The sequence below is a fragment of the Amblyomma mixtum genome, chromosome 6 (assembly GCF_055824585.1).
Source record: "Amblyomma mixtum isolate Tamu chromosome 6, ASM5582458v1, whole genome shotgun sequence".
NCBI classification, from domain to species: domain Eukaryota; kingdom Metazoa; phylum Arthropoda; class Arachnida; order Ixodida; family Ixodidae; genus Amblyomma; species Amblyomma mixtum.
This window is the reverse complement of record NC_143017.1, coordinates 153926621-154169299: the sequence shown is the minus strand read 5'-3', so window position 1 is coordinate 154169299 and position 242679 is coordinate 153926621. Positions and strand designations below refer to the sequence as shown.

The following is a 242679-nucleotide window of genomic DNA, read 5'->3' as shown; positions in this document are numbered from 1 at the left end:
GCTAAGCATAGCTTTGTACTTTAAAGGACTTCTTTGACATCACATGAACTTAGTGGCGCGAACCTAAGACATGAGAGTTGATAAAGGCTTAGGCCTCAGGTGATGTGGCCGTATCGTCTCCGTGTAGAAAGCCTCCGGTTTGGAAAATTGTTTTTAGGCATATATTTTTTTCTACCAATTGCTTCTTCATAGAAGCAGTAGCGCCCTTTCCTTCCAGTCTCCGAAGGGCTGCTGGCATGGGCGTCCGGAAGGGGGGGCAAGGGGGGGCGGTTGCCCCCCCTTGGAATTACGGATATTATTTATGCCCTACCAGAAAACAACTACAAACCTACCGCCTCCCCCATCCCCAGACATCGGGTGCACCCCCCTGGAAAAAGTTCTGCGGACGCCCTTGGCTGCTGGTACTTCTGCCACTACCTTCAACAATTAATCTACTGAGAGTCCATCCTATTGCAACTTTTGTCATCCTTTCCGTCAATGTTGAGAAGTTTGCACTAATGTCTGTCAGGTATCTTTCCAAACTCGCCTCTTGCTACACTTCGTTACACTACGTTCAAGTTACAACTCGAAAAAAAACGTTCGGCGAGACCCGCGCCTTTTGCGCGTGCATCGGCGCGCGCGTTTCACCATACATATAGACAGATGTATCAAAATTGAAAAACGGCACCGAGGACCGAAGTGCCGGATTTATGCATTTATATGAAAAAAGTGCGGTTGAATAGGTAGTATTTCCTAAAAAATGACGAAAAGGCTGGCAAGTGAAAAAATCCCCCGTTTAGGCATTTATAGGCATGTTTAGGCAAATGCCTAAATTTCCGGGCCCTAGTGATGACCCATGACCTCACTCCCCTGGGATGGATCAACAGGGCCAGGAAGGAGTGGATCACATCGAGAGCTTTCTACAGGGATTTCCTTGCTGTGACGAGCCTTCTCGCTGGGCCATGGTCTGACAAGGCCACGTTGGCGGCGTAGATGGAGCACTGCACCTGGATGGCGTCTGGGAGACTACACTTCATATACAACTTTTTTATTTATGAATAGATCTGAACCAAGTTTTCACATCTTGCATATTTTGACGAAGTGATTCCTCAGGTTAATTACTTTTGCAATAGGATGAGTAGTTTCCGACATACTGTAAATGTTAGGTTCTTTGTTTGGAGAAAAATTAGCATCTTAATAGAAAACCATAACACAGTGGTTTGAGTATCGAATGAATCTAGGATGTTTAAGGAGTGTAATAAGGTATAAAAAAATGATCTGGGCCAATTTGAACTAGACTTACAGCTCATCAAAGTTGCTAGAAAAAAACGCCCTCTTCGCACGCCAAATATATGACCCATTTTTAAAAATTTCTGAAATAAATATTGTATTTAAATTGAGCATATTACATACTGCATGCATTTACCTTTCTTACAAAAAAAATTATGTTGATAGCTGAAATAGAACGAAAGCTATTTTTTCCTCCAAAATCACAAGTGTGCCAAAATTGCTGTTTTGAGAAATCAAGAAAAAACGTTTCAAAACATCTTTATTGGGAAAAACCCAATAAAATTTCAAGGAAATGCTCCAGGGGCATAATCGGGATGCATCCAGTCTCTATGCCTCTTTTTGGCCTGCCTCCTCACTTCCAGAGAGGCTTCTCGCTTCTTCTTCGAGCTGGCACTTCGACGGAGATCTTTCTCCCTGGCCCTCTGAGATCCACTGCTTGTGAAATTCATGTCTAGCTGCTGTAGGATTGCAGATGACGCATGAAGATTCCTAGTGTTGAAGCGCAGGACAGCTTCCGCAACAGCAGCTTGCACGGCAACGAGTGAAGAATGCTGCTCCTTCGACACTAGACTCCAAATCACGGAGTGGAGACTTTCGTTTGCATTCTGGGTCTTGCCTCGCTGGCGCCTCTGGAGCAGGGTCCTTTCAGATAGCCGAGTGTAGACGGGCAGCACTGCTTCTGTGACGTCTTTGGGCAAATTGTAGTGGTGCCCGGGTTCTGGCTCACCCTTTGCTCTAGCAGCATTTTGGCGACACCATGGATTTTCTCCAGTGGGACATAGGCTGTGATCTGAATGTTCGTCAGTGGATGTGACATGCCTGCATGTTGCCATTACGGCCTTCTGGCATTGTGTCCACGTCACCGTCATTAGATTTCAGAGCCCAGCCGTAATACTTGCTCAGTCTCGTGATGAGCTCATTTGTTAGCCGGCCTCTCCCACCAAGGCTTCGCTTCCCCTCTCCTTTTTGTTTCTGCACCAAATTCCTCAGTGCTGTCCCCATGCGCTTCTGAACATGGTTCACGCAGTCCTCCTTCTGCACATCAATGAAACCATACACTTTCGCTTCTTGGATTGCTGTAAATGTACGGCTGTCACCATCGCACAAAATGGTTGTGTACCGCAATCCATGTCGCTCTAACGATCTTTGGAAAAGTATGAGGCCAGCTTCGACCTCCATGGAGCACTGCACGTGTATGGCGTCTGGGAGACTGGCCAGGACCAGGTTAAACAGGAGGGGCTCAAAACTAAGCGATAAGAGACGCCTGCCTTATTAGTGGAAAAGCACTAATACGATCATCAGAGCAGAGCAAAAAAACTTGCTTGTGCATAGCTCGTCGTCATACCAACTGTGATGCCAAGCAGTGAGAATTTGGCCTGGGCCACCACCGAAATTTGACCTCGGCGAAATCGATTTCCAACCATAACTGACAGTGCCTGAAACGATGACGACCTCTAAATCTGACCCGGTTCATTTCCAAAAATTCGGTCCGGGCCACCCCTGTAAAAGTTGGTCACAGCTTTGAGATTTGTACCACCTCGCTGCTATGATGTCGCTTATGGCGTTACCACTCACGTCACCACGCTTTCGCACATTAGACGAGTGAAACCCTGGCCGATTTTCCCTAGGAATTCTGAGAGCGTTTCCGAGGCGGACTGTCATGAAGCGCCTGCTGAGGACGAGAGTGATGAATTGACACAGGCAGCTATCCACTCCAAGAAGGTAGAGTGCCTCCTGTATGGTGGCACGAGGAAGGCTGTCTAAAGCAGCCTCCAATCAATGCATTACAACTAGAATATGCCTACACAGGGGCAATGTAACAAATTATAACAAATGCTGTTTTCTTTTATTTATCAAACAGCCTAATGAGCATGGCTGCTTTAGCACCGGATCTCAATACAGTTCAGGTCCTTGACCTGTTAACACTATGTACACCATGAGCTCTGCTGAGGGTATGGCAGAGCTCACAAAAACTGCCGCCTAAAGGCCAGATGCAACAGCCGCAGCTCGAGCAGCATTCTTCTGCCGGAAGAACTTCTTGCCAAACTCGTAAATGCTGATCATAATGGCACAGGCAGGAGCCACCTTTGATATGCGTGGAACAATGCCAGCAAACAGACTGCGCATGCCCTGGGTCCGGTACAATTCTCTCATCACAGCCAGTGTGCTTGAAGACTTTTTTCCTGGATAGAAAAAAAGAAAACGAAATTTCTTGTGATTAGCATCTTTTCAGACAAGTCCAGCATGACGTGCATGGCCTCAGCATCTGCACAGTTTTATAAGAAAATGCAGAGGTGTTACACAGAGCACACGTCCAGTATCGCAGACTGACTAGGGCTTGCCCACTCTTGAGGCCATCAATGGTGCAGTTGAAAAGGTTTCAAGTGAGGCATAAAAATGGAAGCGTTTGAAGCGAAAAGTTGAGGCATTAAACTTTACAGCCATAATGAAGCACAGGTGAGGGCACAGTAATAGTGCAGCATTGATGCAAAACATAAAGCACACGATGGCTACTGCAAGCCTACAACCGACTGTGCCACCACTGCCAGGGCGCCATCGACAGTGCGAGAAGCGTAAAACGGGCATTGACCCCCTGGCTAACAACTGTTCATGTTGCTATCTCTTTCGTGGCGTGGCTGCCAAGTGCGAGATCAAGTGTGAGCTGCGGCATCAACGCTTGCTGAACCAACACTAGTCACTTGCGTAGTGAGGCAAAGCCTGCAGCCTGCCATCACAGCAGGCACAGCTTGATGCTTGGCAGCTTCATATATCCATTTTACAACCAACTGTGTTCGATACAATAAGTCAGAATTTCTTGAGCTTGTCAAAAGTATTTCAGAAAGGTTTGATATAGCGAATATTTCTTGACACCTGTGCTTGTTGCATCGAGGTTTGACAACATTCCCATCTTTAACCTCTGCATTACAGGTGATACACCGGGCATTACAGGTATAAATGCATTTTTGTAGGGTGGACACAAAACCCCAAATGCATGGATGTGGATGTCCATGAATGTAAATCTCAGGTGCATTCCTGCACTGACAATACTTTTAAGTGCGAAAGCACTACTTCGCTAGCAATCCTGAAAAAGCCATGTCTGTCTGAAGCCTCTCAGATACCTGCAGAGATAGGTTTGGTTTATGGGGTTTAATGTCCCAAAGCGACTCGGGCGCTGAGGGACGCTGTAGTGAAGGACTTCGGAAATTTCGACCACCCGAGGTCCTTTTACGTGCACTGACATCGCACAGTACATGGGCCTCTAGAATTTCGCCTCCATTGAAATTCGACCGCCATGGCCGGAATCGAACCCACGTCTTTTGGGTCAGCAGCCGAGTACCATAACCACTGAGCCACCGCGGCGGCTCTACCTGCAGAGACAAAATAAATGTTGCCGCGACTGGGTTTTGGATCCGCGGCAGCATGAACAGATCAGCTTTGCTTGCTACTGCACGACAGCATTATGCTTTCGCCGCAGCCAATCACGCCTTGTGTTAAACTGCCACACTCTCACGCTATGCACTGCATATTGTTAAGATCGGAGAACATGGGTCTGGGAAGAATTACTTCCAGACGTGAGTCATTGTGAATCAAAGATACGGCGAGGGCTGGCGACGGTGGCAGCAGCGGTGATGGCGGCGTCAAGGGGCCAAGTCTACCCTTGGGTCGCCGGACGACGAAGTGGTTCTGCGCAAGGTCAAGCCGTTGCTGCTAATTGAAAGACGGCTGGGTCCTCGACAGAGGTCTCATGCTTCAGACGTCCGGGGGGGGGGAGTAAGAGGGCGTTCGTTCACCTGCTGGGAGGCAACGAGCAGAAGGCTTGCCGCAGTGATCAAATTCACACAGCAGTGTTTGATGACTCAGCCTCTGCCCCTTCCATCGAGAGAGCATCAGCACTGCCCCCTGTCGTGGATGGCACCACCAGTGTTCACATCTGCCTATCTGATTGGATATCGTTCTCTGAACTGTATTCCCCAGTCAGGGATCTGGGGAACAGGAGCGTATTTGACGGGATGATGTTTTGTGACCGGAGCACTCCCATCTTGACTGTAAGTATCTAAAATAAACCTTCTGTACAGTTTCCTCCTTAATGGAGTTCGACATCATCCTTTGGAGCCGGGACCTGCGGGGCTGAACGACCCACCCAACTCCTGGGCCCCTCCGTCCTCAACAATATCGTTGTCTTCATTAATGAAAAGTCATGAAAAGTCATGAAAGGGAAGAAAAATGCATAACTGGCTCCCTAGGTTAGTGAGCACCTCAATCGTGCTTTTGAGCTATGTGGTGGTAGTGACAGAGAGATGCGTGCTCCTTGCACCTGCGTTGACATTTTGGCAGAAAAACGGCACTGGAGCAATAGGCCGTCAGCGTTCTGTGGGTACATTGGAGTTGGAGTTAACAAAATTGTAGAATCTGCTGATTTTGAAGAAAGGAAAGGTGTATAACTGGCTCCCTGGGTCAGTGCACATCTCGCACTTCCAGGCACGAGGCAGTGATGTCCACACGCAAAAAATTGATCTTGCATAATATTTTGTGCTTAGCAAAGCTAAACTGCCAGCAATTTTTTTTCTCCTTTTCTTAAAGAAGCAAGATAGTTCCCTATAAGCACATCACTTCCCCCTTCCTCTCCTCCCTGCACTGTTCATTCTGCACAGCTTCTAAAAGTGCCGCTAAAGGTAATAATGAAAGCATTGTTCTTTTCACAGGAACAGTAGCGGGAGCAGTTCCCATCTTTTCAATTCAATGCATGCCTGGCATTGCGTGCATTGTTTGAAAGACTTATGGGGGCAATTTCTTTAAAACTTCATTCTGACCAGGACCAAGGCTGCCTGGGTTTAGATCTGTTGTTTATACCCTGAGGCACGTTATACAAACTATCAGAGAGGCATAAACCAATGTATGCACACCTTGCAATATTTCCATTTCACCGAGCTCTATCTGTCTGTGAGTCTTCACAACGTCGAAAGGCAAGGTCAGCACTGCAGCAACCTGTAAAAAAGGTGAATTATTAGTAGGGTGAATAATATACAGCTATCAAAACTGCCGGCTTTCGCAAGGCATTTGCTTATAATCTACCTTCATAGCACTGAACACGACAAGCGGCTTCTGAAGACCTTGAAGGAAATGAGCACAAAATAATGAATGTAACTTAGGAAATAAAGGCAGTAAAATATTCTCATACTGCAACATTTTTTTTCAGGTAACGTCTAGCTGGGATCATAACGTGTTTTGGGGACATGAGCATTTAATCTGTTCGCCTGCTGAGCCCAAGTTATGTCACACAGTCCAGGAAACAGGGGGAGGGTAAGGGCAATAAAGATGGCTTATGGGGTTTAACGTCCCAAAGTGACTAAGGCGATGAAAGACACTAAGGGCAATAAAGAGATGTAATAACAGCATTACATGAGTACAGAATATGTTCTGTATCTGTCCTGATTTCCGGTCAGCTGGTCAGTGAGCTGTGTCATGCCATCCAAGTTGCACAGCATTAGTGGGGTGAGAGTTTCAACTTTGTGAAAGATGTGCGTGCTTGTTCAGCTTTGAGTGACATGGAGGGTAGGGGCATAAATCAGCATCATGAGAGCTGGCTCACTCGCACTTGCGTCCACTTACTTGCACGTCTGCGAGAGTGTGAGTGAGGCAATATGAGTGCATTCATAAGTGAGTGCGCTGACCAAGGGGGGGGGGGGGGGGGGGGGGGGGTAAGAGACTGGGTGGTTTTCCCTGATGTTCTGGCAATGTTCAACTATTTGCTTTCAGTATGATGCGGCGTCTTCTGCCGACGCCAGATTTGGATAGGGGATCGAGGGCACCCGGATAGTAATTTCTCGGGCCCGTTGCAGAACAAACTCATTTCCCTCGATCACAGCACGAACAGGATGACTGTAATGTTCGAACTGCGGTTACAGGAACGTCATATACGTGGGTTTCCAGCCAGTGTTGTATGTTGTGATTGGCTTTGTTGAGGTCTGTATAGACGCCGATGTTAGTGTTCTAGTGTTTAGTGAGAAGAGAGGCTTCTTGTGTGGCATATATAATTGCTTGAGTTTCTAAACTAGTTAAATTGGGAGGGCTGGAAAATGACACAGCTGTGTGGATGGTTGGTGCTGTTTGTCTACGTACATATAGGACGTGTGAGTATGACCCCATGTTAGGGCGTGTGGCATCTGTATATACTGTTACACATGCCCTGTTCCTGCGGTGGTACTTTGCTTGTGCTTGGCGTCAACCGTCATGGAGGTGTGGGATCACATTTTTTTTTTTATACATTTGGAAATACAGTGCAACCCCGATTATGCGTCACCCGTAAATGCGACGACCTGCATTTTACGACAAATTGGTGAGGGCCCGGCGAATCCCCCATAGAGATAATGCATTAAAAGCCTCGACTATACGACAGAAAATTAATTATGCACGCCCCTCTTCGTACGACGGCCGGCGGGAACAGTGCAGAATGAGATGCTGGTGAAGCACTTTAGTGGCAGATGTCGCAACAGCCCAGTTGATCCCAGACTGGAATCAAGACGGAGACGTGCATGCAACGATTGCTCGCTTCGCTGACGAAGCCGTTAGGGAATTTAAATGTATGGTCATACCAGCATGAAGTTATTGAGCAGGCGGTAAGAGTAGACGCTTCTATGACCATTGGCGGCTATTTCAAAGACACATTCCGCTGTGGCTTCAGTGTAGAGCATGCTAGACCTAGAGACACTGAGCGAGCCAGAAGCGAGCAAGAAGCGAGCTGTACACTGTGGATTCGGGTCGCAAGCGTACATCGTGCTTCCTTTATTTTTTTTTGAATGTGCTAGCATTAAAGGCCCCGTTGTCCAGAAAATCCGATGCCTGCATTGTTGGCACCGGTGTTGTGAGTGAAAATCGTGGGCATGGCTCAGGCAGGTGGCCCCAGAGAGCAACCTCGGAGGCAGGTGGGCCACCTAGGTCAAATGACCTTGCGGTGTCGTCACAACCTGCCCACTGGATAGCGAGCAGACTGCCCATCGTAGCAGGTGGCAGTTAAATTGATGACTGGTCACTCGGGAAGAGCAACCTGGGCCGTACAAGGCCCACCACAGAGAGCACCTGCCACCGCAGGGAAGTGGCGCATCGTTTAATGGCTGCACCACTGTGCCACGAGTGGTATGAGGACTCCCAGGGATTTATGAATGTAAAGCAGAGAATGACCTTCTGCATACAGTCTAGCCCGTTTATAACGAAGCCACTTATAGCGAAATAGCGGTTATAACGAAGGGATTTCAATTTCCCATTCCCATTTTTGCATTTTCAATACATTTTGGGTCCGGTTTTAACGAAGTAACTAAGAGCGCGTCAGCGGATATAACGAAGAGATTTAATACCAACCGAAAAATAATCTGCCAATCGACACATTTTTGCGTCCTTGAGGCGATTTTTTCCGCGAAAATAAAAGCAAAATTCGGCTGACGGCGTCCTTTCGTGGCGTCGTCTGCTCTCCTGCGGAGCGAAAGGTTGCTTCACTGCATCGCATGGCACGCCGGTCTCGTGTTGCGCCGTCCTTGAACGGCGTCACGGCGTAGAGCGGTAGAGCACGCCGCGCAGGGGAAAAATGTAAAAAAGAACAGAGACGATATTTTTTTTTTTCGAGGACGTCTTTGGTTCGTCAGATCTTTGGTTCGCAATTGGATGGTATGGAAGCCGCAATCCTGAAGTCCGCACTCACGAAACGTGTTCAGGGGACGCTGGACGACTTCTTTCAGAGGCAATAAATCGATATGCCGATGTTTGCATTTTTTTCTTAGTCCGCATATTACGAAATAGCGGATATAGCGAAGTGATCTCCGATTCCCGCCGACTTCGTTATAACCGGGCTAGACTGTATATGAAAATTAATACATTAGGCTATCCCGTAATACCCTTAAGATGGAGTGTAAATGTCTCCTCCAATTTTCTCCGTTGTGATGCGCAGTCCAAGCACAGACACTGCTGCCTGCTGCTGTGGAATGACAGCGGTTCTAAATGAAGTGTGACAAGAAACACACGTCATTGGTACGGATGTCCCGCACGCTGCAAATCAGAGTCGCAGCAGCCATATTCCTAGTGCGTCATCCAAATCACGGTGGAAGAAAGAGAGGTGCTCCGACGGCGTGAGCGCTGCTGCTGCTGAGTGCCGCTGCTGGGGGCAGCACGCGTCCAGGAAGCTGTGCTCTCCGATTCTGCGGGGGCGTTCCTATGGAGCAGCGGCATATGCGCAGAACATTGGCTACCTCAGCCAGCGTCCAAAGAGTCCAACCTTTATATATGCTTGCTTTCTTTACTTAACCACCTAATTCTGAGCAGGCAGAAGTGTTTATATTGTATAGTGTCAAAATACTTTGATTTCTGACCAGAGACGCGTCGAGCAGACAACGCAGGCACAAGAGGTGCATACAGTGTTTTGTTGCTTCGTCTCGCCAATTAAAGAGCCGTTTCATAATATCGTGCCACTGATAGCAATCCCTGATCGGCTGACAGGCAGCTCAGTTTACAGGTGCATTGTGCAAGACTGCTTGGTATTCTCTTCGACTGCGACTGCAGAGATGTGCTTTCTTCCACTCAGTTCAAATTTATTTGTACATGGGTAAAAAGTTCTTTGTGCCTGGCTGCAATATCGGCTACACAACCTGCAAGGAGAGGGTATCGCTCTTCAGCACTCCCCTAGAGGGAAATCTCTTGGAAGCAGGGCAAAAGATCATGCTCCGTACTGACCATGTTCGCATGACTATGAGTGCCAAAAGCATTTTGACAGTGGTTACGTCAGCCGAAGCAGGTTTTCAAAACCATGCTGCAAATCCTGCTGCATAACTCACCTTTGATGAAATGCAACTGGAAAGAGTCCGTGGCGTGCATTATTGACGGCTACAAACCTAGGGATATTTTCAATGCCAACAAAGCAGGCCTCTTTTTCAAGGTACAGCCATCGAAGGCGCTTGGCTTGAAAGGAGAGACTTGCCACGGAGGGAAATGCAGCAAAGACCGTCTCCCCGTGTTATTGTGTTGCAACTCGGATGGCTCTCAGATGACGAAGCCGTGGGTCATCAGAAAATTTCAAAACCCACGTTGGCTGAAAGATATCCAGTATCTGCCCTGCCACTACAAGAACAACAGCAAGGCCTGGATGACATGCGCAATTTTTGACGAGTTCCTCTTGTACACGGACTCAAAGATAGGCTATCAGGGCAGAAAAGTCGTCGTTTTTTTTTTAGACAACTGCTCCGCGCATCCTTAGGACACTATGTCGCTGCGGAACGTCAAGGTAGTGTACCTTCCGGCCAACACGACCAACCACCTTCAACCCTTGGATGCTGGCATCATGAAAAAGGTGAAGCATTTCTACAGAAAGTGCATTGTGAAGTGATCCCTGGCCTCTGTGGACCGCGGGCAGCAGCCGTCTGGCATTACGATCCTGGTTGCCATGCACTATTTGGCAACGGCATGGAGTGCTGTCACTGCCGCAAATATTCTAGAACTGCTTCGCGAAGTGTTTCGGCGGCACATACTGCTGCGCCATGGGCGATTTTGGTACCACCGAGGACTGCGAACTCGACATGGCCACAGGAGTGGTTGGCGCAAACAGGATCGCGTATAGCGATTATGCTTTTGTCGAAGATGCCGTTGCCACCTCTGAGATTATGACGATAGACCAGATTGTGGGCGAGTGTGTCGACGCGCACAACAGTGGCAACGAAGAAGAGGAGGAGGAGGATGAGCCGCAGCCAGAACCAACATTTACATCAGCTGTGGCGGCACTGGACCTTCTAAGAAGGTATGTTCGTGACGATCGAGAGAGCCACACGACACTGCAAGTTTTGGAAAAGCGAGTTGTGCTCTCCAGACGCAAGAAAATGTGACAGACAACGCAGCATGATATTTTCAAACGCTAACAAGGCAATAAATGTGTTCAGTTGCCCACTACTGTCATTTTTCAATTTGTCTTACTTCCCAGCTCTTACGTTTCTTGGTTCTTACGTGTTTTGTTGTTTTTTTTTTATGGTCCCGTGAAAAACACATCAGCAGGGTTCTACTGTGGCTAACTGATGTTCAAGTAGCAGGCAAGGAATAGAGTGGGCACCGCTTTTAAGAACACCTTGGCACCGAAACGTTTGGCTGTGCAACAAATTTGAAGGGGGCCTGCATGAAGAGACAATGCAAGCTGTGACTCACAGTTCCTGCAGCGGCACCGGCTGTGAAGCTGAACAAGAAGGTTGGCTGTTCCTGCTTGTACCGCTGCTTCAAATGTTCATAGCAGGTCCAGTAGAAACCTGGCGTAAGAGACAAAACAGTCATTAACGCACATGCGAGGCTGTATAATGTGAAGACAAATATCACAATGCTGCCAGTGTTTTAAAGAGCCTCTGGCACCCAGCAATCGCAGGCTGTATTGCATTTCCATGCATGTAAAACAGTAGCATCTGCAGTGCTATGAGACTGCAACCATATACACACCAAGGCTGAAGGTGACAGTGATCTATTTGTACAACGGCAATTTAACCATTAAAGGGACCATGAAAAGAATTAAAAGCCGCTTGCAAATGTTAGAAGTGATGCTCAGAAGCATTGACACCAAGTATGAGTCTTCGGAACTCAGCCGGCAATTTATTATGAATTTTTAAAAACCGTGTTTTTCAAAATTCGCGGGCCGCTTGGTGTCTTCGTAGGGAGCAATTCTGAAACCAAAACCGGGAAGATAGACGTCACTAGTCCCATGACGTCGGCAGGCCACCACACGCTGTCATTCGCTAGAGCCGCCGCAGCTTCGACGTCACGGGCACACTTCCGGTAGCGGTGAAAATCGTCTGCTCGAGCTGCCGCGCGACCCCCTGGGGCAAGCGCGAGCGAGGGCATTGCCTTCGCGCATATGGTTTTAATTTACCTCTGCCGCCTCTTTCTGTCGCGAGTTCGGGAGCCACTAGCAGTGCCTTTTTCGACCGCCCAAGATGAATACGCCTTGCTGTGTCGTCGGCTGCAAACCCAGTGACTGGCGAGGTGTTGAACTCAGGCATGTTACTCCTAGAGACGTGCGTGAGCGAGCAGCCTGGATGGAGCGCATCGGACTGCCAGCGTCGCACGCACGCCGAAGACTCCGCGTTTGCGGTCGACACTTCGCACCTGACGCTTACTACTATAACCCAGTGCTCGTTCGATAGTCAGGCATGAATGTCAAGCAGCTGAAGCTTCGACCGAAGTCGCTGCCGACACTGTTTCTTCCCGCCGGGAAGATGAGTTTCCAGCTTACAGCGATCGGTATGGACGTTTACACGATATGATCCGCGATGGAAGACAATTTTATCTACGAGAACTTAAAAAAAGGTGCCGCATTTACTTAGGGCACAGGACGAATTCGAAGCGTTAGCTGTCGCGGAGGGCCTTGGCCTGACGGCTACGTACTGCTGCTGTTCACATTCGGCTGCTGCTTCGACATGCAGACTCGGTCCCGACCTTCTTTGACTCTCCCGTCCGTTCTACGACCGTAATACCGCATGTTCCTTGTGTTCTGTTACGTTTCGCCTTCGTCGCGAGAAGAAAATCGGCGCGGTTGCAGCGGAATGCCGATGAGTCATGAAAGGCATGCGGGGTCAACGCCTGAATTAGCCACGGAAGCGGCGTCAGTCATCCACCCCGCATTTGGCCAGCCAGCTCTGCAGTACAGAAAGAAGTTAGCTGCCACGGTTCGCATTACTAGACATTCCAAGGGGCACATCAAGTTGACAGCAGCAGCCGTCTTCCAGGGAGAAGTGGTCATCGACCGTTTCCCCTACCCCGAGCACGTGCGACCACATGAAAGGCGCAGGAATGCTGTTCGAGAGCATTCCAGAATCTGCGCGACGCAGAGTGCATCCTTCTCTCCCAACACGTGACGGGGACGTGTTCCCTATTGAGTGTGTGTGTGTGTGGGTGCCACAGTGAACTTTCAGGACCCTCCTTTCCCGACAAGCCCGCCCCCATCTAGGGAGCCCAGGGACAAGGAAGGATATAAAACTCGGCGCCTTGGACGGCCGAGTAGCTCCTGACCATCTGAGCTCATCGTCTTGTAGCTTTGCTCCTTGTTTTGAGACTCTCTTACTGAGACGTTCTCCCAGTTGCTGTTTGTATATATGTAAATTCCCTTGTATAAAGTTCTTCTTCTTGTCTTTCCCTCAAACCTCGTCTCCGACCTTCCTCATCCCCTCTCCGGCACGACCATGCTACCTGATCTTTAATAACTGGTTGCCAGCGGTGGAATCGAGTCAACGGACGTCAGCGGAGAGACGTGGTCAACGGTTTGCTGAGCAGCAGTTCGGCGAGTCGGGAGCAGTGCAACAGCCCTGTGTGATGACTGGTTGCCTGCAGCGGAACGACTGCGCTGGGTTCTTGGCTGCGAGGTTTGGTGAGTGCGGGACTTTCCTCTACTAAGTTTTGCCAGGCTTTTGTTAAGTGTCAGAAACAGAGCTGGTAATTGGGATTGTCGTTGCTGCCGGGTTAGTGCGGCAAGACAATAGGGGCAGTAGAGAAAGCAGCACTTGGAGCGGCCATGGATCTGAAATCGTTACGCAAACCGAAGTTACTGGAACTTGCAAGAGAGTTGGGTCTGGATGTCTCAGACAAACTCAGAAAACCAGAGCTGCTGAAGGCTATTCTTGCGTTGGAGGCTGAAGATGACGAGCTCGCGGAATGCCTTGAGACCATTGAGGAAAGGGAAATGGCAAAGAGTGAATTGGCAAAACAAGATAAAGAGGAATTTGAACGTAGGGAAAAACTAGAGAAAGAGGAGCAGGAGCGACAGCGGGAAATCAAGCATAAACTTAACGCGATCAGAAGTATAAGAACGCGATCTCGGTTAAGTATGTTCAGAAAAGGGGAAAATTTCAGTACTTTTCTGGAAAATTTTGAGAAAATTTGCAAGGAGGAACAGCTGGATCAGGGTGATTGGCCAATTGTGTTGATGGGAGTCCTTCCGTGTGAAGCCAGCAACGTATTAGCGCGGTTGTCGGACGAGGATGCCCACAACTATGCGATAGCTAAGAGTGAGCTTTTCCGGCACTTTAGACTATCCGCAGAGGTCGAATTCACGAGCCAAATTGGCAATGGTCAGCTACCTCGCGAGAGTGTCAGGGACCGAGTTGCGAGCTCAGCTCAGTCGCCGGAGGACACGGCTGCTGCTCATAAGTGGCGGTATAGGACAGGTTTGGTCCAGGAAAGGCAGGCCACTTCAGCAGCGTGGACCGAGGATCTCGGTCGAAAAACTAGCGAAAGGTGCAAATCCGCAAGCCACAAGGGCTCAAGGGAGAGTTTGGGCACCAGTGCTAGGAACAAGGAAAGGCGCAATGCGGTAGTTGCGAGCTCAGAAGCGCATGCACTTTCCGGGATGGAGGCGAATTTCTGCGGTAAAGGGGTTAGTACCCCGGAGAAAAACGCCGAAGGTCTCAGTGATCAGGGAAATGTAGTCCTTGGGTCACGTGAGGAAGGTCCTCACGGGAATACAGTGAAGGCCGTGTCTAATAGGATTCAAGAGCAAGCTGTGAGTCGCAGCAATCCTGTCAACGACAAAGCCGAGCAATCTGCTTCGTTAGCGAGCACAGACAACGCTAATACGGGAGAAGCGACCGTCTCTAGCCCTGGGGCAAAAGCTGCTTTGACAAGTGAGGTTGATGCTTCTGCTCAGGAAGAGACTAGTGAGCTTGCGGGCCAGAGCAGTCAGGGAATCAAGGGAGACCCTCCTTCGATGCGGCTGGCGAACAGTAGTAGCCAAGTATTGGACACAGCGCTTTGCTGTAAGGAGAGCGACTGCGAATCACCCGAGTGCACCGCTGAAACCCAAGGGCAGATCGCAACGTTAGCCATCGAGTGTGGTTTAGATCAAGTTGCAGGCCAGGGAGTTAGGGTCGCAGGGTCAATTAGTAAGCCTCAGGAGAGCAAGTTATGCTCAGACGAAAGTAAGGTGCCGTCAGAACAGTTGGATGCTGCGATGCGCAGTGCCTCACCGAAAGCACGAGCCGATAGTTGGAATTCAAGAGAGAAATGCGGCTCGGTGCTGCTTCGAAGAGCAGAGGCGAAGGGTGAGGTCACCGCAGGAAAGGGAGGCGCGCAGGAGAAAACAGTCAGGGCAGTTTCTGGAAAGCGGCCGCGCTCAAGGAGAGCCAAGCAAAGGGGTAGACCGCAGAAAAAGGACGAAGGACGGGCCCAAAACATTGTAAGGGTTAAGGCCGGTCAAAAACGTAATCGTCGGAGACTGCCACCGCGACACTCTAGATGCGATAGGCACCGTACGAAGGCCAGGTTGCCTAGGCGAGTTAATACAAAACGAAAGCCACCTGCCCGATTGTGGAGACACTGCAGAAGTTGTTGCGGAACGAGTAAAACTTGCAGCGGGCCAGAGAGAAGCACGCATTGCTACCTCACGAGGGAACGCAGCAGAACGCGCTCCAGTGAAAAAAAGAAACGAGGGAGTTTCCGAAATCGAGACAGAACACGCAGGCATTTCTTTTATACACGACCGTCACCCCCTCGCTGCTCGGACGTTGGAGACACGCGGGCGGGGTGCGGAACTAATCGTTGTTGCAGGGAGTGTGGAGCTCTCAGGTGTCTACGCGCAGTTAGGCCCCTCGATTTTTGTCGGTTGTCGGCAGCTAAATCCACTGTCAGTCTGCGACCGCGCAGGGCGCGGCTGAAGAATGGGCAACCCCTTCGAGTCGCGAAGTGGATAGTTAGCAGCATAGTCTAAGAATGAGTCGATGCTGTTTGCTTTTTCTTTTTTTTCATGCAGAAGGAAAAAGTTTCGAGCATATATAGTTTTGAAATGCTCTTTGTTAGTTTTCGCAGCAGCGGTATAGTGTTTCTTTGATGCAATGGGTTTTGCACCATGCACTTGTGGTAGCGTCCGCTGACACGCGGAAGTGCTAGTAAGATGGGCCATTGCGGGTCAATAGCATAAGCGCCTGGAGTCGCTTTGTTTTTATGGCATTAGGAGAATTAATGTGACTTTGGCTGCGATGTTGAGTGAATCTTTGCAGGGTTATGCAAGGTTAGGGTAGTATGCTGCCATGTAGAATGAAAAGGGAAACAAGCGTGTTCGTAAATGTTGTCATCATTACGAATCGAACTTCGTTACAAAAAGGGGAGTCTCCAAGGTAATGCCGATGGCTTAATTCGAGGTCCCTAACGCAAGAATAAGCATCAAAGTTGCTGCTTACTGGTGTTTTTTTTCCTGATATAGGCTTTTGAACATATTGTTTTGCTTTTTTGTTTCAAAGTGAGACGGGTTTTGCAGTGTAATGTTCGGATTTGTGGACAATGAGTGCTGCTGGACTACTCCCAGGGATTAAAGGATTAAATGACTGGATAAGAGGGAAAGAGCCTGGCATTGCTTAGTGTGGATTGTGTCGTGCTTGCTGACTGACCGGTTGGGTTTTCGGCGTAGTTCTAACGCTAGCAGGGAACCGCTCATTTTGAAGTCACGTTGCAGTGCCCTTTGTGAACCTGAACGTGCGAAGGAAGACTTCGAGGTGCGCTGGGCTCAAGAAGCAACGAGAGATGACCGACTCCAGTTAAAAGCAGCCTCGAGCGACATCCCTCCAGACAGCGGATGCAGTCCCCTGTCCATCGGGATCTCCTTCTCCCGGCGGGGCAGTCTGTTACGTTTCGCCTTCGTCGCGAGAAGAAAATCGGCGCGGTTGCAGCGGAATGCCGATGAGTCATGAAAGGCATGCGGGGTCAACGCCTGAATTAGCCACGGAAGCGGCGTCAGTCATCTACCCCGCATTTGGCCAGCCAGCTCTGCAGTACAGAAAGAAGTTAGCTGCCACGGTTCGCATTACTAGACATTCCAAGGGGCACATCAAGTTGACAGCAGCAGCCGTCTTCCAGGGAGAAGTGGTCATCGACCGTTTCCCCTACCCCGAGCACGTGCGACCACATGAAAGGCGCAGGAATGCTGTTCGAGAGCATTCCAGAATCTGCGCGACGCAGAGTGCATCCTTCTCTCCCAACACGTGACGGGGACGTGTTCCCTATTGAGTGTGTGTGTGTGTGGGTGCCACAGTGAACTTTCAGGACCCTCCTTTCCCGACAAGCCCGCCCCCATCTAGGGAGCCCAGGGACAAGGAAGGATATAAAACTCGGCGCCTTGGACGGCCGAGTAGCTCCTGACCATCTGAGCTCATCGTCTTGTAGCTTTGCTCTTTGTTTTGAGACTCTCTTACTGAGACGTTCTCCCAGTTGCTGTTTGTATATATGTAAATTCCCTTGTATAAAGTTCTTCTTCTTGTCTTTCCCTCAAACCTCGTCTCCGACCTTCCTCATCCCCTCTCCGGCACGACCATGCTACCTGATCTTTAATAGTTCTAAGTCGGGCGGCGCGATTTTGCGATCCCGCAGCCGGGTGTCCAACATTATTCGAGAGCTAGGCTCAGTATATGCACGGTGTTTCACACCAAGACTTGGCAGCATCGGTGTGACGGCCGAACCAGCGCACAAAAAAATAAAACATTGTGTGAGCCGGGAACAGGTCCGGGTCCATTCTGCCAACTAGCAAAGAAACCCGACGCGCGCCGCAATCCAAGAAAGCGCCGAGACCGGAGAGACGCTGCCGATGCACGCTGCTCCTCGCGAGTGCGACAACCGGAAGTTGTAAACCGAACGTCAGCTAATGACGTTTTCATGGGCGGAGCCCAGTCCCGGAGCTGTTTTCTTTATTTTTTTATGGTGCCCCGCGCGTACGAGTTGAGGGGGGAGAGGAGGAGGGTGATTTTTAATCGCCTATAACTTCGTTGTTATTGATGCTAGCTCAAAAATTCTTGCGCTGGAGTGACGAGTGATGGATTGCCTATCTTTACATAATCTCAATAAATTTGTTTCATAGTCCCTTTAAAATGAATTTTTCTCTGAAAATAGTGTAAAAATTATACAACCAACCAAGGCCTGTAGAGGGACGCTGAGATCAGCTCACACAGTTTCTGCTCTTAGTAAAAATAAAGTGTTTGGTTTTTTGTGCCTGTGTTAAGAGAGAGAGAGGGAGAAATAACTATTTGAACATGGGATTTGGGGCATGCAGGTCCCTGGGTCCTAGCATGACCTCACTGCAAGGCATGTTACCACGCCAAACGCGAGCTATATGCCCTCACCCCACCGATTACTTTCCGATTATCAGCAAATACAGTCAAACCCGTTTATAACGAATAGCATGATTCAACGCGAATAGTTCGTTATATGAAGTATTTCGTTATAACCGAACCCGCTTTTAACGAACCTTTAACAAACCTCAGTACCAAATTCGTTATACACGAGTTCGTAAGCCGGCTTGCGAAGACGACAGCCGTCAGCGTTTGGGTGCTCCTGCGCATTTCCTCTGATGGCCGACTTGTTTTTCAAGATGGTGCTTAACGTGCTCCTCGGAATCTTGAAGTGCGCGGCAACGTCAGCCTTTAATCATCTCAAGTTTGTAGGAAAGCGGCACGGCACGCCGCTGCTTCGTCGTCATCTTGCAGGATGTAGCGGCGGAATGTGTCGGCAGCAAAGTAGGGACGTCCGGAAGCGAGCAGCACGACTTGCAAACGCGAGCAAAGAAAGCTGAGAAGACGCGGGAAAGCGTCGCGGGGCCGCGCATGCGCAGTGGAGGGAGCCCTAAGCTACTGCAGAAAGAGCCTCCCGGGCCGATTGCCCTGCATTTCACGAAAGCGCGGCGCGGGGGCAGGCAGCGGGGCGTCGCGACATGGAACCGGCGCAGTACCGCGTTGGCGGTCCTTTGACGACCGATTGCACGCGATAGCAGCGATCGCGGCACCGATTGCGGCCCGGAAATGGCTGCCTAGAGATACTGGATGCGGGCACAAAGGCGCGTTGGCGGGCGTTTGGTGAGCGATCGCGCGCGCTGAGAGTTCGCTGTATCCAATGTGTAATTCGTTATAAAAAATACATTTCATATGGATAACGATATCACAACTTCGAGTGTTCGTTATAAGGAATAATTCGCTCTATCTGAGTTCGTTATATTCGGGTTTGACTGTAGTATGGTGCTGCCATCAGACCCACACCCTTCCTTCCCCCTATTTCCTCTACAGTAGCCACCCAGGAGCATACATCGCCTCTTGTACCCAATGCATCCACCCCCACACTACTCTTACCCATATTCTTCTTGAATGCCTGGCAGAACCTCCCCCACGGGGCCTGGGGCTCCTGACTGTCTAGGAGGAATGGGAGACCCTACCGTGCTCGACGGACCCGACCAGGCAGACGATCGCCACTGATCGAGCTGCCGAATTCACAGAACTCCATGAACTCATGAACACGCAGCGCCTGTGCTGATGTTTCTTCAGCAGCAAAGAATGCAATTATTGCCGAGAAAATATGACTTAAAAATGAAATATATATACATTTTTTTACGTCACTTGATTCTAAACTTGTCGAGACTAAAAGATACTCCGTGATCCCTATTTGAAGTGAATGGCAGTGTAGCCTAGCCCCAGATATCCGCACATGGGCAGGGCATATAAATGCACAGAACTGATAAACTGGTGGCCAGAGTGGTGGTGTTGGTGGTGATAGAGTGGACACCAGGAGAAGAAAAACATAGCTGTTGCAAGCGCACTGTCGACTTAAGCAACAAAAGCAGGAAATTAGGCAGGTTAGGGTGGCCACAGGTGGCGCAAAATGACAGTAAATTGAAGATCCCTGGAAAAGGTTTTTTATCTTGCAATAGACTCAGCCCAGTTTGAGCCCAAACTCAACTGCAACTCTAAGAAGCTTCATGGTGGCACATTACATGACATGTGCAAAAATGGTGTCTGTAGAGTGCTCTAAAAAGATATGTGTCATACCAAAAATTGTTAACCGATAACTCAAAAGTGCATTGCTGTAGCTGAAACACAGTGGAAAATTCATGAGGTCTAGAAGGAACTGGAAACATAACAAGCGGCCAAGGAATAATGTGGACAGGCAGGCAGAAGCGAAATGTTCAGAAGCAAGTGAAATATAAAAGCACCGTGCAGTCGAACACTAGGAGCCCGAAGCAGTGCCTTTAGATGCTTATGTGCCAATTAACTACCATAATTGCCGTTATCGCATTCCTCAGTACTTCGACAGTGTTCTCTGGCCCTATGACCCTTCCACCCAAGCAAAGGTAGGTGTGGATGCAATGAGTGCTGGCGTGTGTGCTTGAAGTTGCAGGGTGCCTGAATTCCAATAAACAATACATGACCACTTGACCTCCAACATGCCTTTCAGGAGCAGCAAAAACACAGGTGGTGCCCACACACTCACATGAGAAAGGTACATCCCTCAGGAGTGTTGGTCCAAGACCCGTGTACAGAGACAGCAGACCCCTGGTCTTGACAAGGCTCTTCACCGCTTGTCCAATTTCTGTACCAATGGTGAGAGGAATGTTCACTTAGAAGCAGAAGAACACATGTTCTGAAGACAAGGAATGCCATAAAAGAGCAACGCAGCAACAAAAAACAGTAATAAGCTCACACAACAGAAATAAAATTTTATGAAGCGATCAACTGAAAGCTGTTTACTTTGGCCCCCGTTAATTCAGAAAATCGGATAATTCGATGCACAAGCGAGGTCCCTACAACTATACATAGGAGTCTATGGGCCGAAACTCTCGTTACGTACGAATTTTGCCGGTTAATTCGACTTCACTCCGCAGCCCGCCAAGCCGTTGCGTCGAAAGCAAAAAGAAAAAAACACTCTACGAGTGGCGCTACAGTACGCCTGATAGGCCATCCGTATGGTCATCATCAATCATCATCAGCAGCGTGAGAGAGAGCGAGGGAAGCAAGGTTAGAGCGGACAAAGCAGCTGGTGTCCTTCATTGTGCTTTGTTGTGTCGCAGCAGTCGTGTTGGTGTCGTCCACACAGCAAGTCTCGTTTTGGCGTGTGTGTTCGTTTCCACGTATTCTTGCTGCTACGATCGCAGTTATTTAACTGTAAGGCAGCGCCTTTTTTGGTAATTGCGCGCTTTGTCAGCGTGTTTACTGCGCTGCTTTCAAGTGGGTAGCGTGCAGTGCCTGCGCGCCTCGCCGTTGTGTCCTGTCAGCTGACCGAGGATGAAATAATTGCAGAAGTGACAGGCGCTGACAATGGCAATTCATCGGAAGGTGACGATTGTGAGCAGTTGTCCCAAATGCTGAAGTGCACGGTGAAAGAAGCCGCAGAAGCCTTGTCCGTGTGGGAGGACTTCTGTGAACAAATCCCTGACGGTGCGTGTGCCACGGAGCACCTGGCAGCTGTTAGAGCTATCATAGTCGCTTAAATTCGCTCGAAAAAGCAGACGGCGATCTTTGCTAAATAAAGGTATGTCCTGTTGCGGCAAACATTGTTTTTTGTTGTTCATACGGTATTTCGACATTCGGATAATTCGACAATTTTTCGCGGTCCCGTCAGTGTCGAATTAACGAGCTTTTACTTACAACATGGCATGGAGTAAAATTAAAAGCATAATTATATTGAGAGTCAAGTGCATGAAGAATTAATTGCCCCACAACTGTCCCTTTCAAGCTGCCTCTCAACTTTGGAATTCGACACTCCTTCTATGTTATAAAGACACCCAGTGCTTGTTCGCTTCCCTCACACAAGAGCCAGCAAACAGCCCTGGGAAGAGGATCGCATCAACGACTTCGCCAAACTGAAGCGTGAGCTCTCTAGGAGCATCTGTACCCCACACTGGCTGCCTTTGTTGGCGACTACTACTTTCCCAATGCCTCGGCTGTCCAGAATTTCTTCACCACCTGCATCCGCTTTGGCATCATTACTTAAGTAGTCACCACAGGTGAAGCTTGGCGGCACCACATCATTTTTCCGAAGCTAATGCCAAGAGCTGAAAGTGGACTTGTCAAGCCAGCGTCCTCAGTTTTCAAATTCTACGCAGCACAAGTCTGGGATTGGAACAACAAGGAATCTTTACAGGCAACATGGCGCTCCTTGTACTTAATTATCACTGCACACAACTCAACAAAGAAGCTTAGCTAGAAGCAGAAAACAAGTATGTTTCTTGCCAGAAGAAAATGCATCACTAACTTTGAACACATATGCTCTTTTAAAGAAATCAAAGTTGTTTTAAGTTTTTTCACAGCTTTCAAAAACATCACTGTTACACATCATAAGCTCCTAGAGCCACTGAGACTACTCTCCTAAGCTTTCTTTTTTAATTTGATCTTGCATTAAACGTAAGTGAAACAAACCAGTTGAAACATCACCCGAAATCAAAGACAAAAGAATTAAAATTTTTGCAAACCATCTGCACTCATTTCTGCATGAATATACTCGTATAACATGCAAAAAAAAATAAATATGTACAAACCTAGATAGCTAAGCTTTTTTGATTGCATCTTTGTCCGGACCATCTCCAGTGGACTTATCACAGTTGCAGAGAACACTGGAAAGAGATGAAAGGAAACAAAATAAAAGTAAGTTTCAAGGCCATCACTGGCACATGGACATGCATACAACACTGTGGTTACAGATTCAGCACAACTTGCAGTCATCCCACTAGACCCTATTCTAGCCTAAAACAATTTTAACTCTCTCACAAGTCTCGATTTTCAGAAGGGGTGTGATGTGTGCGTTCGGTGAATCGACCTGCCCCCTCCCGCCTGAGAGACTGCTTGCAGCAAGGGCAAAATGCAGCGACACTGGATCCTCCCATTATCCCCAGAGGGGCCTGCGTGGTTGCAAAGTGTGGCAAGTTGCAATGACAGTGGCTTCCCAAGAACTTAACGGTGACTCAGCACATTCTTGTGCGGAGAAAAAGAACCCTGTGAGAAGAAGACTTCACGCCATGCAGTTGATGCAGTGGAGAAAAACGAAGAATGCAGCCAGGTGTTGAGCAGAGATGATGCACCATGACTAAGAGCGCGTTCTGTACTGCAACTGTAGCACATGGTGTAGAATACATTTTGTGTAATCTGCAGTTTTCAAGTGGTCCAGCTTTGTCAGGAGGAGTGAGGAGGAGTTGGAAAGAGAAGAAAAGAACCTGCTGCTTAACTTCATGCTTGAATACTAATTAATTCTAGACTGAACTGAACATGAATAGTTCTGCTAAAAATTGAATCAAATACCAACAATGTTCGCTACTTGTGGTGTACAAGCAAAATCAGCAAAGGTAGAGTTGCGTAAAACACTATAATTAATGCGGTTTTAGCTGTAACTGTGAAAAGATGCGACACCGACTCCGACTAGGGGTGTCACGCTCATGGTGGCCGCGCGATATGAATAGGAACATTACATATACATAATGATAGTGAATAACCTAGCACCACATCTCGCTAGGTAGGAATGATGAGTCAGGCCTCAGAGCCTCAAAATTGCAGCAGGGCTTGCCAAACCTTGTTAGACCATTCCATATCTAAACCTAGACAAAATATACTACACTAAAAACTCCTTAAAGGGACACTGAGGAGAGCACTATTAATATTTTTTTTATAGTAAAATCCGATAGTTCGGCATGTCATGGCTTTGTTGCCACTTGGCCGGCAGCGAAAGATGCATTTATTTCTAAGAAATTTGGATTCGAAGTTGAAAAAGTTTTTTCCGCCACTCTGATTCAAACCTGGGATTCTCGTATGACGACACAGGACTAAGTGACGTGAAACATGACATGCGCATGACGTACCGCAGACTCCGTGATTTCTGGCGGCCAGTAGTGCGGCCTAGCAGCAGCCGAAAAGAAAGCTACCGCCGGCCGCACGTTGAAGGCATCTATCGGCTATTGCGGCTGTCGCTACAGTCGCTTCGATTACGTTTGCACTGGCGTTCTGCCAGCGTTATGATGGATCTTGTTCTCGAAGTCGTCAACGAAGTTCTCGCAAATAGACACCTTTAGCCTACCGTGTACCTTGTTACCGCTAGCGGAATACCGGGAGCCCGCCTACCGCCGGAAAACAGGCGCTGATTGGTCCCGATGCTTCAGGAGCGCGCGTAGCTGCCGGGCACGTTGCGCCATCTGGCGACGTCAAGGACATTTGCGCATACATTGGCTGCGCCTCAGGGATTTGTGGCTTCTCGGGTCCTAGAGTTTGTCCTATGACGTCCTGCTTTGTCCTATGACGTCATGAAGCTTGTACTTGCGAGTTTGGCCTGTGACGGCGATACCTGTATTTTGGTTCTTGCTCTTTTCTACGTTACAAGAGCTTTGTTGTCGTATGAGTGGCGTTTTTGTAATCAGGAGCTGGTATTCTGTCGATACAAGCCAACTTCAATTTCTCCTCAGTGTCCCTTTAATTAGACATCCATTGGGTTGCAAATCCAGATAATTTGAACAGCAGGCTCAGTCCCAGCCAATGCCCATGTGAGTCTATGCAGTCGTACGCTTGCTAATTCGGATACTACAGGTCTTACACCGGTTATTTCAAACGGGCTTACAAAGGAAGACCGTGTCTAGGTATGACCGCGCGGCAAGAGATCATCAAATCAGCTGTACTCAAGTCCTGAATTCCATGCTATGGTGCTGCTTGTGCACCTCTGGCAACGGCGTGCGACGACAAGCGCGACTATGAACGGTGTGCAGAGCTTCGTGCCAGCCCACAGCGGCGGCAGCTCAACCAGCCAGCTACAGCCAGCCAATCGGCGCTTCGGACGCTGACTGCCAAACTGCTACTGTTTTCTCCCCATCCCTGTTTTTTTTCTCACTGTTTCGACACAGATGAGCATTTCCTTCGCTTCCGACCGCATAGTTCAGTTCTTCCATTGCATAGAAACTAAATGCTCGCCACATGCCGTTCATTGTTCACGCTGTGAATCCTCCTGACATACGGCACGGTCAGTGCGGTAGCAGAGTAGTTCCACCACACCCCACTGTGGATGCTGGGGTGGCTGTTACAAACGATTTTGAAGCAGTTTTGCTTCGACGCTCTTGACAGTATGCACACAATAAAGCATAAATGGAAACGTGAAAAACAGTCATTGCTGTGCCGTTGTTATCTTAAAAAGCAGGCACCCATTGCCCAGTCTCTCAGCAAATATATTTACGGTAATGTAAGCAGTTCTTGAGTTTTTTCAGGCTCATTTGATAATTTGAACTTTCACGAAATTCGAACAGTTTTTTCCATACACTTGTAGTTCGAATTAAGAAGCTTTTACGGTATGAGTATTATGAACACCACCACATGAGTGAACCATGCCGCGGCCCTGAAACCCCGTTCCAGAACAGACCGATCGCATTAGCATGAATTGCAATGTCATAGAGGGCAATGTTTTTGAAACAGACGTCCATTGTTTGCTTTATTATTTGCTGCATTATTTGTTTTATTTGACCAGCTGAAAAGTATGTTTGATTTGCTATTTAAGAACTTCGAATATTTGCTCAGCCCTAATTTCCAGCCTTCACAGCAGAGCTGCTGCTAGCATAACCGCACTCTAGTGTATGGATAACAAGTGGATAACTGGAGTGATGATGTGGGGCCAGGAAAACACTGCCGTTGAATTCTGTTAAAACAGCCATACTGAGCAAAGTTCTCAAAAAAAAAGAGAGAGGACACCCCGATGTGGCAGCCAAGAAAACTGCATGAGGTGTAGTACACAGCCGTCTAAATGTTAACCACTTTGTCAGTCAGGTTCCCATTGCATAAAAATAACAAATAACTGGCCATATTAAAGCACTTGTTCACATTAAAACTGAACCTTCAATCCCCACAAGTAGCGTGCTGCAAGAAGGATTTACTCCAGCTTTTCTAAAATTCACCGAACGGGTATCTTGTCTTAACAGGTGATTGGTACACAAGAACAGACAAGCTGCATAAGGCAAAAGCCGCAAAAGAACAATATAACTGTCAACTGAATGGTTGATTTTTATTCTATGAAGCAGCATTGCAGCCCATGAAACAGGATATAATGGAGGGATCTGGTTTAATTTTGATCAACTGGGGTTCCCTAATGTGCACTGAAATCTCAGAATGTGGGAAATTTTCATTTTATCTTCATAAATACGCAGCCGCCGCAGATGGAATCAAGCCTGCTACCTTGGACTCAGTAGCCCATGACATAGCCACTGAGACACTGTGGTGGGTACAATATCCTTCACGTGAACTGATGTTTATGCAGCACTTCTGCCTGCATGAAGTCTGATACAAGAATGCCAAATGTGAGCATTTAATATATCATTTCTATGGGCCCTTGTTTAACTTTTGCCAATTGCTAGGCACCATATAATGCTTGCTGCATGTTAGTGAATGATAAGGCAAAGCCAAATATTGAGTACCTGCTGCATCGCCTTACTGTCCATGGCATTCTGATGCCGAGCATGAATTAGTGGCATTAATTCCAACATCGGCAGCTGCACTTCGGTAGGGGCAAAATGCAATAACACCCCTAAATTCAGATTTTGGTGCACTTTCTAGAATGCCAGGTGACACAAATTGATCTGGAGTCCCCCATTACAGCATGCAGCTTAGACAACACTGTCGCTTTCCCTCTAAAAGAATCAATTAACCAAATACTATGCAAGCATTTAACATGAATATCTGCCACAGTGCAGCTGGAACATATACAGGATGAAAAAAGAAACTAGTGTGGTAAAAACCTCTAACTACTCACACTCCTGAACCAAAAAGAAAAAAAATCATAGATGGGGCTCTTACAACCAAACTGGCAAGCATTAGCTGGGAAATTATCAGAAGGCGTCAGCTAAAATAATCTGAAGAGGTGTGTAAAGTGCTTTGCTGGTAAAGTGCTTTGCTGAACAAACATGCATTACTATTACGCAACGGCCGTGCACAATAACCCCAAGTTTAGCTTTGACGCTAAGCAATGAAATACAGCTGGGATGCAACTTGAACCAAAGCTGCGAAAAGATCTTTACAGGCATACACATGTGGTTTCTAAGGATATTTCACTCTAATTTGGCACACTAGCAGCAAGAAAGAAAACAAACTAGACAGGATAAGACGAGTGAGCGGGTGCTGCAGACTATGAACATGCTACCTTCACAGGCATATGGGACAGCAATGTTTCGTCACCATGCAGACCACAGCAAAACCTTTAAGGGAAATGCAAAAACAAGCAAACATGGCATAAAATGTGTGAAGAACAAGAAGTGACCAAAACGTACCTCGAGCAAAGCCCCCCGAAAGAGCGGGGGCCCAAATGGTTTGGTGTCCAGACAGGTGGTTGCAGAAAAACTCACGGATCTGGTCATAAGCTGTGAAGTAGATCACAGTGGCAGGCACAGCCATCACCCTGTTTGAAAAATGGGAATTAGGAGGATAATTAGAAATGCCATTGCACTTCGTGGAATAGAGGACGCTGATTAATGGCAGACTGCTTTGCAGCATACGTGCATATAAGCTCGAGGATCTGAAAATTTAAACTAAACTATGTTTTAATCTTGCTGGATTTGAAAAAAACAGTATGAGACAGAGTATTATGACTTTGTCACAAGTGGAAAAAACACCCCTAGAAAAACCAGATAAAAGAAAACGGATGAAGCACTGCTGAAGGCATGGAAGTAAATATGTCAACCAGGGAACATATATATATAGTATTGAAGAAGCGTAGCTTGTTGGGCCAGTTGGTGCATGGTATGTAGAAAACCAGCGAAAAGGACGCATTCACAAGGAGGAGAAGTACACAGGACAACGCTGGAAACACAACTGAAAATTCTTTACTTCGCCAACATCAGAACAGGGCGCACATGCGCGAGAGCACCACAAATGCTATCAAAACAGCAAAACATAAAACTGATTAAGCGAGCGAAGAAACATGTGGCAACCTATGTCCCATTCATGAAAGTGTACTCTTTTGCCGTGAACCTGACAGAGCTGTCGCTGACGCATTCAGTCCCTAACTGCTTGATTTTAAAAGCTTCTAAGATTTCTCGTTCTATCTGTGTTTTGCCGCGGCCGATGATTTTGACATTATGGAACAGAGGGGTGCAGTCATTGCAGTGGTTGCAGTGTCTTGTTTACTCGCTCCCACTGTCCTGTGGTAAGGCCTACATAGGTCAAACGGGTCAATGCGTCAATGACCGTATGAGGCAGCACCGCACTTCGCTGCAGCCAGGCAACACAGCAAATCTTCCAAGACACTGCAACCACTGCAAAGACTGCACCCCTCTGTTCCATAATGTCAAAATCATCGGCCGCGGCAAAACACAGATAGAACGAGAAATCTTAGAAGCTTTTCAAATCAAGCAGTTAGGGACTGAATGCGTCAGCGACAGCTCTGTCAGGTTCACGGCAAAAGAGTACACTTTCATGAATGGGACATAGGTTGCCACATGTTTCTTCGCTCGCTTAATCAGTTTTGTGTTTTGCTGTTTTGATAGCATTTGTGGTGCTCTCGCGCATGTGCGCCCTGTTCTGATGTTGGCGAAGTAAAGAATTTTCAGTTGTGTTTCCAGCGTTGTCCTGTGTACTTCTCCTCCTTGTGAATGCGTCATTTTCGCTGGTTTTCTGCATATATATATAGACGACAGAAAATCAAAGCCATTGGGGTGAAGAACATTTGCATGTCTTCAATATGTGTCATGCTCTCTTCTCCAAGCAAGCTGTAGCTCATCTACTTGCTTAAGCCATAAAATTAAATTACAGGTGCATGCTGCATGAAATGTCTTGCTGAAGGATCTTACACAGCGTATTCAGGCTTGTGATGTCAGGAAAGAATAGAATGCTTTAGAACAAACAGTGTTATCAAAACGTTAGAGATCACTGTGACACCCGCATTGGAGAAATCTGCAAGCATGAGTTTTCAAACTTCGTGCCACGCTTTGTTTTCAAATTTGGCACCATGCACTGGCTCCACCTACACTTCTGGCGTTTTCAAATTTGGCGTCACTTTTGCTTCGGCCCCGCCCACGTTTTGGACATTTTTGGCTCTAATTAATTAACTAATTAATGCACCTCAACCCTGCAATTTCCCGTACGAGCTTTTTTGGTGCTCTATCTGATGGTACCATTCTTTTTCGCATAAACCCATTCGTTCAGATGTAATCGTGCGGACAAGCTCCGCAAACATAGCCATACAATGCTTACACATTAAAAACTCACATGCCACTCCGCTCATTAAAAGAGGAGCTGCACAAAGCATTATAAATTACCTACAAATGATATTACTGCATGTACAGCGCGAGCTATAAGAGGTGATAAGAAAAAAAAAGCATTAGGCACTTATTATCAAAAATGTCGACAAATGCAGATATAGATAAGATCCCAAGCAGTGCTACAAAGAGCAGCTATACGAATTCACCTATTTGCACATTTCAGAAGTATCCTTAGCGGTTTCATAACTAGAGCAGTTATGCATGAAAAAATGAGCTGAGCTTAACAAAGCTTTAATGCACGCTCTAAGTTGCTCTGTTCTTTGTGCTGAGATGAGGTGATCTAAGAGAAGCCTGCATCAACTAATAACTCACAAGGTTGGAGGCAAGCCACTCCATAGAGAGCTGACGCCTTCGTTTCTTGCTATCTTTATGAATGCATCCTGCAAGTTTGGGACACATTGGCAACAGCTCTCTACCACTTATGTCGTAACACACATTCCTAAACCCATGCTAAACAAGACAGCTACAGCAGCCTGGACCTGCAAAAAACTCCATTAGCATAAGATTATTCAACAAAAGAGAGAGAGAGAAAGAAACACATTTAAAGGCAAGAATATCTTAAAGCAGCACACATTCCCAGCATGCCTGACTAAGAACAACAAGCCCTGCACCTGATAAAATCAATACTTCAGATAACCAAGTCTGCACAGAAAACGGTAATTACTGCACTTGTCAAGATAAATACTTTCATGCTAAATGTGCATACTGAACTTGAAATTTACAGCAAAGGAGTTAAATTACATGTTGCAGTTTGCAGTACTGGCTAGAACCTCTCCCTGAGCCAAATACAACAACAAAGAAAGAAAGAACATGAAATGATTTTTATGCACTACACCTAGCTAAAACCAAGTTTTCTGTGCACTTCTCAGGTGACTTAACGAAAACACTGAATCTTCTGTGCATTACAGCAAAAGCTACTTACACTGTTATTAGTGCAGCCAACAGCAAAAAGACTCATTGGAAAGTGTTAAAACCAAGCTTCAAGATAAGAAGAACGATGCCACACTCCAGTGGTCAGGATAATCAGTATGTCAATGCAGAATATAAAACTATGCACATTTTAAGAATTTCCCTCAATAATTTCTATGGAAAGTATATGAGCTGATCTCACTGAGAAATGGCAACATTTTCATATTTATTTATCATTTCAGCAGGTTTACCCTTCATAACTGTGCATTCATCATATCAGACCTAATCAATACTCTTAGAAAAGGTCAATTATAAAGAAATTAAACAATAAGTTGAATGAAAAAGTTTATAAATTCACATGTTCATTATTTTTTTCTACACAGAGCTTCCACCAATGCCACAGCAGCAGTCATGCTGGCGGACCAGGAGCCCTGCGTGAAGGCGCGTGTTTCTATAATCCCTGGCTTCTGCTCCAGCATGCACTGTGGAAGCTACACAGTTCACCATCGTGGCGACCATGACATCACAGGCAAATCCCAAGCTAACACAGTAAGCTGCACACACGATCAACCAGTTTATAACTGATGTCTCAACAAAGTTAAAGACAGTGACCAAGTTAACAAAACTAAAATTGCCAGCCTTGCTGACAAGTGTTTTTGATATAAAGAGCACTGAATGAGCTCATCAACAATTGGGAAACACCAGCAAGCATGCCAGAGATCAAAACTCAAATAACACAATACTCACTAATGTGCCATTAAAATGCCCAGGTCTCTTGTACCACTGGCTCTGAGGCATCATGGGGTGTCCACTCTGGCCATTTCCATTGCCATTCATACAGTAGCACATGTGTTCCATCAGGCCATTGCAATAAATGAAGCACTTGTTCTTAACAAGCTGCTTTCGCTGAGCCTGCAGTCGTATCTTGACTACATCCAAGGGTGTGACTTTCGAGTCCCAAGAAAGATCCAAAAAAGGTACGAAAAGACAAATAAAGAGCTTTTGAAGCACAAGAGCAACAAGGTTTCTGACAAAACAGGTGACATACATATATTGTGTGTAAGCAGAAAAGTTTTGAAAGCTTCATGCACCGCAAATAATGCTGACAGATGCGTAGCATAGGAGCACAGGTGGATGAGAAAGTGTGCCGCAGCACTGTATGGCACAGCTGCTGTTTACATCCAGCATTACTTTTCCAACCTGAAACACTAGCCTACTCAGAGCGGATTTCCAAAAGCAAATTTCATGCATGCATTAGGCTTGTCAGCATATATTTCAAACAACTAACATCACTTTGCTGTCTATTTTATTCACACTTGGCTACCACAAAGGAGAGTGCACACTGCATCACAGGTAAACATACAAGGTCTGTTCTGAAAGTAGTAGGACTGGTTTTTTCCTGGGCGAACGGGCAGACGAGAGGTGGTCTGCGCGTGCAGGATCGTTGAAGGGGGATATTGGGATTGCTGGGGAAAATCTGCAATCGGCTCTCGGCCGTTGAAGAGAGGAGGTCGCTTGTACTGTGAACCCCTGTCGAAACGTCTCGTCACGCAGAATCGTCGAGCGTTTACTCGATCAGCGATATGCGATTAAATTTTGAGTAAATCTTGGTAAAACGGGCAAAGAGGCTCACAACATGATTAAGGAGGCCTACGGTGACGCTTCCATGGTTAGATCAGGTGTTTTTTGAGTGGCAGAAGCTTTTCCAAGAAGGTAAGCAAAGAGTGGAGGAAGACGACCGCTCCAGACGCCCTTCGACCATCAAGACCAACGAAAATGTGTAGCGAGTGAAACATTTACTTAACAGAGATCGTAGAATGAGTATCAGAATGATTACTGATGACTTGAGCATTCCTCAAACCCGTTTTTGACATTGTGACAGAAAACTTATCCATGAGGAAAGCGTGCGCGAAGTTGGTGCCGGGAGTGTTGTCAGAGGAGGAAAAGGCCAACCGGTAGGATCTTCTTCATCATGTGAACGAGGACCCCGATTTTTTGCCCAGCACAAGGCGGCAACGCTGCCTCAGCTCCCCTACAACCTCGACTTGGCCCCGCCAGACTTTCTTCTATTCCCGAGAATAAAATCGACGCTTGAGGGAAACATCACGGATCGGTAGAGGTGGTTCAACAGGCCGTGACAAGGGAGCTAAATAGCCTTCCGGTCCAGGCGTTCCTGGAGGTGTACGAAAACTGTGAAACTCAATGGCAGCAGCGTGTAGGTGCGGAAGGGTGCTACCTTGAAAAATTGTAATCGTTTGTACTATTCTCTTGAATAAATTTTGTTTAAAAAAATGAGTCCTACTACTTTCAGAACAGACCATGTAAAAGAGTATTAGCTTAAAAATAGTAAAAAGGTTATTGGCAGTGTGCAAACAAAATAAATCTCACCATTATTTGGTGCTGTAAACTTAAGAAACCGAGAATGCCTTAATTCGTGTGGCCTTAAAATGTAACACCTCTGCAAGCTCTTGAGGTGCTTGACACGTGACAGACATGGAAAGTGATTGAGTGCAAATTGCATGGTGAAGTAGATTAGCCACATGCAATGTCCATCAGTGGTCAGCTTGCACAGACACCTTGCACTGACACCACTATGGCTGCCATATTTAAGAACCAGGACCACAACGAAAATCTGCTTGTAGCAACCTCCACTGCGGAAGCTCAGTGAAATCTATGTGTCATTCTTCATCATGACACCCATAATATGATGCTCACTACCGTGAATTGCTGGGCAAGCTGGTTATTCATGTTCCAGCAAAACACTAGCAAAAACTGAGACGCAGGACCAGTGTGTGTGCATGTGTGTGTGTGTGCCTTCTTCTGGTCCTGTGTTTCAGTTTTCACTGATTTCTTTTTTTGCTACAATATAATGCTCTAGTCACGATAAAATGAGAAAGCAACTGTTGCAAGCCTAGTCATGGGCCATGGCAGTGAAGACGCAAATATCCCTGCAGTGAGAGGTATGTACAGTCAGGCCGGAATGAAACTCGAACAGAGCATGTCAAGAAAACAAAATATTTTACCTGCCTACTTTCAGCTGAAGTGTACAATTAGCCTGATTCATGTGCCTGGGTAAAGGGCCTACTGAAATGCATAATCGAAAGTAGGTTGTAAAGGAATGTCTCGCTGCAAAGCAGAAATGTATGACATATGCGTGTTCGCATTTCATTCCGGCCTGACTGTACATGACAGGAAACTGAATGAGTCTAAGCAACAGGATCGCTTCAATGAATTAGCTTTGTCCTTGAAAGCCAGGTTCGTCACCTTGAGTTAATCACATGGCGCAGTGCCAAAGAGGAACATCCCAAGAGAAACAAACATGCGAGGCGCCAAACCGTGTTGCTTTTCACATTTCTTTCCTCCCTGCCGCATCCGCATTCGAAGAGCACTGTAAACAACGGGCCGCGAACAACGGCCCCGCACTTATCTGGACGACTCCACACAAACATACGCCAAGCACGTGCATGTTTTTTGATGAGCAGTGTAGACCACAGCGAGCACAGAGCTGGTGGTGATTACAGTAACATGCACATTTTTAAGGACGCCCAGATGAAGCCGCCTATGCAGGGCGTTATGTACAAGAAGCAAGCAAAAAACATACGAGGCATGTCTACAATTGCCACACACTAGGTTTCAACGTAACGAAACCAATGTAACGACTAGGTCCACTGTAACGACTAGGTTCACCAATGCGACGCGAATGATCTAACTACTCAATCTCAGCTACAGTGTAACTTACAACAAGCACTACCTTAAAGAACGAACGTATCAAAGCTAACGTGCACTAAGAGCAACAAAACCTTAAGAAATGGACCCTGCTGTGCATAGCGCTGCAATGAGAATTACTACACAGTGCGTGCAAACCAACTCGACATTCTGCTACAGGAGCCAGGTCAAGTAGAGCTTCTGCACAATAACGCTATAGTTCACGTGAAAGCGTGCTTGAACGTTGTTCTTCCACAGGAAAGATCAGTTTTGGACAGAGCGGACGGAATGAATGGCCACACAATTCCTCATGCCACACACGCGCACATGTTCGCGTTCAGAACTTGCCACTGGACCAAACGTAACAAAGCTCTCTTAGCGTATTCCCCTTGATTTTAATTAGCGCCTTAGTCCTTCCTTAACTGTAGGATCTAGTGAGTCAGATACGCACCAAAAAATGATGTCGTCAAGGCGCCCGTGCACGAGCAGATCATGCGCTGCGATGCCGTGATGTTGTCATGCGACGCCATCGCTGCTTCTCGAGGGGTGTCAAGTGGTCAAGTGCACAAGTCAAACACGCACAACACGCAGGCTGGTCATAACATGAAAGTACATGACGCCGAATAAAAGCGGCACACCGCTCTCCCTGAACAACACGAACAGCACATGGCTCTCCTAAACGGCACCTCAAGGAGAAAAGACGTCGGTACAGAGCACCGATAAAACGCAAGACGTCGCTCGTTTCTGCTGATGATGATCTCTTAAAAGCCTAATAAACTTCAAACACTTCAAAACTATAAACTAAACAGTCTGATATGAGCTGAAACAACTTTTTATTCAGTAAGTAAAAGAAATATGATGTACAACAAAAACAGAGTGAACTAATTTTTTTCCCGCCTCCGAGATGCCTTGGGCCAAATGTCAAAGAAACGGTGGTGAGGACCCCGCTTAATTTCACATGGCTGCGTTACGTTGATATTTGCTTGGTAAATCATAGCTATGTGGTTGCAAACTGCTATGTCGTCGCAATCAATACGTTTCTTATGGCGTTCCAGATGAAGGCTGCAGCCAAGGAGGTTATAATAACCCCCTTGGCTGCAGCGTGGCCTCTGCGATCGAAGCTCGCTTTTGCTCCGCCGGAGCAGATCGCGAGCGCGCCCCCCTCGAGACCGGCCGTGGCTGCAGTCAAGGCCGGAAGATGGCGTCAGTTGACAGGTAATCCGGTGGCTACTGTATTCATCTGGAGCGCGGTGTAATTCTTACACCGTGATCTGGAGCAATACGTTGCAGCGAAGTGTGAATGGCGATCCATGGCTGTTTCGGTTGGCCAAGATATTTGTCTGGTTAATTCTGATAATTAACGAAATTGTGGCGGTTAAATAGGTGCTGCACTCTTATAGCCAAACAGTGCGCCTGACGAGCACAACCTTATTTAGCAGTTGAGATAGGTGCTTTCAATTATTCCCCTCGTACGCGAAGTTCTCAGTAAGCATGAGTCTATGGCATGAGTCATACGCTCGAGAAGTTTGCGTTCCTGCCCACCGAAGACAGATATCGAAACTATATACAGTTTCGACTGACGTGGGTAGGGGAATAACTAGTGAAACGCTTATGCAGACCTGGACGGGAGTATGGGACAGGGTTTCCTTCTGCCGCCGCTGCTATTCGTGTTGCATTAGAAGGAAAGCCAGAAAGGTCTTAACAGGGGCGGATTTATTTTAAAGGTGGTCGCCCCCGCCCATCCCCCCCGCCTTTCCCCGAACGAGAAATTTTGCATGGAAAAACCATTCTGAACCCATTTTTTTTTTCTACGAAAACAGTAAAAGAAATACATGGTTCAAACTGGAACGCCAAGCTGTATGAAGAAAATTCTCAAATAGGACGAATATTTATCACCATGTGCATCAAAGGGCATTAAAACAGCTGAACTTGTGTAGTATCCGTCCTGGCGCAAACTTGTTGCTAGTTAACCTTTCCGAAATCTCGTAATTTAGGCGCAGCCGAAAAAAGAATGTGAATACATCTGCGGTAGAAAATTATAAATACGGCTGGGGCAGCGATGTTTGCCGATTTATTTCACGACGTTTCGGCTGGAGGTCCAGCCTTTTCCGAGCGGTCCTCCAGCCGAAACGTCGTGAAGTAAAACCTGTTATGTTTTGTATCAGAGGTGTTTTCTTGGTAGCTGATCGTCAATATACGAAAAAATCACAAAACATAACAGGTTTTAATTCACGACGTTTCGGCTGGAGGACCGCCCGGAAAAGGATGGTCCTCCAGCCGAAACGTCGTGAAATAAATCGGCAAGCATCGCCGCCCCAGCCGTATTTATAATTTTCTACCGCAGACGCATTCACATTCTTTTTTCGGCTGCGCCTAAATTACAAGATTAAGGAAAGGTTAACTAGCAACAAGTTTGCGCCAGGAAGGATACTACACAAGTTCAGCTGTTTTAATGCCGTTTGATGCACATGGTGATAAATATTCGTCCTATTTGAGGATTTTCTTCATACAGCTTGGCGTTCCAGTTTGAACCATGTATTTCTTACCGACTCTTGAAGAAGATCAGTCTTCCGATCGAAACGTCGAGTCGAATAAATATGTTATGTATTTCAATTTCTGAGAACTTTACCTTATATATATATATATATATATATATATATATATATATATATATATATATATATATATATATATATATATAGAGAGAGAGAGAGAGAGAGAGAATGTCGTTCACAGCACAATATCACTTCGGAGTGAGAGGACTGGGCTGGCAGCATTTTACAATATCATGTTGCGGGCATTGTGGACACAAACCTTTGATGAGGTGCAGAGTTGCAGGTGTACACTTCACGATGGCAGACACGGCATTCTCGGTGTATGGTTTTTTTAAAAAAAGGAAAGTGTTAAATGCGCCTGAAGACAAGTAGAAATCCGTAGAGCTGCTGCTTGTCGAGATTACTTGCATTCCTGAAGGTGCTGCTTGAAAACGGCGAGATGCTGTGCTTGAGTTAGCCTGTATGCCGAATATCTATGTGGCTGGCACGAAGATGTGACGAAATGGAAATATTAACACCAGTTTGCCCTGTAGGTTACCGCAGTTAACTCATTATCTATCAGTGCCTATCAATCAGGCGCCGTTCAGTGCCTGCCCTGACCATTATTTCTTATCTTTGTGCAAGAGGTATACTAAGAGGCAATGGTACACCCTTGCACTATAGTGATTGTGTAAACAGACTGCTCCTCTAAGCACTGTGCACAAAGAAATAACAAGAAATTATACTTGGACTGGAAAATATAAGCGAATGCTTCCATTTGCTTGGCACTTCGATTCGTCCCGGCATTTCGCGTTTTCCTGCACTATCTCGAGGCCCCAGAAAAGGACAGACGAAGACAGGATCTTGTTTTATAAGTTTAATGTATTCTTTACAAACCAGAATAGTGGCACACGTTGATAAAGTTTCTCAGTAACAATCTTTCGCGCCACCTAATCTAGCTAGTTAACAACATTGTAAATACCAAACTTTACACTGACAATGATACTAGCGGGTTATGGCTTCCAAAACGACAGGACTCCCTAAACTCAGTAACGAGCATTTAAGTAAACATTTCAATGAACATTAAAAAAATATGTTATTGCAACAGACATTGCGAGAGACATCCTGAAGCACAGCGTACACAAGAACTGTCAAACATTTTTGACATGTGAGCCGACTGATTTGACATTATTCACATATTTACAATGCCGCACGGGCGCTTTGTCGAAGTTTGCTGCAAACTGACTTGAGTTTGCAACAACTTTCTATTTGTATTCAAACTGATTTTTTTGAGACTACTGGTAAGAGGTAGGCATTACGAACATGCTGACGAGCAAAGGTGAGTTGTTTTGAAGCCTAAATACATGCTTGACGTTATCGGTTGCACTATTTGTCGAAGCTCGAAGTTGATTTGTTTTTCTATGGTAGTATTCATAAAGATACCGAAAACACATCTATGATCTAATAAAAGTGAAAAAAAAGCTACTTTTCAGCCCCTCTGTGATCGTAAAGAAAACCTCAGCGGCGATCAAGCTTGGATAAGCATGTATGCACAAATTATTACAAAACGAAAAAAGTACTGGGTTATCCCTGGTTTTGACTGATTATCTGACAAAGGCACGCAATGTAAATTTTTGTTCTGCTGACTGCGCCGCCACACACACAAAAAAAGAAATTTTCCGGACAAGTTAACGGCTATGTTTCTTCATGCTGTCGTTCGTTCTTCAAGATATTCTGGATCCTGAGCTAGTTGGTTCATGGTTCATGACAGCCTCTTGTCGTGTCTCCTTGCTGTGTGCTGCACCTCACTGTCTGTTGCTTTCAGTACGTTCGTTCTTTTTCGCGTTTTGCTTTGGACTTATCTCGCAAGAAGAAATCCTCAAAAATGTCAGTCTGGAGTAGTTGGGAAGTTATGGCTGCACTATATCAGGGTAAAAAGCAGGAAATGAAAGCAATCAAGCACCGTTACATACGACGACGATCGATCTGTCGGCAGATTTTGTACGGCTTCTCAAGTGGAAGGGACTCAGATGCAGAAAAAATGCCCTAGAGATTAAAACACTGCTTACGCTTCAACGCGTACAATATTTTTAAATCCATCGCTTGTCCTCCGGGCGCCCAGAGTTTTGAACTTTTTTGCGTCTAGTCCCCAGGTGCAGTTTATGAAAGCTTGTGGTAGAAGCAATTCACTCAGAATGCATCACGTGGCATTTTCAGGCACGTTAACATCATTACTCGCAGGATAACTAACACCACTGAGCTTCCAAAGCAAAAGCGTGCGGGCAGTCTTTTACGCGGGCTTCACATAAAAGACTGGTACCTAAAGTTCGAGTGAACTAAAAGACACGTCGCCGGAACCCTGAGACGTGCAGACACGATTCTTCATTCTGTCAGGGCCTCATTATTTTCAGCTTCTTGAGCTCAGTTGTCAGTGCGACCTCGGAATAGTCATCCGCACCGACGGTGTCGATTACGTCAGTTCCTTCAAATAGAAGCGTCCGCGTGAAAATCACACAGGCACACAACATTTAGCGTCCTGCATATATACGCGCACATCTTCAATGTTTCATGGCTCCGAACAGCAAGTTCTCCGCCGCCTCTATAGTAAACACACTCGGCACAAACGTCGGCGATTTGGTTCTTGGCTTTTTTTTTTTTTGCAGTTCAACTGCGCACACACACACACGCACAAGCACACAGCAGTGGATACAAGCCGTGACGGCATCACCGATGGTCGACGTCGCTTTCGTACGGCCCGAAGTACGCCGTCGACCTGGACATGGTGTTGTACATGGAGGGCGGGCCCATCATCTTCGAGCCTGGGTGGTAGGCCAGCGGCACCGCGTACGGCGGGAAGCAAGTGCATGTGCTGGGCGGCGGCTTGAGGCACGTGCACTTGACGTGTCCGTTAACAATGGGCACGGGCCCCGTCGTGGACGCGTAGCGGGGCGGCCGCGAGCGCCGCAGCCGCACGATGCAGATCACCATGATGAGAATGCACACGAAGGCGACCACGCCCGCCACGATGCCGATTATCATCGTGTCCACCTTGGTCAGCACGCTCTGGCCGCTCGACTGGCGAGGCCGCGTGGTCGTGGGCGCCTCGAAGATGATCTCGGGTTCCTTGCGGTGCGGAGACGTGGTCTTGCGCACAATATTGTTGTTGATCGGCGTGGTCGGGCTGCGCGCCGTCGGCGTACCTCCGTCGGTCGTGACCTTATGGAGTCGGCTCGACGTGGCCAATGTCTCCTCGTTTTCTTCGTCGTTGGCTTCGTCGTCGCAGAAGAGGTCGTCCATTTGCAAGTTGACGATGAGGATTTTGTTGAGGTGATGTGGCTCGACGCACGCCACGTCGATTAACGGTTCGTTGCCGCTTTCGTCGTCGTCACGAGTCGCCTTGTGGTCTTGAATCCAGCGCCAGAACGGGAGCAGGTTGCAGTCGCAGGTGATCGGATTCTGCTGGATGCCCTCGATCTTGAGCACGGCTTGCTTGCTGGAGAGTGCGGTAAGAAGTTGAGGGTTGATCATCTTGATCTGATTGTTGTTCGCGTTCACGATCCGCTTCGTGGACAGTGGCAGAGGCAGGAAGATTGTAGTCGGCAAGTCGGCGATGCTTGTGCCGGAGATCGTCACTCGGAATTCACGACCCCTTATTCCAGCAAACGCGCTGGAGGACAGCCCGGTAATGGCTTTGCCAGTCACGTAGAGGTTGCTGAGGCGAGGACTATAGGCTTTCTGCAGCTGATCCTTAAACAGGTGGTCCTTTATTTCTATCCCTAGGCTTTCAAGGCCTTCAAAGGGTTCCAGACATTTGCGAGCGTGCAGTGCCTGCAGGTGTGCGTACCCGTAAAGGTTTATTTTGGTAAGCCTGGACATGGGATGCAATGCTTCGCATTCGAGGTGGTTTAGCTTTGAAAGCCGCGCGAAACTGAACTCGTCAAGGTTTTTCAAATCTTCAAGGTCTCCATTCACCAGGTACGATATAGGATTGTCCGACAGGTCTAGTTTCCTAAGCTTTCTCAAATTCGTCCATGCGCCAGCTGTGGCTATGCTCAGATTTGGAATTTCATTTCCTGACAAGTCTAGAACTTCGAGAAGAGTAGTTTTCTGGAAATTATTGGGCGACAGCGCCGATATCCTGTTTCCCGACAAATTGAGAAGTCGCAAAAACGGACTTTCGATCAACGGCAAGCTGCGTATGCCGGTGTTTGCCAGGTGAAGAAAACGCACACTTTTAGGCTCGGCAAGAAGAACGTGATGCGCATTGGTGGTGAGAGGATTGTTCGAAACGTCTAGTTCCTTGATGTTTACAAGAACATCTGCATTCGAGGGAAAATCTTCAATGTGGTTGTTGGAGAAGTTCGCCTTTTCCAAGAACGAATACTGTTTTCTCAAAGCCACGGTTGGGAACGTGCTGAACTCGTTATGGGCCAGATTAATGCTTTCGAGTTTAAAGTCACGAAGTCTGCTGAACACATCGGGAGCAAGCGAACTCATGTGGTTGTAACTCAAGTCCAAGTTAAGCTGACTGATTCCCTGGAACAGCCTGTCACCCAGGTGCGAGATCTGATTGTGCTGAAGCTCAAGGTGCCGTAGCTGCGTCGAATTCTGGAAGGCCCTGTCACCGACACTACTTATCTGGTTATGCTGAAGATCCAGATGCTTCAGCCTCGGTAGGTCGGCGAAGTCGGAGTCCTCCAGAGTGTGAAGTTTGTTGTATCCGAGTTTCAGCTCTTCCAGAGACCAGATCGAACGAATGATTTCACTCGGGAAAAAGGATAGCTTGTTGTGGCTGATGTCTAACTTGTGAAGCCGCTGATGCATCGTAAATGAATCTGGATAAAGGTAAGCTATCTGATTGTGGCTCAAGTTCAAGTCTTCGATGAACGTCTCTTTGGTGAAAAGCTCGGCTTTGAAAGAATTTAGCACATTGTTGTTAAGCTTGAGCGTCTTTAGCGCGGGGAGTTGGTCAAACGTGCCGGTCCGTATTCCACTCAACCTGTTGTAGCTCAGATCTAAAGACTTCAAGCGTGTTAGGTTTAGGAAGGCCATGGTGTTCATGTCCTTGATGAAATTACTTTTGAGCGTGAGCTCTTGTAACTCGACAAGGTTATTCAGTGCGCCCAGCTTTACATCTGTCAGGCTGTTGTAAGCCAGGTCGAGGTACTGAAGCTCGCGGAGCGAGGCCAGCGGACCTGCAGGAAGGAAGCGAATCTGGTTGGAGCTCAGATCGAGTCTCTTGAGCTTCTTAAGCGCGGAAAATGCGTTGGGTGGTATGGACGTTAGTTTGTTCTTGCCGAGGCTCAGTAGCTGCAAGTTAGGAAAGTCCAGCCTCAGTGCATCCGAGATAATGCCATTGTCACCGAGGTCTAAGGCCATCAGCGAGCTCTGCAGCCCGTGCAGATTTCCAGAAGAGAGCGTGGTCAGCTTGTTGCCACGAAGATTAAGCGTTTCCAGAAGCTGCAAGTCCCTGAAGGTGCCGTTGGGAATTTCCGTGATCAGGTTGTAGGCCAACGACAACTCTCTGATGCCGATTCCCGCGCTCAGAACGCCAGGCGAAAGCACGGCGATTCTGTTGTAATCCAGGTGAAGCTTCTGCAGTCTTGGCAGAGAGCTGAGCAGGGCCGATGGGAAGACGAGTAACTGGTTGTCTTCGAGGTAGATGGCTTCTAGACTCACGAGGCCCCTGAAGGTCGCCGCGTCCACCTTGCGGATCTGGTTGACACCCAGCCTCAGCGCTCTGAGGCTTTTCATTCCGTCAAAGCTGCCCGGCTCGACTTGCGAGATTTCGTTGCGACTCAAGTCGAGGTACTCGAGACCTCTGAGTTCCGACGGCGCTGCTCCACTGAAGGAGCGGATCTTGTTGGAACTCATCGTGAGCATCTTCAAAGCGGGCAAGCGGCGTAGTGTCGTGGTGGGTATATGCGCCATGAAGTTGTTGGACAAGTCCAGCGTTGTCAAACGCTCTAATCCGTCGAAGGCACCAGCGGGAAGGTTCTTGATTCGGTTGGAGCCCAGGTAGAGGACATTCACTCCTGGAATATTGGTGAAGGCGCCTTCTTCTATTGTGGAGATTATGTTCTTTGTCAGATTCAGCGTTTGCAGTGCTTCTAAAGGCGGGAAGGCGTCTTTGGTCAGCGCGGAGATGCGGTTTCCGTCGAGGCTGAGCCATGTCAGGGCGGGCAGGTCGACCAGGCTGGATGCCGGCACGTCTTCGAAATCGTTGTCGTTGATGTTAAGCACCTGCAGCGTAAGAGCGGAGAACAAGAAACACAGGAAAATTATTAGCAATAACTATTTTCTATTCAGTACGATGGCTGTGCGCAAATTACGGGTCTAGCTGTGTATATCGGCGCACACTAAAAACGAACACGCCCATATGGGAGTAAGTTGTCCTCTGGCGCACTCCCGTTCGAAAAGTGAGTGTGCTAGAGGACACTCCTTTATGTTTAGAGTGCAGCAACGCGCTCTGAACATGGTGTGCTTTCCGCTAGTATCAGAGGTTCTGCTAAAAAAATGGTGATTCTAGTTAAGCTGGCATGAAAGCTAGTGAGGGAGGCATTGATGTTCAGTCAGCATTTGGCACTGCCAAATAACGGCGTGAATACCGCAATATATTCAAGATGCCATATAGCTCTTCTAGTGCGGCGGGTCGGTCAGTTGTAGGTCTTCCTGGTTGAAGTGGATATTTACTTCCAGCGCTTGACGAGTTCTCCAGCTCACTCGTTTCCGGCTGAGTGCAAACCACCTCACGCATTATTTCTCAGCAAACACACCGCCCGCGAAACTGCGTCAAAGAGCAATCGAGCGTCTCCCCCGTCGTGTCCCTGGAATGACGCAATGCCGCATGCTACAAAGAAGCCCCGTGATTGCTCTTCATTCGCGGAAGAACCCTTTCACGACGATACGCGCTACGCGCCTGCTAGCATACGTACAACTCCATGCACGGTTGAGCAACTCGCCGCTCGCGTGCGGCGGCTGTTTAAGACCGTGGTGCGAGTGCTTCTTTGTCAAACGATAAGGCTGACAAGAGGCAGTTGCTAGGCAGTGTTCCGTTCTGTATTCATTTCTCTCTCGAGTGCGCGAGCATGTGCACACGGGAACGGCGCCGTCTCGCAAAACAAACATGCGTACGAGATGGGGTAAAATCATTGTCATCCTCGTCTCCACAACAAACATCACCCTGGCTACGTTCATTGCAGGACAAAGAAAGGTCTTGTCCTGTGTTAGCCTGTGTTAGTCCGGTTAGCCTTGTCCTGTGTCATCCACCGCGGCCAGTCTATCCTGGAAACATTCCGTATCCCGCATCCCCATTCCTTGAACCTCTGCACCATCGGCTGTTTGTTTTCTCTTGGGGTCAACTCCACACTTGAATTACAGCGCAGTGAGATGCGGAAAAAGGAAATGGGGGGAGGGGGGGAGGAGAGAGGAGAGTAACGTTGATAGAATGGAAGCGACCGGCACATATTTGAGGACAAACCTAAGTTAATGATATCCTTCTTGAAATCACGAAGAATAAATTGGGTGGAGAGAAAAACATGCTTGAATTCAAGTTTCCTGGTGAATGTAGCATGCAAGGGTCATCTGAAACACGATGTAGCCAATTTTCTCGCTCACTCGGTTCCTCTCTGTCTCTACAAATCCCCCTCCTCATATTTTATTAAATCTCTTCAGTCATAGCAGAGCCTCGCTAAAATTGCTGGCAAATTAATTAAAATGAAATGCAGCGTTGTCATGTTTATCACAAAATATAGGTATGAATAAGGGCGGGGACTAGCGATGATGACATCCAAATGGGAACAAGCTATATGGCAAGTTTACAACCGCGCGGGAAATCGGAGACAACAGGAGCAGGGTAAAGGCGTCTTCCTCTTAACAGCTTTCCTCTCTATTAAACAACCTTGCTCACACTTATTGCCCGAATGACACAGTGTCCTGACAATTTTGGATTCAAAAGCATGCAGTTCGAATAGAGCAAATAAACGTATGCTCCATACAGCAGAAGCTAAAGCATGACTCTTTAATATCTTTTATATATCAACGCAGTGGTACAAGGCGTAACGTCATCTTTCTTTAATATCCGCCAGTAGCTAGTGAAACTGCACGACGATCTAGATTTCCTTCGAATGCTGGACGTCTGCTGTCGCCATCAGCACGCATCTCCTTTCGTTCAAGGGGCAAAGACTCGCCTGGTGATTACGTTCAACGCAGAGTCACGCTGTGCCAAGCAAACCTGTTTTTCTGGCCGAAACGTCTTTGCGCCTTCCGGAAAGGCCGCGGCGGCGGCAGCGCAACCGCTTCCAAGGCCGCGTACGGTGCCTGGTCACAAAAGTGGATTATGCAAAATCCAGCCGATAGGAAACCGAGCCGCGACGCATTAACTTCCCCCAAAGCGTTCTGCAGCTGGAGACGATGCTTCAGACTGGCGAGCGAAATCCCGCTTATCGCTGCATAGGAGGTCGCCTCAAAGCGATCGCCATGGGATTACCACCAGAGCGAAAAGAGGAGACTGCTGCTTGATAAAAAAAAAAAGGAAATAATATTTGCTTTGAAGCGGTCTTTAGTCGGCAGTTTTAGCGAACACCAACAAGAAAGAGAGAGAGTGTGTGTTCTGGAAGAACATGGAGTGCTCGCGTATTCCTTTCCCCGACCGTAAGGAGAAAGGGAAAATGGTTGCTAAAGCGTGGAACACGAAAGGATATAAGTGAGGGTACTCCATAATTACGCGCGGTATCGAGTATAAATTGAATTCGGTACCGTGAGCACTTGCGCGGCATACATTTTTATGCATTTTAAGCAAGGACGTGGACAACATAGGAAGAAGCAGTGGCGCGTTTTTAATAGCGGTCAACGCGGAGTTCACTAGCACGCGCAAAGTTCTCGGCACGGGGATGAGAGAATGTTGCCATACGTGCTAGGGCACAGTTTTTGATTCTCTCTAGGTTGCGGATAACTGTCGATTCATCTTTCACTGGTGCCGTGAGACCACATATATTGGAGAATGGAGCGACCAACTGATTTTGGTATGTCTACGAAAGTGCACTGCCGACCAAAATCATGCGGTTGCATCTGGGCTGGCGACAGCGGCAGTTGGGCCATAGGTTTCGAGTTTTCCATGTTTGAGTAGCATTCAAGTATTTCAGTCTACAAGTTGCACTGAGACAACGAGATCGTAATACGAATAAAAATTTATTGCCGGGAACTCTAAAGCGAAAAACTGACATCTGTCGAGTCTTGATTGCATACCGCGTTGGTTGCGCAAACGCTTATCGAACAAACCGTGTTCTTAATCAGTGGACGGAGACTGTATAACTGAAGTCCATATCACAAATTTAAGACTCCTGTCATAACACCTGCATGCAATTAAATCCCTGCGAAGAAGGGCCGACAGTGCAGCCAAGCGAACTGAGCGGTCAAGCGGGTATGACTCGAAGGGTCAAATCCTTCTAGTTGATGAGGGCCAATTATCGGGCGATCAAGCAGAACAGCGCAACGGCAAGTGATGATGGTACATCGAATGTGTACAAAGCTTAGGTCAGCGGGTCAGTTGTCTTACTGCCTCCGAGGTCGACCACGTTCAGGAAGATAATTGCCTGTCGCCAACTTCGCCGTTCCTTTCATGAGTGTTCTGCGAAGCGAAGCAGGCGTCGACTGGCCTGTTGTGTTCTTGACATTGACAGGTTAACAATACAAAGACTGGCGTGCCTGCGCAATGTCATCCTGTACCTCTTCCACGGTGATAGCGTTTTTGCCCTTTATTAAGTTTCGCTCTTGCATTACCGACTAACCGCGAAGCTAATTTTCAGTGTACTTCGAGCCACACTGGGTCGGGCAACAATGTTGCGGTGGATCGTCTAGCCACTACTGCGCACGTGGGAATAGTATGAACCCGTATATATAATGATTTGGTCATCAAATGTTAAGAGCATACTTCACCGTCATTCATAGTAGTTTATCTGCAACAGTGGACAGTTTGATGAGAAAACGAAGCTCTATTCGGTATGCAGGAGGGACTTCTTTCTGCTACTCAGACAAGCACGTTATGCCTATTGAGGTATGGGCAAGCCAATATTATCTTTTGTTTATTTTCTAGGTAGCGTCATCTAACGAATGCCATTCAGAGAAAACATGGCAACTGAACTCTACTTGGTCATAGTTGCATAGTTTTCTGTGCTCCATACTAAACGTAGTTCGCGCCATTATAACAGCCACAAGCTTCGATTCTTGCATTGCGTGAGATCATGCAGCTGAACCTGCTGCGGTAGTCGTTGCGCTTCCGACACTATACGTGGAGAATTAGTACTTGTCTTACCGATTTCTCACATGCGTGAGCTTTTGCGCGGCCAGCTCAATATCGTAGAAAAGCGTCTTTTAATCGCTGCTGGGGTCCCGGTCGTTCACCGAAAGCCAGAAGCACACTCTGACGACTCTTCTAGGCTTTTTTTCGTGGACGGTGGTCTCGTCTGTAGGCTATGACTAACGCTCGCGATCACTTTTATCCTTTTTTTTTAAGTCAGAAATATTTGTGACAACACCCTTTTATGCTTGCATGCATTTCGTGGTCGAGCAAGACTACCTGCATTGACCAATGTGCTCATGTTCGTGAGCTCTATAGTTTTCACTTCTGGTCGTTTTTACTTACTTTTTAACCTTTCACGCTCTAGTACTCATTTCATAGCCGTGAAGTTAAGATAACAGACTCCTATGTAGCTAATCTTCTCCTCCTACTCTTTTTGCGCATAGAGAAAGAGTGAGAGAAAGAGGACAAGCAATGATGTCAACCAGAAGAGCGCGCTGCGTGGCTACCATGTACTGAAGCTGATAAGGCAATCAAGAGCACAGGCTCGTGTTTTAAGCACGTATGGATGTTGTTCTCGTTGAGTAAGTTATGTCTGTGCGTATCCTAAAACCGCCGGACATGCAACTGATGAAGCCAGAAGAGGACTCGATTTCAAGGCTGATCGATCCAGCCATACGCTCAGTCATTTTGTTTCTGCGATGAGAGTAGCAAGTGGAACACATTTCAAAGGCGGGAGATCGAGAAAGACGAATGAGCCGGAGTCGTCAGCTGGGGAGGGGGAAGAAGGGCGGAGCAGGTGGAGCTCGTTGCTCAACGAAATCAGGGCGCCGAACGTGAACGAAGAAAATCTTCCCGCCCGTGGCTACGTACAAGAGTTAACGACGCTGTACTTCGTGGTGGCTGCTGGAAGCAATCATGGCGGCGTGGAGAAAACGGGAGCACCGCCGGCGGGCCCAGCGGGCAGCGGACAAATAGGATGAGAATTCACGAACAGTCGGAGCTAGCCGCGCACTGATTGCCTCCGCGACGCGAGGCCGCGCGCTCGATTTGCGGCTTCCTCTCGCAGGCGGAGCCGAGCGGCGTGACTCAGGCAGTTTTCTGAAGGAGCATTATCCGGTGCTCAGCGGCAGGTCTTTACCAAAACACACACCAACGGCACGTTTCAACAAGGCCGTCTACAAAACGGCTGCTCTCTAAGATATGTTTTCTTTAAACTCCCCCCCCCGGCCCCCTTCGCCTAGAGATAGTTAAGCGCGGTTGTAGGATACAGATCTTGCTTATTACGTGCGGCGCTGAGACGGAAGTTGCTTTCTCAAAACAAAGCTGCGCCATCGAAGACATATGTTGCTTGCATTCTGGGTAAGCCAAGTGAAGAGAAGGTGCCTGCATGTGATTGAGACTTCGTCCGTTTTATGAGACCGCTACGCACATAAATGTAAGAGTCAGCCGCGGTATACGGGAACAGCAGAGTGATGGCAGTTGTAGTAGCAATATTGTAACAGTAGTAGTAATAGTAGCAGTAGTAGCAGTAATAGTAATAGCAATGGCTGTGGTGCTGGCAGTCTGTCTGTCACAGCAAGAAACTCTATGACGTCACCCTTCCAGAACCACGCCATAACTTTTGGCCACTGGATTTGACCCAGTTGTGTTGTCTGTGGGTCTGCGACTGGAGCCCTATGCGGTGCACGACTGAGGGTCAGTGCCTTTAATAATAATAATAATAATAATAATAATATCTTTTATTCACTTCAATTCGCAAGTACATGCTCCAGCCCGCGTAAGCGTTATCGCTTGTGTGCGTGGCTGGGCAGCCGGAGTGTGAAGTACATGATCAGCGGTGAATAAAACACACACACACAAAAAAAAAAAAAAAAAGAGCTCGAACAAGACAGACTCAGAAATTGCTTCCGCAATGCAATAAAACATAAAAACACTAAAGAGCTGAAACCAGACAGACTCAGATACTGCTCCCGCGGTGCAAGGCGAATACATGAACAAAAAAACATCGAATACAAGAAAGCATCCACCGTTTTCATGCACGAAATGACAACGCTGAGAACATGGAAAGAAAAAAAAAAAATAGATTAAAAATTTATCACTCAGTATTACTATTCAACCACGATCGAAGAAACTTATTAAGTTGTTTTAATCCATTAATGCTCGGGGTTGTTTGTATCTTATTGAAGTAATAAGGAACATAATGACTGCGGGTTTTTTTCCCATAGTTGGTGTAAATCCGTGGTATGACGTATTTTTCCGACTGACGGAGAGGCCGTGCTTTAATGTTGTCGGTTTTAAAGACGCTGTGGAAGAAATTTTTGCGCAATATTTCAAAGATAAATTGCTTGTGTACAGGTAGCATCTCAAAATGTTCCATACTAGCTTTTACCGCTTTATCATGACAGCTAGTTCCGTAGGCGAGATTAGATGCAATTCTGTACAGTATGCGGCTTAGTATGTTTAGTTTATACAGTGATGCAGTTCCGTAAATGGTTATTCCATATCGCAATATGGATTCTCCTAAACCTTTATAAACCATTTTTCTAACCGACACATCGCAAATAGATCGCAGGGCATACATATAAACACACACCAAGCGCAAACGTTTGGCTAGCTCCTGAATATGAATGTTCCATGACAGAGTTTCGTCAAATGTCATGCCAAGATACTTGAAACTAGATTTAAGTTCCAACGGCGTGCATGAACAGCTTGTACAATTCTTATCATGAAGATATATATTAGAGCTTGTACGAAGTTGTTTGTATGGACTATGAAAACAAAGAAGGCAGGTTTTTGAGATATTAGTATAAATCTGATTAGCGTTGAGCCATTCTATCAAAAAATGAACATCCTGTTGCATCCTGCCGCATGCTTCTTCATAAGTTTCACTTGGTACCACCAGAGCAGTGTCATCGGCATATAAAAAAATCTGAGAGCTTAACGGAAGATTGGTCACGTCATTGACGTAAATATTGAATAATAAGGGTCCTAACACAGAGCCCTGAGGAACACCAGTGTGAACATGTAACATTGTGCTGAACGATTCGCCTATTCGAACACATTGTTCTCGATCAGCAAAATAGCTCTTAAAAAACGACATGTAAGGACCTCTGAAACCAAAATGGTCGAGTTTAGCTAATAGTAAATTGTGATTAATAGTATCAAACGCTTTTTGTAAATCAATAAAAAGTGTAAGGACAATGTTATTTTTATCTATTTCTTTACATATTAAATCATGAAAATCTTCCAGTAGGCTTAAGGTACTTTTACCTTTGCGGAACCCATACTGGGCGGCATTTAATAGATGGTACTTATCACAAAAGGACGTCATATAGGCATGTACAATTTTCTCCATGATACAAGCGATGGCGGACAAGATCGCAATTGGCCTGTAATTATTAAAATCTCTTTTAGAGCCTTTTTTGTGCAAAGGTCTTATTAAACTTATTTTCATGTACCTATGAATATGTCCGGTTGTGAAAGTTCCATTAATAATACAAAGTAATATGGTTTTAAATCTGTCAAAATGCACTATGAGATCCCTCATCCTAACACCATCATACCCTGGCGATTTTGTGATTGACATTGTTTTCAATACATCCCGTAGTTCTAGCTCAGTAACAGTAGGCATGTAAGCTGAATGGATGTTCGAAATAGCAGCAGTAGTTTTCCTTATCGACGTTCCCGGTTTACACAAGGCGGAAACAGAATCTACAAAACGCTTATTGAATTCGGTAGCCAAGTCTTCACTGTTTTCGTCTGGAAATGCTTGTTCTAAGACGTTATCAATGCTTTTCTTGTGTGGTTTTCCTATAGTGCTCTGTACTAAGTTCCAAGTTTTTTTTACATCCTTGCTGCATGCCGAAAATTGATTTAGTTGGTACAGTTTTTTCGCCAGTCGTATTTTCGCTGTGATTTTGTTCCTCAGCTGCCTGAATTCTTCTCTTAGTCCCATGTCATGTGGGTGGTCATTGCACCTTCTTAAAAGTTTACTTTTAATATAGGATAATTCAATGATTTCTTTGTTTACCCAAGGACTTGCCTTATTTCTACGTGTCATCCGGACCTTCGTTTTTGAGGCGTTGTAAATTGATTTTAAACGTTCAACAAGGAGTTCGTAAGCATCTAAGTGATTGTGCTGTAAGAGCGAATTCCAGTCGAACGACTTGATTAGTTTATCTACTTTGCCATTATTAATTACAAGCCTTTCCGCAGGTTGCTCCTGTGCCTCTATTTTACTCTCTTTTAGCACCGTAAGAGAAACAAAATAATGATCAGCAACTTTTTCTTTGATAATACAGCCCCACGTCTCCTGTTCCATCACGGTTGTACTGATATGGTCAATGCACGTCTGTGTTAATCTGTTGCCAAGGAATTCTTCTCGCGTGTAGCCTTGAATTTTATTTTCCAAACCAAAACTAGCCAACAACGTTAGGTATTCGCTTACGCCTGCTTTGTCAGTTATTGAAATGTCAATATTGAAATCTCCAGTAAGAATCACACGTTTGTTTACTCCATATCTTTTAAGGAAACTACCCAGCTCCTCTAAAAAAACTATAATATTTTTGTTAGGAGGTCTGTAGATAGCACAAACTAACAATTCCTCATCACCGTTTGTGAGATTAAGAGCTATAACTTCTGCTTCATCGAAATCAACTTTCAAGCGTTCACAAAACCAAGAGTTTTTAACAAAAACTAACACTCCACCACCACGTTTGTCCTCCCTGCACAATGCACATGATTGATAGTTCGGTATATTGTAAAGAGATGATTCAAAATCCCTGATATTGATCTCAGTAAATGCTATGACATCCAGAACAGCTAAATAATTCTCAAGGTACATTTGTAACATGTTCCAATGTTTGCGAAGGCTTCTCACATTTGCATGGATGACATCAAAACTTATGCAGGGTTGAGCCGATACAAATTCCCGGCGCATCTCCATCCATTCACAAAATGAACGTACACTCGCAGTCATCACGTTATCTTGCACAAATCCGCTTCGTTTTCAACAGTAATAACAGGGGAACCTTCAATTTTCCTTACAAATATACGACCGTTTCGCACCCAAACATATTTGTACAGTTTATCAGTCGCAAGACGCTTTGCCATCCATCGAAGCTTCTTAGTTAGCATTGTTAGATTTTCATTAATGTAAATGTTCTCATCCTTGAGTGTGGTTCGTTTCGCAAGCCACTTTTCTCTTGTTTCCCTCCTGGAGAAACGTACTAATATGGGAGTTTCAGCATCGGCTTTGCCTTTCATCCTGTGCACTGTTTCGATTTCCTCATTGCTGGGAATGGGGAGTTCAAGTCTACCTGCAATTGAACTTATTATTGCCTTCAAGTCTTCGTTCTTGTTGTACTTGACACCGTGTATCTCCAAATTATTAAGCCTTGAATAGGATTCCAATCTATTCACCTCCATTTCCAGCTGAGAAAGCCTAGTGTCCTTTACAAGCAGTTGCGCCTCCAGATCAGTAGTTTTTTTCTTTAGCTCTTTTACGTCTTGCTTCTGTGATTCAAAATTTTCAAGCACTTCATCGTACTTAGCAGACAGTAAATCGAGCGATTCTTCCATGCACTGTATCGTTACTGCTTGCTTTTGCAGGCTTTCATTGGTGGTATCATGTTTAGCCAGTTGTTCCTCCTGTTTTTTTTCAAGTTCATCTAAACGGCGTAGGACAATGTCTAACTTTGACATGACGTCATTCAAAGAAGGTTGATCACAATCTGCCGTCGAGCTCCCACGGTTAGAGCCAGGCTCGCTTTCAGTGTTCGTCACACGTGTTTCACGTTTAGCGCACGTGGGACACAGCCAACTACATATGGCTTCTGCTGACATGCTTTTCAAGATAGTCTTTTTTCAAGATAGTCTTTTAAGTATTAAAGCAACACAATTCGGTGGGGAATTTTTATGTGATACATTAATTCTGCCTTCACATAATTTTCCGACTTTCCGACCATCTCCCTTCTTCTGGCTCGTCGTTTCGCCTGCGAAAACAACCGGCCGACCGGTTTTAGAACGCCGAGTGCACAACAGACCAACTATTGTATCTTTAGATACATAGCCAGGACGCAAGCAAAGATAAGTTTCCCGCACGGCATAGCTCGCCCTCGCACCCCTTAAAGAATAAAAATTTATGGGAAAGCAAAACAGCGGTCATAAATACTAATCAACTGGGCGGACCATTTCTTTTTGTACGTCTCGTTTGTATTATGTTTACTGCTTCTTCTGACCGCAACCGCGCTCGTGCCCCTTGGCGCAGGCGTATGCTTTCTCCAGCCACCTCCCACGATAGCAGAACGAGTTTAGCGTGCAGGAAAAACGCAAAATCCGTTTCACGCAGCGTCGTATAATAAATGCAGCGAGGGCGGCGCCGGCGTTAAGCCTGTTAAGTGGCCATAAAAGATTACACAAAGCGACCCCGGAGGTGTTAAGGTTGCACGAAGTCGAACCCGCGAGCGAACAAAGTAACAAAAGACCAATCGAGAAGCAAGCAGCTCGGTCACAGCCCAACACGCCCGGTCCCGTTCGTGACACGGGCAATTTAGATTCACGTGCAGGCTTCGCTCAGGCAAATGGGCTCGTAAAGCGTTGCGGACCGCACAAGAAAGCGTCGCACGAACCGAGAAATCGCAGGTGGCTCAGCGTTCCGTGACGAGCGCAATATCGAGCAGTTCGAATACGCAACGTACGCCAGTGCTAAGCGCGAACGGGGCGAACGTAATTCCGCGCGTTCAATCGGCCGTTTTATTGCTTCGCTTCGTGGCGCGCGACGTGATGTGGCGGACGTTGAGAGGTCGAGCGCGCGCCGACATCTGACGCGGCCGGAGCGACGGATAATGTAATAGCGGTCGGCACGTGATGATTATACCATTTTGCGTGTCAAGGCTCCGGATACAATGTAGAAACGTCGGAGAAGCCAAGCAAGAGCCTTCGCTCGTCGTCAATAGTGGTGCCATTAATGAAACGACCGTCTGTCACTGCGCGCAGCGCCACGCGGATAGTACTTCTCGCTATAGCACTTCTGCCGATACACGGAAGCGCTTCACCTCATGATGACATGCTTGCTGGTGTCTCGGAGACATAGCTTAAGACACGGCAACTCCACGTTTCATTCTGTCGTTGTATCTCCTTTTGACCTTATTCATGTGACCTTTCAGTGGAGTTTCGTTCCAAAATAGAGTCGAACACCACACGACCGAACAGCTGTTGGAACCACCAGAAAAGCAGGCAGGTTTCAGGTGGCATCGGGATTCGAACCCCGTATTTTCTTGTATACGAGATGAATGACTCACTTGCCGTCGCACCAGCCGCAGAGGCAACGACGCCAACGCACAGTACGATGGCGATCGGCTGATTCCAGCTGTTGCTCCAGGTTTCCTCACAATAAAATGATCATATTTACGGCGGGGGGGGGGGGGGGGGGGGGGAAGAGCCTTATGACTGAATTTTTTTCCTTTCGCAAAGGGCAAAAACTCTACCCTTCCACGTCGCTTCCATGAGTACATGGCTTCCTCTAGGACTATTTGAACATGTGTGCAGGTCATACATTTCCGACCCAGTGACTTTTATGCGTCGCTTAGTGGTTCTCCTTTACTTCGGAGAATGTCCTTCATAGGTTTGTCGCTGTAAAAAAATAAATTAAAATAAAATGAAGCTGCAAGTACGAAACGAACAACGCGAGGCCACGTTATTAACCACTGCTGAACTGGCTGTAACCGCCCACCAAAAAAAAAAAAATGCAGGGCAGAGTGGATATTTCGCCTCGCTGAACGATCGCTATATGAACGCCAACGGCCACACTCCCACAGGCGCGCACACACGCCCCGAGCCCAAGGCCGCATGAGTGGACGGCAAAACAGAGAGCGTGCACTGCCGCGGCGCGAACGGAATTTCACCGCCGCTGCGCTTGGGGGGGTCAGTTCACCACTGCTGCTGGGGCACAACCTTGCGACGGTACTCCGCGTGAAGAGAGCACCACCACTGAGAGAGAGAGCGAAAGAAAGAGGGGAGGGGAGAGGACAAGGCAGGGCTGGGGAGGTACACACGCACACAAGGCCGCTGCTTTCAATGGGCGGCGGCTTCCTTTCGTCGCGGCGACAAAACGTGATCGTGTCTCGCGCAACACCACCGTCGACGCGCGCTCGGCCCGGACAGGGCCTGGCCTTTCTTCAGCTCGACTAGCCGCTCCTAGCTGCGCCGTTGTTGTCCGCCTGGACGGCCGTGGAAGGAAAGCGAAACGGCTTGTTTCCCATGCGCCTCTGCCCGCGCCGAAGCGAGGCACCGCATCTCGTGAAAGGAATCCTGTTGCTCTCTCGCATCGTGGAGGAACGCGGCGAGCGAGCGATGGAGTGTTGTAACGACCACCTCTCCCGCCCTTTCTTCCCTCCCCCCCCCCCCCCCCCCCCCCCCACCGCCCTTTCTCTAGGCTGAGGCATCTTCAGAATCAGCCCTGTGTTTACAGCCAGCCGGCGGCATCTCGAATTTGGAGACTGCGTTAAGATGGTGAGTGCGTGAGCTGCGTTTCATACCGCGACGGTTGTTGTGCGTTACTGATGTGAGCTGCGATATACTGCGTACGTGAGATCAGGCATTACTCGGGGATTGCGGCACTCGACTTGACGTTGCTGCCGCTAATTATTGATAGAATGTTTTTTTTTTTGTTTTCAGTGCCACCTCTCATAATCATTTCTGCACTTCGCAGCAGCATTCGAACAGACCTCAGAAGCTATGAGATCAGCAGCCGTTATCTGTTCTGAAGGAGACATAAGAGAAGGGAATGCGTTGATATCTTAGCGCAGAAGGCGACAGCACCGAACGTCTGCGTTTCATCATTTTGCTGCTGGAGCGTATACAAAAGATAAGAGGGACAAACGGCCAGTGACTGCAGAAAGAGAAAAAAAATCTGAGGTCAACAAAGTCAAACAATATAAATAGAAACCTGAGCAACTGACGAAGGAAGGAGAGCTGATTAAAATATTCCCGCAGTGTTTATACGTTGGCACATGCTCGTTTCTGTCGCGGCCTACCAGCTCTCATCATAGGAAAACACGTGTGACCTGGTTGTATAGTACTCCCGTCCTATTTACGCAGTAAACGCGTATTCTATAGGCAGGATCCCAAGGAACCGAGGGAACCGATGCAGGAGTCGCGAGTGACATTTGCTATTTTAAACGATCTACGCAGTTGCCCATGTCCCACAAGCTATATTTACCAACGAGCACGATGCGTTGCAGAGTTGAGTATTCCCTCATTGCAGTTTCGGAAAGAGAGTTGCAATTCTGCTCATCATTATCCCACCAACTTACAATGCAAAACAAATGCCTTGTCCATTGACCTCTATTCATCCTGTTCTGCGCTTCCGCCACCTTACACCTGCAAACTTTTTAATTTCATCCGTCCTAAAAACATTTCATTTACCTTGTGCTTGGCGCATGATGGCCTTAGCTGCCTATGTGCTACTAGTCCATAACAACACAACAAATCCCAGTCGGCCCCTGCTACGCTTGCCTTCTCTTGGAACCTACTCTGTGTTACCTAAGGGGCTATCGGTTATGTGTTCTCCACATTATATGCCCTCCCCACGCCCATCTAGAGCTCCTCTTCCTGATCTCAGCTAGGATATCCTCAACTCGCGCTTGTTTCTTGACTATGTTCTCCCTCCCTGCCTCCACCATTTTTATTTCCATAGGTCATTGCCCTGTCCTCAATTTTATTCCTTGGAGCTGCAAGTTTGAGACACCTAACTGCCGCACACTCTCCTCAATACATATTAAACATTTAATACGTTTTACTAAACGTTCGACTCCACAGCATCGCGGCGTGCCTGCGTGCAGCATGTACGGTATACCATAGTACCTCCAGCTTGTCGAGCCCCTTGAAGACGGCCGAGTCGACGCCCTGTATCCGGTTGTCGGACAGGTCGAGCAGGCGCAGTTCGCGCAGCGCGCGGAACTCGTTGGTGGCGAAGACGGGGCTCAGCTGGTCGCCGAGCAGGTTGGAGCCCAGGTGGAGTTCCTGCAGGCTGCCCTGTACGCCCTCCAGGAGGCGCTCGCTGAGCCTGCGCACCCGGTTGTGCGACAGGTCGAGCACGCGCAGGGGCACCCCGCTGGCGGTGAACAGCTGCGCCTCGAGGTCCTGGACGCCCGCGTGCCGTTGGGAGAACCGGTGGATCCGCTGCCGGTACGGCAGCATCGGGAAGTTGCCCTGCGTGGTCAGTGGGGTGAGAATGGCGCAGTGTTTGTTTGTTTGTTTGTGCGGCTGCACGGGCCCGACAGTGCAGCTCGGAGACGCTAATGATGATCACCGCAGGGTGCGTATAGGCAACCGAGGAAAAAAAGGTACAAAAGAAGGAAATAAATGATGATAGGTTTGTCTTAACGGAGCACCAACCAGGCTTATAAAAAGAAAGAAGGAAGGAAGGAAGGGAAGAAAGGAAGAAAAAAGAAGGAAAGGAAGAAAGAAAGAAAGCAAGAAAGAAAGAAAGAAAGAAAGAAAGAAAGAAAGAAAGAAAGAAAGAAAGAAAGAAAGAAAGAAAGAAAGAAAGAAAGAAATGGAGCCAGTTTGTGCCCGTCTGTTTGCCCATGTCTTGTTTCCTGCGCTGTTCGCTTAAAGAGAGAAATAAAGAAGGAAGAAAGAAACAAAGAAGTAAATGATCGAGCAAACAAATATATATATGCGCGAGAAAGAAATGATAATAGGGTAGTCTTTCGTGGTGCAATGGCTAACCTAGTGTAAAAATCATTTCGACTGCCCTTGGGCTGCGTATCTTCTCAGTCCAATATTCGGCCGTTCATTTTTAACGCTCCACACTGCTGTCATCTAAATGCAATAGCAAAGAAATGTGACGCGAACTCACGAGTGCTCTCGCACGCACATAAAATAAGCGCAATATTAACACTGAAAACCAAGAAGTGAGCGAAGCCTTTCGGTGTCTCTTATCCGAGAGGGATTCCTTCAGTTAATATCATGGCCCAGCTTACATTTCCACAGCGCGATAACTGAGCAGTCTTTCTTCTTTGATGCGCGCGCACTGTTTACCTGGAAGGCGACCCTGTCACAGTTGATGCCGGTGCCGTTGTCGGGTGGCCCGACCAGGTAGCAAGAGCAGGGTTTCAGCATGGGCGCCATGGAGGTGAACAGCTTGGCACATGGCACGTGTACGAAGCGGCTTTCCTGAGCCGATCCGAGAACCACCAGCGCAAGCAAGGCGGCCAGGGGTTGCAGCCACCGCACTGCAGGCTCGCGTCCGGACGCCATCGGGCTGCGCATCATAGGGCAACGTAACTAATTGGATGCAATAATGGAAATCAAACACGCAGCAGTTCTGCAGTGCCTGGTCTCGTACCCAACAAATCTGGACAAAAGCACTTTTCAACGGGAAATAGTTTATTAAAGCAATTTTTTCATATATTGTAAGATTTCACCCAAACAATCAATACATCCTCAGATCTCCCGTGAGCAGGCTTGCATTTTTTTGGTATGAACGTTTTTGCTATCGTCGAAAACGCTCCGCATTGGTTTTGTATGGGAGCCTTAAAGGGTCCCTGAAACGGTGTCCATGCAGGCAAGGAGAAGTCGAAGTATTGATAGACATTGAACGATCCATCATCCTACCGCAAAAATTTTTGATCTACCTTGTGTGGAACCAGAGATAATGGCTATTAAAAATGGCCACCAGCCTTTTCCCTCTCAACTCGTACCCCGGAGCGGACCATAAAAAAATAAAGATTACAGGCCGGGACCATGCTCCGCCCACAAATACGTCATCGACGAGATCGGTTTGTTTACTTCCGGTTGACGCGCTCTTTCGCTCGCTTTCCCGCTGTCTGCTGTGTTCACCTGTCTCGCAACCGTCGCTGCTGAAGGAACGACTTTTGCGGATGAGTGCCGAAATGGGATTTCAGCCTTAAGGCGGGGACATATGTGCGAAAAGTGTGTGCGATTCGCTGCGGCGCGCCGTTGCGAACGATGTCGTAACGACCGATCGCAGCTCGTCTCCTGCGTCCAACCTGCTGGATGTCAACGACGAGCAGCGCGCTGAAAACGCAACGACGGGAAGCGGGAGCCAATACGAGCGCGGAGAGCGGCAGCGTCATGGTGCCGTACAGCGCGCTGCTCAGGGCGCTCGGGGCCGAGCCACGCCGGACCGGCCTGCCAAAGTATCTATAAACGTTGGGCCTGCCAGCCTTGATGCCGGCCGCCGGCGACTGAAAAACGCGCTAGTATTGTTTGTTCTCGTCCATAGCAAGCCCTTGGATAGATGCATGTCAAAAATGCATAATTTCTGACGATCGTTGGCCAATACCGAGTTGCTGGTAAAAGTGATGACTGCGATACAAGCATATTTCATCCCACAGCCACTTTGGTGCTGCTGCTACTTGGTGCGGTTCGCCTACCGTCTGCTAGCTCCGTTGCTGAAGGCATTGTAGAAATCGAACATATCTTTTATTATGGGACAAGTTCGCAGTAAAGCGATGTGAATAGTAGGCCTTTTATTATAGCGCAGGCGACTTCCGAAGCGCCGTCAGCTGCGGTTTCAATGCGAAACCAGATAGGCCTAGCGACGACTAGGGCAGCCTGGGACCAGCGCGCAGTTCGTCGCGCGGCGTTGCCGCAGGCGGTGTCGTTGCCGAAAGATCCACTTTTGCACAGACATATTTTCGTTGCTCGAATCTAGGAAGCATCCTCTCTGGTATCATGGCTGTTTTGCATTTTCTTGTGCGAACGTGATGTACGCCGAGCATGCCGGCCGGCTGGCCAGCCTGGATCCCGTCTGCTGGCGTCATAAAAACGAGCTAAAGTGTGTTTCTGACGTAAATAATAAACCCTGGGATAAGAAATGTGAAAAATGTGTCATTTTTGAGGATCGCTTACCAATACTGAGCTGCTGGTAAATGTAACGACTGTGATACGAGCAAATTTCTTGCCACAACCGCCTGGCAGCTGCCGCTGGCCCGATGTGGGATCCGGCTCGCCTGGCGCCCGCTCGCTTCGCTGCTGAAGGAGTCGCAGAAAGTGACCATACTATTTTATTGTGAGATGATGCTGTTGACTGCAAAGCGATGTGTAGAGTAAGCCTTTTATTATAGCTCAGGCGACTTCCGAAGCGCCGGCCGCTGCAGCTTCGATGCCAAAGAGGCAATAGGCCTAGCGACGACCACGGCAGCCAGGCAGCAGCAGAGCTCGTCGCCCGGAGCGCCCGCGAGCGGTGCCGTTGCCGAAAGCTCGCATCATAAGCAGGCATGCTTTGTCGCTGCTCGAGAAGTATTTCTGATAACAAGGCGATCTTGCCTTGTGATATTTGTACACCATCCCAAGCAGCGGTCAGGCATTGCTGCACGGCGGCGAAGTGCGACTGCGACACCGGTTGTGAGCGAACCTTGGGTAGAGTGGCGCAGCGATGCTCACCGCTCCGTGTGTCCCTGCTTGTAGTGGGGCGGCAGTTCGCAAGCGACGATCGGTGCGGCGCGTTGGCCAAGTTTTTAAGGACACGCCGTTCAGAAATCGGGCGCTGAATCCTGACGACGACGACAGCTCGCTCACTTCCATCTTTCGGCAGACAGTGCCGAAGGGCAATATCTTGCCGGTCCCTGGCTTTGCAATCAATGACGCAGCACGGCCGATTCATTTCGATTGAGCATGCGACGGAGGTCACGAAAGAAATCAGTAGCGCGGTGACTGAACCGCACCTCGATATTCGATTCGACGGCGACGCCGGCGGAGTGACACAAGCGGTACGAGCAGACGATAACAATGTAAACCGGAAGTGCAGTACTAATTTCTGACACCGAACACACAATACCTGCGTAAACATGCATATAAATGACAACTCTGCTTGCTGAAATGCGAAATGTTTCCGAAAAGAGTAAGAGTGTGAAGTATCTAGAGCTTCTAGTTTGTTAAATGCGTGATTTCACGTTGGCACCGCGAACCAATCATAGCCCAGCACTTGTGACGTAAAGAGTATAAACTACGTAATGAGTACGGATTCGGGCGGAAGTTCACCGCCGCTGGTCGCCGCGAGGCTCGGGAGAGGTAGTTTTTGAAAATGTATTATAAATTATCTACTCGCCTTTGATGTATTGTACGCGGCATGAACGTTCAGTGGCCTACGCTCTACATAATGCAAGTATTTGTTTGCCAACCTCAGACACCCCTTTCAGGGACCCTTTAAGTGTTCGGTGCGAGAGATGAAAAAATGATAAAAGAAAGGTTTTGCTACGCATCGAAAGAATGGAACATTGCCTTAAATATGTGAATAATAATAGCTTACTGTATTCTAACATTCGAACATTTTGTCTAAGAATGTTGGACATAACCCAGGTGATTTTCAGCGTTCATGAAAAGTGCGCGTTAAGACTTGTCGCAGCGGCTCAGTTCGCGGTTCAGAGCGCGCAGCTCAGAAAGTGCCAGTGCATTGTCACTGGTGGGGGCTTAAAGCAAAAAAGGGCAGCAGGTTTCAAACTTTGGTTTGAATTTAGCGCCTATGAGTTGCACCTTTCTGAAAAGGAGTTGCAGCTGAAGAAGCAAAACTCATCGAACACCCCATGTACACCCTTGTTCCAAATTTCTCAAGAAATAGAGTTTATTTCTGGGCCGCATTCAGACCCTTAAGACAATCATGAAGTCAAGAGTCCGGATGAATTTGAACAAGCTTTTTCACGCATTTCCGAAGATTTCGACATCTTAGTCGAAATCAAAAGGAATAAATGGGCTTGGGCAGGGCATGTAATGCGAAGGCAAGATAACCAATGGTTTTTGAGGGTAACGGACTCGACTCCAAGAGAAGGCAAGCGTGGAAGAGGCGCTAGAAAGTTAGGTGGGTGGATGAGTGGCCGCAGCTGGCAAAGGATATATTTAATTGGAGAGGCATGGGAGAGGCCATTGCGCTGCAGTGGGCGTAGTCAGGATGATGATGGTGATGATGATTATGATGGAAGCTTGGGACGGACCATAGCTGTCCAACTATACACGGCCGAAAAGGGAGCTCTGTGACGTGAAGATTTTTGACCAAAGCTGTACCTCACGGTTCACACTGAATATGCCTGAAGCCCCGCAATAAGCAGGAACGAGAGCGAGTGCACGACACGCCGCGTGTATGCTACGCCGGCAGCCACTCGAGACGAACGTGACATCCTTGAAGCGTGTCGTGCGCTCCCAACCTCGGAGCCGCTGAGTGCACCGCGCACGCTGCTTTCGCTGCGCGCGTTGTCGCTTCCTCACAGCAGCAGCGGCAGCCACGGTGGCGGCGTCGCCGAGGCCGCCGTGTATACGGACTCGATACAGAGCGAGGGCGTGCGGCCGTGCGCTGATCTCGACGGCCGCCTCGGCGCTTATCCTCCTACATGAGGACGGCAGCGCCTTCCCAACGAGGAAGAGACGGGCACATTACTTTCTCCGGAGAACGTGCTCCTGTCAGTACCCGCGCCGCCGCGGATCCGCGTTCTTGTTGCTCGACGGACACGCTTACCGTCTTGATATATCTTCGGCCGAGAAGGAGCCCGGCAGGGAGCAACGCGTGGCGCCTGGGTGTGCGCTGGTCGGAGCGCGGCCTGACCGCGTGGCGCTGCGGGTTATCTCGGGATCATCGGGCTGAGCTTATCGCCTGAGCTGGATTCGTTCGAAACACTGGGATTCGTGCTGCAATGGCCTGGTGCAGGCCGCTCGCCTCTCCTGAAAGTGTTGGGAGGCACGGGATGGCTCGTGTCTAGAGAAGCTCGGAGAGGCCAGGATGTCATGTGTCGCGAGTGTGGACACGTAGGGTGAAAGAAAAATTGCTTTTGACAGCAAACAGCGATAGCTCTACGTAGGACACCGTATGAGGTTTGCAGCGAACTGAAATGGGGTAGCACAGGTCGCTGGATTGCTATTAGTCAAGTCCGACCTCCGATGGCTCCAGGACAACGGATTGATAAAGGATAATAAGTTTGAAAGGTTAAAGTGTCGGCAGCTGACGCAGGACTTGGTTAACTGGAGGTCAGTGAGACGCGCCTCTGTCCTGCTGTGGAAGTATTTAGACTGATGATGGCGATGATGGTGATGGAATTATAATACTGGTTTATGAAAATAAGGCATCGGTGACTACGTTGTATTGGTGGCCAATAAAAATGCTCATTGGCATGGCAAGCCGAAGGAGCAGTCCTTTGAAGGCGGGAAGCCATCCTCACGGCCTGTCACATGACAGATTTTGCTATCACATCTCGGCCTTGGCGATAAACGCAAAATCTCAGTCTGTAAGTTCGCGTTTCAGCAGATGTTCGACGTCCAGAAACGACAGTGCGAAGCCGTTTTCTTTTTACATCTGCTTCAATCGCGTTGCTTTTTCGAAAACCAGCCTGAGCATTGTGAACTTCACCTCTGAACTACATTCTTCATGGCTCATCTGTACTCTTCGATTATGAGGAGCATTTGCATTTGACCGACGTTTGCTTGTAAAAATTTTTGTCACTTAACATTTATTAAAAGCTGTCGTAATCAGTGTGCCTATTTTTTCATCCCTGTTGGGTTTTTCGGCCGCATAATAAATTTAAAGATATACGTGCCATAGTTATAAATGATACAAGACGCAGACAGAAAAGTAATGCGGGAAATACACAAACCTTTGAAGTTCGAAAATATTATCACGAATATAGGTTTCGACTTATCGGAGGACAGGCTGCTAATACCTTTGCAAAATAACGCGAGCGAATTGCGCCAGCTTTATGTCCTCCATGGCTTTGGAGTTCGGCTGCTGATTTCCCAAGGCCGCGGGTTCGATCCCGGTCACGGCGGCCGTACTTCGATGGAGGCGACATACCAAACGCCCGTGTGCTGTGCGGTATCAGCTCATGTTAAAGAACCCTAGGTGGTAAAAATTAGTCTGGAGACCTTCACTACGGCGTTCCTCATACCATGTGTGTCGCTTCAGAACGTTGAACACCACAAATCACAAATCATCTTTCTGTTCTCCCGTCATTCGCTTAAGTTCACTGCGTCTGTGCCCTGCGAATAGAATCTATCAAGGTCGCAAATAAGAATCCGCATACATCATGGTGTTGCGATACTTCTCACAGTCATGAAAGTTTAAGGGCGGTTCTTGGGCGGTGAAGCAACTCAGTAGCCAACCTATGGCCTTGTGTAGGCGTTAGGCGCTGGAATCACAATGAGAAATGAAGAAATTCAACTTTCTCCTACGCTGCCGGCGCAGTTACGAAGTACATAAGCCGATGTGTTCTTGACGTCGAAGGCATGAATCAAGTCGTTGCTGTCGCATTTCGATAAGAGGAACTTAAAAAAAAAAAGAGATCCCGCGTGTCTTCATCTAGCTGCAAGTTGCACAATCGCTTCCACGGTCTGTATTAATTCCATTAAGACGTTCTTGTTCACTCGGTATGCGAACAAAAACGCCCCAGACAGCCAGGATTTTTTTCTTATTCCAGCTATCCCATTCAAATAACCAGCTGTAAGTGCGTTTGTTCGACTCTTCGTCACTGAATCATACGTGTGACGAACGTACTCTGACGTGATGCACGAAGTTAGATGTTCTGATAGCTAGCCCTTTCAAGTTTCAAACCCCATGTGTTTCTAAGCAGAAGTTACTACAAATTTGATAACGTATGCAGTGCTAATGGTGTTCTCATCGAAAACCTAATTAGTACTGAAGCTGCAATTACAGAATTTTTTTGTTAATTTTCAAGAAGAAATGGCATGGAAACGGCATGTAAGCAAGCATGCAGTAAATAAAGTCTACTCTGTGCGCACCGCTATAGTTCTGCCTCTGCCAACTCGGTAACTAATGACGGAATAAAAGCTGCTAAACGATAAACTAGTGTTCTGCCTTGCTTTTAAAACTGTGCTTGTTATGAACAGACTTATCCAAATTAAGAAATTTCCTGCTTCAGCTGGTACAAAAGGGACCTGGCATTTTCGAACCTTTATATACAGAAGTACCGGCTTATCTATCATGGTTCTGCGAGGTCTTCAGAAAAACTTGTAGCTAGCTGCATCTTTTTTTTTTTTTTTTCAGAACGAGATGAGAGCAGCTTTTGGGTAACAAAACCATATTTGGACTCTAATGTACTTAAATTTTTGTCGACATCCGAAATTTTCACAAGCTGCCCGGAGCTAGCTAGCCCGGTAGCATGCTCTCCTGAATTACATACTTGTTTTGGTCATAAACCAACACTATTGCGTTTGTGGATGATTATAGAAGGGAACAATATGGCAGGCTGTCTATGCCAACCGTGCTCAAATATTTTCGCACGGTTGCTGCACACGGGCGAGGCAGCGCATATAACACCATTATTAACGAAGCTCACCCACGGCCCTTCAGAAACGTCACGATTTGAATTTCAGAACGCGCTTTGGCCATTCGTATCGTGCATTGCTATCAGCTGTATAATTCCGCCCCGCCCAGTGAATGAGGCCTTCGAATACAATGGCCTTAGCTTGGGCCTTTCGAGCAAGACTTCCGCGCTTTCTGGACGGACGCACACACCTGTAGCTTTTGCAAGCTGCAAGTTCGAACTGCGACCACGCTTGCACTTCGCACATTACAAGGGACTAGCTTCTGTGTGCGGTTTATTCCCACGCCCAGCCCTGCGCATTGCATGGAGCGGAGAAGCAAGCACAGTGCGCAGGCCTTGTCGACGTTAGCGGGAACACACCTATCACGTGTTTTTATGAATTATGCTCAAAGAACTTTAGTTTCTTATTCCGGTGTAGTCCGCATGCTGGACTGGTTAGTTTTGCTTTCTGAGCTGTCGATGTCTGCTTATTTTTTTTTTTTTTCCAGGTAGCGAATTTTTTCACCTCTCTAAATACATCTTTTTCTAGCGAACACTACACTACACACACTATACTACACTATACAGAACACTGCAGAGAACAAGACAGGACACCCGTATTGGCAACTGGCCCAACTAAATGCGTTGAGAAATTTCTGCACCACACGCATAAAATTGTACCATGCCTCTTTAAATAAAACGTAGTAGCAACTCAGGATATTTCTCGCGTCGTTTTTTCGGGCATATTCATCAGGGCTACAGCCATATTAAAAAGAAACTATCGAATACTCGAATGAAAAAGAAGAGACGTTCTTAAGTGGAACGTGTTTCATCCGGTGTCCTTCGTTTTCAAACGAAGAAACCATGGCGAGGACAGCTATAGAGTTTGAATCGCTTCCCATTACCGCGATGAAGTTTTCTGTGTGCTTTTCAAGTGACCCTAATCGAGCTCACGCCTGCAGCCTTTGCAAGTGTAAGTCTTCTTACCGGCAACGGCGTCCTCTTTTTCGAAGGTTTGAAGTTAGGTAGCGTTGATGATGAATCGACAGTATCACCAGCCCTTCATTAGTACCTCACGTTGAGGGCACAAACATTGCAGCCCGGTAATTAGTATCTGTTATTTGAATTTGATTAGCCTCTCTTAATCTTATTCAAAACTCGTCAAAATCTTATTCACTCAAGTCTTATGTAGTGTATAGACACCGCACCATCGCCTCCTTTGTTCATATTGGACTTCTTAAAAATAAAGTCTTCTGCATTCTCGGGAAAAGAAATCTCGTCCTGCAGCAACGACAAAGAATTACAACAGACGAAGCGCACACTCCTTCCGGCTGAACGGCTTATGACACCTCCGTGTGTAGCTGCTATGGCAGTCATCCATGTTCAAGTGTACAGGTGCGGAAAAAGTAAACGACGCACGCTATTGGCTTTTGACGTTTGTCATGCGTTGCCCAACTCAATTTCCCAGCTGTGGTATATGTGCATTGTGGTAGTGGATGCGAGTGCGCTTTCTCGTGGATAAACAATGTTTCTTCCTCTCTGATAGAGAAGGGACGGATGCACTTTCAACGGAATAGCTGTTCCGTTTACTTATGTTCGCACCTGTACACACTTCTAAATATTGTCTAGCAGACTACTGAATTGAGGGAGCTATGCTTCTATGTATTTTTACGTGCGTACTAGATTGTTTTTCTTGCTTACTGACTGATATGAAAGCCAAATGAATAAGCTGTGTCGCTTCTATGCCACCCACCTCGCAATCTGGGGTTGACAATATATAATACATAAAAAAGCCCGCAATAAGCGAAGATAACAAGTTGACTCATTCGATAACCGGGTAATCAGTCCGGTGGAAAAGCCTAAAAGTAAAGAGAAGCGTAAAAGAAGATGACACAATACAGACACTGTGCTGTGGCACCGTCCCCTCTGCCTCTCGTCGTTTTAGCGCTGTTTGCACCAGAATGCTAAGCGCCAACTGGTCCTACTCACTATTCTTTAACTCCGAAAATGGGTACCGGTCGCACGGTGAGATTTTCAATGGGAGGCCGTGCCCGCATTCTTTTCGCTCTAACGGCGCGCGCGCATATATTGTAATGTATTGTAATACGAAAACGCGGAGCTCAGAGAATCAATGAGCAGCGAGTACAAGTATACGCCACCCTTCGTTCGATGCCTTTCTCACTTTTGTACGCCTGTACATAGAGGGCACCGTGGCACCGGCGTGTACAGCGCTCGTACGCGAGTAGGCGCCTTCACGGCTGCTGCGCCGAGAGTGTGGTGATGGTGGTAGGCGTTCGGAGGCCGAAGGACGCCCCGCCGTCGATGACGGTCAACACCGAACGCCGACTCTCGCTGCAGGGCAACGCGTGGCCTAGAAAAAGAGTGGCAGCGCGCAGTACACGCTGAGATCAGCGTGAGAAAATGGAGGGGGACGTCGGCGCGAAGCGTCGTGGCAAGCGCCGCTCCGAGGGACCCGAGACGCCACACCGTGTATATACAGCGAGTATACAGCGTGGCCGATTGTTGGATAACAGTGGATGGCGTCTCAGTGCGATTAGAAAATAGCCGCGTAGTTAAGTGGAGGCCGTCCAATTACTCCTTGTGCTAGGCTGGTGCGAAGACGCGGGCCTCAAATAAGGAAGTTCTCAAAACCAGGCGTGCGAGCTTCAGCGCGACAGAAAGGACAGGAGCGTGTCGTATAAATGCATGTGAATGGCTCGAAGGCCGCGTGCACGACCGATCGCGTACGCGTGCGCCAAGCGGTTCCCGTCAGTTTCAGCGGCTTGAGAGTTCGTGACTGTATGGTTTGGTTTGGTTTAAGGGGTTTAACGTCCCAAAGCGACTAAGGCTATGAGAGACGCCGTAGTGGAGGGCTCCGGAAAATTCGACCACCTGGGGTTCTTTAACGTGCACTGACATCGCACAGTACACGGGCCTCTAGAATTTCTCCTCCAAAGAAATTCCAGCCGCCGCGGCCGGGATCGAACCCGCGTCTTTTGGGTCAGCAGCCGAGCACCATAGCCACTGAGCCACCGCGGCGGCGTTCGTGACTGTATAGAGAGCGCTCGTTCGAGGAAAGTCGAACTGAGCTGGGCGCAAATTGCGGACGCTGGTTCGCATATACGTGAGCAGTTAATACAGAGCGACCGAAAGCAGTGACTGTTCTATCAGCAAGGCAAGAAATGAAATGCGAACAAGAGAAATGGAAGGTCAACACAAAATACAAACATATTACCCACTAGAGTTGAAATACGAGCAACGTTGATTAACACTTCTAAAGGAGAGTCTTCGCGCCTTCGATGTACAATTAGCCTGTGCTAGTGTTAAGCGTCATCTGGAGGAGGTTCATTAATTTTGCTGTTCGCTTGATCGCGTTTCATTAGTTCCTGATAGTATTCTCGATTAAGTTTGAGGAAGAGGAGTCCTTTTTAGCTGGTTTCAAAATTTTATCGCGAGGTTAGAAAACTCTATGTGGTTTAAATTTACCTAAATTAAATTAAAAAATTTAATTGTGGTGATCCTCCAACAAGGCGTGCGTCATAAACCATGATATTCCTTCGCCAAATATAAAGCTAATTAAAAATCAATCCACAGTCCAGAATGATTGCTATCTTCGATCAACTGCACCCATGTGTGGTTACACCACCAGCTCGTTTGTTGGCACTCAGAGAGATTTGAAAACATTTACCCATTCATACTGCCAACTTAACTTTCTCTTTTGCATACTTTGCCCTTGAGCCAAGATTTTTATTTAATCGTCCTTGTACTTTTCAGGTCTTCGTTTCTGTCACTGTCCTTCTGCACTTAAGTTGGAGGAAACCAAGTCTCAATCACGTCTGCTGACGCAACTTTTTCCGTCAGAAACGAGTCTACCTAGAAGACTTCTCTAGTTGTCGTTCTAACGTCTAATTGTAATAGTGGCACAACTAGTAGTTCCCAAGTGCTAGTTTACTAGCAGTTACTACTGCAGACTAGTAGTGGTCAACTAGCAGTTGTATAGTGTAACTGGTGATCTTTTATGACCTGCACTTTAATGGTGTCCGACGTGCGACGAGCCGGCCTAATCTTTTATATAGCCAAAATTGGTGCCCCTAAGCAACGTATATACAGATGGAGTAATATTTTAACGCTACATAACCCCGCTGCCGCGAATAAAAGGCTGGTTCAAAGCCATCCACAGCATCAGGCGAGAATTTGGAAAGCGATTGGGACACAAATACCAAACTCGTGCACAATGTTAACCGTCGTGCCAGCGGCTGGCGACTACCGTCAACATCCGGCGCTTCAGCCAGGCTAGCTCATTGCCAGCGTTTATCATATCGCGTGCGTCCGCAGCCAGCGCAGTTAAAATGCTGGATGTTGTCCAGCGCCACCGCCGTTCACTTCCGCACGTCTTCGCATGCAGCTATGCGGGACGCTGAATTTGCACAGGGTATGGTTTCTCCAAGTCCCGTTACCAATGAGGGCTTGCGCGTCCTTGCGAAAGGCTACTCAGGCGGCCTTGGCACGCTAATGGTGATGCCGCGCCATGCACTTATCTGCAGGACGCGAGAGTTGGCCGCCACGCCTGCCTGAGACACACTTATTGCACGCCGACGCGCAGAAAGAGACGTACGAGAGGGAAGACGCCATTACGGAATCAGCCACGCCAAATCGCTACAAACACACCGACGAAGTGAGGAGAGCGACAGGGCACTATAGGTTGGGTACGGGTGAGTAAAAGTGGTCGTGGACTTTTCCAGCAGACAAAAGAGAAGAATACACTGAATCTGATAAGAGATGCAGATTGTATCAGGTAAGCAAAAAAAGTTCTTGCTATTTCTGATGTCACATTCAAAAAATGAACATTGATGCAGAAATCGCTGCCTCGTGGGCTGGAAAAGCGCTTGGGGTGCGCGTAGGAACATCGAACACGACTAATACAAACGTGCTGCACCTTCACAGTAGTCTTAGCTCTTGAGCCCGAGAAGGAACCCTTGCGTTTGTGTAGATGAGGTTTCCCGCTGTGAGGCACAGCGTCCCGTGATGACAGCCAATATCAGGCACGGTATGGACTTTCATACAGGATACTGATTTTGTCACTGGTGAGCACTCGACCGAATATGAATGATTTGCAATGCTGGAACAGCTATGACAAGCAGTCTGTTTTCAATCGCCGTTGCTTATCGGCATCCGGCACTGTACTGCGAACCAAACTGCCGAACTCGAACGCAGCGCGGTGCAGGCGAAGTATTACGGTTTCATCGGAAATCTTGAACCGTACGACAAGCCCACCACGTGCTGTCCTCCTTCATGTACGGCTTCAAGACCTGCGGGGTGCATAACGAAGAAGCAGATATACGAAGCTGAATTTTCGGGACCAAATAATGCCTGGCAGTGCATCTAATCGCAGCATTTATCCCCAGTGGCTTGAAGCATTCTGCCGCTTGGTTCGTCAACTGACAAGCCCACCTTAAAGTCAAAGAGGAGACAACCCCTTATGAGCTGGTTCCACAACTTCATTTCTCTCACCACTGCTCAAGCTATGACTGCTGTGAGGGTTGCAATTCGCGTGTAACTGTCACAGTCAGCGTCCTTGCTTTTAACTTCAGCATTTATTCAGCACATATGGGGCACAGCTGTTTCCATATCAGTGTTCACTCTAGCAATGCGCCCTCAAAAACGGCCAAAACGTTTTGGCTACCTCGTAAAATGCGAATGTGAAAATGTGACGAAAAATAATGGATTATATGAGAGCGAGGGAGAGGATATTTGTTTACTTATTTGAACACACTGCTAGCCTCACATCTGAGGCCGTTGCAGGAAAAGGATCACATATACAGTAACACGAACAAAGTTCAAGAAGGCGTGGATGTTAAGGTAATTACAGCTGAACAATGCAGTGTATAAGCATATCAATGGAATTCCGAGGAAGCGGGAAGTCAGGTGCAGATGCAAGGTTGGAAAATTTGAAGTGATAAACAGGCCTGGCTCAACACAAAGACAAGTATAGAAATGTCCTTTGCCTTGCTGTCGACGTGACTAAGCTGGGTAGCGAGTTGGTGGTATGTGTCGAGTTGGATATAATCACAATAATTAACGAATTGTAAGCCGGTGCTAGAAACATCTGCAGATGCTTTCAACCATGCGTTTTTCAGCTCGAAAACCGCGCAGGAAGGTATTTCGAAGACTTTAGCGCTTGGTTTGCGGCTATTGCACTTTAGATAACTCGTTTTTTCGCAGTCATTGCATGCGGTTTAAAAGTTGGCTAATAATCACAATAAAAAATAAAGGGAAACACCAAAAACCAACGTCCACTGTTCAGCACGCTGACTTTAGAATTTTAGAAAACATGCAAACGGAGGCATCGTCAAGGTGCGTGTATGTATAGCTTCAAGTTATGCGGCACAGCTAAGTAACACTCTACTAATAGTGACACTCAAGCTTCACGAACGCATTGTCGGAAGTACCACGGAGTAGAAGTAAGCCACTTGTCTGTCGGTGCCTCAGAAATACTAGAGAGCCCTAACACGTGAAATGAAACAAAGACGAGCTAAAAAGACAGATTCAGCCAGCAAACGCGAGATCTCTCTCGAAACCTGTACAGATGCTGAGACGCATCGCTCGAGATACAAACAAAAGATCGAAGACGCACGGGAGCTTCGGAAAAAGAAAAAAATGTATGTACGCACACATAACGAGGGGTTGCAAACAGATGCGCAAATGCGTGGTTGTCAAACAAAGCGAGCTGCACTGGGGCGTTGATTACCTCCGTTCAAATGCTCAGACCGTATAGACAGCTTGCTCGCAGGTAAGGTGCGCCGAAGCGCGTCAAAGTGCAAGTGAGGGGTGAAGGAGAACGAGAGGAGAGTTCCAGTAGGGAACTCTCCTTCCGCACCGATCTCCGAAAGATCGAACGAGGAAATGAAGTCATAGATGACCGGGCAAAGCGGGCCGATATCTCCTCCGTGGGAGGCATTTTCTTCGGACTAAAGCTCTGCGGGGACTGCATTCCGGACGCGAGCGCGAGGAGGCAGCTAGGAGGATCGGGAGGCTTTTACCCTCGAGAGGACTCCGTAATCTTCTGCCTTGGATTCACCCCGTTTTGTTTTTCTTTTCTTTATTTAATATTTGCCTTCAGTTCGTTCCGATTCTTCATGGAAATAAACAGAGCCGGAAGGTATGCGCATTAGAGCGAGGTCGCCGTTCCTGACAGCTTCGACCAATTCCGCGTTGCAGGAGCCCACCATTGCCGAAGGTTGGGAAGAGGGTTTCGGTGCGTCATTACACATATTGATGTTTGACTATGTTTGCGTGGTTTCTTTTTATTTTCTTATCTCTCTTTCTTTATTGCTATACGCGCAAAGCAGAAGCGCTATGGCGCTTCTCAAGCGTGGAGAATTTACCGATACGGATTAACGGTTTTCACGAACGTATTCGGCACAGCCGTGCAACGAAGAACACGTAAATGGCAGAAAGGCCCAGTTTAAAAAATTGGAAAAGACATTTAACGCTCTGCCTTAAGGGTATGATGCGATAGCGTTAATGGGTTAATGCCTACATACGCGCATTTGATCATTCTCTACTTTGCACCTGGGAGGAACTTCTGGCGCAGTGGTGCAGCGGTTAAGCGATGCGTCACTGCCCTGCGATGGCAGGTGCTACCACCGGTGGGGCTTGTGAGACCCGGGTTGCTCTCTTCGAGGAACCTCTCGCGACTGATCATTAGTTTAACTGCCACCTGGCATGGTGTGCAGTTGACTCACAACCCGGTGGGCAGGTTGTTATGACGCCACAAGGTCACGTGACCTAGGTGGCCAAACTAGGTTTCTTCTCCGGGGATTTTCCGTTCACAACGCCGACGACGCCGGATTTTCTGCAGAACGCGGACGGGAACGCTATCGCGTTAAAAGATATCATCATCGCTAGACACGTTACATCCACTGAACGGTGAAGACTTCTGCCATTTATTTTTAATCCCAGACAGCCCAGTACTGCGCCAGACGTGGTCAACCAACTTAGAAAATTTCTTAATATCATCACCCCACGTGACTGCTTGCCGCCTTCGACCTGCTTTCTGTTCACTTGAAATCGAATCCGCTGCAATAGGGCACCCTTCGTTAACTTTAAACTGTATCGTAGTACCCGCCATAACCAGTTGTCCTCGTTTGACTTTAACAAAGATATCACCTCGAGTTTCTTCTGCTATAAACGTTGCTCTCTGCGTGTCCCTTAGCGTTACCCACAATCATTTTCGGTTTCATGCCCTGTACTTTGCTCTGTTCTCAGTCTGTCCACTGGAGCTGGCACTTTATAACCGTCTTGACGATGTGTGACGATTTGGGAACATGACTGCCTAAGGAATAAGAGGTTGCTTGCTCTTATTTAACATGTCCCGCGGGGCAGACTGCGTTGCGACGACCACAGAAACCATGCGCGGACAACAAAACAGAGGTGCTGACCATTTTTTCTGTGTTGTGGCTAGTACCTGTACATATGGATGGCCGCTAGAAGAACTGATCACCTGTCTAAATTACATCCAGTCACTTAGCTTTAGCGCATTTTCTTTCGTAGCTCCGCGACAGCTATGAGAAATCAAGACCACTGCCTGGCATGAACGAAAGAGATTTCCTGATGGCCGTTCGAGACGTCGGAAATGATTTGCTGAAAAAGGGCCTGTCCAGCCATTCTGCGTTACCGACAAGAAATGGGCAGTCTGTTATGCATACACATATCAAAATGCAGTTCATGTCGGATGTCCTTATACGGAAGTCTAAAAAGTGGCGCTTACTGGCGCGTCGTATGAACGCAGTAAGAAGCGGACAGTGGTGTGAGTTCGCTAAAAAGTTCGATTCTTGAAAAACACTAAATTTGTGCACGATCGGTATACCAGCGGTCAGTGCCAGATAAGAAGGAATTTGGAAAGAACCAAGTGCGTTTTAATCATCGAAGTGCCCGATACCTTTACGACTTCATCGTTCATTCTTTCTTTACGCGCTTGATCCTTGTTTTTTCTGTGTGTGTGTCATTTTTGGACATAGAACAGCTCTACCTGCCGTGACGCCCAGTCATCGCTCACTAACAAGAAAGGCTAACAATCTGATAACATCGGCCACCGAAAACACGAACACTGCTGCATGCTCACGTGAGCACCTCTCTTTGTTCCTTGTTTTTCCCTCCGCACGAAGAACAAATAGCAGTCTCCTACAAACTTCCCATCGTTCACGAAACGTGATCCAGATAAGCGCGCAAGGACACAGCAACCCTCGCTGCCGGCACCGCTTTTCCCACAGAGGTGAAAGCCTTCCCAGCAAATCGCTTAGCGTGTCCCTCAAGGCGCCACATGCGCTTGCAAGCAAACATTTGCCCCTACACCGGGCTCGCCGCATGCACGGCGGGGTTTCCTTATTTCCCTCTCCCGCGCTCTTTCCGTGCCCGGTGCTCGCCGGAAGGGCTGCAGGACCGCCGGCGTCGAACCGCACCGTGCGGCACATCCTGCACCGCACCGCCTTTGCCTCGCCGATGCCAGGACACGCACGAGTGAGCATGCACGCAAAGGGACGCTTGTCGACCAATTTCCTCCTAATTAACGTCCGGGCCTTCCTTCCGTCTTCCCTTGCCTTCTTTCTTTCTTTTCGCCGAATGACAGGAAGAACAAAACGAACGACAAAAACAATGAAAGAAAGAAGGTTGGAAAGAAGAAATCGGAGCTAATTCGTCTCAGAAAACATGTACAACGTTTGTTGAAGGTTAGTGTAACGGAAGCTTCTCGAGCCAAGTGAATCGCAAGCTTGTTCGTTTACCAGCAGGAACGGGGGTGCAGTCTTAATTCCTAAAGCTTTATTCGCGTAGCTGTGATATGTGATTGGTTCATTCATTAGCGCTGACCTATCATCGTACTGGAAGGCACGGCAGCTTAGAGTCGCGGCTGCATATACGAGAAAGGAGCAGAGAAACTACGAGTAGCGATATAGTCAGAGGATTCTTCGCGCCACTGTTTGTACATACGTGAAATCACATCGGTCCACAATCGGCCGGCGCCCATGCTCATTCGATACCGTAATCGGCCCACGAACGTACCAAATAGCGATACCGGGCTCAGCCGATCGCAATAGCCGACGATAACGCAACGACGTGATAGCTCCGTGTTATCACGCGGCGCTATTATACGTGCGAGTAGAGTTTTAAAAAATTCAGCTGGCATCATGAAGAGCTGGCAGCCGCTCCAGCCCAAACTTCTTGTCTCTTGAGCAAAATGGTCAATGGCCAATGGACCCAGTGCAACGTGCTAATAATTAAGACCATGGCTTGAATATGAATCATGACCCTAAGTGGTCATGGTCTCCATAGAGTGCATATTGCTCACAAAGAAGGCGCAGATGAATGTCTCTAGCCACTTACATACGAACGAGGCGAGATAACTCTGCCAGGAATGGTGACTGTCTCTGTACCTGCCATTCGTTCATAGGGTCGTCGTTATGGCCCAGCAGTTGCCGGCGATGTTATGAAAGGCGACATGTCCAACATTCTCGGATGAAAAAAATTTAAATATACAAAATTGTAAGGTACTGTTATCACAGTATTGAAGGCAATGGTCCATTCTTCTGATGTGCAGGAAAAATCTTTCTTTTAAAGTGTTTCCATCGATCGCATCGAACACTTAAGACGGCCGCAGAAAACGGATGGGGAACGTTTTTGACTGTAGCAAAAGCGTTAATAGCAAAAAAAAGGAAAGACTGCCGTCGGGTGGTCTGCGGATATATTGATTGTTATAATGAAATCCTCGTTATATGAAATAATTGCGTTCGGAAACTGTTTCGCGCTCAGAATTGATCTTGCCAAGAACAACCAAGAACAACCTCAAAGCTCAGCGTCGTATGAGTTATTTGAGCAAGATGCTTCTCACTGGGACAATTTATTTTCTATTGTTTTACTTGTCCCACCATAGTTGTTGCATACCCCCCACCCTTCCAGCTTCCATAGCAGTGCTTTCAGTGAAGGCGGACAGAGCTGGAGACCCGTTCCTGGTCCCATCCCGTCGCGGCGTGTGTCCACCCGGGAGCAGCGCGCATGGCACGGCTCGTTACTAGAAAAGAGAATGCGGAAGCTACTGTCCCCCCCCCCCCCCTCTCCTTCCTCCCTCCCTCCTTCCTAGCCTCCGCCCACCGCGACCAGCGTCGGCGCGCGGGAAATCCACGCTCGTGTGTGTCATATCGAGCGGGCTCCCCACGCACTCCAGGCAGCGGAGATGCGTGCGGATGTACTGAGGGCCACCAACCGCGCCCTCTATAGAACGCCAGAAAAAACAACGAACAAAACGAGAAGCTAGACTAGAAATGACAAGCGTGCATGTGTGTGCACGCCGGGCAGCGAAGCATGCTGTCATATACAGCCGATTCCTATTTGACTTTTAAAGCGAAAGCTTTACTACTTGCACTCTCAGCTTTTGCCGTGGCGCGGCGGTGCCACCATTGACCTTTAGTTGACCTCTGTGTGACGTCATGTGTGACATCACGCCGAAGAGAAGGGCGACCGACTCGCGCCGTCGCAAGCCGCGGCGGTGCCACCACCGGCGCCTAACTCCTGCGCTCTCCGCTAGGAGCGCAACAGGTGCTTTGTGACGTCACGCCGAAGAGAAGGGCAACCGACTCGCGCCGTCGCAATATAGTGCCTAGAATATACTGGCCAGTATATTCTAGGCACTATAGTCGCAAGCCGCGGCGGTGCCACCACCGGCGCCTAACTCCTGCGCTCTCCGCTAGGAGCGCGATTGTGGCGTTACGATGAAGAGATTAGGCTCGACTCACGTCGCTAGAAAGCAGTAGCTGTGCCAACCACCAGCGGCTTAACATTGCTTCGCGATCTCGCGCCGTCTCTGTGCGACGGCGGTGCACAAGAACGGCGGCCTGACTGGACTGGATTGTAGTGGACTGGATTGGATTGGATTAGAATAGATTAGATTAGATTACATTACATTAGATTACATTGGATTGGATTGTATTGGATTCGATTGTATAACAGATGCATCGCCAAAAGTCTAACCACAAGCACCACCACCAGCTACACGACAAGCTGAACCATATGGCGTAGGTACGGATATTGCTTTCGAAATTACCGGGCTTGACCAAGCTAAGCCACAGCGAATTTTTTCTTTTATCTTGCAACTTTATACTTCTGAAGCAAACATGTCTCCGTGCTCGCAACGTAGATAGGCGGGACAGGTATTTGGGTGGATGATACGAACCGTTGAATTTAAAAGTAGCTAGATGGTGGCGAACAGTGCGAACTACGCGGCGATTCATACTCAGAAATTATGGACAACCGCATTTTTTAAACCGGAGGTTGTTTATGAACTGAATTTTTTGCATATCGTAAGATTGCATCACAACAATCAATATATCAGCAGATCCCTCCTCGGGACGCTTGTAGTTTTCCGCTACTTATTGCCAAAACCCACACATTTTTTTTTCTATGACAACCCAAACTATTTGGTGTGAGCGCAGAGAAAATTTTAAAAGCAAGATCTTACTACGCATCGAAAAGCGAGGCCATTCCCATCAGTACGTTAATAACAGTGTCTTACAATGTTCCGCAGTTGCCTCAATATTAGTGTCAGAAACGCACCCATTGGTCTTTAATACGTTAACTACTCGGCGAGAGCTAGTGATGAACTTCAAAAACATACTATATTGCAGCGCATTGGAACGTTAAATCATTCTCATGAATATCTTAACATTATCTTAGAATACTGCACAGTTGCCTCCATGAAAGCTGGACTTGCACACTTCAGAAGGCATAAGGACTGCACCAGTTGAGAACGAGCAAATATTAGGGGGCGTATGTATCTATAATAAATGACTCAATATTTAGGTCTCGTCGGCATTGAAGCTCACAGTCATGGAGCTTGCGGTAGCATTTATGGTACGAGTAGCCACGTCATCGAGGTAGCAGGTTGGGCGGCCTTTCCTGCGTAGTGAACCACGGAGGCCGCTATTTTTCTCGTCTGCAAGTGATCCAAGAGCAATCGCTGACTCTTTGTGCTAGCTTTATTAGCTGTCCTAACGAGAGAATGATCATACTGTATATTCAACATAATAAGAACGCCTTTATGGACAGTAAAGTAGGGCGTACGCGCTTAGATAGATGTTAATCTCGTTGTTTTGTTTGCGCACTATGAAGCTAAAAGTAAACTGCTAAGTTCTCGTCTACAGCCATGCGTCAGTACCAACACTGACTTTAATTATGCACGATTTCCTTGCCGGGGATTTCCCGCTAAACATTTTAATTTAACAAATGTTGGACCCAACCCAACCTCGCCAAGGCTTTGCTACACCGGAGGCACTGAAATAAAAACTTGGCGTTAAGCGTTTTAATGACTTGACAGATTATAGCATTTCTACGATAAAGAATAAAAAAAGGGCCAGTTTTTGTAACTCCAGTGAAAGGCTTCTTCTTCATGCTGAAATTCAGAAAAAATACTTGCGCGCGATTCCCAAAAGGAAAACTTCGCCCAAACACTGCCTCGGAGTGAAATGTCACGCCCTGCTACGCATGACCACTGGAGCTGACAGACCACCTCCCAGTAACCTAGTATAGTAACCGGGTCTAAATTGCAGTTTGCAATGCTTGGCTGTGCGAAGCGAGGAAAGAAAGCGAAAGGAAAACTGTCCGGAGGAGCAAGAAGAACTCAATGGCCTATAAACAACAACAAAAAAAGGACCGACTATACAGAAGGAGTAATATGGGCAAAAGATCCTTTACAGGATTTAAGGATATGAAGCCTTCAGAAAGGTTTGGTCGTTGTGATCGAAGAACGCTTCCTCAAATGGAGGTGTTGGCATCAAAGAAAGCGTATACCAACTCGGCAGAGATATCTGACTACCCCCCCTCCCCCCCATATCGATGCCTCGCATTTCAAACACTGCACACCGACCAAGGATAGATTTATGGACCGCTCTAGAAGGGGGCGATTGAAAGCTAGGGAAGGAATTCAGTCGTCTTTGCAGAATGCATTTCTTAGACATAGAGTCACTGAAAAACTGAGGGTCGTTGTTGTTTGCCCATTGAAAATTTCTTGCTTATGGATAAAGGAGGGGGGGAGTGACCCCGATCGCTTTTTCTATAGCTTGATTTTGTAATATTACAACAAATCTTCCCAAAGGCATCATCACGTGCATTTCAAAAAAAAAAAGGGCAGTTGACTTTAGGATGATAGTTTTTTATTTATAGCTACAGGCATGAAAGGCAGAACATTTATGGCCTGCAACTTATGATGGAATACATTCCAGCATCTCTTGAATTTCGATAAACCGCGACACAGAGTCACGGAAATGTCTGTGCACAAGATGAAAATGAAATTTTGCATTGCGCACAGCTGTTTTAGTTCCCCATATGTTGTGCAGGCCCATGAGCATAACGCGGCCGTAAGGGACGCAATTCTCGTTGTCAACTGTTAGGCAACAACTTCAGTGGATAGCCGAAGCGCACCGCGAAAGCGCTTGCGGAAGAAAAAAAAAACTTTTGGTAGCCAAGTTGTCTGATTTTATTTTCAGAGAGAGAACTTAAACGGAAGACCAAATAACTTGAATTAATATCGGACAACGTGAAATTAACCTGCGAACTTGTTTTCAGCGACTCGCTGTGAAGATGTCGGTTGCTCAATAGTTGATTGTCGCAGACTCTATCGCAGGCAATGAGACCACAGGGAGAGGGCCGCAGTGCTAAGCGCTGTTGACGGCGTAGATATGTCGCTGGGCAAAGATGAATAGACAAGCCACATACTGTTAGCGGTTGAGAATAAGTTACTGGGTGCGGACTCAGGCAAAACCTCTTGCAAGCCGGACGCCGAGCGCGGAGGCACACAATAGGCCGACAGTCACCTCGAACTAAACTTCTAGCCAGACGGCCACACGCCGCGCACCTTTAGATAAGCAGCAAGATCGCCGACGTGCCGCGCGCCGTGAGCCGATAGCAAGGTACAGCTGCGAATTCCCGAAACGTTCCGCGAAAAACCCGATGGCTTCGCTAGTATACGGTGTGCGAATGACATAATTTCTGGCCAATTTGCATAGTGTGCCGGTGCATGGAGAGCGGTGTCTTCGGGATATGTGTCCCGGTTGCGAGGTGTTCGAAGGCTTTGTTGTTATGGTTTGATTAACGGGGGTTTAACGTCCCGAAGCGACTCAGGCTATGAGGGACGCCGTAGTGGAGGACTCCGGAAATTTCGACCACCTGAGGTTCTTTAACGCGCACTTACATCGCACAGCACACGGGCCTCTAGAATTTCGCCTCCATCTAAATTCGACCGCCACGGCCGAGATCGAACTCTTTGTTCTTATAAATGCACGGAAAGAACTTCGGCGTTTTATGTAGACTTGTGCTTACGATTGAGCAGCAGATCCAAAACCGCTTCACGAAATTAATAATTGACTTTTCTATTATCACATTCAAAAAGAGTTTAAATTATTCTGTTCTGTCGTGCAGTTGTCCGAAACTTGATCGTGAAATAAACATCGTGGCCAAAGCTCCGTTTCGAACAATCACTGCAAAATTTTCCTTCCTATTCAATTTTTTTTTCTCTAGTGTCCGTGAATTCTGCCTGACCATTGTACAAAGCTATACGCCGCAACTGCAGCGCGGGTATCAGTAACAGGTTCAGTATACAGAAGCGATTAAATTACACCCTGTAAAGCTACCGGTTTAAGAGAAGTGGCTATACGTTTGGCGTCTGTTTCGCTCCAGTGGTTGGAATGCGTCCGAAACTATTTGAGGTATGCGATTTTCGAGGCCAGCAGACATGTTTCTTGAAAGGCGTCAGAGGTTGGCATTGAGATTAACTGCCTTTACGGAATGCATCCGCATATACTTCCGCAAGACTCGCATATATAAATAATCAGAGCATCAACAAGTATGCTTCGAAAAGAAAACCGAATGAAAATCCGTTAGACGATATTTCACCGCAAAGCTTTTGTGCCATTTGGCATTTGATCTTTGCAACTTGCTAGCTAAGCTTGAAGAAGACTGCTTGGCCACCTAGAAACCGGCGCAACATTCAGCAACTAAAGCGTTGACCTCAAACGTCTCAGATTGTTGAACATACCTACAGACCACACTTTGTATTGCTGTACATAGTGTGAGAGGCGTGTTCAGTCCTCTCTACTGTCAAGTGAAGCGTCTCAAAGTGAACACCAACGCACCCCAAACTTCTTTTGGGGTAGTTTTCGGGATCAAGTAGGTTTAATGCTCTTGCTCTCGTGAGCTGCTGCTCAACATACCTGCAATGGCTAACAACGTTTCCGTATTTTTCCGATGGCATCACGACTGCTTTATTTTCTAGTGAAGACTGAATTATAAAGCTGGTATGCGACGCAAGAAACGCTTCAAAAAAAGTTGATGTGCGCAGAGAATGCAATCCAGAAGGCAACCTAGCCAGCAGCCTCAAACAGAGGCGTTCTGCCGTCCTAGACGCGTGCGGTTTTTGGTGAAAGGTGCGCAGATCGCACCCACTCATGGCACTGCAGTTGGATTCCTGTTGTCGCCCTTTGGGCGCATCCAAACCGCAAGTAACAATTGGAACTGTTCTCAAGCAAGAGCAGGGTGACGGGACCCCAGTAGCACAGCCGAGAGAGCTCCTTATCAAACGGCGTTTACATAAACCGCGAAGAATTGGATGCATTGGTTGAAATTTTTCTGCGAAAATCATGTAACTGATGCAGCGGATGAACCCCAGCTTGAGCCAGAGCGGCTGGCACGCTCGACACGGTTGCAGGCTGTCCACTCATTCGAGTCAATGGGCACGCGTCCGGTTCAAGTAAACATATCTTCAGGCGCACCGTGGCCTGCTTGAAAGAACTGTACGCTTCGAAGCCCGCTCTCTACCATTGGTCATCCTGATAGCGCTGCTTCACGGCCACCGTATATCCAGAGGCCACGCACTAAGAGACGTGGCCTCCGAGATTTCCCACCAGTCGATATAAGCCACGAATCCTGCAGTCCATGCGCGACGAACAGCTTAAAGAGCTCTGAGCAACCGCCGCATGCAAGTATATGATTGCACCGTCGCTGAGGATATCCGCCGCCCGCCCCCTCCTCTTCCGGGGCGGCGCGCGGCGGCACCGCAGGGGTCAGACGCCCTTGAGGAAGTGAGCCCCGTGGCCGATGCATGGTGTTGCCCGTCGTCGCCCGAGGGTCCCATTGTTTCGGGTGCAGCGCGGAACGCGTGGGTCGATCTTTCCAGTTCAGCGCACGCTCCTTTGGCGCCGGTGGTTATGCCGCCGTATACCGCACGGCTTGTACGTCGGTCGCGCCACGGGTCGTTCTGCTCGGCCGACGCCGCCAGGGTTTTTGCGGCGTGCTCCAGTGTCACTGCGATATCTACTCTCCGTCTCGCTAATAGCATGCAGCACTGACGACGCTTTGAAACGGGCTTGCTGTTGCACTTAATGAAGTATCGTGGTGATATTAAGATTGCGACTTTGTACTTGTGTTGGTTGCATACAAAATGACACACTATTAATACAGGAATCAGCACTGCCTAACCTGTTGGAAACCATAAAGGTGCATTGATTTCAACAAACACACATGCGAAGTTTAGCGGAGAGCTGCAGACCGTGGGAGGTTCGTCGTTTCGATGCTAGAAAGGCCGCGAGCACATAGCTCCGTAATACTGCACAGAACTTGTTAGGCGTAGTGTACGTAAACCGACGCTAACTCTAGGCGTGCGTTGGTAGTATATCACAGGTGCTCGACGCCGCGTATCTTAAGGGACTTCCCTGTTGCGTCTTTTCGGAGGCAGGTTGAGCCGCGATAAGGCAGCGTCCCAAGAACGGCTGCATCGGAAGCCGCCGACGATGCGAAACTGCCATTAAACGCTTGACTTCGTCACGAGAGCCCAGTTAACGAGAGAAAAGATAAGAAAGAGGAAAGGTCACGCAAAGATTACCAATGTTGATGTGGAAGGAAACGACTTGGCTGTTAACTGCAAGCAGAAAAGCTAGAAACAGCTTGCGATACCCTGAAGTGACTAGCAAAGTTTATACGGAGGTGAAACGATAGCCTGATAAATAATTACACTTTTATTACATGGACCAAGCTGATGGCGAGAGCCGCGCCGGTGTGTCAAACGGTGGCAGGTGATCAAGACTGACAGCTGAAAAACAAACAAAATGTGCGTCGTTTTCGGGCCTCTCATCTACCCAGCACTCAAATTCTGCACGTCTGGTCTGGTCTGGACATATTCACTCTATAAGAATGCCCAAAGCGTGTTAAGCGGGAGGTCAAATTTGCCTATAATCATCGACGTTGATACTTAGGGAAGGAATGCGATCTGTGATATATGCGTCTCCTTTTCATACGTATGACCCTTCTCGTCAGAACCGCTGCTTGGCAGCATTAAGCGCGGCATTGAACATTCAATTCCCACTTGCATCTGTCGTCAAGGCTGTGGCAAGCGATACGGAAGTATCGCACCAAGGCCGCAGTGTTCGCACTGCTCGCGAGAATGTGCCAAGTAGGACGATTGATATGCAGCGCGAGCCGACACGACTGATCGAGCGACAGGCCGAACCCGGTGTGAGTTGATTCCGCACCGAACGATATATGAGCGAATCTCTGACGAGTCTGGACATCCCTGGCTGCCGTCGGAGGTCACGTACATCGGCTGTCACGGCGACGAACCTGCTTGATTGAGGCACCTTGAGTAGGTGGCTTTACCTTGGCACCTCATATGCAAACGAAACAAATCAGCCCCTGAGCACGGACGGCTGTTAGCTCCTGCGTGCAAGTACTCAGTGCCGAATGCCAAGACCCCGTCTACCTGTTCACTTGTTGCTAGACCGACCCTATAGGTTCTCTGAAGGCCTTTATAAGGTACTTCGCCATGTCGTTGCCTTGTGCCTGCTTGATCTACGCGTAGTCAGAGAAGTAGCTGCAAATAGAAGTACCGGCAATTGTAATTGTTGTATTTCTTTTTATTTGCCTTTAATTCTAAATCTGCAATAGACATTTGAGACGTAGACCGGGCATGGTAAGAAACTTCTGTTTGTTTTAAGTTTTGTCCTTAATACTGCAAAGAAATTAGTGATGAGCAAACGACCAAGCGGACGTAAGGGCAGCAGTTCTAACACAAATGCGACCCGCGACAAATTTAGCCGACAAATATAGATGTGGGAAACTTTGCACCCCCCCCCCCCAACACACACGCCCGCCGATGTGCTCAAGGCATTTAGTATAGCAAATGAAATACTTAAGCTGAGCTCGCCACGAAAGCCTTACTTCGCGAAAGAGTTGGCTTATGCGCTTTTGCAGCCACTTCTCTACTAAGGAATGCCGGAGACGACCGAGGTATGGCTTGAGGGAGGCACAGGAAAGAGGTATGCACGAAAACAGTCTCAAGCGGCGGCGCGTCTGTTCGCATACCGAAGCTCCACTTCCTGAATGAAGAAAAAATAAGATACGCCTCAACCGGATCGGGGCACACCCTTGCACCTGACCTTGTCACTGGCTTGTAGGTCACTGCCAGGACTTGGGTGCGAGGTTGGGCAAATATAACGAAGGCGAGTCCGACGGACGACCACTCGCTGTATCTGTCTCGAGACTTTCTTTGCAGGTGGGTCATACACCCCGCGTTTTCTAGGACAGTGTACTCTATTACCGCTCTGTGTCGCTGTGAGGTCTGCGCTGCGCTATGAGAAAAACAAGGCGCGCCTTTCGTCGCACGCAACTCGAACCCGTTTCATTTTCGTTCTTGCGGCCGTTGAAGTTTCGATACTCGTGAGACGGTACCGCGATACATAGCAAACAAGACTGAACTTGAGCTCCAAGGCGCCGGCTTTTGCTTTCTACGTACTAATATTATTTGGTTGATTGTTCCGCAGATCTTATGAATTGTTTGGTTGACTGTTCCGCAGACCCTTACTTGCGCATAAAATTTAAATTTATTTAAGCTCAAGGCTCTTTTGGCTCACCTGTTAGGTTTCGTTTTTTCCTTTCGCTTTCTATACAACCAAGTTAGTCCATAACTTTGCTCTTGGTGTTATCGTTGTGCCTTACATATATGTCGCTTGAGATAACGCCAACCTTGGCAGACCTTGTATGTTTGTGACGATAACTCATATTCGGCATTGCATGTGTTCACAGGATAAGTTTGTGTGTACTTATAGACCTTTCCAGAGAGCGCTCCCTGGACGTCGCCATACTGCTGGCCGGACTGTTGTGCACAGCTGGCGCAGACACGATGCAAGGAGGAGCGCTGGTTCTCAGAACCTGTCCATCATCTTAAGCCCAACTACGTCCACTGCAAAACAAAGGCCACGTCCAATGGTCCTCAATTAACCCTGTCTTGCACCTGCTTGCCGTAGACCAAAAAGCCGGTGTTTTGACACCTGCGTGTATCCGATGGAAAGGCCTATAAAAAAAGTCCGACGATTACGTGCACACGGGGTATTCAAAAGGGGTATTAATTGCTTTGTTCTTCTTTCCTTAGTGGTGCTTGTGAGTGTGTATGCTTGAACGTTTTAACGTTGTCCTTAGTGCTTTCGACATTAAGGGAATCACTTAGGTTAATAATAAACTGATAGTTTCCTTTTCCAGAACAACTTATCAGCAAGGGGCTGGCAGGACAGTTGAGTGTGACAGCCTGGGGATTTATAAGGCGGAAGCCCGATGAACAACGTCCGCCAAAATAAAAGATTGCGATACTCTTCAAGCCTAGCGAAACGTGATAAGAGAGCCAGCAAAACGTAAACCTAAAACAGCAATGTTTTAAGAATGACTTCTGATGCCATGACCACAGCATTGGCTACGGGTGACTTAATCTCGAAAGGACGCATTCTATTCGCTCAGGGTCAGCGTCCAGAACGAATGTGCGTAGGGATGTGAGGAAAGACAAGTGATAACCGACACACAACAACAGTTAAGACACTCCGCAGATGGCTTCAAGTCTGGAATATGGATCTCAAGCCGCCACCAGGGCATTTCTGTGGTGGCGGCGCTTAACGGCAACAAGCGTCTGCATTCAACCTACTTAGAAAAAAAAAATTCTGCTGTGATCTGCAATAATCCAGACTCTTCGAGAACAATGGAGACCGATCCGTCATACCCAATGTACCAATTTAATTCTTTTTTTTTGGCTTGATAGCAGTCATATCTTTGAAGTCGTGTCTGCCACATATGCTTTTGCTTTTATTCATTCTCAGAAAGATTCAGGTCGGCCGAAAAAAACAAAAAAAAAACATGGCTTTAAAGCCTTGACCGAGCCGACGGCGTTTCCGAAGTGGGCTCCCGAGTGACCCAAAGCCAAGTTTAACAGTTGCATGCAGCGCTTGAGAAACCCCGTCACGTGGTTTCCAATGCATAGAGTGGAAAAAAATAGCAACATAACAATATAAAAGCACAACTATCACTTCTACGCCGCGTATGGCCGCTCTTTTAATAGTTTTTAGGTCACAAAGGTTAAAGTGAACTAGTAGTTGTAGGAGGCAGCCGTCGTTATAGAACTATTTGGAAAATAAGACTCTTTACCACGGCGCGTTGCAACAACAGAGCCTCCCCACGGAGCTTTCCAGGGCTCTGCAGAGCTGCACAGAATCTGTAGGAAACCGAATGCAGCGTCGTCGTTTTGCTTGGACGTTATGCTCACTGGGCGCGCACAATGGCCGCCGCTGGCCTCTCCAAGTGCGTAGGCGCCAACACTGGCGAGGCGGAAATAAGTGGCGTTGCTCGCCCCCTCACGAGAGTGCGTGCGCGCACGCGTCTCACAGAATTTCGCGCTTCCTGCTTCGCAGCACGTGACCACCGCCAGGCGCTACTAACTATGAAGCGAGTCATACTACACTGCAGATTTCGCAGCCAGGCTGCAGACTCTGCAGTAGAGCCAGGCTGAAACAAAGGAAGGTCTTGGGGGTCTAGAAGGTAAAAAGCGTATTTTTATTTGTCCGTGTATGCTTTGTGATAAAAAACAATAAATAGGATGACCTAGAATGCTTTCGGCAAGAATTATTGCTGTACTGCTGGGCCGCCGCCTCGAATTAAGGCATTTCGGAACGTCTAACCTCTACTGGCAGCGTTTCAGCTGTCGACCGTGATGAAAAAAAAAAAACAGAAATACAAAACCGATATCTGGACTGAATGTCGGACTTCGTCCCTCTTGAGCCTTCACGGCAGGAAGAAAATTAATTTGTCATCTGTTCTGCGTAAACTTTAGAATGCTCGTTGCAGGCCACCTGAATCACTGTTGCATGGCAGAAAATAAGTGGAAGAATAAGTGTGTTCAAATCTTCGTGAGCCTGCTAGTATAGCCCGACGGTGAGAGCTGTAGAATATAAGTACTGACCGAACAACAGTTTCAACTTCATGTAAAGAAATACGTTCCTGCATTCATCTACAACACACCTTCATATTAATGAAAGGTGATGGGAGCAGGAGTTAAATATGTGCCCTTCCTACCTTCTTGTTTTTATAAGCGCTGACTAGCGTCCAAGCTGCTTTTTATCATTTTCTTCACTCTATACTATAAGGCGGGTTAGCAGTTATATTGCAAAGCACATTTATGCATGATAGCTATAAATAGCCAGTACGAATAGAACGAGGCTTCGAACTTGAGGCCTCTAATTTGCCTTTACTGCTCGTTCTAAGCGCAAGATTCAAAAATACGCTTATCATATGGGCTCGGCCAAACCTTGCGGACATTAATTTTGACAACACGCATAGCGCAACCCCTAAAACATTACAAAACATTGCTTGGCTCTTTAAGTTCCTCTTTGTGAAGTGTTGGAGCCTGCTTCGCGAATAAAGACCTGAGAATGCCTTAATGTCTTCTCTAAGCAGCATGTTCGTTGCCATTTCGCCATTTCTCGCTTACTGAAAGATTTCTGCGCTAAAAGAGAATTATAGGCACACCTCCTACAAGCCACGTATGGTTTGAGCTGGCTTTGTCCTAGATTTACCTCACGAGGCAGTAAATAAAACAAGACTTTCCTGTTTCCCCTGCTGAGATGGGGTTTGACGAACACGTCGCAAAAGCATGCTGCCCGAAAGTCTTGAATAATATGTGTCCCACCCCCACACCAGCGCTCTACAAAGGAATAAAGTGAAAGCATCAGCGGGCAGTTATTGTAAAGGGACTTGTCGTAACACTGCACAGAAGGGGGCAGCACAAGGGAGTGTTGGCTCGCTCCACAGCGCGCATGAACGTACACCTACACCTTAAGCAAGCCAAAGCGAGCCTCGTGCAGCGTCTATAGGCGCCGCGGTGACGGACATCATGCAGACCAGCCAGCTCGGTATCAGGCGCGTACAGTGCGCTCTGATTAGAGGGTTGGCCGGCCTATTCTGACCTCGCGCGCCCTCGAGCCTTCGGAGGGCGGGAAACAGCGAGCCGCGATGCTCCGATCCGTGTACGCTCGCGCTGCTTGACCGAACTCGGCGCACACGTAACAGGTCCGTGACGGGCAGATGCCGAAACGTCCCGCCGCCGCCGCCGCCACGCTCTGCTGGCCTTTGATTTCTCGCCGCGCGAGCAAGGGGGTGTCAGGAAGGAAAATGAACCTACTCTCTCCACAGGCGCAGCGGCTGCTGTTGTTACTAGCTCGAAGCGGGCGTGCTTCTTCACTTTGTCTCACTCGCCTTTGGACGCCGGTGCACGCATCATTTGCAACTCCGGGACAACCAGGAAAAGCGAAATCAGCCACGATTTGCGAGCAAGGCGGAGCATTTGAATACTGAATTTTCGCATTATGTAACAAACGTATCATCTTTGCTTAAGGCCGTGGATATCAGAGGGCCTGCGCGGTCAGCAGAAGCGAAAGACCACGGCACATACCAGCAGCCAGTCTCGGCCGTCGAGGTCCCAACGACCTTTGAGCTTGGATCAACAGCCCTCAGTTCAGGTCTTTGCATTGAGGGCTCCCGGTTCCTAGCTCCCAAGACCACAGGCCACATTTTTAGTGCGCTAGCCCTCATAATAGCCATTCCCCGCGTTTAGCTGTGGTTTGTTTGTTTGAAGTCTAGCTGTGGTTTGTTTGTTTGTTTGTTTGAAGGCGTACATATACCGTCCGTGGCATCTACTTGCCTATTCGCATATTTTGCCGCGGTCGTATTCAGAATGGACGACGTTTTCGGTGTGTTCTATTGAGAACTTAGCGGTCACCTGTGCAGGTACATATGCGAAGGGTAAGATTAAATCAAAGTTTAGCTCGCTTCTTGACTGTCGTCACTACGCAGGTAAACACAATGACCTAAGGGCTACAGGCAAGAACCCGACAGGGCGTACACGCTCTGTCAACCGCGCGTTTGTTTCCTAATGCCGTCACTATCGTCGCATATACCCCTGCAAAGTTCTCACTTGATTTGCCCACCTAACTATCTGCCGCGCCCTGGTGCGCTTACCTTCTCCGCGAACCCACTCCGTTATGCTGACATACCGTCAGCTGTCTTTTATCAGCAATTACATGGCCTTCCCGTGTCCATTTACTTTTCTTGATTCGAGCAGCCGAAAGTTGCTTGAGTTCTTGCCGAGCTTCGAAATTTAGGACAACCCGTCTCTCACCGAGCATCAATCGCCCTTCGCTCCATCTTCTTCGAATCGTACCGTGACGCCGCGAAGGCTATGTAACTGCTTAGAAGAAAGGTGAATCCAATAGACAGCCGAACGACGGCTGGAGAAATGAATGACCCTAATTTGTCATCGCACAATCCATCACCTCTCCCGCGTCGAACGCGCCCGGCCAGTGAGCACAGCTCGCTCATCACGTCACCCGTGCCAACTCGCGCCGTTTATAATAATACGCGGCAGCCAGAGCCGGGAAAAAGAGAGCGCACGCGAGCGCAACCAGAGGCGCTGGCACATCGCGCGTTGCGCAAAGAACTGCATGCGTTCGCCGTCGCGTGTCACATCGCTATCGCGTTTCGCAAGACGACCTCGTCAGAGCCCCGACTCGGACGGCGCCTCTGTGCCGGCACAAAGACAAGGGAAGGGGGGGGGGGGGGGGGAGGGGGGGTTGCAGGGTCAATGGAGCCGCGACAGCGGGGTTAATATACGCTCTCCAGCCTAATCACGCGTTGTGCGCCATAGGTACACAGGAAGCCTATGCTTCTGCACTCCCCGTTGTACGCCATGCGGGGACATATGCTCCTACGAAGACAGCTCCCTCGTCGTTCATAGCCGCGTGCGGCAGTCGCATAAGCAGAGTTCCGTTATTGTTTGGAAGCTCCTTGGCCCAGTGGAGACAGGATTTCGTGGAATTATTGAGAGCCTCGACCAGTGAGTTTCATGGGGTAGTCTCATAACATTTTTTGTTGTTCGGAGGGCAGGACAAATACAGACGAAATCTGTTGTGCTTTTGCTTGTCTGCAAGAAGCAAGAAAGGCCTGGGCAAAGCATTTTTCATGAAGTGACACTGATCAGCTTAGCAGCTTAGCTTAGCATTGCGGGGCTGCAACCGTGATTACTAACCTCCAAAGACGAACTTATACTGACTTAGATCCCTTCTCTTTGTTTAAAACTATTGCATAAATTGTTTTTAGCCCGTTTCACTGAAACAGCGGTTCTAAGTGCGGGCTTCACAGGGGATCTTCACAGGGTCTCCAACGTAATCAAGTATTGAGAAACGTGCAAACGCGTCTTAGGTGTTCTCACGTGGCGTTGCAAGTGAGCTAGCTCTCAAATAGTTTTTCTCTTTGAGCTTCCTCAAAGACGCCTCGATAAACTGTGTAATCTCGTGTTCTCCAGGCTTTGGTATTTGAAGCAACGCCGAAATGAGGGTCACGACCTCTTGTCACACATTATGCAATAATAATTGCGTCCGATCAATCATGGCGGCTTTTCCTAAACAACTCCACCCGCGCACGAACGAAGTCACGCTTACGCCATACCTTTCACCCATGCCGCCTTCTCCTTCGTGAGCCAAATATCAGCCACGTGCCGTACGCGGACACAGAATGCCCAATAAGGCTGGTGAACCCGCGCCATTTTCCTTGTTTCACAGAGCGCGGCTGCCACGCCGCCGCTGCGTCTCTTTGATCCAGGTCGCTGTTTTTGTGTACGTGCTCCGCTTATAAGGCGCGCCGCGGGACTACGGGACTCTTCTTCGATTGTCCTTCATACTGGCGTCACAATAACCGATGCTCTCCGTAAAACGGACAACTGCTGCGAGCCGCGTCGTGTTCCCCATTCAGAATCTCGCACGCCACTGTTCTCGTGCCCTTAGCGTCCTAAATCAGGCGAAAGTGTCGCCACTGATAACGCGCACGAGTGGCGGATAAGACAGAAGGAGGGAAGGAAAGAGAAGAGACAGAGAAGAAACAGAGCGATAGAGACAAGGAGAAAAGAAAAGAGAAGAAAACGTCGTTTCCGCGGAAACAGAACGCCCGGGTGCGGAGAAAGTAGCGAGGCGGCACCTGCATTCCAGAGGCACACAATCGCCGCCTAAATCGTTGTTTGTTCATCGGCTCGGAACGCCCCTGATTGCGCATGCGTACGAGTTTTTTTTTGTCCGTACTTTAGCGCTTATCCTCGCTCTCTGGCGCTGCCTACACAAAGACGGGCCACCAGAGAAGCAGAGGAGGATTGGGATTGAGGGGAGGGGAGCTTGCTGCATATAAAGTGACGCTGTACCGAAATGATGAAATTCGCGATTTGTCAAGAGGCACTCATGCGTCATTTCTTCCTTTCTTGTCCAAGTTGTGCGGTTTGTTTTATTCTAGGGAGGTAAACGTCCGAATGAGCTATAGCAGCGACAACAGGGAAGAGAAAGCGACCGTCCGCTTAGAGGTGCGTTCGTGTATGTGCGTGAGTGCCGTGAATGAAAGGCGCCTCTGGAGGTACCCGCCCAGCAGAAAGCTCACGCGGTGATTCGTGTCGTGCCATCGCCGGTGGCAATGGCGGAGCTATGGGATGTTTCCAAACTTCTCATTTCGATGCGGACGCCGGCGGGTCACGCGGAGAGGGAGGGTCACACCGTGCGTGCCGCGATAGCCGCCACAGTGCGACGTGATAGCTGTGGCATAATCGATGACGCAACCGAAGGGCCATCAGGGTGTCTCGCGCGCAATTATACGCCCCTCGCACCGCCATGGACTGCGCAACAGGGTCCGGCAGCTGCGGCGGCCTGCGAGGCGTGAAAATGGGAAAGCCTGAAACAGAGGCTGGATGCTGGAATGGGGTCGGCGGCCCGTCTCTAGTTTGGTGCTCCGATGGGAGCCGTGTTTCTTTTTTTTTTTTTTTCAAATTGAGGGCTGTCCACGGGACTTCCTCTGCGGTGAACGGCGTCTCAGTCGTAGTATTCGTAACTGATAACTCTCACGCCTCAACCTGCTGGCCAGTGACAACGTTATAGAAGTGACACTTGATAACAGCCTTATCAAGCCATGTTATGTATGGAGAAAGCGCTTCCGTAGTGTGTACAGCATAGCCGTCGGTCCTTCGCCGTTGGGGATTGCGAGAACTTCACAATATATCTTTCCAATGCTTTGTTTGGTGCGTGAAAAGTAATGTGAGTGCACTTGTACGCTTGAGTGTACTTGTGAGTGTACTTGTGAGTGTACTTTGTACGCTTTTGCATACTGTCTACGCCGAACTGGGACGTGTTGTAAGGGGGCGGGGGATCACGCTTGTGATCTTACGACTGCGAGCAGAGAGAGAAAGAAAGTAAGCTTTATTAAAACGTGGCACTGGACGTCGAGCAGATATTTTGCCGAGATGCAAAGGTCCGCAGGTATGGCGCCACCGCCATGGTTCGCAAGAAAAGGCTAATTACCTCTTTCTTTGTCTTCATTCGCATTGTAACCACACGCACGCGTCTCTTTAAACATATTCCAAATTACTTTCTGCCTAGCCGTCGCGGGAATTTTCCAAATTTCCGCATGGAAGTGTTTCTCTTTGGACAATGCTTATTACAACACAAGCGCCTATAGCACGCCCCGGTTTTCGTGTAGCGAAACAAGAACGAACTGAATTATGCGCATGTTCAAAGACAACGTACAAAAACCAGGCACGCCCGCTCACACACGTCGCGGAGGCAGAGCGGGGGCGTAATCTACGTACGGTAGCAGCGCGCATTATACGGCGCAACGCGGAGCGAGGACGGCACGTGCTCTGAGCAGTAAGAAACAACAAGGAGGAAGGTGCAAGGGGCTTCTCTTTCGGGACAAGCGGTTGGGTCGAGCAGCGGTTCCTATAAACGGAGCACACGCAGCCACGGGGGATTCACCCGGAGGTCTCTGCTCGGGACATTTCGTGGCGCTGCACAATTTTACGCTCCAGAAGAGGGCGGCACGCGCTCTGGTTTCCGAAGAATTGTTTGCCTTTTGAAGACGACGTGCGAGGGTGGAGAGAGTGATGCCCAGGTTAGGTGCATGTAGCGGTTAAGGAGGCCACATAGCGAGGAGTGAGAAATAGGCGAAGAGCTAGGTGTGCGCATGCACCGTGCCTAACGCACGTTCTTTGACGTTTAGTTAGGGAAGGGGGGGGGGGGGGGGGGTTGTAGATTGCGTTACCTAACTGCTTGCGTGCCATTACCTAACTGAGAGGGAGGTGGTCCAAGCCAGGTGTGATTCCACGCAGTTTACTTCTTGCAAAGTCTGCTGTCATGCATTTTTCGCGTAATAGTGAGCTTGAAGCAGAGATGATTTGGCTTTGAATATCAGGACGCATTAATTTAAGGTTATTCCTAGTCTCCACCAGCGTAACGAAAGCTGGAACCTGTAGTTATATTTTCTGTCCCTCATTTAGCCCTGCTAATGCCTTCTCTAAATATGTAGCTGTGGCTTCCATGAGAGCTGGACAGTTACAGCACCTTAGCTTTCTTCATGACCTCCTCCTCCTCGTACCCGAACTTTTATGTCGTGACGAGCAGCAAACCTTACCATTTGTCCCATTTTTTTTTTTTAAATTCGACTCAGTGATTGACCGGAAACTAGACCTGCAGGTTGCCTGCAGCTGCTGCTTCAACATGTGCGAAATCTCCAGTCGATACTGTCACGAATAAGAAATGACATCTATACGTCCGATAAGTTCGAAGAAATTGGTACAAGAAATGTCCGTACCCCATCAGAACTTTGCGCTCAATTTCAGAGAAAATAAAAACTGTTATCTTATATCCATTGTAGGTATACTGACACAACTGCTCACAGTTTCACCCTCCTTACCTAATAAGGAAAGGGCGGTCCACCTGTATACAACGTAGATTTATGTTTTCATGGAGAGCTCTGAACATGGCAATACAGTGCAGTGCCTTGTTAGAGCATGCTTAAATAAATGAAGGAAAGTGTTATTACACGGAGTTGAAGCAGTGATGGCAAATGTAACGGGGAATGAATTTCAACGCATAAAAAGTGTCCTATTCATAACGCACGGCGGTAACATTCAAGCTGAGGTATAAAACCAAACTTAGTTTATACTGCAGATCAGTTACCCTTTATGAAGTGTAGCAGATATGCCTGCTCTGCACCTTATTCTTCCTTAATTCCTTAAGTTTCATTCATGTGCTCCGTAATTGCAGTTCCTTACAGTGGCAGCAGGTGCCCACAAGATTCGAAAGAAGGCCTGTCAGCACTTTCAAACATGAAGTCTCACCGATGTGGTATTGTGCGAAGCTTTTCAGGCAAAATGATCGCCATAGAAAAAAAATGCGGTATTGCTGTTTTACTCTGCATATTTTCAGACATGGTAATCAAATGTCTTTTCAGGCATAGTATTCAAATGTCGTCCTGGGGGTTAGAACTTAAGGCCACGTTTCTTATCGACATAGCCCAGAGGCATCGTGAAAACAACTGCTGGGCCGTGATGTCGTAAGGTAAACTTCTGTTCGCCATGCTTCGTAAAGAGTACTTTTTTAACCGTTGAAATTCATCAGACTTTGGAGTAAGAGGAAGTCTCTGGAAGTGACAAGCTTAAGCGAAAAAAGTACATAGACAGGTTCGGGTCGTTCCAAGACTTGGGGAAATATCATTTCAACATGCAAATACTTCAGAAAGCTACCAGCTTTCCTTCTAGAGCCTTGTGGCTGCGCTATGATAGATATTACACTGATCATTTTCTGATATAACGGGCGCCTACAACTGATTATTCCTTTGTTATCAGAGTACAGTGAAGAGGGAGCATGCTTCATAAGTCTAGTACTCCAAGGAAAGGGCGAACGCTAAGGTGATATGCTGGCTAAATAAAAGCAGATGTTTTTCGCGTTCAAGCTCTTCGCAATAAAGCCGGACGGTTTAAAGAGTCCTAGCAGAAAAATCTGTACTTATCTTACCAGGATTCATTCCTTGAGAGCATTCGAAGTCAAGTATGGAATGAGGAATTGAGGAACATTCGTCAGCATGCATCTTATGCAACTCTTGCGAACAGCAAGAAGGCTGTTTAAAGGAGCTTTTAAAGCATCTGCTTAGTATTTATTTATTTACTTATTTGTTTCCCATCTCACAGTGCATTCGAAAGCAAGCAATGCACAGCACAGCAGCCGAGGGTTTTAAGTACTCTTGAAATGTTTGAAAGTTGGGGTTAAAGGTCGAGAAAATATCTTAGGGAAGACATCGTTGTCTGGGAAGCATGTATACGTTTCGGCAATTGTGGCGAATGATAAACTTCGTAATATTATCAATGGACAAGGTGTATTACGCAATATCTCAACACACTCGACGAGAAAAGAGTGCGGATTTTTGGATCTCGTTTCCTGGTTTATCATATAGAAAGAAAAGATACAGTCAGTAATCTTGGTCAAAATCAAGCTAAAGTTGCATTTGTATTTACCAATTGAGTGTTGACGTGGGTGTTCGTGCTGCAATCAATAAACAACTCTTCAAATAAAACTTCTACTTTAAAAGTGTGCTAGACATCTTTGTCCAACCACGTCGATCTGATGAAACCACTGCTCTCAAACTAACGCAGCAAAAACCAAGTTGTTTGCAGTCTTTCATCGAACCGCGCCTTTCGCACAAAGAATGCTGCTTCACAACTGCACATTGCGGACATGGCCGTCCTACGTAGTGCCGCCGCTGTGGAGCTCGAAGTGAATAGTTGTCCCTTGACGTGTGGAAACCTGCGGGTGCCAGGGAGGAAACCACTGGCGCATGTCCAACATTCCTCAAATGCCGCCATACGCGCTTGAGGAAACCACGGCACCCAACTGGGAACGCTCTCTCAAGAGGTAAGTAAGCTCTGTACTCTACTGCGGGCCGCCCAGCAAAAAGATGGCACGCGAAAATAGAACATTAGCAGGATATGAGGCACTCTGGATATCTCAACGTTTCTTGCGATCTTTTTTAGCCGCATCTTGTGGTGGAAATTGCGGGTCTCTTAGGGAAAGTTCTGGCAATGTGGTGAAATCATGGTGCACGACGAATGCCATTTTCATGCGGGGTAGCCTCACCTCTACCTCTTCTAAGGTAGAGGTGAGTCATTAGTTCACGCTTGAGGTGCGGAATAAAGAGGAGACATGTTTGAAGAAAAATACATGACACTGCACATGCGAAACTGACATCGTTGCCACAATAGGCGTAGTGTCCACGTACCGCTTCAATGGTGTAACTAAGAAAACTCAACGCAGCGTAGAACATCATAGCACTATAGCTCACGCATTTAAATCAGCTGTCACGGGGCCTCACAGAAAGTTTCAGTTCTATAACGGCGGCTACGCGAGTAACGAGGAGACCACTCATATCGTGTTTCAAACATGACGTCACTTACAGTGTGACTCACATGTCTGTGTAAAAATGAGGGCGATAAAAGCGGCCAAGGAGCTTCACATGGCAAGGTCTGTCTGTTCCACATCGCTTTGCGAAAAACTCGAGAAACCGACGATGCTTCAGCGAGAACACATTGACACGATTTCTTAAGCGTTCGATCGGCATCATCGTTCTTTTTGCTGTTATTCGCATTGTTTAAAACTCGGTAATCTGTCGCTAGCTGCGGCGAGACGTCGTGTAATTGTGCCTCAGGTTCACGGTCACCGGCGCGCATTGCTGGCGGAACGACGTCAGCTGGACAAAAGGTACATCGACTTGGAAACGTTACTCTTTCTTTTTTTTTCGTCGCTTATCGTTTTTCTCGGTCTCTGGCTCATACGCATCTGCTCCTCACGAATCGAGGCCTTCGTCGGCGCGCACTGAACCGGGTTGGCGCGGCAACGCCGTCTCTCCAGAAAACGGCTAACGTGACTCACGAAGGACCGCCAAACGGAGCATGAGACTTACGTAAGGAGGCCAGAACGCCGTCTTCCTCCAAAAGCGCACAAAGGGGACACGAAACAGAAATTAGATCCGCGCCTCTGCGTGCTACGACAACGAAGATAATGCAAAGAGTAGAAGAGAGAATAAAGAAAGGGCCACTTACCGATTTGTAAGACGGCGCGTCCACTAAGACGTCCTCGCTCTCAAAGCAGTGCCGCCGCTCCGTGCTGTTCCGTGGGAATCCAACGTACTTTGGCGTCCACTAAAAGACCGTGTCTCACCGGCTTCACCACTAGCCTTGGTGGGCGGGGAACACTGCCTGTCGTTGGAGAGGGCCTCTACGCGGCGTCCTCATGTCACCGTGACATGGTTGCGCTGGCAGGACACAGAATCAAGAAAGTCTCTCCATTCACGTGGCTCAGATGATGATTCGTGAAACGATCACTGACTCGCGGGAAAGCCAACGACGACGATTGTGGGCTCAAATGACAAAGTAGACGCTGAAGGCGACAGCCGTGCTCGAAGAATTTGCACACATTCTGCCTTCGTGGGGGCCAACGGTTTCTTGCTCAGAAGTTCAACAACACCGTCGAGATCACTCAAGAGCCCGGCACAGGAGCGGCGTACACGAAGTCACCTCAGTAGAAGGACGACGTGAGCACCGGAGCGGCAAAAAGGCGATGGCTGAAGTCACTTTCCACCCGACGCAAGCGTCCGGTCGCACAGATCCTCTGCACGGACGAGGGACGGCCGGCGCCTCGCCTGCTTCTGCCGGTGCCGTGCGTCCACGCGTAACCTGTTGGCCGCCACTGAGTTCTGGAGCAGACGCCGCCGCACCACCGCCCGAGGAACTCGGTGATGCCGAGGATACCGCTCAGGCGAGGAGGATCGGCAGGGGGGGGGGGGGGGGGGGGGGGGGGGTGCCCGGCGGCGGGCAGTGTATACCAGGCGAACGGTAAAAAGAAAACAGTCCGAAGGTGAGGGTGTAGTAGGGGAGGGCGAAAGAAACCAGTTTTTGTTTCCCGGTTTAGAGGCGGCAAGGTCGCTCACCGGCCGCTTGGCGGAGAGATCTTGCAGCGGCGGCGGAGGTACAGGTATACTGGTGGCGGTGGTGCACTGTGGCAGGCCGCCGCAGAATCCGAGGACCTCTCGGCTTCCCCCGTTCCTCGGCCAAGCCGCCCGTTCTTTCGGGCCGGGGTCGACGCGTGGAATCCCGATGAGCGAGGCGGCGGGAAAGACGAGAGGCGAGGAGAGGCTGCGGCGTCGGTGCCCCGAACGGATCGCGTCTGTGTATTTTGTCATCGAAGTCGTCGCTTATACGGTCGGACATGGAAAGGGTTCGCCTTGGCCAAGGGGACGGTTAGCGGCTAGCGAAAAGAGGAGGAAACAGCCTTGACCGCTTCTGTGTTCTCTCTCTCTCGCTCCCTGCCATCGGGTCTAATGAGCACCGCAACGAGGGATGATGCGGCGCACGTCGAGTTTATTTAATGGTGCATAACTTCCGAATTGACGCTCGAGGGGGCGAAGTAGGATTGCCAGCTAAGTGCTTGTGGAAATAAGCACGCATTGAGGTCGCCGCCGATGGATGGATGGAAAGGTAAAACGACGATTAATCAGGTTCATTGCATTGCCTTTTTAAGTTTTAAGAAGCAACTAATTGTGTCATAAGCATTATTTCCGACGTCCACATAGTTCTGCCATTTACCGCTTGCAGAAGACTTTTTTTTTTTTTTGCGCTAAACTGTTCACAGCCCATTTAACATAGCCAACGTGCGGAAGCGTCCCTCAGCAGGTCACGAGCACGGCTGATTAATGTTTGCATACGACAGGGGCCGGTTCATAACAGCGCCAGCCGCGCTGAAGGCTCAGGAATCAGCGCAGACAAAGTAACAAGGAATAAAAGTCGCGTAGCGTGCACGTCAGTCGGATACTTGTTTATACTTGTTTATGTCTCCTCTTTTGATGGGGCCTCTACTGAGCACATCATAGAACGGCCTGCTCGCCATGTGGTGGAACAACAAAAGAAGTCATGACCACCTGCCTTATTCATCGTTATCATTTGGTGCAGCAGAGCACCTGGAAAAGCTAGCGCACATATTCAGAATGAAGACGAATGGAACGACCGCGAGGCTCAGTGTCGACGTCCGCAAATGAGGCATTGTCTTTCTCTGAAATGCCATTTCAGGTCCTTTAGGAGGATGATAAAAAGATCATATCCGTGCACCACCGATTTAATAACACAGTAATTTATACTGGAGCGTTCATTGCGAACCGTCGAGCGTGAAAAAAGTCATAACGCTGGGAAGAGCTCCTTTATTACTGGCCCCTCAAGTGTGTGCATAGCATTGTCTTCCAAAGGAGACCGCGTAATCTTTCTTTACACGCTCTTCACGAGCCGTCAACAGCTACCGTATAATATGGCTGAACGAGGGAAATCATTCTGTGTGCGACTACTTGAGTGAAACGTCGTTCAGAAACAACACCATCACTTGCGCTGCTAGGACCATTAGGACGGCTTCTAGACTCGTTGGTATTAGCTTTACGTAGTTCCGTTTTTCTTGCGACCACTGGAACTTGATATGAAAGGCACGCCTCAGTCAAATATAGAAACAACGCGTAGCATGTCCGGCATGTTCCTTTCCAAGCTTTCTTTTGTTGATAAACGTGGGTGGGGAGGATCACCCACTGGGCACGAGGTTTTGGAACGGCATGCTTAAGTTGAAGATGAGCCAACGTCCTCCTTTCTGACCTGTGTTTTTTTTTTTGTTAGTTTTGGTTTTAACATCCCAAAGTGACTTACACTATAATGGACGCTGTAGCAGAGGGCCCCGAATAATTTCGACCATCTAAGGTTCTTTAACTTGCTCTGACATCGCACAGTGCACGGACCTCAAGCATTTCGCCTCCATCGAAATGTGACCGCTGCAACCGGGGTCGTAACCCCATTATTCGGCTCAATAGCCGAGCGCCATAACCACGGAGCCACTGCGACGTCACTCTGACGTATGTGAAGTGTTCGTCCGTATCACATGACCTCTATGCTTGCAGTAAATGTCTGGGTGCCTGGAAGGCAAATTGTACTGACAGTTGGACCTTAACTTTGCTTCGCAGGCGTAAGGGATAAACGGCTAAAATGTCAAAAAGGATTCAAAAAGGGAAAGCAGTTTGACGCTACCTTTTCCCGCTGTGATGCCCATCTGCTTTCCTTCTTCACGCTCAGCGCGCGCACGTGCCCCTCGGTGCCCCTTTGAAATGGAAGGGGAGAGAGAGAAAGAGAGGGTGCACCGTATCGGAGGTGGAAGCTGCGTTCCCGTAAGGGTGAAAGTTGGCCAGCTTTTCGTCCGCGCAGTAGCGAAAAGAAGAAGCTAGAAAAAAAAAATTCTTCTTCGCTCTCAAGCAGCAAAGGAACGGGAGTAGAACGACAAGCTCTATGAAGAAAAAAAGAGAACACACGCACATGCATGTGCACACACACACGCACGCAGTACGACCAAGAGAAAAGCAGAAATGTGCGAACGAAGAGGGTTACAAGGTCGGGATAACGTAATGATTTTACGCTAATTGTGGTGCTCGTTTTGGATCTGCGCCATGGACAGAAGTGCCATTAGGCTACAGTTGCCACCGCTGTCGGCTATTGAGCGTTGCGGATATTAAGGTTGGAATGAAACCAAAGAAAATAATCATACCGCGTAGGCAAAGAAGCTCATGCGCGCACAACCGAAAAAGAAAAACAGCGCTTCGGCCGAATGTACTATGAACAAACATGCATTTGGTAGCCGTTTGGAGTTGCCCGAAGAGGTACAGTCTTTTTGTATCCAAACTGTGAACCGTTGTTTCCCCGGCAGCAGCAGGGCTAATAATGTCGTAAGCGGTTTCATAAGCATAGATTTACCAGTGCCGTGGAAGAAAATATGGAAGCCAAAAAGAAAAATCTGTGCATGCTTATAGCATTAACGGTAACGCATAAAGCATTCCTTTTTTTCTAGCATGAGTTACATTCGCCAATCGATGGCAGATCTGTAGCGTTAGCGTCAAGTTCAAAGATATCTTTACCACGAATGAAAACAGGAGCACAATTAGGCACAGAGTTAGAAACACATTTAGGAGCTCGTAGTATTTAGAGTAGTTTTTCTCTGTGTTCTTTAGCACTTTTGGTAGCAGTTCCCGCATGATCACACTCTGCTTGGCTCATACCCACGTACTGTTCGTGACCTTTATGCAAAAACGAGAGAAGTCGCCCAGTCAGCTGCCGACTAAAGCCTCCTATCCGCTATCAATCCAGCGTTTTCCTGAACCTTCTTTGTTGCAGTCTGAGAGATGCTTATCACTTTTTACTGAAAGGTCAGCTGTGGAGGGCGTATGGAGGCGTAATAGGCTGATAGGCGTAATAGGCTGAGCGCTGTACGCCTATCGCTGCAGTGTCCCTCTGTGCTACAGAATCTCTGGTGTTGTCGAAGACAAGAGTGAAATATGTGAAACTTACTTCATTCATCAGAAAGAGCTAGGACATGCTATTGCGCAGCCCCCCCCCCCCCCCCCCCCCCGCGATACGCGTGGCTGCTCCACTTTCCGGCATTTGCGAGGGGTGATAAATATGCGCTAAATTTCTCTTTACATTGCGTTTGGAGTAGGGGACACTCCTTATAGACATCCATGTAGGGATCACCATTGCAATTTTCTTTTGTGTTTCACGCCTCTCGAGCAGTACAGCGCACAGCGGAAGAGAATAGTGTTAGATAAGTGTGTCTCTTGCCAGGAGGTATCACCTAATCAGCTGATTGATGTAACGCATGGGGCTACAAGCTTCCGCACATCTCCGAAAATACAGTTTTCAGTCTAAACCTCATTTCAGATTTCATGGCTCGGCCATAGTTTTTGCTGAAAATGAGTACAGCAGTGAAATGAATAAAACACATAACGAATCTTCGCATGAAGTGGGACGAGATAATGAAAACGAAAAGCGCTTGAAGAAGACCTGCAGCTGCATAAAGCAGCCCGCCAGCAAGAAAAAAAAAACCCTTCATCAATTCCGTAGTGACGGTATTACTTGCATATTGATTCCACAGTCCAGACTAAGGCTGCGAAAATGAAAGCGGTGTTGAGCAGCCATTCGGTAGGTATGTGACAGACAGCCAGTTGCTAGGCCCGTTGCTGTTCTTGTTCACGGCTTGCAGCAGCGGCAGCAAGCCGTGAACACCATGTGAAAAACTGCTCTTTTGCAGTGCCGTCTACTTCGAGGCCCCACCGAACGTGCATTCGAAGCGCTGCGTCGACTTCTGGCTCTACATTTCACGGATCCGCCCCAGTGACGAGGGATTTCCTGGCAAGAAGTCATCTGCACATGCGCACCCAGCCAGCTCGACCCAACAAAAAGCGGGGCATCTTCGGCCACCCGTCACTTGGCAGCAGCGGCAGCAAGCCGTGAACACCATTTGAAAAACTGCTCTTTTGCAGTGCCGTCTACTTCGAGGCCCCACCGAACGTGCATTCGAAGCGCTGCGTCGACTTCTGGCTCTACATTTCACGGATCCGCCCCAGTGACGAGGGATTTCCTGGCAAGAAGTCATCTGCACATGCGCACCCAGCCAGCTCGACCCAACAAAAAGCGGGGCATCTTCGGCCACTCGTCACTTGGCAGCAGCGGCAGCAAGCCGTGAACACCATTTGAAAAACTGCTCTTTTGCAGGTTAGTAAGCGTATGTTTCCATAATATCTATTTTAATAGTATTTCTGCTGCTGCTGCTGCTGCCATTTGCTGACATTTGTTGACATTTGCTATGCTTTTTGCATTACTGAGATTCCTTTTGCGAGTACTTCTGTACACTTCAAGCAATGTCTGATTCCTGTAGCACGTGTGATGTGATCATCTCTGAGGATGAGCCATTTGTGGAATGTTCCAAATGCGAGAGCAACTATCACTTTGGAAAATGTGCTGGTCTTACTGAAAAGACCTTCAAATCGAAGTATGAGGCCACAAAGAAAGCGTGGCAGTGCCCATCATGCAGAAGTGCAGGAAGTAGCAATACATGTAGTAAAGAGAGTAGTGGCTCTGAAACAGATATCAAACTTGCGCTCCTCTCAATTAACCAAAAGTTAGAGCGGCTGATGCCCCTGGCAGAAAAAATTGAAAGCATGGAGGAGTCTCTTAGCTTCATATCTTCGAAGTTTGATGAATTTGAGCAAAAGGTCGGCCATCAAGAGGCTGATATCATAGACCTAAAGAAGAGGATATCGGAGCTTGAGAAAAAGGATGACTTAAATCAGGCAGCACAAGCTCAGTTTGAAAAGGAGATACACGATCTTGAATTCCGAAGCAGGCAGCTGAACTTGGAACTGCATGGCATACAAGAAGTGCAGGATGAGGATCTAACAGTCATATTGAATAACGTGGCTGATAAACTTCGAGTGCCTCGCTTGATGGAATCGGAGATAGCAACTGTTCATCGACTTCCCGCTAAACGTGATAAGACGCCAGGCATTATTGTGCGTTTTGCGAAGCAAGCTACAAGAGAAAACTGGTTGAAGAATAAGAAGAACTTAAAAGATAGCGACCCGCCCATTTTCATGCAAGAAAATTTAACACGCCGAAATAGAGAACTGCTTCAGGCAACTAAAGTCTGTGCCAAAGAAAAAGGCTATAAGTTCACTTGGTATGTCAATGGAAAGGTTTTCGTTAGGCGAAGTGAGGGAATGAGTGCCATTCATGTGAAGGGAAAGAGCGATTTGGATCGGCTATAGCACTCAGCATGGTATCTTTCGAGTTTCTTCTTGAAACATGATTGAAATGCAGCAGATGTATTATCTGCCGAGTGACTTGAACCGCACTGCTTCGTGTGTTGCGCTGACAACGCTTAACGCTATTCACCTGAACGCACGCTCTGTAAAAAACAAGATATTGTGTTTAGAGGAGTTCTTTGGCGAATTTTCATTTCCTTTTTCTTTGATCATGCTCAGTGAGACTTGGAGCACAGATGATTCCGACGTTTTCAGGATGACCAATTACAAAACTTATTACTTGAACCGCTCCGGCCTCCGGGGGGGTGGAGTGGCTTTACTGGTGTCAGATGACATTGAATGCGACAAGTTGGACTCGTACAGTCTTATTACTGAAGATTTTGAAGTGCTATCAGCCTGTACTGGCAGGTTCGTGTTTTCGGTTTGCTATCGTCCACCGAAGGGAAATATGGTTAGGTTTTTGGAATTTTACGACTGTTTTCTTTCATTTATAACAGATAACAAATACACTCTAATAGCTGGAGGTGATTTTAATATCGATATGTTGAAAGATAACTCCTCTACTAGAGACTTTAACGCAGTCTTGGCCTCGAACGGATTTATTAATCTTATTAACGATCCAACAAGGGTAACACAAGAAAGTGAGTCACTTCTTGATCTGCTGATTACGAACACTTCCCAACCGATAGTTGAGTCGGGCGTAATATCATGTGCGATCAGTGACCACCTTCCAGTGTTTGCATGCATAAATAAGACTAGACTGGTAAAGTACCGACAGGAGAAAGCGAAGTACCAAAGTATAACCAATGCTACCCTCAATTCATTTCACTAGAACAAGTTGAGTGGGATAGTATTGACGTTACCAGTGACGCAAATGAGGCTTACGATGAGTTCCTCCGAGTATTTAAACAGCTCTACCATTCCTCTTTCCCGCTAAAAGTGCGTGCAATAAAGCGTAAAACTCGCAAACCTTGGATATCTTCTGAGTTGCGCCAAGAAATTAAAACGAAAGACAAACTGTACAAAATCTTTTTAAACACACGTTCAACAGATGACCTAAGCATTTTTAAGAAATACAGAAATAGATTAACAAAAAAGCTACGTCTCGCTCGTGCGGAATACTTCGCGACATTTCTTGAAATTAAAAATGGTCGCCACGATCTGTTGTGGTCAAGGTTGAATTTCTTACTGAGGCGTGAGCAACCACAGGCTGCCCCGCGGGTTTTAAAGCTTGATAACAAAGATGTATCCGGCAGAGAGTTGGCAGATGCCTTCAACAACTTTTTTACCACCCTTGCCCATAACACCCCGTCAAGTGATTTCAACACCTATTTTAGCTCTTACAATAGGGACACAATATTTCTGAACCCAGTTACGACAGAGGAGGTTATATCAGTCGTACAAAGCCTAAATAACAGCCATAGCTGTGACATTGACGGCATTCAAGTGAGGCCTGTCAAGCATGTTATAAGAGTTATTGCCCCTGTTCTTGCAGATATATTTAACTTATGCTTTACTACGGGCACATTTCCTAAAAAAATGCAAATAGCCAAAGTAACGGTTTTGTATAAGAAAGGAGACCGCAATGATTTAGGAAATTATAGACCAGTATCGATACTCCCAATATTCTCGAAAGCTTTTGAAAAAGTTCTCTATACACGGTTGTCTGATTTTATTGATAAACATGACCTTTTGTCACCTAATCAATTTGGGTTTTGTAAAAATAAATCTGCCGAGTTAGCACTACTCGAACAAAAGGAATATATACTAACACAGTTTGAAAATAAGGCCTTTGTTATTGGTGTCTTCGTGGACTTCTCGAAGGCATTCGATTTAGTAAACCACAGTGTACTCCTGAAAAACTTGGAGCGTTGTGGTATTCGTGGACTGGCTCAAATGATCCTGAAATCATATCTTTCGCATAGAAAACAGGCTGTAAGCATAGACAATGTGACATCTGAACTAAAACTTGTTACTTCTGGCGTTCCCCAGGGTAGTATATTGGGACCATTACTTTTTAATATGTACCTAAATGATATCTCCAACATTAACTCCGCCGCAAAATTTATTATCTACGCTGACGACACTAGCATCTTTTTTACTGGAAATGATCTTGATCTCCTTGTTCGGGAATGCAATGACACCTTGAGTGAATTACAAAAGTGGTCCGAATCCAGATACATGCGTATAAATGAGAAGAAAACAAAAGCTGTCATATTTCGTCCTAAAAACAAAGTACTTGCTTCCCCCATCGAGATTAAACTAAACTCGCGACGTATAGACATAGTTGAACAATTTAAATGCCTTGGAGTAGTTTTTTCTTCCAGCATGTCTTGGGAACACCACACGGACCATATTGTCACGAAACTGGCTCAAATAACCGGAGTCATAAGTCGGCTCAGATACGTCATTCCAAGAACAGTAAAGTTACTCCTCTACAATTCACTTTTCTACTCCTATTTAAACTACTGCCATCTAGTGTGGGGCACAGCTACGGTTAGCTGTCTTCAGCGTATCTACATTTTTCAGAAAAAGTTCCTTCGTCATGTTTACAATGTCCCCTGGGACTCGCCAAGCAAAGATCTCTTTCTACAAAGTGGTGTGCTAAAAATACACAACTTGTATAAATATCGCTTGAGTGTCCGGTTTAAACTCGAAACACGTAGAAATGTAAACCACATACGTAAACTTGCTGAACTACATACCCGAGATGCAAGCTACACAACAAGGCATGCGGAGACATGGATAGTCCCGACCCCACGGTTAAACTCGGGTAGAGAACGCCTGCAGTTCACTCTTCCGTCCCTGCTAAACGCGTATATATATAATAATTTTGACCTTTTCAGTTCGTCAAACAGGTCTTTGCGTGCTTTGTATGCTAGCATGTAGGATTTTTGTTTTGTGTTTTTTTTTCTTCTTTCTCTTTTTTTTTCTCCTTTGCTGCCATTACCTGTGTCTACCCAATGTGAATATTGTGTCAATATTGTATAATGTTCTTTCGTTTTCTCTTGTATTGTATACTTGTTATCACGCTTTGCAACTGCCTTTTGTAGCCTTGCTGTCAAGCTGCTGCCAAGCGAAAGGGGGCTGCGGCTTAGTCAAGCTGTTTCTCAGCTTTTTCTGCGCCTCCGCTGTCTGTATGTTTACAAGGCAGAAATAAAGAATTTGAATTTGAAGCGAAATTTTGAACATAACCGAAAATTCTTACAAATGTTGTCGATCTGAAAAATGGCGCAAGGTGTTAAAATAGAAGGCTTAGGACGAAAGGGAAATGCATGAACCGAGTGCCTTACTGTGATATATAGTTGATCGTGGGGCGATTTTTTCCTTAGTTTTTGAAAAGAAGAAAAAAGCACTTCTACGAAAGACAATATTCAGAGACATTGCCTTTTGTACCGCGCTTCGAGAAATGCAAATAGCACCGAAGACGGCGGCTCACACAGGCGTAGCCCCACAAGAGAGAGATGCATTTCTATACGGGGAGCACGTCTTTCAACGTCGGTGCGACCTACTTCGACAAGTAGAGCGCAGTGATCAACTAACCACTTGCTTTCAGTCTTATCTTGCTTTTTACTTGTGCAAACCTCGACTCCGATATTCATGAAAATTTTTTGTGGACACGCCGCTGTCGGTGCAGGTTCTCGCTACCAGCAAGTCCAAGGAGAACATCTCATTCTAAGCTAGTTATATATGCATCGCTGCTGTCAATGCACACAACACTAATGAAAAGAACATACAGAACTCATCGGCGCATGTATACTTTCATTGTGTGCCTGTTTCAAGCAAAACTGCAAATGAGCTTTTAAGGCCCTTTTAGGCCAGGGCGATCGTCGAAGCGCCGAAAGCTGGATGAAAGCGTGTCGGCGAGTTTAAGCTTAATGCTTCATTCTTCCCTTTGTCGTGGTTTCCTCCAACTGATCTTTAACGTTCCGGTATATTTCGCGACAAAACTGCTTGCTGTCTCAGCTCGAGTCACGTTTTTTTGGTTCACGTCGTATTCACTGCATCCTCCACGATAGAGCGAGGAGGAGATCCCCCGGCAGGGAAAGGACTCTTCTTAGTGGCTCCACATTAACGACCGCAAATGCAAAAGGAGAAGCGCACCAGCCCTTGTATTCAAAGAGCATGGCAAGGAAGAGAAATTCAAGAAACACATACCAGATACTCACGACGAAACTATCTCACATGGGAGAGTTCGCGTCAAAAACGCAACGAGCGATTCTTCTAGGAGTTTTGTCTCTTTATTCCAACTCTCACGCCTAAAATATATGAGGACATGTATGTCATTCTTGTCGTGAGCTCAACACATAGCGGTTTTTGTGACATGACGCATCATGATGCATCATCACAGATTGTAATGATACACAATGTGCATTAACGTCGTCTAGCATGCAAGGATATAACAATTTAGCCTCGCAAAAGAATATTCGTTTAAACACTTCACAAGCAATGAAAACTGCTTTGTCGTTTTAAAGTGCATGATAAACCGGTCGCTAAAAACTAGCTCTGTAGTATTTTCTCATTACATAGCGTATCTTCAGTCGGTGATTGGTTAATTTTTTGGGCGTTGGGTTCGGGCTTGGTTTTCACATCGTAAACCTGCTGTATCTTCATTACTTTGGATGGTGCCGGAGGTGTGGGGTTCGATGCCCAGTGCCACCGAGTACCCAGCGGTGATACAACAGGTACAAATGTTCCCCTGGCCTAGTAGTCGGCTTTTCTGGGCTGAAATGTTTGAGAAAAATGGGTCGTTGACCCCACCTTGAGTCGACCAAAATGCCTCGTACCATGGCACTCTTTGCCCGAAGCTGCCTTCGTGCCATAAAAATTGATCATCATCATAATTTTGGTTGGTCAATGCTAATCATACCAAACGCACCACAGTAGTTTATTTTCAGTGTTCTACGTTCCCAGTTCTATCTAATACAATCCAATCTAGCGATTCCAATCTAACGATGATGCGCAGGAAGTGCGAGTGAGTAAAACAGGACCGCTGCAACTGGCACGGAACAAAAGCAACCCATCCAGACAGAACACAGGACAGGACAGTAGTATCCATTTCTGGCCAACATCCTCATGGCCACTGTAGACAAAGCATAATGGACTCTCCACTCAGGCTCAATGGGGCTCGAATTCCAGGGTCCCAGTATAGAACCGCGACTAATCAGGCAACTTGCAGAGACGTGGCTACACTGGCTTGATGGTGCAGTCGATACGCCGGTCTTGGACGTCGCCGAAGGCAAGCCAATTAGGCGAAAGCACCGCCGTCAGGTATACAGGGACGACGAGACACAGACGGCGCCGCTTTCTTTGAACCGCGCGCGCCGTATTGTCGGCTTAAAAGTTCGAGGACACCGAAGCTGCGCGGTGTATAAGTGTGGGTTTCGCTTCCCAGGTTTCTCACTGTTTTGGACCGTCCGAATACGATCTTAACGACAGCGGAGGAGGAAGGCAACTCATTATCCTCTTTCGAGGAGCCGAAAAAAGAAAGGCAGAAAAACAAGAGCTCGCATTGGGAGGCAGTTTCTCTATAGCCAGCCGCTTATTGAAGACTTCATTGTTCGCAGCCTCCGCCATGGCGACAAGGGAGCCACTGAAATGGGGTTGCTGTGAGAGAAAGAACTGCGCTCGGCGCCTCACACTCGGATGTGTTAGTATTGCCTTATTTAGGACGTTTACCTGTAACGCAATCACGTTTAAGCAAGGTGAGGTTGCCGTTTAGGAAGGTAGAGCCTTTCTCAAAGAAATACAGTCCCAGGAGCTTGCTCCCAAGCCGTGCAGCGAGGCTCTTAAGCATAATTTTACAGTCCTAAGCTTAAGAAGGTTGAAGACTTAAGTTCCTCCAGGCTTCGTGAGATTAGGGCCCCTGACTATTCCAGAGAAGCCGCGCTGCAGGGCTCAGAACAAGACCCCTTGAACTGTATACTTAAAGGCTGTATCTTTGTAAACCATCGAAGTTTCTTGCGTTGCAAGTGCTATAATATCTTCGCGGTAAGTTGTAGTAGGTGTAAGCTTGTGTTCCAATGCAACATTTCTGAGAGGAGCACATTTAGCTGAAGGCACTGGTTTAGTTTCTGCCGTTTGGAAATTTTTTTAGGCGCGCATCAAAACGACTGAGCAAGTTTAAATGATACAGTACTACTCTGTGCGAAGCAGTTTTAGCGCAAGGCTGTTGCTTAATTGCTGCCGCTGGGGCATATGTTACCGCGCATCAAGACGATAGCGCAGCTTTAAATGCTAGTTTTCCTCTCTTTTTTGTGTGAGGAACAGTTTGAAGCGGAAGGCAGCAGTTTAATTTCTGTCGTTCGAGCATTTTCCGCCGTGCATCAAAACGACAGCACAAGTTAAAATATTGTTCTTCTATGAAGAAAACTTTTAGCTGAGGCACCATTTCAGCTTCTCAGTTTCGGGCATTTGGCACCGCGCATGAAAACAACGCCATAAATTTGCCCTTACACTCACCTCTTCATCTATACGTGGTACCGAACGCGTGAGCTCTTAATTACGTAACCGAACACAACAGCCGCTGAGCTTCCGCGGTCATAAGTTTCCCGACACAGCCTGACCTGCAGATTGTCTGCACGGCTTGTTGCGGAAACCTAGGTGACAGTATAGATTTAGCGGGAAACGACAACTACAATCGCAACCTTATTGTAGCTTATTGTAGCAAAAACAGGTGACCTGCCTTCACGGGCAAACACATATAATTCGCAGCGCAAACGACGAGGTAGTGTTAAGAACTCCTCAGATCAATTTAAGTGCAATCTATGCGCAATTTATGTCACTTCATTGTTATGCCTCGTCCTTTCTATATATCTGTATACACGGCTTGCAGGGAGATCAAAGTGACTGCCACGTTGAAAACCGGCGCGTTTTCCCAATCCGCTTTTCGACACCTGCTTCGACCTGCGCTGTCGACTTTATACCCTCACCTCGGCCACGGCGCCCATGATGTCAGGTACAAGTTATCCGTGGACGTATTTAAAGCTGATATCGCCAAGCCATCGCCGCGTTCACCTGACAATAAATTCCATTTCACAGGGAAAGAAGCTTCACTGTTCTCGCGAGCTTGGAGAGCCGGCAATGCTAAGGATTTTAGAAGGGTGCTGAAACGATGTGAGAGAGAAAGGATCGCCCTGGACCGCGTTCGTACCCACAACTCGAGCACACACTGCGTTCCGTACACTCTCCACGTCACGGCGGGACCACGGGGCATGCAGCTTTCCCCGCACAGGGCGTATGCCAGCGCCAGCACCTTGTAAACAAACCATCTGCACAATGCATAGCGTCCCAGAATCACAACGAGGCTCACTCGCCTCTGAGGGACCGTAGTGAAAGAAGCATGCTGCGGCCTGACGGCGGGGAGGTGCCCCCTCCTCCGCCTAATTCGTTACTCCATTATTTTCCGTTCTCCTTCGACGTCTCCACGCGATTTGCGTCCATCGGTCCGCGCGTGCCTTGGGTACACGCGCGCTTTTTTGCCAGCCTGATTCCTTTTACCTCCCGCCCGCTTCGGTGAGTAATGACTGCCGTGAAGTAACATGTGGGTAATGCAGATTTGCGCCGCCCCCGTGACGTGTGTTTCTTGTGTATCGGCAATGAATGAGCACGTGGGAACGAAGAGAACAAAATTGGGGACGGCCTTTGTCCAGACATTAGATGAAATAGGGGGCGATGCGGCAGCCGTTTTGGTCTCGCAGCGGTCGCTCCGTTAGGAGAATAAAATCAAGGTAACGGCAATGTCTACTGTTTAATTATTACACAATAATAAGTTCCGTTCATTGATCGTACGCAGAACTACGATACTCAATGATATAACTGGCGAATCAAGGGGCAAGTCCCAGACGGGCCCCTGGCAGATGTATTCCTGATTTTCATGAGGCATCTTGCAAAGACCACGGATAATAATACTGCACCGCGAGCACACGTGTGCTCAAGAAAAAATAGGGATGTTCCTCTTCTCCGGTAATCTTGGTTTCCGTGCTTCACCTGAAATAGACTTATTCACTTGCGACTTACACCTGAAGACCTACACTCTGGATGCACTCTAGACTTTGAGCGCTACAATCGCCTTTCGATAAGCGTTCAGAAACGTCCTGCTAAGCATGGCGAGGCATCCGTGTTCACACAGTACGCTTTTAAGAAACTCACGAATGCCGGCCCATACACCGTCCGGCAAGTTTTGAAGGTCCTGTTTTTTTTTAATTTAGCTATATCACCGATTTTACTATAGATTCATCATCAGCAGCACTAGAAAAAATAGCAACACTGAACGAATTGTCGGGACCCTTAAAAATTTTGCTGATTTCCTAGGGTTCTGTTGCGCATGTTACCAAGCGCTAAAAAGCTTCTGTGTTTTTGAAAAAAAAAATCCTATCCTAATTAGCGCTCGCTGCTATTAAACATTGGTGCGTTGCTGCGGCATGCTCGTCACGAAATGCTGATTTCAGTTCACCTTATATTGAGTTATAGCTCCTCCTTCGGTGCGCTATCATCATCATCATCATCAGCCTGACTGTGCTCACTGCAGGGCAACAGCCTCTCCCTTGTCTCTTCAATAAACCCTGTCTTTTGCGAGTTGCGGCCGCCGTATCCGCGCAAACTTCTTAATCTCATCCACCCACCTAACTTTCTACCGCCCCTACCACGCTTGCCTTCTCTTGGAATCCACTCCGTTACTCTTAAGGATCAGCGGTTATTCCCCCCCCCCCCCCCCCCCCGCTTCCAAATAATTTATTCTTCACGGCAAGGTGCATCTTGAGCAGCAAGCACGTCTTCAAATGTGTATCACTCTCGTGATGCCCGTAAAGTGGACGCGTCATATCGGAAACCTTGGAAGGCAAATGCGAGCTGCACGCATCATGAGCGCAAGCAGCACTCTGAACTGTTATCCTCCTCCTTGATTTTCGAGGAGTTAGAACTAGCCAATAAAGTTCACATTTACGTTTTTGTAATGATAGGTTTTATTCATACCCCTTCGCTAGTTACAAAAACCAAATCAAAACACACTTCTTTTGAACTCGAAAGAAAAATATAGATAGCTGAGTTATGGATGAAATTGTAGAGTTTTACAGCGGTTCAATACCTGCCCCCCAGAACACTCCCGACAGAGAACAAAGAGCGACACATCAACAATCGGCGCTATACAGATAAAGGTGCGAGAAATCAAGACGTATTTTCATGCCAAAAGAAGACCGAACCGGTGGTGTGGTTACCCAGAATAAAAACCAAGGTCATAGTTTCCTCGTACTTCGCGACATATAGGTGCACGGTTAAAGGGCCAATCCCCACACTGTTATGCGCCATTTACTCCCCGAGGACAACAAGAACAATATGCTCTCGTGAGAGAATTCCAACAGCACATGCAGGAACTGCGCGGAACCGTGAAAAAGGGAACTTTACCAGTTCTAGACTAGTGACAGACACTTCTCGCTCTCCTGTCTGCTGACATGGCTGCAAATAGACCGGCCGACCGTAGTCTTGTAGAGACCGGCGAGTGGCGGCAACGTTTTTGGTCGTTGTTTTCTTTTCAAGCGAGAGCATTAAGGCTCCCGTTCTCCAGAAAGTCCGAATCGTCGGTGTCGTCCTCGCCAGCGCTGTGAGCGAAAAAGCAGGTAGCATACCTGCCGCCTAGGCCACAGGACCTTGTGACGTCATCACAACCTGTCCACCGTATTGTGAGAAAACTGCCCACCGTGGCAGGTGGCGGCTAAATTAATGAGTGGTCGCGAGAGGTAGCTCGAGAAGAGCAACCTGGTTATCACAAGCTCCATCGGTGGCTGTGTTTGAAATAGCCACCTGGCGGGGCAGTGGCGCATCACTTAACCGTTGCATCACTTCGCCAAGAGTGGCATGAGGACTCCCAGCGATCTATGAATGCCAAGTAGAGAATGAACAATTCTGCCTATAGGCGAAACGAACTTGCGCGGGAGGGATCTCTAATGCTGGCGCATTGTATAGCCTTAAGTGTAGGTTAAACGTTACCTGACACTAAAAGAAATAAAGATATCCGTGTCTGCGGAGTGAAGCGCAAATAGAACTCCAGGACACTGAAGGAACCTATTAACGCGACCAAGTGTTATCCTAAAAGGCGAAGTTTCAGTGTCCTCCGAAGTGTTTTGTCACTTCAATGTATTTGTAAACCTCAAGTTTTTGTAAATTCCGGGGTTTAACGTCCCGAGGCGGCACTGAGTTATCGTAATGGCGTGCTTCGGATTAATTAAGACAACCTGGGGATCTTTCACGTGCGTTGACATTGCACAGCACACGGGTGCTTTTGCGTTTCGCTTGATCGAAACGTGGCCTCCGCAGCCGGACTTGGATTCCGCGACCATAGGATCAGTAGACCAAGAAAAATCAACTGAGCCATCGCCCCGAGTAATCGCGTTTGTTTCGTTTTGTCAATAAGCAGCAAACAGCATCCGGATTATCACCCTTATCGCTGCGCCGTCGCATTGCCAGCATGTCTTTATTTCACAAATTCTTCCACAGCCCTATGCACATCGCACCTGATTCTTCCACCCGCACGCATATCTCATCGCACCAGCCATCACCTACAAGTTGCCCGTCCACGATCACGCACCGTCACTTTTCTAATTCCTTCTTTCCTCGTGCAGCCGCAGACTGGAACGGCCTTCCAAACAACGTTGCCATCATCACTTGCCCAAGTCTTCTCACTGATAATGTAGAAACTTTCCTGTCATTGTGAATTTGTGCTTTTATTCTTGCCACCCCTTATGTAACACCCCTTTTAAGGGGCCTTTAAGGTAATAAAATGAAATGAAATCTGTTTGAATTGCCTTGATGTTCATGAACTTTGAAGAACTTTCTGGTAGGTTTTTTCTGTTGTCTGAGCTGCATCGTCCTCACTCTGCTGACTGAAGCGAGGTGTTCATAGACCTTTGCCACGGAACCACCAAAGGCCGCCATTTTAGTGCTGCAGGTGACGTATAGCAGGAATTTGTTGCGCTTAGCATCAAAAATGCGGGAACAACGCTACTCCACGAAGCAGCAACAACCAAGAATGAGTGGCCTTGCGTTTCGCGGACAAACTGCGAGCATCTGTATATAGCAGCGCTGTTCCCCAGTCTTACAGAAGGGCGAAGGCGATCAGAGATCACCGCATGCGACAATCCGGGCAGCCAGTAGAAAGCGCAGACCCGCTTCGGAGAGCACTTACCAGGCGCGCGGCGCCAAGACAACAGCAACTGCAGCAGGAGCAGCAACAACAAAACAAACTAGAACAAAGTCAAGGTGAACGCGCGCGGCGCACTATGGGAAAGCGCGAGTATGAAAGCCGCCGCGGGCTGTGTTATTGGCCTCGAAGCTGGTCGACGTGCTTTCTTTATTAATGCGTGATATACGCGGCAGCGGCGCTGGTTACGAACGAAACTATACAGGAAAGCAGTGAGCGAAAACGCGACATTGAAGCATGAGCGTCGTGAATTGAAACGAGCGAGCGTTATGCTTCTGGCTTGGACGCAGTGGCTACTGCCACAGTAGCCATGCGTGAATCTAGTGCAACAATTTCTCACCTCATCGCTTCTTTCGAGCTCGGGGACGCCCGGTCGTCCTTTGAGAGATTCGTTCCCAGCTATGATAACAAACATGTTTCATGGAACGCCTTCATTCTTGTAGCATTTGCTCCGGACCTATAGGGGCGTAGAGGGGAAAGGAGGAGAGAACTACGTAGAAAATAAAGGAGAAATCGTCCTTTAAATATGAATTTCCAGCTGTTCGGCGTTGAAAACAGAGCCAAATAAAGGCTGAACTTTCCAGTAAATGTTGTTCTCTGGCCATGGTACCGACCGATGATCGGAACACCACAAGTAGGAGGCGAATCGTTCGAGCCAACGAAAAACACTTAAGATGCCGCATAATAGATACAGCGAAGGTACTTAGAATAATCTCACTGCCACTCTCGTTACTCTGCTCTTACAGCGGAGCTCCTTAGGCGCACTACTCAGCGCTACAATGCAGGAAATATCGCGTGAGAGATCTGCAGTGAGCGAGCACCCGTTCACCATGTGCGAGCCGCCAGTTCTCACCCATATAGGTCAAAACAAACCCCGGAAGATGAGGCACTTGCCTTCAGTGTTGGTGTTTTTTAATGCAAAGAGGGTGGGTTGTTTGATTCTGACGTTATTCCATTCGACATATTTGAATGTTCTGCAATACGCGATAAGCGAGATGCGCGTCTCATTCGCCTCGGCAAACTCACGATGATATGAGGCAAGCTACGATGTACCGTGCAGGCTCTGTCTGTTTTGTGTTCCTCTTAATTGTCTACGATAACAGATCGTTGCCCATAGCACCGCCCGAACTGCACCTGCATGTTTTTAGTCAGTTTTATGTTTCTCTTCCTCTGTGTCTTGTTCCGTGTACGGCAGATAGCAAGCTGCATATAAATAATTGGCGTTAAAGGTTACATTTTCGTCACCTAAAGATTCGTTTCGTGGGGTTTAACGTCCCAGGAGAATAGTTCAGAAAAAAAAAAAAAAAACTCACATGATGCATGGTTACCACTGTGTAAAGCGAGATTAGGCGGCAGCTGCTGATGAAACACCCTCGGGGTAGTTGCCTCGGCAACCCCCCTTCGGTTACGTATTTCCTCCATTTTCGCCATACCCTACTCGTCTGGTGCTAATCACCCTATGGGTGGTTCCTGGCCTGCTAACGACTTTCCGGTTACGCATTACTCCGCTCTAACCATACTCTCCATCCACGGTAACTACCTTCCGGGCTGGTTCTCGTGGCAACCACCCCAAAAATTAAATGTAGGCGTCGCCATTGCCAGGCCCACTTCGCAGGTAAAATGCGTGCATCGACTCCGATTTTCAGGTGCGGATTCCGGAGGCTACTCTAAGCAGCCATTCACTTCAAAACCATGGCAACCTCTCCCTTGTGGCAGGGACGTCTTGTGTTTCAATTGAGTGGCGGGAAAATTTTCAAATCAAATTCCCTCGACGATAAATGCGTCTTCTGCTGCAGGAAACACGTAAACATAGCTATAGAGAGTGAGAGAATCAGTTATTGTTAAGAACAACTGGATGACGTTATCCTCAGTGCCACTTTAACAGCTATCGCTGTATTACTAAGAAATGCGAATATTTCAAAACTTTTTGCACTTCCACCAAGAGAACTTGCAACGATAGTCGTAGACCACGCACAAAGCATCCTCAATGTCCACAGTGCTCCATTCCCTTTGGTCAGATTGTTATCACGTAGTAACGCAGGAGTGACGTCACTGAGTTTTATGCTAGGGTCGACAAACAGCCACTCAAGTCCAGCATTCTTGGGCAAAAATTTCGAATACGGTAATATTGTTAGGTGCTGTTATAGAAATATTGAAGTTAATGGCTCATTCTTTCGAAACGTTGCAAAATCTTGCCTTTGAAGTTTTTCCATCGCTCGCATTGAGTAGTTAAAATTGGCGTGAAAAGCCATTAGGGAACATTTTTGACGACAGCAAAAGCGTTAGTAGCAAGAAATGCAAGCCTGCGTAGGGGAGATCTGCGGATACATTGATTGTTATAGTGAAATCTTAAAATATATGAAAAAAATTGCGTTCAGAAACTCTTTCCCGATGAAAACTTTTGTTCAGAATAGATGCACATAATTACCATGACGCTGAAAGCTCTAGAAAAACTCCGGTACGCAGCTATCGCTCTAAAAGAAAAGAAAACGAAAGGATGAGGGATGTTTTGCCGCCTCGTCTATTACCGCACGTGGCATACAAACTCAGGACGAACAGCATAAGAGGAATGAGAGCGAGTTTGTCTCGGGAATTGCCTCGTCGCTCACGGACAAGGCGTGCGTTCAGCGAGGCGTGAAGACGGAGGCGCCGATGAAACTGACTGAACGGGCAGCAGAAGCAATGCGTCGACGCGTTCAGTACGGCACAGTGCTCGGGCGCACGCCACGTACGGCGGCACTTTCTTTCTGTGTTTCCTTTTCTGTCCACCCAGCTGTGGAGCACAAAACGGGGAACCGGCTGCACGGACCGCATAGGGGGAAAAAGATGAGGCGGGAGACAAGTGGCACACTTGCGAAACGACGACGGCGTCCAAGATTGGCGAAAGCAACGCGCAGGACGAGAAAGGCGGCGGCGAGTTTAGCAAGGCATGAATCAGCTGCCGTCGCCACCGACCAGCGGCCGCGACGGGGTCCTCGATGAGCAGCGGCCGTGACCAGTGGGGGGCGAGCGGTCCGACCTTGGGGTCGCTGTGAGTGTGGGACACAGCACCCACAATCGTCTGAGCTTGGGAATCTCGGAAGGCTAGGTTTTATGACGAACCGTCCTACAGCATTCCGTGTACGAGGTCCCAACAGCAACTAAACGAACGAGCACGAAGAAGATGTGTCCAGCGTAGTCCAAAGCCAGTGCTTCTTTGGACTTGTGAGCTTGTTTACGACATGCCCTCTGGACATTATTGGTTGCATAGTTAGTAACAGGAATGGGAACTATCATTTAACTTTTTCGCATCCCTATCTGCAGCTTTATTGGTTTTAGTTGTCTGTAATTGCACTGCGACATCAGCGTGAAAATGCCGGAATGGTAATGACGTTACGCTTTCTGATGGTCGATTGAATTTTGTGCGACTAGGTCATAACTCATCAGTTAGCAATGAGAGCTGAAATTAACGACCCGCTTGAGTTTTGTCACAGTAAACATACAGCCCACTACGGCCATGCTGCGTTTTTCTTCTTTTTTTTTTGTGTGGACAAAACATCTTTATGGAAATGTAGGTACAATAACTCACTTAAAACGATGCGAGAGCAACACCACGCCGAGCTGCGCAGAAAATGGAGACATGGAGTATCACGTGAGCGATCGCAACATTGTATATAGAAATGAGAGGTAATCTCTGCAGGTTTGCGCCAAAGTTGTCGCCTACCAATGAGTGGCTTTATTCAACGCACTAACAGCGCAGACTGCAGGGTTGTTCTGAATAGTATTCCACAAAGACCGTGAGGGGATGGATAACGTCGCGAAATTACTTTCTTATGAACCTAAAACTGAATACCCTAGAAGAGCACATAGTATTTTGAAAGAAGCATGTGCTTGCGCAAGAAGCGATTATTTTATTATCTCTATGTACTCGCATAACGCATAAAGTCATTAAGACTGTGTAGTTATCATCAGCCTTCCTTCTCCACTACGTTTAGACATGATGACCATAGGCACGTTTACATGAATGCGACAGATTGCAACACGAGTCCACTTTTGAAGCAAAGGGCAAAACCATCGAGGAAGAAAGTAGAGGAGGGACGAGTCGCATCTTTCCTTCTCAAAACCCGCTCTTTCTCACAAAAAAATGGACTCAAGCCTCTATCTGTCGCATTCTTGAAAACGCGGCTCACAGCTTCGCGTTTTGGTGGTTAGAAAAGCTTATTTCACGCCACAAACGTATCGTCGTGATTTGCGTATGAGCCGACGTATAAGACTGCATTTGTACCATCGGAAGCCCGCGAAATCGAATTCATTACGACCAGCCCGAATGCGATCCCTATTTCGTAGGCTACCGAATCAAGGCACAGTGCAGGACGCGTTGAACGTCACGAGAGGTGTCTGGCCAGCACCTGGTCCGCTTCGCACCTGGTCCTTTACCCGAAGCACTTGCATACTACAAATGCACGCATGCGAATCGTGCGACACACTGCCCCTGCAGAAGGCACGCACACATACACAGTGAGCCCAGCGCAACTGCAGTGCGCCCGCTCCCCGCAATCGGTGACCCCCTTTCGCAATCACTTTCCATCGCGGCGATGACGTCGGACCCTTCGGTCAACAACGAAACACCGTTGGCGCGCGCGCGCGCGTCCCGCACGTGACCGCAGAAGAGTCGCCCTCCCGTAGCGATCTTTGGACGGGGGCCAATTCGGCGCAGGCGCTCTCAGAGTGCCGCGCCGCGCCACTGCTTGCCCGCTGGGCTGCGCGCTGCCGCCGCCTGCATCTTATCGCAATGCGGCAAATTTAGCCGACCGCGATGCGCGCATGCCCGGCTGCCGGGAAGTGTACGTGCCTTACGTCAGCGACAGTTTCGTTGTTCCTTCTGTCCGGCGGCAGCGGCTCGTGACGGAGATTGCGCGCCAGCCACTCCAAACATAGAAGCGTGCAGTGTACGAAACGTTCCCCGGGTCACGAGGCGGAAGGAGACGCGCGCTGCAGTACGCGGAGAGAGCTTCCTAAGAGTGACGTCGACGTGGAAGCTGTGCAGTCAGTGTGTCAGTGGGGGTACACTGCGCGTGATTCCGGTCTTGCAGCGAGGATCGGAAATTATTCCAAGTTGAGTCACGCTTAGTTTGTCGTAACAGTCGCGGACGACAAGGCTTCCCCCTAAGAGCGGAGGATTAGGATATGTTGCACCGACGTTATGTCGAACCGTGAACGGAAGGCAGGCAGAAAGGAACTTCGATTGACATAGCGAGGGAAGATCGATTCACTGTTCTTAAAATGCCAAGTGAGCGTTATGCATAGTAGAGAGATGGCATGAGCGTTAAAAAAAAAAAAAAAAACTGTAGGGGACACTTAAGCTCTGCCTTAAGGGTACGACGCGATAGCGGTAATGGATTTGGTAATTCTCAACTTTATTTGTAATTCTCAACTTTACATTCGTAGATCCCTGGGAGTTCTATACCACTCCTGGCGCAGTGGTGCATCCGCTAAGCGATGCACCATCGCTTGTGAGACTCGGGTTGTCTTCCCGAGAAATCTATCGCGGCCAATCATAATTTTTAATTAACTGCCACCTGCCGCAGTGGTCAGTTTGCTCACAATCCGGTCACAAGGTCACGCGACCTATGTGGTCCATCTAGGCTGTCGGAGTGGCTGGTTGCTCCGGCCTCTCCGTCTGCGAGGTTTCAAAAACAGTCCCCGACGCCGGACAAAAAACTCACGAGTTTAAAGGCATTTAACCTTTGCTGCAGCTGCGCCGAAAGCCGCACATCAGCGCAAATTATTTGAACGGTCACTTTCGAATAAAGTAACCAGCATTTGCTGCACAGAAGTCTCTCATAACTGTCACATCCCAGTGCGCCGAAAGCCCGCGTTCGTCAGTATAGTGCCTGGACTGAAGGAACCGTGATGCAGTGGGAGCCAGTGAAAAAAGAAAAAAGGAAACTATTTGAGGATGCTTTATCAGATACGGCCATGCAGGACATGCGACATGAACACATTCCTAACGATTTCTCTCACTGACCGTTTAAATGCGAAATTTTATCGGCCTTGACCGTAGAAAGTTGAAAGGCGTGGTTTAGTTTAGAGGGTTTAACGTCCCAAAGCGGCTCAGGCTATGACGGACACCGTAGTGGAGGCCTCCGGATAATTTCGACCACCTGGCGTTCTCTAATGTGCGCTGACACCGCACAGTACAAGGACCTCTAGCACTTCGCCTCCATCGAAATTCGACCGCCGTGGCTGGGATCGAACCCGCGTCTTTCGAGTCAGCAGTCGAGTAAGCCACCACGGTAGCTTAAAGATAGACACGAATTTTTGAAATCTACTTTTACGCTAAGAGGCAATGAAGAGCTGATAAAAGTAGTAAAGGTACATCTACACATAGCGAAGTGTCTCTGTTAACGACCGGACTCAGTTAATGCCAGTAATGTTTCTTTTTCACGCAGCTCCCTGTCCACAAGTGCTGTACCATAATTAACGTATCATGCACTCCAGGGGCATTATGTAAAAAAAAAAAAAAAAATGTCGATAGCATTTTCTCTTACACTTGGCCTTCTTTCGCATTTATAGTAGTTATCTGGTTTTATTATTTGGTTCAGACATTCTTGAAACTAGCTATAATTATCGCGTCCACAGCGTATCTTATTACGCGCGAACCCTGCATCTCATCACGCGCTACCCTGAACACGTTGAAGAGGCAAAGAAAAATCACTCCATTCAAAATTTTTACTGGAATCTGATCGGTTATCTTGCTAATAATTTTTTAACTATGATTATCACCTTTTTTCTTATTATTATTACTATTATTGCAATTTTTAATCCCTCCGCTACAAATCAGAGTCTATCTCCTGCGTGCGTTCTGCATTTCCCGTTTCTTTTTGGTATTTTTTATTTCTATTTACTTTTCACTTCCCCAGCAATCCTTTATTTTTTGCCCATGTATAGAAAATTCATCACAAAAACTCTCTGTGCACCCCACTTGTTGGCCGGTTCCCCTGTGTGGCATGCGCCATTGTACGAGGTTAACAACAACAACAACAACAAATTAACAACAAACGAACAAAGTCCGGCAATATTGAAAACGAAGTTTGCTCTGAAGTAAACGGGCAGCTGTTTTTAATGTTGATAGTTTGCGAAATCATTCTTCTGCGTTTATTGATGGCGCCGCAGCCCGAAATGACAAAGACATGAGAAGGGAACAAACACGCCTTCTTCAGCATTCCCAAGAAATAGGTCCAAGAATCAGCTCTGCCGAACTTCTGAACTTACCGGCTAAACTTTACCGTGCGATGTCGGTGCACGTTAAAGATCCCCAGGTGGTCGAAATTTCCGGAGCCCTTCACTACGGCATCACTCATAGCCTGAGTCGTTTTGGGGCGTTAAACGCTCATAAATCATAAACTTTGCGGGTTCATGACCGCCAAGCGCGGGTAAGAAAGCAGCTGCTAAAAGAACAAAATAAAACACGAGCCTTTTAAACTACCTACGGCTCGCTGTAGAAAAGGCAGCATGACGCGATGTACTATTCCTTTTTTCATGCCGGTCACGTGAGGCCTCGGTCCGTCTTGAAATAAAGATAATTTCATCGCTTGCAATGGCCCCGTGCGAGGTTACGGATGAAGAGCGGCAAGGTCACGTGCTCGATCATGGGCGCGCCTATAAAGGTGGCACGAAGCAGGTGTTGCCCGAGCGCTGCGCATCATGGATAATTCGGTCCTGAATCAGTCTTCCTTTTTTTTTTGTACGTGAAAGCGTGAGTCATAACGGTTTCTCTTCGAAGGCCGCTTCTATTCTGGGCACGTGCAGGCGCTTCCCCACGTGAAACACGATTGTAACTTTGCGCGGTAATTTTCTGTGACGAAGCCAAACTTCTGTTCTTTTTCCTTTATCGGCTTTTCTTTGCTGAACGCACCGCAGGCAGCTGCTACAAGCGGGTGCTGCCAGTAAGTTCCTACTAGAGTCACTGTAAATTTTTATTCAGTGACTCTAGCTCTTACGAGAAGAAACTGGAGTTCTTACGGAAAGCAACTGCGTATCGAATTATGCGCGTACCTCAGGAACGCGAAACGATCATCACTCTTCGTTGTAACAGCCACAGCAGACAGGGGTACGATTATACCTAAGCGCAGCGCACTGAGCGCAATGAGCCTTTCGCCCTTGCTTTTATACAAACGCATTAGCTGGGAAGTCATTGCGATGGGTACTCGCCTGGGAACGTAGTATCAGGATTTCGGAGCAACTTGAAGAACCCCGTGTATTAATGTGACTTGTCAGAAACCTCCCAATATAGCGCCTCATAGACCCAAATATTGCTTCAGCAGGTAAAAGCTCATTTACAAGGCAGTAAAGCAACCGCGACGGGGATTCTTGCACAAGAGGCCACAGCAAGCATATCTGAATACAGATAGAAAAAATATATACACAAAAACGAATGTTTGCTGTAAAATATTTCGAACATAACGTACCCGATATGATAGACCTCTCCAGGTGGTTTATTTGGTTGATATAAGGTTGGTGCTTGCATGTGAGTTTAGAAAATGGGCCCAAAAAAAAAACAAAAAACAACAACTGTTTCGGCTTCTAAGGGCAGGGTTATGGCTTTTAGCCCCTTTATACTGCCCTTAAACTTCTTCTCAAGTGTTTTCTGGAACCCGTTCGTTAAGGTAAAGTCTTGTAGTGGTAATAACTTCGGAGATGTCGTAATGCTGCCGACGACACGCGGTTTCATTTTCACTTTACAGGTGCTTGGGTGGGAGAACCGCATGGCTGAAATATAATGTGCAATTACTGCCCGAAAAAGTTAGCGTACACGCTGTGAAATGTATGCCTTATAACAAACGTTCACACCCCGTGAAGATGACGGTTTCATTGTATTTGTAGCGCACGTAGAATGTCGCTTATGCCTCGCAGTAAGCATAACAATTGAAACCCTGTGTCTAATGTTCCATGCCTTTTCATTTACAGCGCTCACCACTCTAGCATGTTTTAGCGTTCCACACTTTTTGGCTTAAACTTTCACGATATATATTAGCTCGGTTTTCCCTTTGTACACTACCGCCAGTGATTTCAGAGTAACTGTTGCTATTTGACGAATCTATCGATACGCAACTAAAATTTACGAGTGTAACGTAATGATAACTCTTCAATACTGAAAGAAGGCGCTATATATGCGCTACTGCCACTGTCAGCAAGAGAGAGAGAGAGAGAAGAACTAAAAGGCAGGGAGGTTGGTTACCCGACACCTGTGGAAGGGGAGGAAGGGAGCGGAAGAGAAAGATCAGGAACGAAAGGTCCGTGTAGTTCGCAGTATGGCTCGCCTACACACTGTCCATTCGTTCCTAGCACAGGACGTTCACAGCGAGTGCAGTGTGACGCTCAAGATTGCGTCTCTTAAATATTTGAGGATCGCCTCTATAGGTTTTCTAGCAGACGACTGTCGAAGCCAGGGTCTCCGAATCTTGGCCTTTGTTATGAGACCTGATTCCAAGAGGCGAAGTGGTTCCTCCAGAGACACTCTTGGAGTGCCAAAGCAAGGCTTTTTGATTACAGACGGCGCTTGCTCGCTAAAGGCGGTTCCGATCAAGTCGTTTCTAAAATTGGCTCTCCGAATTCCGCTGCGCGGGAAAAGGCGTCGTATATCGACCGTGACGTTCCCAAGAGGACCTGCCTATGTGGGACGAGTCCGAGCTGGCTGCTTGGCCATTGATCAGAGACACCCAAAGTTCCCGTACGCCGCTTCGACGCGAGCGCAGTAATGCTGGCCTCAGACTCTCTGATTTCGCGGGAATGTGTTTCAAAGGCGCCGAGACCCGCAATTACTGAGCTGGCGGACCTGAACAACACGGCCAGGCGCGCGCAGGAGATCAGAACTTCTAAAACGAGCTCAGTGGAGGGGCGAGAACGTATTACCATAGAGACGGGAGCAGCGTCCGTTCCACGTTGTCCGCTTAGACAATGCTGTCGACCGTGAAATAAGGTGTAGCCACGCGAGCGGCTATTGACGTTTTGATGACCCTGAATAATGGCTCGTGTATGCGCCGCAACAAGTGCCGCGTGTCGTTCGATGCCCCACGAGAGGGGGCCAGGTGAGATAGAGAGAAAGAGAGAAACAAAATTAGAAGACGGCAAAGGAGATGATTAACCCGTTTCCTGCTGACATTTTGACACTCGCCCCCACTTATCTCTCCACGGAAAACAAGGGTGTGAAGATTAAATGGCGGCACCGGCGTGGCCTAGCCAGTTACTCCGAGAAGGAGGTTAAGCCTTGTCAAAGCCGGCATCCAGCCGATACTTGCTGTCTGCGTTGTGGTAAGTAGAGAGAGGCTCGCCTAGGACACACGCGAGAAAGAGGCTCTGTAAGAGATTAAGAGCGCTAGCTTCGGGCGCCTTTATTTTCTGCGAACATCATTTTTAAGGTGCGTCATGCTAATGCTAAGCACTGAGCTTATAACCTTCCTAAACAAAATATGGGGCTCGACATACTGCTACTAATAAAACCATAATAATAACAATAGTTTCTAATGACGATAGGAAAGGCGCAGTAACTGTCGCACTCTGGTTGGGCCCCCGACAACGCCGTGAGGGAAGGGATTTAGGAAGGGATTAAAGGACGAAGGCACAAAGAGTCGCTGCAGTGTAAGGATATTTAGGCTAGGGCACAGCGCACGTATTCTTTATTGGTCTAGGCTCAGCTGCATCGGAAACTTTTAGTGACAACACAAAAGGGCGACACCTTCGTTTGTTTAGTTTTTCATTGATTTGACATAATCATCGTCATCATCAGCCTGACTACGCCCACTGCAGGGCAAAGGCCTCTCCCATGTATCTCCAATTAACCCTGTCCTTTGCCAGTTGCGGCCACCGTATCCCCGCAAACTTCTTGATCTCATCCGCCCACCTAACATTCTGCCGCCCCCTGCTGCGCTTGCCTTCTCCTGGAATCCACTCAGTTACTCTTAAGGACCAGCGGTTATCTTGCCTTCGCATTACATGCCCTGGCCAAGCCCATTACTTCGCAAAACGAAGGCCAGAAATATCCTGTGTTTAGAGTGAGAAAAAGAAACGCCGCTATCCCCATTGTCTTCTGCAATCCACAGGATTGGCATTGGTTCGGCAAGAAGTACAGTCTTTGTCATAAATGTGCAGCTCACCGAATTTCCTTCTGGACTGCACAGCACTACTCATCTTGCACTGCGACCGTTCATATTTCTTGAAGGCGAGTGGAACTGTCCTCCTCACTCGTGCGAGGCTGAAGGCTTCAAGGGGTGCTGAGACCCCTTCTATATAGCTTAGAAACAAGCCCTTCGGGCTGTATATTTCTGACAACGGCTGTAGGGGAGAACGCGGAAAGCGCGACACAAATTTGAAAATCATCGTTTTATTCGTGATTCTCGCGCATATCAACAAACAAATATAACCGAATTATTTGCTACCGTCGTAGCATCAAGTTCATATGAAAAAAAGCTGAGGTGGAACAGAGTAAAATTTTATGACATTAGAGAGTTTTAGTATTGCGGGCTTTGCGTAATTGCGTGCATCATAGAGTTTCTTACTATTACCTAGAGGGAAAGCTGGCGGCGCTGCACTTCAGCCACCATGGACGCTCAAAGCATCATGGGGCGGTGAGCTACTTGTGGCGAGACAGTCGTAGTTTTTCGGGAACGCGGAGTGGCACTACTGATATGTTTCATTCCGAAAACGCTGTTCGTGTGTGCGCAGACGACTTTAGCGCAAACGCAGTGTGAAAAACCATAGTAGTGAAAACGCGACGACACACGACGCCAATAAAGGTTTTACTTTTCCAAAATGCCACTAAAAAACCTCTTAAAGTATCTAAGCAACAACATTTTTTTCTAAAACATATTTACTTTAAAAAATGCACCTGTTAATTGCGAAATATTAGTTTTTGTAGTGTTCATTACTTGGCCAATAGGAAAGCTATCTCTTATTTTGTGCAATCTTTGCATTTACATGCTTTTCTGGTCGTTTGTTGCAATTTACAGACAGGATATTGAATGTTAGGACATTCCTAGTTATCGAACAGCTTTATTTTTTTATTATTTTTTGGCCAAAAGTTGTAGTTCTGCAGTCGGTAGCTCACCGCCCCATGATGCTTTGAGCGCCCATGGTGGCTGAAGTGGTCGCGAGGGGCCTCTATGCAAACTCCCATCATAGAGTTTTTTACTATTACCTAGAGGGAAAGCTGGCGGCGCTGCACTTCAGCCAACATGGACGCCCAAAGCATCATGGGGCGGTGAGCTACTTGTTGCGGCACAGTCGTAATTTTTCGGGAACATGGAGTGACACTACTAAGACGTTTCATTCCGAAAACGCTGTTCGTGTGTGCGCAGACGACTTTCGCGCGAACGCAGTGGGTAAAACCCATAGTAGTGAAAACGCTACGACACACGACGCCAATAAAAGGTTTCACTTTTCCGAAATGCCATTAAAAAATCTCTTATAGTATTTAAGCAACAACATCTTTTTTGAAAACATATTTACTTTTAAAAGTGCGGCTGTTAATTACGAAATATTAGTTTTTATAGTGTTAATTACTAGGCCAATAGGAGAGCGAGTCGTCTCTTATTTTGGGCAAACTTTGCACTTAAATGCTTTTCTGCTCATTTGTTGCAATCATTAGACAAGATATTGAATGTTAGGACGTTTGTAGTTATCAAACAGCTTTATTTTTCTATTATTTTTTTGGCCAAAAGTTGCAGTTCCGCAACAAGTAGCTCACCGCCCCATGATGCTTTGAGCGCCCATGGTGGCTGAAGTGGTCTCGAGGGGTCGCCATGCAAACTCCCATAGACGGGCTGCCAGCTTTCCCTCTAGGTAATAGTAAGAAACTCTATGGCGTGCATAGCGGCATAGCGGGTTCAGAGTGCGCATGCGCAGAACGCTAACGGGGAAATAGCGTTAGCGTACGCACGCAATTTTCAGAATTTAGCGTTGCGGGAGTTGCGGCTTTTGCGCCCTTGCGGAAACATGGCGGCGTCCTTTCAAGCGACAGCCGCTCGCTTCAGCCGATTCAGCAGCTCTTGCGATTCCGGTCGGCATGTTTACTGGCAACTACTGGTGTTTTTGCTTTTCGCTATGACTTACCTTGCTTCAACGATAAAGTTTAAGCTGCAATTCAGCCCAGTTTTTGAGATACGCTCTCGATTCTGGAGCGCGCAAGCCTAATGGAACCTCAAGCTGCACTGCTACCGTCTGCAACGTCCCGAAACGCAGCAGAAACCTAGCCAAAACGTCTGGAACGAGACAAAAATAGATTTAGAGGTTTTTCGCGGTGTTTTATGGACTTAAATTATGTAAATAGAGTTTATATTAAACTTACAAAAGTTTTTTGAACATTAGACGTCATGTGATGGCAAATATTCTTGCTCCAACGGCTTGTAGTTAACATTGCCTTTACTAGATGGCGCCTCTATTTTACGTTTTTATTTCATTTTATTTCAATTTCGGGGTCATTTTGCAGGCGAAAATGAACGCTGCACTAATAATTTGTTTAAAAACTCGGAAATATTATACTTTGGCAAGTTAGCGGCAATGTCGACCATTTTAGAAGGACCGTTGGCATCCATGTCAAGCAGATGGCGTTTAGCGTTTTCAAAACGCTACACTAATGGTGTCTTCGACTGGTCGCTCCCACGATCCGGTTCGGATTTGGCAACGTGAGAGCCGCTCTAGCTCCGAGCGCACAGCGAGACCGGTCAAGCCGAATGGTCAGCAAGTTTTCAGATCGAAAGCGCAAGAAGGAGGGAAAGGACCTAACTTCCGGAATCGCCACACCGCAGTGGCGCTGCCGCTGCGGCTGGTGTCAACGACAGCAATCACACAGTCTGCACTGCCCACGCCGCCGTCGCCGCTGAACCTGTATCGCTGCACCAGCAGTTCTTCGTCTCCGGCTCGCGTCGAAAAAAAAATAAAAAATTAGTGTCCCGTTGTACCACTCTGGATATGCCGCGGCAGCCCCCAGATGTGACAGCAACACAGACGGCGTACCCAGCTTAATGATTCGTCTGCTTTTCGACATTTCCCCTCACAGAGCCACACAGCAGGGACGTTTTAACTGCGTCTAATACCTAAAGCGCCAAAACTTGCTTCTACGGATGCGTAAGAATGCCTCGCCAGACCGGTCGTGATGTGCCCTGGCTACCCTGGCTTCGCATCCGTCTCCGCGAAACGGCGGAAGTGGCTCTGTCACGTGAACACATCTCGGGGCCGCTCCGACTTTTTTCTCGGAGCGCCTCAGAGCGCTCTGAGCTGGAGGCGGGCGCTCTGAAAGAACCAGCCGAATGTAGTCAGAGCGCTTGATTTCGACCAGCCGAACGTGTGGCTGTATCTCAGAGCGCTCTAGAGCGATCTGAAACGACCAGTCGAAGACACCATAAAACTGTCTGTGGGGATAGGTTGCTTGCGGCACGCTAACGTAATTTCCCTTAGGTCCGCTATCACGCTAACGCTATACTAAAACTCTCTATTAAAAACTTCAAAATGTCGCATTTCGCCCCACCCCGCTGGGCAAAGTGAGACGGCCTTCAAAATTAGGCGGATACTCATCCTTAGATTGAATTTACACGAAGCTGGCTCCATGGGCATCAACGCAATCTTTGTGAGCCTACTTGCATCGCAAAAAACGTATCTAGGCAGATCCATGTACTGTTTTGTTTCATGATCTGTCAAGGATCATCTCTGTAACTCATCATGAAACAAAACGTTGCCTGGTTCCATTGCTATGTTTTGCTCGTACTTTGGCTACGTGATTCGTTTGAATTTCCTGAGTTTGCCGCAATTCTTGTCTTTTTAGTATAAGATCTATAGCTCTTTCGCTCAGTCCGTTCGAATGGACATGCGATTTGGTTCGATTCGCAGGACGTGAACACGAGGTTTTGAATGTAGCTTTAGGCCAGACCGAAGAGAGCTTGCTCTATTATCAGAATGCGTTTTAAGAGTAACTACTCCGCCAGAAAAAGGGCATCGCTCAGGTTTCATTGAAATATATGCAATTATTGCCTATATTCCTTATCTTCTTTACTTGTACGCCTGTGATGGCCGTCTTTGAAAACACCAAAACGCGTGACGACACAGGCGCTGTTTAGTGCTCTTTAGAGCTTTCTTGGAGTCTTGTGAGCGCTGATCAGAATGTAGTGTTTTCCTTTTGCACATTCGGACTCTCCTAACGAGCGATGAAAGAGGGATAGAGTTTTGGAGCAAGCAATAAAATCATTATCTTTACTTAACGCCATGGAGAATCGCGTTGCGTTTAGCCTCACGTGTAGGCTGCTGGGAAAATAATCCTGTCTTAAGAAGGCGAGGCGCAACAATATTGAGCTTAAGATAGACCAAAAACCAATTATAATGACCAAAATTTTACGTTAGACCACGACGCTTGGTCGGCTGAGCTGCACAGTATCAAAAAATGCAGCCCGAAGAAATTCGCGGCTTTTTAAATTACCACTTTCCCGCCCACCGAGGCTCACTTCGCAGTTTTTTTCTTTCCTCAAGAAAAAAAAAAAAAACAACCTCGTCATCCTTAAATTGAGTTGTAGTAGACACGCGGCGGGTCATGCCAGCTAAATTTGCAGTGAATTTCTTAACACGTTTAAAGGTTAGGGGGAGCTCAGTGCAGAAATGTTTTGTATTACCCCATGTCGTGTTTCGCCTCACTCTTCGATCTCTACCCACGAAAATAGACTTGTGGTCAAAAAGAGCACGTCTTCAAATGAGCGATAGCGTGAAATCCAGGAAAAACCCCGGAAGGTCCACAAAAGCTGGAAACACAGGGTTCATCAGAAAACAACGCCTACGTCTCAAGAGAGGCAGCGTCTTGCACTCATTGTACGCTCAGCCTATGTTGCCTGTGGTCACTCGCCTTATCGGTAACCATGCCTTTGAGGAGGTGCAAGAAAATACGTAAAATGTTTTCCAGTGAAAATTTGAGCTCGTTTTGCTCTAACAGAGACGGATATTGTGCTGTGAAAAAGGTGCCGCTAGTCAAGAGAAGCCGTGCCCACGTATATCCGAAGGATGTGAAAGATGAAAGGCAGGGGAAAAAAAAAGAGAGACTAAGCAGAGAGCAGAGCAACAGAGCTGCTGCCCTTTGCAGCATTGCCTGAGCGTTTCGACATGACTGACTGACTGTCGACACCAGAATAAAAACTAACCGTCAAGCGGCGAAAAGGCGAAAACGCTGTCGACCTCGCGCTGTTGCCGAACGCGAAGTGGTAGTGGCAAGAACGTTTGTACACGTCTCGTAAGTGAGTAAGTTGGCGATGAACGGCAAATATGGCCTTCTCTGCATTTGGTTTTTCGAGAGAAGGTGCACTGGCTTTCGAAAGTTCTTGCCTTGCTGAAAGTGGCGGCGGTAATGGTGGCGGTGTATAAGTATAGAGGCAGGATTGGCCTTGCAGTGAGTTCTGCTCCGCCTGAGTTCTGGGTGAATATAATATGTCCGACGCTGCGGGACATGCATTGCAGCGCTGTGCCAATATTCATAACGCATGTTCTCTTCGAGATATACTTCAAAAGCTGTGAAAATAAAAGGGAACGTGTCCCTTGATTTCGGCACTCTGAGTAAAAATTTCCCAAACTTATTTTCGCACACCGCGAAGACAGCATAGGAAGAAATGTAAAGCTGGACGTTGGCGTGTTACTTTTTTTTTCCTTTGTGATCTATTTCCTGCCACGTACGGCGGCCGAGTTTCCCTGGAGGCTACGATCAAGAGCGTTGTTGTAATGCATTACTGAAATAAAAATAACAAAACTGATGAAAAAGATGGGTACCCCTAGGGCAGCTGCAAGCTAATACCATGGACACCTAACTTGCGGCCGGCGGAAATAAAACACGCAGGTGGCATAGCGATAAAGGATATGGACAGACTGTATATATACAACTATATACAAGACCACATTCACACGCACGGACAGAAGCACCAGATTTCGCTTCAAGCCAAAGAAGCTGAAGTGGCCGCAATTAGCATCCTGCTATGGTTAGTGGTTTGTGAGCAAGGAAAATGGCGCAATAACTGTCTCTTCTCTGTGGGCCCTTTGACCGCACTGTGAGGGAAGGGTGGGTAGTGGGAGTAAAAAAACAGAGGGAAACAGGGGCCGCAGTGGAGTGCTCCGGAATAATTTCGACAACCTGGGGATCTTAACATGCACTCACATCGCGTAGCAGGTTAAACTCGCAGCCATGGATGGCAGCCATGGCGCAACTTTCAGAGTGAGCAGAGGGCAGCAGAAAAGAGAGTCGAAATCTCCTTTCCAACGAAGCGGCAGTCAGTCAGTGAGACATTTACCACGAATTTCGTTTCCCCATAACCAATCACGCTTGGCACTGTTAAATTATATGAAATTGCAAATTTTGATCTCTCTCCCAAGAAGAAAAATGATCAAAATTATTGCATTTTTATGTAATTTAACAGTGGCAAGCGTGATTGAGATCATTTTTTCAAGACGGCCGCCGCGGTGACTCAATGGTTATGGCGCTCTGCTGCTGACCCGAAAGACGCGGGCTCAATCCCGGCCGCGATGGTAGAATTTCGATGGAGGCGAAATTCTAGAAGCCCGTGTACTGTGCGATGTCAATGCACGTTAAAGAACCCCAGGTGGTCGAAATTTCCGGAGCCCTTCACTACGGCGTCCCTCATAGCCTGAGCCGCTTTGGGACGTTAAACCCCCATAAAAAAAAATCCAAGAAGAATGTGAGGAATCTTTCAACCTGTCTACAAAGCAAAGATCAAACGCGCAAGTTCATAAAAAAAAAATAGAATTTTCACAGTCGCATGAGTTTTTTGTCTTTATTTTTGCTGTGCTTCAAGAGAATAAAGTTTTGAATAGTTTCGAAGATATAGTTTCCAAACGAGGACAAGCTTCCGTGCATCGGCCATGAGCCGAGACAAACACACACATTTTCCCAGGACGCGCTTGACTCGACGCGCAGCGACGCGCGTAATCACCGTAATCCCGGAACCAGGAGCGGACGTGTCGCCCGGAACGAACCGGCTTCGACGACACCGCCAACAGCGAAGCCCATGCGAAAGAACGGAGTCAGCCTTGAAACCGGCGTTCCTCTATGCCGCCGCCAGCCGGCGGTGCGTGGTTTCGCGATTGCATAAACTCGCCGCAAATGCACGCGCCAACGCGGCGTGCTATGTCCAGAATCACCGCGGCGAGGGATGTGGAATGCGCGTGAAATGCGGTCCGCGTATGCATGCGCGTTTATACGGACGCACGAGCACGCATGGAGCCGCCGGCGTCGAAGGATATAATACAGACTCGCGCATTCGGCCGGTGCAAGCTTCGCGAAAAGGCAGGATTTATATACTCTGGCTTTATTCTTCACGCACGACGTTTGCAGATATGCGTTGATTTTATGACGCCTTTCTGTAGGGCGTACGCGTCCCAGCGTCCTTCCACGATAGTCACTGTACGAATTTGTCTGGAACTATTCACGCTGCACGATGAAAGATCCAGGGAGAAGAATCGGAGGAAAAAAGGCGATCTCTCCACCACCGGAGTGGCATGGTGGTGGTGTTTTCGTTTGTTGAAAGCTTCAAGGTCTGTCCGAGAGGAGAAATCTTAAAGGGAGACTGAAGCACTTTTTCTGAAAATCGGGCTGGCAGCGGCATCCTATAGTTTTTCGTGCTGTATACTGGAATATCGCATCCAATTAAGGCAAAAACAAGCGCGAATTGCCTTTTTTAGCCGAAATATGCGGCCTGTGCCGCGGGGCACGCCGCGCGGCGCGCCGCCGCCCGTGATTGGTCAAGAGAGGTCGTGACGTCACTTTGAGGACTGGAGAAGCTGCCGATGCGGATCCGGCGCTGCGTTGAGGGCAGATCGCAGCTTTCCGTGTCGTTGTAAAAGCGAATACGGCGACTATTTTTTTTTACTGACCACCGAAGAAAAGGATACTACAGTTTGCTCATTCCACGTATCGCCTGAAACCAAAAAAGACACAAGCAAAAAATTCTATTCCTAGCACAAGCATACGCCAGCGTCAAAGACGCGATACAGACCATGCGTAAAAGGTGCCAGCACAACATCGGCTCGTATTCTCGGAAAGGAAGGGGTGCGAACAATACTCAAGTCAATTACCACCACCGGACGCCTCCTGGCTCGCCCGGAAGAGCGTCATCCTAAAGAAAAGGCCCAAAGCACTGTGTAAATCTTGTTCTCAGTACCCGGCGTTGCAGGTTGGGGCAAGAAAGTATTTCAAGTGAACGATGAAGGAGCGCAAAGTTGGTGTCAAAATTAGCGAAGCGCAGTGGCCAAGCACTGCGAGGCATGTGACCACAAGATAGTGACGCAATCATGGTGCGCTGGAAACCAAGCCAAATACGCGCACAAATACGCTTCACTCCTGGCGCGTTCAGCAGATGCCAGAAAATATTAATCGCTGCCTCGGAAACGTTCGCCCTTCCTAGATTTGCAGTTTTCAGTGAAGTAGTTGCCAACTATACGTGTGTTTAAAAGCCAAGCTAGCTGCAACTCGCCCGCTGCCACAACTTGATGAAGAAACCGAGTAAGGTTGCGGTGTTTTTTGCAAAAACTCGGTTGGCATTCATTTCACTCATAAATTTGCATCCGAAATCAACGTCGAACGCTTTCATTTTAATTGCTTAGCTAGGATTAAACGAGATGCCGCATATGAAGAGCTTCGATGCTTGCTTGCTTTGCTTTATTGTGCTTTGCTCTGCTTGCTTGCTTTGAGACGTCGAACCGAGTATAAAATCACTAACCGAGCCTTGCTGAGCACTGTTGTGACCGTACTTCGGACCACGTGGGCCTGATCAAGCAGCTACCGTGAACAATCAACAAGGCCGACAACCTCGCGACGACCATGGGAAGTGGGATGCTTGGAATGCCCCTCCGAGCCTCAGCGGATTAGTGTAGCAGGAATGTCTAAGGCTATTGTCAGCAGTAACCCCAGCGAAGTTCCTTGAGCGGAGGTGACCACTATAGCGGCGAAGGCCGGGGACGTGCCGGAGGTATTGTCCGAGCGACCACAGCAGAGGCGACGTGCCGGCGCCGGTCACGCTGGCGGATAATTGAAGAATTCTGTGTCCCCGACTCGCGTTCTGGGCAATCGGCGGGGAAGCAAGTTCATTCACCTGCTGGAGGACTTCGGGAGATTCCTTTCCCGCAGGGCTGGATGAGTCAGCATCTCCCCCTCTCATCGACCCAGCTGCGAGAGAGTGGAAAAACCCGCACCTGCCCAGCCGTGGGTGGTAACAAGAACGTCCCCTTCGGTCCATCCGATTGGACAGTGCTCGTCGACCATTATTCCCCAGCCAGGGATCTGGGGAAACCGAACGATATTTAACTCTGCCGTGAGTGTGGCCGAAGAAGCCTGCTAGCTCCAGTCTACTACGGTTGACGAAGACGTTCCCCTTCCACTGAGAGCCATTCTCAGTCCCGCTCTTGTAAATAATGTAATTAATCATGTAACCATGTAAATACAGTTTTTTTTTCCTTCACTTCCCCTAAACCCCGTCTCCGGCCCACGTTTCCTTCCTCCTTCGGCACTGCGGCGGTGCTACTGGACCCGACGCCTGGTGGGACACGCTACTAGTACGGCAAAACATATCAACTGGTGGCAGCGGTGGGATCTTCCACGCTTGGTCCTGGCTTCAGCAGTGGTGAGCGCTTGACTTTCTTTAAGAATCTGCCAGGCTTGATAACTCTGGAAATTTATCACTACCTGTAGATTGTTTTTCTGCACGTGCTCGCTTAAGCATTTCACGTAGCAGCTTATTTTATGAAAGTCCTCGTTCGGAAGTTGCCATGGATTTGAGCAAGCTAAAGAAGCCAGAGTTGATGTTGCTGTGTGAAAAGCTGGGTATTGAGGCCAGGAAAAGTCACAGAAAGCCGCATCTGATTGAGGCTATTAAGGAATGTGGTGCTAAGGAGGAGGCCGACAAAATTTGGGAGACCTGGGAAGTCATTCAGGAGGGAATCAGGAACGCTAAGGAGGAGGCCGACAGGGTTGAAAAGGAACGCAAGGAGAAGGCCGTCAGGGTTGAAAAAGAACGCAAGGAGAAGGCAGACAGGGTTGAAAAAGAATGGCAGGAGCAATGCCGTAAGAGACGCGCTGAGCTCGAGGAACTACGTGAACGAGAGCAGCAGGAGCTCACACGTAAGACTCAGTTTCTCAGACGGCGAAGGACGCGAGATCGGTTGCGGACTTTTCAGAGAGGCGAGAGCTTCAGAACTTTCCTCGCGAATTTTGAACACATATGTACGGAGGAGGAGCTAGATCAGGGCGAATGGTCAATGATGTTGCTGGCCATCCTTCCTTGCGATGTCAGCGCCGTATTAGCGCGACTGTCCGATGAGGATGCCAGCAACTACGACAAAGCGAAAAGTGCCCTCTTCCGATACTTCGGAATTCGTGTACAGACGCGAGTCTAAAAGCCGGAGTGATAGCAGCGGGCAGCGCTCCCATCAGTGCGTCAGTGACCAGCCAAAGAGCCTCGCTTGGTCAGCTACGCACAATGTAGTTGCTCAGAAGAACAGTGGCAGTCGGGAAGTTGACGCGATAATCTACGGCACAGAGCGTCGTTGTCAGTCACCTGACAGCGACTCTGGCGCTCCAAGCCAGAGCGCAGCGTTAGCTGAAAAGCGGGATGCCGCAGAGATTGCCCTTGCAACTCAGAAAGGTGTAGGCGCAGCGCCGAGATATAGTCCTCCAGAAAACAGTCGCGCGCTGAAAGCGACAGATGAGGGTTCTACTGTAAGCGAGGAATGCGCCTCATCGCTGCCTCGGAACAATGATCAGTTCAACAATGAGGGAACGACAGCCGCTCGCGACCAAACACCCGAAATTGAGTTATGCTCCAATGAAAACAGTCTTTGCCCAATGCCTGCGTCGCGATCGAGAGCCCGCTCGGGGTGCGTCTGACCGAGGCAGCCGTCTCCCAAAACCTGCCTAAGCAGCATCCCTCGATTTTCTCAAATCGCTTGGATATGCTGCCTAAAGAAAAAGGCCTTTGTTTTGGAGATAATGCTACGCAGGTCCTTACCATTTCGAAGGCTCGTGAGGTCGCAGCGCCAGCAGAGCACGTTGTTGAACAGGGCAAACCTCAACCTGTAGGCCCGAAGCCTGTAAATTCTCACGGTGATGAGCTAGAGCAGGCTTTGTTACAAACAGACGATGAGACGAACGCCGGCGACTTAAGCTGTGACGGCTCCGCGCTACCTAATGACGAGCCAGCCCAGGACTTACTCACTTCTAGCACAGGGGTAAAGAGCACCGATAGTAGTGCAAGCAATAGTGAGTCTTCCGAATCAGGCGCAAGTGATGAGCTGGAGCTAGGTGAGGAATTGAATACCAATCTTGTGTTACCCCACTCGGATGGCTTTCTCGAACTCCTTCGTGTGGACAGAGAAACGTTCACCGCTGAGCAAGAGAAAGACCAATCTCTACGCAACTTGAGTCACCAAAGTGCCATAGGTGTGTCACGGAAGAACATACCTTTCCAGCTCCGTTCTGGCCTGCTGTACCGCCAGTATAAGGATAGTAAAGGTATCCAACACGACCAACTTACTGCCCGCGTCGCGATCGAGAGCCCGCTCGGGCTGCGTCTGACCGAGGCAGCCGTCTCCCAAGACCTGCCTATGCAGCATCCCTCGATTTTCCCAAATCGCTTGGATAGGCTGCCCAAAGAAAAGGGCCTTAGTCTTGGAGATAACGCTGCGCAGGTCCTCACCAGTTCGAAGGCTCCAGAATTCGCAGCGCCAGCAGAGCACGTGGGTGAAGAGGGCAAACGTGTCCCTGTAACCCTTATAAACTCTCACGGTAGTGAGCCAGAGCAGGCTGGATCGCAAATTGGAAATGAGGCGAACGCCGACGACTTAACCTGTGACGGTTCCGCGATGGCTAGTGACGCGCCCCGCAAACCAACAGCGAGGGTTTCCACGGAGCGGCAGCGTAAAGAGGTGGCCAAACGGGAAGAGTTAATTAAGGGGAAAGTGCGGCTCTTGTTGACTGCTCGACTGAAATCCGAACCGCGTAGCCGCCCCAATTTGGCACCTCGGTGCTCAAGAGTTCGCACCCGCCCCGTGGGAACACAAGCCAAGAGAACGCCACGCGCGAACCCATTCCGAGAGAGACGGATACGCTGGCACGGCATTCGCACTCGTTCGTTCCCTTCTCGCATTCTGCTTTCTGAGCGTCAGCCAAACTTCAGAACCGCGAGACTTGGACGAGGAACAGTTAAGGGTCCCAAGCTGAAATTCCTAGCCTTGTGTCCTGTTGCACCTGCTAGAGCAGCAATCCGACCGCGGCCGCGAAGGGGGCGGCTGAAAAATAGGAACCAGTAAATTCCTTGAGTCACAACGCTGTTTGTAGACGGATTCGAGGAATAATCCCGTCTTGAGTTGAATGCTTGTTTCTTTTGTTCATTTAACTCTCCTGTACAGAAATGCAAGCTGGAATTCCTAGCATTATGCAATGTCTCATCTGCTAAAGCAGCTGTCGGACCGCGGCCACGCAAGGGGCGGATATGACGCATAATCTCATATTGAGTTTAATGCTTGTTTTTTGTCTTTTGTTCATTACACTCTCCTATGCGAAATGAGAGCGAAATTTCGGAGCTTGGCATTGCGGGACTCAGTTCACATGCGTTGCCGAAAGGTGCGAGTAATGGCAACGCTGATGGCCTCAGCCGAAGCTTTCCCGTGTAATGCCCTTTCCTGACTCCCCGGACGTTAATCCGCTATGCAAATTTGTATTTTGTTTTTTGCTTTAGCGGGAATCATTTTTGTCTGTTTGTATGTGTGTTCAGCAGCTCCACCTTCCCTTTGTGCTCTCACGGGAGGTGGCTTTCTGTGACATAAACCGTGCTACGGCACCCCCCCCCAAAAAAAAAATTTTAGGAAATTTTTCCCTTTTGGCTAAACAAGCTCTGTGTATTCTGGTTTGGTCAAACTTGGAAACTTTCGGAGGAGGACGTAAATTTCACGCGACAGCTCATTTTTTTCTAAACAGACTTTGTCGACCGAAAACAGCTTGGCAGTTCTTAAAGTCGGTTTGGCGCTTTCTGCTTGTTGGGCTGTGTACCTTGCTGGTTGAGACCGTTACAGTTGTCAACGAAGCAAGAAGAACCTTTGGGTCCAGCTGTGACCAAAAGCCGAACGGACACAACTCCAGGTCTCTGCGCGCAGCAGCGTTGGCTGCAACCACTACGAGACCTCTTCGGGCGGCGGACGTGCTGTTGTGATCGTACTTCGGACCACGTGGGCCCGATCAAGCAGCTACCGTGAACAATCAACAAGGCCGACAACCTCGCGACGACCATGGGAAGTGGGATGCTTGGAATGCCCCTCCGAGCCTCAGCGGATTAGTGTAGCAGGAATGTCTAGGGCTATTGTCAGCAGTAACCCGAGCGAAGTTCCTTGAGCGGAGGTGACCACTATAGCGGCGAAGGCCGGGGACGCGCCGGAGGTATTGTCCGAGCGACCACAGCAGAGGCGACGTGCCGGCGCCGGTCACGCTGGCGGATAATTGAAGAATTCTGTGTCCCCGACTCGCGTTCTGGGCAATCGGCGGGGAAGCAAGTTCATTCACCTGCTGGAGGACTTCGGGAGATTCCTTTCCCGCAGGGCTGGATTAGTCAGCATCTCCCCCTCTCATCGACCCAGCTGCGAGAGAGTGGAAAAACCCGCACCTGCCCAGCCGTGGGTGGTAACAAGAACGTCCCCTTCGGTCCATCCGATTGGACAGTGCTCGTCGACCATTATTCCCCAGCCAGGGATCTGGGGAAACCGAACGATATTCAACTCGGCCGTGAGTGTGGCCGAAGAAGCCTGCTAGCTCCAGTCGACTACGGTTGACGAAGACGTTCCCCTTCCACTGAGAGCCATTCTCAGTCCCGCTCTTGTAAATAATGTAATTAATCATGTAACCATGTAAATACAGTTTTTTTTCCTTCACTTCCCCTAAACCCCGTCTCCGGCCCATGTTTCCTTCCTCCTTCGGCACTGCGGCGGTGCTCCTGGACCCGACGCCTGGTGGGACACGCTACTAGTACGGCAAAACATATCAGCACGTCTCAGGTGGTCTGGCCGCACCTAAGCTGAGGAGAGCGACACATGCTTAAGCCTCTATAAGGTTTCTTCAGGGGCTAAGTGAGCATGTTTCTACTTTTAAAAGAGGCGCTTCTTCGGAATGGTGACACGCCTCTTATGCGCGAGGAAATCGATGGAACTGTGTCATGGTTCAGCCGCGCCTTTTCGACAGAAATCTCCAGAGATCACACTAGGACAAGCTCTGCCTGTAGCCGCTTTTACGAAAGTGTTTCGAGCAGAGTAAGCTTGCTTTAGTCGGCTTGAATTCTTTGTCACAGCAGCGAGCGGTTGCGCTGCGAGCTTGTGGTCTTGCGGAAAACAGTGGAAGACGACACAGTCGCGGCCGTAGTTGTTCGTGGACACGAACGCAGAGTAGTACCTGTTGAATCTGATTCTCAAGGTCGGCTGACACGCTTTGTACGTCGCAACGCTCGCAGTACGAGGAACAACGCATGCAGCACGAGAAACAACGCGCGCTGAAAGCGCGCTCGCGTGCGCCGAAGCATCCCCGGCTCCTGAACATGACGCCACGCTGGCCGACATGGACGAGGTTTCCCTCTCCGCTGTTCCCCTCTCCTGCGCTCGCGCGGGGCGCGGGAAATTTAAACATCGCGTTTTTAATTGGTGATTGCGCCACTGTTTTAGCAAAAATCGAAAAAATAATTTCACAGACGTGATCAGCAATGACACTACTTCAAAACCCTAGAAGGTTAGCTGATTCGAAAACCGCCTCAGTATCCCTTTAATGGTCGTGGCTATGCATCTAGCAGCGGCGAAAGTATACTCGTATACCAGGTGTCCCAGCTAAATGTAAAACCAAGCTTTTAAAAAACACGGGGTGTCCTAGCCGTCTGAAACCAGATGAGGGTTGTTGAGAGTCGCGTGACCTAGTCTGCAGTATTTTAAGGCGGAAGCCTTTAATGTCTCATCGTTGTAAGCAGCAGTTGTCGACAGAAAATGTCACGCTTTTCAATTATCATCATCATCATCATTTAATGGCCCTTAAAGACCCCTGGCGGGGTATTACATAAGGGGGGGGCGAACATCGAAGCAAGTAATGACATTATTAGGTCAAAAAAAAATACATATACAAAAAAGTACAGTAAAACAGTGAAAAAAAAACTGAAAAAAGTATACAGTGAAGAAAAAGTATACAGTGAAACAATCGTTGCTTGGAAGAGAAAAAAAAAGAAAAACACGTTTATAAATCAGGCAGACAGGTGCAGTAGTATATCAAACAATCATAACATAAAAATAAAACGCAAAGGCAACAGTTACCCACATTGGGATTTCAAGTGCAATGACAGCATTTGGCGGAATTTCAGAGCATCGCGTTCAGTGACAATTAATTCGGGTAGTGAATTCCATTCATTAATGGCAAGAGGCAGAAATGACTTGTTAAATGCGTTTGAGGAGCCATGAAGTCTTAGGATGCTCATGGAGTTGAAAAGACGGCGTGATGTTCGGAGGGGAGGGAGCAGAAGGGAGTGTCGAAGTGAGGGAAAACAATAGTACAATTTATGGAATAATGATAAACGGGCAATTATACGCCTATGCGCGAGAGGCTCGATGTCGGCAGATAATTTTATTTTGGTAATGCTAGAGCGGGTGTCATAGTTGGAGGAAATAAAGCGGGCTGCACGGTTTTGGACGGCTTCTAGGCTGGCTATTAAGTAGGCTTGATGTGGGTTCCATATTGGGGATGCAAATTCAAGTTTGCTACGGACGAAAGTTTTGTAGGCTAGGCTGCGAATGGAAGAAGGGGAGAAACTGAGGTTGCGTCTGATAAAGCCGAGTGTTTTAGATGCATCAGCAGCAATCTTCGTGATGTGCTCGGACCAAGTGAGGTTGCTCGTGATATGGATGCCAAGATACCGGTATGATTCGGCTTTAGTAAGGATGGTTGAACTGAGTGAATAAGCATAGTCGATATTAGTGCGCTTGCGTGATACCTGCATGTATTTGCATTTCGTTACGTTGAGCGTCATTAGCCATGTGGAACACCAGCTTTCAATCCTGTTTAGGTCGCTTTGGAGCAATTCCTGATCATTGTTAGTAGTTATGCGGCGGTACAGGACGCAGTCATCTGCGAAAAGACGAATTGTCGATGAAATGTCGGAAGGAAGATCATTGATGAAGATTAAAAATAAAAGTGGGCCGAGCACCGAGCCCTGAGGCACACCAGAGAAAACTTTTGTTGTGGAAGAATTGTCATTATCGATAGCAGTGAATTGAGAGCGATCAGTTAGGAAGCAGCGAATCCATTTTAATATCAGGGGATCGAGGCATAAGCATGAAAGTTTAGCTAAAAGGCGTTGGTGGGGTACACGATCAAATGCTTTTGAAAAATCAAGGTAAATGACGTCTGTCTGGAATGAAGAATCTAAGTTTAGGTTAAGGTCGGTAGTGAATTCGAATAGTTGGGTTTCGCATGAGTAACCGGATCGGAAGCCGTGCTGATTGGAAAAAAAGAAAGAGTTAGAATCAAGGTGAGATGCGGTTTGTGAATATATAATATGCTCTAATAGTTTGCATGCAATGCAGGTTAAAGAAATTGGACGGTAGTTGGACGGATCATGACGGTTGCCTGCTTTAAAAACTGGTACTACTCAACAATTGGTGGAAACGGTCGTGACGTCACAGTGCGCGAATTTCAAACGGGGCCAATTGTACTTTGGCTAGTAACCATGCAACCAATTGAAGGGATCGTATAGTCATGCTCCAAGTAAGTGGGACTGAGCTTAGTTAATTGCTTAATTACCCAATTAGCCTAATTAGCTTTACTAGTCAGGCCATATAAATAAATAAAACCGATTAAGAAATTCGTCGAGCTCAGGAATCGAACCCCGGTCTTCGGCGTGAGAGACGAGCATGCTATCCACTCCGCCATGCCAGCTCGATGGTTTGGAATGAACAAAGGCACGTCTAGTGAATACGGTGTCTTCACTCACTCTCATCCTCCTCCATTCCCTTCCGGCGAGGTTTACGTGTCCACCGACAAATGAGAGACAGATACATTTCCTTTCCTCAAAAACCAATTTACCGACGAGCGAGGCGTAGAACCGAATGGGCGATGGCGTTCTATGGACTCCTTGGCAGCGTTGCAAGACGCTGTCGCGTTCCACTCTTAGGGGCGAAGCTTAACATCTTAACCACACATCAGTGACCAATTCTGGAGGCCCGTGTACTGTGCGATGTCAGTGCACGTTAAAGAACCCCAGGTGGTCGAAATTTCCGGAGCCCTCCACTACGGCGTCTCTCATAGCCTGAGTCGCTTTGGGACGTTAAACCCCATAAACCAAACCAAACACTTCCGGTCAGAAAAGTGCCCCCCTGAATTTTGTGAGACAGTTACTGCGTAATTTCCTTTCCTCAAATACAATTTTCATTTTCTTCATTACGGCTGCTCTTATCTATCTTCTTTCACTCCCACTTCCTCCCTTCCTCTACGGTGCGGTTCAGGTGTCCACCGAGATGACAGAGAATTACTGCGCCATTTCCTTTCCTCAAAAAGCGTTGCTTTCAAAGGGCAAGGCATCGCGCCGAACGGGTGGTGGCGTTCCGTGGACTCCCTGGCAGCGCTACAACGCGCTGTCGCATTCCACTGCTAAAGGCGAAGCTTAAGCGTCATTAATTAGTAGTTAATTAGTATTCAGGCATTAATAAGTAATTAACCATTAATCAGTGATTTGTCATCACTTAGTAATTAGTACTCAATTATATGTGACGCCACCAGTGCCACAGAAACAGCGAAGGTGGTGCGGAAAACGCTTCCGCCTCTACCCACTTTAGACAGTCAAAGTGCCCCCTGAATTTTTTCGGTCCTCAAGGTTGACTAATTAGTTGAGCTTAATTAACTAACTTTTTAATTATTTACTTGAGGAACAAAGTGTCGATGGAAAAGTTGTAGATCGCTTTGAGAAACATCTTACTGAGACATTTCCGGCTAAGTAATATTTACGTAAAGTAGTTTTTTTACCGGCCTTTAACCATAAATATAAATCTCCTGTATAAATCAGGAGACCCAGCAAATGCTTCCAACTATCGCCCTATTTCCCTTACATGTACGGCTTGTAAAATCTTAGAACATTTAATTTTGAAGCACATTACAACGTTTGTAGAAAACCACAATTTACTTATTCCCAATCAACATGGCTTCCGAAAAGGTTTGTCCACGACAACGCAATTAGTAGAAACTGTCCACGACCTAGCTATGACAATAGACAAAGGGGGGCAAATAGATATGGTATTCCTTGATTTCTCAAAAGCATTCGACCGGGTATCTCATTCTAAACTTCACTACAAGCTAGTTCACTTTCTTGGAAACGGCTCAATAACTAATTGGATAAAAGCCTACTTAACTGATCGACATCAGTTTGTCTGTTTTGAAAACAGCCAGTCAGATTTAGCAGCAGTATTATCTGGCGTACCACAAGGGTCAGTGCTCGCCCCAATTCTTTTCCTTCTCTTTATTAATGATCTGTGCAAGAATATTGATGCAACAGTACGTATGTTTGCGGATGATTGTGTGATGTACAAAGAAATCAATAGCTCTGCCGACCAAATACTGCTTAACAAATCCCTGCTGTACATATCGGAATGGTGCGACAACTGGCAGATGGCCCTCAACCTGGAGAAAACCGTCTGCATGACCGTCACAAGAAAGAAACAACAATTAAACTTCACTTATGGAATTGAACAGAAGTCCCTTACAAAAGTAGAGCAATTCAAGTATCTTGGTGTGATTATTAGCTCCGATCTACGTTGGAACAAGCACGTGACACACATTGCCACAAAGGCACATTCAGCGCTTTATACCGTAAGACGTTCCCTTCGACTTGCTTCACCTGAAACAAAACTGTTAGCCTACATTTCACTTGTCCGCTCAGTTATAGAATACAGTATTATTGCCTGGTTGCCCTACACTAAACAATATATTGATAGATTAGAAAGTGTTCAGCGAAAAGCTGTCCACTTCATTTATAACAAATACAGTCGCCATGACTCTCCCTCACTGCTTTTACAAAAAGCCGGCCTATCTACAATTCACGCACGAGCTAGACTGTTGCGGCTTAAGTTCTTGTTCCTCCTTTTGAATAACGACACAAAACTTGATAAAACTAGATACCTGCTTACGCCTAATACACGTGTCACAAGAACAAAACATGAAAAACATCTATCTGAATATAGATACCACAGTGATGCATTCAAATTTTCATACTTCCCGCATGTAATCCGTGAATGGAATATGTTGCCTTCTGAAGTTGTAAGCCAGCTCACTCCTGAAGCATTCGTGTCGAAGGTAGCAAACCACTTTCAAAACGGTTAACATTGTCACCATGTGTCATTTACCATGTTTCTTTCTATGAGAGTGAAAAGTTCCTTCTCTGCAGTCTTTTATTGTGTACTTTTTCATGCATATGTGCACCCAATCCTGTTACGGCCTCAAAGAGAGGCCAACAGTATGTAATAAATAAATAAATAAATAACCCGCACAATAAGAAAAAGCTTCCACGTGACAACTGTGCCACTTCAACGTCCCAAGACGCACCTTAAAGAATAAAATCCGTTTTTTCTGAAGTCCTCTCCTCGATGAGACTGTGGGTTCACATTGGGGCAGAGAAGTGAGCGAGCAGCTGGTCACGTGACAACTTTCTTTTAAGGCCAATAAATGACGCTACGTAAATCACTACTTGACGGAAACAGCACCACTAGCGGTTTTTCGAGGCGATCTAAGACTTTTGCATTGACAGTTTCTTCCTGAAGTCAATAATTAAAAAGTTAGATAATTAAACATAACTAATTAATTAACTTTTAAGAGCGAAAAAAAATACTCAAGACTAGGCCACGCGACTATGAACAACCCTCAGTTGGTTTCCCTGTACTAGGACACTTCGGCTTTTTTTTAAAGTTTGGTTACATTTAGCTGGGACACCCGGTATATATTATATGCATACAGCCGCGTTTAAGTACTAGGCACAGAAGGCGTCTGGCCAGTGGCCAGTGACACGGGAGAGAGGCAGAAAATATAAGGCCAGCACAACAGAGCTCTGCATGGCTGTTCTATGCGATGGAGTTTCTTACTATTACCTAGAGGGAAAGCTGGCAACCCGTCTATGGGAGTTTGCATGGAGGTCCCTCGAGACCACTTCAGCCACCATGGGCGCTCAAAGCATCATGGGGCGGTGAGCTACCGACTGCAGAACTACAACTTTTGGCCAAAAATAACGCAAAAATAAAGCTGTTCGATAACTGCGAATGTCCTAACATTCAATATCCTGTCTGTAAATTGCAACAAACGAGCAGAAAAGCATTTAAGTGCAAAGTTTGCCCAAAATTAGAGATGGCTAGCTTTCTTATTGGCCAAGTAATGAACACTGCAAAAACTAATATTTCGTAACTAACAGGCGTACTTTTCAACAATTAAAAAAATATATTGTTGCTTAGATACTTTAAGATGTTTTTTAATGGCATTTCGGAAAAGTGAAACCTTTTATTGGCGTCGTGTGTTATTGCGTTCTCACTACTATGGCTTTTGCACACTGCGTTCGCGCGAAAGTCGTCTGCGCACACACGAACAGCGTTTTCGGAATGAAACACTCAGTAGTGCCACTCCGTGTTCCTGAAAAAATACGACTGTCTTGCAACAAGTAGCTCACCGCCCCATGATGCTTTGAGCGTCCATGGTGGCTGAAGTGCAGCGCCGCCAGCTTTCCCTCTAGGTAATAGTAAGAAACTCTATGATGCCATCAACTTTCATTCGGTTGACAATGGCCTGAACTGCGTGTCTCTTGGGGATTAATGGCGCCAAAATTATCACTCTACATTGTGAATAAACAGAACGCGGAAAGCTAATTCGTTTAAATGACGGACTCATTATGGTTTATGGTATACCATAAACCATATTTTTTTTTCACCTGCAATAAAAACAAATTAAGGTATCAGCTGTTTCCCCTCTGTCCGGAAAGAGTTCGTCATTTAAACGAATTAGCTTTTCGCGTTCTGTATAAGGGTAGCCGTCGTGCTGGCCTTATATTCTCTGCATCTCTCCTGAGTCACTGTCGTCTTTCAGGCCTTTTTAACGCTTTTTCTGCTTCTTCCCACCGAGAAGCACAGATGGCTGCCCCCGGCTGGACGTCTTCTGTCTCATGTGAAAGACCTCGGCATGATCACGGACCACTGGACGGAACGTTACGAACACCTCGCAGTTCCTGCCCTAGCGGGTGCACCTGCTTGTGTAAAGTGCAAATGGCAAGAGGCGCTCGTATACTGAGCCGGAGTACCCGGGTTCAAATCGGCGGCGGTGGTGGTGGTTGTGAAAACATTTATTAGGAAGAGACAGGAGGTATGCTTGGATCAGCCCGTAAGGGACCGATCCTTATAAGCACTAGGTGGAGGTCCTTAGTTTGGGACCCCAGTGGCGGTGGCCGCCGGCCGGGCGCGCCCGACCAAGGCCCGTTGAGCCTGCAGGTCAGAGCAGCCGAGCAGGATCGCCTCCCAGTCCTCCAGGGTTGGGTTGGGGATGGGAGGAATAGCCGAGTTGGAGGGGCAGGCCCACATCATGTGACAGATGTCCGAAGACACCGCACTGCAGTGCGGATAGCTACCGCTAAAGGAGGGTCAAAATGTTTTAGTGCGGTGGCGGCCGCATTTCGCTGAAACGCAAAAGCTGGCCGTATGCTGTGTGATGTCAGTGCACGTCAAAGATCCCCAGCTTGTTGTTGTTGTTGACCTCCGTAAACATTCCCAGGTGTTCTAAGCTCTTCCTCGCTTTCTTCTTTCACTCTCACCATCCTCCCTTCGCGCATAATGAGATTGGAGTGTATAGCGTAGTACCGCAGTTACAGCGCCTTTCATTCCCTCAAAATCAGTTTTCATTGACAAGAGAAGAGGAAAAGCCACGGTCGCCAAAATAGCAAATTTTTCGAGGTTCATAACTCAGGTGTTATGAAAAACAAGGCCTCAAACTCTACAAGCAGTTCCCTTTGCATCATGCCCGGCAAATTTTGCAGCTTTGTGAAAAGGTGTGTTAAAGAATATTGCAGCTAAGTTATAAAGGCATTGGTAGCCAGCGAAGCGCTGTTCCCCCGACGTGCTCTGAGGCACGCACCAACCTAGGGCGAAATAAAGCAGCACAGCCGCTTCCTCTTGCAATAGATGAATGTAGACTTTCTGGAGCGGCGCCATCCGGAGCACTAAAGGATGCAGCTTTGTGAGATTTCATTTGAAACTCTGCGAGGTTTCTTTAAGTTCTTACAAAAGGTTATTCATGTCCTCCAAGCATACAGCAGATTGCCTAAGCAATGGTACCTTTCATAGCCACCGCAACCAATGAGTAGGATGTTTTTCAGAATCCAGGCACTCAAACAACAATGTCTCTTCTACATGCATTTTAAGGCTTGCGTTCCCGGTATAGTAAACAGTTTAACTGAGCGGGAAGTCGTTCAACCGAACAAAACCCATCTGCCCTCTGGAAAATACCAGAGTACTTTTTTTTTACAGGTTTTCATTATCAAACGAACACCGCACAGGCGCTGCCGCCGCCCACGATAGAGATCGCTTTCTACGGACAGAACGACTATTTTCCAGACGCATGACCTGACGTCGGGCCAAGCATCTCCTCGCCCCGGGCTGCCGCGTGCTGTCGACAGACAGTGAGTGATTTCTGCTGCGCAGCACGGCGCAACAAAATTACTTTCATTTTCCTGTTCGCGCATCCTGTAACAACCGGCGGTTTGACCCCGGACGACACGAAAACAAGAGCGAGCCTCCTTGTCAGTTTTTTTTTTTTTTTCAACCGACGCACTAGGCAGTTGTGCGAGCGAACGGGGTTAATCACACCGAGACGACTTGAAAGTCTTTATTCAAACGGTGAACGCAATTGTCCAACACGTTGGTGGCAACCGAAGGAAAAGTTGACGACAAGACCTCACGTGGAACCTACACACGAGGTCCGTCCAACGCGATGTAATGAGCTTTTGACAGCACGCTCGCGGTACAAAGAAAGTAAAAGAACAAAAGCGTATGGGGGCCGGGCTGAACGCGCGTGCTCGCTGTCGGGTTTGAATCTTTGTCAGGGGTGTAAAGAAGGAAGAAAGGAAGCCCGCGGCCATTCGAGTGAATGATGTAAGTGTCTCGTGGCACACGTCGTTCAAACACGCCGCAGGAAACGCGAAGCGCCACAGCACCCGGCTGACATAGCGGGTGAAGCTCGCAGCTGGGCTCGGAAAATTTAAAATGGATGATGGCTGTGCAGAGGCGGCAAACGCGCAGAATTCGTTCGGGACAAGTTTGCGCGGGCGAACGGGTGTGCGCGGCAATCAAGGGATGAGCGAAGGTCCCCGCCGCGGTCATGTCGGAAGCGGTCGGACGTGACCTCCTTTTGGTTCTTCCGGAGTGAGGTTTCGTACTCATTGCTCGATTCGCCACTTACACGCGCTACGTCAGCGGCACAAACACTAGCAGTGAGTGGGAATAAGACATGTGATGACTAGACTCGTAGGACTTGGTTGAAACGAATTGCTAGGCTAGTTGGTACTTTATGCTTAGATTCACACAGCTCGACAATACGGACAGCAGGGAGATACCACAAAGTGCTATCGGCGATTGTACTCCACTTTTTCACACCGGTTGTTTACGCCGATGAAGTCACTTTATGCTCCGATATGTGTAGCTTTTATGGTTTTACGGCGATTTATGTAGGTAGCTATTAAAGAACCGTGTTCATTATGCTTACCAGACGTTGCGCTTTTTCACCACATAAAAGGTTTCTGTGTATTCTGCGGCTTGCCGTTGCAACACGAAGGCTGAGTTGAATAACGCAGGGTACTCGTCTTGTTGTTTGGCTACTTTCACCTAACTTATTGAATACTGGATAAGATGATTACGTGTAGACACCAGTGCACTATTACCATTCCTGGCTGCTGCGTGATATACTAGACTCAGTTTCCTTCAAAATAAGAGACTATATGGCGTCTAAAGTCGATGGCCAGTGTTTCGACAAGCACCCTTTTTAAAGGAAACTGTCATCGTTACACTGTTTGTGATTATGAAGAGCATATAAATATAACTTAAATGCATGTTCTGTGAAGTTTATTCTAACTGTAGGTGTGTGAATGAAATAACTTTTATTTGTTCAACAATCAATTGGGTATTAGGACCGCTCACCTAACCACGACGGCCAAGAGCTCTTGAGCTTTGGTGGCGTCTTCGGCCAGTTGCACGGCCCAGAGTTGGTTCTCAGGGTCTCAGCTGAGCATAGGGGTCTCCCGTTGCTCCTCATTTCTAAACTGTGAAAAATTTGACCGCTGCTTCTTATAAAGGCAGGAGCCCTTAGTGAAAGTTTGTTTGACCAGTCATTACTTCTTTGAAAAGAAAAGGTGCTCTTCGACTGGCGAGCTTTGTTTCCTTGCAGATGTGTGCCAAAGTAATCTACGGGATCATCCTGGTGATATTCATCGCTGCGACGATATCCAGGGGCTGCTTGCAGGACAAGAGGTTTTACAACTTTTGTTACAAGAGAGAGATGCTGGTACGGTTGCAATACTTGTGTCTTGTTTCGTGTGTTCAAGGCGACGGGCAAGGTCTTGAAATGGATTTTGCTGTGTGTATAGTCCGCGTCACTCCTGTGTATAGCTCTCGAGCGGCGCACATTCCCGCATAATAACCGACGCCTTGTCTCAGCTTCTACCATTAAAAGGCAACGCTATCGCGCAAGTAGAACCCCATAGACTTGCAAGCAAGGGGATTACGAGCACCTTGCTCGGAAACTATGGGATGCGTTCTAACTTCAGTATTTATTACATCAAGAATACTGCTATAGCGCTCTACACAAGGGAGATGCTGGCTGTACCTCTTTTTTGTGTTATGCACTGCTACACTAATACAAAAAAAGTTAGATGAACATCGTAGATGCGGAACGAGTCATTGCAACAAATTACATTGCTCTGCTGTTGGCCCGTGTCGTCTGTAGCAGACGACGGTCGCTCAATGCTGTCCTTCAAACCTGTCGTGCCCATCTTCGTGTTGAGCCCTTTCAATACTGAAAAAATCTCTCCTTTTTTATGCTTGCTGTGGTACAACCGTTAAATGAGCTCGCAGACGTTTTTCTGGCGATTGCCACCAAATTATGCCAAACCGAATAAATAAGCCTGGTTTTGCTTGGTGCTTAGCGGCACATTTCATATCATGCGTTAAACTACCCATACTATGCATGAAGCAGTGACAGCTTCGGTGTCTCAGCATCGAAATTTATGTGGAGGCCCCTGAAAATATTTCACCAATGATTATCAAATGTACAGCTGTGAGCGCCGCAGTGGTGTCCTTGCATGCTCTCTAAGGCGGCACTTTATTTGGAAATTTAGTCATTTTTGTTGTTATCCATAGTTCCCACTTCCCCACCTCAAGAGAGAGCAAAAAATCTTGCAGTTCTTTTCCATCTACAGCACAGCTGCAAAGCGCTCGTTCTTTAGGTTGAGCGTCGGTGTTGCCGCAGCAGTAAATGGAGTGCGGTTACCGTGGATGGTTAGTAACCTCCTGGATGAAGATACCCGTGGAGGATTGTAACATCCTTGCAAATAGGCTACTGAGGAAGGAGGAGGAGGAGAGTTATTGTGAAAGGAGGAGGGCATGACGAGGGCAGAGGGATGCGGCACGCTCGTCTAAGGTAACTGCTTACGGTGTGGCGCACGTACTTTTTAGTGCCATCTCTTGTATAAGGAGCGCCTTTCGTTTCTGGGCTTTATTTTCATAGGAAATCAAGGGGGGGGGGGGGGGGGGGGCATATTTTTAGCTCAGATTCGGATTCGGGCTATTCAACAAAATGTTTAAGATCTCGGGGTTCTTGGTGTTACTTATTTATTTACAAAAACAAAACTAGAAATGGCATCGTACACCGCGAAACTGCTCACCAGTTCAGACGTGCTTTCTTTTTTCTTTTATAACAATTACCGCATCGTGTACACCACCGTCCCCATGGACAACACGTCTCCGTCTGTGCTACGCCTATCCCGTTTTGTGCGCTGCGAAAACCTTCTACATTACAGCGGTCATTTTAAACCCCCCACCGCGCTGGAGCAGAATGTCGTTATAGAGTACCGATGCCGATGAAACACCACGCCAGTACCTGCGTTCTCGCCTCTCGCTTCCAAAGTATATCAGTCGAACTTTCCCACAGATTAAAACAAACGTTGAACAATGTTTAAAACCATCAACTGGTAGTGGAAAGTAACTCTCTAGAATAATTACAAGACGCATGGTATTGTTTCTCTGCAATGCTGGAGCCTTGTGCATCGATATACTATTCATTTCTGACCGTGCGTTTTCGAGTAGAAATCGATTTTAACTCGATTTTAACACATCTTCTGATGATTCAAAATAGGGTGAAATTCAAAAGGCCTTGTTTATAAGCAGGGCGAGGATTGTGGTAACAGGTAAAACAATGCATATTAAATATTAAAATCAAATAAATTAACACATATATTGATGCATAAATAGGGTTTAGATGGTTTCCTTTCTCAAAGAAGAAGCAGAAACGCTGACGCTCGATTTGCTTTCCCGACATTTCCTAAGTCAATAAAGGCAAGCATCCCCAATTTGCATTGAGAGGCCATTAGCGATAATAGCGCTCCTTCCTTTCGCGCTTCCAGCCGTAGCAGTGAGTCATTTTGCGCTAAATACTTTCATCTAATGGCATCCTTTGCAGCAGCGATGGCGCCCCGAAACTCATCGGGAAATGTGTGTTGCACACTTAGATGCCAGCCCACAGAACTATATTTGGTCCATAAATTTTTCAACAACACAGAACAGCACTCTTATACGTGTCGAGGCATGCTGTGCTGTATACCGCTTACACATGCATGCCAGGCTGCGCTACTTGAGTGTTTGTGAAATAATTTTCTGCCTGTATCCCAGTGCCATCTGCGGCATCTTTCAAATCGATGCGTACTGTCGGAAAGCGCACCCTTACGGCAGAACGCCTCCTCACAGCCAGCGCGCTTGTTTTCAGTGCATGAACCACACGGACTGCTGCGATGGTCGGTGCAGACCGTCGCCCATTCCTCCGTACAAGTTGAAGTGTTTCTGATAGACCAGCAGGGACCTCCGGCCGCACCCCGTCGAGAGCCAGCGCCGGTTTTCCTTGGAACATCGAGAATAAAGATTTTAATCAAGGAAACTGAAGAGCGAATAAAGAAAGCAAAACTAATTTTGAGAACACATATCTGAGCTAAAAAAAAAGAAACTGAAGGAATGATCAGACGTATAGTGCGAAAGCAGTGCGCTTATGCGATTATGATTTTGGTGACTTATCCTTTGCGCATTTTGCTTTTGGGAGTTGCCTGCGTCTCGTTTCCTGAATTCAAATCAAACCATTTCGTCTTATCCTGGTTTGTGCTTTGGCGTTATAGACGGAGGTCTGGGCACTCAGTACCAGAACACCACGGGTCACGTTTTGGCGATGTCTCTTAACTTTGAACAAGAAAAAGTAAAGAGCTGATAGGGGAGCTCAACTGAAAGAAATTGCCTATACTTAACGGAATATGCACGATCCTAAAACATGCCAAATATGCTTGCGTTTTGTCACTTATACCCAATGCTATTGGGGCTCTAACACGCGTTTTTTTTGTGTGTGTGTGTGCGTAATTTTTGGTGTTTTCAAGAACACCACTTCTAAATAACTGTCCACTGGAGCCGAAAGCCTCTTTGTATGCATCGAGATTAAAATTTCTTTTAAACGCTGCAAGAGCACCCGCCTTTTGGTGCAATAGTTTTTCGAAAATTCCGCCTACGCAAGCAGGCAAATCGGAGAAAAGTATTGTTTTATGCACTCCGTTTCTTTCTCATTCCACTCGTGCCAACAGTTGCTATTAACAACGTGTACCACTGAAAATTAATACATTTCTCTTTCAAAGCAGCTAAAACTTCTTTTGCTATCAGAAGCGGCAGGGCAGTAGCGCTCGCGCAAAAATTATGATAATGTACAGTGGCTGCGTAAGAGTGAGACTCGCAGGTTTACGATGCACCTTTGTATTAAGGCACAAATCGAGCGCTACAGAAAACATCGCGCAGCTGCGAAAGCTACAGAAGTGGTATATTCGGTCGTCGGCTGCTGGTCTTCGGTTTATCACTCTCTCACACACACGCACGCTCACACCTGCGCGCGCGAGGGAGTTCAAATTCAGCTAAAAACACCAAGAAGGAAAGAACATGCATGCCGTGCCGATAGAGGTTATTGTAAGTGGCGCGTGTGAGCCCACGCTCTGCAGAGGGGGGCAATCTTATTAGCGACCGAAGGTACATTCCGCGTAGACCTAAATAGCTATCCGACGTTGCCTGTCTACAAACGGCCGGTGCTTGCCACGTGACGGGACGCCGAAAGCATTTGTGCGATCACTCCAGGCTTTGCGGAAACAATTTCCTTGATGATCTCGACAAACCTTGAGAGCGTCCTGTTTGGAAGCCCAGTAAGAGCCTTCCAACTACTCTCTTCTCTGCCGGTGTCCTCGATTTTTCTATTCGTTCTTTCTTTAAGCAGTAAGGGGGAAGCGGGGCTTGCTAAGTGCATGAAAAGGTCAAGAGCCGATAACACCGCTCGTGAGATTAGAAACTGCACAAGCGTCATAGATTATGTTGTTGCGCTCAGTGTGTACAAGAGGTGGATGTATGTCTTTCCTGCGACCTTCATTCATTTATTCCGGGAAAATTTTAGTTGCTTATCTCAAGAAAAATACACTGACCGTTTCTGTTATTAATATCATTTACAGCGCAAAGTCATATCCAGACTTTTCTTAACCATTCATTCCTTCTTGTTCTTTCGAAATCTTTTTGTTTGCTTTCCTATATTCTGTTCTCATTAATTTCTAAGGCAAGGATTTAGAGAAATCGTGGTACACTGAGCAAAACAAAGAAGCTTGATGACTTCGCTGAATCTGAAGTGGCCTTCGAAACCATTTTTTTTTTTTTTACAAAAATGTGATATGTGCGCGTACAGCACGCAACAGCATAACGAACAAACACAGCGCCCAAAAGACAAAGTACTTGTTCATCACCTGAGAGTACGCTTCATGGTGCTTGCACTGCATAAGGTAAACACGTATATTAGCAGTGGAAAAGCTGCTGGTCAACACGAACAACAAATAAAGCAACATCCTAACGAAAAACAGCGACACCCGACATTCGTATTTCTTTATTTTTACATACCTCGTAGAGGCTACTGCAGGAGTTGGGTTGGATGAAAGAAGACAGTAATTTACAACAGAACACGAACACAAAAATCAGAATGTTAACAGACAGTGGCTTCCAGAAAATTATGCATATGTAATGAATTGAAGATTACAGGCGTCGAACTCTAGATTCGGTGGTCAGGAAACCTGTGTTTATACATGTCAGTGCGACAATAAAAAAGATAATAATTAAGTGTATGAGAACTTTTAGCGATGACAGCTTTGTTAGAACAGCTGTACAGGGATGCAAAGCTTTGAGAATTAACTAGTGTGTGTAATAATTAATCTCAAGCATTCTATGTGACAGCGAGGTGATAGTGTAGTGTCGTATTCGTAGAATATGAAGCGTACTGATTTCTCCTGGACTGATTCCAGCTTTCTAATATCGAAATTCTTATGGGGGTTGCAAATGACATAGCAATTATCAAGAATAAAGCGAACAAGCGTTTTGCGTATACAACAGTAAGCTTAAGCCTCTACAAGTACGGTCTTTAGTAATCGCAACCTGGGTGTCCGACATGGCCAGTTCTTCAAAAAAAAAAAAATAAAATGATTGTAGGGGGAGAATGGGAAGTCGCAAAAGTTGTGTGTGCAAGTTCAGCTTTGATAACTGCCAGCGATTGATATAGGTCAGCACTGCCTACCTTCGCAAACTTTTGAAGGCTGAAATGGATGCTGCTTGCCGCTCCTATTTCACGTTTCGTTGGTTTCTCTGAATTTAGGATTTCTGATGTTGTCAATGGGATTAATATTTCTGGTACCCATGTTTTTCACCACATGCAAAGTTTTCGATGTCATTCTGATGAAGATGTTGTGTGTTTTGTGTTGGGTTTAATGGCGCATAAGCAGCTAAGGCTATCATGCGCCAAGCTCAAGGTATAGGATATTTCTTTTATGCAGATTTTTGCTGTTGTGTGAAAAAATTGTGTACAGGGTCTAAAGTTTCTTGTACCGAGTAATAAAAGAGGGAAGAAATTTTAGATCTATCTACAAGTAAAAACTTTTAAGGAGGCCGAGTAACCTCATCAGCGGTCCTTGGCTGGGTAAGAAAATTGAGGTTCCCAGCCAATCAAATCAAGACCTCAGACTTCTTCTCGACGATGAGAACAAGGCTGAAGTGTATTATATAAAAAGCGAAGCAGTGGATTAAAATTTACAGTTCCTCAAGAACACCTGCTTCTTTTAAAAAGCTAAAAACACAAGAGGGGTTAACAATGGCATTTTCACCTAAGAGCAACGCAGGGTGTAAAGGAATGCATTCTTTATAAAACTTAATGAAGTGTTTCTTCCTTAGTTTTCCGAGGTATGAACATGAGAGTAAAATATAGTTTATTGTGAGCTCGCCTCCACATCTTTCACAGAGTGGTTTGTCTTGTTTCGTTAGTAAGAAATTATGTGTAATGTTTGTGTGTCCGATGCGGAGACGACACAAAATTATTTCCATAAAGCGTTCCTGGTGCCTGCAGGTCTTCCATTCACCCAAGACGGGCTTTACCAAGTGCAGCTTGTTGTTAACCTCGTTGTCCCATGAAGCTTGCCATTTCCCCCTAAGTTTATTTTGAACCAACCTCATGCAGTCCCTATGCGGTATGTTTACTTGTTTTATTTCACGATTGCGGGCAAGTGCGGCACATGCATCAGCTCTCTCGTTTCCGCTGATTCCCACGTGACTAAGAACATTCTGATGAAGAAGACGGCGACATACTGCATTCTTCTTAGCGCACGAACCCTGACATTAACCACTATGAGAAACATAGTGTAAAATTATAAATGTGTGAATATTTAAAACAAAACTTCCGAAAAAAAAAACTCATGTTTCCGCCCGGGATCGAACCGGGGACCTTGCGCGTGTGAGGCGCACGTGATAACCGCTACACCACGGAAACCGGATGGCAGTGCGCACTGTTTTGAACGATGAGTATCCGAAGATACACTCTTCGCCGAATATCCTTTCATATTAATATTTCTTCATGAATTTTGGTGAATTGTGCTGGGTGGCAGCATTCTCTCTCAGAATTCAAGGAGCTGCTGACAAATGCTCGCCTTAATCGACTCGTATGTACGTTTCCTTTCTCTCACTATCCTTTACGACCTATGGTTAGTCAGCATGGAATGATATGCGTCATTGGGAATAAAATTACAGCACTGGATGATTTCCTTCGGACGCAGCAAAGGAAAACGCGTCAACGACAGTTTTTATTCGAAAATAATGTGGACGGCTTACGCATAGTATGCCGAGTGTAGTGCGTCGTCGATCCTTGCGAGTTTGCCTGTAGCTGCTAGGAATCTAGCAGAGACAGGAGCAGAAGAAAATAGCCCTCCAACCTCCCCCCACTCCCTAAACAAAAAAACAAGGGAAACTGCACTGCCCCGATAGGCTTCTGAAGTGTCCTGCGCTTGTGGTTGTCGCATCGGCTTTTTAAATTTACGCGCCACCCGACACTTGTAATAACTGCAGAAAGAGAGCGCCACGTTCCCCCGAGGACTAGGGAGCCTGCCGAGGACAAAACCACGGCGCCAAAACCGAGGACCAGTGGCCGCCAGAAGAGAAAGAAAAAAAAATCGTTCATTCATTCATTCGTCAATATCTATTGGTGAGGGTGGCCTGAGACCACGGTGAAAGAATGAGACCTAAGGGAGAAAGTGGGACGGTTAGATGATGGTTAGGTCTCCGGGCTCGGTTCGCTATAGGTGTCTGCAGATCGAAAACTTGCCAAGAGATGGCGCGAGGTCTCCGCAGCACTTCGCATCGCACGTGAATGCGCATGGTTGCGAAAACAGCAGCGACAAAAAAAAAAAAAAAGTATTTCCTGTCTGGATGCATCGCGTAGGTCGGTGTGGGCGTGAACTGACTGAGAACGGAGCTCCTGCTCAAGCAATTTGACCCAGGCGTATAGACAGAGTGTGTACACGGGGAAGAACTACGCCGAAACTTGAAGTATAGTGCCTGAAGTGACATGGCGGTGGTATTTGGGATTCCGGATTGGGTTATCTTGGTATTTACCGCGATCTTCTTCCTCTACCTGTGAGTAAAACGAGATTTTTTTTCTCTTTCTTCAGCCAAATCATTTAGAATGTAATGACAATCTTTCTGTGTTATTTTAGATAACATTCGTAGGGCGAGGAAATACGTTAATATAGACTTCTAACTTCCCGCGCAGTTTGATATTGGTAGCATGGGCGTCCGGAAGGGGGGGAAAGGGGGGGCGGCTGCACCCCCCTGGAAAATCACTCACTCGAACCGTGAGTGATGGCCGCACGCCAGGGGCGGTGGTGCGCTCAGCCAAAAGGGTAAAAGCAGCCCCGCTTCCACGCTTTGGGTCACATCTGCGAAATGCCGCGTCCGGGCGGGCGTCGTTCCGCCGTTTTCAAACCACGCCATCGTTAGCTCTACTAAAAGGCGACCTGTTGCAGACATACAGCGGCACCGGCGAGCATGTGTTTGAGCCTTCTTAACGATCGGTGTCTGTTTCTTTGATCTCTAGAGAGATAGCGGCACGGAGGCAGACAGTGCACAGAGCATCTTGTTTTCGCCTTCGTCGCTCGCTATAATCAGGATACGTTCGTACGCCGGCCACCGATGAATTCTTCAGGAGGGAAGGACAAATCAGCCGTATCCACCCCCGCTTTGTCGGGCTGCTCAGGGTCAAGCGGGCGGTGGGTTGGCGCCGCAGCCGCCGCTCGCTGTCTCCTCCGATCCACGGGAGAGCGCAGTTCGGTAGAAGCGCCGCTTTCAGAATCTTCGGCAAAGGGGATTAGCTGCTTTTGTTCACGGCGACGCAGTCTCCAGAGGCGCCCCCACACCAGCGTTTCTTGCGTCTTCTCCGAAAACCAGCGCCTTTGGTCAACGCAGACCGATGGCGCCTGCCTGGCTCGCCTGTGACCTCTGGCTGGGTCTCAAATCACAACAGCGCCCATGTACTGTGCGTGTCAGTGCACGGTAAAAAGACCCAGACCCAGGTGGTCGACATTATCCGGAACTCTGTACTACTCCGTCCCTCATAGCCTGATGCGTTTTGGGGCTCTGAACCCCATAAAAACACAACAACAAATTTTCCGACCGGAGTGGCGAGTGTTCCTTCCCCTCGGAAGTCGCGCGGCGTTCCTTTCACCCCCCAAAGTGCGCATCCGGGGATATTGCGGCAAGTAAGCCCTTGCACGTGTGCGCGCCTCTGTGTTTGTGCTTCGGTGTTTTTAGTGGCCGGTTGTCAACGAAGGTCAGAACAACCAAGACAGCGGACGAGAAAACGACGAGCGGCGAGCAGTGTGTGCGGTTGCTCGACTGTGCGGATGCGCGAGCAAGATGGAGCGAGGTGTATGAAGCGGCGAGCGTGCATTTATCTTGTAAAGAAGTTTTTGTTGTATATATAGTTGTCTTTTGTTTTCAACGTACGCGTTCAACCGTTTTTCCATTCAATGTGTATGATGAGTATGCACCGAGAGCGTGTAGTGAAGCACAGAAATGAATTTATCACCCGTGTAATTACACAATTCGCCCAGAAAAATCCGAGGCGCCTACAGTTGCTGTTCAAGGAACACTGACTGAGTGACTGTAGTTGCGTGTTTGTGAACATATTGTGCTGTGTGCTGGTCATCAATCCGGGTGAGTCGAGAACCCGTATGCAGCAAGACTGAGCGCTCTTCTCCACGAAGTGATAGTATCTTTTTGTATTTTTTTATTAATTTTAATTGTTTTTTCGTTGATAAACTTTAATGTATCTCTCCTAGCCGCGCTTTAATTTGCTGTTTGTAATTTTTCTTTCATGTGCGTATTTTACTTATTTTTTTTATTTATATATAAATAAATAAATTTACTCCGCAAATAGTGCCTTTTTGCTACGAATATAGCCCCCCCCCCCCCCCTCCGGCGCCAACAACCAATGGGGCCCCCCCCTGCAAAAAATTCTGCGGACGCCCTTGATTGGTAGGATTGTTGTGCAGAAAAAAAATAAATGTTGCCACATGCCTATGTCTCAGTAGGGTTTCCTCTGTGTATTCCGATTCTCCTCTCCTTTGAGGCAAGCGTCAAGGGATATGTCCTGCGATTATAGTGTGCGATTAAATTCACGACTGTATAATTACATCAGGTAGATTCCTCTCCTAGAATGAGAATTCACTGCTTTTTATTTTCCATATTTTCTGGTACAAAATCTAGTCTAAGTGACAAAATTATCCAAATACTCCACTCCTTGTACATGAGTGAGTTTGTATCCGCTATGCACCCTGTCCATTCCCCTCCGTGGGTATGTGCCATTAAGCCTGCGGACATCATCATCATCATCATCTGGAGCACTGCAGTGACCATTGGAAAAAGCGCGCTTCAGCATGCCGCAGCGGTCAGCTTCCACTTTACTCAGACTGCGTTGTCTGGTGTGAAAGCTTCCAAGAAGAACAAGAATATTTTTTATAAAACAGAAAAATAATTTAAAATTTTCCAATGGCTTGACACCGAGCAAGCAAGCAGCACCTGTCTCTCAGTACAGAGAAAAGTACAGAATTCTCATTCTCTGTCGCATTTGTAGGGCAGCGTGAAATTCTTTCCGTAGTATATCTCGTATGTTATAGTGCTCACTAAGCCCCTAGTAAAAAAACGTCTCTAAAGTTCGAAACAAACAGATTATCTTTCTGAAACCCAGTGTGCGAATTGCGTCTCCGATCTTTTTCTTTTTTTAAACGCTTAATTTAGGGTATGATAATTTTGATACCAGATATGACTGAAATGCCTTCTGCTGCGTTCTGCAGCGTTTTCATGGAGGAAATGAAAACCGCAAAGAAAAAGAAAGAAGGAAAGTACAGTCCCCTCTTCGCTCCAGTGTGTGCTTTCGTGTGCTGGTTTCAGTGGTTCAGATGCCATTAATTGCTTAAAGTCACTTTACGACAGCTGGCGTACATGTGAATCTGCTTGCTTTTTTTTTTTAAGCCGGAATCGTAGAAAGAGCTCCCGTCGACTCCCAGCTTTTTCCCTCCCGAAGGGGAAAATCATACCTTGATCATACTCGTTAGATGGAAACACTGGTCCACAAAGAAGCCGAGGAAGAGCTTTTCATGGTACTAAAATTTAAAAAGGCGGCTGCCTTGTTAAAGCAGCCGCACCCGCGATTCCGTTGTCGAATATATTGACAAATCTATAGCCGGGTCTCAGGAGGATATTTAAAGTCCTTCATTTCCATACGCAGCAAGTGCGAAGTGAATCTAAACATTTTAAACACGACACCTTAAAATCACGTTTAAAAATGAATGTTATCGTTTCCTAATATATGTTGTTCAAGCCATCAGTTTGGACTGCGAAAAAAAACAAGCTTGATAATTGTAAATAAAAGGATACCAAACGTGTGCTGAGACTTTCTGAATTACAAGACCATCTACACATTTATGCACATGATCATGACACAATGAAATTATCAGTTCGAATAAACCAAAAGATCGAATCAAGCGAGTTCGAAGTAGAGAGACTCAGCCTAATTTGGTGATGGGCGTCCACTGAACCGCGTGGTTGCCGAGAGCGGAAATGACAAGTTCCCATTTTCATTTACTCACTTAGGACTGCTGCCACCACGTTTTATTGTACGAATAACTTTCCTCGAAGGAAATGCCCCGGTCGACAGGCTTGAACCAGAGCAAAGGCGTTAAGTCGCTTGAAGTGAGCGCAACGGCCGCGTGTAGCACAGAGCTGGTAATGGCGCGTACGATTACACCGGATAACACGAGATTCCAAACTCTTATTTGAAAGCAACAATTTTCAGTGACACCACTGAAAAAAGCTACAGCCTTGGACGCAAGAAGTTATTGAAAACCCCTCGTAGCTGCAGAACTGCAAGGACGCCAGACCAAGGCTTCCCCGCTACATGGGATGCACATGCACACTGCGGCTGTACCGTTTGTCCTGATTTAGAACCAGAGCGACGATGCCTTTTTTTTTATCGATGCAGTGCTGGCGTCAGAGCGTAGTTTTTTTTGTTTATTCCAATCTCTGGCGCTGCTACTCTTCCGCAGCGTGTGGGACTGCGCGGTCATGCCATTTTTGTGTATACGCGCCGTGCCCCATTTGTAACCTTGGGACCAATTGCGCTGCCCTCTCTCCGACGGCCGCTTACGACAATGGCCTTGAGCCATAGAGAAACATACTACGTAAGTATGTTTCTCTATGCTTCAGCCGCAATCGCAGTCGGCACTGGCGTGCTGTCGTTACTCAATGCTGCCACTGACGCTGTCACTCTGTTCTGGCACGGTACGGGACGGACGCGCGATATATAAATAAAAAAAGGAAAATTCAAAGGATGAACATTGTAAAGACTAATTAAAGCGACCACAGTGTTGAGGTTCGCATAAAACAACTGCGACGTTACCTAGAAGCAAGAGAAAAGGAACGCTAGTAGTTTGGACATGCACATTCATGATGAACAAAGAACGATCAGTACAAATGCACCTTTCAAGCCCTGTATGCGTAAATCGTTCATCGCACTAGATGCAGCTATAAAACCCCAACCGCCGGTAGACATCGTCGAAACGGCGCCGCGGCAACCTCTACGAGCCATCACTGCTGACCAAAGTGCGAGGAACCCGAAAATGGACAAGAAAAATAGATTTCTGTGCCGTCGATCACTGATCGCTGCACGAATAGGCATCGCGCTCTGCCACTGCTTGTCGAGAGGGACGTCATAATGAAGAAGCGGTTTATCGATCACGTAAGTGCGCGTAGCAACCACGTGTTGTCCGAAGGATTAGAAAAGAGTGTCGAAGTAAGGACTGTGGTTACTGCCATTAATTCGCATGTATTAGCGATTACACGTAACCATGTCGAGAGTGCCTTGAGTAAGTGTATGCCGCTGCGTTATCCTGTTATTAACAAGAAGCCGAGGTATCTACGCTGTACATATTTGTGCGTGTGTTCAGTTTATGTGCCTCTTTCTCTGACGCACTTTTGTTCGATTCATTCCTCAGTCGTGTGTCTCGACACAAAAATCACTGGAAGAAACAAAATGTTCCCCACGAAAGCTACGCCTTTCTGTTTGGTCCAATGCTCAAGATCATGCGAAAGGTAGGAAAAGAAATTCAGTTCTGTGAGCTTTTGTACAATCAGGTTTGATGCAAGATGAATGCTACAATCTTACACTGAACTGGTTGTGTATTTCATCACTGTACCGAACGTGTTTTCTGCGGTATTCTGCCTCGTATTATGAAACCGCTGAGTCCCGGCTGCGGCGGGCGCATTTCGATGGAAGTGCAATGCAAAAACGTTCGTGCACACTAAACACGAATACGCCTATATGGGAGTAAAAAGAAAGCAAGCTGTCCTCTGTCGCACTCCCTTTCATAGAAGGGAATGCGCCAGGGAACTGTTTACTCCTTTTTTACTCCTTTCTGTTTGAGTGTGTGGTGTGCAGTGTGAGTGCACATTAAAAAATACTTTTATCGCTCATAGCTGAAGCTACAGAACACACCACGCGTTTCTGGAAGTCTTTTAGACGCATGGGCTCCCTAAACAAACAAAGAAAACAAGGAAGAAAGAAATAATTCTTGCATTGTATGCTACCTGCTTCTTTTTACCGCGCATGTACAGTCTCCTTGTTGTGAGCATTGCTATAAGCGTAGAAAGCTTCCTTAATTACAGATAATATTGACGATGAATTATGACAGACATAAAAAGCACGCGTCTATAACTTCAGCGCCCCAGCATTATCGCCTTGTGAGCGGTCACTCTCCAAAGAGTAAGATCGGCATCCTAGACACAAATCATATAATCGCGCCGGTGTGATGGAATAGCGAAGCAAATGCTTTCAGCTGGGGTGGTGGGTGGAGGTAAGGCGCGCTGAATTATGGCTGGCAATCGCGCTGCAAAGAAAAGGGGAAGGGGAGAGGGGGAGGTTATTTGGTTATGTCGGGTGGCTTCAGTAATCGTAAGCAGCCGCAGAGTGGAGAACAATACGTAATTCGAAGCCTCAAACTATCATTCCTATAAATAAACAACGGAGCATTCAACAGTGTTTGTTTTTACGCAGCCCTTTCATGAGCTTGACCAAGAACGTTACGAAAAGTACGGAAGGATTTACGGGTGAGTTGGATACAAGCGAACCATACTTTTAAAGTTTCTTATGTTCATTATGCTACGAAGGCTGCTGTTCACTGGTGAATGCCTCTTTACAGCTGTTCACAGGTTTTGTGCCATTTCCTTTTTTTTTTTGTGAACTGAAGCTGTTTACTCGAGAAGGACACCGTTACATTCCGTGACGTAGGCCGGGAGACGTCTATTTTTTAACGTTGTACTATGCCTGTGAAATGAGTAGAAGATTAAGAATGGGGTGGAGCGCATTTGGCAGGTTCTCTCAGATCATGAATGGCAGTTTACCAATACCCTTCAAGGGAAAAGTATATAACAGCCGTATCTTACTGATACTCACCTATGGGGCAGGAATATGGAGGCTTGCGAAAAGAGTTCAGCTTAAATTGAGGACAGCGCAGCGAGCCATGGAAAGGGAAATGATAGGTGTATCGTTAAGGGACAGGAATAGTGCAGAGTGGGTCAGGGAGCAAACGCAATTTAATGACATTTTATTCGAAATAAATACGAGGAAATGAGCATGGGCAGGGCGTGTAATGCGAAGGAAAGATGACCGACGGTCGTTAAGGATTCTAAGAGAAGACAAGCGTAGCGGGGGGCGGCAGAAGGTTAGGTGGGCGGAAGAGATTACCAAGTCTGCGGGGATACGGGGGCAGTAGCTGGAACAGGACAGCGTTAATTGAAGATATATGGGAGAGGTTCTTGTACAGCTGCAGTAGGCGGAGTCAGGCTAATGATCATGATTATAGCTTCTGTTTGGTCGTTTCCTTTCCCACCTGAAGTTTGGTACTGAAGTCACGATTGACTTCAGGACCAAACAAAAAGAAAACAAAACGAAATGTTGCAAAACACGTCGCATAGTTTCTTTACTGCCTTGAAAGAAGTCTGCCTGGTTGTAGGCTTTGCTTCCGCGGCGGTAACTGAAGGGGTGAGAACATCTTGCGTTCTGTTCGTGTGGCTGGAAAAGTGATTAAAGTAAGTTTTTTTTTCTGCTTCTTTACGGACGCGGGTAATGAATAGGGTCAGTAACTTGCGATGTCGACATGCACGTCGGATGCGGGGATGTAATCAAGATCATGTGACGCGTACATTCTTTTGGCGCAGCATGTTTGAGAGCGGAAAGCCGTCACTGTTTGTGGCAGAACCTGAACTGGTGAAGCAAATATTGGTAAAGGACTTCCTTATCCTGCCAAACAGACGAGTAAGTATAGGGGTAATATGCCTGCTTACGCTTAAAGCTTGTTCCTCAAGAACCATCGTTGTCAAAATCGTTTACTTTTAGAAACTCTATAGTTATCGTCTATGACATGATGCAGTGTAAACTGCCGGCCTGAATAAATGGTTTTCAGATGTCGGCATGCTCCTCACTTCACCAGTTCACTAAACAAAAACAAGGCGGAATAGAAGTGCATTTGTGTGATTATTGTGCTAGCCCTCCAACTATACTCTACGACACCTTCTCCTGGCAATGAAAGGAAGGCTACAGGCTGAGGAGCGTCCGTACCTGTGTCATTGCGCCTGATAGTTATACCGCATGGCAGTGCGCTTGGTAGCCTGACGCATTGCTCTCTCCGCGGCAAGTTCATTTCGTCGCCGGAGCAGGTGGCCCCATCTCTTGGAGCTTCTTGTAGATAGACGTGCCTAGCAAATTTGCTGTAGTCAAGACAACTTTCTTCCTTGATTTTCAACGTTGAAATTTGCAGGTTTTGTTGCAAATATACCTTCAGTACCGAATATTGGCAATATAGGGTGTTTCTTTTAAGGGAAAACTAATAACTGAAAGTAGAGGAGGGGCTATATTACGCAGCGTAAGAGAGGGCGTGTTCCGGCTCCGCAGCCTCCGCTTCATTTCCAGGAAAAGTTGCCTTTTATGTTGCAGCTACCTGCACGCCCCGTAGGCCGCCAAACAACGCCGCTCTTTAACAGTACAGTGCACAAACTTGTTATAAAGCATGCTGCATTTGTTTAACACCTTGACTTATCTGCTTAATAAATGGGAGGAGCGTGGTCGTTCGAGCTGCGTTTGAGCCGTAGATGTTTTTGTGGTAGTTTGAGAAATCTATTTTGCTCTTTTTCGTGTGCTTTAAAGTCTTTTGCGTCGCTAACAAGTGATTACTTTCTTCTCATGTGCCACAGCACTAAGGTGTTTGTTTTCTCGCCCAGTCGGCTGATTTCTTCGAACCGCTGGTCAACAATATGCTCAGCGTGGTGCCGTACCCTCGATGGAAGGCGATTCGAGCCTGTTTTTCGCCGGCGTTTACATCAGTGAAGCTTCGTAAGGTGAACATACGTTTCCCATCACATTATTTTGGTCACCAAACAAATTCGCTAGCACTAACCACGTGACCTATTGGCACGACACCTCAATTAATGGGATTAGCATAAATTGAGAATTAAAGGAATTTGTAATAAAGTCTTTTTATCTTTCACCGCTGCTTTTCTTGAGGATCGTCGAGATGGCTGAGCCATTTCTTAGTGTGAGTTTCTCTTATCTTTTTTATGGCTGAGGCATAATGGAACTTCAGATTAAGTCGCTGAGCTAAGAATATGTGAGAAGCACGTGTCCTTCACTGACACTTTACTTGTACAACAGCCCTGGTCTTTGTCTTTTATTTTTGAAATGGCTTCAATTTTGAACGCGCTCAGAAACACTAAAGAGGACAAGTGGACATCATTGCCGATAGTCTGCAGAATGAAAAGAGGACTGCATAGTTCTGCTTTGCAGCCGCATGGCTGTGGTCAGGGTCTCGAAAGGGTCAGGCGACACTTTATGAACATGGCAATTAAATAAACTTGCCCACTTGTCCGATCATGTGGTCATAGACACCTAAGCCAGCAATAGCTGCTTGGCGCGCAAGAGAAAACGTAATAGATTGCTGTGGTATCCTTGCTTGCTTCTTACACGTCACAGCGGTTACAAGCAGCTGCTGATCGGAATATTTGAACATCACGAGCAGCAGGTGCTATTGCCAGCATCGCAGCGGATAAAACGGGCAGAGAAACTTCCAAATTGCTCGCGCTTACACCGGCGGTCGTTGGTTTAGGCGCGCTGGAGAAAAGCTAATATAAGGCGCCATAATCGGCCGAAGCATCGCAAGGACTTGCAGTGCCGGCGCGAGCGCGCAGCCTCAGCTCTTTAGTTATGAGAATTTCAACCTTGTCAAGATTATAAAAGCTGAAAGCCAAGAAGGCGCTGAGAAACATTTGGCCGTAAATAATTGCGCTAATGCAGATAGCCTTCGATATACAGATTTCGGGGATCTGATGTAAAAAAATCTGTTTCAGGGCCTCTTTAATGGGACATAGAGGACAAATAGAAGATGGCATGTATCGATAAGGTATCGGGTTCTAATCACAAAGGGACCACTCTCACCGCAAATGGAGCTTTTATAAATACAGGTGCCTGCATACGCGGCCGATTTTTCAAGTCAAATGCATGCGTCTACCCCAATTTCCCGGCGCGGATCCCACTGGTCTCACCGGATCCCACTACATTAAACCGTCATGCACTTCAAAACGACAGGAAACTGTAAGGGCGTCACGAATTTGAATCTAAAGGCGGGAAAATTTTTAAATTCAAATTTCTGGGCGATAAATTCTTCTTTTGCTACTGCAGAAATGTAAACGTAGCCAGCAGAAGCAATAGAATCAATTTTACTAAGAACAATAGTTGGATGGAGTTGTCTTTAACAGCATTTGTTCCATTGATAGCACAAAATAATGTTGCTGAACGCGCTAGAGGAACAGGATTGATATGAGGCCTTGTGCACACAACAGGTTTCAATAGAATCTATAAATAAAAACAAATTTACCTTGCGTCCTGTCGTCGGCGCCAAAACTTTTCGAACACAAGCGTCAACTGGAGCGTCTAAATGTGTTTGGTTTCGGATTGGGCCACACCGTGGTTTTGTAGCCCAGCAGTAGAAGCCCTGAGCCGATAGTCATTTCAGCAGGGGTCGAACTGAACGTACTTTTTTGAGGCAGATGCGTAAACACATGAGCAGCAAACTCTGGAACCAACGAGCTGCTTGTTCGCACACCTCCGCCCTTCGCACGTTTCCTTACTTCTTTACAAGCCTTTGATGTATCCTTCAACTTTCCATTATGTACAATTGCTGACTTCGGTACGTTTGTACAGAATTTACGAATTGGAAAAACAGCGTAATCAAAGACGAGACACAAGAGAACGACAAAACACCAGTGCTGTCTAACAACCAAATGGTTTATTGCTACAGGTGAGGCAGCATATAAATGAAATGGCACGAGTAAAAACAAAAAAATATGGCACGAGTAAAAAAACCAGCCCGTATTTGCCCTCATCTGGAATTGTACAGAATCTGCTTTCCCGCTTGCGATGGGTTACGTGCTTGTGTTGTTACAATGTACTGTTATGGTACTTATTATAAATTTCCACCTTTTCTTTAACGGACTGAGAAAGGTAACTATACTTAAGAAATGAAGAAACCAACAACAGCAATCGTCTCTTCCTTCGTCTTGGTGCCACTTCTTTTGCAGATGGAGGAGCAGATTGAAGCTTGCACGAAAACTTCGGTGGACCATCTTCAGAAGGCAGCAGAACAGGAGCGTGACGTCGAATTAGGACAGTACGTAAATGTGGAAGCCAATTATGCCGTCCACTTTATAGTGTGTCAGGATTTCTCGAAAGGTATTACAAGGACAGAGGTTGGCTATCCACCTTTTTGCTAGTTTCGAATGGGAAGATGTTTAAGGCAGCAAGCCTATCTTAAAACTAGAAGCATATTTCCAACAAACGTGGCCGTCGTAAGAAAATGCGCTGAATAAATCTAAAAAGCTAATGCCGTCATCCTCCAGCCCTTCGTAAGTGTAGCTCCAGTCGGTAGATGTGCTATTAAAAATGTATAAATTGTCACGGGCGACCGAGTCGGCACTTTCATTAGATGGTAACTTTAAAAGGACTAAAACTTCGTCGACAGACCTAAAAACGTTAATGAACCGAGTGTCTATAAAGTTTAGGTGAAACCTTCCGGCAGGACGAGATATACCAGGTGTTTCAGGAAAGCCCGCCACTAATTTAAAAAAAATAGGCTTTTTGAGATAAATGAGGTGGGGAGCGGGGGTGGCGACCGTTTCGGGCTCCCCCTTGGATACGTGCCTGCTTCTAGATAAACCTGGGGTAGTCTTCGTGCACCATGATAATAGACATACATAACAGGTCAGAAGTTTAAAAAGTATAAACTTCATTGCACACGTTCGCTGAAAATCAATGCCTAGCTGAAAGTACTGTTGCTTAGTTTGAGCTGTCCTTTGTTCTACAGGTTCCCTCTCAGCCTACCTGCTTTGTTCTTCAAACTGCCAAATTAGAAAATTACCCAGGTTATTCGCGGTAGTTTAGCAGCGCAGAACATTCTCGTTTAACCGCACTTGTGTACACTTGATTTGATGCGTATATTTTTGCTCCCGGCATGTGTTAGTGTCATCTTATAGTGACAGGATGATTCTATTCGTTTTTCATTTTCCTCACTTTGTTTAAACCAGTACTGAGTAGAATAATTATTGATTTCACTTGAATTCATTGTAAATTGCAGCCTGCGCACTGCATGCAAGCCGCTTTTGAGCCTGGAAAGATTTGTAACTTTATGGAAGTAAAACAGATTCACCACACATTATGGTCACATATTCACTCTACCATATCGACTTGGAGCGAAGTCGCGCAGAGAAGTTTTCTTTGAGAAGGTCTCTCGTCTGCTCGGTTTTCCAGATTGAACTAAACTGCGTTGTCAGTTTCAAATGTCGAGGTCTGAAATAGGTAGTGGTCGATCTGATGTACCCATTCTTCAAACTACACATGCACACTGAGGTGACGCCACTTTCTTCACACGAACTAGTTTCATCAGGGGTGGGTGACGCACTGCGTCAAATGAGGTGTTTAGCCCCTAAGTATACCTAAAGTGTTCGAGTAATGCTCGCGATGACCAATGCGTTCTCGTAATTGCAGGTTCTTCGGAAACTTTTCGCTGGATCTGATTGCACGCTGCGCCTTCGGAATACGCATCGATTCCCACTCTGAGGAGAGCAACGATTTTGTCACTTATGCCAAGAAAGCATTCGGCACGGACTTCTCACTTGGACTTATCATTTACTGTAAGTACTCTCGACTGTAGTAAGCAGGTGCTTCGCTCTTCAGGTGTGCTTGCATAAGCTCCTTTTTCTTCCCCCCCATTTCACCTGTAGTAAAAGGAATACTGTAATCACATTTTCCACGTTATTTCACTTCGCTACCGTTTTATTTGTTTATTTTTTTGGCCTCAGAATTCTGTATAACGCGTTAGAGAAGCTGTTTTTTTTGTTTGCTAAAAATCTAACATAGAACAGGTACTCCGAAACTTTTTACCTTACCGCTGTGTGAAGAATTGAGCGTAATAGCGCTTAGCTCTGACGGGAGAAAGTCCTTCATATAGCTATTGCTGTAAAGAAACGTACCTTACTGCGCCCGTGTTGGCTTTCTGTCACTTGTGTTTGTCGCGCTAGAACAATATGATGAACGAAACCCACCTTCTCAATACTGCATATATAGTATTTAGTCTTTGGTGAGATTTTCATGTGCCTTCATGTTCAGAATTTACGCGCGCATGAACGTAGCCTACGGTGCTGAAGTCAATAGAGCAGTATGTTTGTAATTAACGTAGCCTACGGTGCTGAAGTCAATAGAGCAGTATGTTTGTAATTTAGTGCCCGGATTAAAGTACTGCCAGTCTACACATGTGTTCTTAGTAGTGTCAAGTTATTGCATAATCGCGCAATGTGCATGCATAGGAAGGTGTGTCCTAATAAATTAGAGCAATTACATGGTTTCAACCTCTTTTAAAATTGAGAACTGCGTTGTTTGTATGTTTAACCCGCTTTGTTTTACGATTTTCAGCTATGCGTTAACTGTCAACTCACATGCTACTCAGCTTTGGTGTATTATCTTCCAAAAGCACTGCCACGGATGATACACAGTACGTGGCTCATACTACTTTCGTGATATTATGCGTTGCGGGTACTTCGCCTTCGTATGTAGAGAGAAACACTTGAACCGTTCAGGTGCGCAGTTTCACCCGCTTTCCAAAGGCGTAAAAATGCGGAGCTGCCAAATAGAAACATTACGGGGACACTTAACTGTCATTATATTATGACAGTAGGTCTTCTGCTTGCCTTTCATTGCTTCTTTTGTACTTCTTATCTTCTCTTCAGATGTTCTTTTTCTTATATACCATTCTCACTTCAACCGTCCTTTTTTGTGTGTGTGGGCGGGGGGTCTTCCCGTGGCATCCACCTTTCGGCTTCTCCCTTCTCGCCCCTACAACTGGAGAGGAGGGTTTAACTCTCTCCACTTTGCCACCGGCCAAGCATGGCCTGTGGCAGGTGTCTCTTTCCACCTGTCAGGTGGCACTTGTCAAGTGTATACACCCAACAATACGCAGCCGGATGCCGGAAACTTTTTCCTACCAGAGGAGCTTCTATTGCTAACACACTAAATTAACCAAGAGACGTGTATGTTTGAAATATCAAACCTTTTGTTTTTCTCTACCGCAGTTCTGCTTCCGGGAGTGGCAAAATATTTCAGGATAAAGATTTTCAATCAAGGTACTCTTCGATACTTCAAGAGCCTGAGCCAGAGCGCCATGAAGGGCCGTCTCGACTCGAAAACGGTGCGTAGCAGCTGCATTTGAGCCTGCAGCAGCACACAGAAAGCAAGCGTTGTTCCATCGCGAGGCTGTAGAGACTTTACAGCGCGAGAGCATGGGCGCTACCATACTTGGTCACGTGACAATTGCTCCATCGACGGCTGTACCGACGTTTTGGTGCCCTTCCGGCTCCTCTCGCTGTGGTTAATGAGCTGGTGGACGGCAGAAAAACTCGGTGTGATTCTGAATAACATATGTTATGGCTGCAAAATATTTTATACAATCCAATGATTTACTCGCCGTACTTTGACTGCCCGCATAGGCTGGAATGTGTCAACAAACAGGTCAGCCGTCTGCGCCCTTTTTTATTAGTTTTTAATCAATTCAGCGTCTAGCTCTCTTTGTAGACTACACATTTCATTGTCAAACTGCACTGGTTACAAGTGCAGCATTGTCTGGCGTCTTGCTTTCCAGGTCCTGTTGTTTTTACAATAAGGAAATATGCATGCACACTTATAAAAGTGTTCGCCGCTTAGCACTGGATATAAGATTTCTGACTGAATATGCACGTGCGTGTGGTAACCCGATTATTGTTTTGCCCAAATACTATATTATCTTCAAATAACGTTCCATCTTCTAAAGGAAAAATATATGCACGTTGCTCAAAGGATAGTTGAAGCGCTCAGCGTCGTTGGAGTATGATCTGGCAAAATAAGACTGAAAACAGCATGGGAGTTTAGGACCCGCAGATGTAGCCAACTGGAATTAGATGAAATGTGCAAATACTTTCATGAGACACCACTTTTCCGTGCATATGTGCTGTTCTAAAAGCATATATTGTTCGATGTATGGGATCAGTACCGCCGAAAGTGAGCAAGGTTACAGGCATCTCATGTTGACCTACCTTCTCCGCACAATGACTTCACAATGAAGATGTTCACATTGATTGCCGCAAGTGTATTTTAAAACACTGCAACAATAAATCAGCTATAATACAACTGTTCAATATATAACTGCAGTGAAAATCACCAGCTTGTTCTTGCATTCCGCTACAGCCCGCACTGAAATAAGATGGTGCGTGGTGGTTCATGAAAATTTGGCATTTTTTGAACATTGGAATTTTTTTGGCATTGAGTGAACAGAGTCGTCAGTTTTGCTGCCAATCAACCACAGGAACCCCCCCCAACTTTACTTTCCTCCACCATGCTTCAAAGATTCAGTTCACATGCTTACTCAAGCAGCGTGCTAAAAACTGATTTGACGTTCGTACGCTAGTCGCGAAGCAGCGGTTCGCACCGCACACCAGTGCTTTAATAATGGCGGCTCTGAAGGACAAAAATGACGGCCGTCCAGTGGTGTTACCTGTTGTGCGCAGTGCGAACTGCTGTCTGTAAACGGTCTATAATAGTCACAGAAGGTTATGCACACTTCAGTGGGTTGGTCGGTCGGTCGATCGATCGATAGATCGATCAATCAATCAATCAATCAATCAATCAATCAATCAATCAATCAATGGACTGGGTGCTAACCACACTGCATGCGAGAAAGGGTTTGAGATAGTGCCCCTTGTCTGTATTGCCCACGTTGTTACTAGTACTGGCGTAGCTCAACCAGAAGACTGTCGCTGCTTCATCTCGCGACAGGGTAAAAAGTCTTATTTTTGTGTGGTACGCATGGCAGTGGAGGTGCACGCGATACTTTCACAGCTTGCGCAGTTAATTGCACTGCAGAGTACTATTTTAATTCAGCACCCTTACCTAATCGTAATCTTAAAAGAACTCTAAAGCTGCAGCCGCATGGCTCGTGCAGCGATCGTACACAAGGCTCACCCGAGAGAAATAAATAGCCGCAATGTTTTGCAGTTTGCTGCCTTTTTCGTGCTTATGACTTGGGCATGCTCCATGAGAACTCCTAAGAATGAGAATCGCGATGAATGCCACAACCGCCTGACAGCTAAAATGACCCTCCTTTCTGCCTGTTTTGCTAACTTCTCCCCATTCATTTTCTTTTTTTACAGAGACAAGATGATTTTCTGCAGCTTCTTATCGATTCTCAGAAAGGCACTGATGTGAGCGGCACTTCCAAAGAAGACACCGAATCAAACGAAAGAATCTTTGACGTGGACTCAAAGTTCACGGACTCTGAGGGAGTGTCATCAAAAGGTGGGCATGCTTTAAGTTAGCTTACAGGACCGAAATAAAAAAAAAAGCAGGCACTAGTACCTCTGTTACAATGGCACCATTAACCGCTGTCTGGCGCATACACACATCAGTACGGCAGTTAGTCTCAACATGAGGTGTCTTACCTGTAAACCAGGGTACACTGCGAGGCGTCAGAGCTTCGCAGATAAACTGAATGTACAGAGATAACCAAGACGGCTTCTGGTCTTTAGATAGACTTTTACAACTTGCCGTATCTCGACAACAATTAATAAGCAACTAGATTACATGTAATCCAGTCCATCTGGCGCCTAACTGCCGAACACAGTTCCCAACTCTCGTTTGAATTCTTGAGTATATATGCTTTTACGCATTTTGCTACTACCTAAGTCACAGCAGACCCAGGAAAGGCGCTGTCACAATTGTGGACGTGAAGAAATTGGAATATGTTCAGAAAAAAAAAAGGCTGGCCGTTTCATATTTTACTGACGTCATAGAGATTTTTTGCCTTCTTCTCATCTATCTTATTTGGGGTGATTCCACTTTACTCACGGTGTCGCAGATAATTTTTAAAGTTTATGCACACATTAACTCTTGGTGACTTAAGTGACTTGACAACTATTATTTTTTAAGGTGTCATAATTAACAAGCTATCACGAATTAAACGTTGCATATTTTAGTCCTCTTATTAATACGTTCAAATACAGTTTTATTTTCTGCGCACTATAGAAAGTTGGAACTCCTTTCCAAGCCCTACTCGTACTCTGAAATAATTTTCGCTCTCCACAAATGCGTACCCGACGTGTTCTTGCTTTACTTGCGTTCTGTACTTTCATAGTATCTCGATCATATGCTGCTGATGGTTACGGTTTTATCTGTGGGCTGTTTTTTTCATCTCTTCCTGCCGTTGCCTTCTGCAAGGCTGCATGATGTGAAATAAAGTAAAATAATGAATGCTTCAGTCTCCGGTGTTGCGATTGTACTTTTGTTTATTATATTTCCTTTTTTTAACAGCACTCAGTGAAGAGGAAGCAATGGCCCAGTGCTTTATGTTTATTATAGCGGGACAAGGGACGACGTCTTCTCTTGTTGCTTTCACGTTTTACTTGCTAGCTCTAAACCCTGAAGCCCAAGAGAAGCTCAGGGAAGAGGCAGACCTCTGCGTTAAAAAGCACGTAAGTATAGAAGTCTCAGGTAATGGTTAATTATTTCTATTTTTGTCCTCGTTGGTTGAAAGCGTCATAACAGGCGACAAGTCTCAGGTAATGGTTAATTATTTCTATTTTTGTCCTCGTTGCTTGAAAGCGTCATAACAGGCGACAAGTCTCAGGTAATGGTTAATTATTTCTATTTTTGTCCTCGTTGGTTGAAAGCGTCATAACAGGCGACAAGTCTCAGGTAATGGTTAATTATTTCTATTTTTGTCCTCGTTGCTTGAAAGCGTCATAACAGGCGACAAGTCTCAGGTAATGGTTAATTATTTCTATTTTTGTCCTCGTTGGTTGAAAGCGTCATAACAGGCGACAAGTCTCAGGTAATGGTTAATTATTTCTATTTTTGTCCTCGTTGCTTGAAAGCGTCATAACAGGCGACAAGTCTCAGGTAATGGTTAATTATTTCTATTTTTGTCCTCGTTGGTTGAAAGCGTCATAACAGGCGACATGTCTCAGGTAATGGTTAATTATTTCTATTTTTGTCCTCGTTGGTTGAAAGTGTCATAACAGGCGACAAGTCTCAGGTAATGGTTAATTATTTCTATTTTTGTCCTCGTTGCTTGAAAGCGTCATAACAGGCGACAAGTCTCAGGTAATGGTTAATTATTTCTATTTTTGTCCTCGTTGGTTGAAAGCGTCATAACAGGCGACAAGTCTCAGGTAATGGTTAATTATTTCTATTTTTGTCCTCGTTGCTTGAAAGCGTCATAACAGGCGACAGAGCGAGAAACGATGTCATATAGTGGAACGTTTTTTTCCATAGCTCGCTGTGCTGTCCTTAGCTTAAGGACAGAATGGGTCAGGGATCAAACACGGGTTAATTACATCTTAGTCGAAATCAAAAGGAATAAATGGGCTTGGGCAGGGCATGTTGTGCGAAGGCAAGATAATCGATAGTTTTCAAGGATAACAGTCTAGATTCCAAGAGAAGGCAAGCGTAGCAGGGGGCGGCCCAAAGTTAGGTGGGCGGATGAGATTAAGAACTTTGCGGAGATACGGTGGCCGCAGCTGGCACAGTATAGCGTTAAGTGGGGAAATATGAAAGAGACCTTTGTCCTGCAGTGGGCGTAGTCAGGCTGATGATGATGATTATGGGGGAACATGAGGCTATGTTTCCCAACAAAGTACAGCCATTTTTTTCAACATAGGGTCCTGCCACGTTTGATAAGGCACTAAACCTATCATAACAGTACTAATTTGGTTCTGTAACGTAATGCATTCATGGGTAGCTAAGGGTGCGTATAAAAGTGCGAGTATAAGCACTCCCACTGTCATCGGCATGTCGCACCACCCCAGATGTCGCTGAAATACGCAGGTCAAGAAGGGTAAACGTCCGGTGATTTTTTTTAGTCCTGCTTTCCTGCTCCGTAAGCTCAGTAAAACGGCACATCTTCATTAATAAAGCCGACCTGTAAGATGTGCTTTATTAAATACTGTCTACCGCCCGTCATCTTTACCTTCTATTAAATTGTTTTATTTGTCATTCTTTTCCCAGAGGAGAATATATAGACGGGCAAGGTGGAAAGTAAAAGTTGAGGACCACATGATCCCTTTGTCCTCCTCTTGTGAGGACGAGAACGAGAAAGAAGGGCAAAGCACTTTCAGTGCTTTCCATCTTTAAGACTGCTTCACATGCAAGCGAAAATGCTAGCGAATCCTGCCATCGCGGCTGAAAAACCTGTTTTTAGTCGTCGCTGCGATGAGCGGCGAGGTTCCAACAAGCTAGAAATTTTCGCTGCGACGCTCTGCTCAATGGCTCATTCCCTTGCATGTGAACCAGCCTTCAGGCCTTTACGAGAAGGCGGCTTCTATGCTGAGTTATCGGCGATGCGAATTACACGCATTTAGACGCCGGCCATCTGTAAGCCGTATTTCTGCTGAGCCCGGTTAGGAATTTGCATATATCCGGAAAACTTCGTAAAGGAATGAAAATATGACAAAGAGGCAAAAATGCACAACAACCAGCTTTCGACATTTTAACCGCCCGGTTGGAACTCGCAAAATACGAATACGCGCATTTCCGATTGTGTTCGTATGATTAAAGTGGGTTCGGATTTCCTCTGTGCAGGGAGAATATCCTTCGATGGACGTCGTATCAAAGTTGGAATACCTGCACGGAGTGATATCGGAGACACTGAGGATGTTCCCGCCAGCGTCAAGGTCAGGACATCTGACGATTGGCGCTGATTTAAAGACAAGACAGGAATGAGCATGGCGTAGAGATAAGTGGTGAAACGGCCTCCCATGGAAATTTGATGCGAGCTCTCAGGAGTCAGAACGATGAACTATTTGTGCTGCTATCCCGCCTTTCGAGTTTATTGTGCGCAGAAACAGATTTTCGAGGTCGCGCCGGTTCGCCAAAGAGCACAACGTGACTTCGACGGAGTTGCAGTGCATTGCGCATTGTACATGTTTTTCGGAAAACTAGCTTCACGCCCACGCCGAGCCTTATCAGCAAAGAGAATCTGAAGAAACGCCAGTGTTGTTCGTTATTTCTGTTTTGTTATACCATTTCAATCAAAACTGCTTAATTCATGAAATTTCAAGAAATGGCATCAATTATGCCGTGAGAAACAGACACCTCGTACAAAATGCTGTTACTGTAACGTAAATTCACTGTTAATTTAATATTTATTCAAAATAAGCAAGGCATCGCTGTTAAGAATGTTCAGAGGCAAAAGACATGTCTAGAACGACCGAAATGTGTGTTACGCAGGCCCCAAAGCCACTGCGACCAGGAATTCAAAAAAAAAAAAAACGATCAAATCCTATGGGTTCAACTGGACATGCTTACATCCAGACCATTTTGAATGAAACGTTATCGTTCGATATCGCGTGTACAGGCCGAAACAAGCCCAAAACGTGTTGTAGGCAAGCGTTTTGCCCTGTGTTCATGCGTGTATAGGAGAATATAACTGAAGAACGAGGTGGCAAATACCGATAAATGGTAGCCTTCCAGTCAATGGCGTCGACCGAGTGTCAGGGCGTAGCGGTCAATCCCTGGTTGATCGCAGGTAATTCTAGGTTGATCTGTCGCGCTAGCGCTATGGGGGAATAACATACCTCGGCACCAATAGAGGTGGCTCAATCACACTCACACTCACACTCACGGCCACTCGCACTCACATCCACTCATTCACACTCACACTCTTGTCCACTCACACTCACAACCACTCACTCACACTCGCACTCATGACCACTCACACTCGCAACCACTCACTCACACTCACGTCCACTCAAACTCATGTCCACTCACTCTTATTCGCGTTCACTCGCTCTTTTCTTGTTTGTGAAGAACAGCGGGGATGAGAGATTTACTGCCGCGGCCGACTGCCCTTGTGGCTCCACTAGCATAGCTCGAGTCGCAAAGATGGGGTGGTGAGCCGCCCAGGCTTTGTCGAGCTATTGGCCAATTTTCATAGTTTCGATGCTCGAAGGAAGTGGTCACTCATCACGCATATTCCATACACCGAATGCTATGCACGTGTGCTCCCGGGCTTGCTGCTGAGACGATGAGCGCCTGTTCAGCGTCAGCTACGATGCTTAGACAAGCTTTTGAGCGGTGTCCATAGGCGTGCGCAGGGTTCTCCATGAGAAAGAGCCAAGTTTCAGCGCAGTGCCCCCCCCCCAACTCCTAACCTTCTCTCATCTTAAGTCTTTGCGGCCAGAACGGAGCGCAAAGATGAGGAATGGTTATAGAACATTTATTTCCATGTGATTTCTTTCCAAAATATACAAGAGATTATTAAGCAGTAGTTTTTATTTTAATCTGTAACATAGGTAGAGGATTGTAGGGTATAGAGAGGATAAGCCGCTGGTTTCTTTACACTCAAAATGTGAACAAAGGGAGGGGAAAGCCTCAGGGTGCTTGCCGGCGTTTCCAGAAGAGGTCTTGTCTTCACCCAGACGAACACAGCCCTTTTGTTGAAACGTTCGCAAGCACACTGAGGCTTTCCCTCCCTTGTTCACCACGTGAGTACCAGAAGAGAAAGGCAGTCACTGCGTCGCTGAAGCATCAAGGTAACATCGCGCTTCCAGAGTAATTTCCATTCTCTTTAGACCCCAGAAAATGTGAGATTTGTTTTTTGTTACTGTCATTCCAAAAAAGAACCTGGAAAGTTTTAATCAAAATGACCCGGCAAATAAACAGTTCTTGTAACGCAACATCATAAGTCTTCGGCACTGTAAACAATGACGGAACAGGTCCGACAGAGTAAATGTATGGCGCAGGCTTGGCGATTAGGGGGCTTAGACGATTAGGGGGGGTACACACCTCTCTCCCTTGGGCGCGCACCTATGACCGTGTCTAAGTAACAATAATGAGTGCGCCTTGGATAGTGTCTAATTACCTGTATTTGATCTTCCTTGACAACGACGTTCCGTGACTCTGCATGAACACATTGGAGTCAAGTGGCGATTATGAATACTTTTCGCGGCATGGGAAATGGAACGCGTTTTTCAAACGATCGAGTGATTTCCTCACGGAAAGGAAAATGGCTGGAATGGGCCGCAAGTAGGGGATTTCCCGGCGTAATAACGATGCTAGGGGGAGTTGCCATTAGCAGTCCATATATAAAACCTCCTAAGCTACTATGTGTGACTGATGTGTGGACATGTGTGCTGTGCAGAACGTTTTCTGCATTGCACATAATCCCTGTCTGAAGGAGCTTTTATAAACCAGCGCGGTGTTTTTGGGGCCAGTACGTGCGGAGACCACGTGCAAACCCGTGTGGTAGGGAGGGGGGGGGGGGCATTACATTGCACCTGATTATTCTTCAATGTCTTTCGCGGAAGAATGCGTATGCAGGTAACTTGGAGCCATTTTGTAGCGCACGCCCTTCTGAAACGATAGGACTTTACTGGGAAAAATCGCTATCCAGAACTTCTTAGAGGAAATCGTAGTATCCGTTTCAAAGGATACCTCATGCTGTCCAGATATCAGTTAGGTAGGATTGCTGAAATCGATGCGTGCAAACAGAAGTTAATCCGCTTACCTCACTGAAAACACGAAAAATAAACAAAATCGCATTTCACAAGCACATTTCGATTTCACTCTCCCAGTGACAAAGACTAGGCACCACAAATCAGAACCACGCCTTGCACACATACAGCGGAAGCTTGTATGCAGTTGTTGACTTGTCAGAGTAGCCTCCCGCCCCCCAGCCGCTCCAATTGCCGGCGACGGAGTTCCGCCTACAGGGCACTGACGGGAGCCTTTTCATTACCACAAAAAAAGAAGACTTTTTTTTGGACTCTGGGACAGCGTGGAGGAGCTTAATTTTCAAATCTTTCCTGTTCTATGGGCACTATCTAGTGCCGAACATGCCGGCACCCTTCGACCTGTTTAGGAAAAGCTCCTGGCCTTTCTTCCGCCCGCCACTCTGAGTCTTATGTTCTCTTCTGGTCGCATTTTTGGCTGCGGCGTCCGTCGTACGTTTTTTTCTTCGTTGCCTTCTCGGTATTGGCGGTTTGAACAGCAGCACTCGCTTGCACGATAATTTTAGGCGAAACGAAAACTGTCGCCCTAGCTTGAGTCTTACTAGCTTTCATTCGTTCGCGTTGCTTTTCTTTTGTAGGTTTTTTTTTTTCGAGCGAGACGGGGACAATAGTCAGAGACATTCTATTTTATATCCCTTTCCTGAGTTCATAAAAATCAATTTCGAACTGTACGTCCAACCAATCAAAAAGGGTGCGGCCAATTTGGTTGCCACCTCATATCTACTGCCGAAAATCTCCGAAATGTTTCATCACAGTTGAGTTTTCCTCTCAATCTTGTGGAGGGAAATTACGTTGATGATTATTAGTGAAGGGTGCTTGGCGTCTTGCGGATTCGATATTGCTCAATCACGTTGCTAGAGAGCACTTCTGGATAGGTTATCTTTTTATTAACAATTAATAAAGAGAGATGCAAGCTAGGAGAAAACTTATTTAAATTTGACTGACTCGTAGTTTTGCGTGACGGAAACAGCCCTCGGTCCGGCCAAAACAGCTGGTTTTAAACCCTATGTCCCCGCCCTCAAAGGGGACAGTAACCAACCAGGTAACCTCACAAACATCCACCCAATAAACCATTGGGAAAGGAAAACATCACCAATCAACAACTAGGAAAGGGCAACACAGCCAATGAATAATTTTGGAGCGAAGAACACTCATCTTGACAAACACTGTGATAATATGTACTCTTTCCACCATCAACTTTTCAGATGACCCTCCCACCCTCCCGCAAGTTTCGCAAACATTCTCAACCTCTGGTAAACCCAGGTTCGAGGAAAGTCACCTCAATAGCCATCTGTTCAGTGCCCTCACTTACAAACTGTCTTCATGCCTGCAGCTAGTGTGGCAACGTCCTGTTGACCATGCCTCAAGCTCTCAACGCGCGTCGCCATAGACATGGGACAAAAGCCACGTGACGCGGATCCGCCTTGCCGCAAGGACGTGAAAAGTGGGATGCGACCTGACGGAAACGTACCCGGAGAGGGTTTGACCGTTTCCACTAATCTCTGAATCCTCCGCTGTCCGGCTCCCCTTATCCCGCTGGGTAGCGAGTGTGACTGACCCCCTTCTCTGAAGTTGTGAGGAGGGCAGAAAAAAAAATACAGTGGACATTCCTTTATCGCTAACCCGGACGCGGCAAACAATGCACAAGTAATACTCTTGTTTGGGCGAGTTGTTGTGTCACTATCACCTAGTTTCAGTAGTTTCCGGCTCAAATTAAAAACATAAAATATTACCATTTTGGATATCTCTTTCGGCGTCCAAGGCATGACCATGTCTGATGCTGTGCATAAAAAAAATAGAAACCACGATTTGTGATGCTGGGCGCCTTCAGGTACACGATAGAAACAAGAACCTTCTGGCGTTACCAAAAAGCGCACTTGGTTTTCGCGTCGTTTTCGGGCCGGAGTCGAGCTTGTGCAGTTCAATACCTGGGCCAAGTAGGTCAGGTTTTCACGTCGGTCCGGCCCAATCGACAAATTAAGGCCAGAGCAGAGCTCTGCAATGCGCGCACCTGGGCGCAGAAAAAAACCTAAGAGTCCACTGCAGCACTCGAGATCCCATTATTGTAGTTATTGCCAAGAAGCGGACAGTCGTTTTTCCAGCAGTAAGCATTGTGATTCTTGTGTATATGAGATCGAGCCATGCAGGGAACGTGGCAAGATACACCTGTCTATATTATTAGTACTGGCAATGTGAAATTCGATAAAGGATCTCACAAAACTCGTAGCTGCTCATTGCATCCACGAAGGGTCTGCGCCCGTAAACAGTGGTAAACTACAAATGACATGAAAGATTGCCGTTCCCATGCCAGCGGAATCCTCTGATTCGGTTGTCCAAAGACACCGGCATGATGCCTTATGCTGCCTCGAGCGCCCTCAGTAGTGAATATTTGCTTGCCTCAGCTGTCACCAACATGGAAATAGCTAAGCGGGTATCGTCGTCGCGAAACATACGCGACCGGCTTCGCTGTCGCGTCCACCCACCACTCACATCCACACATAACCACTCACGTCGACTCACAACCACTCATTGCCGCACATATCCACTCAAATCTACTCATAAATCATGTCCACTCACCACTCACCTCTACTCACACTCACATCCACTCACTGGCACTCACACTCATCTCCACTTACACTCACATCCACTCACTCACCCTCATGGCCACCCATGCTGACATTCACTCACTCGCACTCACTCTCATGAATACCGACTCTCACACTCACAGACGTGAGTGTGAGTGAGGCGATATGAGTGCACTCACGAGTGAGTATGCCGACCTGTGGAGAATAACCACGGAATAACCGGGACGTCGTGAAAATTCAGTTGTATACGATCATATCCAAGTTCTACTTCGTGCGCTTAAATAAAGATGCGGTATATAAGCTCGTTTATGCCGAAAGCATGTAGTATATGTAATAGACGCTAGATAAACGACTCCAGTGGGATTTGAGATAAACGTGCAAGTTGATATTCGTCAACGAAGTGGAAATCATTGCCTGCTGCTAATGCGTCTGACAAGGTTGTATCGCACTCGTGCGCATGACACCAAGTTCAGATCATTTAAGCATGCTTACTGTATTCAGAGTCAGCATTGTTTTTAAATAGTTTAATATTCAATAATTCACGTTAACGTGTGCTGATTTTTTGATCAATGCATTTAGCATATTGAAAAATTGCTAGGTTCCAACACCAAGTGGGTCGTATATGTTCCGGCACCTTAAAAAAATATACTACAACTTTTCTCGGCAGACTCGAGAGAGAAACAATTCAAGATTACGTCCTCGGTGACACTGGCATAAAAATCCCGAAGCACTGCGTGGTGGCTGTACCAGTGTATGCAATGCACCATGATCCCGACTACTTTCCCGATCCTCACGTTTTCCGTCCAGAAAGGTGAGCGACCGGTTTATGCATATATTCACACGGAGTGCAGTTATGAAGTAAAATACCGAACGCTGCGGCACGAGTGACGGCAAATGTTTTGGCATTGCCAGGAGTACATTGACCTCACAAAGGCTGCCCTTTTCCCAGGTTCATGAGCGCGAACGCCAGTAACATCCAGCCTTTCACGTACCTGCCCTTTGGGGCCGGTCCCAGAAATTGCGTGGGAATGAGGCTTGGTCTGCACGCTGCTAAGATGGTCATCCTGCATTCCGTTCGCCACGCACAATTTGTGCGCACAGATAAAACGAAGGTATGTTTCTTTTTTTCGCCAGAATTCCTTAATGCACCAACGGACGATCTTTTCCCAAAGAAAAAAATAATGCCCTAAGAAGTAATGTTCAGAACATTTGAAACTAGGTAGGATAGTTTAAGACCGTAAATGTTGCCAAAAATTGCTATTTTTATCAGAAACAACATTCACAATGCCTGACAGATTGGCACTGAGAATAAACTTTATTTCATCAAGACAACCGAGGCTTTGCTGTTTTGACTTCTAAATCCCATAGCTATTGCAGAACCAGTGCCAACGTCATACCTAGATTTCTGTAGAATACACCTGCTCTCGATTTCAACGCTGTCTATTTACTATGTACATGACAGTTACTTTGCGCATTTTACGTGTTCTTCTGTGGGAATTATGCAAGCTTTGTTGAGTCGTTTCGCTTTCATTAATGCACCATTTCAATTTTCCGTGCCTTCTACATAAAAACTGAAACAGAAATTAGATTTTTCTGTACATTTCTGGATGCTTAGCAGTGCATCTTCTGGATTACACTGCCGAAGTAAATAACGATGCCTCTTTTGCAGGTACCTCTGGACTTCTTTAAAGGCTTCGGCGTCATGTCCTCTTCGGACATAACAGTCGGCGTGCGGAAACGTGCTTCTTGAAGCAGCTTAAGCTTTTGCGCGACATATTTAAAGGTTCCACGTCCGCTATAGTGATTCTTATGTTTCTTGGCTACCAACAGAGTGAAGTCCTCCTGGCGTTGGGATGTGGGCTTGGCACTTTTGGGAGAAAACTTTTTATTTTTAGCTTGTTGAAATACGGGTTGGAAAGGTCGAGTTTATATTTACCATGCGATAAAAATAAACTTCACTGTTTAAAAAGCAGCAGTCTGTTATGCATGCAGAAGATATGACCAGCGACCGCATACTTGTAGCAGCAGGGATCACATGACTGCAAGGGTCAGGTGGCCCAGAGGCTTGGAGATGACACTGGTGGTAAATGAGGGCACAATCACAGCGGCGGTCCTACACAGTGAGCGAAAGGGGCGAATGATAGCCCCACTCAGCAAAGCTGAGACAAACGCTTCACTCTATGGCGCCGCGACGTATCAAACACGACTTGCGGCCGGTCGGCGAAGTAGACACGGCGCGCTGAGGATACATGAGAACAAGAGGAGACCTATCAATCTTGTACCTGTTTCCCTCACTAGAACAGTGTGGCAATGGATCTCGCAGTGTTTCTTTATTCCCTTGAAGCCTCACCAAGATTACATTGTGACGTCGTATAGAGGACGCCACATTCCAGCTTTGGCTTCCCTCCTTGTAACGACCTCACTGTGTGAAATACTAAAACGCAGACCCGCTGCACTAAGCTGTCATTGTTTGGCGCGTTCGTAGCTGAATTCTACAGTCTTGCAGCAAGAGCAGCCTTAATTGTACAAAAAACACACGTGTCCCTGAAGCTCTTAATCATAAGTTTCAGTAAGAAACTCAATATCGAGAATAAAAGGGATAGTAATGAGAAAGAAAGGTTCATATTAACAGGCACTGTACTTCAATTAATCATTTCCGCCAGGAAAAAAGCTTTTAGTGAAATTGAAGGATTAGACGTTTCTAGAAGGGAACAACGGATCTCATTCCAAAATTTCACCTCTACGTACCGAAGGCGAAGCTTTCTATAGCCAGTGCCAGGTAAGGGGACAGGGAATTTTCCCTGTGATGCTTAGCGACTAGCAATTGTGGCTGTACAAATCTGGGCAGAGGAAAAGGGGTGACGCCAAACAGGACAACTGGGCTTCTCCTCCACAAAGGACCCCCCCCCCCCCCCCCCTGATGATGCTCATGAGCCTACAAGCGTGACAATGCTCAGAGTGGCAGATAATGGGGATAGCCCATTGACGCCATTGGCTGGAAGAGGGGGGTCCTTTGACGGGGAACAGCCGCTTCGTTCTTGAGTTGTATCCGAGTGTAGCAAGACTAACGTAATGCAAAAATCTCAAAGCTGCAATACCAGCTTACTCAGAAGCAATGGGTGAGAGGGCGTTATCGGAGCTGTGCCATTCAATATTCTCAGCGCCCGTTTCTGCAGGCGTAAAACAGGTCCGATGTAAGTTTTGTGATTGAAGCCCCAAGACTGTATGCAATGAGTTAATTGTGACTAGAAAACGGTGAAGTTTAATGATTTTAGCGTGTGCATTTCGAAATGGCACTGAACTTTAGCCAGAATGAAACATGCATAAGAATGTATTTTGCACGATTTGTTTATGTGCGCTTTCCAGTTCAATGTAGCGTGTAATGCTGCACCCAGGTATTAAACTGTACCGACTTGTTCTATGTCATTATTTCCCGTTGTTATTTCGGAAGGTACATTCCGGCATCTTTTATAGCGGAACGTCGAGATAACATAATTCTTGGCTATACCCTTCCCAGCTGTATTAAGGAAAAGTCTATTTGTGGAAAACCATTTAATGACGCGCTAACTTTCGGAGTTTACCATATCTATGGCGGTTTTAACATCGCTACCCATTTCAGAAAATAATCCCGCACGCAAAGGACATTAAAATTTGAAATTTTGAAGAAGCAATGGCGTATTTTTTTTTTTACGTAAAAATAATTAGTGGACCTCCTGGGGTTATCCAGACATTTTAAAGTAGCAAGTGGGCTTAGTTCTTGGAACGGGCATGTTTAAAGGTATCACAATCACGATGATACTAATTTGTACAAAAGTAGTTTAACGCATTATTCGAACGCTGCACCTTATTTTCCCAATCCTACACACAGGACTTCCTCCGCAGGCGTGCATTTAGCTGTACTCTGTGCTGCATTGCAGCATAGAGTACAATAACGGGGCAGAGTGAGTTATCAAGGAAATTTTAAAGAACTGTTTATTTTAAGACTGATGCATCATCAGGTAAGTACTTTTCCGCGAATATTAGTCCAATGTTAATGTTAGCAACCCTGCTGATAATTTTCTCCTTTCGACCATGAAGTTCGTACTTTATGGCGCTGGGCATCGTTAGACCTAAAGTATATGACTTGAGGTGCCGGAGTCTTGTTTTAGTCACAAACGAAACGGGGCGTTTCCAAGGGTTTGTTTCAAAGCCCTAATTTCTCTGCAAAAATATCTGAAGCTTTGTGTTCTCAGAACAATATTTACGTACAACATGGCCTAAAATTCGCGCTACAGAATCGAAGCCTTTGGTTGCGATATAACAAAAAGATCTCACCAGGCAAAAAACACCTTTAAATACCTGGAATTTGAACCGATGCTTACAGTAACAGGAAAACTTCGCAAAATCACGCGGAGCAGTTCGTCAGGGCTGTCTACTCACGAATTTCGTGTACTTCCCACTTGGCGGAAAATTACGAACATTTATGTTCTACAGAAGATATATATGTACTGCAGGAAGGGTCCCAAAGAATAATCATTTACACAGACGCGCTACATTTTAAGTGCTATCTCGGCTTGATGTGACGGCGACGAAGTGACGCCTTTCTTAGGGTGATTCGCTGCGGTTAAGCAGATGGATGAGCTCGTCAATATTTTGATAGAGATTTGTCTTAGAGGTATGTATGGAAAAAGTGGTTGGAGTCTGATGCAATCAATCATCATCATCATCACAATCACCTCCCAGACTGTTCCCATTGCAAGATAAAGCCCTGTCACAAATATCTCCAATTAACCTGGTCCTGTACCACCAGCAGCTACGTTGTCCCCGTGAAATTACTAATATCATCCTCCCACTTAACTTCCTGCCGTTCCCTACTACGCCTTCTCGTGACGCGATCATCACCATTGCACAAACACATGTAGGCTTCTTGCCCACAACGAGGGCCGCCAAAGATCGATGCCACTTGAAGAGACAGCATGAGATATAACAAAGGGTAAAATGGAGGAGAGTTTTCTTCCGTTCGCTTCTTCATGTACACGGCAGGCTTTATCTGCAGCGATTCCAGTAGATTAAACGCGTGACAGAATATTTACTTTCTCTGCTATAGCCACGTTGCCTAAGTCAATATTTTGTTTCGCAATATGTTAGCGCCTAGTAGAGCAAATTTTATTCATTACAGAACGTTTATGGTTTTTCATTCGACCTGTAACGGCACTTTTCTCAATATTGACATGACAATAACCACAGCACGGAATGTTGTTGAATGCGCGGACGTATGTGCTATCGAACCGCTGATGCCTGGCGTTTATCAACTGTATCGCATTGTCTTGGACGACACGTGGCGGAGCTGTAGATCAAAAGCGCACGTGTCAGGTCCTCGGTCGCGCAATGTGCACTCAGCCGATGGCGGCATGAGCGGCATGAGGCTTGAGACTGATGGCACACCTGTGAACCGAGATAAAAGACCTCGAGCAGCCGTTCTTTCCTTTCAGTAGCTATCTATCAGCTCTTCCTTGTCTTGCTTGTGATCTGTGTATATACGCTTTGCACGTGTTACCAAGACAGACATAACAGAGGAAGCATTGTGATCCATAAACACGAGCTGAAGCAACGGTCAGTATGCGTGGGCGCCCCGTAAACAGCGAACTCACGTCCACCACTGTTCAGTCCGAGTAAACAGGTGTAGGGAGACAAACAACTTACTGATTCCAGCTAAGCATTAGGCTCTTTGCACTTCCCAGAACTACGATACGTTATGCGTCTTAACAGGGAAAAAATATCATACAGGAAAACCAGCGGAAGGCAGGCAGCACAAAGGGCAAGTAGAACGCCGCACAGAGCTGATTTTCTAAAATTCCGCTAATGCGTTTTCAGTTGCCTCTTCATGACTCCCAACACAACAGTCAAGGCGATAACCCGGTGGAAGGGGCACTGACACTTCAAATGACGCGACGTGGAACGAAGTTTTCACGTGATAAAGGGAGTCCCACCCAGGCATGTGGCGGCAGTGTTGCCAGAGGGTTGCGTATGATGCAAGTTTCCCACGATGCAGGGATTAAGATTCAGTAAAAAGGGCAGTGTGACTAGTGAGTAGTTGCTACCTAATTCTAAAAACTAAAAAAAGTTAACAGAGCAATCCTTCATCAACCCGAGACATGAAGACCCAAGACTTGCAAATAGGCAGACTTCATCTCTCTAGTGCCTCCATCACCAGATCGCTTACCAAAATGGATTGACTCACGGCCGTCCCGTGCTCTTGTTTGCCGAAGGCTGCGGTGGCATGGGACCTCAGTGGGATCTAGTGGTCCGAGAATCCGCCTCGCATGGGGGAGTTTCAGGGTTGTGTCCTCAGTGCCGCCGGGTATGCACCGGTTTTACAATGGGTACAAGCTTTCCCTTGGTCTGGTGCTCAGATTATTTAGAGTGAATTGCTTGGGAAACGGGTCCCTGAACCCGCATTGAAGACGAAAACACCTTGTGCTGTGCGCTCTTTGGCCGCAGATGCCCTTGCGCCATAAAAATTCACCTTCATCGTCACGAAAGGAACTATAAGTGTCTCATAACAACTACCGCATGCATAAGACCAGGATAACAAAAACATGCGACGCTAAAAATCATCGCAAAGCAGCGCATCTTCTAACAATCGACAGGTAATCGCAGGATCGGTTTCAGTTGCGGAGTTTATCTAACACGGTCACATATCAGCTTGTGCCATTGTTTAGCTGCGGTGATGGCGATGGCGTTACAGGGAAAGCCGGATCTGCCTTGCATTGAACATGTCGGCAATGGCTCGGTTTGTGTCCCGTAGTCTATATTATACCCGCTGAGATGGCTCAATAGAATATGAGTTCGGCTACTGATCCCAAGGTGGCGGCACTGAGCCCGGCCGCGGAGACGCATTTCCATGGAGACGAAAGCAAAAACGCCCGTGTAGTGTACGATGTAAATGTACGTTAAAGAACCCAGGGTAATTTCTCCGTAGCCCTTTACTGCGGCGTGCCTCTGAAGCCTGCGCCGCTTCGGTACGGTGAACCCGACAAAGCACGTACCACAGAGTAAAAATTAACGTATATCCTATAGAACTGCCCCAGAAGGCACATGTCTTTTAAAAGTTTCAAAAGTAACCTTGTTACTGCGTGCCTTCCAGTTAGTCGACTTCAATCACAACGCGAAAGACGCTGTTCTGGAAAATAAACTGTGCAAGAGAGGTTTAACTTTGTTCCTGTCTTTCGTGCAGTTTACTTCTCTGGATACGTACCAAAAAAAGTTTGCAAGCACTTTCTACCAACGTTGTTTGGTTGGTGTGACGGTAGGCTCGCTCGATTCACCCCAATAATAAGTAGTCGACTGGCTCAAAAGCAGCCGGCTGGCTCAGAAATGCAATTAATGAAAAGTGTTGGGCGAGTTTAAAATACTCCACTTCAATATGTGACAGGTGCCCTGGTATCGAAAATATATAGCAGACATAGCTACGTGCTGGGTGGTCTACAACAGTACTGATATCAGTCGAAACGAAGTGATCCAGCCTTTCCTGACACAGTCATAACCATAACGTCTATGACATGATCGTACTTCGAAGCGCCTTAGGCCACAGTGTAAATAGCCTCGTATTTCCTCGCATACTTGTCTATACGTCGTATAGGCCAACCTCCTAACTTCTGGAAGAGGAAAAAAAAAAAAAAATATAGCTCGAGCCACGGAAGCTCTGAGCCACCAATATATAAAAGAGGCGAGTTATTTGGTGACGGACTCAGACAGACACTTTTTCGGACCCCTTCCTATATTCCCTCATGCCCCCTGGGGACTACCATCTGACCTGCAAATTATGTCAACACCCTAAGGCAGATGTCTATGCCATACTTAGTGCCTACCCTAAAAGTCCCACTCCCCCTTTCCTGAGACTCGACGACCAGGAGAGATGGGAGGCCGGGCTGCACAGCTCTGAGCCGAAGGTTCAGCTCCGGATGGTGACCTGGGCCAGTGAGATCGCCAGGAACCACGGGCTCCTGGCCACCTTGCGCGACCGCGAGGGCCCACCTGTCTCCTGCAACCCCTCTTTGCCACGTCCCCACCCTCCTCACCCGCTTCCTGCTAAGGGTTGCTCGTCATTTTCTGCGTGCTTTCTTGTCAAGAATGAATTACCAACTAGCCCAAACTCATGCTCTTGTTATGAACGACGCCAGTCCAAAAAAAAAAAAAAGATACAGAATCTTGTCTACTCCTATACGCGAGTAAATGCGGCACATAATGCTTGTATTAACACCTCTTTTTGGGCTGGTTGGTGCATACTTGAATTAGAGGAAAAAATAACTCCAAACCATGCAAACCACAAGAAAGGAACAAGGACGAGACACAAGCGCTTGTGTCTCGTCCTCGTTCCTTTCTTGTGGTTTGCATTGTTTGGCGCTATTTTTTCCTCTAATTCAAATGCTTGTATGCCACACCTATTGATCTTTGAGTAGTCTTTAAAACTTGCCACTTTCGGTCGAGTGGACGCGGTGATGATCCGCCGCGGTGGCTCAGTCGTTACAGCGCTCGGCTGCTGACCCGAAAGACGTGGCTTCGACGCCGGCCGCGGCGGCCGAATTTCGATGGAGGCGAAATTCTAGGGGCCTGTGTACTGTGCGATGTCAGTGCACGTTAAAGAACCGCAGGTGGTGGAAATTTCTGAAGCCCTTCACTACGGCGTCCCTCATAGTAACAAGTGAAGGCGGGCTAGTTGGTGGTTGACAATGGAGTGCATATTGCAACCGCGCAAAACGACGCAGGACAAGGAGAGGAAAGCACAGGACAAGATGCGGAACTTCAACTAAAGTTTACTACAGGAAAACCACATTTATACAGCAACCGTAATCACACCTGATAAACAGCCGAAACCATCAAATAACACAGGCACGTGGGCGCGTGTGGCACAAGTTAGCATCTAGATAGTTCAACTCTTTCTTAGATAAAGATACTGAAGTGGAGCTGATACACCGGTCATTTTCTTTTTTTATGCAGTAGGCTTCGAAGATTTCCCTGCTAAGCTGGGTCGTCAATTTTCTTGCGTCCTCTTCCTCTCTTCGTTCTGCGTCGTTTTGCGCGGTTGCAATATGCACTCCATTGTCCCTCATAGCCTGAGTCGCTTTGGGACGTTAAACCCCATTAAACCAATAAAACAAACCAAGACGCGGTGATAATCACAGCGCGCAATCTTGTTGACAGCGCTGACGCACGTAGTGCTCTCGAGTAGACGATCCCCGGCGTTTATCAGCCGGTTTCGCAGCGTACAGGATTGGCCATGGGGGATAGACAGTCTATAGGTCAAGATGATACGCAGCTGCGATTACGCGAATTTCTCGAGAATAATGGCGGCACAAGCTGTGAAGGACTTTGCAGCGCAACGCTTAGCTAAAGGAAGAAAGAATGAGTTTCTCGACGGGCGAGCTGAAACACCTACAGTATCCATTTCTCAGAAAACTCCTGCATGAAAAAAACAAAACGTTTCAGCTAGTCTGTTTATCCGACTGACAGGCTGCTCTGTGCAGGGAATAATGATAAAGATAAAAAAAGGACGGGAGGAGGATACTACTGGAAATAGTAAAAAAAAGAAGAATGGTCGTTGATTTTGGGCGTAGATATTTCAAGTGCGGAGATAAAAAGTGCTGAAACTTGTTCTGAAAGGTCAGCGTCTTTTAGATGTAGGCAAATAAAAAGTTTAATGTATTTCGCTGCCTTGGACGGCAAGGGAAGGAGTCTAATACATTTTTAATTGCCAGTGGCATTGTGACAAGCGCCTCAATTTTTAACTGATAAGTAATTATATGTCAGTAAATTTTAAAGATGGCTTGTTCCCTTTCTTCCGAGCGGCTCGGACATCTCCAGTCGTAGTGATTCGGCGGTGATGAAGCGGGAGGCGATGATGTAGCTGATGAAGAAATATATTTGAAAAATCCGAACTGCAAGTAGCAGGAGCTAAGTCACGCAGACAATTACAAAAAGTGTAACTTAACCGAAATGTTCTCACACAGAGAAAGAACTCTACAGGAACTTACTTTTCGATTGAGGGTTTCGGTTCAAGCTCAGATTTGAAGTACGTGCTAAGCTCGGAGCCTCTATCTAGACTGCTTTTTAATGCTTTTTCCTAAGTTTCTAAAGCCTTCGGGAATAAAGAAGTTGATGTTATTCGTTCGTATCTCGATGCCAGTGAGAATTGTCATTTCATTCGTGTAATAGTCGATATACTGTCCTTGTATATTGCGGCCCCCGCACACCGATGGCCCGGTCTCTTACTGTAGGTGACACATTCGAAACCATTAATTAGTATCGGTTCATCCATGCACGTTTCAAGCATAGCCAGTATGCCACTCTTCTGTACGACTGTATCTGCGCCTCACGCTTCTGTTGAAGGAGTATCGTCCTAGTCGCTGCGTATCGGCGGCGGTCGATGGCTGCACGCTGACATTTTCTTCCGTGGAGCTCATATTGTCTAGGTGACGGTCACTTGCCAGGCCCCATCTCATTACTTAAGGCGATAGCGTTAAAAGCGTCATCGGAAAAAAAGTACTGTCGGTCGGCGGTCATAAAGTTCGTCCATTGGCCGCAGGGAAGCGACGTCACTTCCTGTATGATGACGTCACATCGGGTAAATGCATCAACAACTTATAATGCTATCACACTGCCAACACATAAGGTCATTAGGTGTCCCTACGAATTTTCTATTCTTCTGACTGCGGTGGGATGTTATGGCTCTTCCTCTTCTTTGACGAGCATATGCCAGCTCTCCCGCTGACTTGGCGCTTCCGCTGGCCCATGATCTGCAGCTGGTATTGAGTATATGAAGCAATAAAAGAAAATTTTCTGCTTTATTCCTGCAGAACGGAACGGCCTGTACTATGTAACAAGAGCCGAGAAACGCGCCTGTCTAAGCTTATTGTGTGACGGGCGTTTAGAGCACATTGCCGTCGCGACTGCCATATGTTTGAGTCTTTTGTGTGGGCTTATCTTTCTCCTTTGAAAACCTTCGTGCACCCTGACTTGCACAACTCTTACATTAGATTCATCCTTGCTAGGGCCCTGCTTCCACAAACACTCCAAAAACAATCAGCTCGCCGACGTGCTCTGGAGGCAGTTTGGACAGATGTGATAAGGAGGAAAAAAAGATGTGATAACTGAAGGTGGGGCAAGAGCGATAGCCAATGGGCAGAAATACGCATTCGTTCGGGTGCATGGCGCCGCTTGACGCTTGCAGCAGATAAGCACCAACCTGGTAGCCCAGTGCTGCGTCTTGCGGGAACTTCAACGAGTTCACAATGATTTCGTCCCCTTATCGCTAGCCAATCGTCTATAAGTTGGAGACAAGAAAAATAAACACAGATAGCTTGCAATAGGAAGAAAAATACCCGGAGCTGCTCCAGCTACGAGACTTGGGCTGAAGCAGGGGCCGCAGCCAGACGGTGGACATGTCTTTTCCGAGCTTCTTCGTTTTCTACGACTGGGTATTTCTGATCATCGCCATCGGTTTTCTGCTGTACTGGTGAGTAGTCCAGGGATATATGACACTTCAGCGCTCCATTTAGAAATCTCCAGCTTGACACATTGGTCAAATGTTTAGGTTTAGCTTGACAGATTAACGCGCTGAACGCTCTAATGCCCAAGTTAATGAAAATGGGGATGAAAGACATTCCGGTATTTATTTGTAATCGGTCCCTGAATTACAAAAATGCAAAATACTGTATAATAACTCTGAAGCCATAATTACTGCGTGCATAGAATAATATTCAGACTAATTTCTGCAATTTTAAGGAATACAAAACGCTGAACGCGTACTCAGGCAAAGGCAGTTACTGAACAGCAAAATTCAAAATCAGCCCACCGCCTACTCATGTTGGGGTACGCCCGCTGATATTTTAGGTCATGTGTCGGTAGAGTCAGCGTCTGCATTAGGAGGGCTTTCTGAATTCTTTTCGCATCTCCAGCAGCCAAAACATCGATACTGCTTTCACAAATCTGTTAGAAAACGCCCTTTGCGGAAGACTGAGAGGACTTGATATGCTTTTGCCTCCATAAACTTAAAACTGTATTTGCACATTCCATAAACTTAAAACTCAATTTGCATATACGCTACATCAAACGTGACACACCGGGCATTACAAAGTTTTACAAAGCGCATCGCAAAATAAAAAAAAAACATTTTCTACCAAAATTACCAGCCAAGGTTAGAGCGTGAGCCTTCAGCTGATTTGTACTGCAAATATAGGGAAACACGAGGTGCACGAGATGCACCTATGGCGAGAACTAGTTTTCTTGAATGTGCGTAATGAAGAAATTTGTTGACGTTTAGCTGAATAAATCGAAGGGAGAGTTCTTTACGGTAAAAGTTGGCATGCTGCTGGCATACTCCTTTTCTTGCGCTCTATAGCACCAGTTTCCTTGCAGTTTACTGAGTGCAAACGGACGGGTCGCTCTGCTGCAAGTTCGGATTCGAATGCACTGCACGCACGCACGCCGGCACGCACGCACGCACGCACGCACGCACGCACGCACGCACGCACGCACGCACGCACGCACGCACTTGCACAAACTCGTTAGAGAAAAGAAGAACTAGCCTCACTAAAAACCTTTTAACAAAACTATGCCAGCATCGCGACGTATTTTTTTTCTTGAAGTTACTCGTGAGATAATGTGAATATATTTCATTATGACATGGGTTATAGGTAGTTTTTTAGGACTCATGTCGAACAGTTTTGCACAGCTTTCTGAATCGATTCAATATTTCTGCAGCGAAGTGTTGATGTTTTATATCCTGCTCTTATTGAATATTCGCAGGTGATCGGTATCGAAATGGCGGCTGCAGTTTCGATTGCCGTTCGGGAATTGTTAGTGCGATTAGAGAAATTTATTCGGTTCCCGAAACCTACTTAAGTCAGGTAACATAAGCTTCACTTGCATTCTAAATAGATGAGGGAGTAGCTCCCGATGGCCATTAGAAGTGCCCGAATCAAAAAGGAATTCCAGCGCTGTCGCCGTCATCTTATGCTATGCCTTTTTGTTACCGTCGCAAGGATGTTCACTAGCTGTATTTTCACAACTCGCTATAATGCGAATTCTTATTTCCTATTTACTTGCACCTGCCGGTTCGTGTGCGGGTAAAAGCACCCAAGAGAGAGGGTAAATACGGAATGTGGTGCCGCGCACAGATAGAGTGAAGTGCGCGTTAGGATTTGTGGGTTTAAAGATAATCGATACCATGCTGGAGGCTCTCATTAGTTGCAGCTCTTGCGTGCAACTATAGATTTTCATCCCTGCGATCAGGAGTTCGTTCAATCGCGCAAGTAGCGTAATAAGAGAGTATTAGGAAATCGTATTTGAAGAGAATGAGAACTATGTGTATTTTACTGATATGAATTGCGTTCTTGGTTCGGCTGCCTATGTATCATTAATTTGAAGTCTTGCTTATCTTGCATAAGCAATACCAGGGAGCACTGCGTCAATATCCAGTCTGAAAACTAAGCTATCTGAGACTAAAGTCTGCCTGCAGCCTTTATTTTAGAAGTCCAATCTTCACTTGCTTCTCGTTCGCAGCCGAGCAACCCGATACCGCAACTATTGGAAGAACCAGAACATTCCTTACGAGAAGTTTTCCCTTTTCTTTGGCGCACAGTGGAAGCAACTGTTCAAGGTAAGAGGACTTTGTGCATTTTCAGCTCTCACCACCTTATGTAACGACAATCTGTTCTTTTCTTTCAGCCGTTGCACATTGCAGACGAAGAGCTGTACAAAAAGCATGGCCGTCTTTTCGGGTAATTAGGCTTTGCGATACCGTCTCATAAGATGAGCGATATCAGTCGAAAGCGCGAAATACAGTGACTGCTGTTCTTCTTTCGCAACTCCTTGATTTGCAAACAGGTCTTTCGAAGATGGAAAACCGGTACTTTACGTCGGTGACCCGGACCTCCTCAAACTCATTATGGTTAAAGACGCCGCGCTGACTCAAAGGAAGGTGGGCGACTACTTTTTTTAAGCAATTTCATGGTCCACGTTTTCATTTTTTTTATATTTCTGCGTTTTCTCTTTGTATTTTCTTTTCTACGCTGGTCCTGTTTCACGTTTTTTTTTATCAAACACCGCCGCTAGGGTGCAACGCATGAGCCCTCTAGCAACAGGAGTGCGCAGGAGATAAGCATTTTGAGATGAAGTGCACGGTTGATGCACTTGATTGCGAACCACTATAATAGGCCTAACAAGCTTTCGAAAGTATAGTCCCCGTTTAGTATAGTTGCTGCGGAAGGTTATTCTTAATTCCACCAGGAAGCTAAGAAACTAAGCTATTTCTGTCCGGCCACCTTGCCAAGAATTCGAGCAGGAAACTTCTTTCTCTATGCGATTCGGCCTTTCAGGGTTGCTCTGTGGCCATTTAAAAGATAAGTGCTTTACCTCAACAACGGCTTGAAAACGTGGAAGTTGAGACAACTTGTGAAGAAGCGTGCTGGCACGAATAACTTAATCACACAGGTACCGGTTCACCGCGCGCTTTACAACTGCTTTCGCTTGTCGGCGTATATTAAAGCATAAGCTGAACAGTTACATGAAATTCTGCGGTAATGTATAAGGGGGCGATGTATTATTATTTTGTAAGTGTGCGTTTACTCTGGTCGTCTGCATCGCAGTATAGATCACTCACGCTCACTACACCATGCCACTGAATTACTTAGTCACTATGATTTTTTCTGTTCGTTTTGTACAAAGCATCGTGTGAGGACGAAGAAGTTCATGATGCACAAGAAAAGAAGACAAAAATGAAAACCCCAGCAGTAAAAAAATTATGGCAACACAAAGTAAAGAACTTGCTTGGGAATCTGTGCACCCGCTCGGCAATTAGGCATACGTCTAGGCTATCAAGTCTCCGCTATGCTAAAAGCCTCGACTAACTTGTTTATTGAGTAGCAGACCTGAAAGCTGCGCTATGTATATTTCGTTTTCTTCCTTGGTTAAAGCGGCTAAAGCTAACAGTTATGAGTTCATTGGCTTTGTCTTTGCGTTCGTGAGGCGTCTCGGATGCGCTGCTAACGACTCCGACAACATGCAGCACATAACTTAAGCGCCTTGCTCAGTGAACCGCCTGCAACGTTTGAGGATGAACACGCAAGAAAAAAAAAAACGCCTGGCATGTTTGCCGCAGTACTGATTTCAACGCTACCTACCCAATCACTAACTTTTGGGTTAAAAAATTGGGCAGTTTTGTGGAGAACCTGTAGGTAGGCAGGTGAACTAGAAATTTGCGAAGGTAACCTTGTCCTGTGTGGTGGCGTATGAGCTAGGCGAGAAGTTGTTTTATGTGTTTGGCAAGTTTAGAAGGTCCTTAAAATATCCGCCACAACGCAGACGACGACGCATAGGTTCACGATTTGCGGTGTGTGAGATATATCTACATATAGGAAGGCCCCGCGCACATGTGTGAGGCGTTTGAAATGTTTTAATACTTGGGCACACGCACACAGTAGCGCATACACGCACACACTCACGTGCGTGCTGTATGTAAACAAAAGTTGTTCGTATCAGCCTTTCCTCTGACATTCCGCAATTCTCAGCATCAGACTCGCAGTCAGCAACAATGTCGCCCCTTTGAAAATGTGTTCCGGATTTCTCTGTCTCTTCCGTTCGTAAAACTCTTTTTAATTAATGACAATTTACAACATGAAGCCTCTACAAATGATAAGAGTGTCGAGCCAGGGAATTTGGGTGTGCTTTCGTTTAGCGCTTCTATTGACAGTGCGTGCAATATAGAGCTATCATTCTTGATTTCGTTCCTTGCAGAATTCGAAGTTCGATGACCCTATCTTAGATAACTTAATGATCAACACTGAACCAGACCAGTGGAAGAAGCTACGCACTGCAACGTCGCCAGCGTTTACAACGGGAAAATTGCGGAAGGTAAGTTGCAAACCTCTCTGCGTTTTACGCCGTCCTGTGAGTCTGCTTCACCTATATGGCGATCAGGGCCAATAATTCGCCAAAAAATTCGCTCACTCTGTTCTGTTCTCCTGACAGATGCAAGCGATCATTGACAGGTGCGCCGCACTGACCACGCAGCGCTTAAAAGAAGCAGCCATGATGACAGAAGATGTCGACATGAAGGGGTAAAAAAGACCTTTTTTCATTTTTGGAAACGATCTGAAGCGCAAGGCTGATTTTATAATAATTATAATCATTGATAAAATATGCTACTCGGAGCTCGAGTCCGGCAGCGATTTTTACATAAGTAAATGTTACATTCTGAGCAGTCTCTTGTTAGGTAATGCCAGAGTTGCCAGAGTAGTATACACAGTCGCGATCAGTACATTGATAATCGCTGTTTCTTTTTTCGGTCTAACAGGGCCAATAAACCTTTCCTGATGTCACGGTCCCTTACTCTCCAATAAAAAATGAAGGAGAACTATGGAGGAATCAGGCGGCTTCTGACAGTCATATATCTTGTTCAGCCTTCTTACAACGTATAAACTGCACTTGAGGCACCATGAACCAAGTATGCTATGACTGAAGTGATCGCCTTGAAATCGCATCAGATTGCGTGCCTAGATTCTGGACTTCGCTTTGTAGGGTTCAGGGGCTTTTCTTAGTGAAACACAAGCGAATGACAGCAGTCACTGTTTGCTCAGATTCGTATGTTTGTAGTTTCATACCGACGAAACACGCAATCTCTTTTGAACCCTTGCAACGACTTCAAATCCACTGGAAAAGGATTGGGAAACTAGTGTTTCCTGAAAGTTTGGAGAAAGAACTGGCGGCGCATCGTGACCGCCAAGGGCCCCTATACCGTCAAAGGCCAACCCACTACGTTTCATACCTGCTTTGCGACAGAGAGTGATGAATATAAGGTATACCTCGTAGCCTGAGTTGCTTTGGGACGTTAAGCCCCCATAAACTATGCAGAATTAAGAAAACTGAAAGGTCAGGTTCTTTAAACGAATGAAAACCGGAGCACAGGTCGTAATTATTGGTCTTCGTGCTGCGAATGTTTCACCTGCGTTTTTGTTATTACTTTTCATGGAAGATTCTACGGCCTCTTTACCTTGGACGCCGTCGCAAGCTGCTCCTTCGGAGCCAAGTTGTCTCCAAAGTCTCCAGAGGAAGGGGCTTTTGTCAGCAGCGCGAGGAACGCCTTCTTTGCACATGTCACACCGTCAGTTGTACTCAAAGGTGAGAAAGGCATGAGTGCTACTCGGCACTCACCATGGCGAGTAGCACACAGGCGCATGTAGCGGCTTGGCAGACTTTCCTTTACCTCGCGATGAAATGTGTTTTGCGACGAAGACCACCCTTCCGTGACCCCTACGCAGTAAACCCATCGATGAAGTATCAGAAACTATACTATAAGAGTCTGAAAAAAAAAAGCTTCAGAAATTGGAAAAAAAAAACTTTTGTTTTTCCTACACCTCTTCTCCCCACACCAATCTCCCTACAGCACTGATAGGAAGCATCATACACAATATAGTAAAGGTCACAACACAAAAGCATGTTGTAAAATTCTGCTGGGTTCCCAGTCACGTTGGCATTAGGGACAATGAGAGAGCCGACATATGTGCTGCACAAACCAGAACCATGGAAATAAAACATGTGAATTTGCCTCCTAGGGATTACATGAAGTTAGTAGCAAACTAAGAGCCAAGTGGCAAGCTGCTTGGGAAAATGAAGGAAACAACAAGCTGCATACCATAAAGCCCATTTTAAAAGAATGGAAATCATGCCGCCATAAAGAGCGTTTTATCGAAGTAATTTTATGTCGTTTACGCATAGGTCCCACACACATCACCCATAACTTCTTATTAACAAAAAAAAAGACAAACCTGTGTGTGAAATGTGTAGTGAGGAGCTCACAGTAAATCACATTTTAATTTCTTGTTCGCATCTCGAAGAACTTAGGAAAAAAATTTTTACGGTATTTTACAATGAACACATTACATTTCATCCCGCATTGCTTTTAGGCGAGCAAACACTTGTCGAGTTTTCACTTGTTTGTAAGTTTCTAAAGAAAGCTAATGTTTTAAATCTATTATAATGTAACCTCTATACACTGTACATAACATCACTTAACCTTGTTTTTGGCGCATGATAGCCATAGTTGCTTATGCGCCATAAAACCCCATATAACTAACTAACTAACCAATCTCCCTACAGCTCCTGTTCTTAGTTTACGCTGTCCGATTGGCCTGATTGGGGGATTTTTTTAAATATTTCCCACTATTCTAATTTTGTTCTGTGGCAGCTATGTGGAATGACATAGGCTCAGTAGACTTCGCCTGACCAATGTGCACGTCTTATAAGCTTTTGTTTTGCATTTCGGTGAAATTGGATAGAAGGAAAAATTTACGGGACGATGAGCTATCTGCTACAACAATTGGGGAGGTAGACGGGTTGGTGGCGGCTGTTGCGTTTGCAATGTAAAGTTGAATGGCGGTTTTGAGGTGGGGACGTGCTTCTGGAGTGTGTAGGCTTCATCCCTGTGAGGCTAGAAACATACAGATGCTGGATTTTACTGTGTAAATAGCATGCGTGCCAGTAGGCAAAAATGCTGACGTGTGTCTCCGGCATGAGCCAAACCAAGCGCGAGCGAAAATACAAAATGAAAAGTAGTTTTGTGGAAAGGAACGGCACAGTAACAGTCTCACTTGTCGATGGACACATCAAGTGCGCCTAGCCCATGTAAAGGCCTGAAGAATGCGGACGAGCGGCTCCTTCTCCGCCTTCTCACCAATACATTGCTGTGCCCGGCGCGCTAAAAAATTTTGACCCCTCCTTTAGCGGCAGCTGCCCACACTGTAGTGCAGTGTCTTCTGACACCTATCACATGGTGTCGGCCTGCTCCTCCAACCCCGCTATTCACCCCATCCCCAACCCAACCCGGGAGGACTGGGAGGCGACCCTGCTCGGCTGCCACGACTTACAGGCCCAACAAGCCTTAGTCGGGCGCGCCCGGGCGGCGGCCACCGCCACTGGGGTCTCATACTAGGGACCTCCACCTAGTGTTTGTAAGGATCGGTCCCTTACGGGCTGATCCAAACATACCTCCTGTTCATTCTTAATAAATGTTTTCACCACCACCACCACTACCACCACCGTCAGGGAAGGGATGAACGAGGGAGTGAAAGAATAAAGAAGGAAAGAGGTGCTGTAGTTTAGGGCTCCAGAATAATTTCGACCCCCTGGGGTTCCTTAGCGCGCACTGACATCACACAACACACGCTCGACTTTTGCGTTTCGCTGGGGCGCACGGCTACTGAGCCGGAGTACCCGTGTTAGAACCCGACCGCAGCAGCCACGTTTCGATGGAGGCGAAACGCAAAAGGCGAGCGTGTGTTGTGTGATGTCAGTGCGCGCTAAAGATCCCCACTTGGTCGAAATTATTCCGGAGCTCTACACTACGGCAGTTCTCTCGCTTTCCTCTTTCACTCTCACATTCCTCCATTCCCTCATGGCACGGTTGATGGGTCAGAAGTGAGACAGCTACTGCACCTTTCATATCCTAATAATCAATACTTTTTGTTTGCGTTTCGCCTCCATTTAAACGTGGCCGCGGAGGCCGGGTTCAAACCCGGGCACTCCTATCGCGAGCAAGCCAGGCATGAGAATCGCCTCAGACGAGAGAGAAAATCTGCCTAGGGGATGATGAGAGGCGGGCGCAAAGAGAGAGGGAAAATGGCGCCGAAAGCGAGCGCGCGTCAGCGATCGCGTCAGCCGTGCGCTTCACCCGCTGATCAAGCATGCGCGCCAAGTAAAGTGAGATGTGTATGATGCAGCAAATTTAGAAAATAATAAAATCATAAGCGAGCCACCAAGCGAGCCGAAGTAAAGCTAAATTAAATGGTGAAACTTTCAGAATGGTGAAACTTTCAGAAAATAGAATCCGGCAGAAGAAAAAAGCATCAAATGGAAAAGTAGCATCCTCAAAGTACATTTTGCATATGCAGTTCATTGCATCACACCATCTGAGCGTCTGCCAATTTTTTTTTTTGAAATGCGAATGCAAACGTTGTGAAGACGGCGAACATCATATACAAGAAGGCAACGAAATATTACGGGATGCCATATTCTACTCATTTGATCTTCTTTAATCCTAGTGCACAACGATTTACTTTGAGGAATTCAGAAGTCTAATTTCACTTTGGATAGAACTATTTCATAACCGGAAAATGCAAACCTTAATTGCCGCAGCATCCGAATTCATCGATCAGTATCCATGTAAAAAAAAAAAAGGAATTCGGTTATTGTATGCTTTTTCTTGCAGCATTCATTCAGAAGCTAAGCGATACCTTCCACAAATCCGTCTTCAACGAAGACGCTTTCAATTTCTACCGAGATGCAACAGTGGATATCATAAAGAAACGCACTGAAAACAATACTGTAAGTATGATATTTTCCTCAACCGCTTACTGAACGTCGCAGAACAGAATGCTTGTTGTGAAAGCTTGATCGTAGCTACTTGTAACATCTCGTAATTTAATTTGCTTGCTGTCGTTAGAAGACTGCAGCAGTAAGATGGCGGGTCCAGAGTTGTAGCGCTAAGGCCTTTTGTAGATGTGTAGATGTGTAGATGTAGATATGTAGATGTGTAGAAGATCATGATGTAGATGTGTAGAAGATATGTAGATGTGTAGAAGATCATGACGATTTTTACGTGATGATGGCGCCAGTCCCGGAATTATCATGATAGCGGCGTTTCTGCAGTTGTCTGTGCTGATTGCTTATGCTGTTTCCCAACCTCCAGCGGCACGAGGACTTTCTGCAAATGATGATGAATGCCAAAGAAGCATCAAAAGAAGAAGCGCCAAAGGAGGACCAATCAGTTTTTAGCCCTGAAGCTGAAAGCGCGCCAATCAAGCCGAAAGACATCAAAAGTGAGTGCAGCTAAGCTTGTTCATTTGCAGTGTCCAGTGTGTGGTGAGATCCTTAATTATGCAACTATTGTAAATTTCTGCATACGAAGCACTGACGTGGCAGCTATGTGCGCGTAGAAACGAGGTGCTATTTTTTTAAGGTAGCATTTGGCAAGATGTGGATAGCCAGAAGCATTGCTTTCAGTGATGTGTCTAGATCTGAAACAACGGGACAATCATGTCAGTTTTGTATTCTTCGACACGTGGTGTACACGCGTTTCTTGCTTATCAAAAGCAGGCAGTCACTTAGTCCGGCGCTTGCAGAGATTTACAACGGTAGCCCCGAAATTATCCTCGTTCACATTTAAATTCGGGTGCACACAACAACTTTCCGGAGACTTGCGCTTAGTTTTATTTTTCACAATGAATGACTCTGTTTTTATTAATGTTTGCGTGTGCTCACATAGGACCACAGAGCAAAAAATTGAAAAGGACACCTAACCCCATAATGTGTTTGCAATACCATATCATTAGCAGCTCCTGGTGTTTTTACCAGAAGTAACGTCACATCCGGACCAGTGACGTAACGCCTGATCTGGTGACATCACTTCTCTCCTGCCAATGGGCGAATTTTACGAACGGTGATGCATTTTGGCCCATGCCGCTTCTAACGGAAACTTTTGCAGTTCACTAAAATCCTTTAACTTACTCTCTCTTCATTCCACCTTTGTGCATCGCCCATGAAGACCTGAGCGAAGAAGAGGCACTGGCTCAATGCGTCCTGTTCTTCCTGGCGGGCCAGGACACGGCCTCCACGACTGCTTCGTTTGCCTCCTATCTGCTTGCCGTCAATCCGGACGCCCAGCAAAAGCTGCGAGCCGAAGTGGACGAGTGCTTCCGTAAACATGTGAGATGCCCTTCTTCCTGATATCTCGGTCGTTTCCTCTGGCTCCGTCTTTATTCTTTGTTCCCAGTTTGCTAGTTCAGTTGTAAGAAACGCAGCCATAATTAGCAAACTTAAAAGGTTGGCTTCACGAGTCCTTATTGCGTCACAGCTGAATCCCCTTAGGCAAGAGTTGGTTGTAGCTCTCTCAGGTCAGTGTGCCGACATTACCTTGTGTCGAATAGTGCTTACGTAATCACCTTTAGCTCGAAATCAAATCACACTTCACTTCGATCAGCTTCACGCACCAATGAAGTTTTCAAAAGGAGAAATGCTTGCCTTATTTGTGAACCTCTTGTCTCGGCATGTAAAATACACCACACATGGGAACATGCAAGTTTATCGATGATTTTTACAGCAGGGGCCAGGAGACGTTAAAAAGGGAGGCCGTATACTGATTGCCGTAAATACTTTTTATCAATCCCCGCAAATAATCAAAGTAATCGCTTTAGAGAAGCTAGATTTAGAAAATCCCATCATCGATGATATATGAAAAGGTTATGAATTGTATCATAACTACCGTACACATAGCTATTTCTCAGTGCGGTAACAATGCTAGGCGGATTTTCCGATTACGGGCCTTGAAGCCTGCTTTGGGGCTGGTGCCTCACCTGCCCACTGGGTTATGGGAACCTGCCAGGTGCTACGCATGGCAGGCCTTCACCTCGCTGAAGGCCTAGATGAAGGGTGCACCTGGATGAAGGCCTTCAAGGTAAATGTCTGCAGGATATAGACCTTTAAGGTAAATAAATGCCTTCCGGGTAAATACTTTTAGGTAGAAGGCCTGTATGGTAGAGGCCATTAGGCCACATGCTCTTAGCACGTAAGGCCCTTAAGTGCCCATTGCAGCTAATGGTACTGCACGAAATTTCGCGCTTGCCATGCTAAACACTCTGCTATTTTTTTTTTGTGAGAGTTGTGGTTTAACACCGGTAAAGACGGTGAAGCGCCTGTCATTGTCGTTTATGTTCTTTCCTACGTCTCTTGTGTCGTTTGCGCTGATTTTTCCACAAGAAAAAACGTAAACGTAAACGGTAGCTTGGTGCGGACATTTCAGTGAGGCATTTTTCAAGACGGTCTACTACTTCTGCATTGACATTTTGTTCCTGAAGCCAGTAAATAAAATGTTAGCTAATTAGTCTTCATTAATAAAGTTTAGAGAACAAAATATACTGCAGACTGGGCTACGCGACTCTCAACAGATCTCAGCTGTTTCCACTGGGCTTCGACATGCAGCGCCTTTTAAAAGCTTGGTTGCATTTAGCTGGGGCACCTATATGTGTTTGTGCGCGTTATGAAAAAGCGACTATGTGCAGAACAGGAGCTTTTATTGAGTGCGAAATAATTGATCAATACTCCGCCGGGATGAAATAGAGACTGCGGAAACGACAGGAAACGAGAGACCGATTGAAAATGGCGTGCCAAAACATTACAGGCTTGAAGGTCACTCGACGATGGGCTTTTTGAAGCAATGAGCGCAGCAAACGCAAACTCTCTATATTCAGTGTATAATACCCTTCGCATATTCAGGAGCGAGCTCGAGTTTTTTCGTTCTTTCTTCTGTAGCCTTGTTTTTTGGTTGATTGATGGATAGCGATTCACGGCTTGTTCTTTTCTTTTTTTGGAAAAGGGGGGGGGGATTTGAAGAGAAGCATTGCATTTTAAGCGGTCCCGTACTTCGTGTTAATGTGTCGTAAATACGCTTCAACACTGCCACAGAAGTTTTCGATGTGCACACGGAGCGACTAGCTTCAATCCTTAACATAAAGCCTATTAAATATGTCGAAAAGAACTGAGAAAGCAGCCTCGTGCATTTCAATTTCCTCCTTTTCTTCTCCTGATTGCAGGGCGGCTCCCCTTCTTATGACGACGTTCAGAAACTTCCCTATTTAGACTGCGTCGTGAACGAAACCCTGCGAATGATGTCACCAGCACAAAGGTAAAATACAAAGCTAATTTCTTACGTTCTGTGGTGTGACGAATAATTTTTTCCCCCGACATGCACCTTGTTAAGCCTGAATCCTGAAGCTTGCACTCTTTCTGACAGAATTGAAAGGGCACCGCATCAGGATTACGTTATCGGCGAGACGGGAATAAAAGTTCCGCGTGACTGCCTCATCGTGATACCCATCCAAGCAATACACAACGACCCCGAGTTCTTCCCAGAGCCGCACGTTTTCAACCCTGAAAGGCAAGTGTCATTGTACAATGGAAACAAGACCCCACATGCTCACTCTCACGGCTACAAATATCTTGTTGCAGGCCATTTATAACAGCGCCATTATCTAACTGCTACTGGTAGTCACATCTTAACACCTGTGCAGAGACACCTGTGTAATTTTCTTCCATTGGTCGAAATATGCCAGTGCACTGAGCTACTGCATCCTTTGCTTTCTCAGAAATACTCAACCTTTGAGCGCTGAAAATGAGCGCTTAAATACGAATTCATTCACCGAAAGGCAAAAACAGGCACTGAAATTTCTGCTGAAGATGCAACCAATTTATGATTTCGTGAAAATGCTGGGGCCATGTTGGTGTCCAAGAAAACTCAGCTAGCATTAAGTTGTGAGGCCTGAAAGTCAGAAAAACATTTTCTTTTGTTTTTGTCGAACGCTGCGCCGACCGTGAGGTAAATAACAGTTTTCCATAAAGTGAAATTAGACTACCTAATGGAAGTGATCATTCTTTTAAAATGAGAAAAAAAATGCAGTCTTATGGTTTATTATCACTGACTAGCGCCGAATTAAGACACAGGTGAGGGCATGCCATGTACTAGCACTGAATTGAAGGTGATAATTTAGTTTAACGTCTTCCCTTTTTATAACCATGAAGGTAATAACTTCGCTCGGCACTAATAATGACACACAAACTCCCAGTAAGGTTGTACTTTCAGTGGTGTTTTATAAAGACCCCGTTATGCGCCTGTCCAAAGATCTTAATTTTTTAAATGTTGGCCAAAGTACAAATACTTTGTACGGGAGTCACAAACTCTTACTTCTTTTTTTTTTTAAGGCTACAAGTTCCGTTCAAGTGGGGAAAGCTGTAATACGACGAGTACAAAAATATTTTCTGCGAATATCGCGAGGTGAATCCGACGAAAACATCCTTCTAAGAAATATTTTTTCTTGCTGAAATGGTATTATGCCTTGATTTACCTCGAATTACCTTTAGCTCCACGATGATGCTGAAAATTCTCGCCATTGTGTTCTTGCTCCTATGGTAGCGATGAAAGGTGATTGACTGTTTGTTTTAATTGATATTTTTTTTTACCTACACGCAGGTTCAACGAAGAGAATGTCAAGTCCATCCGTCCGTACACATTCATTCCGTTTGGCGCTGGTCCCCGAAACTGCATAGGAATGCGATTCGCTTTTCAGCTTGTGAAGACTTGCCTACTTCATGCCGTCCACCAAGTGGAATTTGTGAGGAGCCCCAAAACTAAGGTGCGATGTCTAGAACATTATCACTGAGTAAACAACCGATCCATTAACTGCGAAATAGCCCTGTTCATTCTTACACTTATCCATCGTGCACAATGATGCTTGATTCTGTTAAAACTCAGCCACGCTTCTGTGTCTACTTATCTACTTAGGCAAGTGTAGAAATTTTGTCTTTGTAATGATACTGTATGGCCTCAGAGAGATTTTTTCAGTGTGTTGAACTTTTCAGCTCATAAATCATAGTTATATGCAAATGTCCTTCATGCATCAGAAATGATTGGAAGCTGATTTCTGAGCTTCTGAAGCGAATGGTTGCTCATTTTCTAAGAATCGAATGTCACATTTGAAGATGAGCTCGCGAAAACCTCGGATACCGCAGTGCTGATGCGCACTGCTAGACAAGTATCCCTGATTGCGACCCATGCCTGTGCAGTTTACAGATGGGCACTTCAATTCTTTGTATTTTGCACAAATTATGGCTTAACTTTCCTCCACTACGTGAAAGTTTTTTAAGCTTTCTTTCATGCACAGTTTTCTTGGATATTCAGAAATTAGCGCCGCCTGTTGGCTGCTAGTATTGAGCACCGTGTAACTCAATGGGGATATTTTAAACTTGTAATTTTTAGATAACTTCAGAGGGCCGAGAGATTTTGCGAGAACTTGGCGATTATCATAGCCTACTCTATCTCCTCGCTGCAAAATCTGACCCGTCAAGTGCTTCCGGCGCTCACAGGAACAGCTTCCGACTGTCATTGAAAATCAGTGAGATGCACCCAAAATTCGAATTTCGTGCCGTGATTTTCGGTGTTCAGCGCCACTTGACATGTGGTAGCATTCAAGCAAACTAAAAGCATTTGTCTGGAATTTTTTGCCTTCTACAACCACCATGCAGCCTATTGTTTAAATCCATGAGCATACAGCGCTTGCGTGGCGTTGCTGTCTCTAAGAGACCTTTCTTTCCCTGTACCGAAAAGAATGAAATTAACCATAACACTTTGCGTTTGAGGTTAACCCTTATAAAATCAGGCAACTGCTAATTGCCAGCTGAAATCCTAAAAGCGAACTTTATCTTCCGTTCGTTCTGTGCATATCCAATAGTGTTATCCCCGACAATTCTGTATTGCTACATTGCTGATTGTTTAGTCTGTAGTGCTACATATGTTGCTCTTTTTCAGCTTGATAAATTTTTATTCTTTCCTTAGTCTTGTATGTTGCACTTGTTTGTTATGGTCGTAATTTACTTTTGGTGCGTATGATAGTTCACCAACTATCTTCTTTCTTCCCCACACCCCCTTATTCAATGTCCTGCACGGTTTTTTTTTTCAAAGAAGAATGAGTGAATGAATGACAATTTCAATAACGTTTGCATGCTGAGATACTATACGTTTTGACTTAAGCATCTGCTTATAGTCGATTGCATAACTGCAAATTCAGTTGCTTTAATGAACTCGTACACTCTTTCCGCAGGTGCCTCTCGAATACATGCCAGGATTTGGCCTCCTGCATCCCAAGGATCTCGTCATAGGAGTGAGGCAGAGGAGCAGCTAGTCCACCATATGCAACATTGATTCTTCTACAGGCAGAGCGAAGTCTTCTCCGCTCCAGAAGTCCATAATCACACCCTTCTGCTTTCTCCGCAAAGCCCTGTTTTACATTAATCTTACAAGCAAATTCATTAACCAGACTTGCCTGTTTTGAGCGTACTCAGTTCTTAACATGAAGACGCTGATCCAACCGATCCCTGAGCTCGGCTGCATTTTACGCAACCCACGTGAGATTAAGTGTCACATTAAGAGCTTTCAGTAAGGTAATAAGATATCTAGTTGTTTCATGCCACAGTTATTTTTTCATCGTTTTCCAGGCTAGCTCTTTTAGGCCTCAGCTATCTTAGCGACGCTATACTGACTGTTTGAAATCTCTATGCATCTCATCACCTCTCTTTATACTACCTCAAATCAGTATTAATCTCCGGCTGTCGTGTAGTCAGCAGTAAACAGTTATAATTTAGAGAGTTCTCTTTCCGCTAGCACTAGTACATTTATGAGCAACTAGTTCTTGAACAGCTAACCTCGAACGATTGCGACAACACTTCTGCTGACCGTTTGTGCCCTCAGACAAATTTTCATAAACCGTGAATAGTTTTGACCTTGCTTTACTGCATTGCTGCTTCCGCTTATCGATGACTGCTGTCAGTATTGATTACCTTGTGGTTGAAATTGCCATCTTGCATTCCCTCCCGATGCGACGGCCCCTGGCGTGCTCCGATGTGTAAAACGAATGAGAAAATAAGTATTCGATGGTGAACGGGTGAAATGTTTTTTTTTTTTTCGAAATAAAGAAAGGCTGATGAAAGCCGCGCTTCAGAGATGTGCTGTAGGTCTTCCTTTTGTGCTTGTCTGCCTACATTAAGTTATCTAGGTCTCATCTAAACTACATATTTAACGGATTAGCCTGTCTTAAAGGATGCTGTCAGCGTACGGCATTGAAGTTTCTTGCGGTGACAGTAAGGAAAACCGGCGTTGCGATCGTTCAGCCGCCATTAATACGCCGGGAAGTGTGATCTTCGCATTTTCATTGCCTCGTGTTTGGCGAAAAATATTGATTCAAGCGCAGAAATTCCCTGCTTATTTTCTAGAAAAGTTTTCTAAACAAATGATATGTCGAAAGTCAAAATCCGCCCAGAGCCAAATAAAACATTGACTGAATTAAATTCGATATAGATATTCAAAAGAGAGCGTTTGAAAAGAATTTCAGTGACGTGACAAAAGAGAACTGCTTCTGATCTTTTTTTTCTTTGTTCATATTCAGAAGCGGGCAGAGACATATAGCAGATTTGATCGCGATCTACTGCGGCGCTCTTACTGTTGAATTTTAATTAATACTTTTTGTTATACGCGATGATCAATAATGTAACCTAAAGCTGAAATTGTCTTAGTTTTAGGCTAAACTTGCCTAGTCTTTCCTGTATTGAAAAAGACAGTTGCATTGGTATCATTTGTGATTGGTTTTGATTGCGCGAAGAGCAGGCACTGACCGCGCCCCGCCCGAAGTCGCCAGCTATTTTTCTATTTCCGAGTCAGTATTTTTAGCTAAACACTAGTATAAAAAAAAATGAGAAGTGCATACGTTCCCTAAAATACCTCCAGGGATTGAAGCCGTCTTTCTTTCTCTCAACTTGAACAGTTTACTGTGTTCCTTATCCCGCATGTTAAACTATCGCTCTGCGAACACAGTTTTTAAGGCAATCTCAAATTTTGCCTTTGTTTTGTATGAGAACTGTTGGCGTGGCAGCCTTTCCAGTTTCGTTATTCCTGACCTAAGAAACTAGCTTCAACCATGCGTAACCTGCAGCAGGTTCTCTTCCATATTCTCCCCAACATGAATGCAGACCATGGGCAGCATTTTGTTAACGGGATAGCGTCGGCGTTGTGAGCGAAAATCACGGGCATGGCTCTAGCAGGAGAGGGCAGCCTAGGAGGCAGATGGGCCACCCAGGTCACGTGATCTAGCTGCGTCATCACTACCTGCACCCACCGGATTGTGAGCGAACTGACCACCGTGGCAGGTGGCAGTTAAATTAATGATTAACCGCTCGGGAAGAGCAGCCTGCTGCCGCTCAAGGTACACCGCTGGGAGCACCGGTCTGCCATCGCAGGGCAATGGCGCATTGATTAACCGCGGCACCACTACTCCAGGAGGGGCATGAGGACTGCCAGGGATCTATGAATGTAGAAAATGAGCTTCTGCATATATGGGTATTAACCGAATATGCTATCGCGACATGCCCTTAAAGCGAAGCTTATGCGCCCCTTCAATTTTGTTCTATTTTGTAGCGCACTGATTGCGCTGTGTAAGATGTAACGTTCTTCGCAATAATTTTTTTCAGCAATGTGTTGCTGATAATCTGTGGCATTCTTTTTCAAAAAAAAAATGTTGTAACTAATGGTATATCTTCGAGAACCTGAGCTCGGTGGCAAACTCTGGCGGAGCGTGGAATTTCCTCACGTTAGAGCGACAGCGGAACATGCAATCCCTATGTTCCGTTCTTCGCATTTCGGATCGCAACACGGCGGCGCAACGATTGAAATTTTTAGTGAGCTTGGGCTTAGTGCCCACTGAAACGCGGCGATTGGCGTAACTTCGACGCTGTGCGCACGCTCTTCGCAGGTTAAAGCAGCGCAAGCAGCACAAGTAATCGGGCCAATATTGGCAAAGGCCAATCCTACAAAGGACCAGTGTGAAACCATCCGTTTGAAATATTGGGCCTCCCTCTGGCGTGTATACCGAGATCTTCGGTGCCGCTACTGCGCCTCACAAGGAAACGCGATAAAAATTCCGAAGAAATCTTGCTGGCGAAATTACCAACATACGGAAAGCAAAAGATTATAGATCAAGCAAGCCTCACTAGGCCATTCTCGTCGGTGTGTATTTGTGCCACGGTAATAAAAATCAATGACAAATAACGTAAAGGCCACCGCTGTGGCTCAGTGGCTATGGTGCTCGGCTGCTGGCCCGAAAGACGCGGGTTCGATCCCGGCAGCGGCGGCTGATATTTCTTTGGAGGAGAAATTCGAGGCCCGTGTACTGTGCGATGTCAGTGCACGTTAAAGAACCCCAGGTGGTCGAAATTTCCGGAGCCCTCCACTACGGCGTCTCTCATAGCCTTAGTCGCTTTGGGACGTTAAACCCCATAAACCAACCAACCAACAAATAACGTAAACGCAATCGATCACTTCTCTGTGTTTGCTCAGTTAGTTTCAATTACATTGCTTTTACGCTGCGAAAATTGATCACTGAAGTGAGTTACATTTCAGATGGAGCATTTAAATTTTAATCGGTTACCTGCTTTTTGTAACGCCTACAAGACTTTGTCTTGAGGCCGTGGCGACGCGCGCGCTCCCTCTCCACGAGACCAGACCGTGCACACACCTTGCGCCGTAAGTTGTACGGCTGCTCTTTTAAAATTTTGTCGCACATTACTGGTAGATTATAAGAACGCCTAGAGAAGTTTTGTAATAATTAGACTGATGCATCATAAATATAGCTGCCGAATTTTAAAAGCGTGAACTCTGGGAGAGTTGGAACATGTTCAAGTGAGAGAAAACAGCGAAAACGGACACACGACCAGGAGAAGACACACACAGACTGTCGCCGAACCCACCGAACCCTGTCATCCGAAGGGAGATTGTTGCGGAGCCACAGTGGAGTATGACTGCCAGCAGTCAGCCAGAGCACTTCCTCTGCTCGATAATGGTTCTGAGAATGAGACCTGACTGCTTGTATTTGCCAGCACAACTTGCTTGAAGTTGCTAGCCGAGAGCAACGCATGGTTTATGGATGGGAACTTCGATCTCGGACCCCAGGGATCCCTGCAGATATATTTCATTTTTGCAGCACTTGGCGAGGGCGTTGTATAAATTGCTCAATTAAGCCTTCATGACAAGAAAAAATGAAACAGCCTACGAAGAGCTGTTGAGGTCACTTCGTGGCCAGTGCGAACTCCTTGGATTGGCTGTGCACACGGATTTCGTTATGTGCGACTTTGAAATGACGACTATGAATGTTGTCAAGCCAGTCTTTGGAGAAGGCGTTACCATAGAGGCGTGCTCCTTCGATCTCGGCCAAAGCACCCTGCAAAAAATTCAAAAGCTCCATTTTGTGAACTTTTACAAGCAAGAAAAGACTTTCGTACTTTCGTGGGGATCCTGGACGCACTTGCTTTCCTGCCGCTTGACGCCGTAGAAAATGGCATGACAGCATTGAAAGGCCTAATGCCAGAAGCTGCCGAACAAGTAGCAGACTACTTCAGTGTCACATATGTTTCCGGCACCTACAGGCAGATAACCAGAGCAGGAAAAAAAAAAATTAATTTGGTGTTTTGCAGAGGGCGCTTCCTCAGGTGACCTTTCTTCTGGGGACCTTTTTTCCAGGGGCGTATCTTCCGGGGACATTTTTTCTAATACCCGTCTCTAGCACTCCGTTCAGCCAAGCCTTCACTACGCCCTTGGAAACACGGCCGCGAAGTAAGCTTGAACGAAGGACGTGGTTTTGCTTGAGGCTAACTTTGATCACTTAGTAGACGCCCTGGTCGATAGGAGGATAAAAAAATAAAAGCAACGAAATGAGTGCACCGAGGATTGTTCAATGATCAGTGAGTATTATTAACATGAAAACACGGCGCAGCACGCATGCCTTACTGCAGTGAGGTAGTCCAGCCGTAGCATGTACCGATTTCACAGCGAATTTCAATCCGGAGCACTTCACTGCGGTGCAGTGAAGTGCATAGCGCAGGTGCATAGCGCAGGTGCAGCTTCCAGACCTTAAGCAGCACATACAACTACCTTGCTCTTAATTTTTTATGACAACGAAAATATAATATTATGCCTAGTTCTTGCATGGAGACATGCACTGTTTTAGCTGTTTGATGCACTGTGCAGCCCAGGCATAACTTGCAGCTGCTGTTGAGTAACAGGGCAGAAAGCTGAGCTCGTTGGTATACGTTCATTGTGAAAAATCCAGGCGCTAACAAAAAACGACACAGAGGGGACACAGCGCTTAGTTGGTATACGTTCATTGTGAAAAATCCAGGCGCTAACAAAGGGAAGCGCTGTGTCCCCTCTGTGCTGTTGAGTACATTTAATAAACAAAAGAGAGAGTCCTCTGCTTCTTTTTTCACAATGCAAGTATCGCTAGCATCCCTGAGACTCTTAAATAAACACTCGAAAGGCCATCGGCTTGCCGGTATGCTCGCCAGGCAGTTTGGACAGATGTGATAAGGAAGACGAAAAGCTTAGGTAGCTTACGGCGGTGCAAGAATGGTAATCAGTGAGCAGACGCAGGAATTGGCCGGGTGCGTGTAGTCGCTTGACGCTTGCGGAAGATAAGCAATAGCCCCGTTTTGCATACTGGGGCGACTTGAACGCGTTCTTGATGATTTCGCAGTATTAGCGCCAGCCTATTGCAAATAGAGTTGAGGAGATAATAAAAAAAAAAAACACTTACATAACGTGCATCGCGATAGAAAGTAGCCAGAACTGCCGACACTAGTATTGGAACGAAGCAGCGGACGCAGCCCGCCCTCCGACATGTCGATTCCTAGCTTTTTTGTTTTCTACGACTGGATACTTCTCGTTTTCACCATCGGGTTTCTTCTGTACTAGTGAGTAGCCTAGTAGCATGTTTAACCCTTGTCGTGCCTTTGAAGAGATAGCCTGACACACTTACGCACTTAAACCTGTATTGCTGGATGATTGAGAACATCGGAGAAATGTTACTAGCTTGAGCAGTTCGTCATTATTAGTCCCTAGATCACGAAAATTCAAAACACTGGATGCCTTACTAAGAAAATTAAGATTACCGCGCAGTTAAAATGGCCACATTGGACTAAATTCTACAAGTTCAGGACCGACAAAGGTGCGTATATCCACCCACTGATGTAGCGGTATCCCGTTGGGTTCTTAATTTTTTTTCTGTTGGATTAGGTTTTGAGGTGAAAGCCTTGGGAACCTCCAGGAAGCGACATTAAGATTTTGACCTTATTGATATACTTTGAGGTGCGGCTTGTGCAATAGTGGAAGGATTTCAAATGATTTTGCGACTGTAAAAGAAAAATATCGATATTCATACCATTTGATAACGCGTGGTACGCCGGGCATTACAGAATCACGATAGTTTGCTGCCCTGTTTATCTCGACAAGTGTAGAGCGGGCAGTCGTCAGCTGATATGTATTGCAAATCGAAAACACGAAGCCCACCTACCGCTAAAATCAGGGTTGCTGCAGAGCGTGCAATTGAAAAATCTGTCTACGTTTAGACGAATGAACCCAAGAAATAGTTTATTATTGTTAAAGATAGTACGCTTCCGTCATGCAATTTTATATTATGATTTTATTTCACTCGACATTAGAATGACTGCACCAGTTTCAACTGACTATGAAGGATTTAATTCACCTGCACGAAATTTAGTAGATTAGCGAACCCTACGCATAGTACCTTTAAACGTGTTGAATTAAAGGCGTATCAGAGAACGATGGCGTAGAATTAGAGCTTCCGGCTCGCGTGCAAGAGGACCGTGGTTCGAATCACGGTGCCACGCAATTCTCCACCAGATAGAATTAAATCCGCGTGTTGATAGAACTGCATAACCAAGCCTGTGGTGCGGCCTGATCTCGGTGACCATACCCCACAACGCCCTCCTTCGCCAGAACAGGATTTGCAACCCAGGTGCAGTAAATGGCAAACCACCTCCTATATGACTGCACCAGTGCAGTCATATAGTAGGGTGCGGCAGAAAGTTGGGTGGGTGGATGAGACAGGAAATTTGCGGGGATATGGTGGCCTCAGCTGGCACAGGACCAGGTTTATTAGAGAAATATGAGAGAGGCCTTTGCTGTCTCAAGACAAGTCAAGTACCACACGCTTCGCTTACATTCCACATTGATCAAGAAATAGGTCACGATGGCAGTATTACAGTGTTGGCTCGATCATTATCTACTGTGCCTTTTCGTTACCGTTGCAGGAATGTTTACCATTTATCGTTTCGTAAGTCGCTGTAGGGAACCCTCCCTGCCCAGGTGGCATTGCAGTTTTTTCACTAGGCGACTGAAAACTGCTGCCGTCAGTCGCTTAGGCAGCTACTAAAGCGATAGCACATTCTGAACGATTAGAAGCCCGCGTTTGTCTGACAGCGTTATTTACCTGCGGCTTCGACAGAGCGCTGAAGCTCATGTTGATAAGCTCTGGAAGGTGGCGTGGAGTAGCACTACGAGTTTGAGTCCCTGGAAGAGTTTTCAGCTACTGTACTACGAGTAGCCCAAAAACTGCTTGCTCCTCTCGTTAGGCTGTGTACTACGGCACTGCAATCGACCCGGCAAACTTTAGCGCAGGTTCCCTATAATGCTTATTCTCGTTTACCGGGCGTCTGCACCTGCCGGTTCGTGTGCATGCTAGAGTGTGCAAGAGGTGGGTGGTGGGTAAACACGGAGGCAGTGTGTAGCACAAAGATTGTGAAGTGCGCGGTAGGTTTCACGGTCGTAGAGATAACTGATACAGTTCTATAGGTTCTCGTGAATTGGAGCTTTTGCATGCAACTGTTCGCTTCGATATCTAAGTCGGCCGTCCGTTTTGTATTGGACTACCGTTGCTCAAATAGCGCCAGCGACGCCTACGCCTAGACGCAAGAACAATGTTAACTCCGTTATTAAGTGGCGATGATAAAATATAACATCAGTGCAGGTCAGTGACGCTGTCTGCCCCACTCAATTTGCCAGCCGCGAACAGTAAAAACAATATGTGAGGTCACTGATCGGTCACTGGTTCCAAAAAAAAAACAAAAGAAAAATGGTGTGGCTTAACTCGGTGTAGCCAGGTTATACTGAGCGAAAGGCAATCGAACCAGTGGCCGATGTCGACGCGGAGGCGTTGGCAGCTACCGCTGCCCTTTTCCGCTTGAGATACTCTTGTTGCCTGTGCCGCTGCTTTTCCAGAAGTACCTCCCGTTCTTCATCGGTTTCATCAACTAGACGAGCCCGCTTTCGGGAATTATCTTTCTCTAACGCGGCGTCGTGACGCTCTCTGTCGTAGGGATCGCTACAAGCAGCCCGGCGCCTCCAATGCTCAGTCGAACAACTTGTTCCCTTGACCCGTTCTGGCTTCATGTCCCCGCGTTGTCTAGGCAGCGAGGGATGACCTTAATTCAGCAAGAGCGAATCACGTGGTTAGTCACGTGACAGAACTGGCGAGAGCGAGCGGTCTGAGCGGCGGCCATTGCAGAGGCGGAATGAATGGTAGCAGCTGCAACAAGTCACGTGGTATGACATCACAGCCACACCTTCAGCGAGCCTCCCGTTAGAGGTCAAATCCAGGGCTGATTTGACCCTCAGCTTTTCATGCGAGAAGCTAAGCTTTTCGCTCCAAAAAGCTTCACCCAAGTGCCGTTGTTTCCTGACTGATTGGATCAATCAGAGAACACTGACGAACAATGATATACCACACTTGAAGACTTGTATGCGCCCGGTTCCTGATCTTTTTATCGAATCAATTTCGCACACAAGATACTCTTGCTTTAAGCTACCGCTGAAGCTGCTCGATGGAAATTTTTTCAATGTGATTGAATTGGTTTCGTCCTCCGTTTGGAGTGAAGCTGGCAGCTGCGGCGGTCAAGTCTTTTTGTTATCCCAGAAATAGTTTCATGGGCGCACACTTTGGAACGTGCAGGTTACGACAACATTCTTTGCTGCGTACGTGAAGTGTGTGTAAAAATAAATTGTAATTATTTTATTTTTCTGATAAAATTGACGGGCGCAACTAGAGATGGGCTATTATTTAGTATGAATGGTTGGTTTGGTTTTGTTTGTGGGGTTTAACGTCCCAAAGCGACTAAGGCTATGAGAGACGCCGTACTGGAGGGCTCCGGAAATTTCGATCACCTGGGGTTCTTTAACGCGCACTGACATCGCACAGTACACGGGCCTCTAGAATTTCTCCTCCAAAGAAATTCAACCGCCACAGCCGGGTTCGAACCCGCGTCTTTCGGGTCAGCAGCCGAGCACCATAACCACTGAGCCACCGCAGCGGCTATTTAGTATGAATGGAAATTCATAATAGCTGTCACTATAGATATAAAAGTTACGCTGACAATAAGATTTCACACACCGCTCTCTTCTTTTATGCATGTGACGTCCACTGCAGTTGTTCAAAGCCCCGCATACGCTTCTTTCGCAGAACTGAAATGTTGCGAATGACTCGCTTAAGATTTTCTTATAGTTTCACCCGCACAATTATGGCCTTGAAAGGAAAGCCTGCATTAATTAGTCGATGCAGAATTCATTCTTTTTTCTTCTTAGCGATCCAAATCTCAGCCCAATAACATGGTAATTGTGGCGCGATGCGTTTACATCGAAAAGCCACCTGCATGTTTGAGAATTTTTAAAATATCAATTACTAAAAAACTGGTCGGCTTGTTTGCATGTTACAACAATAAGCGAGTGTTTGTAGTAAATAAAGAAACTCTCAGCGATGCTTGTTATCATGCCGTAATTTGAGTAACTGCCCTACTTTGCGTTAACACGTTTTGGCGGGCTAGTTGGTTAAGCATCTTGAATAAACAGCGCGAACGAAGACGAGCACAAAAGACAAGGAAACGGACGACACAACGCTGTGTCGTCCGTTTCCTTGTCTTTTGTGCTCGTCTTCGTTCGAGCTGTTTATTCAAGATGTCCTACTTTGCCAAATAAACGCTAGCGGTTATTTCAAAGTGTTCGGCAACTTGGCGTATGCACTCGCAACTAGCTGAAACAAGACAATAGGCCACGACTCTTATCGGTGCTAAATAAGCGTGATTAGAGAACAATTTTGGCTTCAGTCCATTTTGCACCAACCGTCGTGGTGGCTCAGTGGTTATGGTGCTTGGCTGCTGGCCCGAAAGACGCGGGTTCGATCCCGGCCGCGACAGTTGAATTTCTATGGAGTCAAATTCTAGAGTCCCGTGTACTGTGCGATGTCAGTGCACGTTAAAGAACCCCAGGGGGTCAAAATTTCGGGAGCCCTTCACTGCGGCGTCTCTCATCACCGGAGTCTCTTTAGGACGTTAAACCACCACCACCATTGTGCACCAGTGTAACAAGGCTTCCAGTATATCCGAGCTAATAGTCATGTCCTGACATTACCAATGCTATACTGACTGAACAGGAACTACGTATATTGTAGTGAATTACAATGAACGCGCCTGAACTATTATGAATGCGCCTCAGGTAGCCTCGATGGCAGACGAAGTTGACGACGAAGTGTGCCGGCGCGCGGCTCCAGCTCTCTGGCTGTGTAGACTGACTGTGATTTTGCCGCCGTCCGCTCAGCTGTTTGGTGAACTGTATCGCTGAGTTCACTAGTACGCGAACCCCCTTTCATTTGATGGAGGTGCTGGGTAGGGCAGGACTGGGCACGGAGTGCTTAGGCATTGTGAGCGGCGGGAGAAGACGGCTGCGGAGGTCCAGGGCGTCAGACGACCGCAACCTTTGCCTTTTGTGACGTGCGCATACAATACCGCCACCCAGTCAACCACCCGATTTTCCCCTTTCTACCTGTTGTATGGCCGTGAGCCGTCCTCCACAATGGACACGGTTTTGCCGTACACTCCGGACGCCTCCGAATGCACGCCCCTTTCCGAACTCGCCAAGCACGCCGAGGAATGTCGCCAACTGGCCCGTTCTTTCACCTCGGACTCCCAAGGTCGCCGAAAGCATGAACACGATGCCCATCAGACCGCGCACGCTTTCTCTCCAGGTTCATTAGTTTGTCTTTGGGTCCCCTCCACTACACCAGGACAGTCTTCGAAATTTCGCAGAGAATATCATGACCCTTACCGCGTCGTCGAATCAACATCCCCTGTTAATTATATTGTAGAGCCGCTTACACCCTCTTCGGACTTGCGTCGTCGCGGCCGTGAGCTTGTCCATGTCAGTCGCCTCAAGACTTATTACGACCCGCTCCTCTTGACATCACCATAGGTCGCCAGGATGGCTCCTCTTCCATCCCGGGGCCATTGTAGTGAATTACAATGAACGCGCCTGAACTATTATGAATGCGCCTCAGGTAGCTTCGATGGCAGACAAAGAAGTTGACGACGTTTGGTGAACTGTATCGCTGAGTTCACTAGTACGCGAACCCCCTTTCAATAGAACTTTTTAAAAACGGCTTAGTTATAGTAGACTAATGCGACATGATTTAGAAACCAGTTACCAAGGAAAGAAGAAATGCGTTTATTTTATTGACATGAACTGATGTACTGATTTTACTGATTTGGCTGCCTGTAAGTTTTAATTGGAGTGTTTGCAGAAAAGAACTGCAGGTACACAGAGGCTGGGAACTAAGTGGTCTGAAAATTATGTGCGTCTGGATCCTTTATCTGACGAGTGTACAGTGTATGCGCCTGTCTCGTTCACAGCCGAGCGACCCGATTCCGCAACTATTGGAAGAATCAAAACATTCCATACGAGAAACTTTCCCTTTTCTTTGGCGCCCAGTGGAAGCAACTGTTCAAGGTGAGATGACTTTGTGTATTTCCCGCTCTCATCATCTTTCCTAACGATAATCTGTGATTTTCTTCCAGCCGTTGCACATTGCAGACGAAGAGCTGTACAAAAAGCATGGCCGTCTTTTCGGGTAATTGGGCTCTGCGATACCGTCTCATGAGATGAGTGATATCAGTCGCAAACGCGGAATACACTGACCACTTATCTTCTTTCGCACTTCTTTTGATTTCGAAACAGGTCCTTCGAAGATGGAAAACCGGTACTTTACGTCGGTGACCCGGACATCCTCAAACTAATTATGGTTAAAGACGCAGCGCTGACTCAAAGGAAGGTGAGCGACTGCGTTTTCTTAGCATTTACATGATGCACATTTCCATTTCTTTCTATTTCTGCGTTTTCTCTTTGTCTTTTCTCCACTATTCCTGTTCCACGTTCCTTTCAAACACCGCCGCTAGGGTGGAACGCATGCGCCCTCTCGGGATAGAAGGTTTACGGAGAAGATAATCATCTTGAGATGAAGTGCATGGTTGAGGCAATTGATTGCGAACCACTATAGTATGCCTAACAAGCCTTCGAAAGTATAGTCCTCGTTTAGTGTAGTTGCTGCAAAAGGTAATTCATAATTCCACCAGGAAGCTGAGAAACTCAGCTATTCCTGGCTGGCTGGCGGGCACCTTGCCAGTAATTTGAGCAGAAAACCTTTTTGCTATGCGATCCGGCCTTTCAGGGTTGCTCTGTGGCCATTTTAAAGACCCGTGCTGTACCTCAACAACGGCTTGAAAACGTGGATGTTGAGACAACTTGTGAAGAAGCGTGCTGGCACGAATAACTTAATCACACAGGTACCGGTTCACCGTGTGCTTCACAACGGCCTTCACTTGTCGGCGAATATTGAGGCATAAGCTGGACATTTGCTTAAAACTCTGCGGTAAAGTATATGGGGGCGATGCATTATTATTTTGTGCGTGGGCGTATACTCTGGTCGTGTGCATCGCAATATGGATCACTGTTTCACTGTTTTTCTGTTCGTTTTGTACAAAGTATCGTGTGAGGACGAAGAAGTTCATGATGCACAAGAAAAGAAGACAAAAAGAAAACCCCAGCATTAAAAAATTTATGGCAACACAAAGGAAAGAACTTACTTGGGAATTTGTGAACCCGCTCGGTAATTAGGCATATGTTTAGGCTAGCAAGTCTCCGCTATGCTAAAAGCTTCGACTAACTTTTTTATTGAGTGGCAGACCTGAAAGCTGCGCTATGTATATTTCGCTTTCTTCCTTGGTTAAAGCAGCTAAAGCTGACAGTGATGAGTTCATTGGCTTTGTCTTTGCGTTCGTGAGGTGTCTCTGATGCGCTGGTAACGACTCCGACAACGTGCATCACACAATTTAAGCGCCTTGATCAGTGAACCGCCTGCAACGTTTGAGGATGAACACGCAGGGAAAAAAAAAAAAAAACGCCTGGCATGTTTGCCGCAGTAATGATTTCAACGCTACTTACCAATCATAACTTTTGTGTTAAAAGATTGGGCAGTTTTGTGGAGTACCTGTAGCTAGGCAGGTGAACTAGAAATTTGCGAAGGTAACCTTGTCCTGTGTGGTGGCGTGTGAGCTAGGCGAGAAGTTGTTTTATTTGTTTGGAAAGTTTAGAAGGTCCTTAATATATCCACCACAATGCAGACGACGACGCATAGATTTGCAATTTACGGTGTGTGAAATATATCTACGTACAGGAGAGTCCCGACGCACGTGTGTGACGCGCTTGAAATATTTTAATACTTGGGCAGACGCACACAGTAGCGCACACACGCACACACACACACGTGCGTGCTGTGTGTAAACAGAAGTTGTTCATGTCAGCCTTACCTCTGGCATTCCGCAGTTCTTAGCATCAGACTCGCAGTCAGCAACAATTTCTCCTCTTTAAAAATGTGTTCCGGATTTCTCTGTCTCTTCCGTTCGTAAAACTCTTTTTAATTAATGACAATTCACAACATGAAGCCTCTACAAATGATTAGAGTGTCGAGTCAGGGAATTTGGGTGTGCTTTCGTTTAGCGCTTCCATTGACAGTGCGTCCAATATAGAGCTATCATTCTTGATTTCGTTCCTTGCAGAATTCGAAGTTCGATGACCCTATCTTAGATAACTTAATGATCAACACTGAACCAGACCAGTGGAAGAAGCTACGCACTGCAACGTCGCCAGCGTTTACAACGGGAAAATTGCGGAAGGTATGTTGCAAACCTCTCTGCGTTTTATGTCGTCCTATGAGTCTGCTTCACCTAAATGACGATCAGTGCCAATAAGTTCGCCAAAAAATTCGCTCACTCTGTTCTGCTCTGACAGATGCAAGCGATCATCGACAGGTGCGCCGCACTGACCACGCAGCGCTTAAAAGAAGCCGCCATGATGACAGAAGACGTCGACATGAAGGGGTAAAAAAAGACCTTTTTTCATTTTTGGAAACGACCTGTAGCGCAAGGCTGATTTTAAAATAATTATAATCATTTATAAAATATGTTACTCAGAGCTCGAGTCCAGCAGCGATTTTTACTTAAGTACAGTGTCACACGCAATCTCAGCAGTCTCTAGCTAGATTATGCCAGAGTTTCCAGAGCAGTATACAGAGTCACGATCAGTACATTGATAATCGCTGTTTTTTTTTTTTCGGTCTATCAGGGCCAATAAACCTTTCCTGATGTCATGGTCACTTACTCTCCAATAAAAAATGAAGGCGAAGTATGGAGGAATCAGGCGGCTTCTGACAGTCATATACGAGGTCTGTTAGAAAAGTATCCGACCTTTGGCCGAAGAAAAAAAACTGGCATAACTGGAGCGTTAGAAACCTAATAACCTTCAAAGTAGTCTCTTTGGGACTCCACATACTTCTCTCAGCGGTGCTGCCATTGTCGGAAGTATTCCGACAATGGAAGACCCCTTTAGGAATGGCGTTTAGCTCTGCTGTCGTTGCAGCCATAATGTCCTTTCTTCTCTGAAGTCGCGCTCCTTTCAACGGCCTCTTGATTTTGCGAAACAGCCAGAAGTCTCAGGGGGCCATATCAAGAGAGTAAGGAGCCTGTTGAACTACAGGAGTCTGGTTTTTCGCCAGAAAAGTCTGAATCAAATGCGAGGAATGTGCAGGAGCAATGCCGCGAGGGATGCGCCAATTTCTTGTTGACCTCAATTCCGGTCTCTTGCGCCGCACAGCACCACGTAGGCGATGGAGGACATCCCTGTAGTACTCTTTAGTCATTCTTTGACCCTGTGGGGTGCGTAATCGTGGTGTGCCACACAGAGGGAATCAAAAAAGCAGTCAGCATCACTTTGACATTGCTGCGCACTCGGAGGGCCTTCTTTGGTCTTGGTGACGTGGAATGCGTCCTCTGTGACGACTGGGATTTGGTTTCCGGGTCGTATCTGTACACCCAAGACTCGTCTCTAGTGATTACGGCGTCGGTGAAGTCAGGGTAACTGTTTGTGGAATCCAGCATCTCCTGTGAGACTTCAACACGAAGCTACTTTTTCTCCACCGTCAGCAGCTTCGGCACGAATTTCACCGCAACTCTCTCCATGGCCAAATCTTCGGTGATAATGGAATGTGCAGAAATATTGCTGATGTCCACCTCTTCCGCAATTTCTCGGATAGTCACACAACAGTCCCGCATCACCACAGCGTTCACTTCGGCAATTACCTGGTCATTTCGGCATGTTGATGGCCGACCGTAGCGTGGCTCTCTCTCCACGGATGTGCGGCCGTCTTTAAGCCAGTTGCACCACTGCTTAATCTGTGTGCTGCTCATAGCATCATCACCAAAAGCCGTCTGAACATTTCGAATGGTTTCCAGTTGGCTATCGCCAAGTTTCTGGCAAAATTTGAGGTAGTAGCGCTGCTCCTCTCGCTCCGCCATTTTCCTTGCAACAAAAAACCGACGAGAGCACTGCGCACTGCCTCACTCAAACGCTGCTTCCCAGCGACTGACGCTATCAGCAGGCGGGAAAAAATTCGTGCATGCGCACGAGGGTTCAAGGTCGGCTGCTGTAAGCGCGCTTGTTTCATATCCATGAGGTGTTCGCAAAAAAAAAATAAAGTCGGATACTTTTCTAACAGACCTCGTATCTTGTTCAGCCTTCTTGCAACGTATAAACTGCACTTGAGGCACCATGAACCAAGTATGCTATGACTGAAGTGATCGCCTTGAAATCGCATCAGATTGCGTGCCTAGATTCTGGACTTCGCTTTGTAGGGTTCAGGGGCTTTTCTTAGTGAAACACAAGCGAATGCTAGCAGTCACTGTTAGCTCAGATTCGGATGTTTGTAGTTTCATACCGACGAAACACGCAATCTCTTTTGAACCCTTGCAACGACTTCAAATCCACTGGAAAAGGGTTGGGCGAATAGTGTTTCCTGAAAGTTTGGAGAAAGAATTCACGGCGCATCGTGACCGCCAAGGGCCGCTATACCGTCAAGGGCCAGCCCACTACGCTTCATACCTGCTTTGCGACAGAGGGTTAAGAATATAAAGCACCTCATAGCCTGAGTCGCTTTGGGACGTTAAACCCCCATAAACTATGCAGAATTAAGAAAACTGAAAGGTCAGGTTCTTTAAACGAATGAAAACAGGAGCACAGGTCGTAATTATTGATCTTCGTGCTGCGAATGTTTCACCTGCATTTTTTTTATTACTTTTCTTGGAAGATTCTACGGCCTCTTTACCTTGGACGCCGTCGCAAGCTGCTCCTTTGGAGCCAAGTTGTCTCCAAAGTCTCCAGAGGAAGGGGCTTTTGTTAGCAGCGCGAGGAACGCCTTCTTTGCCTATGTGACACCGTCAGTTGTACTCAAAGGTGAGAAAGGCATGAGTGCTACTCAGCACTCGCCATGACGAGTAGGACATAGGCGCATGTAGCGGCTTGGCAGACTTTCATTTACCTCTCGATGAAATGCGTTTTGCGACGAAGACCACCCTTCCGTGACCCCTACGCAGTGAACCTATCAATGAAGTATCAGCAACTATACTATAAGATGGCAAGAATTAAAGCGCAACAGGACGACACAAAGTAGGAGAGAAAAAAACAACAGGACAGGTACCGCCTGTCCTTTCGTTTTTTTTTTATCCTACTTTGTGTCCTCTTGTTGCGCTTTAATTCTTGCCAGCTATGAACCAACATGCCCCGGAGAGTTTTACTATACTATAAAAGTCTGACAAAAAAAGCTTCAGAAATTGCAAAAAAAAAAAAAACTTTTTTTTCCTACACCTTTTCTCCCCATACCAATCTCCCTACAGCTCCTGCTCTTACTTTATGCTGTCCGATTGGCCTGGTTGGGGGATTTTTTTTAATGTTTCCCACTATTCCAATTTTATTCTGTGGCAGCTATGTAGAATAGCATAGGCCCAGGAGACTTCGCCTGACCAATGTGCACGTCTTATAAGCTTTTGTTTTGCATTTTGGTGAAATTGGATAGAAGGAAAAATTTACGGGACGATCAGCTATCTGCTGCAACAAGTGGGGAGGTAGATAGGTTGGTGGCGGCTGTTGCGTTTGCAATGTGGAGTTGGATGGGCGGTTTTGAGGTAGGGACATGCTTCTGGAGTGTGTAGGCTTCACCCCTGTGAAGCTAGAAACAGACAGATGCTGGATTTTACTGTGTAAATGGCATGCGTGCCAGTAGGCAAAAATACCGACGTGTGTCTCCGGCTCATGCCGGAGACACACGTCGGTTAAAGAACCCCAGGTGGTCGAAATTTCCGGAGACCTTCACTACGGCGTCTCTCATAGCCTCAGTCGCTTTGGGACGTTAAACCCCAATAAACCGACCGACCGACCGACCGACCGACCGACCGACCGACCGACCGACCGACCGACCGACCGACCGACCGACCGACCGACCGACCGACCGACCGACCGACCGACCGACCGACCGACCGACCGACCGACCGACCGACCGACCGACCGACCGACCGACCGACCGACCGACCGACCGACCGACCGACCGACCGACCGACCGACCGACCGACCGACCGACCGACCGACCGACCGACCGACCGACCGACCGACCGACCGACCGACCGACCGACCGACCGACCGACCGACCGACCGACCGACCGACCGACCGACCGACCGACCGACCGACCGACCGACCGACCGACCGACCGACCGACCGACCGACCGACCGACCGACCGACCGACCGACCGACCGACCGACCGACCGACCGACCGACCGACCGACCGACCGACCGACCGACCGACCGACCGACCGACCGACCGACCGACCGACCGACCGACCGACCGACCGACCGACCGACCGACCGACCGACCGACCGACCGACCGACCGACCGACCGACCGACCGACCGACCGACCGACCGACCGACCGACCGACCGACCGACCGACCGACCGACCGACCGACCGACCGACCGACCGACCGACCGACCGACCGACCGACCGACCGACCGACCGACCGACCGACCGACCGACCGACCGACCGACCGACCGACCGACCGACCGACCGACCGACCGACCGACCGACCGACCGACCGACCGACCGACCGACCGACCGACCGACCGACCGACCGACCGACCGACCGACCGACCGACCGACCGACCGACCGACCGACCGACCGACCGACCGACCGACCGACCGACCGACCGACCGACCGACCGACCGACCGACCGACCGACCGACCGACCGACCGACCGACCGACCGACCGACCGACCGACCGACCGACCGACCGACCGACCGACCGACCGACCGACCGACCGACCGACCGACCGACCGACCGACCGACCGACCGACCGACCGACCGACCGACCGACCGACCGACCGACCGACCGACCGACCGACCGACCGACCGACCGACCGACCGACCGACCGACCGACCGACCGACCGACCGACCGACCGACCGACCGACCGACCGACCGACCGACCGACCGACCGACCGACCGACCGACCGACCGACCGACCGACCGACCGACCGACCGACCGACCGACCGACCGACCGACCGACCGACCGACCGACCGACCGACCGACCGACCGACCGACCGACCGACCGACCGACCGACCGACCGACCGACCGACCGACCGACCGACCGACCGACCGACCGACCGACCGACCGACCGACCGACCGACCGACCGACCGACCGACCGACCGACCGACCGACCGACCGACCGACCGACCGACCGACCGACCGACCGACCGACCGACCGACCGACCGACCGACCGACCGACCGACCGACCGACCGACCGACCGACCGACCGACCGACCGACCGACCGACCGACCGACCGACCGACCGACCGACCGACCGACCGACCGACCGACCGACCGACCGACCGACCGACCGACCGACCGACCGACCGACCGACCGACCGACCGACCGACCGACCGACCGACCGACCGACCGACCGACCGACCGACCGACCGACCGACCGACCGACCGACCGACCGACCGACCGACCGACCGACCGACCGACCGACCGACCGACCGACCGACCGACCGACCGACCGACCGACCGACCGACCGACCGACCGACCGACCGACCGACCGACCGACCGACCGACCGACCGACCGACCGACCGACCGACCGACCGACCGACCGACCGACCGACCGACCGACCGACCGACCGACCGACCGACCGACCGACCGACCGACCGACCGACCGACCGACCGACCGACCGACCGACCGACCGACCGACCGACCGACCGACCGACCGACCGACCGACCGACCGACCGACCGACCGACCGACCGACCGACCGACCGACCGACCGACCGACCGACCGACCGACCGACCGACCGACCGACCGACCGACCGACCGACCGACCGACCGACCGACCGACCGACCGACCGACCGACCGACCGACCGACCGACCGACCGACCGACCGACCGACCGACCGACCGACCGACCGACCGACCGACCGACCGACCGACCGACCGACCGACCGACCGACCGACATCACATGGTGTGGGTCTGCTGCCCCTCCAACCCCGCTATTCCCCCCATCCCCAACCCAACCCGGGAGGACTGGGAGGCGACCCTGCTCGGCTGCCACGACTTACAGGCCCAACAAGCCTTAGTCGGGCGCGCCCGGGCGGCGGCCACCGCCACTGGGGTTCCATACTAGGGACCTCCACCTAGTGTTTGTAAGGATCGGTCCCTTACGGGCTGATTCAAACATACCTCCTGTTCATTCTTAATAAATGTTTTCACCACCACCACCACCACCGCCGTCAGGGAAAGGATGAACGAGGGAGTTAAAGAATAAAGAAGGAAAGAGGTGCTGTAGTGGAGGGCTCCAGAATAATTTCGACCACCTGGGGATTCTTAGCGCGCACTGACATCACACAGCACATTCTCGGCTTTTGCGTTTCGCTATGGCGCACGGCTACTGAGCCGGGGTACCCGTGTTCGAACCCGACCGCAGCGGCCACGTTTCGGTGGAGGCGAAACGCAAAAGGCGAGCGTGTGTTGTGTGATGTCAGTGCGCGCTAAAGATCCTCACTTAGTCGAAATTATTCCGGAGCCCTCCACTACGGCAGTTCCCTCGCTTTTCACTCCCACTTTCCTCCCTTCCCTTACGGCGCGGTTAAGGTGTCAGAAGTGAGACAGCTACTGCACCTTTCATATCCTGATAATCAATAGTTTTTGTTTGTGTTTCGCCTCCATTTAAACGCGGCCGCCACGACCGGGTTCAAACCCGGGCACTCCGATCGCGAGCAAGCCCAGCATGAGAACCGCCTCAGACGAGAGACGACAGAGAAAATCTGCATAGGGGTTGATGAGAGGCGGGCGCAAAGAGAGAGGGAAAGTGGCGCCGAAAGCGAGCGCGCGTCAGCAGATCGCGTCAGCCCGTGCTCTTTATCCGCTGATCAAGCAAGCGCGCCAAGTAAGGTGAGATGTGTATGATGCAACAAGTTTAGAAGATAATAAAATCATTAGTGAGCCATCAAGCCAGCCGAGGTAAAGCGAAATTAAATGGTGACACTTTCAGACAATGGAATCCGGCAGAAGAAAAAAGCATCAAATAGAAAAGTATCACCCTCAAAGTGCATTTTAAATATGCAGTTCATTGCATAACACCATCTGATCGTCTGCCAATTTTTTTCGAAATGCGAAAGCAAACATTGTGAAGACGACGAGCATCATATACCAGAAGGCAACGAAATATTACGGGATGCAATATTCTACTTACTTGGTCTTCTTTAACCCCAGTGTACAACAAATTACTTTAAGGAATTCAGAAATATAATTCACTTTGGATAGAACTATTCCATAACCGGAAAATGCAAACCTTAATTGTGCAGCAGCCTAATTCATCGATCAGTATTCATGTAAAAAAAAAAAAATGAATTCGGTTACTGTATGCTTTTCCTTGCAGCATTCATTCAGAAGCTAAGCGATGCCTTCCGCAAATCTCTCTTCAACGAAGACGCTTTCAATTTCTACCGAGATGCAACAGTGGATATCATAAAGAAACGCACTGAAAACAATACTGTAAGTACGATATTTTCCTCAACCACTAAATGAACGTCACAGAACAGATGCTTGTTGTGAAAGCTTGATCGTAGCGACTTGTAACATCTCGTAATTTAATTTGCGTGCGGTCGTTAGAAGACTGCAGCACTAAGATGGCGGGTCCAGAGCTGTAGCGCTAAGGCCTTTTGTAGATGTGCAAGAGACGATTTTTATGTGATGATGGCGCCAGTCCCGGAATTATCATGATAGCGGCGCTTCTGCAGTTGTCTGTGCTGATTGCTTACGCTGTTTAACAACCTCCAGCGGCACGAGGACTTTCTGCAAATGATGATGAATGCCAAAGAAGCATCAAAAGAAGAAGCGCCAAAGGAGGACCAATCAGTTTTTAGCCCTGAAGCTGAAAGCGCGCCAATCAAGCCGAAATATATCAAAAGTGAGTGCAGCTAAGCGTATTCATTTGCAGTGTCCAGCGTGTGGCGAGATTCTTAATTATGCAAGTATTGCAAATTCCTGCATACGATGCACTGACGGGGCAGTTATGTGCGCATAGAAACGACGTGCTATTGTGTTAAGTTAGTATTTGGCAAGATGTAGATAGCCAGAAGCATTTGCCTTCACTGATTTGTCTAGATGTAAAACAACAGGACAATTTCGTCTGTTTTGTATTGTTCGGCACGTGCTGTACCCGCGCTTCTTGCTTATCAACAGCAGGCAGTCACTTAGTCCGGCTTTAGCACAGACTTACAACAGAAGGCCTAATGCGAAATTATCTGAGTTCACTCTTAAATTCGGGTGCACGCAACAACCTTCAGAATACTTTCGCTTAGCTTTATTTTCCATAATGAATAACTCTGTTGTTAATAATGTTTGCGTGGGCTCACATAGGACCACAGAACAAAAAAAAATGGCAGGGACACCTAACCCCATAATGTGTTGTCAATACCATAGCATTAGCAGCTCCTGATGTTTTTACCAGAAGTAACGTCACATCCGGACCAGTGACATAACGCATGATCTGGTGGCATCACTTCCTTCCTGACGATGGGCGAGGTTTACCAGCGGTGATGCGTTTTGGTCCTATGGCAGTTCTAATGAAGACTTCTGCAGTTCACTAAAACCCGTTAACTTACTCTCACTTCATTCTGCTTTTGTGCATCGCCCATGAAGACCTGAGCGAAGAAGAGGCACTGGCTCAGTGCGTCCTATTCTTCCTGGCTGGCCAGGACACGGCCTCCACGACTGCTTCGTTTGCAAGCTACCTGCTCGCCGTCAATCCGCACGCCCAGCAAAAGCTGCGAGCCGAAGTGGACGAGTGCTTCCGTAAACATGTGAGATGCCCTTCTTCCCGATATCCCGATCCTTTTCTATGGCTCCGTCTTCGTTCTTTGTTCCCAGCTTTCCAGCTCAGTTGTAACAAATGCAGCCATAATTGGCAAGCTTAAAGGGTTGGCTTCCTTACTGCGTCACAGCTGAATCCCCTTAGGCAGAAATTGGTCGTAGCTCTCTCTGGTCAGTGTGCCAAGATTACCTTGTGTCGGATAGTGCTTACGTAATTACCTTTAGCTCGAATTCAAATCACACTTCACTTCGATAGCTTCACGCACCAATGAAATTCTCAATAGGAGAAATGCTAGCCTTATTTGTGCGCCTCTTGTCTGGGCATGTAAAATACACCACACATGGGGACACATAAGTTTTTCAATCACTTTCACAGCAGGGACCACGAGACATTAAAACGGGCGGTCGTATACTGATTGCCTTAAATACTTTTTATCAATCCCCGCAAACAATCAAAGTTATCGCTTCGGAAAAATAGTTTTAGAATATCCCAACATGAAAAGTTTACGAATTGTGTCATAGCTGCCGTACACATAGCTATTCCTCAGTGCGGTAGCAATGCTATGCGGATTTTCCGATTACTGGCCCTGAAGCCTGCTTTAGGGCTGGCAGCCCACCTGCTTACTGGGTTATGGGAACCTGCCAGGTGCTACACTTGGCAGGCCTTCACCTCGGTGAAGGCCTAGATGAAGGATGCACCGGGGTGAAAGCCTTCAAGGTAAATGTCTGCAGGGTATAGACCTTTTAGATAAATGCCTTCCGGGTAAAGACCTTTAGGTAGAAGGTCTTTATGGTAAAGGCCATTATTCCATATGCTCTTAGCACGTAAGGACCTTAAGTGCCCATCGTAGCTAGTGGTACTGCACGAAATTTCACGCTTGCTATGCCAAACAGTCTGCTAATTTTTTGTGTGTGAGTTGTGATTTAAGGCCGGTCAAGCGCCTGTCGTCGTCGTGTATTCTTCTTTCCTATGTCCCTTGTGTCGTTTGCGCTGATTTTCTCACAAGAAAAACAAACTACTTTACGTTAACGGTAGCTTGGTGCGAACAATTCAGTGGGGCGTTTTTCAAGACGGCCTACAACTTCTGCATTGACATTTTATGCCTGAAACCAGTAAATAAAAAGTTAGCTAATTAATCATAATTATTGAAGTTTAGAGAAAAAATGTACTGCAGACTAGGCTAGGCGACTCTCAACAGTTCTCAGCTGTTTTCAGTGGGCTAAGTGTATGCTGTACTTTTTAAAAGCTTGGTTTCTGGGGCACCTATATGTGTGTGTGCGCGTTATGAAAAAGCGACTACGTGTGAAACAGGAGCTTTTATTGAGTGCGAAAAAAATTCAGGGGGGCACTTTGTTGACTTAAAGTGCGGTTAGGCGAAAGCCTTTAGCGCGTTGTTGCTGCTTGTGTCACTGATGTGTGGTTAAGATGTTAATTAAGTGCACAATTGCTTGGGAATCTTAAATTCTGGAAACACTGGAGGGCGTTTGGAAGGCATCCGTCTGATTCGACGCCTCTCTGCAAACACTCTCCGGCGTCCTAGACAAGGAGAACTACATATGCGTTGGCAGGAAGTAGCGTAGCCGTTAGCACGCTCGGCTGCGGAACGTACGGATGATGGTTTGAATCCCATCGTGCACAAAGATTTTTTTTCTGGTCTGGCTAGAAAAAGCGTAACACCTCTGCTGAGAACCTTCTGTCGACAACGATGAGGCATTAAAGGCTTTCGCCTTAATAATTGATCAGTACTACGCCGGGATGGAATAGAGACTGCGGAAGCGACAGGAAACGAGAGGCCGAATGAAAATGGCATGCCAAAACGTTGCAGGCGTGAAGGTCATTCGTTGATGGACCGTTTAAAGCAATGCGCCGCAGACGCACACTATCTAAATTCACTGTACAGTACCCTTCGCGTATTCAGGAGCGAGCTCGAGTTTTTGGTTCTTTCTTCTGTAGCCTTGTCTTTTTTTTGGTTGCCGGATAACAAGTCATGGTGCGTTCTTTTCTTTTTTTGGAGGGCGGGGGGGTGGGGGGGGAGTTGAGGAGAAGCATTGCATTTTAAGTGGTCCCGTGCTTCGTGTTAATGTGCCATAAATACGCTTCAACACTCATTGAACTTTTTGAAGTGCATACGCAGCGACTAGCTTCCATCTTTTACTTGAAGCCAATTCAATTTGTCGAAAAAAAAAAACTGACAAAGCAACCTCAAGCATTTCAATTTCCTCCTTTTCTTCTGATTGCAGGGCGGCTCCCCTTCTTATGACGACGTTCAGAAACTTCCCTATTTAGACTGTGTCGTGAACGAAACCCTGCGAATGATGTCACCAGCACAAAGGTAAAATCTAAAGCAAAATTCTCACGTTGTGTGATGTGACGAAGAAGTTTTTCCGAAACCATGCACCTTGTTAAGTCTGAATTCTGAAGCTCGCACTCTCCCTGACAGAATTGAAAGGGCACCTACCCAGGATTACGTTATCGGCGAGACGGGAATAAAAGTCCCCCGTGACTGCGTCATCGTGATACCCATCCAAGCAATACACAACGACCCCGAGTTCTTCCCAGAGCCAGACGTTTTCAAGCCTGAAAGGCAAGTGCCATTCTACAACGGAAGCAAGACCACATTTGCTCACTCTCATGGCTACAAATATCTTGTTGCAGGCGATTTATAACAGCGCTAATATCGAACTGCCACTGGTAGTCACATCTTAGCACCTGTGCGGACATGCATATTCTTGCATTGCTCGCAGTCTGCCGATGCGTAAACCTACTGTATTCTTTGGCTACTCATAAATACTGATTCTTTAAGCGCTAAACAAGAGCGTATGAAACCGAATTTTGTCACAGAAAGGAAATAATGACTAAGATATTTGCTGACCATGCAATGAATTTCTGATTTCACGAAAATGTAGGGGCCATATCGATGTTCAAAAAAAAAAAGAGTAGAGCAATGTTTAATTGTGAGGTTTGAAAGTAAAAAAATCATTTTCTTTTGTTTTCACCGAACGCTGAGGAAACCTTGAGATAAATTTCAGTTCTCTGTAAAGCGAAATTATACTAGCTAATGGGGGGATCATTCTTCAAAAATAAAAAAAATAGACAAGATGAATTATTCTCACTCACTAGCGTCGAATTAGTACACAGATTAAGACAAAAGGTCATGTCACAGTGCTGCATTGGACCCGAAAATTTATTTTAACGGCTGCCCTTTGGATAAGAATGAAGACAATGACTGCTTTCTTCACTTATAATGCAAGACAAACTCCCCGTAAGCTTTCTATTTCACGTGTGTTTTATAACAACCGCGTTCTGCGCCTGTCCGAAGATCTTAATTCTTTTTTTTTAGTGAAGGGCATAAGTATAAATGTTTCGTGCTGGAGTCACAAATTCTTGCCACTTTTTTAATGCGATTAGTTCCAAGTCAGGAAAGCTGAACCACGACGAGTACCAAAATATTTTCTCCGAATATCCTGAGGTGAATCCGAGGCAAACACCCTTCTCAAAAATATTTTTATAGCTGGAGCGGTATTATGTTCTTATTAATCTCAGATTGCCTTTATTAGCTCCATGACGCTGTTCAAAATTTTTTTTGACGTATTGTTCCTTCTGCTATGATGCTGATGTCTGGCAGTTTGTTTTCATTTATTTTTTTTTTTACCTAAACGCAGGTTCGACGAAGAGAATGTCAAGTCCATCCGTCCGTACACTTTCATTCCGTTTGGTGCTGGTCCCCGAAACTGCATAGGAATGCGATTCGCTATTCAGCTTGTGAAGACTTGCCTACTTCACGCCGTCCACCAAGTGGAATTTGTGAGGAGCCCCAAAACCAAGGTGAGATGTCTGGAATATTATCACTGAGTCAACAACCGATGCATTAGCTGCGAAATAGGCCTGTTCACTCTAGAACTTCTTCATCGTGCACAATGATTACGATGTTTGATTATATTAAAACTCAGCCGCTACACTGTGTCCACTTAGGCAAGTGTAGAACTTCTTTCTAATGATGATGTATGGCCCCAAACAGGATATTTTTCTAGCATGTTGAACTTTTCAGGTCATGAATCATAGTTAAACGCGTGTGTCCTTCATGCATCAGAAATGTTTGGAAGCTGATTTGTGAGTTTCTGAAGCGTACAGTTGCCCATTTACTAAACAACGAAGGTCGTATTTGAAGAGGAGTTCGCGAAAAGCTCGGATACTGCAGTGCTGATGCGCACTGCTAGACAAGTATCCCTAATTGCCACCCATGCCTGTGCACTTTACAGATGGGCACTTCAATCCTTTGTATTTTGCGCAATTTATGGTTTAACTTTCTTCTACTACGTGAAAGTCTTTCAAGCCCTCTTTCATGTACAGCTTTCTTGGATATTCAGAAACTAGCACCACCTGTTGGCCGCCAGTATTGTAACTCAATTGGGATATTTTACACTTGTAATTTTCAGATAACTTGAGAGGCCCGAGAGATTTTGTGAGAACTTGGCGATTATCATAGCCGACTCTATCTCCTTGCTGCAAAACCGTACCTATCAAGTGCTTCTGGCGCTCACGGGAACTACTTCCGACTGTCATTGAAAATGAATGAGATGCACCGAAAATTCGAATTTCCTGCCGTGATTTTCGGGGTTCAGCGCCACTTGTCATGTGATAGCATCCATGCAAACTATAAGCATTTGTCTAGAATTTTTAGCTTTCTACAACCACCTTGCAGCCTATTGTTTAAATCCATGAGCATACAGGGCTTGCTTGGCGCTGTTGTCTATAAGAGACCTTTCTTTCCCTGTACCGAAAAGAATAAAACTAACCAGAGCACTTTGCGTTTGAGGTTAACCCTTATAAAATCAGGCAACTGCTAATTGCCTGCTGAAATCATGAAAGCGCACCTTATCTTGCGTTCGTTCTTTGCATATCCAATACTGTTATCCCTGACGAGCCTGTATTGCTACATTGCTGATTGTTTAGTCTGCAGTGCTACATATTTTTGCTTTTTTTTTCAGCTTGATAAGTTTTTATTCTTTCCTTAGTCTTATATGTTGCACTTGTTTGTTATGGTCGTAATTTACCTTTCATGCGTCTGATGGTTCACCAACTATCTGCTTCCTCCCCCCACACTTCCTTATTCAATGTCCTGCACGAGTTGTTTTTCAAAGAAGAATGGCTGAATAAATGACAGTTTCAATAACGTTTGCATGCTGAGATACTATACGTTTTGACTTAAGCTTCTGCTGTACAGTCGATTGCATGACTGCAAATTCAGCTGCTTTAACGAACTCATACACTCTTTCCACAGGTGCCTCTCGAATACATGCCAGGATTTGGCCTCCTGCATCCCAAGGATCTCGTCATAGGAGTGAGGCAGAGGAGCAGCTAGTCCACCATATGCAACATTGATTCTTCTACAGGCAGAGCGAAGTCTTCTCCGCCCCAGAAGTCCATAATCACACCCTTCTGCTTTCTCCGCAAAGCCCTGTTTTACATTCATCTTACAAGAAAATTCATTAACCAGACTTGCCTGTTTTGAGCGTACTCAGTTCTTAACATTAGAACGCTAATCCAACCGATCCCTGAGCTCGGCTGCATTTTACGCAACCCACGTGAGATTAAGTGTCACATTAAGAGCTTTCAGTAAGGTAATAAGATGTCTAGTTGTTTCATACCACCGTTATTTTTTCATCGTTTTCCAGACTAGCTCTTTTAGGCCTCAGCTATCTTAGCGACGCTACACTTACTGTTTGAAATCTCTATGCATCTCATCACCTCTCTTTATACTACCTCAAATCATTATTAATCTCCGGCTGTGGTGTAGTCAGCAGTAAACAATTGTAATTTAGAGAGTTCTTCTCTTTCCGCTAGCACTAGTACATTTACGAGCAACTATTTCTTGAACAGCTAACCTCGAACAATTGCGACCAAACTTCTGCTGACCGTTTGTGCCCTCAGACAAATTTTCTTAAATCGTGAATAGTTTTGTCCTTTCTTATACTGCATTGCTGCTTCCGCTTATCAATGACTGCTGTCAGTATTGATTAATTTGTGGTTGAAATTGCCATCTTGCATTCCCTCCAGATGCGACGGCCCCTGGCGTGCTCCGATGTGTAAAACGAATGAGAAAATAAGTATTCAAGGGTGAACGGGTGAAATGTTTTTTTTTTTTTCGAAATAAAGGAATGCTGATGAAAGCCGCGCTTCAGAGATGTGCTGTAGGTCTTCCTTTTGTGCTTGTCTGCCTACATTAATAAAGTTATCTAGGTCTCATCTAAACTACATATTTAACGGATTAGCCTGTCTTAAAGGATGCTGTCAGCGTCCAGCATTGAAGTTTCTTGCGCTGACAGTAAGGAAAACCGGCGTTGCGATCGTTCAGCCGCCATTAATACGCCGGGAAGTGGAATCTTCGCATTTTCATTGCCTCGTGTTTGGCGAAAAATAGGGATTCAAGCGCAGAAATTCCCCGGTTATTTTCTAGAAAAGTTTTCTAAACAAATGATTTGTCGAAAGTCAAAATCCGCCCAGAGCCAAATAAAACATTGACTGAAATAAATTCGATATAAATAGTCAAAAGAGAGCGGTTGAAAGGAATTTCAGTGACGTGGCAAAAGAGAACTGCTTCTGATCTTTTTTTTCTTTGTTCATATTCAGAAGCGGGCATAGACATATAGCAGATTTGATCGCGATCTACTGCGGCGCTCTTACTGTTGAATTTTAATTAATACTTTTTGTTATACGCGATGATCAATAATGTAACCTAAAGCTGAAATTGTCTTAGTTTTAGGCTAAGCTTGCCTAGTCTTTCCTGTATTGAAAAAGACAGTTGCATTGGTATCATTTGTGATTGGTTTTGATTGCGCGAAGAGCAGGCACTGACCGCGCCCCGCCCGAAGTTGCCAGCTATTTTTCTATTTCCGAGTCAGTATTTTTAGCTAAACACTAGTATAAAAAAAAATGAGAAGTGCATACGTTCCATAAAATACCTCCAGGGATTGAAGCCGTCTTTCTTTCTCTCAACTTGAACAGTTTACTGTGTTCCTTATCGCGCATGTTAAACTATCGCTCTGCGAACACAGTTTTTAAGGCAATCTCAAATTTTGCCTTTGTTTTGTATGAGAACTGTTGGCGTGGCAGCCTTTCCAGTTTCGTTATTCCTGACCTAAGAAACTAGCTTCAACCATGCGTAACCTGCAGCAGGTTCTCTTCCATATTCTCCCCAACATGAATGCAGACCATGGGCAGCATTTTGTTAACGGGATAGCGTCGGCGTTGTGAGCGAAAATCACGGGCATGGCTCTAGCAGGAGAGGGCAGCCAAGGAGGCAGGTGGGCCACCCAGGTCACGTGATCTAGCTGCGTCATCACTACCTGCACGCACCGGATTGTGAGCAAACTGCCCACCGTGGCAGGTGGCAGTTAAATTAATGATTAACCGCTCGGGAAGAGCAGCCTGCTGCCGCTCAAGGTACACCGCTGGGAGCACCGGTCTGCCATCGCAGGGCAATGGCGCATTGATTAACCGCGGCACCACTACTCCAGGAGGGGCATGAGGACTGCCAGGGATCTATGAATGCAGAAAATGAGCTTCTGCATATATGGGTATTAACCGAATATGCTATCGCGACATGCCCTTAAAGCGAAGCTTATGCGCCCCTTCAATTTTGTTCTATTTTGTAGTGCACTGATTGCGCTGTGTAAGGTGTAACGTTCTTCGCAATAATTTTTTTCAGCAATGTGTTGCTGATAATCTGTGGCATTCTTTTTCAAAAAAAAAAAAAATGTTGTAACTAATGGTATATCTTCGAGAACCTGAGCTCGGTGGCAAACTCTGGCGGAGCGTGGAATTTCCTCACGTTAGAGCGACAGCGGAACATGCAATCCCTATGTTCCGTTCTTCGCATTTCTGATCGCAACACGGCGGCGCAACGATCGAAATTTTTAGTGAGCTTGGGCTTAGTGCCCACTGAAACGCGGCGATTGGCGTAACTTCGACGCTGTGCGCACGCTCTTCGCAGGTTAAAGCAGCGCAAGCACCACAAGTAATCGGGCCAATATTGGAAACGTATTGGCAAAGGCGGGCCCGACAAAGGACCAGTGTGAAACCATCCGTTTGAAATATTGAGCCTCCCTTCGGCGTGTATACCGAGATACTCTTCGGTGCCGCTACTGCGCGTCACAAGGAAACGCGATAAAAATTCCGAAGAAATCTTGCAGGTGAAATTACCAACATACGGAGAGCAAAAGATTATAGATCAAGCAAGCCTCACTAGGCCATTCTCGTCGGTGTATATTTGTGCCACGCTAATAAAAATCAATGACAAATAACGTAAAAGCAATCGATCACTTCTCTGTGTTTGCTCAGTTAGTTTCAATTACATTGCTTTTACGCTGCGAAAATTGATCACTGAAGTGAGTTACATTTCAGATGGAGCATTTGAATTTTAATCGGTTACCTGCTTTTTGTAACGCCTACAAGACTTAGTCTTGAGGCCGTGGCGACGCGCGCGCTCCCTCTCCACGAGACCAGGCCGTGCATACACCTGGCGCCGTAAGTTGTACGGCTGCTCTTTTAAAATTTTGTCGCACATTACTGGTAGATTATAAGAACGCCTAGAGAAGTTTTGTAATAATTACACTGATGCATCATAAATACAGCTGCCGAATTTTAAAAGCGTGAACTCTGGGCGAGTTGGAACATGTTCAAGTGAGAGAAAACAGCGAAAACGGACGCACGACCAGGAGAAGACACACACAGACTGTCGCCGAACCCACCGAACCCTGTCATCCTAAGGGACATTGCTGCGGAGCCACAGTGGAGTATGACTGCCGGCAGTCAGCCAGAGCACTTCCTCTGCTCGATAATGGTTCTGAGAATGAGACCTGACTGCTTGTATTTGCCAGCACAACTTGCTTGAAGTTGCTAGCCGAGAGCAACGCATGGTTTATGGATGGGAACTTCGATCTCGGACCCCAGGGATTTTTGCAGATATATTTCATTTTTGCAGCACTTGGCAAGGGCGTTGTATCAATTGCTCAATTAAGCCTTCATGACAAGAAAAAATGAAACAGCCTACGAAGAGCTGTTAAGGTAACTTCGTGGCCAGTGTGAACTCCTTGGATTGGCTGTGTACATGGATTTCGTTATGTGCGACTTTGAAATGACGACTATGAATGTTGTCAAGCCAGTCTTTGGAGAAGGCGTTACCATACAGGCGTGCTCCTTCGATCTCTGCCAAAGCACCCGGCAAAAAATTCAAAAACTCCATTTTGTGAACTTTTACAAGCAAGAACAAGACTTTCGTACTTTCGTGGGGATCCACGCACTTGCTTTCCTGCCGCTTGAGGACGTAAAAAATGGCATGACAGCATTGAAAGGCCTAATGCCAGAAGCTGCCGAACAAGTAGCAGACTACTTCAGTGTCACATATGTTTCCGGCACCTACAGGGAGATAACCAGAGCAGGAAAAAAAAAAAATTTCATTTGGTGTTTTGCAGAAGGGCGCTTCCTCAGGTGACCTTCTTCTGGGGACCTTTTTTTCGGGGGTGTATCTTCCGGGGACATTTCTTCTAATATCCGTCTCTAGCACTCCGTTCAGCCAAGCCTTCACTACGCCCTTGGAAACACGGCCGCGAAGTAAGCTTGAACGAAGGACGTGGTTTTGCTTGAGGCTAACTTTGATCACTTAGTAGACGCCCTGGTCGATAGGAGGATAGAAAAATAAAAGCAACAAAATGAGTGCGCCGAGGATTGTTCAATGATCAGTGAGTATTATTAACATGAAAACACGGCGCAGCACGCATGCCTTACTGCAGTGAGGTAGTCCAGCCGTAGCATGTACCGATTTCACAGTGAATTTCAATCCGGCGCACTTCACTGCGGCGCCTCTCATAGCGCAGGTGTAGCTTCCAGACCTTAAGCAGCACATACAACTACCTTGCTCTTATTTTTTTATGACAACGAAGAGATAATATTATGCCTAGTTCTTGCATGGAGAACTGCACTGTTTTAGCTGTTTGATGCACTGTGCAGCCCAGGCATAACTTGCCGCTGCTGTTGATTGGTTTATTGGTTTATTGGGGTTTAACGTCCCGAAGCAACTTAGGCTATGAGGGACGCCGTAGTGAGGGCTCCGGAAATTTCGACCGCCTGGGGTTCTTTAACGTGCACTGACATAGCACAGTACACGGGCCTCTAGAATTTCGCCTTAATCGAAATTCAGCCGCCCCGGCAGGGATCGAACCCGCGTCTTTCGGGTCAGCAGCCGAGCACCATAACCGCTGAGCCACCGCGGCGGGGCGCAGCTGCTGTTGAGTAACAGGGCAGAAAGCTGAGCTAGTTGGTATACGTTCATTGTGAAAAATCCAGGCGCTAACAAAAAACGAGGCAGAGGGGACACAGCGCTTAGTTGGTATACGTTCATTGTGAAAAATCCAGGCGCTAACAAAGGGAAGCGCTGTGTCCCCTCTGTGCTGTTGAGTACATTTAATAAACAAAGGAGAAAATCCTCTGCTTGTTTTTTTTTTCGCAATGCAAGCATCGCTAGCATCCCTGGGACTCTTCGAAACACTCGAAAGGCCATCGGCTTGCCGGTATGCTCTCCAGGCAGTTTGGACAGATG

The 242679-nt window shown here is 47.0% G+C and overlaps 6 protein-coding genes, 1 long non-coding RNA gene and 1 other non-coding gene across 18 annotated transcripts; 4 read left to right on the top strand and 4 right to left on the bottom strand.

Annotated features, from left to right (window-relative positions):
- Window positions 1-1510: 1510 nt before the first annotated feature.
- On the bottom strand, window positions 1511-2968 carry LOC149340857 (uncharacterized). The gene has a single exon (XM_089549756.1). It carries the CDS (start codon window positions 2136-2138, stop codon window positions 1554-1556), a length of 585 nt encoding a protein of 194 aa, XP_089405882.1. The 5' UTR covers window positions 2139-2968; the 3' UTR covers window positions 1511-1553.
- Window positions 2969-3093: 125 nt separating this feature from the next.
- LOC149340856 (mitochondrial glutathione transporter SLC25A40-like) lies at window positions 3094-34642 on the bottom strand. Its single transcript, XM_089549755.1, has 9 exons — window positions 34353-34642; window positions 30944-31143; window positions 29600-29667; window positions 27299-27426; window positions 22556-22630; window positions 20512-20610; window positions 11443-11540; window positions 6174-6255; window positions 3094-3452 (listed from the first exon to the last, which is right to left on the bottom strand). The coding sequence occupies exons 1-9, from the start codon at window positions 34429-34431 to the stop codon at window positions 3250-3252; spliced, it is 1032 nt and encodes a 343-aa protein (XP_089405881.1). The 5' UTR covers window positions 34432-34642; the 3' UTR covers window positions 3094-3249.
- On the top strand, window positions 34610-153341 carry LOC149340854 (uncharacterized). 2 transcript variants are annotated; one of them, XR_016283658.1, is made up of 5 exons: window positions 34610-35116; window positions 69552-69802; window positions 148640-148791; window positions 150552-150668; window positions 153144-153341. It is a non-coding gene; the product is annotated as an uncharacterized LOC149340854 (long non-coding RNA). The 2 variants fall into 2 exon arrangements; XR_016283657.1 differs by lacking the exon at window positions 69552-69802 and adding an exon at window positions 55170-55246.
- On the bottom strand, window positions 37298-97974 carry LOC149340855 (uncharacterized). Its single transcript, XM_089549754.1, has 4 exons — window positions 97310-97974; window positions 57782-58004; window positions 56600-56947; window positions 37298-42678 (listed from the first exon to the last, which is right to left on the bottom strand). The coding sequence occupies exons 2-4, from the start codon at window positions 57998-58000 to the stop codon at window positions 39160-39162; spliced, it is 4086 nt and encodes a 1361-aa protein (XP_089405880.1). The 5' UTR covers window positions 58001-58004; window positions 97310-97974; the 3' UTR covers window positions 37298-39159.
- A 3830-nt stretch (window positions 153342-157171) lies between the features above and the next one.
- TRNAV-CAC (transfer RNA valine (anticodon CAC)) lies at window positions 157172-157244 on the bottom strand. The gene has a single exon. It is a non-coding gene; the product is annotated as a tRNA-Val (tRNA).
- An 889-nt stretch (window positions 157245-158133) lies between these two features.
- LOC149340852 (cytochrome P450 3A19-like) lies at window positions 158134-184993 on the top strand. 10 transcript variants are annotated; one of them, XM_089549742.1, is made up of 15 exons: window positions 158138-158383; window positions 162824-163043; window positions 163300-163396; window positions 164358-164410; window positions 165521-165617; window positions 166580-166696; window positions 168932-169020; window positions 170394-170539; window positions 171974-172089; window positions 174083-174227; window positions 175239-175399; window positions 177507-177598; window positions 183689-183832; window positions 183971-184133; window positions 184691-184993. In XM_089549742.1, the coding sequence occupies exons 3-15, from the start codon at window positions 163376-163378 to the stop codon at window positions 184769-184771; spliced, it is 1425 nt and encodes a 474-aa protein (XP_089405868.1). In that variant the 5' UTR covers window positions 158138-158383; window positions 162824-163043; window positions 163300-163375; the 3' UTR covers window positions 184772-184993. The 10 variants fall into 10 exon arrangements, with proteins under 10 accessions (XP_089405866.1, XP_089405870.1, XP_089405875.1 ...); XM_089549740.1 differs by lacking the exon at window positions 162824-163043 and having other exon boundaries at window positions 158134-158383; XM_089549741.1 differs by lacking the exon at window positions 158138-158383 and having other exon boundaries at window positions 158398-163043.
- Window positions 184994-194232: 9239 nt separating this feature from the next.
- On the top strand, window positions 194233-210600 carry LOC149340851 (cytochrome P450 3A24-like). The gene is made up of 14 exons (XM_089549751.1): window positions 194233-194515; window positions 196564-196660; window positions 196729-196781; window positions 196888-196981; window positions 198796-198912; window positions 199030-199118; window positions 200033-200178; window positions 203264-203379; window positions 203744-203873; window positions 204599-204759; window positions 206643-206734; window positions 206843-206986; window positions 208076-208238; window positions 209703-210600. The coding sequence occupies exons 1-14, from the start codon at window positions 194442-194444 to the stop codon at window positions 209781-209783; spliced, it is 1557 nt and encodes a 518-aa protein (XP_089405877.1). The 5' UTR covers window positions 194233-194441; the 3' UTR covers window positions 209784-210600.
- A 4705-nt stretch (window positions 210601-215305) lies between these two features.
- On the top strand, window positions 215306-238263 carry LOC149340850 (cytochrome P450 3A24-like). The gene is made up of 14 exons (XM_089549752.1): window positions 215306-215394; window positions 221176-221272; window positions 221341-221393; window positions 221501-221594; window positions 223378-223494; window positions 223610-223698; window positions 225960-226105; window positions 230646-230761; window positions 231047-231176; window positions 231911-232071; window positions 234323-234414; window positions 234523-234666; window positions 235745-235907; window positions 237364-238263. Exons 1-14 carry the CDS (start codon window positions 215321-215323, stop codon window positions 237442-237444), a joined length of 1557 nt encoding a protein of 518 aa, XP_089405878.1. The 5' UTR covers window positions 215306-215320; the 3' UTR covers window positions 237445-238263.
- Window positions 238264-242679: the final 4416 nt, after the last annotated feature.

Excerpts from the sequence above, each read along its gene's own strand:
- LOC149340857 (XM_089549756.1), bottom strand. The coding sequence starts at position 2,138 with ATGACGGTGACGTGGACACAATGCCAGAAGGCCGTAATGGCAACATGC.
- LOC149340850 (XM_089549752.1), top strand. The coding sequence starts at position 215,321 with ATGTCGATTCCTAGCTTTTTTGTTTTCTACGACTGGATACTTCTCGTT. Across the intron at positions 231,177-231,910 it reads CAAGCCGAAATATATCAAAA|ACCTGAGCGAAGAAGAGGCA; the intron begins GTGAGTGCAGCT and ends TCGCCCATGAAG. Across the intron at positions 234,667-235,744 it reads GACGTTTTCAAGCCTGAAAG|GTTCGACGAAGAGAATGTCA; the intron begins GCAAGTGCCATT and ends ACCTAAACGCAG.
- LOC149340856 (XM_089549755.1), bottom strand. The coding sequence starts at position 34,431 with ATGGCGTCGCATGACAACATCACGGCATCGCAGCGCATGATCTGCTCG. Across the intron at positions 6,256-11,442 it reads CCGGTGCCGCTGCAGGAACT|GTTGCTGCAGTGCTGACCTT; the intron begins GTGAGTCACAGC and ends CCTTTTTTACAG. Across the intron at positions 3,453-6,173 it reads TGAAATGGAAATATTGCAAG|GAAAAAAGTCTTCAAGCACA; the intron begins GTGTGCATACAT and ends TTTTCTATCCAG.
- LOC149340855 (XM_089549754.1), bottom strand. The coding sequence starts at position 58,000 with ATGGCGTCCGGACGCGAGCCTGCAGTGCGGTGGCTGCAACCCCTGGCC. Across the intron at positions 56,948-57,781 it reads GTGACAGGGTCGCCTTCCAG|GGCAACTTCCCGATGCTGCC; the intron begins GTAAACAGTGCG and ends CTGACCACGCAG. Across the intron at positions 42,679-56,599 it reads AGGGGCTCGACAAGCTGGAG|GTGCTTAACATCAACGACAA; the intron begins GTACTATGGTAT and ends CTTACGCTGCAG.
- LOC149340852 (XM_089549740.1), top strand. The coding sequence starts at position 158,316 with ATGGCGGTGGTATTTGGGATTCCGGATTGGGTTATCTTGGTATTTACC. Across the intron at positions 170,540-171,973 it reads ACTTGGACTTATCATTTACT|TTCTGCTTCCGGGAGTGGCA; the intron begins GTAAGTACTCTC and ends TCTCTACCGCAG. Across the intron at positions 172,090-174,082 it reads GCCGTCTCGACTCGAAAACG|AGACAAGATGATTTTCTGCA; the intron begins GTGCGTAGCAGC and ends CTTTTTTTACAG.
- LOC149340851 (XM_089549751.1), top strand. The coding sequence starts at position 194,442 with ATGTCTTTTCCGAGCTTCTTCGTTTTCTACGACTGGGTATTTCTGATC. Across the intron at positions 196,661-196,728 it reads AGTGGAAGCAACTGTTCAAG|CCGTTGCACATTGCAGACGA; the intron begins GTAAGAGGACTT and ends CTTTTCTTTCAG. Across the intron at positions 203,874-204,598 it reads CAAGCCGAAAGACATCAAAA|ACCTGAGCGAAGAAGAGGCA; the intron begins GTGAGTGCAGCT and ends TCGCCCATGAAG.